We start from the raw sequence: 261,696 nt of genomic DNA, 5'->3' as shown, positions 1-261,696 counted from the left end.
ATAATTCCTACACCATGGGTTTGTTAGAAGGATTAAGTGAGCTATTATTGGTAAGGTGGTTGAAATAGCGGCTGACACAAGGTAAGTACAAAATGTTTTGGTTAAATAATTTTTAAAATATGGATAACTTAAGACAAATAAGTGTTTAAACTTCAGGATTAATCGGGTACTTATTGCTTAACAACCAATATTGACTCTCTATATAGCCTGCATTTGCCCTCTGTTAAATTTTTTTTTTACCAGAAATTTGATCTAAAAAAACTAACTTCATTTTAAACTTCTATAAAGGTGTGAAATATGTCCTTTTCCTCCCCTCAATACTTTCTTCTGTGTTACCTGTCTTCTCAGGCTAGTTCTGTGTGATAGTTCCCAGCACCTGCAGGCCTCCCTTACTACCTACAGCTAAAAATCCCAGAAACAAAGTTTCTTATTACTGATATGTACACCTAAGTCCCAGAATTGGCCCTCATTGACCTGAATTGGATCCCATGATGATCCTGGAACCAACCACTGGCACCAAGGGATGCAATGTGCTGATTTGTCGGTCCTAAGTCACTCAGCCAAGGAGAGGTAGAGTCAGCCTCACCCGTAAATGGAAAAAGGATTAACTCTTAAAGAAAATGAAGGTGATGGTATAAGAAGACGGAGTAACCAATGCTAGAGGGTCAAGATTATAAATTTGCATCATAACGACAAATAATATTTTGTGCCACAAAAAAAAATTGCAGTGAGAAATAGAAAACTTTGCTTATTTTGAGAAATAATGACAGACTCTATGCCAAGGTTAAGAAATTCTAATGATATTGTTCATATGGAATTCTCCCCCACTGGGAGGAAAGATGCCTTTCATAAACAGAAAATTGTTTATATACGTTTTTATTTTTGTTTATCATTTGCAAATCTTATTTGGAAACTCCATGAACCTTGCTCCTTTTACTTATCACATAAAGACAAATGAAAGACAAACTCGAGGAAAAAGAGAAAGACTGACTGAATTGTTGAGAGCTCAGTAAAACCATGGTTTTGGTTTTTGTTTTTTAATTTTTCCATGATGACTCCTGGAAAAGAACCACTGGGATTTTATTCCTTTCCAACCCTTCCTTCCCCAAAGTGAGATCATCCCTCATTCTGTCCTCATGCACTTTCCTTACATTAATGCCCCTTTTTTTCCCACTTAAAGGAAAACATTAAATGCATCCAGAAAAACTGGAGTTAGAATGAAGACAAAGAAATTTTATTGTCAACATTCACATAGGAGAAATGTTGCTATTTTGTTATCTTTTTAAAATCGAAAAGAACAGTGATAAAAAGCAGTTTTAATTTCCTTTCAGGAAATCTTAGCATAGTTAAACAGAAGCACAAGATAAAAGTGGTATTTGGAAACTCTATTCTATAATGTGGCTAATGTCATGCTATCTTATCTAGGAATTTTCTGTATTCCTCTAAAGTGTCAACCATCACATTTAAAAATTTTTTAGCTCCTGCAGTTGTTTGCTTCATCCTTTTCCTAAGTTGCTGGAATGATATTTCTAGAGAGTTACTTTAGATAAAATTTGGCATTGACCTTATTTCAAAAAATGTAGGCCATTTTACAAGCTGTGATAAATTCTTCACAGCACAAAACTGACATGACAGATTAGCTTTGTGCAATGCTAACCTTGGAGCCCATGAAGTGTACTAAATAGTAATCTGCTCCCATTTCCCTGGTGCCCTGCTGAGCCTCCCTAATGAGCATGCATTCCCATGTGCACACACAGTAGGCAGTCCTTCCTCTGACCTTCACCACATCTTATTCTCAAGTGAGGTGTAAGAATTGTTGAGCTCAGAGGTGTCAGTCCCCTGGCTCCGACATGTCCTGTATGCTATCTCCCCTACCACGTGTCTCTCCACAGGCGGGGCATAGCAAATATGCTGGTGGGTTTCTGTGAGTAGAGAAAAAAACTCCTATTGAAATCCTCCAGTTTTCATGTAATTCTGTGGGTGATTTAACCAAATCCAACCTCTAATTCTAGATCTAAAAAAAAAAATCCATTATCCTTCTTTTTGTTAAAGGGCGTAATGGTTTAGCAGCTTGCTCAGTCATAATTTCGTCCCTCTAATGTGTCTGGAACCTCTGTCTCATAACTTTCAGGAAATGTCTCATCTGGTTAATCACCCAGACTTTCTGGGGAAAGGAAAGAATCAGAGTAGGAAAGATGTTTTCTGTGATTCATCATCATGTAATATAGAGAAGGTAAATTGTTAGACTAATTGTTAATTGTGGGTAAGAAATCTGCCTTGCCTCTACCTAGGTCTCTTTTTTTTAAGATTTTATTTATTTGACAGAGAGACAGCCAGCAAGAGAGGGAACACAAGCAGAGGGAGTGGGAGAGGAGGAAGCAGGCTCCCAGCAGAGCAGGGAGCCCATGTGGGCTCCATCCCAGGCCCCTCAGATCACGCCCTGAGCCGAAGGCAGACGCCTAATGACTGAGCCATCCAGGTGGCCTGCCTCTACCTAGATCTTATGCAGAAGTCCTCAGGTCAGTAAGAAGCACTTCAGAAGAAATATAGGAATAATGGTGACTTTTTGAAAATTCTGTTGCCATGATTTCAAAGTAAGCGTTCTTGCTTCAGACAGAGGGCTAGAGTGTGAACAGTCATTCTAACATCCCCCCCTTTTTTTTTAAAGATCTTATTTACTTATTTGAGAGAGAGTGCACATTAAAGAGAGTAAGTGGGAGGGTGCAAGTGGGAGTTGGGGGGGCAGAAGGAGAGGGAGAAGCAGAATCCCCACTGAACAGGGAGTCTGACTGGGGGGGGGGCTCTATCCCAGGACCCTGGCCACCCACGTGCCCTGAATATACTTTTTTTTTTTTAAATGAAGCATGAATGGAGGTTTGCTTGTTTAGTACCAGCCAATCAATAACCTTCTGGCTGCTCTGAGAAAAACAGTGTCTTTGAGTGTGCCAGTAGACATTGTGACAAGCTTGAAGCAAAGACAACTTTAAAAACATGAGAGAGGATGAAGGCTGTGGGGAGTGGAGGGAAATGAGAAGGGAAGGGAAATAGAAGAGAAAGAAACAAAGGAAAGGGGAAGCAAGAAGAGGGAGAGGGTAAAAGAATAGAAATGTGGTCTCCCTAACAGTATCCTTGACAGTTTAAACAAGCATCTGTTCACGGAGGGTGGGAGCGCCAGACCCAGATGCACAGGAAATGGGGCCGTTCTCGGACCACCTTTATCCATGTGGGGGTATTTTTTCAGTTTAGACTAAGTCTAGAGGTTTGCATCTGTAGCCCAAATCTATTATAAATTCTTTCCACTGTCACAATACATTCACAACAACAACAAAAGCAGGGTCATACCTGCTTAGCCTCCTTCCTGAATAGTATGGAATAACTTCCTGAATGACTCAGTTAAGACACCATTAGGTGGGATCTTAGGGAGCCAGTAGTTCATGTGGGGTGGGGAGGGAGAGGGGCTGCTGTGGCCTGGCATGGTCTAAGAGCCCAGATGCTTGGTGAGGGGGGACATTTGCACAGAGGGTGGAAGTAGCTGGGCACGGGGCCAAGAGATGGGTTACATACAGAAGGATTGATCATATAAGTAAATATATTGGAAATATATGAGAATAATGGGAGTCAGCTTTTGCCCTGTCACAGAAAGGGCAAAAACTAGAATGAATCCTGTGGTGTTGGACTGAATTTGAAGTTATTGGTATAAACACATAGTTTCTGATAGATAGATGATAGATGGATAGATAGACAAGATGGATATAGATATACAATAGAGATACAGAAATAAGAAATACAGATACTGCAGTAACCAGCCTCTAAAGTGGTCCCCAATTTTCTTGTCTCCTGGCATTCATACCTTTGTGTAGTCTGCTTCCATACTGAACGGGGTTGACCTGCGTAAGCAATAGGATACGGTGGAAATGACAGAATAAGGCTTTTGCGGCCAGGGCATAAAAAACATTCTGGCTTCCTCGCTCTGGGAAAGGCCAGCTACCATGTTATGAAGGCACTCAGCAGCCCTGTGGAGAAAGCAATGACGTGAGAAAATGAGGCCTTCTGCCAACAACCAGTCCTGCCTTGCCAGAACTGTGAGTGAGCCACCTTGAAAGTGGATCCTTCAGTTCCAGTCATGCCTTAAGGAAACTGTAGTCCTGGCCAGCGTCTTGATAACAACCTCATGAGAGGCATTAGCCAGAACCCCCCAGGTAATCTGCTTCTGAATTCTGGACTAAACTGTGAAGTACTAAATGTCCATTATTTTATTACTAAGTTTGTTATGTAGCAATAGATAACTAATACACTTGTGAATATAAGTATGTATAGAGATTACATACTTAAATATACTCCCCAGCTCTATCCATTGACGGGGTCTGGGTACAATGATACATCAAAACCAAAGAGCATTCCAGGTACCTAGATTTTGCTTCCTAAATACAATTCTCTGCTAAAAGGAACCAGGGTTCCTTGGAGAAATAGCTGACTTCAGGGCTAGAGCAGGGAAAATCAAAGATGAGCCTAGATATTTTATTCAATATAGCAAGGAAATGGTTAAACAGTTATAGAAGCCTTCTTGGAAGGGCTCCCACTGGGAAATCTGGGACAATCTGCGCATCAGAATGAATAATGTCAGTAAAATATTATAACCCATTGAATAGAACAGGAGTGCATAAATTCATATGATATAAATAAATAAGTGGAAAAAATGAATTGGGAGGAATAAACTCTTTACAGTAGAATGCCAACTAGTAAACACAGGAAGAAGGGTGAAATTAGAAAATAACCATTTGGCAACTACCATTGTAATAATTCAGCCAAGAAACATCAATAGATGCTAAAATTAATGAGTGCAAGTTTGACGAGAAATGGAATACTTACACAGTCTCAACTAAAAATGCTTATTAACTGCAAAGAGGTTAAGAATGACTTTTCAGTGGAGAAATCTGGCAGACACCACTTAAGCAAATTATTAAAATTAACATCACCAGTAAGGTGACAAATTGAAAATATGTACCACCTAACTGGATGCAATAATAACAGAAAATCATTACCATGGTATTCCAGCACTAGTAGAAGCAACTTGAATCTAATCATAAGAAAATACTAGGTAAACCCAAATCTGGAGATATTTGATAAACTAGATGAAATTGTCGAAGTCATAAAGATAAAAAGAAAACAAGGAAAAGTTCCTGGTTAAAGGATAACAGAGATATGACAGCTAAGTGCAACGTGATCTTGTATTAAATTCTTTTGATTACAAGGAACATTACTGGGACAATTGGCAAAACTTGAATGGCATCTGTGATTTAGATGGTAGCGTGTATAAATATTAATTTCCTGACTTCAGTGGTATTATTATGGTTATATAGAAAACTGAACTTATTTGTAGAAAATACACACTGAAGTATTTAGAGCTTTATACTAAAGTGTTTGGAGGTTATAGGACATCTTATCAACCACTTAACTCAAATGGTTCAAAATGAAAAAGGTCTCCAAACTATCCTTCCTACTTTTTTGCAGGATTTTAATTATTTCAAAATAAAAGAATAAAAAAGAAATATGCTTCATATCTGAAAATCACAGACCTTCCTAGGCAGAGAATATAAAGGCAGTTCAGAGACACATAATACTAAGTAGAAATACACAGAAATGGCATGAATAGCAGGCATCATACACAGATAAAGTGCCAACAACAACAGCAACAATAAAAGAGAAAGTAGCATCATGGTGAATAGATTCAAAGAGAGACATCCACTGAATTACTTAGTGTCCCAAGAGGAAACAGATGGTGTAGTCAGAATAATTTCATGAGAGTTTATTTACAAAGAGACATTTGCAGAGATGTGGATTATTGTAATTGTACATTCAAGAGTTAGTAATAGCCTGATACCCAAGCTATTAAGAGGGGAGGGAACAGAATAGGAACCCAGAGAAAGAGTCATGCTGCTGCCTTGAGAGAATCAATGACTGTTGGAAAGACATGGCTAGCTGGAGGAGACCTCTCAGGAAGTGTGCCAGAGCCTCACTCCCTTTCCTCCATCTCAAGATTAACCCTTGGGTATATAAACACGGAGATGTCAGAATGCCTGTTGTGGCAGCTAGCCCTAAGTATACTGATAAAGAAAGCCCACTTTCAAGAGAACGAATTGCCACAGAAGCAAGAATTTGACCAAAAAACATTTGAGTTAAAACCGGTCTTGAACCTCTAAGGAGGTTCCTTCAGCCCCCAAGGGGGAAATATGCCCCCAATACCCACTTCAGATCCACTGAAGAATAAAGGGAAATGGTGAAGTCTTAGAGACAACAAGTTTCTTCCAGCGAACAGAAGCCCAGCGCCATGAATTAAGGAAGGCTTCTGCTGCTCACGGTGTTCACTCAGTGGGATTTCAGAGCTTCCACACCTCAGTGACTGCTGGCTATCTGCGTTCTTTGCTCTCCAAATCAGCGTGTCTGCTGCTGCTATCCTGTCCTTTTTTCCCATTGTCACCTATTGGCAAGCAGGAAGAGATGGAGAAAACCCATCTTTGTGGTTCCTAAGTCTCCACGTGAGAGGAACCACATGTGGACCTGACAGGCAGACTTTGCTAGGATGGAACACACTTCTGAATCGCTGCTGAGGTGATAACAGATGAAGAGCAGAATTCTCCGTATTTTAAATGCTGTAAGCTCTTTTGCCATTAGAATTAAAACATTTGTGTTTTTATTTTTAGTAATTTTGTTGGATTTTGAGAAGAATTTGGTAGAGAATCAAGGTGGAATATCCCTATTTTGTGTCCCTGATCAAGAATGAGGAAAGTTTTGTGTCACACTGAGAGACGATATTTCGGCCCCCAGCCTGCTACTGACCCATGTTCCCTGTATCACTACAGCCTTATGTTAAGGGATAGCTGTTAGGTACATTTCCTTGGGTTACATATGACCGCAACCTAACAGAAATTAACTTAAGCAAAAAGGGAAGTGAGGGGACTCCTCTCAGGAGACATGCTCAGACAGGTCATGAACTTGGAAGAGAAGCCACCGAGACCAGTCACTCAGAGACCAGACCAGGGACTTCAGTGCCACAACAGTATTTGTCTCCATCCAGTTCTTATTTCTGTTGGTCCCTGCTTCTCTTTACATGTTGGCTCCTTTATTTTCAACTCCATGAACGGTGTCTCCATGCATCGGAGAGGATGGCCACTGACAATCTAGATCCATATCCCTATAGTTGACTTAGTGGAAGCAAGCATCTCCTCTCCAACTCCATCTGTAAAGTTCTGGGGAAGAATTCTGATTGGCCTGGTCTGGTCACTTATGCACAACCCTGTGAAAAACTGTCCAGGTGGATGTGGCGTTATGATTGGCTTGGCCTGAGCCATATGTTTGGTTGTGCCTGAAAAGGTAAAGGTTAGCTGTGCAGTAACAGATATGTGGACCAGAACCAGGTAAACAGGAATGGAATTCTCCCAAGGAAAGGAAATGCTGTGGCTATAAAAAGAAAGTTGGGAAAGATAAGTAGACAGAAACAAGAGCTACCAGATTCCTCTATGATGACCTAGATACCAAGAGCAAGGCCCACCATGGACTCTACCAAGAAAGCAGATCTACCAGGAGGGGGACAGGCATGCACCTGGGGCATCCCCAACTTTGGGCAGTTCTAATGGTTATCTAGACTCCCTGTCATGGTTTCCCTGATTGGATCCACTCCCATTCTTCAGTGGAATACACAGATCCCCTGAGACGGGTAGTGAGATTACAGTAATATTTTGCCTCCTTCTCTTAGTCTTCTAGGCTTGGGAGTGACCCCAGATTAAGTTCACAGGCTCTCTTCACAGACACCAAAACCACAATATTTACAGAAGCCTGGTACACATTATGATCCAATGATTAAATGCTTCATAATTACCAAATACTTTCGAATAGCTCCACCAGATTAATGTTTCTACAGTGCCACTTTGTGTGACCCCTTGATTAAAAACATTGTAGCTTCTCTAAATCCTCCCAAATAAACCACTATCTCCAGGCCCTCAAAGCACACTACAATCTAAGCCCCAGATATCTCAGCAGTCTGAGCTTTCACTACTCTTTCATTCATGCCTGCCTTTCCATCAAAGTAGACTATTCCCTGTTTCTAGCATACATATAATTTTTTCATCCCTCCTTATTCATTTACTAAATCAACATAGGTTGCTTTCTTTTTTATGTGCCAGCTACTGTGATAAGTACCGGGAATGAGAAAGTGAATGAAACATGAACTCTATCTTCAAAGAGCTCACTCTAATGTAGAAGAAACATTCACTGTGAATAATTACAATTCTCTGTGAAGCAGGTTGTAAGTGAGGTATGAGGAAATTGCTAGACCAACTGACTATATGGAAAACTAGGGAAAGTTTTCCCTTGAATATGATATTTTTGTCAGACTTGAAAGGTAAGTGTGTTTGCCAGGCAGAGAATAAGAAAGGGAATTCCAGGCAGAGGGAAGAATGTATGCAAGAGTCCAGCAATGTGAAGGTATATAGCTTGTTCAGGAAAATACAAGTTCAGTAAAGCTTCCTTCCTTCCTGTCCACTAAAACAACACTGCATTGCATTGCCTGTGTAAACATACTGGCTGATGTGTAGGACATGCTAGGTGCTCATAGCTAATAACTTACTCTCCTGTTCACCCCGGAATCCTGTAGCTGCTGGTTGACGGCTACACTGATTGAGTCAGTGGTCTCTTTTCTCAAATCTGTTGTAGTTATTACAACTACACAATCGAATTAAGTGTTGTGTAAACCAGGGTTTTTCAGTTTCAGCATAACTGATGGTTTGGGTCAGGTAATTCTTTGTTGTGGAGGGCTATTCTCTGCTTTATAGGATAGTTAGTGGCATTCTTGACCTCTCCCACCAGAGGCTTGAAACACTCTCCCCTGAACTGTGACAACCAAAAATGTCTGCACTCTTTGTTAAATGTTCCCTGAACGGTACAAAATCACCATTGATAGAATTGGGCCACTTATGAGGGGCCTTGTATACGGACTTTATTTTTTAGGTATGCAATTAGAAACATTTAATGTTTTTTAGTAGTAGAGTAACAAATATGGTGATGCTTTTCAGAGGATAAATCAGAAGAGAAGGAAGACCTATTAAGGAGGCAGGCAAGCAGGAAATAACAAGAGTAATTGTTAAGTATAATTACTAAGTACAATTATTAAGTACAATTTTTAAGTACAGTTAACAATTGGTAAGTACAAAGGTAGTAATGCTAAGAAGTAAATTGAAGAGAGATTTTTGGAGGCAGACAGATGTCATTCATTCTACCTAAGATTCCTCTCCACTTTCTCTTCTTCCCTGTGCTCACCTGCTAAATCCAACCCAACCCAACCCCAGGGTTCAGCTCAAATTTTATGCCCCCAAATCAAGCCACAGAAAATGACATGTCCTCCTCTGAACCCTATAATTCATTACTGTAGTTTAGGGCATTTTCTGCTACTGTTAGTTTAATGCCCAGACTATAAGCCAGATTTTGATCCTAGATTATACAATCTCTAAATATAAAACCATTTTTTTCATATTTGCTTTCCACTTAGTGTCTAATTCCATGCTTCCCAAATAACAGGTGATGAATATTATTTATTAAGTAATTATAGAACTTTGCTTAAATTGCTCCAACAGATTGAATAAGTATCCCTTGAATTCTCCTAGCTATAAGCATTGCCGAGTCAGCCTAAATTAACCAGTACTGCATTCTTTACAGATCTGTTTCCCACAGTTTCTATCTACTCATATCACTGGAGGAAGTTCATCTTCATTAATCTTATAGCTTTTCTTATAAACTACTCCATGGAGAAACTCAGTAAAAAAACATCCACATGCTCCCTTCAAAAGAAAAAAAAAACTGTAACTAGAGGCTAGATGTTATCAAACTAGTGAAAAATGATATTGAACTATGTTAAATGACATATGAATAAGTGTTAAGCAAAAATGCCCATCTGGATTTTTCTCAAAGTAAATGTTTTTTTTTCTTCCCCATATAAATCACCAAGACCATTACTCACCGTATTCTCTCAACTGTATTCTTATTCTGTCTCTTACAGCTATCCTATTCATTTCCACTGACAAGTGATGAGAAATATTAATTGTAAGCAAGGCTTTAATTACGTATTAGGAAATAAAGTACCTGAGAAGTTGGTCTGAGGGTTTGGGTTATTGTTAAGCTATTTAATAAAGTACCTGAGAGATAGATCTCTAGTGATTAAGGGCAGATACATAAAATCAAACTGAACCTCAGTCACTCCGTGCATCTGAATTTTCTTTCTGTATCAATTAAAATGGCCAAATTGTTCAAATAGAGTTTTTTCACTCTGTACTATGAGCTTCATACTCTGTTGGCAAAGCAGGAAGAAAAAAAGAAATAAGCCAAGGTTTCTGCTAATAATGATCTTACAGAAGGGACAAAGGAAACAGGTTTAACTCTTATCAATGGCAGTATGAGGAATAGCTTTGGGATGGCTTTCCTGGTTACATCTGCCTCAAGCTTCGTTTTATAGTATGTCAATTTATGGACCATCTTGGAGTTTTACGAATATTGTCTGTTCCACACCAGATAACCCAGACATTGGACCTATGTGATTGTTACAAAGTTAACTCTTGCCCACAATGTCTTTGTGCATGCTGCAGAGTATACCAGTGGGTTAAGGCAATGATGATGCTAGAAAAAAATAAGTGAATACTACGGGCGTCAGTGCTTAGAAGTCCCTTGGTCTTTTCTGTCAACTTTGCCTCTGTCTTCTGACTTCTAGCCTTCCCTGCAGCCTCTTGCTGAAGTTGCTGTACCTGTACTTCTTTCTCAAAGCAAACAAAAATAAAAAATAAAAATCAAGTTCTTACTACTACTGTTTTCTTATGCAGGGCATTCCCGATTTTTTTTTTTTTTAATTCTGCCTTTCTTTCAGGCTCTGCTCAGAAGCCTCTCCTTTCACATTCATGAGGATATTTTCTTAAACACATGCAGCACGCGCCGTTACTTTCAATAAGCGAAGTTCTAGTACCAGCTGTTCAGATAATTGTTGTTGTTTATCTGGTTCCATCATAATAAGCAATACCAAGTGCCAAACTGCCGATAATCAAATGTAAGATTTTAGAACTGAGAAGACAGAAGGATAAGCAGGACATTATTCCGGTCTGGAAGACAAAGATAACCTAACACAAAAGAAAAAAAGAAGTCTCGGAGGAAGGAATTTACATGATCAGGAAAGTAAAGAAACTAAAGACACTAAACTAAAAACCATATGGTTTTAAAGATGGAGCAGGATAAACGGAGAACCAAGGACTTTGTATATCCATTGAAATAATAGTGTTTGTTTTGCCATCAATTAATACTTAGTTAATAACAATATTAATGATAAAAAAGTAATAATGAAACAATTAGGAATATGTACTATGTAATAGACACCAGGCTAAGTTCTAGAGTTACAGAGATGATGTACCATATTTCCTTGGTCCTTAGGTACATGCTTTCCCCCAAATATTAATATAGCTGAAATGAGAATTTGTCTTAACTTTTCAGTTATATCTCTTTTTCTTCTGAGCAAGTGTTAAGTAATGAGTCTTTAGATTTATGGAAATATGGTAATTCCTCGGTTCAAGATGCTTGCTTGCAGTGTAAAGGCAATTGAGAGAGAAATAATGAAAGAGTTATTCTAGTTAAATGCATCTGAAAATGGCAGCTTAAGACGACTGGGGGTTACTGGCAGTGAGCAGCGGAGTGAGACACAATGTGAACTAGGCGAAGCCTTGGCCCGGGGTTGATAGCGCAAAGAAAGGGCAGGAACGGACATACTGGGAAAATGTGTGTTATTTCAAAGGATAAATAAGTAGATATCACTGCAGTTTGGGATCATTTGAATAAAAATTGAGAAATCTTTCAAAGATATTGCTAATTCTTCAAATAGGGCTGACCAGGAAGATAGTTTATTGAAAACTGCAGACAGATTCAGCATGTGAGGAATTGAGTTTTGCTCAGACATTGAATGACCAAATGGAACAATATAGTAGAGAACAAAGATTCAGAAAGAAAAAATGTTACAGTCATAATAGTCAGAATTCTTTTTCACTTTGCATTATATTAATATGTAAATGAATTTCTAGAAAATCATTGTCATCTTCCTTTCCTAATATTCAAAATGATGGTGTTTCTGGTATATTGTCCAGTTAGAGAAAATGTCTTTTTCCCAAGTAAAGAAAAAAATAGTTTCCCATAGTAAGACTGCATTACAAATAACCTAATAATGATAATAATAAAATAATTAAATTTTAAAAATTTTTTACTTTAGAATAAAATTGTTTTTATTATTGTTCACTGAACATCTCCAAGTGTCAGGTACAAAATAGATGTTTTAGGTAAGAATCATGAACTGAGTCTTTGCCAAAACTACTGATGGAGACTTAGAAAAAAAATAAGGTTTTAAATAGGAGGATTTACATGCCAAAACCAATAGGGCTAACCACAGGCCATTTATAATCATAAACTCAGTCAGTTCCATTAGCCTGGCAATAGAAAGCTGTCAGAGAAAGGTTTCTTTACAAGTGTATTAGGATGAGAGAGAAACCATTGTCAGTCTGTAATGACCAACACGAACAGTTTTACTAGGAAATTCATCTCAAAGGAGAATACAGTTTAGCAGATGAGCTAACCAAGCTAACTAAGGTTAATAACTCAAGTCCTAACATGAAGAAAAGATAACTTATTCTTCCATCATTTGGCTCTGCTTTCCTAATATAACACTTTGGCTGTGAATTTTTCTGGAAACCTACAGCATAGGTTATACAAATTCCACCACTTCCTAGTACATATACCCATTAGATTAATCTTTTCAGTAATTATAAGCACCAAGGATTCTAGTGAGATTGAATTGAATGAGTCCCAGAGAGAAGGCATGAATCACCCCTTTGGCATGAGCTCCATGACAACTGGCCATTACCCTTCTAGGTCCACCCCAGTTTGGGAAGATCAGAGCATGTTCTTTTCCTTGATATTGATTTATCCAAATTACTATTCAGTTTTATGACACAAAGTTTTATGTCACTGAGATGCAGATTTTATGTCACTGAGACAAAAGAAATTACAATACTGGGGATGAGGCATCCTTCAGGATTTAAGTCCTAAGATGACATCAATTCCCAGAGAATATAAAAATCATTATATCCTTCTTTAGTAGAGTTCTTTTGTTGGTCACCTAGGATTCAAACCTGCTATTTCATGTCCTTAGGGAAAGAGGTAATGGGTTTATATATACTTTAATGATTTTCGTTTGAAAACAAAAGTGAATATTTTGTGGTTTGTGAAAGTGAGAATTATATGATGTAGGGCTAAGTGCTTTCTAGGGTAGTTAGTGAGTATCACTCTAATGATCAGACTCGGAAAGTGAAAAGGAAAATTCTTTTTTTTTTTAAAGATTTTATTTATTTGACAGAGATAGTGACAGCCAGCGAGAGAGGGAACACAAGCAGAGGGAGTGGGAGAGGAAGAAGCAGGCTCATAGTGGAGGAGCCTGACGTGGGGCTCGATCACGCCTTGAGCCGAAGGCAGATGCTTAACGACTGAGCCACCCAGGCGCCCCTGAAAAGGAAAATTCTTATAAGTGCAAGCCATTGTAATATTTTTCTTATTAATAATAACTCGTGCTGATAATGCTCAGGCATTAATTTAAGCACTTTACATACATTAATGCAGTCAATCCTTATAATGAACTTTCCTAGTAGATGTATTGTAGGTATATTATATAGAAGATGTATTGTAGTTATACCATCTTACAGTTTAACTTGCCCAAGGTCATGCAACTAGCAAGTGTTGGAGGTGTGCTCTGAACCCAGACAGTCGGGCACCAGACACCAAACACTTGCCTACTATGCTGGACAGCCTCACTACTCTAAAGATACTTTTTGCTGTCGTTACTATTGCCTTCATAATTTATCATATCCACAAATTACCACGCTCTGCTTCTACAACTCGATCCGTCACTCCAACGATATTTAATCAAGGACCGTCACGTGTACTACTTCCCACTTGGCCACAATTGTCACAAATCGGCCTTGGTGCCATCCAAACAGGAAGGCCTCTGTTTTAATCTGCTTGGGTCACCATAACAAAATAACATGACTGAGTGCCTTAAACAACAGAAATGTATTTCTCGCAGTTCTAACATGATCAAGGTGCCAATTGGGGTTGGTTTCTGATGAAGGCTCTCTTTCTGGCTTGTAGATGGCTGCCTTTTTACTGTATCCTCTCTGGCCTTTATTCTGCATGCACAGGGAGAAAGCTCTGATGTCTCTTCCTCTTCTTATAAAGACACCAATGTTACCTGAGTAGAGGCCCACTATAAGTTATGACCTCATGTAACCTGGTTACCTCCTTGAAGTCCTTATCTTCAAATTCAGTCACATTAGGAGTTAAGGCTTCAATGTAGGAATTTGGGGAGAGTCAGAAGGAGTCACGGTTCAGTCCATAATAGCTTTCTTCTACCAAGTGTTCTTTTTTTGAAATAAATGAAATCCCTCTATTTCAGGTGTTCCTCATGGCCTACCCTCAAATGTTATTTTCATTGCTTAAATCATTTATATCCTCCAGGGGCACCTGGGTGGCGCAGTCGTTAAGCGTCTGCCTTCGTCTCAGGGCGTGATCCCGGCGTTATGGGATCGAGCCCCACATCAGGCTCCTCCGCTATGAGCCTGCTTCTTGCTCTCCCACTCCCCCTGCTTGTGTTCCCTCTCTCGCTGGCTGTCTCTCTCTCTGTCAAATAAATAAAATCTTTAAAAAAAAATCATTTATATCCTCCAAATATTACTCCCAACTTCCAAGTTGTTTATGTGTTTGAGTAATACAGCCAAACGACTGTGCGAAGAGCTTTCATTATACTTCAGGGTTTCCAAAAGACAATTGTAGGTGCACACACACACACACCACACATACATACATAAATATATTCATAACTACATTAGAATACAAAATGGATACCACTCATTTTAATATTTAATCATTTAATAAAATGATTCTGAGCTCCCTTCCCACTTGTTGCAAGGATATCCCTTTTCTCTTCTCAGGGTCTCCCTTCCTGTTGTAACTCCAACAGATGGATTATTCTGTACCTTAGGAAGTCAAGCAACTTGGTTACTATCACCTAAAGGAGAGAAACCAGGAAAAAATTATCAAATAACTGAGGAGTTGAAGTGTTTTTGACTGTTGCTGCTGGAGCACACATGGTTCAGCAGACTGTCCAGGTTCGGAGTGGAAATCTGTTGAGTAGTATCAGGTTAGTGCTACTCTAGGTTGAGATTCTCAGTGTTTCAGCAAGTTAGTTCCTAAAGCTCTTTTAAGTAACACCCACAGTGTGTCCCCTACTGCTCATCAATAGTGCCACAGATTGTCTAGCTCCAGAGGGGTCTCTAGTACAGAGGCCCAGAACAACCTACTCCCTCTCCACCCCCATCACTTAACTCTGAAAGGGAAGACATTCCCTCTCTGTTTTGCATTCCAATACCTATCCCCTTTTCTGTCTCAGGATGAGTGACATTTATATCCTGGGAGAACGCTGTCTTATTAGATTGAGTTCTAGCATGGGTAGGGAAGGCACCAGTTATTATTATTCATACCTAAGAAATAAGAAAACTTGGGATCAAGGAAGTTAAATGACTTATCCAATGCCACAACATTGGAAATGACAATCTAATGAAGCATCGAACTTGACATCGGAATCTGGGGATGTACTGTATGGTGACTAACATAATATAATAAAAAATCATTAAAAAAAAAAAAGAAATGACAATCTAGTCTCAAACTCAGGACTTCTAGCACCCTATACATACTACTCTCTTTACTACAACTTCATGTTCTCTATTTTCATTGTGGGGTCCTGATATCAGTCGATCTTTCTAATAAGTCCGCCTTTTCTCAACAAAATCTCGTTTTTTCCCTTGATATTATCTGACTACTCCCAACAACACCTCCTAGTTTATCAAATGCCCCTTTGTTACATCTACTGCATTAACAAACAAGCTCTCTGTGCCTGTCACTGTTATTACTACTATTATTGCTACACAGTCACAGTTAATCTTAATGTAAAGAGTCAAGTTGGAAATTTCGAATAAAAATTAATTTCTAGCAAAACAAATTAACTAGGAAGCTAATATGACTGTTCGTGAAACACCTACGTTTGATGTCATTGGGTATGTGAGTTCTTTTGGTAAAACAGCCCTCAAGCCAAAGGTTCTCAAAGGACTAGATTTATTTAGCACCATATACATCACTTACCCAAGCACCATTCTTTTTACCTGTGGAGAGAGAAGATTTTGCATGCCACAGTTTTTGTCAGGGAAAGAGCCTTCCCAACATTTCCTGTGGACAGTGCAAAACACTTGTGCAATAGACTGCCTTTGACGTGAAGGATACGTTACTCAACCCTAAGGCGACTCTTACATTCCCTGAACTTATGATGACCATCTTTTCCAGAGTCTAACCAAGAGTTTTATGATTTCTAAACTTTTAGATTAAAAAAGTCTTACAAAAATATAAACACTAGGCAACTTTTGCAAGGACTCTAGATAATTTGGCAACAGTTTTTGCCCAACTTACGTAAAAGCAAGTTGGTCAACATTATAATTTAATCTTGGACTTACTATTTTTAAAAGTGGACATCAGTGTTTGGCATATTGTTCACTGTAAATTTAGGTGAATTTGCCCTCCTCTACTCATTTTGGTCTGCTTTTCAGAATTTGGCAGGAGTGGGGAGTTGGTGAAGTTCTCACTTTTTTGCTTTTTCATTTCTAATTAACTTTCAGAAAATTATTCGTGCTTTGAACTGTTTTTAATGATGGAGGGCTGATGTCAACTATACTTCAATTAAAATTTTTTAAGCTTTTAAAATAGAATGGACCAGCTTTATACTAAAAATAAAAGTGAATATACTTAATGTCATAAAACTGAATACTTAAAAATGGTTAAAATGATTAATTTTGTATTATGTATATTTGACCACAATTAAAAAATTGTACATCAAAAGAAAAAAAGGAGTTAAAATGCTAATAAATAGCTGCACTATATAAACTCAATAAATATTTGTTTAATGTAGGGATAATCCAAGCACCCATCTGACCAAAGGCATCCACTCTGGGTCTTTCCAGAACTTCTTCTGCACACTTAATTTAATTCTACTAAATAATACAATGGTACACGTACTCTTTGGTAACTTTGATAACTAAATTATCCCACTGTTTGTTGGATTAAACTATTGTCATCATGAGTTTATAGATAAAGAAATTGGAGGTTCAGAGAAGTTCAGCTATTTACTACGTGTTTGGTTTTTAATAGCTTCACTCCTATCATTTGTTTTCAAGTTTCAAGTTAGTACTATTTCTATACTACATTTTTATGTGACTTCCTTATTGGAGTGGTGTTATTCACTGAAATATTCCAATTGTTTTGAAATATACTTGATATACTTGATACACAAATACACATATACCACTGCATAAGATAAGGTACACAATATATTTATTTGATACATTTATGTATTATCTCACTGTAACAATAATTATCACCTCTATCATATCACATAATTATCATTTCCTTTTAGTGGTTATGATAATTAATATCTAGTCTCTTAACAAGTTTGATGATTATAATAGAATATTGTTGTTTATATTCACTATATTGTACGTTAGATCTCTAGGACTTGTTTACTATTCATTGCAAGTTTGTACCTTTAAACAACATCTCGCCTATCACCCCAATCTTCAGCCCCTGGTAACCACCATTTTATGGTTTTTACCTATTGGGCTTTTTTAGATTCCACATATAAATGATATTATCTATATTTGTTTTTCTTGATCCAGCTTATCTCATTTAGCATTATGCTCTCATGGTCCAACCATGTTGTCACAAATGGCAAGATGTCCTTCTTTCTCATAGCTGAATAATATTCCACTCTGTGAATATGTGTGTGTATACACACATCTTTATCCATTCATCCAGTGTCAGGCATTTAGGTTGTTTCCATTTGTTGGCTACTGTGAATAATGCTACAATAAACATAGGAGTGCATATATCTTTTTGACATCCCTTCTTCATTCCCTTTAGGTATATACTCAGAAATAGAATTTTTGGATTATATGGTAAGCTCTATTTTTAATTTTTTGAGAAACCACTATATTGTTTTCCATAATGGCTGAAGCAATTTACATTCCCACCAAGAGTGTGAGTGTAGAGGGGTTCTCTTTTCTCCATATTCGTTCCAACACTTGTAATCTCTTCTTGATGATAGCCATTCTAACTGGTATGAGGTGATATCTCATTCTGGTTTTGGTTTTCATTTCCTTAAATATTAGTGATGTTTAGTGTCTTTTCATATACTCCTTGGCCATCTATATGTCCTCTGTGGAAAAATGTGTCTTCAGATACTCTGTCCACTTTTTAGATCAGTTTGGTTTTTTGGTTATTGAGTTATTTTGTTCATTATTTCTTTTGCTGTGCAGAAGCTTTTAAGTTTGATATACTCTCACTTGTTGATTTTTGCTTTTGTTGTTCATGCTTTTGGTGTCACGTCCAAAAAATCATTGCCAAGACCAATGTTGAGGAGATTTTTCCCTATGTATTCTTCTAGGAGTTTTATGGTATCAGGTCTAAACTATTCCAGTCTTACATCTGTGTTCCCTTTAGGTCCTTGTGTGGTGTCCAGCTAAAATTAAAACATAACTCAGAATTAAAGGAACAAAAAAAATGAGCATAGAGGAAAGAAAAAAAAAGAGAGTGGGAAACAAACCATAAGAGACTCTTAACTATAGGGAACAAATAGAGGGTTGATGGAGGGAGGTGGGTAGAGGATGGGCTAAACGAGTGATGGGTGTTAAGGGCATTTGTTGTGATGAGCACTGGGTGTTATATGCAAGTGATGAATCACTACATTCTACACCTGAAACCAATTTTACCATATATGTTAACTAATTAGAATTTAAATAAAAAGTTGAAATCGAAAAAACAAGTACACCCACCTTTATTATTGATTAATTGGCATAATGAATAAATTTTTTGATAAATTACAAAAAAAAACCAATTTATACTTCAAAACATTTTTCATCAACTCTGTGATGTCAACTAGTCTGCATAAAAATTAATCTATTACCTAATTTAATTTAACTTAATTACATTAGACAAGTATTTATTGAATATTTAATATGTACTTAACTCTGTGTTAGGTACTATTACTATAATATGAGCATTATTAGTACCACACTTTAAAAACTGAAACCATATAACTGAAATTGGATTGTGTGGACAATTACTATACCTCAGAAAGAATAATAACAATATGAAAATATTTTTAAACTTCTCTGTAAATCATCAGATCCCATTAACTTACACTTTGGTAATATTCAATCCTGAAATTGGCCACTGTTCTATGTGTAAAATGTATGAAAAAAAGGTTTACTAAGTAAACTAACAATAACAAGAATCCAGTATAGAAAAGCAGCCACTTCTCTTTCTCTCTGTCTCAAATAAATAAATAAAATCTTTAAAAGAAAGAAAGAAAGAAAGAAAGAAAGAAAGAAAGAAAGAAAGAAAGAAAGAAGAAAGAAAGAAAACAAAAAAACAGCCGCCTCTTTGGTCTTGAGATAGCTGTCTTTAAGCAAGCACGTGATGGTATCATTTGCAAAAACAAACAAACAAACAAAACCCCCCCCACAACAACAACAACAAAAACCCAGCCTAGTTGAAGATTTTAGACTTTTTGAGGTATCTGAGAAATTCTGTGGCCTTCTATTTTTAACCACTTGCTTGCTGGGTCTTCATAGAAGAACAGCATTGCATTCATTTCAAAATAGTCTATATCAAGGCTTTTAAAAGTCTTTCTCCTTTGCTCTTCTCTCCTTTGCCCCCCTCTCCTCTCCTCATCTGTCCTCTTCCCATTTACCAATAGTACAAAATCATGAAATTTTTACCATATTTACTTAACAAATGCCTTGTTCTGTAGAAAATATACTTGATCTACTCAGCAAATGCATTTTGAGAATGGCTTATCCTGTGAGGCCATGTGGTTATACTAGAAATAGGGAGTAAAACTCAGTCACAGAAAGAAATTCTTAGCTTTAATATAAGATAAACTCCACACTGTCAGAGCAGTCCAAAATGGAATCAGCAGCACCAGTAGCGAGAAATTTTCCCTGCTGGGAAGTATTCAAGCACTAGGTGGGAATGTTAAAAGGAGAATTGAAATTTCAGAACAGTACTGAACTAAATAATTCTTAAAGCCAAGAATGTATAATGTTGATGAGGACTATGACATGAGTGTAAGGAGGGGAAAAGAAGAGGAGGAAGTGGGAGAAAAAGAAAACACTTCATAATTTTTCTTATTACGTAACTATGCTCTGTGCTGGATGGGATTCCCAAGAGCGGTGATGAGCACTGATGCAGCAGCACCGAACTGGAATCACACTTTGCTCAGTGTAAGTAATTTTACGTAAAAGATTTGTTTGCTTTTCATAAATCAGAGCATTTATTGCTCCAATGTCTACAATGTTGCATGTCGAACATACGCTCTGAAGCTAGGCAAAACACCTGCGAAATGGACACGGTAAGAACTGTACCTCCCTCATAGTGTCATTGTGATTAGGTAATGAGAAGCGTTTAGCACGAAGCCTGGTATAGAGCATGTGAAATACTTAGGACAGTGATTGGTACATAGAAAATACTCTGGAAACGATGTGTATTATTAAAATATTTTTAAATTTTTTTTTTTAATTTAAGTTAATAAAAAACTATCCGGCACACCTGGATTTCTCCCAGGAGGCCATTCCTTTCCAGGCTTCATCTTCTAATAGTAAAACCATGGCTTCCTGTGGGACTATTCTACTAAACTGTCTCCACTGCACAATACGTTACTTGTACAATGCTCATAGGTTTATGAAGGGACGCCTCACTCTTCTCTCTAAATGCAGATTCTCATCACTGATTGGTTTCCAAAGAATTTATCAACTTTTTTATTTTTGAGAAACACAGAATCATATTTTCTTCTCAGCAATCTCCACAGGGCACTAAATCAAAAAAGGAATTTCCATAAACTCCAAACTTGTGCATTCCTAGACAGGTAGTAAAGAAAGATGGTCAATGCAGTGTGGGATTTCCAGAACATTTATATCTGTAATCAAAAAAAATTTAGAAAAAAATAATCATTGGACTAAGTGCCATTAAGTCTGACTATACAAAAATGTTTCAAATTTCCCTTTGCTCTTTTTTATACATTTAAACTGGTGATGTTTGCATTTCAGGCACCATTTTTTTTTCTCATTTCAGTCATTACAAGATAGATACACACAAATTCAAGGATTAGCTACTAGACAAGTATGAGTACTTAGTGGCAGTGGGGAATAGTTTATTTTCAGGCTTAATATATTTTTCTCATACAGGTTTGACTTATATTGGAGACAAATAGTAACTTCCCTTTTTACCAAGTTTAATAAATTGCAGAGACAAGAAGACCAAATATCCCCGGCGTGCCTCTCATTCACCAGAAGACATCCTCCCTTGCATATCCCATATACACCACTAGTTTTTAGACTGGGTCATTTTTTTCTCATTCCTACAAATCTAAATGGTCCATAGACATTTCCTATTAGAGTTTATCTTGACTAATCATTGCATGTGACTTAGGCCCCAGAAGTCCAACACAAACCTGAGTGTATAGCTAAATTGTTAAATAAATGAGGATTTCTAATGAGAAAACCTTGTGGTGGCAAACCTTTCATTGTAATCTGCAGCTCTCTCTCTGAACCAGAAAAGCACAAATGTTTTCATTCAGCCCATGTAAAATCAGCCTTGAATGTTTGTAAGACTAGAGGGACAGGCTCCGCTTTTACAGAAATGATTCACATACTTCTGTCATCTTGGGCATGCGTATTACTCATCTCTCTTTCTTGGAGCCATTTCCCTAAATTAGCTAATTCAGCAAGACAGACATCCAGATCAGAATTTTTTTTTTAGACAATTTCTTACATTACTAACTAGTTGGTCAGTGATGTCCACACAATTTAAATGTGTCGTTCTGCTTGCACACTGAGCAGATGATTCATAAATTTACTTTCATAGTTTTACTGCAAAAAAAACAGAGAATGCTACTATAAATCTACAATATATGAGGGCTTATATTGGAAACTGATGCACATTTAAAGTTACCCAACAATATCGAAAAGAAGAAACAAAGAATGACTTAATAGCATTGAAGTTGTATTTGGCTACCTCCAAAGGAACCACAAGAATCATATTTTAAACAAGGAATGACAAACTGACATTTACTGCAGTGTGCTCCAAAGCTGTTTAGTATGAGGACAAGGTACACTGGCATGTAACATTCTCTTTACAGTTCATTATATGACTTAAACTATAATTAGAACAAGATGGGATGTACAGCTATTTTGTGGCAGAAAATGTATTCTCTGGGGAAAACCGGTTGGTTAGGATGCGTCGATACTGTTTTTTTATGTGGAGAAAAAATATGATTTTATTTCAGATTAGTCTCTGTGATTGACTCTGTACTATGGTTTTAAGAATATTTCTCATGCTCAAATTAATGAGAAAAAACAGTGAAGCAAATGAGCCAGGAGGTACTCAACTTGCTGAAGAAAAATCTGTTACAGTTAATCCAATGTCTTCAGCTCATAATCCTACCTCTCTCAATTACAGTGATAATAGAATAATGAGATTATAATTTTATTTATAAACATAAATACATATATACAAACTAAAAATAATATTGATTAGGTTTCTTTGGTCCTGATGTTAGTGTTACTTCCTCTCCAGATAGCTGATGAAAAGCTTAGCCAGGTGTAGCTAATGAAAATCCTGATCCCTCATGGATCTCTCTTTTATTACTTTAATGTTTATGGTTGCTCATTTGCTCCTGCCAGACTGAAAATTTAATAGGTGAATATCCCTGGTCCTTCTCTGGGCATGGTCAACGTTCAGATTTAAAGTAAAAATTTTCTTTTTCTATGCTTCTTAAAAATGTCTCCCACTAGTACGTTCATCACTGGATCTGTATGACTTCCTGTAGCCCTGTCAGCTCTTCTCCCTGGCAGCAACAGATGAGATGTTACTGTTTAAATATCGCACGTGTACTTAAATATGGGGCACAACAGTAGAATAGTAGTATTAACAAGGCTAGAAATTTCCCATTGGAATTCTCAAATACAACATTTAAAACAACTTTTTGTATTTTTTGGCAGTAGATCTTAATTATTTTTTATACTGTCATCTGTATCTAAGTATCTCAATTTATTTTGTTCCTTAATTAATATCATCATGGCAGTAGGGTTTATAATAAGATGCATGGTAGTTTATTATTATAAACTTAAACATTTCTCTGTGAGGGACACCTGGGTGGCACAGTCAGTTGAGCGCCCAATTCTTGGTTTCGGCTTAGGTAATGATCTCAGGGTCATGAGATCCAGCCCTGCTTCGGTTTGGTGCTTAGCATGGAGTCTGCTTGAGTTTCTCTCTCCATCTTCCTCTGCCTCTCCCCCATGGCCCCTACCATGCTCCCTCTTTCACTCTCTCTAAAATAAATAAACCTTTGTGGGGTATTTGGGGTTTTTTAAATAATAATATTTTTTTAATTGTATTATGTTAGTCACCATACAGTACATCCCCAGTTTTTTATATAAAGTTCCATGATTCATTATAAATCTTTAAAAAAAAAAAAAAGGATTTCTCTGTGGGTCCAGTCTATTACAAAAGGGAAGATTCAAATGCTATAAAATATATAGAAATATTCTTGATGATATAAAAGCACTTTTAAAACAACAGTGAATGTTATTTTTGAGAATCTAGCTTAGACTGTAGGTGGGGAACTATAAATAATTTCGAAGGTCCCTTTCTGCTCTAAAATTATATGATTTTAATTTTAGATTTTATCTATTTTTAAACATCTTGATCAAGCTTTGCAATTTTCTTGAATTCATTTCCATCTTGCAGTCTCTCTGAGGTTCAAAACTCAGATCATGCAGGTGCACTGGGTGTTATACTCAAATAATGAATCAATGGAACATTACATCAAAAACTAAGGGTATACTGTATGGTGACTAACATAACATAATAAAAAATTATTATAAACAACTCAGATCATGCAAAACTTGTGGTCATCCAAAATATTCTCTCATTTCAGAGAAAAGCAAAGTCCTGAGAAAGCCCCTAGAACCAATCTAGGTTTTCCAAGGTCCTCAAAGCTATGGTCAAATGCCCAACAAGACTGCTGGCAACTACAGTAGGCTTCCTAACGTTTCATAAGCCAGAGTGATGATTGTCTATCCATCCTCTGCTCAGAATGACTAATTGGTAGGCTGTGAAGCTGAAGAGCTTTAGCCAGCCTAGTTATTTCTACAGGGAAACTCTTGCCCTTCTCCCAGAATTCTCACTTTGCCTCCATCCCATCTCCTCACCCCCTGGTCAGGTCTTGACTTTACCCAGCTCCTTTTGGCTCTATCCCTGCTTCTCAGCCCTATGTTGGGCTGAAAATAGATTTGGTGTCTTGAATTTTGAGCTCTGGAACTCTTATCTCTTCTGATATAGTTTGTTTCGGCTCTGTCTGAACTTACCACCCCAGGGAATAGCCCTGATATCAGTTAGCTTGACTGACATCTCTGCAGGAGACACACACAATCCATCCTATTTCATATCTTCTGCTCCGTATCAGGATTTGTGTTGTAGTCTCTTAACTATTCTCCTAAACTTGAGATTGTTCCTTTCCAATCTATTCTCTGTATCTTTGTCATTATCATCCTAAAACACTTTAACATCACCTTACTGCCTCTCATAATCCTATGCTGCTTTAAGATCTAAACTCCTAAACCTAAGAGTACACCCAACCCCACCCACATAACTGTTCTCTGCACTACCTTGTTTCAGCCACAGCTGTCTCCTCACAGTCTCCTAAACATACCAAGCTGATCCTACTTTGAGCTTAGTAAGCCCACCTCACCACTCTCATCATCTTACCCAGCATTCAGGTTCTAACTCAAGCTCACCTCCTTCATGAAACTTCTCATAAATAATCCACATTGTTCTACCCCTGCTTGAATACATCTAGTAAGGGATTACAAGGGTAGTGTTCATTGTGATACTTAACTAAATCTGATTACCCTGTGTTGATATATATGGTTACCTAATGTGCAATGTGAATGACAAGTATTCCTAGTAGTAAGTACCACGAAGACAAGAGCTATATCTCAAAATTCTTTAAATCGTTCATAACACTAACAAGTAAATACTTGTTGAAAAAAGAACCCAGAAGTTTGAATGACTTTCAAGATTGTTGTTCTAGTCATCCTGAGTTTAAGACAAAGAATGGGCCACATCATCTCATAAAATGTTTTATATCCCTACATTTCTCAGATACTAAAATCTCAGGTTTTTGTTAACAGAAGCTATAATAACAGTAATTGTTACTCAAAATACCAGATGGACTAATATCTCAGTGCATCTACTAAATTTCTCAGTTTGCATGTGTTTTTAATTTCCATGAGTAATTTGTTTTGATTCATATAAATTATCTTTCTTTTTCAATATTTCTAACCTGAGCTTTGATCAAGAGGAAGAAGAGTGGAATGATTAAGAATTTGCTTTTAAATCCAATTCCAGCTCTACCAATTAGGAGCTGAATATCTTCAACAAGTAGCTTAAGCTTGCTCTGCCTTTATTTTTTCATCTGGAAAATGGCAATATTGGTAATAAGTGGAATTACCTTATTAGGTGGTGTTAAGGATTAAATAACATATACATTAAGCAGTAATTATAAATAGTAAGCACAAAGTACATGTTAGGTCTAGGGGCACCTGGGAGGCTCAGTCAGTTAAAAGTCTGATTTCAGCTCAGGTCATGATCTCAGGGCCCTGGGTTAGAGCCCCACATTATGTTCCACACTCACCAGGGAGTCTGCTTCTCCCCCTCTCCCTCTTCAATTAGAATATTAATTTGCCATAAAAATGTATTATTGCCACCAATACAAACATTTATCCACCTGTGTCTTTTTTTTTTTTTTAAGATTTTATTTATTTATTTGACAGAGATAGAGACAGCCAGCGAGAGAGGGAACACAAGCAGGGGGAGTGGGAGAGGAAGAAGCAGGCTCATAGCAGAGGAGCCTGATGTGGGGCTCGATCCCATAATGCCGGGATCACGCCCTGAGCCGAAAGCAGATGCCCAACCGCTGTGCCACCCAGGAGCCCCTATCCACCTGTGTCTTAAGCTTCAGTGAAAACGTATAGAGTGAAAGAAAATGCAAGTCTGAAAAATAAATGTAGATGTTGAGAAGTTGAGAAAGTTAAATGTTGAGAAAGTTATTATAGAAAAAGTTTATTCCAAATACGTTCCCATTGGGCCATCTCTTTCTCCTATGGCTTCACTTTAGCTCTTCATTCCTTCAGCAAGGTTCTCCCTGTACCACTTATTTATAGCAGAAGTCAGCAGGAATACATCATTGATGATTACTTTTATTTGGTTTAAATCAAATATTTTAATGAACTGTTTGGAAGGAAATCAATATCTAAATTCTGCAGTACATTATTTTTTGATCAGAATATATCTGAATTATGAGATTTTTAAAAGCCCCATCAAATAGGCCTAAATGAATTATAATAATTTATATATCCTTTGAAATGTTAGGATTCAGTTCATTTGTTTTAGTATTGACTTTCCGAACCACTAGGAGGCCCATTTCTAGTACTGGCTTAGTCAGTAGCTTAGTCCTGTGACCCTAAGGAGGTTACCTAAGCTTTGTGAATCTCAGACATTTTTTCTTTTTGTTTCATTTTTTTAAAAAAGATGTTTGTTTGTTTGTTTATTTATTTATTGAAGAGAGAGAGTGTGCCTGTGCTGAGGGGCTGAGGGAGAAGGAGAGGGAAAGAATCCCTCTAGACTTCACACCAAGCATGGAGCCCAATGTGGGGCTCGACCCCACAACTCTAAGATCATGACCTGAGCCAAAACCAAGAGTCAAACACAACTGACTGAGCCACCCAGGTGCCCCAAACATTTTTTAAAACTGTAAAACAAAATAGGTAAATCAAATAATTTTTAAAGTCCCTTCTGTTTCCATATCTTTTTCATAGGACATTTAAAATCTCCAACTCATAAAATACATGACATCTGTAAATAGTGATTATGTTTCATTGGTCCTTTTGCTGTTGTCCTGACTGCAGGGAGAATGAATTTTGAGGTGGGAGAAGGAAATTTTCCATTCAGATGTGTTTTATTTGAGGAAAAAATGTGCTTAATAGAAATGAAACCCAGTACAGCAACTTGATAATTGCAAGTAAAATACTCAGAGTGAATAAGCACAGAGTTAAATATTGATAATATGCCATGCCTTCTTTAAAGGAAATTGAACTGCTATGAAACCTCATCTATAAATTTATACTGTGGCTGAAAATCTATTTTCAACCATACACTGTAATTCAAAGTTAATGCTAAATACAGTAAAGGGGAAGAGATTGATAGAATCAGGAAGAATAGTTAAAGCAATTCTCATGCAGCTGAAATGTAGCCAAGAAGAATACTTAAAATAGTGGTTGCATGTTTTCCAGAAACACTGTGACTTAAATTCAATTGCACCATGAATCTATAATATTAAGGGAGAGCATGTGGACCCACTCCCTAATACTGAAAAGAGAGAATTCTCTGGATAGTGACGAAGAGACTAGGTCATTTATGATTCTTCTACTATGAGAATAAGCAAAAAGTTTAAATATGACAGAAATCCATTTGTTTAGTCTGAGGGCCTGAAGAAAACTAAGCAATGACCTTGAAGAAGTATAATGCACCCTGCTTCTTGGCATTCCTGTTCCCTTCTAAATCCCTTGGCTGGTCCCTTGAGTGGGCAGAATTACCCCAAAATGGTGGTGCAGTGCCTGAAACAGCAAGGCAGTTGTATACCAGAATTGTTCATCTTGCTGTTCTGTCTACCAAAGAGAACGTGCTAGAGGTGTGGGGTCCAGCAATCTGTCATAAGAAAGCTCTCATGTGATTGTGATGCATAGCCAAGTTTATGAAACACAACACAAGATTTCACAGTCCCTCCATGCTTCCTCCCCATACCCTCCCCACTAGAGTAACAAGGCTTAAATTGACAAAAGATATTACATTCAGTTTCTAATTTTCGTTAGTTCTATTTTATTTTAAAAAATCAGAAAGATCTGATACCTTAGTTTTTTTATCATTATTAAAATCCTTGAAAGCATCACTATTACGATCTAAGCTTTCTTTCCAATTATCAAATGAATAGAATATTTTAATAAGTATCTGTTGATTTCAGAAACCTTATCTTCCAGACAATTTCTGAATTAAAGGTGATGGCAATGAATTTACTCTTTCATATTGAGAAGAACCATAGCAATATGTCACCTTTGATATGAAAGTAAGAAAAATCTTTCCCCATGTTGTCTCTTTTGCTTGACTAAAAGTAGCAATAACTCTCCCAAAATTTTAACTTCCAGACAGTGAACAAAGAGCTACAAAAATCACTGATCTGTGTCATATCCCTATAGTTTTGTCTTTTCCAGAATGTCATATAAATGAAATTATACAGTACATAACATTTTGAGACTGGCTTTTTTTACCCATCATGGCTTTGAGATTCATCACGTTGGTATGGCAATAGTTCATTCCTTTTTATTATTGAGCTGTATTCCATTCAGTGGATGTACCACAGTTTATTCACCCATTAAGAGACATCTGGGTTGTCTCTAATTGGGGGCTATTATGAATAAAACTGCTATAAACATTGATATGCAGGATTTTTAGTGTGAATATAGGCTTTCATTTCACTACATTTTTGTGTGAATATAAGTTTTCACTTTACATACCCCTAGGAGTAAGATTCCTAAATCATATGGTAAACATATATGTAACTTTGTAAGAAACTCCAAAGCTCCCTTCCATAGTGGCTATACCATTTTTCATTCCCACCAACATGTATAAAAGTTCTAGTTGTGCATTTTTGACAGTGCTTGATATTGTCAGTTGGTTTTGTTGGTGGTGGTGTTGTTTGTTTGTTTTTAATTTTAGTCTTTCTCATAGGTGTGTAGTAGCACCTTACTGTGGATTGCCCTAATGGCTAATAATGGTGTGAATTTTTCATGTGCTTGGTTTGCCACCCATACATCTTTTTTGATGATATGTCTGTTCAAATCTTTTACCCATTTTTAATTGGGTTGTTTGTTTTTTTATTATTGGATTTTGAGAATTCTTTTTATATTCTAGATGTTGGATATATGATTTGCAATTATTTTCTCCCGATTGTAATGTCTTTTTCATTCTCTTAGCAGTGTCTATCACAGAGCAAAAGTTTTAATTTCATGAAATTCAATTTATCAATATTTTCTTTCTTATCTAAGAATTCTTGGCTTAACACAATGTCATAAAGAGTTTCTGTTTTCTTCTGAAATTTGTAGGGTTTTGTTTTGTTTTGTTTTATGTTCAGATATATGATCCCTTTGGAGTTAATTTTTATATAAGGTATGAGTTAAGCCAAAGTTCAAATCTTTGTCCATGGCTATCCAATTTTTCCAATGCCTGTTGTTGAAAAGGTTATGCTTATTCCATTGAGTTACCTTTACATCTTTATTAAGAATCAATCACCCATATTTGTGTGGGTCAATTTCTGGATTCTCTATTCTGTTCTGTTGATCCGTATGTCTATCCCTTTGTTAATATCACACTAACTTCATTGCCATAACTGTACAGTAAGTCTCAAAATTAGGGATTGTGAGCCTTCCACTTTATCTTTCTGAAATTGTTTGATAAATTCTAGTTCCTTGTCTTTCCACATAAATTTTAAAATCAGCTTTTTGAGCTCTACAAAAATCATACTAGAATTTTCATTGGAATCATGCTAAATGTATAGGTCAATTTAAGGAGAATAAATATCTTAACTATATTGTTTTCCAATCTACAAACACAGTATGTCTCTTCATTTATTTAGGTTTCTTTTTTTTTTTAAGATTTTATTTACTTGTTAGAGAGAGAGAGCACACATGCAAGAAAACACAGTAGGCAGAGGGAGAAGCAGGCTCCCCACTGAGCAAGGAGCTGGATGCGGGACCCAATCCTAAGACTCTGGGATCATGACCCAAGCCAAAGGCAGACGCTTAATTGACTGAGCCACCCAGGCATCCCAATTTTTTTAGGTTTCTTTAAGAATTTTCTTTCATCATCATTTTGTTTTTTGGGTTTTTTTTTCCTCTAAGTTTTTATTTAAATTCTAGCTAGTTAACATATATGGTAAAATTGGTTTCAGGTGTAAAATTTCCTGATTCATCACTTACATATGACACCTGGGGCTTGTCACAAGTGCCCTCCTTAATACTCATCACCCATTTAGCCCATCCCCACCCACTTTCCTCCATCAACCCTCAGTTTGTTCCCTATAGTGAAGAGTCTCTTATGGTTTGCTTCCCTCTCTCTCTTTTTTCCTTCCCATATGTTCATCTGTTTTGTTTCTTAAATTCCACATATAAGTGAAATCATATGATATTTGTCTTTCTCTGACTTATTTTAGTTAGCATAATACTCTCTAGCTCCATCCATTGTTGCAAATGGCAGGATTTTATTCTCTCTGATGGCCAAATGATATCCCATCGTGTGTGTGTGTGTGTGTGTGTGTGTGTGTGTGTGTGTGTGTATACATACCCTTCATCAGTTGATGGGCTATTTCTATAGTTTGTTGTTGATAATGCTACTATAAAAATGGGGTGCATGTGGCCCTTTGAATCTGTATTGTTGTATCCTTTGGATAAATATCTAGTAGTGCATTTGCTGGATCATAGGTAGTCCCATTTTGAATTTTTTGAGGAGCCTCCATAGTGGTGTTTTCCAGAGTGGCTATACCAGCTTGCATTCCTACCAACAGTATAAGAGGGTTCCCCTTTCTCCACATTCTCACCAACATCTGTGATTTCCTGACTTGTTAATTTTAGCCATTCTGACTGGTGTGAGGTGGTATCTCATTGTGGTTTTGATTTGTATTTCCCTGATGCTGGGTGATGTTGAGGATTTTTTCATGTGTCTGTTGGCCATTTGTATGTCTTCTTCGGAGAAATGTCGATTCATGTCTTCTGCCCATTTCTTGATTGGATTGTTTGTTCTTTGGGTGTTGATTTGATAAGTTCTTTATAGATTTTGGATATCAGCCCTTTATCTGATAATGTCTGGATGACTACAGCTTTTTAATATAGCTTGATGTCCAGCATCATGATTCCTCCAGCTTTGCTTTTCTTTTTCAGGATTGCTTTGGCTATTTGGGTCTTTTGTGGTTCCATATAAATTTCTGGACTACTTGTTCTACTCTGTGAAAAATGTGGTTGGTATTTTGACAGGGATTGCATTAAATGTGTAGATTGCTTTGGGTAACATAGACATTTTTTTAAAGATTTTGTTTATTTATTTGAGAGAGAGTTAATGATAGAGAGAGAAAGAGCACAAGTAGGGGGAGAGGCAGAGGGAGAAGCAGACCCCCTACTGAGCAGGGAGCCCAACGCAGGGCTAGATCCCAAGACCCTAAGATCATGACCTGAGCCAAAGGCAGATGCTTAACCAACTGAGCCACCCAGACGCCCCTGGGTAGTATAGAGATTTTAAAAATATTTCCAATCCATGAGCGTGGAATATTTTTCCATTTCTTTACATCCTCTTCAATTTCTTTCATAAGTATTCTATAAAAGATGCCACCAAAAGATTACTAGAATTGATACACAAATTCAGCAAAGTTGTAGGATATAAAATTAACATATACAACTCTGTTGCGTTTCTATACACCCAATGAAGCAGCAGAAAAAGATATCAAGGAATCGATCCCATTTACAATCGCACTAAAAACCATAAGATATCTAGGAATAAACCTAACCAAAGAGGTAAAAGATTTGTTCTTTCATCATCATTTTGTAGTTTTCAGTATATAAATCTTGCACATCTTGTTAGATTTATACCTAAGCAGTTCTTTTTTTTATATAGCTATCATATGTATTGCTGCTTTTTAATGTTACTTCCAATGGTTCATTGCTTGTATAGAGTGATATGATTAATAGAGTCTCCTGGGTGGCTCAGTTGGTTAAACATCTGCCTTCAGCTCAGGTAGTGATCCCAGGGTCGTGGGATCCAGTCCTGCATCTGGCTCCTTGCTCAGCGGAGAGTCTGCTTTTCCCTCTGCCTACTGCTCCCCCTGAGTGTGCTTTCTCTCTCTCTCTCTGTCAAATAAATAAATAAAATATTTTTTAAAAAAGAAATGATTGGTATTTATATGTTGTCTTTGTAACATGTAACCTTGCTAAACTCAATTATTTATCCTCAGAGCTTTTGTTGCAATTTCCCCGGGGTTTTCTACATAGATAATCATATCATTGAGGAGTCGGGTGATTTTTATTTCTTCATTTCCAATCTATATGCTTTTTATTTATTTTGCTTGTCTTAATGCACTGACTAGAACTTTTAGTACAATGGCAAATAGAAGATTTGATAGTACACATTCTTATCTTGTCTTTGAAAGCATTTAGTCTTTCACCATTAAGTATTAAGTTAGCTGTGGCATGTTTAGATAACTTACGTCAGGTTAAGGAAGTTCCCTTTTATTCTGTGTTTGATGAGTTTTTATAATAAAAACATTGTGTTTATCAAGTGGGTTTTTTTGCATTAGTTGATATGATCATGTAATTTTTAGTCTGTTAATAATGGAATGTATTGATTGATTTTTAACAATTGAACCACCAATGCATTCTTATAATTAATCCCACTTGTGTAATTAATCCCACTTGTTTGTTGTATATTACCCTTTTTTGCATGTTACAGGGTTCAATTTGTTAATATTTTATTGAGCATTTTTGTGTATACGTTCATGAAGGATACTGGTCAGTAGTTTTTGTTGTTGTTATTGTTTAAACCTTGTAACATCTTTGCTGAGTTTTAGTATCAGTACTAACCACATAAAATGAATTGGGAGGTGTGGGGGGAATTTAAAGTATAAATGAAATTTCTTTCTTAGTTATAGGACTATACAAATTATTTCATACTGAATGAGTTGCGTTAGTTTGTACTTGTTGACGAATTAGTTCATTTCAACTAAACTGTCAAATTTATGTGTAGAGAGTTGTTTGTAGTATTCCCCATTATTCTTTTGGTGTCTGCAGGGTCTGTAGTGATATCTCCCGTTTCATTTCTGACATAGGCAATTTGTCTTCTCTCTCTCTGCCCCCCTCCTTTTTTTTTATGTTGTTAGCCTTGCTAGAAGTTTATTGATATTTTCAAAGACGAGGTCTTTGTTTCACTATTGTTTTTCTATTTTCAAGTTCACTGATATCTGTTCTGATCTTTATTATTTCCTTTCTCTGCTTGCTTTGGAGTTATTTTGCTGTTCTTGTTCCAGTTTCTTAAGATGGGAGATTAGGTTAATAATTTGAGGGTTTTCTTCTTTTAGAAGTATTTGATGCTATAACTTTTCTCTCAGCACTGTTTTACCTGCATCGCACAAATTTTAATATGCTGTATTTTTATTCTCATGGAGCACAATGTATTTTTTATTTTCCTTTGAGATTTGGCAGCATGGCAAATGCTAGCTGCCAGGACTGCTTAGTCTACACTTATAATGATTTTATACAAGAAATAAAAATTATATAAAATATACTGACAATTTTATTCTTGGTAATAGGATTATATTTTCTTTAAAACTAGCCTTTTTTCTGTAATTTATATTTTCCAAATTGTGGAATTAAAAATAGGGATTATAAAACATATGATGTTGATCCATATTAAGTTGCACTTTTTGACTTATAAAAAGATTAGTTTCATATGGTTTAACCTAGTAATTTTTATAATGTGATGCATATAGTTTTCCTTTAATCATTTCCTCTTAATATCCCATTTCAGAATTTGGGATAACAAAGAAAGGGGGGAAATGTGTGATGCAGATCAGAGTCAGCAATATGGTTCATGACCAGAGGATGTTGTAGGTACCCAGATAAGAGAATAAGTTCTTTAGAGTAGATTAAAATGGAAAGATAGAAGAAGAAGAAGAAGAAGAAGAAGAAGAAGAAGAAGAAGAAGAAGAAGAAAGAGGAGGAGGAGGAGGAAGAGGAGGGGGAAGAGGAGGAAGAGGAAGAGGAGGAGGACAATGACAAAGAGGAGGCAGGGGAGAGGGAGGGGGAGAGGGAGAGGGAGGAAGAGGAGGAGGGGGTAGGGAAAGAGGGAAGGAGGGAAAGAAGGAAGGAAGGAAGGAAGGAAGGAAGGAAGGAAGGAAGGAAGGAAGGAAGGAAGATGAAGCTTTGAAAATTCAAATTTTCTAGAGTGTCCAGGAGGTCAGGATATCAGAATGAGCAAGAAGACCATGCCAAAGATGAGGCTTCATGTAAAGGCTAGTTAAGTTGTTGTTGTTGTTGTTTTTAACTTTGTCTGGAAAGCAGGGATAATAATGCCTAACTGGTTACAGAAACCTAACTAGATAACATTGAGTAACTGGCATAAATTAGAAGCCCAGGATATATTAGTTCCCTTCATTCTCAGTCTCTAAGGAAGTCACTGCTCTGAAAAACTCTAGTGTTCATGGAGTGGTATATGTCACTGGTTCAGGCATGGACTTTGGAACCACAAACACTGTACTCAGATCTCATTAGCTACATGACTATTGGCAAATTACATAACCTATCCATGCTTCAGTTTTCTTTCTACAAAAGGATATAACAATACTGCATACCTCCTAGAGTTGTTGAAAAGCTTAAATGAGCCAATATATGTAATGTGCTTAGAACACTGCCTGGTACATGGCAGGCACTATAGAAGTGCTATTTTTAGTAATATGAGAAGACTGATAGGGATTGAAGAATATATAATTTTTTTAGGGAAACATGAGTTCCAGAGGTAGGGGAGAAGGAAGAGGAGGAGAGAAGAGAAAAAAAGGAATGGAAAGGGAAAGAAGAAGGGAGAGAAAGGGAGGAAGAGAAGAAGAGAAAAATACATTTAGAACATTTTCTTTCTTTTTCTAAGTTGGGAGAGGTAGGAGCAATACTGTATCGGACAGGATGCTTGAAACGTGAAATGTCTCTGGTAATAAAATCTTAGAGTATGTTTGTTATTGTTGTTGTTTGGAAGAAAAAAACAGGTAATGAGGAAGATCCAGAGAAAAAGTTTTCACAAGCAGTGAGTGAGAATGTAGGTAAATGGACAGCAAACGGAGAGGGATAAGCTGCGGTACAGCTGTCATAGTCGTTGTGGATTCTGCTTCAGAGAAGAGAAATCATGAGTGATAGATAAACACTTCATTTACTTCTCAGGTCTCTGGAGATAGCCCTTGTTGCAAGAGATCTTTCAGGGGCTCCTTAGTGACTTTTCCCCTTAATGGATTGATGTCTTTACAGTACAGATTATGAAAATTGGTTTTGCTTGGTCTCCTTAATGCATAACCTTTTGGTTTCTTTTTTAGTAATTGTTGGCAACTAGCTCTGCATGACAGCACTGAATACAAATACCACTGATGATGATGGAAGGATGGAAGAATGTGGGATGCATTGTACTGAAAGGGTAAGACATGATGTCTGCGTAATTGCTTCATCTCCCTTAGGATAGACAAAGTTCAAAGAAATGTGAACATGGATGACTCACAAGACATGTTCTTTGGGCTTACCCAGAATTCATTTCTCTAATTACATGAACCTTTTCTGCCTTCCTCACTCATCACCTGTGCAGTTGGGTTACAGGGCATCTTGGCAGGGCCATCAACCACCTCATGTGCACACTTCTGTTTACTGCAGCATCTTTCCAAAGCCAGAGCACTTAAAGACATTAAAGCCGCAGGAAAATAACCTTTTGAAATTGGCCTTTCGACATTTTTGCAAAACATATGGTAAGTAAGGAAGTAAGCAATTTAGAAATATCATCTTAAGTTTCATTCTTTCAAGTTTAATGGCAGTGTTGCCTGTTATTATGTGCTAATATGAGTTTAGGGAAGTCTATACTAATTGGATGTTTTTAAATTCACAATTGTGTGAGAAATTTTTTTTTGGCTAAAAACTACCTTTGAAAAGCCAAATTCCTAAAACAACTTTGTTGGAATGGCCTTTCAATTAATGTCGTTTCCCATCAGATGAGATGTTCAACAAAGAGTCATCCAGACACTTCCTCAAACTTCTGTTCCCTGGGAGTTCACTGCATAATGAGGCAGCCCTGACCACTGTGGAAGACTTTGAACATTTAGGGGTTTTCTTCTCAGTCTTGAGCTGAAATATTAACTCCATGACCTCATAGACCATACCTCTTCCTTGTTATGATTCTTGGAATATCTGAAAGCTGTTATTACCTGGACTTTTTGACAAGTTTCTGTCCCATTTCATATGAAGTGGTCACTGGACTGAACATCATTTTGGCTTATATACTAGACATCTTGAGTCCGATAGTGTTATTTGTAAACTCAGGCACTAGACTTAGATGAAATATTCCAGCATAACCTGTTGGTTAGAGTAGTCAGAATACAGTGGAACATTTACTTCCTTTTTGTTGAATCATATTTTTCTTTGCCAGAAATCTGGGATTGTGTTAACATTTTAAAAAGCAGGTATTCCTGTTCAAATCCAGAGGATAACCAACTAAAAACCGTTGTCTTTTGTCATATAGACTATTATAAAATCTGTATTTCTCTACCTACGCTATTCTGCCCTTTGTTTTAGCTAATCTAAAGAATCTATTCTATTGTCTTGACTATTATACCATGCTAGGGGCATCAAAACATAATGGTTAATGCATGTACTTTAGAGCCAGTCTACTTGGATTCAAACCTTACTCTATTCTTTCCTTACTGTGTGACTTTGGGTAAGTGACTTGATGTCCCCATGTCCCAAGTTCCTCATCTATGAAATAAGAATTAAATGAGCTAATATATGTAAAGCACATAGAAGAATGGATATAGTAAGCACTAGACAAGTATTTGCGGCTATGATTTTATGTTCATCCATTTTTCCCAGCATTTTGTCATCCGTGGACCGATTCTATTTATTAACCCAAGTGATTGATAAAAATGCAAAGAGGATAGCATCAAGAACACACCCACAGAATTCCTTCTCAGATTTCATTTTAAGTTTCAGTTCCAAGAGTAGAGGGGACATTTGCCTAGCTTTCTGCCTAGAATGTTGGAAGAAACAGCCTCACACAGTCATGGGAAGGGCTATAGAGAGAGAGCAGCATGGCAGATCTAGCCAATAGAGGGCCATAAGTTTCCATCTTCATCCTCCCAAGTTGTCCAAGTCCTAAAATGATATAAAGAGCATTTGAAAGTTGTTGTGGGCTCTCAGTAGAATGTAGGGTTTAGGTGAGAGTGCTGTATAAAGAAAGCAAGATAACATGCCTAACCAAAGTTCTGCAGTCTAGAGAAGGGGGTGCATATCAGAAAGATGCAGGGTGACTAGTCTACACTAAAGTTTGGATTAGGACTTAGCTGTGTCTGCAGGTGCAAAGCCAGGGGCAGAGAACAAGCTGGTTGGTGCCTACAGAGCATTCATTTGCCAATGAAGAAAGAGTACTTTATCACTCCTGCCAAGTACCAAACCGAATGAGTTACCTCTGGAGCAAAAGACTAGCAAGGGGTTGATCAAGACCTAAAAGCAGATACCTCCCTCTCCAGTGATGCCTTGAGGCAGTTGTATTATACACTGTCCCAATTACACTTCTTGTATACCTGAGTTTTTCTGAACTATTGTGATTACATGAAATGTATATACACTACATAATTAAAGACCTCCCCACACACACTCCCTAAGTTTCCCACCACCACCTCTTTTTGTATGATAGTGCTCTTTCATCCTCTTACCACTTTGAAGGGCTCAAGGGCACTCCTACAACTGTATTGGGGTGAAAAGCACATGTTGTTGAAGCGCTGTAGATGAGGTAGAATACAAATACTTCATGCCGTCCAGTTATACTGAAATGGCTTTACACATTAAACAGCTAATGTAAGCATTCCCTATGATTGCTCTCCATTTAACGTAGTATAAGCTACTGGCCCTCACACTTTGAGGGTCACTGCAGATACAATTGGTTAAAAATAACAGAAAACTTTGCTCAAGCTCATTTAGATAATAGCATTTATTAGTTACAGGAGAGGAAGTTCAGATGTAGGTCAGGCTTCAGGACATTGTTGAACCATTGGCTCAAGAATGTCTTGAGGATTCCAGTTTTCTTCGTCTCTCTATTTCTCTCCCCACAATGTCAGATTCATCTTGTTATGACTGTAGGCTGGTTTCCAGGCTGGGCCATGTGCCTCTTCAGACATGTGCATTTAGAGGAAGAGCAGCTTTTCTCTCTCAAGAGTCAGAGAAAAAGCTGAGTGATGGCTCTATCAGGGTTGTTTCTCAATTCTTTCTAATATCAAACCAATTATTGCAAAGGGGCATGGGATTATTTGTAGATCAAGCACACCTCCCTAGAGGAGACATTAATTCCCCAAACTACACCGCTGCTACACAATGCCACAGAACGTCCACAACCATTCTTGTTCAATCTGAAGAGAGCAATGGAGTCTTTCCCAGAATACACAAATATAAGCCAAAATTTTCACACAATTTAGGGGCCTCACAGGGCCTCCCAAAGCATGCTGACAGCTCCTCTAGGAGTCCACGGACATCAGGGCTATAAACTTCTCATCTGAACACTGATCCATGGGGTGCAGTCATTGTTACAGTATGCCTTCTTTTTGGTATTCTGGAGCCAGAAATTGCCACTGTTTTCCCTTCGATCTCCAGAGAAGCAAGGGGATTGTGTATATGCCAGGATTGCTTTTCATCTCACCTGACATGAAGTCAATTTCTCCAGGAGTGCCAGCTTTGTTCTTTCTCCTTCCTTTGTTTTATGGTCTTCTTCCAACTCTTCACACACTCCTCAGACCCCCATCTAGTTGTCAGCTTACACTGATCCTTCCTTTCTCTTTGCCTTAGGCTCTTCCTTAAAAATCATCTCCTTAGTTCCTACACTCTGCATCTAACTATCCCGGTTTTTAATATACAAGTCTATCAAGCTCTTACTGTGGGGTAGGCATGCTAATTGTTTTATCCACATTAAATTGTAAGATCTTCACAATAACCTCATTGGGAAAGTAGTATTTGTCTTGCTCTAAGATGAAGAAGTAGCTGCACAGAGAGGTTAATTAGTGAGGTACAGAGTTGGATTTGAACCCAGATCTTCATTTCACTATAGGTCATATGTCTTTCTGTAGCCCCATCATATCCCTAGACTTTTTATGCTCTCCTTATGCCTTTCTCGATCTCAGTTCTGAGCATGACAAAAAAGGGACTAACACCTCAAAGAAGTTCTTATTAAAGACCTCTTAGCATTTTAAATATTCCAGATCTCACATTTATATAAGTCATGAAAATACTGGCTCTTAATCCAGAGCTCACCCTTCAACTCACAGTTGCTATAGGGGAGGGGAGCTTCAGCCTGGTTCCTTATTTGGTGCTCTCAAGAAAGGGAGAATTTGTTTCACTAATCACAAAATTTAAATTTTTTTTCTACTGCTCCTTGAAATGTCTTAATTTGACCCAGTAATCTGAAATACTTGGCTTGTGATTTTTAAGCAAAAGACATAATCATTTTCTACCCTTTTTTTAGTCATAATGCTCTTCGACACTCTTTTTTTTTTTTTCATTTTTCTCACCTTACTCATGGAGACCAGTCCTCTTCTGCACATTCCAGTCCGAGGAGGCAGTTCACAGACAGAAACAGTCTTTCCATAATGCTGTTATTATGATGAAAGACAGAGCTCTTCTTTCAAAGCCGTTTGCTTGAAGTAACCATAATTACAATGTTCTATGAAGCTGATAACAAAATCAAATACCTTTCTCTCCTTGAGTCAAAGAAAAATATCTTGCTATTTTTGACATGTATATAACTAACGTCTGCAAAACTGAATGTAACACACCTCCATGTAGGGATGAAACAGAAAACTGAAGCTTGGGAATCTTTGCAGTATTGAAACTGCACTCTGATAGAATGACAGAGTAAATAAAAGAAAACGGGACTTTGCAGATGGATAGGGAAAGGCTGGGGTAATATTATCAACATTGAGCAAGTGATATGGCACAGCTCCTATCACAGCAGATGCCAACCTTAGGCCTGGGACAGGGTAGAGGCCTCCAGCCACACCAAGTGTGGCAGTTTAGATGTTAAAGGAAAGGGTAGGGAATTCTGGAGAGTCCTGGAAGAAGTGCCGTGAAATCAGGTGCATTCAGGGACATTAGGACAGTGACTACTTGTTTACTGAATGTAAATACTCCAAACATAGCTTCTCCCTTAAAGGTGTGAGCCTGTTGTATATCAGCTTAGAGAAAGAGTGATAAGTGATCAGACATCCCAGGGTTCCCGGCACAGTCCCAGTTTATACCTGTTATTCCAGTTTCATTATCAATACCAACCTTCTATTAGGATGACCATGTAATACAATGGAATATTACTCAGCTATCAGAAAGAACAAGTTCTCAACATTTGCTGCAACATGGACGGCACTGGAGGAGATAATGCTAAGTGAAATAAGTCAAGCAGAGAAAGACAATTATCATATGATTTCTCTCATCTATGGAACATAAGAACTAGGAAGATCGGTAGGGGAAGAAAGGGATAAAGAAAGGGGGGTAATCAGAAGGGGGAGTGAAGCATGGGAGGCTATGGACTCTGAGAAACAAACTGAGGGCTTCAGAGGGGAGGGGGGTGGGGGAATGGGATAGACTGGTGATAGGTAATAAGGAGGGCACATTATTGCATGGTGCACTGGGTGTTATACGCAACTAATGAATCATCAAACCTTGCATCAGAAACCAGGGATGTACTGTATAGTGACTAACATAATGTAATTAAAAAACATTAAAAAACAAAAAAAAGTATCCCTGATTGGACAATGTATGACATAGCTACTCTAATGAAAGGACACAAAGACAAAATGAGATTCTCTTTAAAGCAGAAAGTCATAGGCAGGGAAAGACCTTGGCATCTGGAAGGAGCAAACAAACAAAAGGTAACAAAGAAAAAACATCCCCACTAATTATCTGACAAAGACTGTGGAGTTTTCAGGGTAATGTAGGGAGTCAAGGACACAGCCAAAGATAGTGCCTGATAACATAGCTGCCAATCAATCCCATTGCCAATGCTCCCACAAAAGTAAGAGCTGGAGGAAAGGCCAAAAACACAGGGAAACTTGGTAAGGAGACCCCTGCAGCCACAATAAGCAAAACAAAAGACAACTCAAAGAATGGCCTGGGCTGCCTTGTATGGCCATGGAAGTTGTGCACCACTCAGGAACAAGAGACTATGATGTGAATGCCGCTCTTAGAATTGACCAGTTCACAGTCTGCATGTGACACTCTCCAAGGTAGCATTATTCCTGTTCTTGGTGTCCACACATCGACCTAATTTTTTATATATATGCTTTTTATTATTTAAATTTCTTTTCTGAAACCCTTACAAGCTCTTCAACCATTTGGATGATTTGTTCAGGTTATATGCAAAACTTCCATGGTATTAATTATTTGGCAACCTTGAAGAAGGGTAATCTCTCCATCCTACCATCAAGAAAGAATGTCATAGACTGCATTTTAAAAATAAGGGAGAGAAAGTGATGATCAAAGATTCATTAGGGATTCTCCCACACTCCAGAACAATTTACAAAGTGCACACTCTTATCTGTTCACAGGCTGTATCACTTCCTTTGTATAATATCCTTTTGTTTGACAGGGAGTGCAATTAAAGAACATCACACATTATACAGTGGGCAAGGATAGTCAAGGAGATTGCGTTTATTATAATCCTAATATCATTAAAATAGGCATCTTTCAAATCATCATGGAAAATAAAGATGTACTAGTATATTCCAAGCTCTCTCACAGTGGGTACAAATAAGGAATTCATTTACATTAATACCCTCAAAATTGTAATATCTTCAAGTCCCTATTTTCATTGCTAGAACTAAATGGAGAAATAATTTTTTTTTCTCTGACAAGAGTATCAAAGGTGGCTAAATTAAAATGCAAATGGGGGGATCTCAATGATCTAAAATGATATTTTAACGGTAGTCAGGAGCTGAAAAAAATTAGCATAGTTTATACGTAGCTAATAGCTCTTTAGATCACACCCACCTTCATGACTTTGTACCATTTTATTCTTTGATAATGTCCTAACCTTTCAAGCTGTTGAGATCCTGTCCATTCTCAAAGGACTGCTGTATGAAGTTTTCCAGATCCCTTCTACAAAAAGCAATGTCTCTCCACATTCCGTCTACATCTATTTCATGGTGTGCACTGGACTGCACTTTGTATCATATATATTTGTACTTATCCAGTCATCTCTAACAAGCTCTAATGGAAACTTATTAGAGAGCCATTCCTCACTCATATTTATATCTTGCTATAGTATTATGGACAATATGTTAGACAAGTTAGAAATGACTTAATATTTATTTAATCAGATTAGGGAATAGCAGGCTCATATAAATCTATACTCAGCATTTATGAAAGGGACTGTTATACCAATTTAAAAAAAAGTCTTTTTCAGTACAAATTCCTCTTAGAAAATGTCCAGTGTGGACCTGCTTTATTTTTATTTCAGCAGGACAACCTCCCTCCTCCCATACATATGTATCAGTTAGAATCACATTTTGCTGTAAATAACAGAAACATGAATATATAGACTTAAGTAGACAGAGGTTTATCTTATATTTTTGTCCTGTAATGTGGGCCTTCGGACAGAAGCTAGTGGTAAAACCTGGAAATAGTAGGGCGATAACTGGCATCCAAACAATAAGAGAATTTTTGAGTCCAAAAGAGTCACAGTCCTCTCATCTATACGTTATTCATTCATCAAAGCTTTATCATAAACCTATTGTAGTCCTGTCTATTATCAAGAGACACTAAAATTATATAAAACCGTCCATGCTTTCCAGCAGCAAACAATTCAGTATCAGCATGTAGGTAGGATGATTCACAGTTAAGGTGAGCTTGGATCTTAAGAACCCCATGATCTTAAAGGAATGGTCTATGGATTCCTTCACAACAAGATTAAAGAAAAGAATCCAGCTCCTGGAAGGGATTCTCTAAAACCTTAGGCATATGCTAAGAGAATCCAAAAATGTAAAGAGAGATTTGTGATTTACAGCTAACTCTTGGTAGTTTTTGCATGCCATTTGCTCACACTGTGGAGAAGCGTGGGTGGAATTCATGCAATTGTATGTAGCAAGCAGTGCATAAAGCATGGAGGAAGAAGGGTGGTGGGGCAAAGTAGAGATATAAGCATGACTTTTGACATAATTGTCTCTTTGGGGATTATGGTGTTAAAGAGTGATTCTAAGATCTGGTGTTGAAAAGAAATACTATCAGGACTCAGTTAATTTTGTCACAAAATTAGTGTATGTTTCATTAGAAAATTTCATGTTTTCATCTTGCCAAACCGGCTCAGTAGAAATTAGCTGGCCACTTCTCAGGTTAGCTTGGCACTAAGGTGATACATGCTCTTGCCCACTTAGTAAGTAGCTGTTAAAATGCAAACAGGGCCCTGAGACACCAGGAATATGGGATGAAGATAACCACTGACCAAGCCTACCATACTGCAATCCACAGCAGGCCTAAGACAAAATTTAAGCCACATAGATAGTAGTGGTATGGAAGAATGTTTCAGAACCTCAGTTAAGTTTCAGAACATTCCATTCAATGTTTAGATAACATTGTGGCCTGGGCTTTTGAACTGTGAAAGCCAGATAGTGAAAGAGCACTAGTGCCCTTTAATTCAGTAAGAAGACATGTACGTATGCACTCCCCCAACTCCATTTTTGGCTCTGGTTCTTAAATTCCAGTCCTCTGCCTGATATTCCCTTGATCTATAAAATTCTAGCCTTTGTTCTTACTGATATACCTTCTTAATTCTCCTAATGTCATTTTAGCATCATTTTCAGAGTGGGAGGAAAGAATAAATGTTCATGGTCAATCCACCATTTTTAACTGGAAATTAATCTCCCAGATTCTCCAAGCCTTTGTGGGACTACATTATGGAAATATGAGGCATGCCACTACATTCTCTGAGCACTGAGTTCAACCAAACAACTCCAGAATCGAAGCTTGAGTACCGCCCAAAATATTCAAGGTTTGAATTTTTTTATGAAATTTCAGAAAACTCAAGAGATAAAATGGACATTTACTAACAGTTTCCAAAATAGGCATTTGTATCAAATAGCCATTTTGTGACCGAAAACATGGTGTGCTTTTATTAGTTGTGTTTTGTTGTCTGCTGGTAGAAGGCTTTAGAAAGAATTTAGGTCACTGAGTGATATAAGCAAAATTCCCAGAATAACTATGGAGGCAGTGTGGTCAAGTGGAAAAAACATGAGCATTCACATTAGACAGGCCTGGAGTCTCAACCCAGCTGAGTCCCAGCCTAATCACTGAATCAGTGTGCCATGTGTTAGTAATTATACTTACTTCACTGAAATGCCACAAGACATCAATAATATCACATGGGTAAAATGCCAACCATGAATCCCCTCCCCTTCTTCTTCTGGCCACAGCTCTGAGCATGGGAGGCGGCCGGCATTAGAGCATTAGAGCACATGATTCTTCAGTTGCTACAGAAGAGTAACACATCCTGGTCACAAACAGCCTTCTGAGGAATCCTGGTGATGGGAAGTTGTGTACAACTAATTCCCACCAAGAGAAATTGTACCCACTGTGACAGGCAACCTGCTTGCTCAAGACAGAGCGGCCCATGAAGCAAGTACCACATTTGACCTGTTGCTGAGATTTAGACACTGACGGCATCTGGGCTCGCTGCCCAGTGCTCCTTGTGGCTATGAATCAACATTGTGACAGAGAGGGCACTGGGTCAACTACATTCCATTAATGGTTCAAAGTGTTTCATTTAGATTCTTACAGCAAAGGAGAAGGAATATGGAAGATATACAGCTTAGGATGAACAGAAGCCTGATGGAAATAGACACATAAGGATTTTTAAATGTAAATCTGAAAAAAGCAAAGTCCTAATGAACTCACACAGCCTCGTTGTCAGAATTAAATCTTCTAACCCGGTGGTTCTCGTATTTTTCCTACCATTACTGGAAGCAGGCCACAGGTTTCCTAAAGGGGCTCTCAGAGCTTGAAAAGCCCCATCAGGTGATTCTGCTGGTGCTCATCTCAGCAGGGCAGCTCATCTTATTGCATAGTGTGTAAAATTAGGTCATATTTTTTATGCAGCTTGTTTTTAAATCAATTTGGAAACCTGATGGGGAAAAATTAACATTCGTTGGGTAGGGCGTAGAATTCTAAGCTTCTTTGCATTTTTGGAAAGGACATTTTACATTCTCAAAATATCTTCAGATTCTCTTCTAAATACAGTTTTCATATTGTCTTCTCTTACACAGTTTTCTTACCATTTATTAGCTACGTTAAGTCCATAGGAGCAACTTTTTTTTTAAAAGATTGTATTTGTTTATTTGAGAGAGAGAGACACACACATGGAGAGTGAGAGAGCATCGGCAGGGGGGAGGGGCAGAGGGAGAGAGAGAAGCAGACTCCCCACTGAGCAGGGAACCTGAGGCGGGGCTCAACCCCAGGACCCTGAGATCATGACCTGAGCCAAAGGCAGACGCTTAATGGACTGAGCCACCCAGATGCCCCCATAGGAGCAACTTTTAAAGAAAAATATTTAGAAGCTACTCACTCTACATTTCATTAATGTTAACTACCTCTTGTATTCATTTATTTTGGGGAAAAGGTGAGGTTTATTTCATATGATAGAATGGAATAAGACACACACTTACGAAAAAGATTCCAGGACCAAGAAAAATTGGATAAAGAAAACAAATTCTCTACATGCCAAATATATAGACATAATTGTTTGGAAGTAAATTTCAGGAGAGAATATGTGATTACAGATGGGATTTGAGTATAATATTTTAACCTATCTTCAAACATGGCTCATTTGTTTCATTTTGTTTTCCATTAGGGCACAGATGGTGTTTAAAAATTCATTCTGGGCCATGTCTAACTATAATTTCTTGAAATGGATGACTGCCATAAGTATGCATGATGACTGAGTTTGGAGAGAATTTCAGTTTAATTATACACACTGTTGCAGTTATTATTAAAATAAAATCTGGGTGCTGATTCAGCATGGCTTTCTGGTGGGGACATTATTTTGTAGGTGATTTAATTAATTCCATTCATATGCGACTGACTAATGGCATCTAGAGTGAGTGGATATATTTTCGTTGTGAGAGTGAAGTACTTTCTCAATATTAGTTATTTATCAGTATGAGAATAATAGCAAATGACAAATAGACTAAAGTGAATCCTGAGTTACTTTATGTATGGTCATTGATTTGGGGGGAATAAAACCACTTTTACTGTATCAAATCAAACAGCTAATAGTTAAATTGTGTCATGAGATGGAGCTGTTACTCTCTGAGGGTCTTCCAAATGAGTGCTAACTAATTAGGAAATCCATGAATTTTTGTTACAAGACTACTTGTGACTCAATAGTACATGTCTTTTACCAAGGCCAGCTCTCACCCTCCATTATAGTCAAGTCAGTAGTATCCAGTATACTGATTACATGCACCAAAAATGAAAACACATTCTTCACATTTACAAATGGGAACCAAGCACTGATTTAAAGGGATAACCAATAAATAATGCCAGATACGTGGTGAGAAAATAGTCTTATTTATTCAAAATTATACAAGCACTAGGCATATACAGTCCTTCAAGGTTTTTTTTGTTTGTTTTTTCATTTTTTTAATTAGCTAGGTCAGGGAAATTATATTCTTCTTCGTTTCTCTCCCAGGAGTTACCTTGGTCTGCAATGAATCCTTTAGAAAAATCTCTGACATTTTTACTTCCGTGCAATATGTTAACTATGAACAAATGATCGTACATATCAGTCAAATGTAAAGTATTACTTATATTGTCATTAAAGCCTGATTATTAATGCAGAAGCTCATGGAAGGTAAGGCTAATCCGAACAACATGTTATTTCCTTTTAGTCCAGAAGGTAAGGTTAATCTGAACAACATATTATTTCCTTTTAGTCCATAATCTGCCATTTTAAAATCATGGTTAATAGAATGCCCACAATAGAAAGATCTGTTTAAAGGAAAATGAAGAATATATTCTGCATCTCATTTATATTTTGTTGTGTTGAAAAGCAGACCAACAGCTAGTCTGTGAATGTGATATAAAGAAGAGGATATACTTCTTTGTTTCAAAAACCTTAAGTATTCCTTTTAACATTGCATTTCCAAAGCCTTGCTATTTAAAATATTAGTCCCTACTTTATCAACTTATTAAATTTAAAGGATCTAAAATTTAATTAAAAGAAAAAATAAATAAAATTTAATTAAAAGAGTCAAAGCAAAACTTGCCTGCATTAAAAAAAAAATCCCAATTTCTATTTCCATTCTCTTGGTTCTTAGAAAATAAAAGGTAGAATTATTGTACTATTATTTGCTTGTCCTAGTGTAATAAATGTCAGCTGTCTGGATGATTTCAAATCTGCTAGCTTGCTATGGTCACTGCATCCTTTTACATTTAGATGGGGATTAAGGAGAGCACTTGTGATGAGTACCAGGTGATGTACGGAAGCGCTGAATCACTATATTGTGCTCGTGAAATTAATATTTCACTGTATTATACTGACTGGAAATAAAAACTTAGAAACAAACAGGAAAACCACAAAATTGTTCAAATATCCCGACTTACCCAAGGATGAAAGCTTCTTGTTAAGAGGATGGTGAGCAGCATGGAGGTTTAAGCTTCTCAAACTCTGGTTCTAGGAGTCTCCTGTGATTTCTGACCTTTTCATCTCTGCTTTCATTTCACCTCCTGAGAACACTGTCTCCTTCCATGAAGAAGATTCTTCCATGAAGAATCAATAAGTTGGACACCAACCTGATTGTCCCCCCTTCACTTGTAAGACCCCCTTCCCCAGAGTTTCATCCAATCAAGGCTTTCTTTTTTTTAATTCAATTAACCAACATATAGTACATCATTAGTTTCAGATGTAGTGTTCAATAATTCATCAGTTATGTATAACACCCAGTGCTCATCACCTCACATGTCCTCCTTAAAAACGATCAAAGCTTAAACTGTAGTCAGTTTAAGGGAGAGTTTGGGAGAGAGGCTAGGTGGGGGGCAGGGGGATGTTACAATATAGCACATAGAGCAAACAACTAACAATTTTTTCTTAGGTATCTCTATCTTTTAAAACATCTTTGCATTCTAACCACTAGGTAATTTTTACTGTTTTTCACTCCTCCTGAGCTCCAGCTTCCCACCAACTCACAACCAGCTTTATGTCCTCTGACCTTGCTCATCTCCTTCCTGATAAGTTTACCCTCCCCACTCCAAGGTCCTGTTTGCTTCTTTCACCGAACAGAACTGGGTCTCTTCATCCAGCCCCAGTTCATAAAGGCATGACCGGGCCAGGGTTAGAGGGCATGAGGGTTATTTTCCAAACTAAACTCACCCTTCCCTCCTGGTCTTCTAGGGAAGAATTCTACAGTAATCAGCTGGTGTTTCCCTCCTACGTTAGGTAGCTATTTTGCAATTGAGGACTTAGAATTTGGCTATGAGATGAAAGCAAGCAGTGGATAATGAGAATTTGGAAGAATTGTCAAACTTTGAACCTATTGTAAGGTTCATAAATAAGGCAATTGAGGCCTAGAGAGGTTAGGAGCCTTGCTGGAGGTCATTGGGCACTTTCTTTTCTTTCTTTCTTTCTTTCTTTTTTTATAATAAGCCTTCACCTGTGCACAGCCCCTTACAGTTTGGAAGGCTCTTTAGCTGCCCCATTTCATCCAGTACTCACACCCCTCCATGGTGTCATAATGAAGAGGCTGAGGCTCTAGGCGGCCAGATGAGGTTAGGCAATTTTTTTTTTTTTAAGATTTTATTTATTTATTTGACGGAGATAGAGACAGCCAGCGAGAGAGGGAACACAAGCAGGGGGAGTGGGAGAGGAAGAAGCTGGCTCCCAGCGGAGGAGGGGAGCCCGATTTGGGGCTCGATCCCAGAACACCGGGATCACGCCCTGAGCCAAAGGCAGACGCTTAACGACTGCGCCACCCAGGCGCCCCGCCCCCATAGAGCACTTTCAAAAGGAAGGCGGACGCAAGAGTCTGGTCCAGAGCTGTTTCCATGATCTCATGAAACAACTCAATTTTTCAGAAGCCAAATAGCATTTCAGCTCTGTGTATTTAATTTTCGACTGTGTTGCCAGCAAAGGTCCCACAGGGAAGAATACAGGCGTATAGCAGGGGAGGCACACAGCTACTGCACACCTAAATCATATTATCTCAGATACTCTGATATGTTCCCTATTCATTTTTTTAGTTTTCTGTTACCATTCATGAATAATTCTTTCATTTCTAGGCATGATGTTGATGTTATGGAGGGCAGTTTTCACATGATTTTACTAAAATATTTTGCAGCCTCTATTAGGGATAAAATACCAAAATGAAGCCTTCTTGTTCTGATTCACAAGAGAATGAGTTGGTTGAGTTTTTATGTTACTAGAAAAGCCGAGGTGGTGTTGGTGGGGGTGAGGAGTAGAAAGAGAAAGAGAGAGATGGTTATAGTGGAGAAAAAGGCAAAGGGCAAATGATCAAAGTCAGTCATGTTGATGAAATATGCCAAGAAAAAAATATTTAGCCATTATCCACTAGCAGAAATTAAATATCTTCTATAATAAATTAAGTTCCTAACACTTCTGTCTTAAATTTGCTGTACTACCTAAGTAGTTTACAAATGTTAAGAAAATATGAATAATAAACCTGAGAGTTAGACTTGAATGAAATGACTGAGAGAAGCTACAAGATAAAGGGAAAAAATGTATTCAAACCACTTCTGTTGATGAAAAGGAAGAATGTCTCCTCAGCCAAATTCAGACATTCAGCAACAATCTTGGTTGCAAACATTTGTCCAAACAGTCAACAGGACAGAGAAAATGCTCCTGTGAGAACAGTAACTAGATCTGAGGGCTCTGGTCTTTGAAGTTTAAAATATTTCCCCAGAACTGCCACATTCTTCTTTCTCTTCTATCCCACTGGAAGATCACAAAAGTAAATTCTCGTTTGTTCCCTTTCTGTGATCCTGCCAAAAATACACACTCACTGATAAAGCCCACCAGTGATTCATTACATACCATCATTCCAAGGTTTCCAGTATAAATGCCATATTAAATAAGTCTCTTCTGTTTTATTAATGCCTAACAGACATTTAATAGTAATGATGGTGCCAATGATTCTTACTGTATCATACCATTAAAACCCAGATGTTTCTGTACAAAAAGAAGCAAAGACACCAGCCCCTGGGTTCTTTCCCTTCATTCTCATTTCCTTAGCAGTGGCTGAGCTGAGATTCATTCGAAAGCAGAAATAGCAGGCTGTAACCATTCTTTCCATATTTTCATTTACTCTATAGATCAATTCTATTTTCTATATTCCTCTAGTCATTATTGACTAAGAGAGGAAAGAAAGACAGAAAGACAGAAAGAAAAGAAGGAAAGAAAAAAAAAGAAAGAAAGACCAAGAGGGAGAAGACAAAAGGGGAACAAGTTCTGGTGAATTAAAATTTAGGTTAAGACTCTATATTAAAGATGCCTGGGTGGCTCAGTTGGTTAAGCATCTGGCCTTTGGCTCAGGTCATGATCCCAGGGTCCTGGGATCATGTCCCACATTGGGCTCCTTGTTCAGTGGGGAGCCTGCTTCTCCCTCTGCCTGCTGCTCCGTCTGCTTGTGCTCTCTCTGACAAACAAATAAATAAAAATGTTTTTAAAAAGATTCTATATTTATTTTTAAATTTCTTAACATGGAGCAAACAAACAAATATATCCAAACAATACACATTCTAATTTCCTGGTATTTCATATATAACTGTCCCATGTGTTCCTTTCCTGAAGCCCTAGTCTTCCCCAGAGACTTCATCCAAAGCATTAATTTATTTACCAGTGAATGAAGATGACCATGGCTGCCACAAGTCCTAGCACATGTCAGTAAACTGGTGTGCAATGAAGACACCGCTCAACTTATGTTTTCTACGTTGGGCTTGTCCCTAAGGGAAACTCTAAAACCCATTTCTGTTTGATACTCTGTAGGAAGGACCTGGGACCTGGACTTGCCTTGTGGAAGCACTTGAGCTTCTGAAAGCCTCTAACTGTTATGATGGCCTCCTCCAGACCTATCCATTCTTGGTCCTGACTAGAATCCCCAGTTCCTACCTTGCCCAGCCATCTGAGTCATGTGGGTAAAATGATCCTGGACGAATATTGTTCTTACTGCCTCTGCAGATGTTAACCCCCAAACACACCAAAGTCCCAGAGGTAAGGAAGATGTCTAAGTTGGCTAGAGCAGCATGCAGGAAGTGAGAAAGATAATGTAAACTATAATTCTGCTCTATCCAGGCACTGTCCTAGAAATGAATGCCTGTTATATTACATTGGCCTGCGGTCCCACAAGGAGATTTTCATCATCACAGAGCATCTCATCATTGTTTTCGCAGCTCAGTAGAGTGACAATGCTCAGAAGTGGGGAAAGAATAGTGACAGAAATAGCACCAACCATCTCCCACATCTGCGTTATAATTCCTTATACATATAGCAGCAGGATCTCCAGAGATGCTCTCTAGCCAGAGTTCCATACTCTATAGTGCCAAAGCAAAACCCAGGAAGCTGAAACATAGAAATACAGAAATTGTCAGAGAGTATCAGTCACCGAGAACATCTGATTTCACCTTTTTAAATACAACTCCAATTTGCCCCTTCCTCCTTCATCCCTTTCCTGCCATTGACCTCATTCAGCTCTTCACTACTCTATTCTCCACTTTTAATCCCCCTTTAAAATACCAGACAGTCAGTAAAACAGGGATGAAAAAATGTAAGTACTGCTACCTCTTACTTTAGGTATTTATAGTTGGCATCTTTTCATGCTGTGTTATCAAGGCATGGAGGGGACTCTAGGCCAGGTTTTGCCTGTTCCAGCAAGGCTTCTAGAACGCTGAGGGTTCACAGATGGATCCTCTGCCTCGGACGCAGTTCTATGTAGTCAACAGAATGCTGGCCTGAGATGCACAATACCTTGCTCTGTCTCCGCTTCTGTGGCCTTAAAGTCACCATTCAGTGCCCTACGAAAGGGCTTGTCCAGCAAACAAGATGGGCTGTCTCAGAGAGACTATAAGTCTTGGGATGTGACTGAGTGCTTGCCATGTTAGCGCATGTTTGACATGGCCAATACTGAACTCATGATCTTATCTCCTACTTCCACATCCAACCAGACCAGTTCCCCTTAGCATCTTCCCTTGCTGTGTGAAAGGCAGTGCTTTCTACCAGAAACCTGAGCATCTTCCTTGACTCTTCTTTATTCCCCACATCTAACCAGTCACTGCATTCACAAATATCCTTCATGTCAGTCTTCCCTGTCCAAGCCCACTGCCCCTGCAGTTCGGGTTCATGGTCACTGCCTTTAACTGCACAAGTCACTGGACTAGGCTTCAGGTGAGCTCTTCCAGGATTCCAGTCTTGCTTTCTCTCCAATCTGTTCCTCACCCTCCTGCCTGGCTGAGCTTTCCGAAATAAAAATTTGATAATGTCAGCCTGCTTGTTCCTCTCCCACTCCCCCTGTTTGTGTTCCCTCTCTCGCTGGCTGTCTCTCTCTCTCAAATGAATAAATAAAATCTTTAAAAAAAATTTTGATAATGCCACTCTTTCTTAGAACTCTTCAGCTGTTTCTCAGTGTTATAAAAATAAAATCCCGACTCCTTAGCCTGTCTTAGATCTTGCCCCATCAACTTTTCCAGACTAGTTTTCAGTTCCTCCTATTAAACCAGCAGTAGTTAACCCCATTGAGGTCCCTCAACACGATTGACAGATTGACCATGGCACCTGTGAGCCAGCCTAGATGCTGTACCAACACTAGATGCTGGAAAGATTTCGGTATTATGGCTGTAAATCCACCAAGTCTCAGCATAAGGTTTGCAAACAGATAGTAGGTGGTCAACAACTCTTGGTAGAATGGCTGAATGAATGTTAGGATGTTAGGTTTAAATTGCTTTGGGGGCATGGATCTTGTTATATGCTTTTTTTTGTTCCGCCAAGAGAGTAAATATAGTAAAAGGCATAGGAAACAAGAAATACATATTTTTAAAAATTGAACACTATATTTTTTTATTTTAACTCGGAGTTGCTGTAACAACTGGCTGTAGTTTTAATTAAAAAAAAAAAAAAACACGCTCTGCCTTTTTTGTAAAAGGTTTCGTAGCCTCAGCTCCCAGCTAAAACCATCGAGGATCCTGGTTTCCCACCCCTTCCAGTGGCCTGATGTGCGGCAGGGGAGGAGCAATGAACAATCTGGGCCTGAGGAGCAAGGAGCGCGGGATGGGGGAAGTCCCGGAAGTCATTGACCAGAGCAAGCGGCCGCCTCAGCGAGATCTGCTTGGGCTGAGGTCCCAACAATAACAGGCGCGCGGGCCGGGAGGGGCTGCCGGGGGCCCGAGCTTGGGGGCGGAACGCGGATTGGGAGAGGCGGGTGGGACGCTTTCCTAAGGCTGCAGGGGATTGGAGGAGAGAGATGAGGGGCGGTTGAGCTCAAGGAGTGGGCCGGGGAGCTAACGGGCCGACCTACGAGAGAGCGTGTTGATTGGAAGGCGCTGAAGGAGACGGACCGGAGCCAACTGCGGATTGGCCGTGAAGGGCCGAGGAGGCGTGGTCAGTGCGCGCCGGAGGGAGCGCGAGGGAGCAGGGTGCTGGCCTCCCTGCCAGCTAGCCGGAGCCCCGGGCGTGTGCTGCGAGCCGGGGTCGTGTTGAGGAACGCGGTGTGGTAGGCGCGTCCCCCAAGCTCCTCCGCAGCCGCCTTCCGCGGTTCGAGTACCCCACTTCCTTCCCTCCCTTTCCCTGCGCTCTGGTCTGGGGTCTCGGGACAGGGAGCGGAGGAAAGGAACTAAAGCCGAGGAGGCGAAAGCGGACCAAGGGGCAGAGAGGGTCCTGGCGCGGGGCGTAGCGCGCGCTGCCGAGCTCTCCCGCCGGAGCCGCCGCCTCCTCGCCCGGGGCGCTCGCACTATGCAGGCTGACTGCCGGCCGCCGCGATGGGGAGCCGGGCGATGGTGAGAGCCGGGCTCAGCCCTCACGGTCTTCGAGTCCGGGCCGCGGCCGCCGCCCCCGCCCAGGCCGTGCTCCCCCTCTCCCGTCCTCTCCCTCCCCGCTCCAACTCCTCCTCCTCCTTCCCCATGCCTATGTTCCTCCTGCTCCTACTTATCCTGGTCCTGCTGCTAGAGGACGCCGGAGCCCAGCAAGGTGAGTGGTCCCTGGGGTGTGCGCGGCGCGCGGAGTCCCTGGGGCGGCGGGGGCACAGGGGGAGCCTCGGGGATGCCGGGTCTCCGGGATGTGACCCGAATCTGCAGATGTGCGGGGGAGGTGCGGTGCGCCTCGGTGCCTGGCCAGACCTGGCCCTGCACTCGCTGGGTTGAGTTGCAAAGGTGGGCTCTGCCTGTTGTCCCCCAAGTTGGCGCGGCTTTACTTTTTGACAAGCCTTTGGTTTGTCTGAAAAGAGAGAAGCGAGAGCCTGCTATGAAGGCCTCCTTTTTGGTATTGGATTCTTCTGGGGAAAATCTTTGGGAGGAAAAAAGAGAAGTTTGGGAGGTGTGACCCCTAAAGTTAGGCTACACTGATGGCCAGAGTAGAAAGGCAAGATAATTAATAGCATCTTAAACCAATTAAAGGCAAGTGGCGATAATTATCGTCTTTTGTGAAAGTGCTCGGGTTCAAAACGGAATGACATTGATTCTGGTTAGCTTTGAGTCTTGGATTCAGGACATGCCCTTTATGATGCCTTACTATATTATTCCTGTTGGTGGTCTGGATTGCCTGGGTCAGACAGTCTGACCCAAAGCAACATGCTGTGTTCCCAGATGGAGCATTCCGAGTTAAAAGGGTAAGCCCTTCCAGAAAGTGACAAAACTTTTTTCCATCCACAGTCCTTGAAATACCTATTTCAGAATTGAGCAGAATTGTTTCTTGAGTAATCATCATAATGGAAAGAGAATGCAGGGCTGATTTCTCCTCCGCCCTTTAGTACTATTTTCAGGCATTGAACCACAATTTTTGAATCAGTTTGGCATCAGTTATTGAACACATTTTTCCATTGCATTTCCTTCTTTATTGCAGTGAGAAAGATATGGGTTGGATTGTTACTTATTGCTGGGAAGATTTTTATTTTAAGTTGATCTCCATGTTTAAGTCCAGCTGAAATGTTGCTCTCATATGGATTTCAGTAAAGTGTGGAATCATGGCTATAAGCCTGTCATCATGAAGATGCTGAAACTTTGACAGGCATTTGGAAGTATAATCTAACAATAAAGAAAAATATATTTGGTAAACTGACCTCTTTTAGCTCTAGGCACATTTCACATAGTGTAACTTTAGATGCTCAGCATTTAGGTTTTTAGTTAGATCATCTTCTTAAATAAATTCTTAAACATCAGCACTTAATAAAGTGTGAAATCCTTTCCCCCACTGAAGTTTTAGAGTGTATGCTTGTATTTTCCTTCTAGTAGGAGAAACAAAAAACAACAAGAAGGCTTACATACGGCCAGCACTAATTGGGACTTACTTTGTGGCAGGCACAGTTCTAAGTGATACACATTGTATTAAGTCAGTTAATCCTCACCACACCCAGCTGAGATAGTTTTATCCCGTTTCAAACATAAGAGAGCTGAGACACAAAAAAATAAGGTACCTTGATACAGAAAGGAATGTAACTGCATAAGCAGAATACTCTGTTTTGCTTATTTCTAGACTGAGTGTTTATATCATGTTTTTTTTTTTTTTTAAATCTTTGAAGAGTATAGAATCAGTTGTATGTCTCCCCACATGAGGCAGTTGCCTTAATATTCAGAATTTCTCGAACCTGGCCTAATTAACTAATGCAACATTACCTTATTTTCTTTCAAGGTGTAATTTCAGTTTTTAGCACAGCATTTTAACAAATAATGGTTCTCTTTCCCGGTGATGTCTTATATAAACAGTGTAGATTAACACAAATAGAATGATGGTGGTAATTTAAAAGACCTCTGATCTCTAGTTCTTTTAAGTTGATTGAGTAAATTTTGTGATTGGGTAAAATTGGGTAATTTCTTTGTACCTCAGTTTTCTACATCAGTGATATGAGAATACATACCTATTTCGTAGCCTAACAAAAATGAAATGATAGTACATAGGAGTGCTGTAAATGGAAAAGCGTAATATAGCTATAGGTGCTTATCATTATTTTGAGTTTTTGAAGTTGATGAAGAACGAGTTAGGTATATATCATTGGAAACTCAGGAATTGTGTGAAATTTCAATTCCCTAATTTTTAAAAAGTACATTTTTTACTCAAGGGACCCTGATGCGGTTTGTGGTAGAAGAGCATTTAAGCCAGTCTTAACTAATCCAACAGACCTGCTTCGGGTTCCACCGGTATTCCCTCACATAAGCTGAAAAGAAGTCTAATTTCAAAATGGGAAGCAGTGTTTTAAAACACCTATAGAATTTTTAATAATGGGAATGTCTACATATTGTTGTGTTAAGTGACAAACTGGAGTTTTTACTCTAAGAAATCTTAGGAAGAAGACTGAAAAGAAATAATAAAATAGTAGTAGTCTTTTGGCGGTAGAGTTGTGGGTAATTTCTGTATGCTTTTCCAGATTTTTTGCAGTTAACATACAGTCAAAATATAAGCAGTGAAAAAATGTTTTGTGATACTTAGATTTTTCTTTCTTTAGCCAGTCTAGGTAGAAATGTGCTTAATGTATATTTTGAAGGAGAACCGTGCTTCAGAATGTTTAAAAATCTTTCAGACATCATTTTGAAGTAGAAGATGTTACTCTTATTCCAGTTACGGTTGACCCTCGATCAACACAGGTTTGAACTGTGCAGATCCATTTGTATGTGCTGATTTTTTCCCCCAATAAATATATTAGAATTTTTTTCAGAGATTTACAACGATTTGAAAAAATTCACAGAGGAACTGCATAGCCTAGAAATATTTTAAAAACATTGAAAAAGATATTATTAAAAGAATACAGTATATAATACCAGTAATGTACAGAATACGCGTTAATTGACTGTTTATGTTATCTGTAAGACTGGTCAGGCTTCTGGTCGACAGTAAGCTACTAGTAAAGTTTTGGGGGAGTCTCATGTTATAGATGGATTTTTAACTATGCACGGGGAAGTCAGCACCCTTAACCCCTGCGTTGTTCACGGGTCAGCTGTAATGCTATATACATAGCTATTCCCGAGCAGATTTTCTGCTGACAGAGTGATTTTTCTTGTCATTTGGCTCAGAATAAAATTTTATCATTGGTTTGGAAATTTGTCAGCCTTTCATAGCAGGGATGTATTTTAACCAATATTATTTTGTTTACTTATAAATAGATTGTATTTCTTCACATTTAATTGTGCTATGCTGGTGTTTTAGATAAAGCTTATATTTTTGTATTTTTAAGTTCTAAGTTTGATGTTGAGTTCATCTTCAAAATATTTTTATTGTTGAAAGCATTGTTTCTGTAACGTCTGAAAAACTTAAGTTGGTGAAATTTATCATGCTGATTACATATTTGCTACTGTAATAAATGTATTTAATAGGAAGTTGAGAGTGTACTATGAATGGTTCTGTGTCCCTGATTTACATTTTGACTAGAAATTTGTGTCCCCTCAGGAGCTCAGCTTCCTAGTTCATGTCCGGGAGGGCTTGGCTACCTTCTGGGTTAGATGATTATTTGAATGTGGTAAAATATCAGGGAATTAATTTTTACAATTTATTAAGACTGACTTGTTTATGCCTATTAATATGAAATATTTGTGAAGGTATTGATTTTTATTTGCTAATCTATGAAACAAGTCAAGTTCATTCTTAATCAATTTCACAATGATGTCAGAACTACCATGTGGGGAAAAAATTGTTTTCTGTCAAGTAATGTCTTTATATGGTTGTGATGCAAGTAAATAGTTTTTCAACAATATTTGTATTGTCAGAAATGAACACATCTTCCTCAGTGAACATTTGTAATTATTTCTAATATCGACATTAGGTTAATTTAGAATTTTCCCTTGTCTTTTCTTGGCCCGATAAAACATTAGGCCTCTTATGTGTAGTTTTGTTCAGAGGCAAAAATCAAAGCGTCCTTTTTCTGCTGTATTTCTGATTGATTTTGCCCAGTGAAAATGAGAAATACAACATAAATTCCACATATGCTAATGATTAGGTTTAAAATCCACATTTTTAAACTTGAAAATGAAAAATTATTGGTCAATATAATTATTGGAAAATTATAGGTCATTGATTTTAGGTAGATTTCCCAATGTGATAGGCAAAGCGAAAATATTTCCCACTGGAGATGGTTAATAATTCTGTTGGAATAGCTGAGCTTCATTCTGGAAGACCAACATAAAAACAAACAAGCAAAAAAAACCCCTCAAGATGGTGAACTCAGTGTAAGTGAAAGTACCAGTGCTGCCGTGAAAGTGACAAATGAATTAATTTCTAAAAAGAAATCATGAGATTATAGTAAGATGAGGAAAGGCTACAGTTATATAGAGGCGGTTTTAAGTTTAGGATTATACTTTACAAAATGAACCTAGGATGTGAAAGCTCAGGTGGTAGTATTGGGCATTAACTGAATGCATGCAAATAGTTTCTATTTGAACTTCTTTGATTAGTTGGAAGGATGTGGAATGATATAAAATTAATAGGATCAGGAAAAGCTTCATATAGTGAAATGTGATTGTTGAAACATGAAGTGAGACAACTTGGCAGTTTTTCTTGTGTGGTTCATGGATTCAGTTTACTTTGTAACAACCTTACCATGGCCTTGCCACTTTATTTTTAAAATACAGATAATTATAGTTGTTCAGAACCAAAAACTTAATTGATAATTATCTACAGTTCTACCCCCTAATCTATTAACTTATGATTTTTATGCTTTTTCCTGTTCCACATTCACACACCTATGTCAAAATCTTACATGGTTGTAATTTTAATTGTGTTGTGTTATGTTCTGTAGACATTGTGTTGAAATTAATTGTGTATTGTGTAGGCTAATTTAAGACACGCAAACATACTTAAAAATACAAAAAAATTCAAAATGTAAAAATTCATCACAAGACATTTTGAAGTAATTATTGTTCAGAATTGCTATTACAGTATTTTCTTTAGTCCATTTGATTAAATTCTTTATTTAGGGTGTGATCTTTAAGAAGGTATTTCAGTTCGAAATATTAGCTTAGAAAACCTACGTAATGCTAATTTCCCAGATCATTATGTGGATTAAATCAGTGTAATCCATGAGGACAGAAAATACAGATATTCAAATAAGCTTATATTTAATGAATGCCAGTGTCCGCTGAAGCAGATGGGATAATTGGGTGATCTTAAAAGTCTGCTAAAACATTATCTATTAGATCAGCCTGCACTCTGAAGCATACGTAGTTGGAAGAAAAATGTTGATTAGCTACTTGAATTATGGGGAAGACCCCCAAGGTGCAGGCTCCCTTAACTGCTTTCTGAGAGTGGACCAAGTTTCTTGCAGGGCTTTTGTTGAGTTGGGTGAGTGGCAGTGTGCAGTCAAAACTGAATTGCTTGGTTGATCAAAGAAAAGATGTTGGTACTCCTTATCATCCTCTCATTAAGTACTTGCAGCATGAAGCAGTACCAACTCTGAGCTCCCACGCATGTGTGCACACATGTCAGTACAGTCCTGAGACATTTAGGAGAAGAGTAAAACTTTGTAATTGTCTTCAGAGAACCTACAGTCTAGTTGGGGAAAAATTGTCTTTAAGTTGAATTATATATGAAAATAAGCCAGGGAGGTTGCATATTGCTGTGGGTTTGAAGGGAAGAAGAGCTCACAGTGCCTAAGGAAGTAGGAGAAGCCTTGCTGATAAAGCGGTTTTCACGGAGTGAGCTTTGAAGGACTGGCAGGTTCATAGTCCACCTTGAGAGGTGAAGATCACAACATCAGAACAGCAAGGAGTCGGGAAAGCATGGGAGTGTAAAAGCCTGTCTTGGTGCAATGAGTAGCAAGACTCTAAGCCTCTGATCCTGGCTTCCTGCTTCCTTCTTGAGCCCCATGCCTTGCTCCTGCCTAATAATTGGGGGCAGATATTGGCTGGTTGGTTACTGCTTGCCGTGGCTCCTAAGCACCGGGGTTCTGCCTTCCTGGAGCAGTGTGGCTGGCAGCCTCTTGATCACCTGTACGAGACCGTCCTAACTCCTTTGCGTATTATCCCTGTGATTTTGTCACAGTCTGGTCTCTCCCTTCCTCTCTGGCTTAATCTCATACCAGCATCCCTTAAGTTCTATCTGTAGTTCATGTGTAAGCCTGAGCTACTTTTTATTGCTCTTAAGTGTAATTTCATGGGTTTGTTTGTTTGTTTGTTGTTTTGGCTTTTTCCCTATAGTAACTTTACATATGCTATTTTCTCTACCTAAAGAGAAAGGAGGGCTCTTTCTTTCTTTCTTCTCTTGGTAAACTCCTCACCTTCCTTCAAAACCCTTCTTGGGTATTATCCCTGAGAAAAGTTCTTTAACCATCACCACACACTCATCTCCAGACAGGACTTTTCAGTTACTTATTTTCATTCATTAATCGCACTGAATGTAAGATATTTATTTGTCCTGCCAGAACGTTATACTCATTTTCTTATTTGTAATACTTATCATGATGTCTGCCATTCAAAAAATAAGAAGAACCCATTTCCGGAGTGCGTCTGCTGCTCCAGCTACATGATTTGATGTTAGTCTCTGGGCGTCTGCACACCCTTCATGCTGTTGTTGGTTGTCTCCTCCCCACAATTAACAGTCTGAGCCTGGGCTTCTCAGTCTGTTGAGAGTGGAGCCCTGTCTTGAACCTTGCTACCTACTTGCTCAGGGCCTCACATTCCGCCTAGTGTTTCCCAGCTGCCCTCTGTCTGGGAGCTAGACTTCTTTGCTCCCTTGGTGAGAGGAGTCTTTCCACTAGAACTCTGCACATGGCCATGGTTACTTCTTAGAAAACACTGCTGTGTGCATGTTGTCAGATAGGTTATCTTTAAGAACAGTTAACAGCCTAAATCAGTGTCAGCAAGTATTTTGCACTCCTTTGCCTTGTCTTTCAAACTCTGATTTGAGTGGTCACCTCTTGCATTGCCAGAGTCCCCACTCCTTTTTCTTTGACCGCCCCAATTCCTGGAGAATGTTCAGGTAGTTTCAGTAATCTGGTGTCAGAGGAAGCTAATGAGAAATGAGGGCTAGAAAAGTCAGTGGAGGAAAGATGGAAAGTGGAAAAGATTCTGGAGGACTTTCCACTGGGGGGCAGACAGGAGTTTGTACCTGAAGTATTAGCAAGACATCATCCTTAGGTTCCTCTGCCTTTACCCGGTCCATTTGTCTACCTCTAGGTTCACTGTCTCATCCCAGCCTCCCAGGTCCCTCAGCTCTTTGATGCTCTTCCCTTTGTCCTTGACAGATCCCAAATGTGGCTCATGTGCCAGTCCATTCTGTCTTCTCTGATTCTGGATAGCTTAAGGTTACTGGAGAAAGTCATGTGGCCGTTGTGACTAGATCTACCACAAGCAAGACTAATCAGATCTCCAGTGGGGCTTACTGCTCAGCAGGAGTGTTGCAACTGCCCCGCTTTGTAGAGCTGAACTCCTGCCCTGCTTCGCATCCCTGCACAGAACTGCCTCCTGCCTCCTTTCCTTCCTCCCAAAACCATCTCTTCCACTTGTCCAGAATGCTGCTTCATCAGGGAATGTATGTTATATTTTAGTATAATTCAAACTTGAATGGCGTGTTTTACTCTGTAGCTGGAGTCATGCTCAAAATACCACTGGCTCGTGTGCATCTTTATTCTGAGCTGTTTGCTTTCCAGGTACCTTATATTTGCTTTTTTCAGGGATGAACTTTCTAACGAGTAGACTACATCTGTGCTGTACTTTTTCTTAGTGTCTGGCGCACAGCGAATACTTGTTAAATGCTGATATCCTTGCAGCCTGGTCTCTGCTCTACTGCCAGTATCATTTAAACTGTCAGGTTTTTCCCTTTTGGGTTTTGGCTTGTGTTTACTTTGAAAAACCTGAGCACTTTCTTTGTCTTCACTATTTTGTACTTTCTTTGGTGGACTGTGAAAGTTCAGAGACTTTGGAGTCAGACACACCTGGATTTAAATGTTAGGCATATCGACCAAGGATATCTCCTTAACACTCTTACTGTTTTAAAATATAGAACTCACCTCTCTTTTAGAATGTTTGAAGGCTGGGATCAAATCTGTTTGGGTAGTCAGTAAATTTTTGTTGAGTGATTGAATCCATATGAGCAGAGGTAATTAATATGGAAGTAGATACAGGTTTGGGGATTAGGAGACAGCTTGGAAACTTCGTAGTAACGAAGTCAGAGGAGGGAGATATCCCTGGTAGAATACACAGAATGGGAGAAGACTGAAGAGCAGCATCAGCAGTCCACAAAGACGCTTGTGAAGTTGCAATTAGTTCAAAGAACTGAGCCAGGGAAGAAGAATTTTAAGAAGGAGGGAGGTAAGATAGGAAGAAAGGAAGGAAGAAGGATGGGAGGGAAGGAAGGGTCAGCAAAGCCAGATAATATGGAAAGGTCACAAATGATAATAAGGATGGAAAAGTGTCCATGGATTTTTGGCAGCTTGGAAACTGGCTGCTTTAGTGAATAGTTTCATTGGTGAGGTAGGTCTGCATGTCCTAGGGCTGCCATAACAAATTACCACAAATTTAGGTGGCTTAAAATGATAGAACTTTACTGTCTTACAGTTCTGGAGGCTAGAATCCTGAAATTGGGGTATCAGCAGGGCCATACTCTCTGTTCGAACATGCTGGGGGAGGATATTTCTTTGCCTCTTCCTAGCTTCTGGCAGTTGTAATCTTCAGAGTTCTTTGCGTCATTCCAACCTCTGCCTCTGTAATGTAGTCCTTGCTGTGTCTATCTCTGTCCAGATTTTCCTCTTGTTGTAAGGACTCCAGTCATTGGATTAGGGTCCGCCTTAGCCCAGTATGACCTCATTTTAACTTGATGACATCTACTAAAACCTTGTTTTCAAATAAGGTTATATGCATTGGCACCAGAAATTAGGACTTAAACATATCTTTTTGGAAGGGACAAAATCCAACCTGTAGCAGTTTGGAAGCTGAATTGCAGTGCAACGAAACTTAGAACAGGAGGCAAAGAAGTAAGATGTCAATTATGGAGAATAGAAGAAATTTATCTGTAAAAGAAAGGAAAAGTGAGCAAGAAGATGGTAGATATCGGGGGACACTGGTAGAAAGAGTTTTTTGTGGAATTTTTTGTTGCTCTTATTGTCAGTGTTTATGATTTGTTGAAGTGCAAAATCTAGGCCGTACTGTAGAGCTATTTTACTGATTATAATTTGCAAAAGAGGCAAAATTATACCTGCCTTGCAAATATAAAATGAACACATGTCAAAGATTTTATTCAATCCATTCATTAATGAGGAAACCAGTAAGATGTTAAATCATGTCCAGAGAATATTTGAGAAACTAGGTGTTTATAATCTTAGGATATGGTTGCTAGATTAGATGGCCAAATCTGGTTAATGGACCAGTAGGGTCATAAACAGTAACCTTTGGGATTATCTTTTCAACTGTACAGAAATTATCTGCATTTCTATCAGACAACAATCTATACGTTAACATGTAATCAAAACTGGGACTATTAAGCAGTGATAAATAGTAAATCCAACTAACTATTTTGCCCTAAAATCCTTGGGCAGCTTTTGGCTTCTGTCACATTTAAAAGATGTGCTGTTCACTCTTTTCTTTTCTTTTCTTTTCTTTTCTTTTCTTTTCTTTTCTTTTCTTTTCTTTTCTTCCTTTCTTTACCAATTTCCAAGTGTAAGATAATTTTTCTGACATATTTATTAGAATCTGTGAAGATAGAGAGGGGGACCTGAAAACCTTTAGTTAGCCCTTAGGTTATTATAATGTTAACTAAATCTGAGAACCACTGAATAAGAGAATACTGAGTGGCTGGCTTTGAGTGCCCATCGGAGACTGGAACCCATGACTCTAATGACACCTATCCCCCTGGACTTTGTGATTTTTTTTTCTTCTTAGTAGTGCTCAGCCCCTTAGCAAAGAGAGATCACATGATCCAGAATTGAGGGTTTAGCAGGCAGATAGGAAGGAAGGACACAGTGGCTAGGAAGTAAAGGTATTAGGAAGAGGTAGTTAATACTGGACGTGAGGTCCAGGCTGGGTAGGGAAAGACATGAGGCCATTACAAGATTAGCAGATGAGGAGAAAAGAGAGAAGTCAAGTTCTCAGAAAGTTATGTGGGTTTGAGAGAGCTGAAAGGTCAGGAGACTGACCAACAGAGCGAGACTTTCAAGTTTTTGAGTTTTCACAGGTGGATGGGAGAGTTTCTAACAATGGCAAAAAATAAAGCCCAGGTTGTGCTCCTGAGAGAGTTACTGAAGAAAGTGGAGGTCATCAGGGAGAAGATGAGTGAGAATTACTTTCTCATAGATTTATACTTTTCACAAGACACTACACTTGAAACTTTAAAGCTGATGTAAATTTCCACTGAAACGTTGTTCTGTTACTTTAGATTGTGGCCAAATGCCCCGTATATACATATGACAGACAAAAGCCTTTCTGGTGTTTCAGGACTGTACTAGTACCCTCAAAGAGTGTTTATTGAGCACATTATTATATATAGGTTAGGCCCTCAATACTAGGTGTTTTCATAGAACATCTCATTTAATTTTTACCCTATGTGTTTGAATTGTTAGTATCCCATTTTACAAAGCTGAGCTTTAGCAGCAATAAATAACTTTCTGAAGGTCGCAGTGATGGTGGATAGGGCATTTAAATTCATTCTGTGACTCCAGAGCTCATTGACTTAACTACTATGAGCCTGGGTGGCTCAGTCCTTAAGCATCTGCCTTCAGCTCAGGTCATGATCCCAGAGTGCTGGGGTTGAGCCCCACCTTGGGCTCCTGGCTTGGTGGGAAGCCTGCTTCTCCCTCTCCCCCTACTTGTGTTCCCTCTCTCACTGTCTCTCTCTGTCAAATAAATACATAAAATCTTTAAAAGAATATTAAAAAAATAAAAAAAAATCTTCATTGTAGCCTGATGAAATAGGATGTATTAGTTAATTCTTGCAAGTTATTCCTTTGCATGCTTTTCTACTCTAAATGCCTTTCCCCCCCAGTTGATTTATTCTGAGATCTCACAGATGCATTATACGATGTGACAGAAATGACACTTACTTAGAGGAAGTATAGTCAGACTCACTGTTGACAGTGATAAAAAAAAAAATCCTTGAAAGCTCACTGCAAAAATATAAACTGTTCAGAGTTTATAATGATTGTAATGAAAGTTACATTGCTCTACATTTGTGGCATATTTGTACACTTGTGTTTGATATTGTTGAAGTATTTTTAGAAGTCACGCAGTGTTTATAGTAATACAGTTCAATCATTAAGATAATTTATATTACGTATTAGTAATATGACTAAAATGGGGTGGCTGAAGGGTCACGTCAGTATCACCAGTATGTATTTATTAAAAAAACAAACACTTAATTTGAAGCTTAGAGCAGCCTAAAATAAGAATATGTTCTTTGCTGTATTAATTCATTGTTATTTAAATGTTTAATGTTCTGTTTTCTCTAAGGATAAGTAGTTTAAAAAAAAATTATTTTCCCGGAAAAATACCAAAATTTGTATCTGGCTTAACACATCTGACCTTAGACTCTTCGGAGGAAATGAACACATGTTCTATGAGTAATCCCCTAGATAAATCGGCACCCGAGCAAAGGAGCAGTACGATCAAATTCCAGTGTTTCTTCTCCACTGAATAAAAACTGAAATTCAAAAATTACATTAATAGGTTCCTGTCCTTTATGGTTTGGTGGAGACCATCTAGAGGAGGAAGAGAAGGTGACAGTGATGGGGGTGGTGATGGAGTTGGAGAAGGAGAAAGATTTGATGATGTGGGAGTTACTGGTGAGGGCTCATGTGTTGGTCCTAGGATAAACCATCGTGAAAGTTGTTTTTCCTGTCGTAGTTATACTGTATTTGTCAATTCTGCCTTGTGAAAATGAATAACAGTAGGTGTTGTTGCCTGGTCACAGGTCATTATTCTTTCCAGAATCCAAAGCTAAGCAGAAAATTTGGAGACTTACACCTGACCCTATTAGCACCCTTTTTCAGACCCTAATTTTAAGAACTGTTGACCCAGAAAAAAAATTATTCCAGGACTGTAAGACTAATAAAAAGGACATTTTCTTTCCTTTAACTTCCATTTATTTGTTTTAAAAATTGGGAAGTGATGGGGCGCCTGGGTGGCTCAGTCGTTAAGCATCTGCCTTGGGCTCAGGGCGTGATCCCAGCGGTCTGGGATCGAGCCCCACATCAGGCTCCTCCTCTGGAAGCCTGCTTCTTCCTCTCCCATTCCCCCAGCTGTGTTCCCTCTCTCGCTGGCTCTCTCTATCTCTGTCAAATAAGTAAATAAAGTCTTAAAAAAAAAATTGGGAAGTGAGACTTAAACTTTTTAGTATAATTGCTGACCATATGAGGAAAGTATTCCTTAGGTTGTACCTTCAGTGGACAGAACAGCATTATCCTTCAGGCCAAATGAAACCGGCCCAAGAACTCCTGGAGATCTTCTGTCTGAGGTGTCCTGGCCTTTGCTCTAGGTCAGCCTTCTCAACCTCAGTACTATTGAGTTTAAGATCGATCGTTCTTTGTTCTGGGGGCTGTCCTGTGCACAGTGTAGGATGTGTCGCAGCATTCCTGGCTTCCACCCACCGGATGCCAGTATCAGCCCACCCCCTCAGTTGTGACAGACAACCAAAAATATCTCCAGACATTGCCAAATGGGAGGTAAAATTGCTCTCATGGGAGCTTCTGTGTCTCCCCCATTTGAGCGCCACTATCTAAGTGTATTACGTGATTAGCTGCTAAAGAATTTTTTCCAGATTTTACTTTTACTTTTAAATACTTTGTCATTTTAAGTATTGGTACAGCATAGGATTTGCTTTTAAGAATTGAAAAACTGGAAGCACATTTTCTAAGTTCAGGGTAAAAGTACGGACAAGGTCTTCTTTGAGAGTTCAACATTATGACCTTTGGATGCCTGGTACAGTGTTTTCCAGATTGCTGGTGGGGACTCTTTAGTGGGTTGGGATTATACATGCAGGAGTGTATAGGATCACAGTGTAAAATGTATTTCTTACTTTGGAATAACTGAGAAAAACATTGGAAAACTGCTGGCCTAGTGATAACGTATAAACCCGGCCTTCCCTTTCAAACTGGAATATTCTAAACATATTCTTCATAGCAGTAGGTGTTTATCCAGGCCAGCTAATCTATTTATCTTGTCAGGTTAAACTTATCTAATAGTCTTGGAAGTATGAGACATTCAGACTTGTTCATTGTAGTAGTAGATTTGAGACTTTAACTTTGGCTTCTGGTGCATATCTTCTTTTTTGCTAGGGGGAGGAAGCTCTGAGCTCCATCACATATTTTAGAACATTCTTGGCACGTTACTTGTGGACTGTTCATGCCCTCCCCTACACAAGATACTGAAAAAAAGACAGCTCCATTTTAATTGTTTTCTTCATCATGATGCATGTGAAAGTCCTGTTTTTCATCAGTTAGTATTTATTTTGTTAACTTGTAGAAATTATGCTTTATGGAGGAAAGGGCAAGAAACATTTGTGTATTTATGGACAGTCAAACAAAATTTGAGCATAAAGACATTTAAAAATTACTCCTAATACTGCTTGTACTCTTTTTGTAAAATTCATTTTAAAATGGCAACCTTAAGTTAAATAGTAGCCTGTGGGGAATACATTAGATGGGACAGTCTGCCATTACTAAGTCATGAATTCAGCTGTTAATAGGAAATTCTTGGCTTCCTGAAATCTATCAGCACTTCCAGCCACTTAAAAAGCTGCTTTAGTTTCTATTCACTAAAGAAAATACATTTATTTTTTGAGTTATATTATTTATTCAGTGGCTACTTTTCAAAGATTTAAACACTCCAGAAAGCACATTTTCATTTTTTCATAAGAGAACATTTCAGACTAGTTTCATAATGTTAGAAACTTTGTCTTAGGGAATAGTTTTTCTCTAAGGAAAAATTTTAATGCTTATTCAAAAGTTATTTATATTACAATTCATTTATTTTCACAGTGAAGGTTTTTATATACCTGTGTTTCTAATTTAAATGATGTTCAGTAGAGATATTCAAGGTATTTTCATCATAGTTTCAGGGAAAATTTGAGTGTTTTTTTCCCCTGAGTTGTATAACCTTTAAGTTTTATATTTGCAGAAGATCAGTAGGTGTATCACAAAAACCCACGTGTTTATTTCACGGTGCCTTTATATATTATTGAGTGGCTATGCCTAGTTTTTTATGTGTATAATGAAAGCAGGTGTGGAGATAGCTAAAGTTCAGTGTTGCTAAAAAGCTAAGCTTTATGGGAGATATTTGTTTAGGAAGCCAGATCGCTAGTACTGACCTTTAAAAGTGGGCCAACAATACTAGTAGGGATTTGAGAATAAAATTTCTTGATCAGAAAAGGTTATGAAGTATTGTCATCATAATGTAGGTAAACAGGTTTTCCTTTATTAAAGTGAGTCTTGAGACTGGTTTGAAATTACTTTTTCATTGGTTCATGTACAGTTCCTTATACATCCAATTAATAAATATTTTGCAACTATTTGCTAGATACTATAATAACTTCTTATTCACAGGCTTTTAAAGCTTTCATTCATTTGTTCTGATAAATGGTATCAGCACTGCATCGTTCTTAAAAATAATAAATCAATATAATAGAAAATCCTTTTACAGCTGTCTGTATCCATATTGACTTTAAAACTCAGCACTGTCATTTTTTATAGTTTTTTTGTGTGTAAGTGCTGAACTATTCCAAAGGTGATTATAAATGGCTATTTTGAAGGAAAAAAATACTATCATTTTAGTACGATGTCTTCATCTTTGTCTTAGAGCTTCATTTGAATCCTATCGTTAAGGAATGCTACATGGTATGGTTGAAGCAGCAGCTGAAACTTCTCAATATTGCATGCCTCTTCTAGGTACTCAAACACCAAAATTTATCATAAAAGGAGGGCAAATAATACTATATTAAGTTCCCTGAGTTCCCACAGTGAAGGAATGCTGAAGCAGATAATGCTGCTACCAAGATAAGAAGTTCATTTTTCCTAATCTTTACTAAGTCTTTAAACTGTTATTTTTCTCTTGTCATTCTATAGGGGGAAAGTGAGGTTTTTGGAGAGGCACTAAAAAGTCAAATTTCAATAAAATGTAAAATTTAATTTCATTAAATATGGCTTTAATACCTTCAAGAATGAATGCCTTGAAATCCTGTAATATGGTCAGTAATCTGCGCAACGTATAAAGTGTGTTTAGATCTCCTACTTCTCACAGATTTTAGAAGGCTTTGTGATAAATGAATGAAGCTGATACCATACTTTTATTTTCATAGTTTACATTTATTTTGAACAATTACTGTGAATTGACACTCTTTTAAAGATTAAATTTATTATATGAATATAAATTTATTGCCAAGCTATGTTTACTTTTGTTTATTGAGATTGGAAAGCTCTTTGAACTCATAAGGGTAATCATTGATTATTTTGACTTTACCTGGCGGCTTTTGGTTCCTGTGAGTAGATATACTAAGAACTCTGCCATCCCTTTTATCTTGTGTAAAGCAAGTGTTGGTGGTATAAAACATCTGTCATACATATTTTAAAATTTTCACCAAAAAAAATCCTTATTTATAATGTTAAAGATGTAATAATAACTTATCGTTCTTTTAACTTTTTTTTTAAGGTGATGGATGTGGACATACTGTACTAGGCATTGAAAGTGGAACCCTCACATCCATAAACTACCCACAGACCTATCCCAACAGCACCGTTTGCGAGTGGGAGATCCGCGTAAAGATGGGAGAAAGAGTGCGCATCAAATTTGGTGACTTTGACATTGAAGATTCTGACTCTTGTCACTTTAATTACTTGAGAATTTATAATGGCATTGGAGTTAGCAGAACTGAAATAGGTAGGAAATTTTCTTATAAATGTACATGTAATACATCATTGCCCTGAGTTTTAAAACTAAAACAATTTTTGATGCTTACATTAAATAACCAGGCTATATAGGATGATATGTAAGAAATTAATTGTGTTGATGTGTGGGAATCTCAACTTTGAACCTTTTAGGAAGAGAAGATTCTTATCTGTTTATTTACTCTCCAAATAAGCTTGTCGGTACTTTTGCAACAAGATGCCACTCTGCTGCTTCCAAGGAGGACATTAAGTATCTCAATTTTTTGTTTTTTTTTCTAATCATTTTATTTGCAATTAAAGAATATATAATTCATGCTTAGGAGGCAGTATATCGTGGTGATTAAGAGCATAGGTTTTGGATTCAAAGTGCCTGGTATCAAATCCTCACTCTGCTATTAGCTTATGGGTGACTTTGGGCAAGTTACCTGACCTGTTTTTTCACTTGTAAGATAGGGAATGAACAAGTAACATGTGAAGTGCTTAGAACAGTCCATAACATGTAATATGTGCTTACTAATACTAGCTGCTATTGTTGTTATTCTTAGCTAAGATCAGTGGTTCTCAATTATGGCTGCATATTAGAGTCACCTGCAAAGATTTTTAATAATACTATATCTTAAATAATACTATATCCCCATCCTAGATCAGTTGAATCAGAATTGATTGGGTGGGATCCACACCTTCAGATTTTAAAGGCTTCTCAGGACAACCTGCTTTGTAGTCATGTTGAGAATCTTTGGCTTAGAGATCAGTCCCTTAGGCTTAAAGGTGGAAAAATGTCTAAGACTGTTTGGGTAAACCAATATCATAAAATAAATCTTGAATTCTCTGTGAGTTAATTAGGAAATATTTGTTGGTACACGTATATGAAGTATCTTTTAGAACTATAATTGGAACCCAGTATCTCTTCTGTCACCATGATGTTCATCCTCTGGTGGCCTTCTCTCCACCTCTAGTCAAATCCTCCATCTCTTCTCTACTTTTTGGCCTCTTACCTATGAGAGAAACAATTCCTGGTCAGCTTCTCTGACCGCTGATTGATAACCTCTGTTGTCTCTCAGTTAACTCCTAATTAACCTGGTAGCTTGATCACCCTGCGTATATTGCCAGGAATTTATGGTCTCAGATAAGCTTTTAGTAACTCAGATTGCCTGAGGATCTAGAAACCACTATAACACTAGTGTGGGGCAACTGGGTGTTAATTGCGTGATGCAGTAGGGAGTAAATAGTACCACCTAATCAGTCCTGTAACAGCCGTGAAGAAAGGTGAGCCACGGTCCTTAGCAGTTCACAGGGAATAAAGGAGCTAGGGAAACACATTTTATCAACCCTAAAAACTATATATAAATAGCACTTTAAAAAAAGAAAGGGGAGAAGTAGAGGGAATTGTCATACTTTAAGAGCTACATCTTCCAAAAATAATGTGTGGACCTTGTTTTGATCTTGGTTCAAGCTGCAGGAAGACTTAAAGATAATCCAGAGAAATTTTAAGAGGAATCGGTCATTCAGTGGTAGCAAGAATGATTGTTTTTGGTGTGTTAATGTTATAATTATTTTTTTTAAGATCTCAGTTCTTAGAGACATTCCGAAGTTTAAATCTAATATACTATTGATATTGTTTTCTACTTTGTGTTTTCCCCACCTAACAAGGAAATCATTCCAGCAACAAGGCACAGACATAGCCCTTAATTCTTTTTACAGCTACAGAGAACTCCATAGTGTGGAGGTACTGCAGTTTATTTAACCACTCTTTTGTGTACAGATATTCCCCTATTGTGCAGTTATAAACAGTGGTGCAATAAATAACTTTTCCATATGTATTTTTGTATTCTTGGAGGTCTATCTTCAGAATAAATTCTGGAAATGTGATTATTGGTTCAAAAGATAAATGTATATATAGCTTTGTTAGCTATTACCAGATTCCCCTCTACAAGGGTTGTGCCAACTTGCTTTACCATTCAGCAGTGCATAAAAATGCCTGTTTCCCCACAGCCTTGCCAGCATGTGCATCATCGTGCTTTTTAAGTTTTGCCAACTGATAAGTGAGAAATGGTATCTCAGTATACTTGTAATTTGCATTTCTCTTAGTATGAGTGATGTTGAACATATTTTTTTGTATGTCGAAGGTTCATTTTTTTAATAACTGTCATTTGCTCATTTTTCTGTCAGGTTTTTCTTTTTTGGGGGGGGTCTTTCTTTTTCTCTGGTGCTGGGAATTCTGTTACTATCCTTTAATGATAGTAGCCTCTGTGGGATACATGCTGCAAACAGTTTCTCCTTGTTTGACTTTGTTAATGGAACTTGTTTGTTTTGTTTTTTAAGATTTTATTTATTTGAGAGAACACAAGTGGGGTGAGGGGCAGAGGGAGAAGCAGATTCCCCACTGAGAGGGAGCCTGATGCAGGGCTCTATCCCAAAACCCGGGACTCCGGGGTCATGACCTGAGCCAGAGGCAGACACTCAACTGACTGAGCCACCCAGGAGCCCCTATAGAACTTGTTTTATGATATTTTTTGCCACACAGGTTTTTTTTCAATGTAGCGAATTGATTATTAGTTTGCACCTAGATTCTGAGTCCTAATTGGAAAGCCTCTCCCTACATATCCCAGTTAAATACAAATTTACCCATGCTTTCTTCTAGTACATGTATATGGTTTCATTTTTTAAAAATGTATATTTAGATTCCTGGTCCATTTGGGAATATTCTTTTGTATGATACAAAGTGTAAATCTAATTGTATCTTTTCCAGATGACTAGTCACTTGTCCTAACACTATGCATTTAATGGTCTGCCTTTGCCTCAGTGATTTGAGATATTGACTTTATCATATACTCAAGTTCTGTACATACTTGGGTTTATTTCTGGTTTTTCTGTTGTGTTCCGCTGGTCAATATTCACATAACCAAAACGTCACAGTTTTAATGATAGAAGCTTTATAATGTGTTTTAATGTGTCTCTCTTTAAGGATGTTCATTTTTATTGTTTTCCTGGCTATTCTTGCCTATTTATTGATCCATCTGAAGTTTAATTATCAACCTGTCCAACTTCATAAAAATGTTTGTTGGTATTTTTTATTGTGATTATATTGTTCATAATTTGTCTTTGTTGAGTCATCCTATTCAAGAACAAGAGCTGCTCTTTTTCTATTTGTTCAGATCTAATTTTGTTGTTTTCAAGGGTGTTTTTGAACTTTCTTATGTAGATTTTACACATTTTTTTGGTTAAAATTATTCCTAAATATCTTCTCTGTTGCTTGTTAAGTGGAAATGTTTTGGTTTTGTTTTGCTATTGTATCCTCTTACTAGTTACTAATTATATGAAGACTATTGATTTCTAAATGATGATTTTATATCCTACTACTTAACTTTTTTTAAATAAGTTTTATCATTCACTTTCTAGGAATTTCTAGGTACACAGTCATATCTGCAAGTAGAGATAGTTTTACTTCTCTTCCAATTCTTGTGCCTGTGATTGATTTCTCTTACCTAATTACATTGGCTAATATTATCAGTCATTGCTATGTTAAACAGTAATGGAGATGGTGGGTATCTTTATCTTGTTCCTGATCTTAATGGAAATGTTAGCTCAGGCTACTGTAATTCCATATACTGGATAGCTTACACAACAGAAACTTATTTTCTGATAGCTTTAGAATCTGGAACTCTGAAATCAGGGTGTCAGATTCAGTTCCTGCTGAGAATTTTCCTCCTGGCTTTATCGACAGTTACTTTATTTCTTTGTCCACACATGTCAGAGAAAGAGGGAGTGAGTTCTCTGGTTTGTTCTTACAAGGACATTAATCCTATTGGATTAGGACCTTACCCTTATGACCTTATTTAACCTTAATTACCTCCATAAAAGCCCTATCTCTAGATATGTCCATATGGAGTGGGAGGGGTTTCAACAAATTAATTTTGGGGATATGTAACAGGAAGTAATCCTTGATTTCTATTTTCTTGAGTGTTTTTCATTAGGAAAGAATCGGATTGTGTCAGAAAGCTTCTTAAACATCTGTGGAGATGATAATATGATTTTTTCTGAAATCTATTTGTGGATTATATTAATGGATTACCTAATATTGAACAAACTTTGTATTCCTGGAATGAATATCCCTTTGTTGTGTCATTCTTTTAATGTGGCATTGGATTCTGTTTCCTGATAATCCAGTTAGTATTTTTATATAAATATTGATATGCAAAAATTAGTGTATAATTTATTTTGCATTGTCCTTATATATGTAACATCAATACCTAACTTTATAATAAGTGCAAAGAATTCAGAAGTTTTCCTTCATTTTCACTGCTCTGGAAAAAAGTAAGAGTTTTTGGAAAGCTGGTATTTGATGGTTTTACTCTGTGAAACCATCCAGGCCTGATGCTTTTTTGGTAGGATAGGTCCTTATTATTTCTTTATTTTTTCTAAGGAGAATGATCTCTTTCAGATTTTATCTTTAAGTAGTTCAGTTTTAGTAAGCTCTTTGCATGGTAAATTACCCAGTTCACCTGGGTCTTCAAAGTTATTTGTAGTGATGTCTGCAAAATAGAATCGTATGAAATGTTTTGTCTCAACTCTATCGTATTTGTTGTGCTTATTTCTTTACATTGTTTTCTTTCCTTCTATTTTTAAACTGCTTTTGGAGCTTAATAACTCATAATTTTGTTCTAAATGTTATCTTTCAATTTATACTTTTTTACGGGCGCCTGGGTGGCGCAGTCCTTAAGCGTCTGCCTTTGGCTCAGGGCGTGATCCCCGTGTTCTGGGATCGAGCCCCACATCAGGCTCCTCCGCTGGAAGCCTGCTTCTTCCTCTCCCACTCCCCCTGCTTGTGTTCCCTCTCTCGCTGGCTGTCTCTCTGTCAAATAAATAAATAAAACCTTTAAAAAAAATTTATACTTTTTTAAATGCCTGTGATCCCCTGTTGTCTTAATCTTTACTATCCGATTTGTCTATTTTTAATGGTGTTAAATCTCACCAATTGTCTATAACTCCTATTATATAACATTCATTGAACTATTCTACTTCCCTCTTTTCTTCTCCCTTCTCTCCCTATTTTGACTGTTATAACATAAATTCATAACATGTAGCCTACATCATTCAACATCTTATTCTTCAACCCATCTCTAACTTTCCTATATCTGTATTTAAAAATATTAAATGTTCACTCTATGTCTTTTTGCCCAAGTTCTCCCAGTCGTATTGTGAGTGGGTGAAGTTCATCTTGGAATAGATTGATTCCTTAAGCAGGACCTATGGGTGCAGAATTTCTTGCATGTTTAAAACTGCTTATTTAAAAATTTTATTATGTGGAGACGTGAAGGACAGCTTGATTATATATAAATATGTCCTTGATTGACCTGTTCTTTCTTTTTGTTTTTGTTTTTAAATACTCTTCCATTATTGCCTGGCTTTTTATATATATATTTTTTTGAGAAGTTTATTTACCTTATCTTGAATGATAGATGTAAGAGCCACAGAGTTTTAGGTGAGTAGTCCTGACCTTGGAAAATAAATAGTCAAGAAGGCTAAGGCATCTCGTATCTGTTCATCATGAGAATACATTGATTACTGTCGATGGTTTTCATGAGAAGGCTCAATGGGAACTTAAATTTAACTTGGATTTGTGCCTGATGAGACAGTATCATATGAGGTTGTTTGTAGTTGCAAAGTACAGACGTCATATACAATTCAAAAGACTTTAAGTGAATCTTTGTGCCCTGGAATGGTCAAGCTGGTTTGTGGCCTAGAACAGAAAATAAATACTGAAGCTTTGTCTCTATAAATGATATCATCACTTCAAAGCGTTTCCCCTAATGGTTTGAGGCATGTCAATGAGGAATTGTCAACTGTCTCATTTTTCAACAGCGTTCAACTGGATAAAACTTAATCTGTGCAGTCCTATCCAAGAATACCTATTTGTGAGCCTTTACAGGAAATATTAAAAAGCTTTGACATTTCCTAAGTGGTGAAAATTTAGTTTTCTAAAAAAGCTTTGAAAGAAATTTCAGAATATGCTGTGTATGTCTCACCTGGGATGCTTGACAACCCATCTGGTTTTATAGAAGTTTACACATTGTTGTGACTCATTGCTTTTTACATTAGTATACTTGGTATGAAAAATTCTGCCAGCTATCAAGAAAGAAGCTGTCAATTTAATAGAAACCAAAGCCTTGAGTCACTACCTTTTCAAAAGTTTTTATTAAAAAATAAAAGCAGAATAACAACATTCTCTTTTGTCCAGAAGTTTGCAGGTGTTCAGAAGATAAGTCTTAAAACCCTAAAAGCATAAGTTTCATAAGAGAGAAGGGAAGCCCACTAAAAAAATTTGATGGGAGGATTGGTATTGCTTTGTGGGTATTTTGGTCCACATGAATACTATAAAATTTTCCATCAAGGCCCTTTGGCCACCGTCATGGATAGTAATAAAAAGTTGTGGGTTCTTTTGTCCAACCTGCCATTCTGGAAGAGCTTATTGGAGGAGGCAACTGTGCTTATAATCAGAGAAATACAAAATTTTAAAACTAACTATATTCCCTCCTTAAATTAGTAAAAAAAAATTTAATATCTTGACATGGGTGTAGTGAAATTGGTACTTTTTTTTATTGAGACTCTCTTAGTATAGATCACTTGGCTAGCGTTCTAGAAGTGTATGTTAAGAATCATTCTTGAGATATTTCAAAAATAGAAGTTGTGTTAGGAAGATGTCTATTCCAACATTATTCACTATATAGAAAAATTGGAAGCAATCTAAATTTCTAACAGGAAATTAAGGTAAATCTACCATATAACCAGTTCTTAGCCATCACTGTTTGCTATGAGCATTTTCTTACCTGTCTTTTGGTGAATGCAGAAGTACAATTCTACATTTAGAAGAGGAGTTACTCCCCATGTGCATGTGTTCAGCTTTAGTTGATAAATGCATTTGTGGTACCAGTTTATACCCACCACAAGTGTATGAGAGTTCCAGTTATTTGTCTCTACTTTTGCCGTTTTAACCATTCTTGTGTGTGTGTGTGTGTGTGTGTGTGTGTGTGTGTACCGATACACATTGTAGCTCTGCTTTGCATTTCCCTGATGCCTAATGATATTGTTCTCTTTTCTTATGTTTGTTAGGCATTTGAATATCTTTTATGAAAAGTGTTGAATTTTTTTATGCATTCTTTTTTATATTGGGTGATCATTTTCTTATTTGTAGGAATTCTTTCTGTAGTCTGGTATGGGTTCTTTGGGGTATATGTATTAAAGTGTATGTTCTCCGTTTCTATGGCTTTTTTTTTTTAATCTCCCTTATTGGTACCTTTTGATAAACAGACATTAATTTTAACTTAATTTTAATGTTCACAGTTATTAATTTTTTTCCATTTAGGATTACCTTTTTTTGTGTTCTCTTTTAAAATCTTTGCCCACTCATACGTCATGAAGAGTGATCTTCCCTAAACAAACTCCATTTCCACCTGTTGTATCTATTGGAGGTGGACACAGTTGATATGCTTTTTGCTCTAGCAAATAACTCCCCACCCCCGTCTTCTTTTTTTAAGTTGCAAAGTTTTTAAGAGGAGTGTTGTGCGGTGGCAGATCTCTCCATAGGCTAAATGATCTTCCATTTAGTGGAGAACATAGATCAGATTCCTTAAGTTTTGTGATGGTATTAACACCACCTTCAGTCTGTTTCAAATCAGAGGGATTTCTCCTCTCTTCTGAATACAAGTATTTTCATTTAACAACTTCCAGGGTTTGTTGCTGTTCATCATCTGCCAAAAGTATGGTTAATAATAGACTTTGAAAAACACATGATAACCTTAATACCTCTAAGCTCTAAGCAAGCGGTCTAGGACCCCAAATTGTATGGGCCAAGAGGCCAAGTAAAATACACCTGGTTCAGGCTTGAGCCATGGGTAGATTCTGCCTTGTGTACTTTACTTCCCCGGATTTGATCATCTGAGAGCAGGAGAGTCTTACTATACGGGCATACCTCAGAGAGATGGTGGGTTCAGGTCTGTACTGCAGGAAAGCAGGTATTGGAATAAAGTGAGTCAAACGAATTTTTTTGGTTTCCCAGGGCATATTAAAGTTACATTTACACTATAGTCTATTTAAAGTGTGCAGTAGTATTACATCTAAAAAAACAAAAACAAAAACAGTGTACATGGCTTAATTTAAAAATACTTGATTGCTAAAAAATGCTAACAATCATCTGCACTTTCAATCTTTTGAGTCAATTTTTTGCTGGTGGAGGATCTTGTGTCAGTGTTAGTGACTCTAACTGACCAGGGTGGTGGTTGCTGAAGACTGGAGTGGCTGTGGACATTTCTTAAAATAAGGCAACAGTGAACTTGGCTACATTGATTGACTCTTCCTCTCATAAAAGATTTCTCTATAGCCTGTGACACTGTTTGATAGCATCTTACCCACAGCAGAACTTATTACAAAGTTGGAATTAATCCTCTCAAACCCTGCCAGTGCTTTGTCAACTAAGTTTATGAACTTTCCTAAATCCTTTGTTGTCATTTCAGTAATCTTCGCAGCATCTTCACCACTAGTTTCCATCTTAAGAAGCCACTTTCTTTGCTCCTCTGTAAGAAGCAACTCCCCATACATTCAGGTTTCATCATGACATTGCATCAGTTCAGTCCCATCTTCAGGTTCCACTTCTCATTCTAGTTCTCTTGCTGTTTCTGCCACATCTGTAGCTACTTCCTCTGTGGAAGTCTTGAACCCCTCTAAATTCCCTGAGGGTCAGAATCAACTTCTTCCAAACCCAGTAATGTTGATAATTTGATGTTATTGAATGTTCTTAATGGCATCTAGAATGTTGGATCCTTTCCAAAAGGTTTTCAGTTGACTTTGCCCAGATCCACCAGAGGAATCACTATCTATGGCACTTTGTAGCCTTATGAAATGTATTTCTTAAATAATAAGACTTGAAAGCCAAATCACTTCTTGATCCTTGGGCTGCAGAAACAGTGTTATGTTAGCAGGCATGAAAACAACCTTCGTCTCATTGCACATCTCCATCAGGGCTCTTGGGTGACCAAGTGCAGTGTCAGTGAACAGTCACTTTGAAAGGAATCTTTTTTCCTGAGCAGTAGATCTTAACTGGACTTAAAATGTTCAGCAAACCATGTTGCATACAGCTGTGCTATCATCCAAGCTTTGTTGTTCCATTTCTAGCCCACAGGCAGGGTAGATTTAGCATCCTTCTTAAGGGCCCTGAGATTTTTGGAATGATGAAATGAACATTGGCTTCAACTTAAAGTCACCAGCTGCCTTAGCCCCTTAACAGGAGAGGTAGCATGTTCTTTGAAGCCAGGTTTGTTTTCTCGTCTCTGGCTATGAAAGTCCTAGATGGCATCTTCTTCCAATGGGAGGCTGTTTGGTCTACACTAAAAATCTGTTGTTTAGGGTGGCCAGCTTCATTAATGATCTGAGCTAGATCTTCTGGACAATTTGCTGCAGCTTCTGCATCAGCATTCGCTGCTTCACCTGGCACTTTTATGGTCTAGAGATGGTTTCTTAACCTTTTAAACCAGTTTCTGCTAGCCTCCCACTTTTCTTCTGTGGCCTCCTCACCTCTCTCTGCCTTCACAGATTTAAAGTGAGTTAGGCTCTGGCTTAAGGGGATGTTGTGGCTGGTTTGATCTTTTCTTCAGAACACTAAAACTTTCTCCACATCAGCAATAAGGCTGTTCCACTTTCTTATCATTTACATGTCCACTGGAGTAGCGCTTTTAATTTCCTTCGAGAACTTTTCCTTTGCATTTACAATTTGGCTATTTGTTGCAAGAGGCCTAACTTTCAACCTATCTCAGCTTTTGACATGCATTCTTACTAAGCTTAGTTATTTCTAACTGTTGATTTAAAGTGAGAGAGATGTGACTTTTTCACTTGAATGCTTAGAGGCCATTGAAGGATTATTAATTGGACTAATTTCAATATTGTTGTGTCTCAGGGTAAAGGGAGGCCTGAGGAGAAGGAGAGAGTTGGGGAATGGCTGGTTCACGGAGAAGCCAGAACACATACAACATTTATTAAGTCTGCCAGTCATATGGGTTTCATGGCACCTCAAAATAATTATGATAGTAACATCAAATCACAGATTACAGATTACCATAACAAATGTAACAATAATGAAAAAGCTTGAAAAATTGCAAGAATTACAAATACGTGACACAGAGACACAATGTGAGCAACTGTTGTTGAAAAAATGGTGCCAATAGACTTGCTAGATGCAGGATTGTCACAAACCTTCAACCGGTAAGAAAAAAGGCAGTATCTGCAAAGTGCAATAAAATGAAGTGTGCTGGTACACCAAAGTAAATTTCTGACTGTCTTAGTTTTCTGTTGTTTTATAATATTATCACAAACGTAACAGCTTAAAATAGCATAATTTATTATCTCAGTTTCTGTAGACCAAAAGTCTGGGTTTGGCACGACTGGATTGTCTGTTTAAGGTCTTGCCTGGCTGAAATCAAGGTAGTCAGCTGGGGATGTGGTTCGCATCTGAAGCTGAGGGTTCTCTTCAAGCTCATGGACTCTTGACAGAATCTACTACTGTCTTGTAGTTGTAAAACTGGGGTCCCCATTTTCTTGCTACCTATTGCCCAGAGACTGTTTTCAGTTCCTAGAGGTTGTGTGGAGTGTTCACCACATAGATGTTCCTTTTCTTCTAGCCCAGCAGGAATTTCTCTCATTTCCAATTATGTGACTAACCAGAGAAAACACTCTGTTTTCAAAGCGCCTAACTGATTAGGTCAGGCCAACCCAGGAAAATCTCCTTACCATATATGCAATATTCAGATAATTTAAAAAAATTTTTAAAGGCAGGGATGCGCTTAAGAAAATACTCTAGGAGCATAAGAATATCCCATACTAGAGGAAATTTTAAACTAAGCACACATTGGAAAAGTTCATCTTCACAAATTAAGAAAACAACAGATTACCAGTTTCTTTTATCTCTAATACTACTGGGCAGCGTGGGGAGAATAAATTGATACAGCCTTTCTGAAAAGCAGTTTAGTGGGAATAGTTCGTGTTAAAGTCATAGACTGTGCACGAATGATGAATGAAGAGCTAGATGACACTGTGCTTGTGCATATGTGTATGCACCCTATAAACACATTTATGTTCATTTAATGATTATATCCCTAGAAGATAAACACTATTGTTTTTATTTAACAGCTGGAGAGAGCTGAGCCAGAGAGAGGTACCCTCCCAAGTAGTATTAGCTATTATCTTGGTGTAATAAGATGATGTGAGAATGATTATTGTTTTTTATTGTTTTCTTTTTATATTCTAAATTTTTGTAAAGTTTATAGATTGTTTAAAAGTACTTATAAACTGGAAAAAAGTGATACAAGGGCTGCCTTGAAATAAACACCCTCTATTGATGGTAGGAGTGTAAGTTAATTTAACTTTTGGAAAGCAACATGGTCCTGTAATTTCATTTCAAAAAATCTGGCCTCAGTAATTATTTTAGGTATGGAACAAAGTTGTATGTGTAAATGAGTCTATTATATCATTATTTAAAGTATGGAAAAATTGGAAACCTAAATGTCCATGATAAAGGAAATAGTCACATATCCTATGGCTTATCCACTTAGAATTATTTCAGAGATGATTGGTTCTAGCCCCTACCACATTTTCCTGAGGCCCTCCACCTCCATTTCCTGTGGAGTGCACTTGGAGTCCCTCGCCAAGGCTTCCTCATGCCCTGCTGTGGTTTATATTTCCCATGGGGTTGACAGCCCTGCACCAAACCCTCTCCAGCACCCAGGACTCCACACAGATGACCCACTTATATCTTATACTTCTTCCCATTAAGTTACATCCTTTCCTTCTCCCAAAAGACAAGAGACACTTTTTCAGCCAACTCCAGATAGATCTTCTCAATTCTCAAAATTCCTTCTGTTTCCAAAAGGTTACGTTGTTCCTTCTTTCAGATTTATCACCATCTCTCTATGACAGTTTATCCTGGGAACTCCAGAATACTGGCTGTGTTGTTTGTAATTTTTAGCTGCTATGAATACTGCTGCTCTGAACTATCATTTACAAGTTTTTTTTGTGGACATATGTTTGCATTTCTCTTGGGTATATGCCTAGAAGTACAGTCGCTAGGTCACATGGTAACTCGATGTTTAACCATTTGAAGGACTGCCAGACTGTATTCCAAAGCAACTGCACCATTTACTAGCAGTATTGGTAGGGTTTCAGTTTTTCCAGATCCTTGATCTTCCTTCACATTGTAGTGGGTCTGAAGTGGTATTTCATTGGGGTTTGTTTGATTTGCATTCCTTAATGGCTAACAATGTGTGTGCATGTGTATGTGTGTTGCACAGTCTATTAGGTTTGGAAAATGTGTGAAATATATCCATCATTGTGATATTTTCACTGCTCTAAAAGTCCTCTGTGCTCTACCTATTCATCCTTCTTCCCCCAGTGCCTCACAACCACCAATCTTTTTATTGTCTTCTACTGTAGATAGATCTTTTTATCGTTTTGTTTTTCCAGAAGCTGATAAAATTGCAATCAAACAACATGCAGTTTTTTCACACTCTCTTCTTTCAATTAGTAATGTACATTTAAAGTTTCTTTATGTCTGTTCATGGCTTGATAGGTCATTTCTTTTTAGTATCGAATAATATTTCATCATCTGGATGTATCCATTCACCTACTAAAGGACATCCTGGTTGCTTCCAAGCTTTGGCAGTTTATGAATAAAGTTGCTATAGACATCTGTGTGTAGGTTTTTCTATGCACATACTTTTTCAACTCCTTTGAGTAAGCATCGAGGAATGTGATTGCTGGCTTGTACAGTGGGACTTTTTAGTTTTGTAAGAAATCCCGAAAAGAGGGGCACTGGGGTGGCTCAGTGGGTTAAGCATCTGCCTTCGGCTTGGGTAGTGATCCTGGGGTCCTGGGATCAAGCCCCACGTTGGGCTCCCTCTGCAGTGGGAGCCTGCTTCTCCCTCTCCTCCCTGCTTGTGCTCTCTCACTGTCTCTGTCACTATCTGTCTCTCTCTCTCAAATAAATAAATAAAATCTTAAAAAAAAAAAAAAGAAATCCCGAAGAGTCCCCCATTTTGCCTTCCCACCAGCAACGAATGAGAGTTCCTGTTGCTCTACATTTTCATCAGCATAGTGTTGTCAGTGTTCTGGATTTTGACCATTCTAAATTCCAGTAGGTGTCTAGTGACATTTCATTGTTTTAATTACATTTCCCTGATAACATGTAATGTAGTGGATCTTTTTATATACTTGTTATCTGTATATTTTTAGTGAGGTGTCTGTCAGGGTCTTGGCCTATTTTTGTTTCAGGTTGTTTTCTTATTGTTGAGTATTAAGAGTTCTTTGTATATTTTGGATAAGAGTCCTTTATCAGATGTGTCCTCTGTCTACAAGATACCTGTGTATCTTGTAAGTATTTTCTCCCACTTTGTGGCTTGTCTTCTCATTCTTTTGACATTGTCTTTCCAGAGCAGAAGTTTTTAATTTTAATCAAGTCCACCTTATCAGTTATTTCTTTCATGGATCGTGACTTTTGGTGTCCTATCTAAAAAGTCATCATCTTACTCATACCCAAAGTCATCCAGATTTTCTCCTGTGTTATCTTCTAAGAGTTTTACAGCTTTGCATTTTACTATTAGGTCTGTTTTGAGTTAATTTTTGTGAAGGGTATAAGGTCTGTGTCTAGATTTATTCTTTTGCATATTCCTGTCCAGTTGTGCCAGCACCATTTGTTGAAAATACTATCTTTGCTCCATTGTATTGCCTTTGGTCCTTTGTCAAAATTCAGTTGACCATATTTATGTGGATTTACTTCTTGGCTTTCTCTTCTTTTTCATTGATCTGCTTGTGCTTTCACCAATATCACACTGTCTTGATTACTATAGCTTTATAATAAGTATTAAAGATGGGTAGTGTCATTCCTCCAGCTTTTCTTTAATATTATATTTGCTATTCTGGGTCTTTCATCCCTCCATATATCCTTTCAAATCATTTTGTTGATAGCCACAAAATAATTCACTGGTATTTTTTTCTAGGTTTATTGGGAAATAATTGACATACATCATTATATAAATTTAAGCTGTACAGGATGATGGTTTCATTTACATATATTGTAAAGTGATTACTACAGTAGGTTCAGCTAACATCCACCATCTCCTCTTCCCCCGACCCCCACACCTAGGTGCCTCTGCCTCTGGTACCCATAAGCTTGACACTGTTTTCTGTGAGTTTGGTGGGGTTTTTTTTAGATTACACATGTAAGTGAGATCATCTCACTTTTTGTCTTTCTGTATTTGTCTTTTTGTGACTCATTTCACATAGCATAATGCCTTTAAGGTCCATCATTGTCGTCACAAATGGTAAGATTTCCTCATGATTTATGGGTGAATGATACTTTGTTGTTTAATATTTTGTTACATGTACATGTATCCATTTATCCATTGATGGACACTTAGGTGGTTTCCATATCTTGGCTATTATAAATAATGCTGCTATGAATGAATCTTTTTGAGTTAGTGTTTTTATTTGCTTTGGATATATTACCAAAAATAGAATTGCTGGATCGTATGGTAGTTCTATTTTTAATTTTTTTGAGGATCCTCCATACTATTTTCTGTAGGGACTGTGCCAGTTTACAATACCACAAACAGTGCACAGGGTTTTCTTTTCTCCAAATCCATACCAGCATTTGTTGTCTCTTACTTTTTTGGTGATGGCCATTCTAACAGACATGCAGTGATATCTTACTGTGTTTTTCATTTGCATTTCCCTAATGACTAGTGCCACTGAGCATCTTTTCATGTACCTGTTGGCCTTTTATATATCTTCTTTGGAGAAATGTCTGTTCAGGTCCTTTGCCGTTTTTTAATTGGGTTTTGTTGTTCTTGTTTGCTTTGAGTCATATAAGTTCTTTATATATGTTGGATATTAACCCCTTAACAAATAAATGATTTGCAGGCATTTTTGTTTCCATTCCATAGGATGTCTTTGCACTTTGTTGATGGTTTCATTTGTTGTACAACTTTTTAGTTTGATATAGTCCCACTTATTTTTTATTTTGTTGCTTGTGCTTTTCTGCATTGTGCTTTTCTACATATTTCCTACATAGGTAATCATATCTTCTGTGAACAAACAGTTTTATTTCTTCCTTTCCAATCTGGTACTTTTTTTCCCTTGTCTTACTGTGTTAACTAATACTTCTAGTATGATGTAAAAGAGAAGTGGTGAGAAGGGACATTCTTGCCTTTTTTCTGATCTTACTGGAGAAGCTTTGAATTTCTCACTAGTAAGTTTGATGTTAGCTTAGGTTTTTTGTTTTTGTTTTTGTTTTTTTTTAAGATTTTATTTATTTATTTGACAGAGACAGCCAGCGAGAGAGGGAACACAAGCAGGGGGAGTGGGAGAGGAAGAAGCAGGCTCCTAGTGGAGGAGCCTATGTGGGGTTCGATCCCAGAGCACCGGGATCACGCCCTGAGCCGAAGGCAGATGCTCAACGACTGCGCCACCCAGGCGCCCCAGTTAACTTAGGTTTTTTGCCAATATTCTTTATTAAACTAAGGAGTTCCCCTCTATTCCTAGTTCACTGATGGTTTATATCATGAATGGGTGTTAGGTTTTGTCAAATGCTTTTTCTGCATCTATTGATTTGATCACAATACTTTTTTTGCATGTTGATATGATGGATTACATTATTTTAAAATGTTAAACCTACCTTGCATACCTGGGATAAATCACACTTGATCATGGTGTATAATTCTTTTTAATATATTGTTGGATTTGATTTCTTAATGTTTTTTAAAGATTTTTATTTTTAAATACTTTCTACACCCAGTGTGGGACTCAGAACCCCAAGATCAAGAGTTGTGCACTCTCCTGACTGAGCCAGCCAGGCGCCCCTGATTTCTTAATATTTTGTTATGGATTTTTATGTCTATTCCATGAGAAATAATGACCTGTAGTTGCATTTCATATAGTATGTTTGATTTTGGTTTTCTGGTAGGGCTAGCCTCATAGAATAAGTTAGGAAGTATTCCTTCTGCTTCTGTTCTCTGCAAGAGATAGCAGCGAATTGGTATAACTTTTCCTTAAACGTTTGGTAAAATTCATCCGTGAACCCACTTGTGCCTGGTGCTTTCTTTTGAAAGATCATTAATTATTGATTCAGTTTCTTAAATAAAAATTAAAAATTCAGATTGTTTCTTCTAGTTTGAGTTTTGGCAAATTTGTGTTTCAAGGAGCCTGTTCCTTTCATCTAGGTTAACAAATTTGTGGAGATAGATTTGTTCATAGTATTCCTTTATTATCTTTTCATGACCATTGGATCTGTAGTGGTGTCCACACTTGCATTTATGATATTAGTGATTTGTGTCCTCTTTTTTTCCTTAATTAGCCTTATTAGAGACTTACCTTCATTTCAAAGAACCAGCTTTTGGCTTTACTAATCTTTTCAATTGGTTTCCTGTTTTCAATTTCACTGATTTCTGCTCTAATCCTTATATCTTCTTCTTACTCTGAATTTAATTTGTTTTTCTAATTTCCTAAGGGTAATGGTTTTTTAAACGTTTTTATTTGCCTGGAGCTTGGATTCTTTTAGACTAAAACCAGTGTTTCATAGATCTTATGGTGATTAACGTACTTGATGAGTTTTTTTATTTATAATTTTGTGTATATATCCATATAATATTTTTTGAAATTCTTATTTTATCCATGAGAAACTTCTAGAGATATTGGTGGGGCTTGAGAGCCATCAGTAGAACCTATAATTATTAGCAGGTAAATGATTTATGTTGATTTAGGAGTATCTTTAAATGGCCAAACTAGGAAAATGGAATTAAAGAATTAACTCGTGTATTGCTCAGATTAGGATATATTGCCCAGATTAGGAATGAATTTTCTTCTTCCCTTCCCAGAGTATTTTGCTAAGTGCTTGCATTACTTGTATAATGGGTAAAACCTTTGATCAAAGGACAACCAAGTGAGGAGAGAGACATTCATTTTGGCGGGGAATAAGATGTGGGGGCAGGTGTTTATTTGGTATATATTGAACTCAAGCACCTGCAGAGTCAACTATTGTACTCTTCTTTTTTCTTCTTTTCTATGTATAAAATCTGTAGACAGTGTTAGATGTTTAAGAATTTGGGGGTTTTGTTTTAACTGATAACTGTCAGTATCGCTTTAGGGTTAAATCATTCCCATTTTCTGGAAAAAACAAAGAATTACCTGGTTTTAGATCTAACACATAAATACAAAATAATGAAATGTATTTAAAATAATTATACAAATATTACAATGGGGCGCCTGGGTGGCTCAGTCGAGTAAGCATATGCCTTCAGTTCAGTTCATGATCCCAGGGTCTGCCTCTGCTTCTCTCCCCCCTCCCCCCACACCCGCTCATGCTCGAGTGCCCTAAATAAGTAAATAAGTACATAAATAAATAAAATCTTATAGATGTGGCTATTTAAATCTTTTGCCCATTTTACAAGGTGAGATTGAGTTGTAAGAACTCTTTAAACATTTCAGATATGAGATCTTTATTAGATTGTTTCGTAAATATTTCCTCCCAGTCTGTTTTGTCTTTTCATTTTCTTAATGGTATCTTTTGAAGAGGAAACATTTTAAATTTTGATTGAGTGCAGATTACTCATTTTTTTCTTTAATGGATTTTCCTTTTGGTGTTGGATCTAAGAAATCTTTGCCTAACTCAAATTCACAAAGATTTCTCCTGTGTTTTCTTGTAAGAGTTTTGTAAGTTCAGCTCTTAGAATTAAGTCTATGATCCATTTTGACTTGAAGTAAAGTTCTAAGTTCATTTGATTTTGCATATTAATATCCACCTAGTTTAATACCTTTGTTGAAAGAGTTATCCTTTCTCTATTGAGTTACTTTCACACCTTTGTCAGAAACTGGTTGACCACATATGTGGGTTTATTTCTGAATTCTGTTCTGCTCCATTGAAATATATAGAGATATAGGTGTAGATATAGAGATATAATATAAATAAAGATTTAGATATAGATCAGGATTTGCCATTACAGTGTATCGTACTGTCTTGATTACTGTAGTAGTATAGTAAGTATAAAATCAAGTTATAGTAGTCTTTCAGCTGTCTTTTCACTACACAATTATGGCTATTCTGTGTCCTTTACATGTCCATATACATTTTAGGCTCTACTTGTTATTTTCTAAAAAAGAAAAAAAGCAACACTAGGATTCTGATAGGGATTGCATTGAATCAATAAGTCAGTGTTGGGAGAACTGACATCTTAACGATATTGAGTCTTCCAGTTCATGAGCTTGGTCTGTCTCCCATTTTATTTAGGTTTCCTTTAATTTTTCTCAAGCAGTGTTTTCTTTTTCCTTTTTTTTTTTTTTTTTTTTTAGATTTTATTTATTTATTAGGGAAAGAGCAAGCAAGCAGAGTGGCAGGCAGAGGCAGCAGCAGGAGAAGCAGGCTCCCTGTAGAGCAGGGAGCCAGATGTGGGACTGGATTCCAGGATTGTGGGGTCATTACCTGAGCCGAAGGCAGATACTTAACCAACTGAGCCACCCGGGTGCCCCAGTGTTTTCTGCTTTTTTTAAGTGTACTGACTTGTTTTGTTTTGTTTTTTTGTTTGTTTTAGAGTGCCAAGAGCGTGGGGGTTGGGGCAGAGAGAGGAGGGCAGAGAGAGAGAATCTTAAGCAGGCTTCACACCCAGTGTAGAGCCTGAGAGGGGGCTTGATCCCACAACCCTGAGATCATGACCTGAGCCGAAATCAAGAGTCAGATGCTTAACTGACTGAGCCACCCAGGCACCCCTTGAATTTTTTTTTAAAAAACTGATCCCTAAATATTTTAATATTTTTGATGCTGTTGTGAAGTTTTAAAAATTTCATTTCAGATTATTTGTGACCAATATGTGGAAATATAATTGATTTTTGTATATTGATCCTGTGACATTGTTAAAAGTTCCATTACCCAGTTCTGTTGGGGTTTTCTTGATTCTTTAGGATATCTTACTCAGATCATATGTAGTTCTTGAAAATGGTATTTGTGGAAATACACATTACGTTTACTCTAGAATGATATTGCCATAAGCTAAAACATTTTTGGAATGTTATTCTTTATTCAGAATTTGTGATTTTACCAAGCACATAAGAAAATGCATTTTTATTAGTTATTGGTGGGTATCTTGCTCTAATTTTTTTCTTCTTCCCTTTTATTAATCTGTATTAGGTATGTTATTTTTATATGTCTATTAGACATTAAAGGATAAAAGTTGGCAGTTGGATATCTACGCCTGAACTTCAAGAGAAAGGCTCTGGGGAGAGTGTATGTGAATTGTCAGAACATAGTTAAAGCTGTAGGACTGGGCACAATCACCTAAAGGGACTGACTAAAAGTTAACAATCCTTGGAAGAAAAATTGGGGGGAGTCTGAAAAAGATTTAAGGGGTGCCCTAAGCCCAAGAATCTAGGGGTACCTTGTGGGGAATATGTTAGGAATATTACTGAGTAACTGTCATTTTGTTTATGAGCCACCTGCATGCATGAAATGCTTTAATTTTTTTAATCCCTCCTATTTTAAAGAGTATACAAGAAATGTGTTTCATAAGAAATTCAATCTTTGTAAGATCACTGATGCCTATATCATTTTTTTCCTTTGAATTATTTACAGTTGGCATTTTTTTCTTTCTTCAGAGTAATGTGATTTTTAATCACTAAACATCCTAATCATCATTTTCTATTTAATATCCAGTTCAGTATATTATTCTGATGCTCTTACCTACGTTGTAAATATTACTGACTTCATGAGAGTCATACCAAATATCTTTTTTCCCCCTCATTCCTAGGCAAATACTGTGGTCTGGGGTTGCAGATGAACCATTCAATTGAATCAAAAAGCAATGAAATTACAGTGCTGTTCATGAGTGGAATCCATGTTTCTGGACGAGGATTTTTGGCCTCATACTCAGTTATAGATAAACAAGGTAATTTTCAACTTTATACCACAACTTCCACATTTTACAGTTTCTAAAAACAAAAATGAAGTGTTTCTTCTAATACTTGTTATCTGAGGTTAGAATAGAGTAGAAAGACTGAACAGTTAATACATATATAAATTTTGCAAATAAAATTAGTTCAGTTTCAGAATTCTAATAATTAGAAGTATATTAACATTTATATAAATTCCATACACTTCCCTTTCCATAGTAGAGGAAATACTGACTTTTCACTTTTATAATATTGGAACACAAATGACAATAACTTTTTAAAAATCTTGTCAGTTATTGAAATGTATCATACCGATTTTTGAAGCTTTATTATCCACAGCTTACCATTTCATAGTACTGTGTTCAAGACCACATTATCATTCTTCTCAAAGGAATAGAGTCTGACACTACAAAATAAACCTGAGATATGTGCTCGGTTGTTAATGTTGACAGTCTTGGGGGAAAATTAAAAGCAAGGGTATTCAGTGGAAGAGAATGCAAAATTTCCTTGAATTTCTAAAATAAAATGCAAAATTTGAATAAAATCTCTCCTGGGTTTTGGCTACTGTGGTATGGATTTGTTTCTTTTGCTGTTAGGAGCACTGTGGTACTGTGGTAGGAAAGTTTTAAGAGGTGCTGTTAATGCAAGAATATGCCAAACAAAGCAATCATTTAAATTAGAAAATAGATGATTATTTTAATACTGAACAATGATTTAACTAAGCTAACAATTTAAAATTTTTAAAAAGCTGTTACTTTATATTGTATAAATGAGAAAATTAAGAACCTGCTAAGTGTGAGAATGTTGGGCACTGAGAATGACTGAGGGCAGTGCAAGCTGTTCCTTCTCAGCTCTTTTGGGCTTGAGGTAGACACCATAGGTCTCATTAACAGTTCCATTTAGAATGTGATAGAGAAGCAGCTGTTCTGTGGGAAGAAAGGTCTACTTTTTCCTAATTTCTAAGCTATGGAACAGAGTGGGAAAGCTAATAAAATTGCTCTGAGAGAGTGAGAAAGAAGACTCATTTGGATGAATAATGGAAAGGAAAAAACTGGAAACATTACACTAAATGAACAGTATTTCCCACCGAACCAGGGCAAGCAAGGCTGCATGGTGTTGGAGGAGGAGCACTCCTGCCTCTGCCACGTGCTCGCCAGGTGCTTGCTGGCCAGTCATTTCACTTCCTGTAACTTCCGTGCGTTGGTGACAAGGACTAACTCTAATACACATGTAGTATCTGTAAGCACATGACACAGTAGGATCAAAACAAATGTTAGTTTTCCCCTTTCACCACTGTACACACACACACACACATACTCATTCCCCACCATCAGGAGAGTAAGATAAAAAAGATTAAAAAAAAAGATTAAAAAAAAAACAACAGTAGATTCTCGTCCTTTCAGTTTTATTTCTTGGAAGTCTTGAGTTAATAGGTAAGAGGATAGAAAATGTACAATCCATTTGTTTCTTATTCTTCTTGAGTTTTCTCCGCTCGGTATCAGTTTAAATTGTTACTTTTTTTCTTCTTTATACTTTCACCTTTCTCTGTTATTTATTGAGTTGAAGGTTTCTTTTTTTAAAAGATTTATTTGAGAGAGTGCGTGCACACTTGCACACATACAAGTAGGGGGAGGGGCAGAGGGAGAAGGAGAGAGAGAGAGAATCCTCAGGCAGGCTCCCCGGTTAGTGTGAAGCCCGACATGGAGCTGGATCCCTGGACCTCGATCGAGACCATGACCTGAGCCGAAATCCAGAGTCAGCTGCTTAACCAACTGAGCCACTCAAGTGCCCCTTGTTAAGATTTCTTGAAAATAAATATCCCCTCATTTAAAAAAAAAATTTCTTTTACATTGGGTATTTAAATTATGGAGCTTTTTATTCTACAGAAATCTAAATGTCCTGTATTAAAGTTTAAGAGTTGACAGCGATCTCGGATAACAGAATCAGTATGTTGTAGACTTACATATGTCTGCCAAATTTCAAATGGTTATGTCACTATTTTAGATGAATCTTAGATGCCAAAGTTTTTTGAAATATCTGCCATAATCAGGAACTTCTTCATAGGAAGGGCATAATCATAGGAAATCCTCATTTCATAGGTCTCTCCTGAGTTTTTACTTATATTTCTGCATATCCTTGCCTCTATGAAGCATTTGTTTTATTTGAAGTTATAAGTGAATTGGCTAAATCCAAGAGAACCCGGGTTGAATTTCTTACCATTTCTTCTTGGGTGGCCTTTCAGACATGATTTCTTTTAATGACTCATTCATTTGAATGCTGATTGGCTTTGGTTGAGAGCCTCAGTTTGTTTCCATCCAGGAAACTTTGCTGCCACACTGAATTCTATGAATATTTTGAAGGAACATCACTACATGTCCCCAGCTTAGCAACCTATTTGGAAATTTAGAGTATTTGGGAATGAAAAGATTGTGAAAAATTTTGCTTCAACAGCTTCTTCATTTGTTAAACTCTCACAAACACTTGTTAATGTTATACTATGTATTGTTGATGGAGTCATGATTTTGTGTGAGGTAGACTAATTTTCATGCCTTTATGCAAGAGCACATAGCAAGATTATATTTCCTTCACTGCCTTATGTCCTGCAATATGCCTGGCACTGGGAAAACAGCAGTAAATAAGATACAATTATGTCTTCATGGAGCTTACAGTACAGGGTTGGGAAAAGGTTTCAAACACATGGTAGCTCAGCTGCAGTTATGGTAAGTATGATAAAGGGAAAGTTCCAACAATAGGAGGCCAGAAGAGTGGGAGGAGTGGGAGATTGATAAAGAGCCTAACTCTTCCAAGGAAGTCCCTTTTAAGTGGGGGAACCGAAGGATTTATTGGGAAGTTCTAGACAGACAAGGAAGAAAAACATTCTAGGGAAGAAAATGAGATGCAAAGACCCTGTGGTGGGAAGGAGCTTTGGAGGTGCCAGAAAAGAAGCTGGCACAGCTAAGGTGGAACTGAGTGTGTGGTGAGGAGGTCATGTTATTCAGGGCCTTGTAGAAAATGTCAGGGTTGGAGCTTATTCCTAAGAGAGCGTGGAAGCTGTTAGAGCTGAGTAGTGATCTGACTGGATTTGTGTTTTTGTTTATTTTTACGATCTTCCCTGCTCTGTGAAGAGTGTGTTGAAGACAGGCAGGAATAATAGTAGGTAGTCCAATGAAGAGGCTATTGGAGGATATTGAGTCAGAAATGATTGAATTAAGAGGTCTTGTTATAAATGTAACTCTAGAATTAAGCCAGATCCTAATTCTTTTTAAAGACTTGAGAAACAGACATATCTACTACAAGATAACATTTCAAAGAATTAGAATTCTTCCTACATGAGTTTCAGTTACAGTAAGAGGCTTTGGACACAAAGAAGCCCTCTTGTATGAATCGGAACTCCTTTAATACCCAGGTTGTGCCTAGGGCACTTTACCTGGTGTCCTCTTCACTTTTCTGTCCAGTCTTCATAACTTGCATGGTTTTATTCCTCTCAGTTAGTTTTAATGGTCTTTGAGCAGTAGTATCCAGTCTTTTCCATTACCAGTTATCTCTTTTAATTTTTACCTATAAATCTCAATTTTAAAAGATGATATCTGCCAGTGAAAAGTTTTTGTTTCCCCATTGGGTAGCAAGGAAAGACAAATTAAAACAACTATTAACATGTGCAATAATTATTAGAGGACTGGTTTTTTTACTCTGAATTGGTATAATTACATCAAATTCCAACTAGACTTTCTGAAATTGAAATTATTTTATAGATTTATTTGTTTATTTTTTAAATATATTTATTTTAAATTCAATTAACATATAGTGTATTATTAGTTTCAGAGGTAGAGGCCAGTGATTCATCAGTCTTACATAATACCCAGAGCTCATTACATCATGTGCCCTCCTTAATGTCCGTCACCCAGTTACCCCATCCCCAACCTCCCTCCCCTTAGTTTGTTTCCTATGCTTAAGAGTCTCTTATGGTTTGCCTCCCTTTCTGATTTTGTTTGGTTTTATTTTTCCCTGCCTTCCTCTATAGTCCTCTGTTTTGTTTCTTATATTCCACATATGAGTCAGATCATATAATTTTCTTTCTCTGATTGACTTATTTCACTTAGCATAATACCCTCTAGTTCCATCCACATCATTTCAAATGGCAATATTTAATTTTTTGAGGGCTGAGTAATAGTCCGTTGTACATATATGCCACATCTTCTTTATCCATTCATCTGTTGATGGACTTCTGGGCTCTTTCCATAGTTTGGCTACAGTGGACATTTCTGCTATAAACATTGGGGTGCAGGTGCCCCTTCGGATCACTACATTTGTATCTTTGGGGCAGATACATAGTAGTACAATTGTTGGGTCATAAGGTAGCTCTATTTTCAACTTTTTGAGGAATGTCCAAACTGTTTTTCAGCGTGGCTGCACCAGTTTGCATTCCCACCAACAGGGTAAGAGGGTTCCCCTTTCTCCACATCCTCGCCAACATCTGTCATTTCCTAACTTGTCAATTTTAGCCAGTTTGACTAGTGTGAGGTGGTATCTCGTTGTGGTTTTGATTTGTATATTCCTGATGCCAAGTGATGTTGAATATTTTTTTCATGTGTCTTTTGGCCCTCTGTATGTTTTCTTTGGACAAATGTCTGTTCATGTCTTTACACTTCTTGATTGATTATTTGTTTTTGGGGTGTTAAATTTGAGAAGTTCTTTATAGATATTGGATACTAGCCCTTTATCTGATAAGACATTTGCAGATATCTTCTCCCATTCTGTTGGTTGTCTTTTGGTTTTGTCAGCTGTTTCCTTTGCTGTGCAAAAGCTTTTTATCTTGATGAAGTTCCAACAGTCCATTTTGCCTTTGTCTAACAAGAAGTTGCTGTGGCCAAATTCATAGAAGTTGCTGCCTGTGTTGTCCTCTAGGATTTTAATGGATTCCTGTCTCTGATTTAGGTCTTTCAATCATTTTGAGTCTCTTTTTCTGTATGGTGTCAGAAAATGGTCCAGTTTCATTCTTCTGCGTGTGGCTTTTCCCACGCTGCGTCCAATTTTCCCGACACCATTTGTTGAAGAGACTGTCTTTTTTCTGTTGGATATTCTTTCCTGCTTTGTTGAAGATTAGTTGACCATGGAGTTCAGGGTCCATTTCTGGGTTTTTATTCTGTTCCATTGATCTATGTGTCTGTTTTTGTGCCAGTATCATACTGTCTTGATGATTGCAACTTTGTAATAGAGCTTGAAGTCCAGAATTGTGATGCCACCAGCTTTGGTTTTCTTTCTCAACATTCCTTTGGGTATTTGGGGTCTTTCCTGGTTCCATACAGATTTTAGGATTATTTGTTCCAGCTCTGTGAAAAAAGTTGATGGTATTTTGATAAGGATTGCATTGAATGTATAGATTGCTCTAAGTAGCATAGACATTTTAACAATATTTGTTCTTCCACCCATGAGCATGGAACGTTTTTCCATTTCTTTGTGTCTTCCTCAATTTCTTTCATGAGTGTTCTGTAATTTTCTGAGTACAGATCCTTTGCCTCTTTGGTTAGGTTTATTCCTCTTTGGTTAGGTATTTTATGGTTTTGGATGCAATTGTAAATGGAATCAACGCCTTAATGTCTTTCTTTTTTAGTGTATAGAAATGCAGCAGATTTCTGTGCATTGATTTTATATCCTGCCATTTTGCTGAATTCCTGTATGAGTTCTAGCAACTTGGGCGTGGAATCTTTTGGGTTATTCACATAGAGTCTCATGTCATCTGTGAAGAGTGAGAGTTTGACTTATTCTTTGCCAATTCGGATGCCTTTTATTTCTTTTTGTTGTCTGATTGCTGAGGCTAGGATTTCTAGGACTGTGTTGAACAACAGTGGTTATAGTGCACATCTCTGTCATGTTCCTGACCTTAGGGGAAAAGCTCTTTTTTTTTTCCCCATTGAGAATGATATTTGCTGTGGGCTTTTCATAGATGGCTTTTATGATATTGAAGTATGTGCCCTCTATCCCTACACGGTAAAGAGTTTTAATCAAGAAAGGGGTCCCTGGATGTATCAGTCAGTTAAGCATCTGTCTTTGGCTCAGGTCATGATCCCAGGGTCCTGGGATCAAGCCCCACATTGGGCTCCCTGATCATCGGGGAGCCTGCTTCTCCCTCTCCCCCACCCTGCTCATGTTCTCTCTCACTCGCTCTGCTTTCTCTCTCTCTCTCTCTCTCTCTCAAATAAATAATTTTTTTAAAAAGGGAGTAGGAGAACTTAGTTTTGTCTGGTCTCAGGAATTCACCTGGATTGCTGTCAGATCATTCTGAACTCCTGTGAACTCAACCTGAGATCTAAGAAAAGAATTGCTGCAATTCTCAAATAGAAAAGTGACCACTTTGTGCAAGAATGACAAGATGGAGAAACTCACCTCAAAAAAGAGAACGAAAGGCAGTACTGACTGCCAGGGACCTAATCAGTATGGATGTAAGTAAGATGTCAGAACTGGAGTTTAGAGTAACAATTATAAAGATACTAGCTGGGCTTGACAAAAACATAGAAGACACTAGAGAATCCCTTTCTGGAGAAATAAAAGAACTAAAATCCAATCAAGTTGCAATCAAAAAGGATATTAATGAGGTACAATAAAAATGGCTGTAACTGCTAGGATAAATGAAGCAGAAAAGAGAATTAGTGATATAGGAGACAAAATATTGGAGAATAAAGAAGCTGAGAAAGAGATAAACAACTACTGGATCATGAGGGGAGAATTTGAGAGATAAGTGATACCTTAAAGCAAAACAAGATTAGAATAATTGGGATCCCAGAAGAAGAGGAAAGAGAGAAAGATGGAGGGGGAAGAAGGTATATTGGAGCATATTATAGCAGAGAACTTCCCTAATCTGGGGAAGGAAACAGGCATTCAAGGCCAGAAGGCACAGAGAACCCCCCTCAAAATCAATAAAAATAGGTCAACACCAAGACGTAGTAGTGAAGCTTGCAAATCTCAGAGAAAAAGAGAAAATCCTGAAAGCAGCTCAGGACAAGAGGTCTGTGATCTACAAGGGTAGAAATATTAGATTGGCAGCAGACCTATCCACAGAACCTGGCAGGCCAGAAAGGACAGGCATGATATATTCAGGGTGCTAAATGAGACAAATAGGCAGCCAAGAATACTTTATCCATCAAGTCTGTCATTCACAATAGAAGTAGAGATAAAAAGCTTCCAGAACAAATGGAAACTAAAAAAATTCACGATCGATAAACCAGCCCTGCAAGAAATATTAAAGGGAATCCCTTAAGTGAAGAGAGAGCCTAAAAGTTAACATAGACCAGAAAGGAACAGAGAATGTATAGAAACAGAGACTTTACAGGCAATGCAGTGGCACTAAGATCATGTCTTTCAGTAGTTATTCTGAATGTAAATGGGCTAAATGCCCAAATCAAAAGACACAGGGTATCAAATTGGATAAAAAAGCAAGACCCGTCGATAAGCTTCAGGAGACTCTTTTTAGACCCAAAGATACCTCCAGGTTGAATGTGAGGGAGTGTAAAACCATTTATCATGCTAATGGATATCAGAAGAAAGCTGGGGTAGCAATCCTTATATCAGACAAATTAGATTTTGAACGAAAAAGAGATGAGGAAGGACACTATGTGATAATTAAACGGTCTACCCAACAAGATCTAACAATTTTAAGTATTCATGTCCCTGACCAGGGAGCAGCCAATTAGATAACCCAATTAATAACAAAATGAAAGAAACACATTGATAATAATAATAGTAGGGGACTTTAACATTCCACTCAGTGCAATGGACAAATCATCGAAGCAGATCACAACAAGGAAACAAGGGCTTTGAATGACACCCTGGACCAGATGGACTTCGCAGATAGAGCATTCTGTCCTAAAGCAACAGAATACACATTCTTCTCGAGTGCACATGGAATATTCTCCAGAATAGATCACTTCCTGGGTCACAAATCAGGTCTCAACCAATACCAAAACATTGGGATCATTTCCTGCATATTTTCAGACCACACTGCTTTGAAATTTGAACTTAATCACAAGAGGAAGTTTGGAAAGATCTCAAAAACATGGAGGTTAAAGAGCATCCTACTAAAAATGAATGAGTCAACCAGGAAATTAAAGAAGAATGAAAAAAATTCATGGAGACAAATGAAAATGAAAACTGTTCAAACCCTTTGAGATGCATCAAAAATGGTCCTAAGAGGAAAGTATATAGCAATACAAGCCTTTCTCAAGGAACCAGAAAGGTCTCAAATACTCAACCTAACCCTACACCTAACAGAGCTGGAGAAAGAACAGCAAATAAAGTCTAAACCCAGCAGGAGAAAAGAATATAAAGATCAGAGCAGAAATCAATGAAATAGAAACCAAAAGAACAGTAGAACAGACCAACGAAATCAGGAGCTGGTTCTTTGAAAGAATTAATAAGATTGATAAGCCCCTTGCCAGACTTATCAAAAAGAAAAGGAAAAGAACCCAAATGAATAAAATCATGAAAAGAAAGAGGACAGATCACAGCCAACACCGAAGAAATACAAATCATTGTAAGAACATAAGTAACTATGTGCCAACAAATTAGGCAATCTGGAAGAAATGGATGCATTCCTAGAAATGTTAAACTACCAAAACTGAAACAGGAAGAAATAGGAAACCCTAACAGACCCATAACCAGCAAGGAAATTGAAGCAGTAATCAAAAACCTCCCAGCAAACAAGAGTCCAGGGCCAGGTGGCTTCCCAAGGGATTCTACCAAACATTTGAAGAATAATATTTATTTTTCTTAAGCTGTTTCAAAAGATAGAAATGGAAGAAAAACCTCCAAACTCTTTCTATGAGGCCAACATTACCTTGATCCTAAAACCAGACAAAGACCCCACCAAAAAGAATAATAGACCAATATCCCTCATGAACGTGGATGCAAAAATTCTCACCAAGATACTAGCTAATAGAATCCAACAGTACATTAAAAGGATTATTCACCATGACCAAGTGGGATTTATTCCTGGGCTGTATGTGTGGTTCAACATCTGCAAATCAATTCATGTGATACACTACATAAATTAGAGAAATGAGAAGAGCCATATGATCTTCTCAATAGATGCAGAAACAGCATTTGACAAAATACAGCATCCTTTCTTGAAATTGAAATTTTTATTTGAAAATTGAAAAACTTTGTAGACTCTAGAGACGTCCAAACATCCTATTAGCAACCTCTGGTGAGAAGGTCTATTGAGAGGAACTCCTAAGTTACTGCTGGTCTTAATGAGAGAAGCAAAACCAGTTACCCAGAGGTACAAAGTCAGTAAGATCTTTTTATCTAATAGAGTAATAAAGGAGACTGACATTTTCATTCTAAAATATAAAATTAAAAACATTTACTGCTGGACTTGAAAAATAAAATAAATTTTATAGGCGAGTGGTCCAAATAGCTGGTTTTGAATCTGTTCAACATTAGCCAGTTTCTAGGGAAAACACAACATTTGTAGGATGACTCTGGGCAATGATGTTTATGTTATTTCAGTTTAGAACAATGAGCTCAGGAGACATATCTATATTTACATTGAAAGCTTCAAGTCCTTTAAGGCAGCCTCTATTTGTTATGTGCCATAAATTGGTGGGAGTGGATGTACGCATCTTAGTGTACATGTGCAGCTGAGAAGTGATAGTCGATACTTCTTTTGGAGAACTTGACATTATCACTTAAAAGTATGTTAAACCTCGGGGCACCTGGGTGGCACAGCAGTTAAGCATCTGCCTTGGCTCAGGGCGTGATCCCAGCGTTATGGGATCGAGCCCTATATCAGGCTCTTCCGCTATGAGCCTGCTTCTTCTCTCCCACTCCCCCTGCTTGTGTTCCCTTTCTCCCTGGCTGTCTCTATCTCTGTCGAATAAATAAATAAAATCTTTAAAAAAAAAAAAAGTATGTTAAACCTTGGGGCGCCTGGGTGGTGCAGTCGTTAAGCGTCTGCCTTCGGCTCAGGGCGTGATCCTGGCATTCCGGGATCGGGTCCCACATCGGGCTCCTCCGCTAGGAGCCTGCTTCTTCCTCTCCCTCTCCCCCTGCTTGTGTTCCCTCTCTCACTGGCTGTCTCTCTGTCACATAAATAAATAAAATCTTTTTAAAAAAATATGTTAAACCTCTTTATTTCGGTTTTTACCAGTCTGGAATTTTGTAGTGGTCATACATTTGTATGTTTGTGTTTTTTTGTAGAAAAAAATAGTAAATAGTTTAAAATTTCATGTGAAATAAAATGAGCCAATGTAGGTATTAATGAACTTTCTAATTGGAATTCAGAACACTTGTTTATTCATTGTCTGCTGACCCCTTAGAATCTGAGAACCACCTGCTTACGATTTATGAACCGCTAAGCCTGGGAAATATTCCCAATTGACAGAATTATTGTTGCTATATGTTAGGTTATTTTTTTTTTATTATCATTATTACTATGTTCAGTTAGCCAACATATAGTACATCATTAGTTTTTGTTGTAGAAAGGAAACAGCAACCAACAGAATGGGAGAAAATATTTGCAAATGACATTACAGATAAAGGGCTGGTATCTAAGATCTGTAAAGAACTTCTCAAACTCAACACCCAAAAAACATATAATCCAGTCAAGAAATGGGCAGAAGACATGAACAGATACTTCTCCAAAGAAGACATAAACATGGCTAACAGAAATGAACAAATGTTCAACATCGCTAGCTATCTGGGAAGTACAAATAAAAACCACAATGAGATACCACGTTACACCAGTTAGAATGGCTAAAATTAACAAGTCAGGAAACAACAGATGTTGGCAAGGATGCAGAGAAAGGGAAACCCTCTTACACTCTTGGTGAGAATGCAAGCTGGTACAACCACTCTGAAAAACAGTATGGAGGTCCCGCAAGACATTAAAAATAGAGCTACCCTATGATCCAGCAATTGCATTACTGGGTATTTACCCCAAAGATACAGATGTAGTGAAAAGAAGGGGCACATGCACCCCAATGTTCATAGCAATGTCCACAATAGCCAAACTATTTTAGGTTATTTTTAGAATTAACACCAACAGTTTAAAAGTTTTCTGATTGCCACCTTCTTTAACGACATTTTTTTGGCGAATATTTTCCATTTTTTCCATCTTACGTTAGATTAAATCAACTTGTAGATGAAACAGGTCAGAATATAGAACTACTTTCTAATAGAGTCCAGATTTCTGTAACTCGTTGTTTTGGTTTTTTGTTTTGTTTTGTTGTTATTTTTCATGGGATGCTTTTGGTTTTAAAAATAGAGCATGAGTTACTTAAGATTGTTTGCTACCTTAATTATACAGTAATTTTATAGAAATCTTTGTTTTGAGTACTACAGTTAGCTAGGTTTCTATTTTTAGCGTTTCTACTGTGTTCCTAATTTTTGTTGTTGTAGCTGGCAAACATTTTAAAACTCTTGAACTATTAAGTAAGATTTTATTAATGAAGTCTCTGTTTATATGCATATTTTTAGATTTATCTTTATTTACACACAAGTGAATATTACGTTTGTGTGTATAATATACATACAGAAATAATAATCTGGTTTTTTGGTGTCAATTTGTAGAAGAAAGGTGCTAACCAATGAAATGTTAACAATTTAGCAGAGAAAGAGCACTTAAGAACAATCTGTTAAGAGAGTGTTAACACAAAGAGGCAAATAGAATTTATTGCAAGTGGCAGATAACCTGAAGGGCCTTGATGATTTTAGTGTTTTGTGTGTGTTTCATTTTTTTTTAGTGAGTTAGGAATGCTGTGAGGGGACTGAGTTCGTGTTTGTGTGGTGTCTTTACGTTATCCAGTGACATTCTTTCACTGCTGCTTTTACTGATGTATTCATTAGTGCCCTAGGTACTGTGTAGGTCACAGAAGAATTTTAATGTTTTATAATCTTTTATTCTTAATATCTTAATATTCTTAATAATTAAGTTATTCTTAATATCTTATATATTTATATAAAATCTAGATTTTAATGTCTTATAATGATTGTTAATCTTGTATTTGTTTTTTAATGCACATATACAAAAACTTAGGTATGAAGAGGGTTTGATTCGCCATATGTACCCTATAGCCTGACTACATTGTTTATTAAGCAACTGAGTCATGCCTGCATCATCTATAAAAAAAAAAATCGACTGTTTTCACCTGAGCTCCTACTATAGACTCAGCTTCCATAGATGATGATGTAATATTTCTAAGAGAAACATAAGATTTGATCTCTACTTTCAGTATGTAAAAAGAGAGAAGATATAAAATGCCTCCTATAGTATCTGCCACTGAGTAAATGTTATTTAACTCTTAATCACAATAAATTATGTTCTATTACATATGTAAATTTCCTTCAGTAAATGACAGATGGTACAAATTAATACCAGGTTCCTATTATGGAAACAAGGAATTATGCCCAAGGTCACATGCTAATATTGGCTGGAGCAACAAGATGAGTCTTGTCCTGCATCCTGTGGCACTTGAACAAAGTAGCAATCACACAGTTACAGTGCAAGGTTGCTGACAAAGTGTGAATTAGGAAGCTGTGATTTCATATTCCTTCAGGCTCTGGGAAATGTGTTACTTAAAGAATATTAGAGCAAATAAAGGGGAAGAATATGCATCGTCTTCATTTATTTTTTTCTTTGGAGTAAATAAATATGGTAACTTATTATAGTACTTTATGCTTTCTTAAATTAGAATAAATATAGGCACTCAGGCTTCCTTTCCTTTAGAAATAAGTGGCTTCAACTGGACACAAATCACACCCAGCAGTTAATATAGTTGGTGATAACACTGCTGAGAGTTTTTTCAGTTCATTCAGTAACACAAAACAGAGTATTAATTGGGGGGAAAATCTAAATCTATTTCATAATTGTACAGTCTCAGAAATAGCCAGTGCTGTCAATCAAAACTATTTTTGCAGTTATAAACAATAGGCTATTTTTTTTTAAAGAGTTTATTTATTTATTTGACAGAGAGAGACAGCCAGCGAGAGAGGGAACACAGGCAGGGGGAGTGGGAGAGGAAGAAGCAGGCTCCCATCGGAGGAGCCTGATGTGGGGCTCGATCCCAGAACGCTGGGATCATGCCCTGAGCCGAAGGCAGATGCTTAACAACTGAGCCACCCAGGTGCCCCACCAATAGGCTATTTTTTAATTGATTTGTGAACTTATAAAATATTTATCATATTTCTGAGATATTATGTGTTAACGTTAGATGTGTTTAAATAAATATTTCATAGGGCAGTTATAGTTCCTCAGCCTATGCAGTTATTAGGTATTGGAAAAATGTTTAATTGTACTTAAATTTTAAGAAAAATTTATGCATTGGATATAAATTATGGCTGATAGTAATATTACTAAGTTGGGAGCTATCTTAGACTATCTGATGTTGGTGTTTTCATTAAGAAAACCTTGAAATCTTTCATCCTGTTGTTGACTGTTGGCTTGCCTTTGTTTTTGTATTTTCTAATATTCTTCATCACAATGACATTATTCTGCCTTCACAACCCCACCTGAGGCCTGCCTCCTCTAGAAAGTCTTCTAGGGTTAAGGAAGGCAGCAGATATTAGGGAGGCTCTTAGAGAAATTATGATTACACTCATTTTGGGTTAGACTGCCCTGCTAAGACTAGAGAAGAAGCTGCACTATAGATGCTGCTTGTCCTTCAGTGTGCACAAGGAAGAGACTAGAACGCCAGTCAGCTTCAGCAGAACCCCTGAAGGCATTCTGCGTCCTAGTGTGGCCATTCTCTATGGCCCGGAGCACCCCAGTGAAGTATACTGTATGTTTAGTGTTTTGTGTAGTAATATATATGTTATAAATATTATTTTTTAATGTATAATATTTGATTCATTTTTTTAAAAATACCATGCAGAAGCTCTTAGTTGAGAAGGGAGTAAATTATATACTGCCTTGCACTTTGAACATATCACTGATTTTCTGGCATTACAGGACATCTTACAGTGGGTCCAGCGTGACAATTGAGTTGACAATGAGTACTTTATCATTATTTATTGTTATAATCACTGCCTAAGCACTTTACATATAATAAGTTCATCTTTTAATTTGCTGGGCCAGAAACCTTAGCCACTTCTCAGAGTCTGTGTTCACATGTATCAGCCTCTGACTACATCTCAACACCGCCACTACTGCCACTCCCATGCAAGGCACCGTCTATTCTGACCTCAGTTATGGCAAGAGATTTTTTTGCTGACCTTTCTTTCTGTCCTTTCTCCCCTTCAGCCTACTCAACCTAGTGGTATGATCCTATTAAAATGAAGTTCTCACCTCTCTTTGTTCAATGTCTTTACCTACAGGACCCTGTAGGATATGGCTTCTCTTTCCTTGTCTGACTTCATCTCTTCATTTTCTTTCCTTTGCTCGCTCTGGCAGCAGACATACTAAGTGTGCTCCCTCTGCCTATTCTGTGTTATCCACACACTCATACCTCACTCCCTCACCTATTTTAGAGTTTTATTCACCTGCCACCTTCTCAGTAAGGTCTGCCCTGACCATATTACTTAAAATGCAATCCCTTAGCTTTTCCTCCATGCCTTTCCTTATTTTTTTCTAATGTGTTTATCACCTGCTAACACTATGTCTATTCCTTGTTCATACTGTCTATTTTCTCTTATCCCCCACACAGGTTATACTTCGTATGTGCAGAGATTTTTGTTTGAGTGTTATTTACTTTATCTCTACTTACTAAATATTTGTTGAGTGAATGAATGAACAAATAAACAAGTGGACGGCCCATCCCGGCTCCTTTTCTAGGCTTTATTTCATCCCTCAGTGCACATGTGCTCTATATAAAGGAAAATTGTTACTACTTTTTTGATAGCTTCTTTTTCTTCATTTTAAAGTTTTTATTAGTTTTATTATACCGTACATTTCACCTATTCAAAATATGCAGTTCATTGATTTTCAGTATATTCACAGTTGTGCAGTCATCACCATAGTCAATTTTAGAACATTTTCATCACCCCAAAAGAGGCTCCATGGTCACTAGTGGTCATTCCCCATTCTCTACCCACTAACCCTCTCCCTTTCTAGTCCTAGGTAACCGCTAGTCTACTCTTTTTCTCTTTAGATTTACCTATTTTGGATATTTCATATAAAACGGAGCCATACAGTGTGTGGTCTTTCATGGCTGGCTGCTTTGACTTAGCATATTTTCAGAGGTCATGTTGTAGCATGTATGAGTACTTCATTCTTTTTTGTGGCTGAGTAATATTCCATTGTATGGATATACCACATTGATCCATTCATCAGTTGATAAACATTTGTCTACAAGTGTTTGTATGGACATATAACAATTTTTCTTGAGTATATTCTTATAATGGAATTGCTAGGTTATATGGTATCTCTGTGTTTACCATTTTTTAAGAAACTGCTAAACTGTTTTCTAAAGCAGCTACACCATTTAAAAATCCCTCAAGAAGTGCATGTGGGTTCCAATTTCTCCACGTCCTTGTCAACATGTTACTATCTGTCCTTTGGATTCTAGACATCCCAGTGGGTATAACGTGTTATCTCACCGTAATTTGCATTTCCCTGATAGTTAATGATGTTCAGCATCTTTTCATGTGCTTATTGGCCATTTGTATGTCTCATTTGGAGTAGTCTGTAGAGATCCTTTGCTCATTTTTAAATTGGGTTGTCTTTTTAAAATCAAGTTGGAATAATTTTTTATTCTGGGTACTAGATCCTTATCAGATTATATGACTTGTAAATATTTTCTCCCATTGTGTGGATTATCTTCCTCTTTCATGGTAGCATTCTTTGAAGCACAGAAGTTTTTAATTTTGATGAAATTCAACTTGCGTATTTTTATGTGGTTATGTATGTTTTTGGTATCATGGCTAAGAAAACATTGCTTAATCCAAGGTCAAGATTTACACTTACAGTTCTTCTAAGAGTGTTATAGTTTTGGCTCTTAAACTTAGATCCCCTTTAATTTTTATGGGATCTGAGGTAGGGGTCCAGTTTCATTCTTCTGCATGTGGTTATTCTCTTGTCCTAGCACCATTTGTTAAAAAGACCATTCTTCCTCCCCACTAAATTGTTTTAGCATCCTTATCAAAATCAGTTGACTTTAAATTTAGAATTTATTTCTGGACTCTCACTTCTGTTCCATTCGTTATAACTTCTTATACATTGCTATCAGAAGGCTCTGAGGCAGATGGTTTCTTTTGAGCTGTGTTCATCTTGCCTAAGCTGTGTTATTATCTGGGAGCCTTGTAGTAATAGTGGTTTTCTGGAAGACTGTTTACTTGTAAGCTTTCAGGAAAGACACATTTTAAAGCATCTTAATTGAAGTTTTCTTTGCCTCTGTGGAGTTAAAAAGCTCAGTATTTATAATCATGATTTTCTTTCTCTGTCTTTAGTCTTGGCTCTCCTCATAGGTGTCCATTTTGAATTCCTATTTTCCTCCCCTAGGGACCTCTTTTGAGCCCCCATGGAATTTGCAAGCAAGGTATACTGCATACATTTGCATGGCATAATCTGGAGTTTCAGCACTGCATGGACTTAAAATAAAGCCCTGTCCTGATCAAATATATCCATAGTTGGCCAGCATTCTGGCACGTGGCCTGAAAGTAATGAGGCCAGCTGGCAGTCTTCTTGTGGTTTTGAGTGCCACGTTGGACCACACAGGTACCTTTGCATCCCAGGCTTTTAGAAGTTCAACTTGTAATCTTAGGAGTTAGAAACTCTTTTCATGGAGCAGGAAAGCAGAAAATCAGTTGTAATTGATGCAGTGTGAAGATTGCCAGGAATAACCAGGGTATAGGTAATTCAGTGTGTCTGTTTTTCTCAGTCATTCAGCCAGGTAGTCGTGACCAGACATGTATTCTCTTAAACTCCTAAACACAGATTTAATCATCATTCAAGTGCCTATGGTGTATTAATCCATTAATTAATCCATGTAATTGCTCTCAAAATATCACTTTCCTTTTGGTATAACAGTTGTGCTCCAGTTCATCCAAGACACATTTCATTTGGGTGATAATCACATAATTTCTTCAGAATTATAAAATGGAATAATCAGTTATTTACGCTTGCTGTGGAGGCCATTGATTTAATGAATATTTGTGGGGTGCCTGGGTGGCTCAGTCAGTTAAGCATCTGCCTTCGGCTCAGGTCATGATCCCTCATCGGAGCCCGCTTCTTTGCCTGCCACTCCACCTGCTTGTGCTCTCTCTCTCTGACAAAAAAAAAAACAAAAAAACAAAACCCAACTCAATGAATATTTGCATGCCATCAGTGTGCAAAGATGCCTGTGGGGTGTTATCAGTGTATTGTCACCCTCAGCACACTTGATCGGCCAGGCATTTACATGTGAAATCACTTACTCTTGTGATTGCCTTATTAGGACCTTCTAGGTTTTCCTCCATACAAGTTAGTCTGTGATTGGACTTAGCCAAACATGCTAACAGTCACAATCTTTTATTCATCCATTTGTTCAATAAATGTTGATTGAAAGCCTCCTGTTACACCATATGCTGTGATTGCTGCTGACAATACAAAGGTGAGGACAGACAGCCTTCTCTGTCCATAGACTAGACATTATAAAATGATGTTGCTTATAACTCCACAACTGTATCAGTGGATTGTTCTTACATAACACATGGTACTTTGAGAACACGTAATAGTCACCTACTCATTAAAGCAACCAAAAAAATCTTAGGTGCCTCCTATGTGCTAGAGGTTTTTGACTTGTTGAAAATGAGCAGCTTCTGTAAAGAAGCGACAGTTAAGCCAGCAAGGCTAAGGGACAGTAGAAAATCATTCTAGGTCAAGAGGCACCATGTGCCAGGGGAACCAAAGAAGGCCAGTATGGCAGGAAACCAGCACAGGTACAAAACAAGATTTAGACAGGACCAGGCTGCCACTTCCAGACCTATGGGCTGTGTTGAGGACTTGGCCCTCTGTCCTAGAGCAGAAGGAAGACATTGACCTGTTGGAACCAAGAGCCACCTTTTACCCAGCCTCCGAACTAAGTCTTAATGAAGCAGGTTAGCTCTTATTCAGATTTGATTACTAGATGGAAATATTAAATTTTAAAGTTCCTTCTTACTTAGATGAATGTTTCTTCAACTTTAGTGTGCTTAAGAATTATCTAGAGGACTTGTTAGAGCAGATTTTGGGGTGTCCACTCCCAGAGATTCTGTAAGTCTGGATGGTGTTGAAGAATTTGAATTTCTGTTAAGTTTGCAGAAGATACTAGTGCTGCTGGTCCTGGCCATGGACTCAATTTTCAGTATCAGTTCCTTAGAGTAACAAAATTAATTCATCTGACTTGTCATTGTTTTCCTTGTGTGTAACTAGCAGAGGATCACTTTTCAGTTATGTAATAATTTTCTCTTTTCAGGAGCTGAATTTAATAGAAGTTATTTTAAGTCTATACATTATACTTATCTCTACCTTCTGTATACATATACAGGACTCTGTAAGGGGATGTGGTAGCAAACAGTATTAGAGAGGCATAGCCCCAGAAATCAAGATACTTCAAAAAGAAATCGTGCTAACAAAAACTTGTACAAAGTTACTAGTCCTACCTTCACAGCTGTTCAGATTTTAAAATTTAGAACGTTATTTGGGATTTGGAAACGGTGTTTCAGTAAGAGTAAAGCTATGTATTATTGAATCCATTTTTTATTTTTGTTTTTCTAGATCTAATTACTTGTTTGGATACTGCATCCAGTTTTTTGGAACCTGAGTTCAGGTATGACCATATTTGTGACTTTTTCCCCCTTAAATGCTACTCTTCATCTACTTCATCATTATTCTTATACACTTAGGATTAATGTACATTGATGTATGTGTCATAGGTGTGACATACAATCATTGTTCAAGAGGTCAATAAATTAGTGCTTATTTAAAGCCATTGAGTTACTGTGTTTAAATTTTGCTTTAATTGTAGCATTTGGATCTTCTCTATAATGAAAGTATAATTTCAATATACTTTAAAAGTAGAACTGGTTGCTTTTCAAAATGTGGCAAAACTGCTAATGAAGTTAGAGGAGATTTTTTTTTCCCCCCTCAAAAAGGGAAGAGAAAGATTTAGGCTATAACAGAATTCTTCAGTGTTCTTGCCCAAGCAACATTTTTACTACTGTTTCCTTGCTTTATGTCCTTGTCTGGACTGGGATTCCCTTCTATTTGAGTTTCCATTTCTAACCTTTGCTGGCTTTCATTCTGCCACTTACATTGCTGCCAAGTTTCATTCTAAAATAAATGCGTGATCATTCCCGTACTTTAAAATCTTCAGGAGCTTCTTCTTATTAAGACAAAATGCCATCCAGATGTCTTAGCCTGGGTTTCAGGATCCTTCACAGGTAGTCCTTGGACCATTTTTTCCAGTCTCATCTTATGTACTTATGGATTCTTTACAGTGCTCTGAGCTCAGAACTTTTGCCTGAAATTGCTTTACTCTCTCTGCTTGGCAAATTTATTCTTATCTCCTAAGACCAGTCTCACTAACCTTCCTCCAACTTGCTACACTCCCCAAAGAGCAACCTTTATTTTGTCTTCAAGGAGAGGTCTCTGTCTGCGGGATGGGTGAGCTCGTCAGCACTTACAGAGACTCCCAGTCAGCAGGGGTGACTCTGGCATCAGTGTCTGGTGCACAGACCTGCACAGGGCCTGTATCCTCACCACCCACAGGCAGGCTGCCGTTTTTTCTTGCCTGGACTGCTCCACCACCAGCCTACCAAGATCTCTGCTTCTCCTCAGCGTTCCTTACAATCTCCTTCTTCCCAGGAGCCAGAATAATCTTTTTCAGAAATAGGAATCAGATTATGTGTGTATAAGCTTTAAAATCCTTCATTGACTTCCCATTTTGACTGAGAAATATCTTCCAGATTCATCACCATAACCCACAAGGCTTCTGCACGATCTGACTCCTGCCCACCTCTCTAGCCTTCTCCCAAACTAATGTTACCTTTTAGCTTTACAGTGCTCACTGTACTCCGCCTGCACTGGTCATCCTTAGTTGGAGACACACACAGGCCACCTTGCCTCGTGGGCATACTGTTCCTGTCCATTAGGGTGCATTTCCCTTCCTTGGCTGAGGCTTCACTTCCTCAGAGCCCCATTTCCTGACTTCGGCAGCGCAGAGCCCTGTGTAAGAGCATTGTCTCTGGAGACCATATGCCACTTACCAGCTGTGGGACTTGGGCGCACTGTTTCTCAGTTCCCTCATCTGTAAAGTGAGGATAATACTAATACTTACCATTGGGGTTCCTGTGTGGGTTCCTGAGGTACTCAGAAGGCCGCCTGGCACATAGTAAATTTACTGTATGTTGGTGTTAAGTTTGCTTCCTCCCGCATATTTCATGGAGTGCCCTTTCTTCACAGCAGAGTTATAATCTGATTTAAGTATTAGTTTAATGTCTTCCCCCTGACCTCTGGAATGTAAACCCAGGGAAGACTGGGCCATATTTACTTGGTTGATGTTTATAAACCCAATACCTAGTACAGCCCAGCACTCAACAGACAACAATAGACATTCAGGTAAATGTGTTGAGTGGGTGGGTGAATGAGTGAATAAATGAATGCCAAATATTTTTAAGTCAAATTTGATAAGTAGCGGGTTGGTGAAATAAACCGGTTTATCTACAAATTAGAATAGCATAGACCTGTTAAATATGAATAGATCTTATAGTAAAAATATGTTTGCCATTCATTATGAAGTAAAATAAAAAGGTTTGTAGAATATGAAACAATTATTTTAAATATGTGGGTGAAGATGTTTTATATGGATGGATGAAATAAAGTCTGAAAGGGCTTTTTAAAAGTAGTGCTTCTCAGGGTAGTGAGATTAAAGTATTTGAATGAACTGTAAAATGAATATGTGACTTTTTTTTTCTTCTTTTCCCCCAGTAAGTACAGAACTGTTTTATATCCTTTAACTTGTTTTTATTTCACAGTAAGTATTGCCCAGCTGGTTGTCTGCTTCCTTTTGCTGAGATATCAGGAACAATCCCTCATGGATATAGAGATGTAAGTCTAAGCAACATAAACTTATGTTCAAGTTGTAATACAACTTTATTATTTTTTTTAATTCCAGAATAGGTTGGTGTACCTATTATATATCTTTAATCTTGATTTATTTTCTAGGAATTATTTCTTTTAGTATTATGTATGTAATGTTTTATTCTTTTTCTTGTGCTACAAGTCTATACTATGTTACCACATCAGTAACCCTGTGTTCATTGAGAAAACTGTCCCAGTCAACTCATTTCTTGTGGAAGCTTAAGCGTCGTTTATAAATTATCAAAAGAACATTAAATACTAATCTTTTATTTTTCCTTTCCTCAAGTCCTCACCACTGTGCATGGCTGGTGTGCACGCAGGAGTAGTGTCAAACATTTTGGGTGGCCAAATCAGCGTTGTAATTAGTAAAGGCATTCCGTACTATGAGAGCTCTTTGGCTAACAACGTCACGTCTGTGGTGTAAGTATATATGTTATTGGTCATAGGAGGGTATGGGGCAGGGGTGGGAGAGCAGCAAGTTAGACCTCAGCAACATCACTGTTAATGGTGTTCATGAAGTAACATTTGTGTGGTGAGCGCTCCCATTTCTGTGTGCTCAACGTCTGAGCGTACTGAAGAGCACAGGCAGGGTCGCACTACCTTGGCATGTTCTCCATCACAAAGAGAGTCATTTAGAAAGATGACTTGTTCTTTTCTGAGTGTTGAAAGTGTCTAGAGTAAGGGTCTAAAAGTTTGTGGCCAAATTTTTACTTCATTTTAAAGATTAGAAGGCATAACTACTCTGTTTCCAATAGCCTGTGTGACCTAGGATGGATTGAGGATAACTGAAATCCTCTTGAGTATAAATTAAATTTTGACATAAATCAGGGTAGTCGTATTATGAATCCTCCTCTCCTCCGAAGAGAATATTTTAGGAGTGTATTTTTATGGTCGCTACAGTGATCTGTTTTATGAAACATAGACTAGGCATCAAAAGCAGGAAATGTTGAAACATTAAAAAGAAATATAATACTTGGAATCTGTTTTGGTAAATCTTGCCAAAGATGGGCTCCGTCCTATAGACAATACTAAGCTTAATTGAAATCGGCTTCTCTTCTGAGGTTCTAGGCCAGTTTTCATCCAGAAGATGAGAGCATGATTCGTATCCATGACAGTATAAAACAGGAGTCAACAAACTTTTTCTGTAAAGGACCAGCTAGCATATATATTAGGCTTTATGGGCCACATGTCCCTGTCACTTATTCTCTCTTGGTTCATTTAAAATTCTTTAAACTTGTAGAAACCATTCTTAGCTGCCTGGCCATACAAAACAGGCCATGCATGAGCGAGCTATCATTTGTCCATCCCTGGTATAGAGTTAGCAACCTTTCCTTCTCTTCGTTTCTCCTAGATGTTTTTTTTCTTTTTTCTTCTTTTTCTTTCTTTCTTTCTTCCTTTTTTTTTTTGCATTTACCATTTCCATTCTTTATTTTTAATTAATTTTTATTCAAAAACTAAATGATATGCTATGTGTTGCTAGATGGCTTTATGCAGACCTTATCATTCTTTTCTCTTCTGCCTTTAGCATTTTTTTTTTTGTCAGTTCTCTTTCTTTTATACCTTAAGAAAAAATAAGGACAGGTTGCATCCACTTGTAATAATGGTTTGAAGTTGTGCTGAAGGAAGGAAGGTTTCAGGTTCTTTATCCCCCCAAGTTCTTTTTATCCCCGCAAGTTCTCTAGAGTCCTTGGTAAACTAGTCACTTGTCCCACCTCTCCATTTCCCCAACTGCATTTACTTTCCTGTTACTTTGAAATCCAGATGCAGTGCTACATTGTAACATTGAAACTTGTCTTTAGCTGTGTTTATTTCCTGTAACAAATGCAGTCTCTCCTATTAGTAGCAAGCTTTTTTTCTGTTAACTCCCAGGAAGCTTAAGCCTCATTCTCTAGGAATTACAGTGTACTTGCAACAAAAGCAAATGACACGGAAAAGTTTGAGGAATCGGTGTATTTCCATGAAAGATAAATAAGTACATACTAAAGGTTACATGGGCATACTTGCACATTTCATGTATGAAACAGGCACTAGATACTTTTAGAGAAAATTGTTTATGCTGATTTCAGAAGTTCTGCTTTGAAATGAGACTTTTGGCGGGGGAGGGGCTAATAACAGCATCAGTTGTCAAATATATGGCCATAGAATATTCTTAGTTCTTTATATAGTAAAACAAAAACAAAAGAAAAAGTTTTCCTAAGACAAATATGGGGAAGTCTATATATATGAGTGTCACCAAGAACAACTTTTCTCTTTCAGGGGACACTTATCTACAAGTCTTTTTACATTTAAGACAAGTGGTAAGCCTCTCGTGGACTTTATAACTTATTGTAATTTGTGTAATAGTTAATATTTTTTAAACACTATCATGCACTATGCCAATTGCTTTTTTTTTTTTTTGCACCTTCTCATATGTCACAATAATATAATGGATGGAATAAACTGAAGGTTTTGTATTAATAGGGAAATGATCATGTAAGCAAGGAAAGTTCCTTATGAAGGGTGATTTTTTTTAATATGTCTGAAGAAGTAATTAATTCAACAGAAAATACGTATTGAGTACCTTTGATTTGTCAGGCACTGTCCTGATGCTAGTGAAACAAAAGTGAGCAGAATAAACAAAATCTTCCTTTCTTGAGCTTAAATACTGGTATTGAGAGATTGAGAGTAAACAATGGATAAATTACTATATATGATATACTCTTTATGATATTATAGAAGATATAGAAAAATAAGGAATGAGGATAGGCGATGTAGGAGAGACTGGTTTGGAGTGTTAAGTGGGGTCTGGATAGGCCTCATGCAGAATGTGACATCTGAGCAAACACCTAATGGCTGTAGGGTGTGAGTCATTCACTGGTCTAGAGAGAGTGTCCCAGGGAGAGGATAATGTATTGCCATTAAATTGATGGTTATTGCTTGTGAATAAATATGTATGTACATTTCCTGAGAAGACACAAAGACATAGACCCAAGAAACATTTGCCTACTTTTGAAATTCCTCTGTTACAGTATATTATTAGCATAGTGTATGTTAATTACATGTACAATAGAAAGTTTCCAATGAGCAAATTTATACAGATTTTGAACTTACATCTGGAAACCAATTTACTGTCTTTTTTGTTTCAGGTTGTTATGGAACACTGGGGATGGAATCTGGCGTGATTGCTGATCCTCAGATCACAGCATCATCTGTGCTGGAGTGGACTGACCACACCGGGCAAGAGAACAGCTGGAAACCTGAAAAGGCCAGGCTGAAGAAACCTGGACCTCCTTGGGCTGCTTTTGCCACTGATGAATATCAGTGGTTACAAATAGATCTGAATAAAGAAAAGAAGATAACAGGTTAAAAGACATAATTTTCTAGAATGATTTATAGTTCTGATTTTATTTGGAAACCTGATGACATCTAAGATTGTCACAGAAAATTAGGTCATTGCAAATGTAATTGTCTGGTTTTAAGTTTTCTTTACTGGTGTTAAATAATCCTGAAGGTGGTTTCATAAAACGTGGTAGAGGAAAGGAGTTGGTATTTGATTTTTATTAGCTTTTTTTTTTCATTGTAATAAGATTCTTTAAAGGTAGTGTTTTAATTAAGCTATCTTGACATTTGAAATAACCATCTCTTAGAGTCATTAAAAGAAATTTATGTGCTGTATGGTGACTAACATAATAAAAAAAAAATTTTTAAAAAGAAATTTATGTTCAAGTTCATTTTAAGTGCTATAAATATTCTGCATGTGCTGAATACAAATTCATTGGAGCAATTTATCAAATGGTCAGAATAATTTATTAGAATTGGGTTAGGGTAATTTTGTTAAAGATTTATTTTGATTTGGTACTGAAAAAAATAATTGTTTCAATCCATTCATTCCCACGGAGTCATTGTTACTTGGTAGGTGAGATATATTTTACAGTGTTATGAACACAAGCTGTCAAAATAGAATAGTCCTTTCCTTATGTGCACCCATAATTCTTGTATCTTTACAAGGGAACAAAGCCAAGGATTTAGTTGCTATTATAATGAAACCTTGCACTTAGAGATGGTAATGTGCTTTTGGCAAAAATGTTTTAACGGTGTACTTTAGGTATTTACTCTTCAGTGCTGAACAAACTTCAAGGATCAGACCATGTGCACTAATGAAAGCAATTTTCCATTTCGCAGGCATTGTAACCACTGGCTCCACCATGGTGGAGCACAATTACTATGTGTCAGCCTACAAAGTTCTATACAGTGATGATGGACAGAGATGGACTGTGTATAGAGAGCCTGGTGTGGAGCAGGATAAGGTAAAGTGATTGCCTAAGGTATTTTAAAAGATGGGCCTCTGCCAAAAATCACTAAAGCTGTCCTGTGATATTCAACTTAGCTATTGTTTGGTCTTTGTTCTCTTCTGGTTATTTTAGGTTGTGTTGGTTATTAGCCTTACTCTTCTAACTATGGCTAGGAAGTTCTCAGTGGTCCTTGGTCCCTTTTGATGATTTTAACATTTTTAACTCAGTTGTTTAGGTACTTTATTAAGAAATTCTGAAAAGGAGGGGCGTCTTGCTGGCTCAGTCGGTAGAGCATGGGACTCTTGATCATGAGTCATGATCAGGGTCATGGGTTTAAACCCCACATTGAGTGTAGAGCCTCCATGAATGAATGAATGGATCAATGAATGACTAATTTTCAGTAAGTGGTGCTAACATATTAAAAAAAATTCTAAAAAGGAACTTGTAATTTCTTGTCTTAAATAAGCTTTTCTTGATAATCCACAAAATGATGGAGAACCTAATTTGTTCCCAGATTTCTTCTATGCAGGCAAGGGGGACAAAAGACAAAAGCTAAAGGCAAAAATGCATTGTAGTCTTGGATATAGACTTGAAAGGTCATTTCAAGCTCACCTTACCAAATTTTGTCTTAGAAAACTTCTGTTTTTTTTGTACCTGAAGAATTTTCTTAACTTCCATGTTAATTATCAAATTGTTGTTTTAGTTAGCAGACTATGATAATGCAGGAATGCTCCAGAGTAGATGGTAAGGGGTGAGGAGTAGGGAGAAGTGGCTGTCCTCTAGCTATCACCTTCACCCAGGCTCCTGGCCCATGTTCCACCACGAGGACCTTGTAGCTGGGGGAGTCCTTGTCCTCAAAGAAGGTAGATTTCTTCTTATCTAGAATTGAAATTAAAAGCACTATTTTTTTTTTTTTAAAGATTTTATTTATTTATTTGACAGAGAGAGAGACAGCCAGCGAGAGAGGGAAACACAAGCAGGGGGAGTGGGAGAGGAAGAAGCAGGCTCACAGCAGAGGAGCCTGATGTGGGTCGATCCCATAACACCGGGATCACGCCCTGAGCTGAAGGCAGACGCTTAACCGCTGTGCCACCCAGGCGCCCCAAAAGCACTAATTTTTTTTTAACGAAACTTCCCTGAGTTTCGTTTCAGTTACATGATACTATCAGTTCTCTGTCATATATATGATTTGCTAATATATCTTCAATTACCACTTTTCTTATCTCTCTATTCAGAAAACTCCAGGGGCTCCTTATAATCTGTCATGTGGATCTAAACTCTTCCGTTGTTATTCAAGGCCTTCTTCCCTCTCTTCTGCCTGATATCACATGACCTTCATCTGTGGTGAGGCTCTACCCATCGAAGTAAATAACTGTATTGTCTTTATACCTATCTTCCTTCTGCTTAGTAACCCCAGACTTGGCTACTTTTTACTCTGAGCACATCCATACTTATTTGTAGAATATTTATTATACTTGTGGAATATAGTTAATTATTTGAAATTACAAGAATTATCCATGCTTATATTATAAAAACATCTGGCACCATTGAATTATGTTTCTGAAAAAGACTTTCTTTTTTGCTTCGTTTTTGAAACCTAATTTCATTAGGTATAGAATTCTAGGTTCATGTTGTTTTTCCCGCCACACTTTAAATATGCTGTTCCACTGTTTTCTGGTTTACATTTTTCCAGTGAGAATTTTATCTTTCACACCTTTGTTCCTCAGTGTGTAATGTGTCTTTTTATTCCTTAGCTGTTTTTAAGATTTTCTTTTTATCATTTGTTTTAAGCAACTTGATTATGCTGTATGTGCCTTTGTGTAGTTGTCTTCATGTTTCTTCTGCTTGGGTTTTTTTGAGCTTCTTGGATCTGTTGGTCATAATTTGCTTCAAATTTGGAAAATTGTAGGCCATGTTTTCTCAAGTATGTTGCCTCCCTAATTTTAATTACATGACTGTGATGACTCTTAAAGATGTCTCACAGTTTACTGATGCTGTGTTCATTTCTTTTTTAAATCTCTCTCCATGTTCTGGTTTGGAAAATTTTACTGTTTTACCTTCAAGTTCACTAATCTGTTCTGCAACGTCTAACCTATTAATCCCATCCAGTGTACTTTTATCTTCAATGTTGCATTTTTACTCCTAGATTTTCAGTTTTGGGCTTTTAAAATTTCTTCCAAGTCTCTCCTGAGCATGCTGGTGCTTTTTTTCTACCCCTAAAACATATGGAATATATAGTAACTCTTTTGATGCTCTTATCTGCTGATTCTGTCTACTAATGTGTCACACATGGGTCTTTTCATGTTGATAGATATTATATATCATATTTTACATGCCTTGTAATTTTTTATTGGTTGCCAAACATTATGAACTTTTACATTGTTTGGTGCTAGGTTTTTCTTTTATTATTTACTTTTGAGCTTTATTCTGGGACACAGGTTGCTTTGGAATTATTTGGTCTTTTTAAGGTTTGCATTTTAGCTTTGTTAGGTGGGACCTGAGCAGCTTTTAGTTCTAATATTTTTTTACTGTTAGTACTGTTCCAAGTATTCAACCCAAAGGGTCATGTATTATGAGTTTTACCCACTCTATCTGTTGGTAATGTGAGCTGTTCCCAACCCTCCCTAGCTCTGAGAATTGTTCTGTGGGCTCCTTCCAGCGGTTCTTTCCCATCCACAGTTTGTTTCTTTATGTGTAACTGAGATTTAAGGGGAAATCCGAGAAGTCTCTTTTTCTCTCTCTCTGCAGTTCTCTTCTCTCCTATAATCTATCTTACAAATTCTCGCTATCTTGGTCTCTCTGTCTCTGAGCTCTGTGTCCTTGTTGCGGTGAGACCACCAAGGCTCTCTCCAGACAATATTGGGGCAGTAGAAAGGCTCACCTCATGTGTTTCTCTTCTCTCTGGGATTAATGCCCTATGCTACCTATTGTCCAGTGTTAGAAAACCGTTGTTTCATATATTATATCCGATTTTTCAGATGTTTAAGGCAAGGAGTAAATGTCGTCCCTATTCATCTGTCCCAGATACAAGTGGAAGTCCTTACACTGAGTTATATGGAATACCAGTCTCTTGCTTCACATTAGCCCATCTGCTCCCTCATCTGTCTCCAAACTCAAGAGTCACTGGTGTATTCATTTTGACATCCTTTCTAAGCATGCACACATGCATGAGCACATACAGACTGAGACAGCCTTTGGGTTTGTTTTCAGAAGATAGGAATATATATACAACTTGCTTCACAATACATTGCTTTTTAATAGTGTGCCATATCTGTGTGTGGTAATATCCTGTAAAATTTAAGTTCCTTGACGGTGGGAACTTGGACTTCCATTTCCATTTTTATACTCATGACTCCTTGCAGACCTCACTACACACAGGGGCTCATAGATTATAAATGCTCATAGGTTATAGCAGATCTTTTTTACTTAGTTTATATAAAATCCTTCTCCTTTAAGGTTTTTTATAAAAATGAAACTTCAGTGTGGAATAAGACCTCAGGGATAGTTTTTATGTCCTAAAGTGATTACTGTTCCTTTTCCACTAATAGACTGCAAATTTTTGCTTTCATTTTATTTCAGAGTAATATCTGAGGAAATAATGGAAAGTTACTAGGTTGGAGATTATTGTAACTTCAAAACAAACCTTGTAGAAAATGAAGGCTATTAACACATCTTAAAAGTTTACAATCTAATGCTTTGTGAATCAGCCAAAAGAAGATAGCTATATTTAGACATGACTTGATGGAAGAGTTAAACATTTACTTGCTCTCACATTAACTGATAAAATATAAACCACTTTGATTTTAGGCAGATTAGTAGTCTTTAGAAACTAGCCAGGTGATTTGGCCTAGAGGAACATGGAGGACTTCTCACTTAGTGGATCCCTAGAATTAAGTCAGAAGACTCGGACTCAGGTCACTGCTCAGTCATTGACTGGTTGTGCAGTCCGTTTACATTCTAGAGCTGCAGTTTTCTGGGTTCTGCCTATTTCATGGGGTTGTCCGAGAACAGCTGAGTTAATTATATGAAAATACTTTGTAAATAAGAGCCCTTGCAGTGTTACATACTATCATTATTTGCTCAAAATGGTTGAGGGGATGAGACAGTCACTCGAAATCATATTTTTACCTAAAGACTATTCATATAATACGTATAATGCTTAGGATCATTAAAATTAGGCAGGCAACATTAAAATTAGAATCATTTGTCTAGTGTAGATGCAACGAGGAATGAAAAGGGGGAATATGGGAACTGTCTTTATGTAGTGTATCCAGTAGGTGGAGGTATGTAACTGTTCTGCCTTCCTTAGTGTATGTTCCCTTTCTGTCTCTTCTGAGAGAAAAATTATGAAAAGTACACAGTAAAGCATTTCCTCTAAGACCTTGTATGTTCAATTGTGCTTTATTTTGAAAAGAAAATTAATATATTTTAATAACTGGTAATTCCACAGGACTAGAATTACTAATCTATTAAAAGAATTATACTGTCTCACTGCAACTGAAGCCTTCTCAAATTGCCAAGTTAGCATTTTTGGTATGTTTCAATCATCTTAAAATCATTTTTGTATTCAGTACTTTTATAAGTTTTTGATGAAGAATGTGCAGCTTAATAGTTTGTCCAAATTATGATTATTTTCTGAGAAATTAATTCTTACTGTCATACTTTACAGATCTCATTTAAGACCCAAAGCAGAAAACAAAAATATGTTTCAGTGGAACAGTTTAGCCCTGACCTCTGTTGACGTAAAGTACCAATTTTTTGTTTTTTAAAGATATTTCAAGGAAACAAAGATTATCACCAGGATGTGCGTAATAACTTTTTGCCACCAATTATTGCACGTTTTATTAGAGTGAATCCTACACAATGGCAGCAGAAAATTGCCATGAAAATGGAACTGCTTGGATGTCAGTTTATTCCTAAAGGTAAAGCAACAGTATGTATTTAATTTAAAATAGCTTTGCTATTCTCAGAGAAAATAAATAATGATCGAGTGTTCAGCTTTTAACTACAATGTCTTCTTAAAGAGGATTTTTAAAAGAAATAGTTATCTAACGTATTGAAAAGCCAGTTACCAGAATGTTTTCCAAGGTTACAGGTGGAAGAGAGAGCATCATTGATGAGATAATGTAATGAGGTTGCTTTTCAGATCTAGTCTCAATCTTAACAATTTTTAATCAGGTCCCATGTAGCGTAGCATACATAATCTTGTAACACCAGCACCAATGATTATAACTTAGTCCAAGTGCCTTTTCCTTTGAGAAAATTAAAAGTGGGAGTAACTTCCTTCAGTAGTCTAGAATATTTTAATACTTTACTTCCTGTTGTATCTCCAAAACCTGTCACAATGCCCTCACGCAGTGGGCCCTCCACAGTTATTAAATGATTGAATGAATAGTATGTCAAGCTGTGATGATACTTCTGTAGCTTTAGAGTTTAATGTCATCCATCTCCTCCGTGCTCTCCTTCTCCGAGAATTGTTTTAAAACAATTTAATTATATACGAAGTGAGAAATCCCAGTAAATTTGTGTGTTTAATGCATAGTATATTGATCCTACTGACATATTGTTCTCTAAGACTTAAAATTACTGGGCAGAAATAAGTCCTCTAGGAAATGTCGAAGATACTTAAATTACTGTTTTTAACTGTGACTCATAAGCAAAATGTATAAACTTTTCTAAACCATTTTTCAAGGTCGTCCTCCAAAACTTACTCAACCTCCACCTCCTCGGAACAGCAATGACCTCAAAAACACTACAGCCCCTCCAAAAATAGCCAAAGGTATGCCTCCTTTAAGTGTGAGAATTTGATATTCCCTGGATTTGTGGTATAATTTTCCATAAACATATTAAAAGCATTATAAAATAACTTCATTTTAATCAAGTTGATGTAGATAAACGAATAAAGAAGTTTTAAAACTTTTTTCAAGGTCGAGCCCCAAAATTTACTCAACCACTACAGCCTCGCAGTAACAATGAGTTTCCTGCACAGACAGAACAAACCACAGCCACTCCTGATATCAGAAATACTACCGTGACTCCAAGTGTAACCAAAGGTATGCAGATCCAGAAATTAACGCCTGTTTACATAGCAGCATTTCATATTGTTTGTAACTTAATTTTCAGTAGCATTTTCAGCTTTTAAACCCTCAGTTTCTTTTCCTCTTAACTGTATTTCTTAAGAACCAAAAAACTTTTATTTCTCTCCTTAGAAAAGAAACTGATTATATTGCTCTGATTTCTCTTCTCCGGTGTCGTTGTAGAATTGTTCTTTAAATATTTAGAGATGGCTGCTGTATTCTGGGTCTCCTCTTTGTGATCTTTTTTCCCACCACAGCTAAACACAAGGAGTCTCTATTTCTAGAAATAACTAAAACCATAGCAGAAAACAAACTTTTTTTCCCCCTCTGCTTATATGTTTGCTGGATAGGGAATTTGGTGGCAGAAAGGGAACAGGGGGGAAAAAAACAGTTTGGGTGAAAAACTAACACTTTTTAAAAAAATACTGTGAGTTAATATATTCATTAAAAAAAACTTTAGTCTCTATTTTGAAAATGTTTACAATCGTGATTTTTTCATATTATAAATGTAGAATTTACTTTCAAATTTCATTACCAATAAAAAAGGTATTAACACACACAAAACATAATACTTTGATTTTACTAGTTGTTGAAAAACAAAATTTCAGTTAGGAAAAAACCATAGTGTCACAGAGGAATTAATTTCAGTGTTGGCAGATAAAGCATTTTCAGGACAGTGCAGAGAAGAGAAAGCAATTCATTCCAATAACTTTTGGCACACAGAACTTTATTCATTCTCATTTTCTGAACATTTGCCTGATTCAGGTAACTCTTTCCAACTTTCCATGTGTCACTTTTTTTCCTATCTTCTAAGGTATTTTCTAAACAGACCACTTTCTTTCTCATGCTGTTGGAAAAGCTAAAGAGAAGCAAGACTTCTTAGAGGTCTCAGTGTCCCGCGGACATTTACCATTTTGTAGAAGATGTCTGTTTGGGCGGAATCCCAGACCACATGCCTGGATGAAAGAATAGTCACTTAAAAGTATTGCTCTTCTTAAAGTCAGATTATAGAATCTTAAAATCTCAAGACTGAAAGTGCCCTTAAAGTATTTTCTCCCAGAACTAGCATTCCTGTAAGCTTCAGAAGAATAACGAAGAATGTACAGGTCTTTTCAGTTAAAGACTTCTTGTCTCCTTTTCTCTGGGATGGTGGTGTATAGCCTTTTTATTATTTTTTGAACCTAAGCAGATTTTTTTAAACCTCTGATTAAATCAAACTGTATCTACCTGAACCTGATTATTGCCTATCCAGTTTCACAAATTTTAGGGATAAAGCACATTTACCCTTCTGAACTCTTGGTGCTTTCTAGCCCTGAGTCATGATTTCTGTTCTATGCACTTCTCTTCCATGTTTACATCCAGGCCGAGAGCGATGCCAGAGAAAATGCTCTCATGGTCAGATCTGTGCCACCATAGCTTCCTGAATCCCCCCAGGAGGGGCCTCAGCACCAGGCACCGGTCTTGCCGTTTCTTGGTTAGCTCGTCTGTCTGTTCTCAGTAGTCACTTCTCCATATTTTTCAGACCCTTGACTCAGAGATTCTTTACTCACGCTCAGTTACCACTTCAACTTTTCAAAGAAAGTAAAAGCAAGTAAAGGAAACTCCCTACTTGTGGAGCCTGTGAACTCACCTGTATGCTCTGTCCACTGCGTGGAAGGAGGGAGTTCCTTGTACTGTCCAAGGCTGATTCACCTGTGCCCTCGTTCCCATCCATCCAGCTTCTCCGAGGCCTCAGGTTATTGATTATCCTCTCCCACTCCTGTATCGGCAGCCTCTTTCTCTCTTTTGGGTACATCATAAGGGTACGTAAGATGCCGTGGGTCCAAGCCCCACAGTGTCTGGTGCTTGGCCCCCAGCAGAGAACAGCAGTGGCTGCTGCGTCCTCATTGCTGGGATAGGGGTGCCAGACTAGGGAAGAAGCTGATGTCTGAAATGACCTTAGGCAGACCATTTTCTCTATCTGGGCCTGGACTTATCTGTGGAGAGAGATAAGGGGATTAAAAGATCTCCTAGTCTCTCTAGGCTCAAGCATTGTCCTTTTCTGCCCTGTGGATATACATTGTCTTTTTCTTACTTAACACTAGGCTGTTTGTTACCTTTCCATATATATTAACATGTCCCCCATCATGTTGCAATATCGTTTCCAGTTGCTGGATAATATTTTACTATGATGTATTTATTCACTTTCGTTTTTGGTCATTTGGGTTATTTTCCAGTTTTTCACTCTTGCAGATATAGAAACAAACCTCCTTAAAAATGCATCTTTGAATGTTGTCTTAATTTTTTTCTAAGAATAAATTCTAGACATGGAATTGCCAAGTAATCAATTTTTATACATATTGCCCCAAAATGATACAGAAAGTATCCATTTAAAGTCCCATGAGAATAACTTTCCTGATACCCTTTCTAGCAGTTATTCTTTTAAATATTTGCCAATTCAATGAGCAGAAATATCATCTTATTCTTGTTTTAACTTCTGTTTCTGTGATTACTAGTGAAGCTAACATGTTGAATAGTCACTTATGTTTTTTAATTGTAATGCTCATTCACCTCTGCTGATTTTTCTGTGATTGGTTTTGACTTGTGAATTCTGTAATATATAGATTATAATAACCCTTTATCACATATTCAGAAATATATTTTCCAAGTTTTTCATTGGTCTTTCAGTTTGTCTTGGTGATTTAAAAAGCTACTGTGAAAAGTTTTAAGTGTGGACAAAGCTGAAGCAAACAGTGTGACAGACTTTCACATTATCTGTGGAAGCATCTGCCATTACCCACACATGCCCATTCTCATTTCATAAATAACATGTATGGTATTTTCTGAGGTAGAAAAGCTTTGAAGGATGATGTGGGTGACCTTCCTACTTTCCCTTCATGACTCTGCCTTGGCGTGTTTTCAGACGTAGCCTTGGCTGCGGTCCTGGTCCCGGTGCTCGTCATGGTGCTCACCACCCTCATCCTCGTCGTAGTGTGCGCTTGGCACTGGAGAAACAGGTGAGTCCGTAACCAGTTCACGTGGTCGGTCCTAGGAGGGCTGTTTCCAAGTGTGAAATAAAAACTAAATATAGAAAGTGAACTACCATTTGCCTTTTTGAGAAGGGGAAAGTTAAGGTAGTTATTAAATACATCGGTTTCTCCTTTCCATAAAAAATGAGTACGTTCAGTAGCACAGTCAGTTACTGAGTACCTTTATTGTATCGAAATCTGCTTTATGTGCTGGCATATACACATTTATAAGAACCACAGTCTGACACATAATAGGTGCTTAATATTTCCTGAAAGAATAAGACACAACTCCCGTTTCCCAGGTGTTTGGCAGGGTTGATTGAAAAGACACGGAACCATATGGCTTGAGGAGTTCTTTTTGAAGTGCTGGGGAGCACAGATGTGAGAACCATGAGAGTTATCTGAAAGCTTTTCTGCAGGAAAAAGTAATCCTCGTTTCTCAAGGGGAACGTTGGATTTGCCTAGATGGAGGAAGGAAGAGAACAGCCCAGCCTCTGTGCTTGAGCGAAGGCACAGATGTGGAGTGTAGGCAGGGTCATGAGAGCTAACACATGGGCTGGGCACGGGAAAGTTAGGAGCGAGGACTGTGGAGGTGCAGCCTTGGCTTGGGTCAGGGAGGGCTTCGGGGATGGAGGGATTCGGGTTTCATTCTGTAGATGGGGGTGTCACTGAGGAGGGCGAAGCAGACAGGTGATATTATCAGATCATGGAGAGCTGGCTGTCTGCTAAGGAAGGAGGAAGGATCGAGGATGATCGGACGGCTCTGGCTTGTGAAGTTAGACCAGGAGAGGTGTCATGAGTGGAGATGTCAGAGCAAGAGGACAGGTTTGGTGGAGCAAGAGGAGGACGTAATTCGCTCACTCAAATATTTGAGCTCCTGCCTTGTGCTGAGTACTGACCGTGTGCTGGGAGTCCAGGCTGAGCCCCAGAGTTCACGGGCTGGAGGGGATATGGTGCAGAAGACAGGCAGCAATGGTACCACGATACAGGGTGTGCCACGGGAGGAAGCTGAAGAAGGGGGTGGCTCTGGATTGATGGTTTTAGGAAGGCTGCTTGGACAGAGACCCAACAGGTTACTGTGAGGGCGGGGAAAGTGCAGGGCAGAAAGTTCAGGATGCTCTCAGGGAACTGGGTAGAAGCAACAGTAACACTGAGGACAGCAGCAACAGCTCATTCTTATAGAGAACGAAAGCTGATTTTAGGCATTATTGTAACTGCTTTCCATGGTTCAATTCGTTTAATCCTCAAAACAACCTACAAAGCCGGTACTGTTTCACAGAAGAAAATGAGACAGTGCATACGTGACTTGTCTGAGGCCACCTGGTCCACACGCAGCAGAGCAGAGCTCTGCCCCGGATGTGTGGTCAGTCAGGCAGTCGAGTCTCATTCACTGTGGTCAAAGCTCAGAGGGTGAGGATTGGGAGTCAGGTTGTGGGGGAGGCAGGACGCAAGTCTTGAGATTGGTTTGGGCTGGTGCTTAAAGGACCCTATGGAAGTGCAGATGCTCAGGACACAGAGGAAATTCAATGGATTTGCAGAGCTTGTATTTGAAACTGAAACAGACCTAACAGTAACTTTCCCGTAAGAACCCACGTCACCCCTGGGTCTTTGATTAGATTCTTTTTATCTACAAACTTATCCTTTGAGTGGGAAGTACCTTGGGTAACAGAATAACTATCTCAGGAGACAGTTACTTAAAATTTATTGAGAGTCCAAAATTTATGAGTTTCAGCAATGGCGGCTTTGAAAGGCAAGTGAAATAGAGGACCCTGTAGGGTAGGTCAGCAAATGGAAATGTACTCCTGACTAATTATTAACTTTCGTGTTTATCCTGCACCTTGAGAGCTGTCTTACTTGTGAATTCACTCTGTTTGCTAACATGTTTTTTTCTGTATTCTTCCAGAAAGAAAAAAACTGAAGGCACCTATGACTTACCTTACTGGGACCGGGCAGGTAACTAGGCTTTGCAACCCCTTCCACCAGAGGGAAGTCCCACCCCTCCAGGTGGCAGTAGTAAAAGAGGAAAGCTGTTTTCAGGCCCACATAAACTCCCCAGAACTTGTGAGAAAAATGGTATCCCTCTAAATGTTCTGATCATTTTTACTCTCTGTAAAATCTCTTCTAGTTAATAAGTAACAAAACGAAAAGTGAGGATCTCTTATAACATGCACTCTGTTCCTTTTTCCTGGAAAACCTGTGTGGTTTGTCCCACGTATCTGTTTTTCTTGAAGAGACAAGCTTTCTTTGTGACCCTCGTGAACACTGTGTACAAGGATTGTGGTCTTGTAACACAGTGTGTGTTTGTCACTGTGCTGTGGGTCCTTCCCAAGTAGAACCTAGCAGTTTACGAGTCGTGAGGTCTGCCATCTGTGCCGTAATGAGTGGTCATCTTCTGAGTTCCTACTCTGTGTGGCAGATTGCAGCAGGTGACACCGGAGGCCCACTACAGGTCCCCTACTTTCCAGTCTCACTACTGGAACAATAAAAGGCAGAAGAGTTCCCTGCTGTGACCAAGGTAGAAAGAAGCAGTGGTGGGGGAAGATTCTGTGCCGCTAACACCCCAAGGTAGATCTTGGGAAGTATTTTTTCAAAAAAACTTACGAAAAACCACCCTACAACAGACAAACTATTTTATAGCAGTGGTTTGCTTCTGTGCATGCTTTTGATAGCAACTTCTATCATGTTCTGCATTGCACTAGATATTCCATCAAAAAAAAAAAATAAGCTTGAACAACTTAAGGAATTAGAACAAGAACAAACTAAGCCCAAAGCTACCCAGAAGGAAAGAAATAATAAAGATAAGAGAGAAACAAAATGGAGAATGGGAAAATAGAGAAAATCAGTGAAATCAAATGTTAGGTCTTCAAAAAGATCAACAAAATTGACAGACTTTTAGATGGAATAAGAAAAAAGATTGAAACTACTAAAATCAGAAAAGAAAGTTCAGGTGTCACTACTGATTCTACAGAAATAGGATTATGAGAGTATTATGAACAATCATGTGCCAAGAAATTGAAAACCTAGATGACATGGACAAATTTCCAGAAATATAAAACCTAACATGACTAAATTACAAAGAAACAGAAGATCTGAATTGACCTGTAACTACCAAAGAGATTGAGTCAATAATCAAAAATCTCTCAAAAAAGAAAAATCGTACCAAACATTTAAATGAGAATTAAGCCTTAAAGATGCCACACACACACAAAAAAAACAAAAAACTGTTAACACCAGTAACTGAGCCAAGTAAGTAACAGGATACAAAGTCAACACACTAACATCAGTTGCATTTCTGTACATGAACAGTGAACAATCTGAAAAGGAAATTATAAAAAGAGTTTCACTTACAATTGCATCAAAAAGAATAAAATACTTAGGAGTTCATTTAACCAAGGAGGTAAAAGACCTGTACAATGTAAACTATAAACATTGCTAAAGAAATTTTAAAAGACATAAATGAAAACACACCCTCTGTTTGTGGATTGAAAACTTAATATTGTTAACATGCCAGTACTACCCAATGTAATCTACAGACTCAATAGTAATCCCTATCAAAACTCCTATCATATTTTTTGTACAAATAGAAAAATCCATTCTAATTTTAAGGGACTCCACATAGCCAAGACAGTCTTGGAAAAGAAGAATAAAGCTAGAAGATTTCACATATCCTGGTTTCAAAATTTACTACAAAGTTACAGGAATCAAAGCAGTGTGGTATTGGCATAAATGCACACCAGTGGAATGGAGAGCCCAGAGAGAAATGCTCATAAATATGAACAGATGATTTTTGGAAGGGTGCCAGGAGCATTGGGAAAATGACAGTCTCTTCAATAAATGGTGCTGGGCACATCGCATGGCCACGTGTAAAAGAATGAAGTTGGTCTCCTACTTAACACCCTTTTTTTTTTTTAAGATTTTTATTTATTTGACAGCCAGCGCGAGAGAGGGAACACAAGCAGGGGGAGTGGGAGAGGAAGAAGCAGGCTTCCAGCGGAGGAGGCCGATGTGGGGCTCGATCCCAGAGCACCGGGATCACTAAACAGTAAAACTTATAGAAAAAAAAAAAAAACACAGGACAAAAACTTGATGACAGTGGACTTGGCAATGACTTCTTAGCTATGACAGCAAATGCACAAATAACAAAAGAAATAAAAGAGATTAGACTTCATGGAAATTTAAAATTTTTGTGCGTCAGAATATACTATCCACAGAGTAAAAAGGCAACCCACAGAATGGGAGAAAGTATTTGTAAATCATGTATCTGCTAAAGGATTGATATCCAGAATATAGAGTGAACTTCTAAAACACAACAAAGGAAAAACAATTCACAAATGGACAAAGGACTTGAAAAGACTTTTCTCCAAAGAATATATACAAATGGCCAATAAGCACATGAAAATATGCTCATTATCACTAATCTTTAGGGAAATGAAAACTGTGAGATAACACCTCACACCCATGAGGTGTCTCCTATCAAAAAAAATTGAAAACAGTAAGAGTTGATGAGGATGTGGAGAAATTAGAATGCTTGTGTCCTGTTGGTGGGACCGTAAAATGGCTCGGGTGCCGTGGAAAACACTGGTGGTTACTGATAAATTAAAAATAATTACCGTATGACCGAGCAGTTCACCCAACAGAATTAAAAGCAGGGTCTCAAAGAGCTATTTGTGCATCTGTTTTCATAGCAAAGTTATTCACAGCTGTTAAAACCTGAAAGCCACCCAAGAGACCATCAGCTGATGAATGAAAAAGCAAAATGTGTTGTATATGTGCAGTGGAATATTAACCTTAAAAAGGAAAGATTTTCCATAATATGCTACAAGATGGATGAACCTTGAGGGCATTATGTTAGGTGAAATAAGCCAGTCACAAAAAGACAAATACCGTATGATTCCACTTAGATGAAGTACTTAGAGGAGTCAAAATCGTAAAAACAGAAAGTAGAGTGGTGGTTGCCATTGGTGGGGGGCTGAAGAATAGGGAGTTACTGTCTCATGGGGATAGAGTTTTAGTTCTACAAGATGTAAAGTTAGGGAGATAGATGGTAGTGATAGTTGCACAGCAGTGTGAATGAGTTTTAAACCACCTGACCTACACTTAAAAATGCTTAAGCTCGTAAATTTTATGTAATGTGTATTTTACCACAATGAAAAAAAGAAGAGATTGAACATAGAGTCTAGTTTGTATAGACGTGTTACAGAAATGGCTTACCTGCAACAGGATTTCTCCCGTAAACAATGTCGTCATTTCAGACCTGGGTTTTTATTTAATGGTCTTTCTTGCTTACAATCACCATGAAGGTTGGTGGAAAGGAATGAAGCAGTTTCTCCCTGCCAAATCAGTGGAACACGAGGAAACCCCCGTTCGCTACAGCAGCAGTGAAGTTAATCACCTGAGTCCAAGAGAAGTCCCCACGATGCTGCAGACGGACTCTGCAGGTAACCGCGTGCAGCCCTCGCCACGGGTACAGGACGCTGCTGCCCTTACCTGCAAAGCGCTTTGGGATTTATAGTGTCTTTTATCTTTTTCATATGTTTTCTTGAGGTAGAACTACTTTTTAAAAGGATTACCTTGAGAGAGTCATTTCTGCACCTTAGATGTTCTCCAAAAAATAGGAGCATGCATTTCTGAAAGCTCTGGGCATTCTGTTTACCTGGAGTTTTATTTGAGTGTTAAGAGTAGGAAAGCCATAGTGAGCCTTACAGTATTCATCCTATTAATTTAGTACGTATTTATTGTTAAACATTGTCCTATTTGAAAATACCATTCTAATAATGGAATAGGGTCCCCCCTCCGCAGTGGTATACTGTTTATAAATCTGAACAGCATATACAAACATTCTTTGTAAAATTTCATGAATGAGGCTCTGTGGCATATTAACTTCTTATGAGATACAAGATAACATGTTTAATTTTTTTCAGTTGGTTCTGGTGGAGAAATCCATAGGTCCATATTGATAGGAACAAAAGTGTCATAAAGAAATGTTTGTTTTTGGTGTCAGGCCACAGCTGCCACCCTAAATTGTCTGATCCCTGTATGGATGAGGTGACTTTCCTGTTGCTTGTTCTGTGTTATCCACAGAGTATGCACAACCACTTGTGGGGGGAATTGTTGGCACCCTTCATCAGAGATCCACCTTTAAACCAGAAGAAGGGAAAGAAGCAAGTTACGCTGACCTAGATCCTTACAACTCCCCGGTGCAAGAAGTTTACCATGCCTATGCTGAACCACTGCCAATTACTGGGCCCGAATACGCCACCCCAATCGTCATGGATATGTCCGGGCACCCCACAGCTTCAGTTGGTCTGCCCTCGACGTCCACTTTCAAAGCTACAGGGAACCAGCCTCCCCCAGCAGTGGGAGCCTACAACACTCTCCTCTCCAGGACTGACAGCTGCTCCTCTGCCCGTGCCCAGTACGACACCCCAAAAGGTGGGAAGCCAGGTGCAAGTGCCCCAGACGAACTGGTGTACCAGGTGCCTCAGTGCACCCAGGAGGCTTCAGGAGCCGGGAGGGATGGTGAATGTGATGTTTTTAAAGAAATTCTTTGAAGGTGATGCTGTTTGTTATAAAGCATCGTTTTAAAGCACATGGCCTTTTTTGTGTGGTAGTGGTAGTGAAATAGAGAATGTATTACGTATCTGTCACAGATGTGGTGGGGGAAAATGTGATGACCGAGGTACAGGGAACTACTAATCTTGCCATATTGCTTTAAAAGTGTTACTGTGGCAGTTACGGCTTGCCTGTTAAATTTCAAACATCCTGTTTGTTACTACTGTAAAACACTATTTTTTACTACAGAAGAAGCTCCCTACTATGCACTTCAAAGAAATTAAAAATCACTGAGAGTATTTATTACCAATGCTGCAGGTACATTGATGGACTCGAGGTGGCTCTGTACGCCTGACTGGCAATAATGCATGGTACTGTTGTTGAAATGTCTATTGGCTTGAAATGTTGCTATCTTTGTGAAAGGTGGGTACTATCATGAGTTCGCTCTCTTCTATCCCTATATTCCTTACGGATTTTTTTTCAAGAATTAGTGACTTAATCATTGTTTTGATTGCAGTCATACACTTAGCTTTCCTTAGGAAGATCTATAGGTGGGAAACTGACTTGTCAACGGCGGGGTCGTTGATTTTCCACTTTTTGACACTCTTAAGAGCTTTAACACTTCACGGTACATGACCTGTTTCCTCCCTGCTTGTTCTGTCTGGGTCCAGCCCCATTCTTGTGTTTATAAACTGTTTTGAATTTTTTTTAGTGAGTGATGCTTGCTTCATCATGAATCCTCTGATTTTAAAAAGCTCTAACAGAGATTCTCTCCCTGTCCCCAGCTTTATTTGCAACGGGATTGGTCTTCCCAAGTTGTGAGAACTTGTGAGGGCATCTGAGTGAACATTATAAACAGGACCCCTTCTGTTTACCACAGTGAAAGCCAGAATCATTCCTCAGAATGATTTATTTATCCTCAGATAAATTACCTTTAAAAGGGGGGGGGTTTGCCCTCTTTAATGTATAGAGATATTTCTCTGAAGTTATTTTTGGTCAAAAAGTATATTTAATTATCCACAGTAAAATAAAGAAATATAAAGCCAACGTGAACTCCTCCGCTCTGCGCGAGCATGCCTGCTCTGTCGTGGGAGTTCTGACAGTCCTTTATCGCATGCCTAGGGAACAGATGTTCTAGCATCCTAGCAGGTGAATATTGACATCTCGTTTTTGATACTTCCAGGCAACTTCTTTGTCACCGTTTGCCCAGAACTAGTTTTAGATGGGTGGAATAAAAATCATCTGTAATTGATTAGCCCACAGTGTAAGAATCTTCAAAAATTCTTTGGCAAGATGAGAAGCTGGCCCTGTGATTAAAACATATAATTTCCCATCAGGTTCTAGCCATTTCTTTTGGCCTGTGCCCCCAGACTGTTCCCAGAATTTGCTAGATGTGAGAAAAGACAGTGTTCATTTTGCTTGCTTCCATGGGCGTATCAGTGTTCTAAAGCATTGCTTCAAAACCAGAATTATTTCTGCAGCCTCTCTGGCCTCTCGTATGATGATTTTTGTTGGTGTTATCTTCATTTGCTTTTGCTTTTACAAACTTTAAGGCATAATTTTATTCATTGAAAAAATATATTGTTTCAAAATATTTGAAACAGAAAGCACAGATGGTGAACTTTTATTAAGACATGAATGTGTAAAGCACATGTATTAATGCAGTCACCCCCTTTCAGGTGGGAAGAGTAAACCAATTTATTTTTTTATTCATCGTCAGTACACAGTGAATATACTTCTCCAATCACATGCCTGTTTTAGAAGCTTTAAGAGAAACGATCTCATTTTCCCAAAGATGCTTGTTTTTAATTTTGTGCACGTAACTTCCCATGGAACTTTTCTTTTGAGGCGCAAAGTTTCTTCTTAAATGATGCATGTTTTTGCCACTCTGTGGTCCTTGACCTACCAATGATTTTTACAAAATATTTTTATTGCTTTTGTATATTTTACTTTCCAAATGAGAGCTGAGCCTGATACAAAGGGTTATTCTGATTTTGTACTTTTAGTTCGTTTTCATAGTAGAGTTTTGTTTGGGGTTTTATCTGTCTGATGCAGCTGTGGAGACAATCAACTGAAAATGTGAATTTTTTTTTTTTTTTTTTTTTTTTTTTTTTTTACAAAATTCCCTTGAATTTTTATTCTTTGCTTGAAACGTGTTAAAGACTTAAGTCACTCTGGTTTATTGATTTTTTTTTTCCTGTTAACACAATTATAAAAATCAAATCAGACAGTGGTACAGCAAGTATGGCCCTTACAGGTTTTCATAAAGTCATGCCGACTTCACTGTTACATGATCTTAGGAACCAGCACAGTTAAAGATATTGTGAATGCTGATTTATATTTTATTAAAAGCTGTAACATTAAATAGATCCTATTGTATGTGCAGGGTCTAGTCCAGTAATTTAAATTCATGTTTCACTATTTGCACTTTGCATTGAACAATGGGTTTATCCGCTGATGAAATGGTTTGTGTAGAGAACTTATATAGTAATTGAAACTATAGTGTCATGTGTACTCTTGCCCTCCCCTGCCCCAGCAGAAAATGCATTCATCTAAAATTCTGTGGAAGGTGAGAAAGCTTGAACTTCTTTGCCTTGGCCCCACATTGGCACCTGGAGAGCAGAAGGGCTACAGAAACACCAGGTCAGAGGACAGAACTAACAGGTTGTGGGACAAAAACTTTTCAAACCCTTTTAAGAGAAATCAGTTAAGCTCTACCTTTAAAAAAACAAAACAAAACTGCCTTTTAGCTCTGCTTTTCTGTTATGAACTTGAAGTCCCTAAACTGCAAAATCTAGTAAGAGTTGGATGGTTATTAAAATACTTCTTAGTTCAACTGTGGCACCAATTCTTATTTACTCCAATTTGTGACTAGGTGTTTTTTTTTTTTTTTTTTTTTTTTTTTGGCACTGGGAAAGGTGGAAACAAAACATATATTGAAACACATATTAGAAATAAAAATGGCTTGAGGGTCAGTGATATTCTCCCAGAATGTACTTTTCTTACCTCGGCATGTACTGTAGTCACTCAGTATTTGTATATGTTGCTAGAATTTAGAATGTATAAATAGTGAGATTTTAATGTGTTCATGTGTTTTTAATAAATTGTATATATGTGTCTTGCTGAGAATTTCCTTTGGCTTATATAAAATCACGCTGAAGTTTGCAGCCTTTTCTCATACTACACAAAATGCCCACTTCCTCAATTTTAGCATCAGTCTGAAATTGTACTGCCATTATTCTAGACCTTACAGTAACATTTGAAAATGCTACCGGTGGTTTTTTACTTTTACTACAGCCAGGACCATTCGTTTTTGAAGCCTAAAATAGTTCACAAACTGCACTTCAGCAGCCAGGCTGCAAACTCCGGCTGTGTGGTATGAGGGAAAGGTCACACAAACACCCGTCTTCTGCACCTGAGTTCTTAGAGGAATCCAGTGAAACCATGGTACTCCGCAAGTATGCTGGTGCTCACAGAGTCTGTATTTACTGTCTAGATCTGCTTAAATCAACCAGGAGTTTTCTCCCCCCTTATACTGAGTTTGACATACTCTCTTTAGAGAGGCAGGTGGGTTTCCGGTAACACCAGCAGCGTCTCCTAGTGATGATTATTGTTCAAAGGATAACAATCCGTTCAACTCTTACCTCTTCTGCAAACTTTTAATTCCATCCCTCTTGTAATTCTCTTCTCTTCCTTTTTCCCTCCCCGTAGCCATTGGCTGTATCAAACGAGAAGGGAGACTAGCTCACATTTGTTCGAAGGGTTGTTTTTGACTTGTTTGCATCCAGAAGGACTCTTCCCTGATGCACCCTAGGTAGCCAGGTAAGCCTTCCCTTTGAAGATGAGATTTTTTCATCGAAGTTCCATTTAAATCCAAAAACGGCTTGAGGAGTCTCAAGGATTCATCTTCATTTTTCCTAATTTAATTCAAATAGTAAACTTCCAAATTTTAATATATTAAGCCAGGCAAAAAAAAATTAAGAATTTTCTCCTTGAGCTTGCCTAGCTCCGCTTCTTTGTATGAGCTTTAAAATAATGCAGTCACCAGAGTTTAGAAATTGCATTCCTGTGTTATTTACTCATCCAGAATTTCATGTTTAGCCTATGTCCCTCACCTTAAAAACACCACCTGCCTTCTACCAGATTATTCATTATAATCATGGTTTACTTATTTAATTGCAGGACAAAAACCTAATGAAACTAGTATAATCTTAGCTTTCCATAACCGTATCTACTGCTGTGTTCAGGGCTGCTTTAAGATTCAAATCCGTTTCCTCAAGTACAACAAAAAGGAACTAAACAGTCATCTAGCTACATGCCTAAAGTGGTTCCGGTTTGCCGTATCAAGGCACAACCACAGGGCCATTCCCTACCCATTTACAGTAGCCAAATGTTGTGTTCAAAATTTGTGGTAAACTAAAGCCCCTTATTAGGAAGTCTCATCCCCTCAAAAGTCTATAAAAAGATGTTTAAAAACACTTCGTTAAACTAGCTTGTTTTAAAAACAATGCAATCAAAATTTCTTTCCCTGATATCTTAACTAAGCATATCTTGGTTTTTATAAATTAAATATATTCACAGAAATTAAGCTGGTGGTTATGAATCACCAGGCAGCAACAGACTTAATATACACAATTTTTTGACAAGTGCATCCAACATATGTAAAAATAAACTAAAAATTGCCATATAAAAATAAAACTAATAGCTTCATCTTCTGAGTCTGTACAGTCAATCTTCAGTCAAGTTGATTACAAAGTTTTTTTCTATAATGTCCTTCAAAAAGAGCTGCTCCGCTGTCACATTGTGATATGCATTCTAGAGAAGAAAAGGAAAATAAAATCACTATCCCAGTCTCAAAATCTTAACAGCAACAAACAGTGGGATACACTGTATCTAAAAAGCTTGTGAATAAACAAGTCATAAGTGTACAGGTAGACTTAACTTTCGTTACTTTTTTTTTTTTTTTTTTTGCTCATTCTTTTGCCAGAGTGTTCCCTAAAGCCGGCTGTTTCCACTTAAACCCTCACATAAGAGCACTCCTTTGTATCATTCCCCCGTCTCCGAAATCAGGAGATAAAACTAGAGACCAGAATTTTAAGTCAAAATGGGTTAATCACTTTAATAAAAGCAGCACCTGAAACTCATAATAGAAGTCAACCTAAAGAAACTATTGTAAGGCATGGCTAAGATATTCTTAAAATAATATAATTCTGTTCTATTGATGGATATCCTAATTTATCTCAGGAAATCGTTTCAGTGTTCTGTTGTTTAGATAACTAGAAATCCCACAAGTGCTAAAAGATTAGGGCTGAGGAGAAATGATCCTGAACTCTGTCCCAGGCACCTAACACTTGAACTACTCAAGTGTTTGTCTCACAAAGGGTGGGAGATGAGGTAATACAGTACGAAGGTGTAACCTGAATCATACCCCTTCTTCGGACTATGTAGTGGGCGGGGATGATGATCTAAGGGGACGGATTACATAGGATACATCCAGATGCTTTACAGCAAACCATTCATATTTCCATATTAAAAATGTCCAGTAACATTTTACTATCACTTGTGATATGCCCCTAACCTCAGACAACTCCTTCCCATTCAGTTAAAAAGTCTTCAAGATCTTATCTACTGCCATTGATCTCTAAATCAAGAGAAGCATGATCTATAAACTTTTGCAGCCTTTTGAGGAATATTCCCTCATGGAGTTAAAAATGTTACAGACCTCCTCATCTATGTAACTAAAAAAAAATACATTGAAAAGCACAGCAAAAAAGCTACATCATCTTCCCAACTCCAGATTTACCTTCATCTTTACCGTGTTTCCGTGCTCAATTCTCTTACGGGGATGCCTGTCCCTATTCCATGGCGATGCTTTTAAGTGAATTTGACATATTATCAAGAGCAAGTTGCCTATACGCATATTTAAATAGTGCAAACATGATCTAAGATAAGGCTTGGTATCTAGGGGTTTGATGCTACTTGATAATAACTATGTCCTATTCGTAAGGGTCTGAGGCCCACAAACTGGAACTGCCTGGATTTGAGTCCCAGTTTCAGCTTTTGGTAGTTCTTAGAAGGGTTAAGCAGCTCTCAAATACTCAAAACCTGTTCCCTCAGTAAAAATGATAGAAAATAGAGGCTTTCCAACTAAAGATCAAAGATTATACCCAAGCGTGTATGTATGTCTTACCTTACTCATCAAAGACATGGATGCATTCCCATAATAGTGCAAAGGACTCTTGAGGTCAGAAAAGTTGTATTTAAAACCAGCAAGGTGAACTTCATGACATATGTGAAAGGCCAAAGTGATGGCAATAATTCCTGTTGTTGGATGTTTGGGTTTCTGGGGAGGGAAATGGAAGTTTTTAAAAACTCAAACAAGGTAGCTTGTTTCCAAAGCATAGTTGGGTGACCTCATCTTACAAAACCGGGACTTCTGAACACGTAATCAGGTGAGAAATACCTAAGTTAAACCCTCATGGTGTCTAAGGCCCAAGCCCTGGTTAATTTCCTAACTCTGAGAAACATATAAATGTGACTGATATCTTAGAAAATCTTTCAACTAAAACTTAACTTCAGTATTAGCCCAGAGGACAGCTATCAAACAAAGAACACTGAGGTGCAGGGGAAAGGACACTGCTGCCTCATTTTATAAGCTTCCTCTGCACACAGCTGAGCCTCTGAATTTTGAACCCGGACACGAAACCTAAGGACCCGTTAATTCACTAAGGGGTGGGATCATGTAAAAGGCTTCACATAAGCCTTAAAATAGATCTCTTTTACAATCCTAATAATTTTAACTATCTCTAGGGAAGGACTCATCAATTAACTTCAAAGGCAAACACTAAGATTCTGACTTGTAAATAAAAATTCCAGATGTATACAGAGTAATGTCACAGCCTCCACTGGATCATTATCAATTTAAAAACCAGAAAGGAAAGAAGCCAAGCACCCTCACGTGTACAAATCTCCTGAAAATGCAGTCACGTGTTTGGGGCGGGGGGGCTTCATTCAGTTTAATTCTCACCAGGATGGCCCTCAAAGGCAAAAACAAAACACATCCTAAACTTTGTAACACAGCCATCTAATCAGAGTTCCTTTCCATTAAGGTATGACTTACAGATTGCATGGAAATAACATGATTTTGAGGAGGAGGAAAAAAATCCAAGAAGCACAACAGTATCAAATACACTGCAGGAGGCAAGCTAATCTGAAAACTGCCTGCTGCATAAGCTTTTCTTTACCCCATGCCCCACCATGAACACCATAAGCCTTTGCCATCTGCTAGAAAGGGGAATTAGCGGTTGGGTTAAAAACCTGGGAGCATTCAACCTCATTGATCCCATCACTTTTTCTCTCTTCTGTCCCTCCCCTTCATGTCCTCCCCTTCCTTTCCTCATACCTTAGAGGACTTCATCCATCATTATAATCATTCCCTTATGCAGACCTTCATTTTCTGCACCTCTCACTCACAGAAACAGATCATCACCTGACAGAAGCTTCACCCTGGCTCAACGCACACCTGAGCAGCAGAACAAGCTGAGAGAAAACATACATGCCGGGTACACATGACATTTATGGCCAAAGTCTCAAGTGGCTGTTCGGTATTCCCCTAGTAAATTTCCATTCCTACTCTCCAAGATGACAGTTTTATACTATTCCATCTAAAAGTCTCAGCCGCCTCCTTACTTCAAACTGCCCATTTAATCCTTGTTTCACTAACAGAAACTGAGAAGAGCTATACCAGCTTCCCAACTCCCAAACTACCCTCATCTTGATCTGTACTTTCCGCACTCACTCTTACATGGATGCGATGCCCCTGTCCCTATCTATGGCCAACCTCTCCCCTCATGCACTCTTTCCTCCCATCTCCTCTCTCACCAAATCTTCTTCTACAATGACCCACTTGCTCTCATCATTTTCTTCTGTCAAATCGTTCTCTTCGTCATATAAACATGGTATCTGTCTTTAAAACACAACCACAAAAGCAACCTTCCTTGATCCCATGTCTTTCAACCATTTCTCTGCCCCCTTTTCTAACAAAACTCCGTTAAAGATTTGCCTCCACTTGCTCATGTCCCGTGTTCTCTTTATTTTTTATTTTTTTTTAAGATTTTATTTATTTATTTGACAGAGATAGAGACAGCTAGTGAGAGAGGGAACACAAGCAGGGGGAGTGGGAGAGGAAAGAAGCAGGCTCATAGCAGAGGAGCCTGATGGGGCTCGAACCCATAACGCCGGGATCACGCCCTGAGCCGAAGGCAGACGCTTAACTGCTGTGCCACCCAGGCGCCCCCCCCCCATGTTCTCTTTAACCTAATTCAAGCAGGGTTTCTTTTTTTTCCTTCTTCTCCACATCATCAATATGACTTCACACTTCCAGAGCCAGGCTTTACTCTGTGCTCAACCCGTGGACAGCATCCCACATAACAGATGTTATGAATACTGCTGTGTCCTCAATTTGGCGAACTGAGGGATGGCATGTTCTGATGGAACTTTAGTCTGGTTACAACTAGTCTTTGCACCATCTCTAAGATCAGGGTCTTCCTGTTCTCTTGGAGATACTACCTAAAGCAAAAACCGGGGGTTGTACCTGATCTTACCTCACTTAGGAAATAAGAGTGGAAAAGTCACAAAGCATACATCCAGAAGCTGTCTTCCCCCCTCAAAATTACCAAGAAATTACCAGGAAGTTGACCTTTCCTCTCAAAATTACTAAGAAATAAGGCTTAAGTTTAAAACACTTATGCTTTTTGACTTGGGAATTCTACTTCTAGGAGTCATAGAAATCATACAAGTGGGCTGAAAATCCCTATAATCACATGCGTTTCTAAATACTTTAGAGAAGAAAAAAGCTGGATACAAACTGAAAGGTCTATAAATAGGGGAACAGTATGGTATAACTGTAATTAAATTGAACAAAAAAGTATGTGTTCGTAAATGCATAGAAAATAGCCCAGAGGGATATAAAAGGCAAAAAAAAAAAAAAAAAAAAAAAGCTTGAGGGATAATGAGAGTTACAGAGGGAAGAGGATGATTTCCTTTATTTTTATATGTATAATATAAATAATATATAATAATATATAACAGAATATAAAGAATATAAATCATACTTGATATATATAATTCCTTTGTAAGTTGTTTCATTATAAGCATTAGAATCTAATGCTAAAGTTCAGAATTTTTTTTATCATACTAAAAAAAACACACATGATGTGTGTTTCTTTGGATTTTCCCCGATTACAAAAAATTAAAAATAAAATAAAAGGGGGGTTGAAACGTCATTTCAGTGGAGATATTATGTCACACAGTTTCTCAGGCTTCAAGTGAAAAACCTATCCGTGCCACTGTATGGGTCCAGAGGGTACTGTCTTCTAGGAATGTAAACAAAAGGGCTACAACAGTCAAAGTCGGTGAGACTCCTTTTAATTAAAGAATCTGGAATTTCAACAGCTCCTCAGAATTCTGTGCCAGTGTCTCCTCTATGACCACAGAAGTATTTCGGAACTACCCTGTCCTTCCTCACCTTTCCTCTGGCTTTCCTGTGACATTTTTATCAGAGTACTTGAGACCCTTCTTTTTAGCCTGAGTAGCCATGCACTTGTCCGGAAGCCCGTCCCGCTGCTCTGAGCAGAGTCTGCCCAGCAGCACCGCCAACCCCGCCAGCCTCTCCCCATCGCAGAACACTGAAGATGAGGTTATGAGAAGAGTCGTGGGGCCATGCAGGAGACCCCCGAAGGGCTCTGCAAGGGCAGGAAAATGTAAAAAACACTCCACTTAAGGTTCTTTCCTTGCAATCTGAAAAACATAATACCCACAGATAGCTAACTTCACTACCTCAGGTGTGGCCTTCAGAAGGCGCCTCTCGAGTCATGTTTCTCCTTTCTGAGAACCCTAGGGTCTCTCCACCCGACCCCAAACAGGTTTTCAGTTTGGAACTGTGCAAAGAAAAATACGTACCTGATTTTTGGGAAACACTTTCGGGAAGTGAAGCAGTTCGTAAGCTGCCATTCGGATAATGAAAGGGTCTAATATTCTGATTTGATAAGGTTTGTAGATCAAGTTTAAGGCTGGTTTCTTCCAAAAACCATTAGTGTTCTAGAATAAAATAAGAACACAGAAAATGGAACATTGTGGTTGTCTTTTTTTTTTTAATAGAAAAAGAAAACTGAAGGTAATCGGAAGGCAGATCGATGTTGCCAACTTACTATTTTGCCACCCGTCAACAATTCCCACAGCCACTTTAAATCAAGCGGCTTAAAAGCAGTGAGAACAGCCGTAGTATTAGGATCATTGTGATTGGGATCTGAAAAAACAGATTCTGGATAAAAAAGTCGGAAGGTTGTCCTTCTCCCAACTTCCTCTTCATGTCCTAAAACAGGACCGTTATTCATTCTGTGGGTAGTAAAACACACAAATATGTAGACCAGGTGCAGTATGAGCCAATTCCATCACAAGTCTCAGAGCTTTCAGAGTAGGACACAACAGCAGCAGCCATGGGTCCAGTGCTTAAAGCTACAAGGCAACGGATTGATTTTTTTCTTTTTTAATGTGTAACAGCCAAGGAAATAATTCCCTTTCATGAAACAGCTGCTTGATCAAAGGTAGAAATGTTCATCTGGATTTGAACAGTAATTGTGGGGCACTGATAATTCAGTCCTACCTCCAGGAAAACCAAAGACTAAATAAAACAAAATGGGAACATAGAGCCACAGAATCCTAGAGTTAAAAGAGACCTTGGAGGACATCCAGACAAAACCCCTTGGATAAGGGCCCTGCAGGCCAGAGAAAGTTACTTGCCCAAGGTTACACAGTCATGTAGCACATGGACTGACAGAAAAGAATCACTGTGAAGGTGATCAGGAGACTCACCAAAATTGCTGAGCTCTGCAATAAAGTGATAATATAAAATTACCGTATTATACCCACGCACAACCAAATAAATGTTATTGCTAGAGTGAACTAAAGAACCGCAAAGGATCTGCTGTTGCGTTTGTGTATGCTCAGTGCCAAAGTTAGACACGCACTATTTATGCACACACTATGAGGCATGCTAGTAAAAGGAATGCTTTGTCTCCAAAACAGTATCCCCTGGGAGGATAAATACTGTTTCACCCTTTGCCACTGACTCCATGTAACGTAAGACAGTCTTAACACTTGAAATGACTTGCAGAAACGTTGTACCCGTGGCATTCTCCCACGAGGGTTTGCTGTGGTTCTGGATGATCAAATGTTTAGACAACTATAGGTCAGGAAATTCATGTTTCAAAATTGTCAGTGGATAAATTTTCACAGCTTCCTCAAAATGGATAATGAACAAAAACTAAGGTGACCTCACTATGCAGAAGCTCTTGGCAGCCTGTAACCCGGCAAAACCCCCAAGCGCTGCCAGGTCATCCTAACACGCTGCCCCTCTCTTCAAAAGACTATTCACAGCCATTCCCAACACACACAACACAGGATGACCTTACTTCAACCTTTCGATGGGAAAACAGAGCTAGAAATGTCCTCATTTTCCTGCCACTCCATCTGCGGGACTCTTGGTAGCCCTAACTACGATTCCAGTTTTCCTCTCCATTGCAGAGGACCAACCACACTTGCATTCTGGAGCCCCATCCCATCTCTCCACCACACCATTTCCATCAGTTTACCAACATGCTCTAGAATCTCCTATCTTTATAAAAGGAACAAAACAAAACAAAAAAGCCTCCTTTGGTTCCATAACTATCTCCAGCTACCATCTCATTTCTCAACTCCACAGCAAAACTTCTCAAGAGAATTGCCTACACTGGTTTCTCACTTTCTCACCTGTCATTCTCTCCTCAAGCCACTCTGGTTGGGCCACTCGCCATATCATGTCTCCAAGTCTGCTTTTGTCAAGAGTATGAGTGAACTTTAGGTTGTCAGTCCAATGGTGAACTCTCTGTCCTTATCTTGCATGACCTCTCACCAGCTGGTCATGGCTGAGCCCTTCTCTTCTAAAATACTTCCTACTTCACTGGTGGATCCTCTTCCATTTCTTTTACTTCTTTTTTCTCTTTTTGCCATACCTCCAAGTACAGAGTATCTCAAGACTCTGTCCTGAGACCTCTTCTCTGTTTCTCCCTGGGACATCTTGCCCAGACCATGGTTTAAATATAGCTTACAGGCTGTTTACCACCGAGCCTTTAACCTGTTTAACCAGATGCCTATTTGACTTACCATTGCAAATCTAATAACCATCTCAAACCTAACACAGAAATCTTGATTTTCCTCTAAAAAGCTTCCTACCCTAGTCTTCCCCCAACTCAATAAACGGTACCTCTATCCAGTCAATCTCTTAAGCTGAAAACCTAGAAAGAGGTATGTGGTTCCTTTAGTCCCATCTCTCCTCACATCTAACACATCAACAAATCCTGAAAACTCTACCTCTAAAACATGTCTCAGTCTACCCACTTACATCCTTCTCTGTCATGACAATCCTGTTCCAAGCCACCATCTGCCTGAATGTAGCCACCTAACTGCCTTCTTCATTTCTACCCTTGTCCCTCATACCCCACTGTCCATGCCACAGCCAAGGTATTTTAAAAACATAACCAGATCAAATTGCTCTCTTGCTGAAAAATCTTCAAAAGTTTCCTGTTGTACTTAAAATAAAATCCAAGTTCTAATCTCAGTTTACACAGTCCTATTACAACCTGTTCCTTGCCTTCCTCTTCGGCTTCTGATTGTACCACTCTCCCTGAGCCTGCTGCCCTCCTACCTCACTGGTTTTCTTGCTGCTTTTCCCAAACCTAGGATCACATCCTCCCCAGGATCTGCACTAAACATTCTTTCTGTCTGGATAGCTCTTCCGTAGTCTTCATATGGCTGGTACTATAATGGTCACTTAGATCCGTCTTAGAGGTCTTCTCCTCAAAGTGGTCATCCATTCTACAGTAGCTATCAATCATTGTCACATATGTTTTAACTGTTTGCATGGCATTTATTATTATATTTCCTTATTTATTTAATTATTGTTTTCTTCCCTTCATTACAACGTAAGCTCCATGGGGAGCAAGAACATTGTTCTTACTTCTTCCTATACGCCCTGTGGCTGGAACTGTGCCTGGCATATTAAGTAGATTTCACAAATATTTGCTAAGTGAATGACCTGAAAATCTAGACCTACTCTAGTCGACGACTGGGAGACAGGTTGTGTTAATGTACTTAAATATATCTAAGCAACCCGTCTTCCTTTTAAACAAAGTCATACTAAAATAGAAAACCATATTCTTTTGGGGGCGCCTGGGTGGCATAGCGGTTAAGCGTCTGCCTTCGGCTCAGGGTGTGATCCTGGCGTTATGGGATCGAGCCCCACATCAGGCTCCTCTGCTATGGGCCTGCTTCTTCCTCTCCCACTCCCCCTGCTTGTGTTCCCTCTCTCGCTGGCTGTCTCTATCTCTGTCAAATAAATAAATAAAAATCTTAAAAAAAAAAAGAAAACCATATTCTTTTGAAACAATTCCAGGTTAGCAAATAGGAAATATATTTACCTTATTATGACATCATAGGAGTCGATTTTTTCTCCTAATGTCTTATTCTTCAAAACTCCTCCATTACCAACCACCACGCACTTTTTACATGGCACACTGTTAGGCAAACAGACAAGCAAGAGGTTGAGACATCTTTCACATAACTGGGTGATTCCAAGAATTCGTTCATACTTTCCAGAACCCAATGCCAAATTTCACTTGTTGCACAAGTAGAAAAAGAACCAATTGTGACTTACAGGTCTAGGGATATACTAGAAAGATACAGCATTCCATAGGAAGTATATAATCGTTAGCAACTAACAGTTGCTTATGAGGCCATACACATTCCCTCCTTTGATTCTCATAACCACCTGCTGAGATAGGTAAGGCCAGTATTTCCTTTACGAATGAAGAAAGGCGTTCAGAGAAGTGTTGGTTAACATTTCAAAGTCATACTCCCAAGAGGCAGAATCCGGATTCATATCCAGACCCTTGAACAACAAAAACACCACTTGGCCTACGATTCTGCATGTTAATATTGATTCAAGTGTGTTTACATGACAGAGCTGTACATTTTTTCACCAGCGTCTCCCACTCCCTGAGAATCCTGAGATTCTAGCTCTGGGTCACTGCTTCATCTTACCTGTGTAGAGACAGTTTGAAATCTGGTGGGGAAGGTGTATCTTCCCTGGACCTGCCCATGAGCACTTCAATTCCCCCAAACACGTCCTGCTTCTTGGAGCTTAACCAATATAAACAGAAGTTCACGCTGTGTTCCTAGCAGAGAGCTTTCAAGTAGATGATGAAGTGGGACTTCCTGCTGCTGGCTGGGGTCAGCCTAGGACCACAGACTGTATACCGTCAGCTCTCAGCAAACCCGACGTGGCCCATCTATCTCCAGGCTCTCACTGCCTCCCGGCCAGGCCTTGAGAAATGACAACACAGATCACATCCTTCTCCTTTAGGAGACAAGACTACAGAGGGGAAGCCTGTTGAGACTGTCCTTCCAAGGCCTTCATGACACGAAAGTATAAAGAGAAAAATTGTTTCTCTAAAAACCATGAAATAAAACAGACCAGATGAACTCTAGACCTTAAGGCTCTTAGGAAATTAATGAGCAGCAACACTGCACAAATACTGTAGAACATGTAAACTTGGAGGGGCGCCTGCTTGGCTCAATTGCAGGAGCATGTGGCTCTTGATGTCGGGCCATGAGTTCAAGCCCCACATTGGGTGTACAGATCACTTAAATAAATACACTTCAATAAACAAATAATTGTAGAGAATACAGGACTACAGGAATAATTAAAAAGAGCCAAGCATTGGCCCTGTCAGGTTAAGAAGAGACAATGTACACACTGTATGTACAGAAGCATAAGTTGACCTTTTCTCATTAGAATTTGTGTAGCTCACCTGTTTGGTAAGTTTTTTTTCATACTGGAAAATGCTTAAAACATATTTTAATTTGGGGCTTTTAGCTCCCCACTTAACAAGTCATGTCTAAATCAGTGTCTACTTTGTTACAAAAACGAGAAGATCCAGAGTGTCACCGGTGTCAGAGACTGGGTTGGGGTGACACTGTCCAGGCACTCCTTGATGTACCCCCCAAAACTCCTATCATGGACAGATCACAATATGCTCTAGAATTCCAGGAAGGCAACTTTCTCAGTGGTGCTCTGCTCTGTGACCGGGTGGCACAGAGAAGATGGGAACACTGGCAAACACTCGAAGCCCTTTCCTCTCTGGGTATGTTGTCATCATCCTCACCAGCCCCATCTTATGCACACCCTCTAACAAGGGCAATTCTCACCCACACAGCTTGTTTGACTCTTCCTTCCAGAACCGTGGGGTCAGTTTAATGCAAACCAGAGGCTGGACATGCCGAAGCTGGCTTCACCTCCCCACTGAGGAAGGCTGTGCGCACTAGGGAGGGAGTGGCTACACATGGAGGACCCCAAGAACAGCTGTGTTCCTACGGAATATGCGTGAGGCTGCAGGAGAAATCACCGTCCTTATGGCACCCAGACTAACCTTCTCCCCTACGGCTAGAGGCCACCCCCCTGTCCCCAGGTGCCCCAGGGGCTACAGCATCATCCTGGCCTGGGATATCCAGCCTGACACCAGGCTGCCTGACTCCAACATCATCAAACACACCGGGCTAAGTAGGAACTCACACCACCATGTCTCCAGAGTTTCTAACCCAGAGCCTCCACAAAGGACCCCGACCCACAAGGCTCATCTCTGAAGTTGACCCAGAAGGAGGTCGCCCCGCTCACTCCCCGATACAGCCAGTCTCATGATCACTGCTCAGCAATAAACCCAAAGGCAGAACCTTCGTGCTCGCAGAAGCTTTCCCTCAGTGTTATTTTTATCAGACTGGATTACAGCTGGTTGTCCAGCCCCAGATCACATGTGGCCACAAGAGTATTGTGATAAGAGAAGCAATCATCTCTCATACTAATATGTCACATTCCTGGTCCCCACTCAGGCTCGAGGCCCTGGACCACCTCTTACAGATCCTACCAAGCCTTCGGGGCAAGGGGAAAGGGAGGGGGGTTTAGAGGCAGATCTTTACTGCAAGAGCCCCAAGGCTTAGCTGCAGAGAGAAGGTTGTTCCTTGTACGTACGCAGCTCTACGGCCTCTGCCTGTTTGTCATCCCAGGAGAGTCAAGGACTTGGGAAAAATGGAAAGAAATCTTAGAGATACTGCCTCACTCAAGGGAACTCCAATTCTGAAGACACTTTACACTTTTAGAAATTTCACTTTCTGTTTTCTTCTCTGTGAGCTTTGTAGGGAGCAGCTGGAAAGAGGGCTCTTTGTCATAGAAAAAGTTTGCCAATACCTCTGAAAGGAAATCTTGTCAGTGAAATTTCACTTTCCTCCTGGTCAGGGATATTGCAAAGCCCCACACATTTTTCTGAGGATCATACAGAATACCAGAAACTCTCAGGGGCATTCCTAGGACTGGTCTTTGGTGGCAGCATCCGTCCCACGACTCCGGGACACAGGTAATGGTACAGCTCTGCAGTCTGACCACACACCTCACAACGCTCTCCCCAGGAGGGACCCACGTGTTACCAAACATCTGAGTCATCATCTCCTTGGCTTCCTCCACGGGGTCTGGGCTCCTGGCTTCTCTTGTACCCCGGAGTGTGAAACGGTAACTTCCAGGGTCCTCTGGGTGACTGTATAACTTCACCATGTTTAATTAACACCACTTTTATGCACAAATAGTACAGACAATGTGAGTCCCTAGAAGGCAAGAGGAGTCTTACTTCTATTACTGTACCTTCCCACCTAAAACTTCCTGATTCACAGGCCGTGCACTTTAGAAATCAGTTTGTTACATTAAGGGTGGTGATTATTTTCTCATGTTGTGTCTGGAAAAGCAGGTATTTGTTCTTCCTTCCCCCAACCCCAGAAACAGGTAGGGAAATGCACATGCCCCAAACTGCTCACCCAGAAAACAAAATCATTACAGACTGCCTGAACCTGTTAATGGAAAATCTGGAAAAGTGCTGAAACAGTCATAGTGAGAGATTACACTTCCCCACGTGAAAGGCAGGCTTCTCGTCAAGCCAGGCAAACCCAGAAGACGGACTGCCTCATGCAGAGGTAAACATCAACGCCATCCATACAGAGAAAGTAAACATGAATCACCCATTTTAAATGACCTGCGACCTGTCGTCTGAATGCTTTCTGACATTCATTTTTCCCTTCAGCACTATCACACACATTAAAATATATCACTCGGTCTTCAGTGTAACCATCTATGCAGATCCCACTGGCCACTTTCCCAACACCCATTACCCAGGGTGCCTGCTCGCAGAGCCCTGCTTTCATAAGCCTAACAATGATTGGTCTGGAGGTGGCCCCATGACTCCACCTTGGCAGAAAGTATTAGAGAAGTCTACTAGGTGCTGCAGAAAAGATTTCACCCCCAGCAAGAGCATGGTTTGAAAGTTCTCTTGGCTGAAAACAGCAGGATGCCCGGGCTAGGGATGCAGACACTGAGATCCCTTATAGAGCCTGGGCTCTTTTTCATGAACAACTGCTGAAGTCTAATTCTTTTTCTTCTTTTTAGGTTGTCTAAGGCCATGCTCCCGTCCTGGCTGGTTGCCAGTCCAACCCAGCTCTGCTGATGGAACATAATGGATCCTGCAGGGGTGAGCAACGAGGCCCCGTCACAAATCCCCGTCCATTTAGCACGCAACGGACTTAGCACGGGGCATGGACTAGGTAAGAGATTTATGTATGGTTACTCTGTAACCGTCGACGCAGGACTCGAGCATTCTTCACAGAATCTGGCAGGCTTTCAGGTGATGGCAGCAGCTGGGGGTGGAGAGCCGGTTCATGCACTGAAGTGGGAGCTGAGAGTCTGTGATTCAGGGTTTCTGCTGCTCTGGCCGGGGGTGAACGTGTTCCCACTAAGGAGATGCCAGCCCTCCAGGGCCCTGGGTGCAGAGCGGTGCTTACGAGCTACGTGGACAGCCAGACAGTGCCTCGTAACATGGGCACATTTTAGGTATTGCTTTTCTGTGATGCAATCTCCTTAAATATCCTCAATCGTTGGTGAACTGTGTCGAACACGGCCACTTCATGTGAGCTGTGCTTTGGGGAATAAAGAGAGGAACCCGAGTCCCGAGAAATCCACAGCAGCGGCACGCAAAGACGACCAAAGAACTGCAGTTGTCACTCCGAAACATTAGTTCTGGGCATGGCTTCACGGTGCCTTCCGAACAAAGTGCCACAGAGGCTAGAAAGGAACCTAGAGGTCACCTCAAACACCCCACCTTTTTTTAAAAAGCATTTTATTTTTGAGGACGCCTGGGTGGCTCAGTCGATTAAGCATCTGACTCTTGATTTCAGCTCAGGTCACGATCTTAGGGTTTTGAGATTGAGCCCCAAGTCGGGCTTACACGCTGGGCTTGGAAGCTGCTTAAGATTCTCTCTCTCCCTCTCCCTCCCCCACCTCTCTAGTAAAAAAAAAATAAAAAAGCATTTTGTTTTTTCAATTGCAATATAATTCACAAGCCTTAAAATTCACCCTTTCAAATAAAATTCAGTAGGCTTTAGCATATTCACAAAGCTGTGCAACAATCACCACTACGTAATTCTGACCCCACAGCCAGTAGCACGTGCTGTCCGTTCCCCTCCCCCTCCCCTGCAAGCACAAATCTATCTTCTGTTTCTACAGCTCTGTCTATTCTGGCCATTTCATACAAATGGCATCATGCAACAGTTGCACACGGTAAGGTGCTCTATCATGTACAACAATATGTGTGGGATCTCATGACCGGCTTCTTTTGTTGAGCATAGGGTTTTCAAGGTTCATCCACGTTGTGGCATGAATCGGTACCCCATTCCTTTTTATGACTGAATATTCCTTTGAATGGATACACATTTAATTTATGCATTCAGCAGTTGGACATTTGGGTTGTTTCCACTCCAGGGCTATTCTGAATAATGTTCCTACGAACATTTATGTAGAAGAAATTCGGTGGTCCCAGGTTTCAATGTGGGCTTTCTACTTCAAAATAATTCTAGATTCGCAGGAAGTTGCAAAATCAGTACTGAGAACTCCTGTGTACTCTTTACCCCATTCCCCCCACCCCATGCTTGCATTAACTTAACAACTGCGCAATGATTACACTGATTTAACGATTAACAATTAAAGCCACCCTTGGCATCATGTGCATATGCAGTTCCTTCCATTTCCCTCTTTTCTAAGGTTCAGAAGTTTGGGAACTTGCCCAAGATCACAAAGCAGTTAGTGCCTTTTTTCACAAGGGCTGACCCATCTATGTAAATGTCCCATGCCTGTCTACTTCCTTACCCCTCTCTCCAGCTCCCCTTACCCCGACCCTCACCCCCAAAACCCTGTCTCTCAAGCTCTCCTTTCCTGGCCGGTTTATGATCACTCCTCTGCTGCTGAAGTCCTGGTCTGAGAGCCAATCTGAGCACTTCCATAAAAGGAGGAACATGGAAAAAAAATATGGAAAGGGTTGCTATAGTTGTTTAAAAAAAAAAAAAAAGGTTTGTCTTTTCGAAACTAGCTAGAAGTGGCAGTTGCGTGACTTTGTGAAAGTACTAAATGCCGCTGAATTGTTCACTTTAAAATGGTTTGTTTTATGTAGATTTCATATCAAGTGAAAAAAAGTGGTTTGTCAACATTTGAGACTTTTACTCTTTGCCACACTTAGGATCTGCTGGCTCAGAGCCAGAATCAGAGGCACTTTTACTGTGCTTGATCTTCGAGTAAGAGATGAGAAAAGAAAAATGTGTTTTCCTGCAGTATCTATTCAGAGAAGATTCTATGGAGATCATGTATCTTTAAGAGAAAAAAAAGCCCTATGTGTTTTCAATGAACTTACTCATGTACCCTGGAGATGTTTTGGTTTAACCCTGCCAGAGTATTAAAGTTCATCTGGCTAAAAATGGTTTGAGGTTTTGAGGTTAAGGATAAAGGCATAAGCTATATTAAATAATGCACAAGATGTCCTGGAAATCCTAAAGAATATGTCTAAAAGAATTCACAATTCCAGAATTCTCACCCTTATCTCTTCAGGTGATACTCAGCTCAAGACATTTAATTGTGGGGTCTTTCTTGTCTTTCCTCTGCTCGTTAGAATGTGGAGGGAGGGAGGTACTGAGAACAGAAGTCTGCAGACCTCCATATAACCTTCCATTTAACCTCTCTGGACTTCAGTTCTCTCACCTTTCGAGTGAGGGGGTGGGACTAGATCTCCGCCCTTCCTGCCTCCGACCATCTCTAGGATTTACCACTTTGCCTTAGAGTCTGGCTCTCAGGCCACACAACACAGCAAGGGGAGGTAAGCTTAGGTAATCAGGACTCTTAACAGAACAGTGCCCCAGTGTTGACCCCAGCCCAGCCTGCTGGGCCACTGCTCAGGAGAGAAACCCAAACAATACAAAGGAAAAAGTACAAGATTTATACTAAAAATAAAAAGATAAATAAAATAAAATGAGTAATACACATGTCCCATCGCATGGTATCCTCTCTTCGCAGAGACCAGAGAATCCCTGGCACAAAATTAGGGGGAAAGGCAATTTTCTATAACGCAAATGGTTTTTTAACAGATATGATTACACAAATGGAGGCAAATTATTGTAATTACTAGGTGATGAAAAACTTAGAATAGGTGAGTCTTTTTTGTTTGTTTGTTTGTTTTGTGTTTTGGTGGCGAGTGGTGGGGGTGGTTAGCGAAGGGAGAAGCCCAGCAGAGAACAAGCCTGGAATGGTTTAGCTCCAGGGGCCTGTCACACAAGTGTCATAGCCGAACACACACACTCTGTTCCCTTCCTTGATTATTTCTCACCCAACTTCTTCATGGTATTAGCTTTAGGAAAAGGTTCTCTCTGCCTTAGAGTTACTTTACTAACATTACCAACAAATATGTATATGTAGTAAGTCCTTCATAAGAAACGTCACTTCACGGGATGCCTGGGTGGATCAGTCAGTTAAGCATCTGACTCCTGATTTCAGTTCACGTCATGATCTCAGGGTTGTGGGATCGAGCCCCGCATCGGGCTCCGCACTCAGCATGGAGTCTGCTAGAGATTCTCTTCCCCCCTGCCCCTCCCCTGACTTGCACATGTTCTCTCTAAAATAAAATCTTTTTTTAAAAAAAATGTTACTTCATAAAAAAATAAATAAAATTTAAAAATTAAAAAAAAAAAAAAGAAATGCCCCTTTGAAATGACCTACAACACCAATATGTTTCAACAGCTTCCACGGGTAAGCAGTTCTCCAAGAGACAAACACGGTTGGCTTCCTCAAGCACTCGGCTAGGTTAGAATAGTTATATAACTGACTTCAGAATCCTAAATATTTACCAGACACAGAGCCAGGTGGAGACCAGTTGACCCTCAATAATCATGTTTCTTTTGTCCCTTAAAAGAGGACTTTTTAAAATATGGGCACACAGCCACTTTTCATAAAAACCTTTTTTTTTTTTTTTAAGGCTACACTTCTAGCCCACCTTCCAGCTAGGTGTGGCCTTGTGATTATATCCCTAGCCAATGGGGTATAATCAGTGGTTACGAGCAAATGTTAACCACCAGTTCTCTCTGGGAGAAAAAGAGGTGATCGGGAGAAGCCCGGGTTTGCAGAGTTGCCAGATTCATGGTATAAATACTCCCAAAATGGCTAATTTCAAGTTTCTACCTTGATGGCACTGAACACAGAACTGGAAAGAACTGCAGCTCTCAAGTGGGTACCAACTGGCTCCAGCTCATCCCTGGGTGTAAGAGTATTATATATGATTTCTGGGCAATGTCCTTAAAGCAGGAGGCAAGGCCTTCCCCTTTTCTCCTCCCTACTGAAGGCAGCCAAGATTGGTGGCAGTCCAGCCATCATATTGGATATTAGGAGGAAGCTCTGGATATAGCCATGGCAGACTCAACAACAGAACATCCCAGGTCCCTGCTGACCATCGCTAGCAGACTGGCCCCAGATATTAACCTGCTGATTTCATTTATGTGACACTTGTGAGAAAGAGGAAGCTTTCTATCTTATAAATGCATCTGATATTTAGAGGTTTCCCATTCATAGTGGAATCCCTCCTCACGGAGGGCATCCCACAAGCTAAAGAATGTAACCGAACAAAACTAGGACTTGCACCTGGTAGAAGTGTAAAGGTGAGGATAACAGTGACAAAATGTCTGAACCTTTCTGGAAGGGACAAAGAGGACAGAGGGAGAAAAAAATCAGTGAAGAGAGCAGCCCACATGGGAAAGGGCCAGAAAGGCCGAGCTCTCCCTCTCTCCTGCTCAGCCCCTTGACCTGCAGACCCACAACAAAGAGTGAGCAGCCGATGCCCGAGAGGCTTCCTCCTGGCTCCTGTGGGGCCAAGCTTCCGAAACCACGGGTGGGGTAGTCCATCCCCTCCGCCTGAGAGAGAGACTGTTCTCAGACCTGCTTCTCCTAGAGCGTCTTCCCCAGGTGGAGAGGAGAAATGGGAGATGTTTAAGGCCATTTAGGGGCCAAAGTGAGTTGACTCAGAGGCAACAATAAGGTAATTTGGTATATTCTGCCCTTCTGGATTTATTTAGAACACAGTGCTCAGGCACAGACTGGTCTGTTACTGTCTTTGTGCAGTAGCTTCCAGACAAATGTTCAAGGCCTTGCTTAAAATATAGGTGCAGGGGCGCCTGGGTGGCACAGCGGTTAAGCGTCTGCCTTCGGCTCAGGGCGTGATCCTGGCGTTATGGGATCGAGCCCCACATCAGGCTCCTCTGCTATGAGCCTGCTTCTTCCTCTCCTACTCCCCCTGCTTGTGTTCCCTCTCTTGCTGGCTGTCTCTATCTCTGTCAAATAAATAAATAAAATCTTTAAAAAAAAATATAAGTGCAATCTATTATTACATGTGAACCCAGCCCAAAAGGTAGTATACAAATAGAACATAATAGTGTCATAAGTATATTCTTATCTATGTTCAAAACACTCTTTCTCAAGTCCCTAGGAAAGAGGTTTGCACAGTCAAACAAGCAATTCAGCAATGCTGACCATCTGAGCGCATCCCTGTGCGCACTCTGCGGGGATCCTACAAGGACATTTCCATTCACTCTGTACCTGAAAAGTCTCTGACTGCATTTATTCTACTTCAGTCTCTTAACAGCTTCAGACTCAACAGTCCTATGTGACCAGCAAGACCTTTAATCCCTCCTCACCGCCCACACCCACCTCCCCTCTAATACAGGTGATACTCTGCGCCTGACATGGGTGGAGGGTGGGAGTGGGGGGTATGCTCAGTGACAAAGGAGGAAAGAGTGGGGAACAGCAAAACCAAATCCGCGAGGAGACGGAATAGCCTGGCTGAGGCACACCCAGACGACGAACACCTGTGTGAGAAGGGCTTCTCACACAACTACATATAGCACAGTCTAGTTCTAAGGTAAAAGCCAGGAAAGAACGAAACTTCTAGTCACACCCCTCTCCCCCAAGAATGACAGTAGCTCACATCTACAGGGACAAGGATCTTGTAGATAATTACTCTTAAATCAAACATCCAGGTGCTGGATGGAACTCTCTAGGTTCACATCCTGGCCCTAGCATTTGTTGACTGTAGCAAACTACATAGGTGTGCCTAGTTTCAGTTCCTCCATTAAAAAAAATAAAAAAGAAAAAGAAAGTATTATCAGTGATATTTTGCAGGTTGGTGGTAAAAATTAGAAAGCATGATATGCATATATGCCAAAGGTCTGCACAAAACAATATTCTACCCATTAGAGCTATAAAACTTCAGGTTAGAAAGGAACATATGTGGTTGCTGTTGATATGCAATCAAAAATTGAGATTAAGTTGATCGCATAGTTTTAAATTATAACAAGTAAGTACAAGCTGAAACGCGCAACATTTATTACATAATCCACACTTTGATAATCTGGGCTCCCAGGAAAAAGGAAAAATTCAGACAAAATCTAGCACTGTTCCCTCAGCTCTGTTCCGTAAACTCTATCTCCATTTTCACACCTCTGTCCACTACCCTCACTTATGTTTCTGCTAAATAGCACCCCTCTCCTCTTGAGCAAGAGGGAAAATTCTGTCGTTTTCCTTTTTAATGGATGCCTGACATCTGCAGAATACCTGTGCCATCCCACTGGACCACTGGCCAAACTCTAAAATGTAGCTTAAAAATTTGTGAAGACAGTCTATCTCCGTAAAAGTAGGAATACCTGCTAAGAAGTCTATCTTTAGCAGATTCATTCCTACGGGGCTAACTGGACACCAGAATATTCTACACATTCAATGACCTTTTGTAGTCAGAAAATGTATTACCTACACACGCTGTTTTCTTCCCTCCAGTATAATTCTGAATAAGAGGAAGAGAGCTGCTTCTGAAATCCAACATTCAAGTGAAACAGAAAGGATCCTCATAAGCAGTTAAAGATGCATGGACAGGTACAGGAAAGAGCCCATGGAGGGGGCTGTGAGCCTGCTAACAGAGGCTATGAATTAATTCTTCAGTATCAACAACTTAGAAAAGATTACAGTGTCTTGCCCCGGAACGAGCATTACTCATCAGAAGGCACTCTGCAGACTTTTGAGGCAACAAGTTATGCAGCTTCTAAGTTAATTTTGTACTTTATTTGAAACATCATAGAAATAACTACTAGAGGTTTTAGTTAAGCACAGATACTAATGAATTTTCTTGAACAAAGACATTTTAGATTGGGGTGCACATTTTGAACCCCATTAGCTCAAACTCAAAGTCAAATAAAAGGAAATAAACTCACTTGTCAAACTCGTCAAAGAGATCACAACTCTGCAGTTTTGAAAGAGCAAGTCGAAAATATTCCGCTAGAAAACAAATGGAATATTATCAATAAAAGGAATCATGGCTTCTTAGGTACATAGTAAGCCATCTGTCCCCTTCCCTCCCCCAAACCCATTTCAAACTGGTACAGCCCCATTGATTTATTCCGTGGTGAAAACTGATGATACAACTGTAATTAGCCAGCACTACCACTCGAAAATGCTTTAAGGACACTTAATAAAACTACAGAAAAGAAAAAAGAAAGATGCTTAACCTGAAAACACTCACAAAAAAAGTAACCCCCAAAATATCAACATCGGATGACATTAGTATAGAACATAGCCTTTCAAACTGACATTAGTCTAGAAACCAATATTCAGTAAACTTAGATGTACTATCAAATTCTCTGCAATATGTTTTTAAAACCTACACACACACACACACGTACAATACACACGCACAAAACAGGATCAGTTGAATATGCACAGTCTGACTCAGAAAACCACAAGCTTGTCACCTCCTGGGCTTTCAGGGTCTCCCCCAAATGTACAACATAAAGCTACATAGAGCCAGTTCACGTGTCAATAAGCAAAGAGAAAACGATCCTGTCATTAGTAGACAGAGTGATTCTCTCTCAATTTGGCAAAAGTAAAATACCCACTGTTTAGAAGCCTGATCAAGGAGCTAGATCTTAAATTAATGAAATAAAACTCAGAGGTAAAGAGTCGAAAAGGGGAGCTAGGGAGGACGTTAAACCAACCCACAGGGTTATCCTGTTTATTCCACATTGGAATGAACTAAGGCATCAGAGCGCATGAATAAAACCATGGCTAAACCAAAGTAAAAAAGCAGTTTCTCAATAAAAACAAGTGTACCATTTTTTTCTTAAATTCTACACTGCCTCAAAAAGGAGTAGGGATTTCTATATTAAAATTTTATTTCCTTCATCCCATCTCCAAATCATTTCCTTCAGGAATCATTATGAGGCATAAAGATTAAAAGTCTGTAAAATTATATAAACATGTGGTTCACATCAAACACCATTCACACTAATAGGGCTAGGTAAAGAATATTACTGACCTGATGTTCTTATCCCATAGGGCAAATCAAACTTATCGCTACCATATACGGAAGCAATCTTTTTAAAATCAGCTGCACACAAAAAAGGGTGAAACTGATGAAACCTGCAAGAAAAGGAAAAAGAGTGATTTCCCCAAATGCCTACCATATGTGTGGCCTTCTAAAATCACAGCTGAAGATAAGTAGTATAGAGCTCATCTTGATACACTGACCATGTGTGAATGTGCAATTATTTTTTAAGTTTTTTAAAAAATCACCTGAAACAGTATTTAAATATTAGATAGAATGGAATGTTCCATGGAACTACACAACCAGAACAGAAACACTTTCCAGGTTGTGGGACCAAAATTACATCACCCCTTCAGGCGCTAGCAGGTGAGGGGGGGAATCAAAATTGAAAAACAAACCAACACCAGGTGATAACACCTTAGCCATATACTGGAAGAGACAAAAGAGGTAATAAGGGAAAATAAAAGCACGGATGCGAAGCCACTCCCAAACGTAAAGGTGCCAGACGTAAGAGGTTGTGTCAGCTGTGAAAATAAAAACATAATAAAAATTCAATGCACCGAGGATTAGGCTCTCTTCTGATATCATTAAGACTTTCTCAAGAACAAGAACTGTGGGCACTGTCTTCTAATTGCCGGCTCTGGCCTGCCCGGCTACCCCCACTCAGGTACCGTCGCAGACAAGGGAGCCAGTGTGAGGAGGGCGCCACGTGCTTCTGTTTCCCTCCCCCTCACTTTTAGCACCCAGCACGGAGTAAGCAGGCTACTATGGTTAATAAATGACTGAATGAAGTTCAACTCCGTATTACTTCTTTAGGAAACCAGCATGACATAGGAAAAAAAATAAGTTTTTTTACTTAAAGAGAAGGAACAAGTCGAACTGTCCCTTACCCTGACCCCCATGCTTGGCCCCATTTTTCCAGTCCTATCGGCACTGCCCTGTCTTAGTCTGAAAACTGCAGTGCAGATCACAGTGCCCTGGGGTTCAGGGGCTGCCTGACAAAAAGGAAAGCAACAACAGTGGCATGGGGTAACAGCTTCAGTTTCCTTCTGGCTTTGCCACTCAGGACCCACTAACCTGGGACAAGTCCCACAAGCTGAACTTCAGAGTTAGAACTCACACCATATTCGGACTAAGGAAACAGAGGAGGAGGAGCCCTTCCTGCTTAACACAGGATCTGTGCCCCAGACTTAGTTGTGACAGTGACAGCAGTCTCGAGGGTCCAGCCTTATTTATACATGTTGGGTTCCAAGGTAAAACGTATCTATCCCCAGGGTAGACTGGGTTCCAAAGTAAAATGTATTTCTTACTATGGGTCATGGTTAAAAAAAGTTTAAAACTACTCTTCTGGTTTTGCACTTGTCCTAACTGGACACCCAGCTATGGAAAGACTACAGGTAGCCATAGTGCACCTGTGATCATATGCAGAAATGTTTTATGTACCTGCATTTTCCCAGAGAGTTGATTTTAAAGGAATCTATAGCACCAAGAGGTTAAGAACCAGTAATGGAAAGGTGCAGTAACATAATTAAAGGAAAACAGACATTTTTGATCCTCAATGGATGAAATATTGAAAAGGCTGTACCTGTTTTACACAATTACCAGACTGCCACTTATTTCTATTTCTCTAGAAGCATTTTGACCAGGAATCTGTCACAGTTGAGGTGATGGAGGAAAAGAATACTTGTGGATATTTTACAAGTCCTGACAACAATATAAAGATCATTATTTACATTCCAAGTACTTCATTGAAAATCTCTCAAAGTCAGGAAAAAGGTCTCATCATAAAGTTTAACCTAGAGGCAAGGGAAAAACAGTGACAAAGTAATAAGGGTGAAAAATAATACGGAAACAACAAGGTGGGGAGGGGAGCAAAATCCTGAAGAATAGTTCACTTTTTTATAATCAAACACAAATCGGCCTCTCTAATGTCACCTGCGTAAAAAGAATACTGGTCTGAGTTCTTCAATGTCTTTGCTGAAAATATATGCAGAGCTCTGACTAAAAGCACAAAAAGAGACAGGATATTCAAGCCCTTCCTTAAATACAGAGTGTCTACTTTCTACTTGCTAAGATTTATATGCAAAGAAGTAAACAAGCGTGAAAAATGATTACAAACACATTTTGAACATTTTGTACGTCACAATTTCTTTTTGATGTTTACCTCAGGAGGGAGGCAAAAGCTGGCTTTGATAAACAAGGCTGAATCTTATTTCTCCGCTTCATTTCCACAGGTGGCACCCTAGGAGACAAAAATAGGGTCAGTCAGAAACCAGAACCGGCAGCCCGCCCAGAGGAAAGCGAATGCCCTGGGAATCAGCTTGGTGCCACCACGCAGAGGCTTCTCAGGCATGGAATTAAAAACTCTCACAGAAGCCTTTGAGGGAGGACAGTACCTTACACATGTCTGAGGATGCGTGGATACGAGGCAAGAGGGAGAAAGGCTGAGGTGACAAGGGACCCAGAAGTAATTCAATGAGCAGTGAACAAAGAGCCTTCAAGAGCGGCTGGGATTACCACACTGTGGAAGCCCCAAGCAGGCTGACTTTTTAGAAGAACCCTCCCCAAGAGCCTGAGAAACCCAACACACGCCTGTGCACATGGCTATCTCGGTCCTCCATGCCACATCTGGGGACACCTGCCACAGAAACACAGACCTGCAGTTCCACAGACGCGGCCTTGTGATCTGGCCTCTACAAACCACACTATTCAGAGTCATATGTGACGCTCCTCTATTCTTGGCACAGGTTAGGCCCTTCTGGGTCTCCTGAATGGAGTGCTTGTCTCCACAGTTTAAAAGGGTATTGTGCAACAAGACAGAGCACGACAACAAGAATAAATGAAGGGGACAGGGTGACAGGATCCAGATTTAGCCAGCTTCATAACTGCTTAACAGAAGAACATGTTAATGATCAAGGATGTGGAGAGCTCATCTTAAAAAACTAATCCATTTTCTTTCATTTTTTTTTATTAGGATATGTTAGTGACCATACAGTACATCATTAGTTGATCATTTTCTTCAATAATCATAGGACTCAAACTAAAAGAATTGGTCTCAATTTTTCATTTTTTTTGTTAAAAAAAAACCCCCATAGTTGGAACTGCTAGGTTTCTATACTACGAAGCCAGGAAAGTCCTTATCAGAGAAACATCTTTTGTGAATCCCACAAATGGCAAGAATCCCTTGATTATACATAAGGAAGGTACATAAATATGGTGGACCAGCATATTAGACCATAAAAACCAAATTATATTCAGAGGATAAAATGAAGTATAAGATATTACTTGGTTTCTAAGGTTATTTAAATAGAAAACCTTTTAGGAGAGTGTGAAAAACTTTGAGTGGCTTAAAAAAGTTATCCATCTTAAATTAATTCTTAAGGAATCAAGTTCACAGCACAAAAGCCACCTGAGGTAATCTCCCAGGTACTTTATGTGACTGGAGTGATGTGTTAGCTTAGGAATGTCATAAACACTCCTCAAATCCTGTGTGACAGAAGACAGTGTAGAATTCAGATTCTTCACATTGTCTTCCTTATCATTTCCCTTGTGACACACAATAGGATTTGTAGGGAAGTAGCTCTCTAGCGAACTCCTTGCTTTCTCTTCCGTTCTTGTCTTCCGTTACTAAGTGTGGTACAGAGACAGGATGTGGCAAAGACAGAAGGAGAGACCCCCCTGGTATAAGCCCTCGTGTAGTGTGTAAGAAGACTTCTAAGTCCTCTATCTCAGTATTTAAGTCCAAAGCCTAGAAACTTAGGTCCAAACCTACCCACCTCGCATTGGGTTTTCCCAGGGACCATTTGCCTAACTTCCTTCCATGAAGAGCATTACAATAATTTTTCAATCAACCACTGGTGAAATAAATTCAGAAGCATCAATTTTTTTTTTATCTAGTAGGAAAAAAAAAAAACAAAACAAAAACCCAGAGACGTGATCTAGGATCTCCTATTGAAAAACTGGCAAAGAGTACTGATAGTTTAAGACAGGAAATTATGATGTGATTTATTTTGATATCATATGCTACCATCCATTCAGGATTTAAAGGTCATCAAAACTTTATTCCTAGCCAAGGGACTGACAATAGGGAAAAGAATAAAGAGCTTATAAGTTTTTTCTGCAATAAAGCTACTTGTGTCTCTTCAAAGTTTTACATGTGACATTTTAAGTCAACATGGTTTCATGATGTACATCTATCATCATTCACCAAATACTTTTAAACAAAGAGAACCACATGTAGTGTCTATATTTTAATCAGCAATCCACGCACTTTAGGCTCAACAGTCAACTACCACTGAGTCCAAGAATTATTCCATCAATTCAAGGAGATGAAACACTATATAAGGAATGTTATGTCCCAAAGACAATCAACATTACTGCTTCAAAGTCAATAAAAAGAAGGTGCTATTTTATCAGCTTTTAAAACTGCTTGAGTACAACATATAAGATAGCGGAATGGTAAAAACCCAATTTATAATGGAAAGCTAGAAAAGGCTCAAAATGTTAAAGAGGGTTTTGTTGTTGTTTTATAGGCTCCTCTAGTATCATTTGTGTGTCTCTGTGAAAGACTAGTTTGGGGATTATTTTTAAAGAGCAAAAATGATGGGGTGCCTGGGTAGCTCAGTGATCTCAGGGTTGTGGGATCAAGCCCCACGTCAGGCTCCGCGCTGAGCACAGAGTCTGCTTGAGATTCTCTTCCTTTGTCCCTCCTCCCATCCCACACTCTCTCCCTCTCTCTCGCTCTCTCAAATAAATAAATTCCAAAAAAAATAAATAAATAAAGAGCAAAAATGAAACTTACCAGTAGACGTTTGTTCCCCATAATATACAATGCAGCACATAATAGAGAAAGACAGCACTCAGGAATATGGCCACAAGGTACCCTCTCATGGCTGGCCCACCTGAAACACAGGAATGAAGTCCAAGAAAAGGCAATAATATTTGTTCTATAGATGGGTTCACACAAAGGTTCAAATACAAGATTAGTAAACAAACATACAGAGAGGGAAAAAGAGAAGTAAATGATGTAGGCCTATTATTTTTGGAAATATCCACTTAATTCGCAGGAAAAGAGTATTTTTTTCTCTCTCCTCAGCCTCTTTAGTCAGGTAGGTAGACCAATAAACAGTACCATTGTTTTAAAGCTGGTGGCTTCCATTACTACATTCTCATGTTAGAAAAGAAAAAAATTCATTCAGAACAAAACGGTACACCTCTATTCCATATCCAAAACTTTTTTCAGAAACATTAAAAAATATCTATTTTCACTCTCTCCAAAGACAGTGAATATCTGCCTTGAGATATAAACGAACTTGCGTTTTCTTCAGCGCTCAAAATGATTTTTAAATGCTCTACATTGTTATTTTTACAAGTCCTTTGTGTAACTTTTAAAAACTGGGAAGGGCTGCCTGGGTGGCTCAGTCGGTTAAGTGTCCAACTCTTAATTTTGGCTCAGGTCGTGAGCTCAGGGTCGTGAGACTGAGTTGGGGTCTGGGTGTGGAGCCTGCTTAGGATTCCCTCTCTCCCTCTGCCCCTCTCCTTCCCTCCCTCTCCAAACAAAACCCCCAAAAAACAAAAAACAAAAACAAAAAAATCACTTTATAAAAACTGAGGGGAAAAAGGCTACTAAAAAATATTTCCCACATCTTCAATTTTTATATACTTTGAGGCGTACGCATTTGATTTTTCAGTATCACAGCCCAGGTAAATTTAGCTAACTTCTTACTTAATTTTGCACTACACAGTTTGGTCCATTATACATTTGTAGATAGATAAAAACCAGGACACAATCCTCTCTAGAATATAAATTAAAAAGCCCTTTATAGAATATATATTTTTAAAAAACCTAACCATATTTAGTTCTCACTTCTGCTTCCTAGAAATGAGTAAGTTCTCACTTCTATATGCAGCTCAATGCAAAAGATAAATTTAATATATGGTTCTTATAATAGATTTTGATGCTTATGATTTGACACAAGTAGACTATCTCTTTGCCTCTCTTATCAAGTTTCTGGTTCATCTAGACAATTGCACGTACCACTCCTCCCACTCCTGTTCATATCTACCAACCTGAGTCGGGGCAACGCCGTGCAAACATTGTGAGTCTGAGGAGATAAATTTCCAAGTAATATCATGCGGTCTCCCTTTTAACAGTAAAATAAGGCCAGGTGGAACTCTTAAAATAAAGCACTCCTTTGCCTTCATGAGTAAAATATAATAAATATAGTTTAAGCTTTCCTTGATAAAATGGGGTCGTCTTAACAAATGTCATAATTGTGCTGGGCTCCCCTGGAACTAAGGATGGTGTGGGACTGCTTAGGAAGCCATCCATATGCCGGGGAGACTGCTGGTTCCCCCGCTCGCTGTCCGCTCCTGCTTCTCACCGCTCTGCAGGTAGCCCCACGCCCACACGCCGTTACTGCAAGTTAGTGAGAAATGCCCGTGTGAGGAGCAAACGGAGGCAGCAAAGGAGCTAACTTGACACATCTACCTTACTGGAAAGTCAACACCACTTGGCAATCAGAAGACATGAATCATGGCCCAGCGCCACATAATTCCTGGCTTGGGGTTTCGGTAAATCAGTTTACCTCTTCCAACTTCAGTATCCTCACGTGTTCACAAGTGAGAGCACACAACCCACCTCTTTGAGCTATTAGGAAGATGACCCCAAATGATGGGTGTCTCGCACAACCTAGGACACAAAATATGTGCTGAGTAAGTTGGTGTACTTTACTGTTGGTTTTCTAAAATGAAAGTCAGCTGTGCTCTTTTTCTAAGTGGAAATATGCACAGGTTTTGAGAAAGCCAGAGTGAGCCTTGGCCTATCCTGCCGCGGCCTCTTCTGCGTTCCTACCACCCTGGCAGAAAGCCGTGGTTGCATGCGGTTTTGGCAGAAAGCCCACATCCTCTGATGGAGAAGGGAGTCAAGTATGTAAAGAACATTTAGATCTGCCGCTCCCACCCCTCAGGCCTGCGCATCTCTTTCCACTTTGTTTTGTCTTCCTCATCCATTTGTTATGTATGATACTATCCTCATGCATTGTTGGTTATTCAAAAAATTGCCTTAAATTCTTCATGTTAAAAAGCAAGAAATAAATTGCAGGATTATTAATAGGTTAAAAAAAGGTATGGTTTTATGTTTCTTAAGGAATACTTGGTAAGATCCAAGTGATGGAGAGAATTAAGGTTTGGGGTTATCAGTAAAAATCTAAGACAGTGAGACATTTGGGATGTTAATATGCATCACTGAAATGGCTAACTGAAGAATCAAAGACACAGAAGTGCGCTAGCCCAGAGCCTGGCCCTTATACTTGTTCAACAAAGGTTAGCTTTCCTTCCTCCCCTTGCACTGGGTGCACTGAGAAAGGTCAAGGAACTGGGATCCCAGCTGGGTGCTAGAAGGCAACTTGTCATACAGGGAGACATGATCATATTAAATGCTGACCAAAGGCCATAAGCAATGCTTCGTGATGACAAGACACAGGCCTAACAGTGCTCACGGGGAACTGATGTGGACTTGGCTTGTCTCATCCCTTCAATGGATGTGACCTCAGAAAAATGCTTTTCTTCCCCCTCCTCATGCAGGTATTACCCAGACATGGGTAGAGGATAAATATAAAAGACTCCAAAGAACACAATGGGATTATTTATATATCCTGTGACTCCCTTGAAAATACACAATTAACCCCTTTTCGTTGTATCTGCTGATGGTCACAGACATCAGGGGTGTTTGGCAACTCTGGGAGTTCTGGAGTCCACCAGATAGACTTGAACTGAAAAGGTTTTAGAAATTACTTAAGACTGTCCTGGAAGGTATTTTACCATGGGCCAATACAGTCACAGAACAGTCTGCTTAAATGCTCGAATATTTAAGGCTCCACCTAGAATAACATGATTTATGCAAACACCCAACATGGATGCCACTTACCAGTATCAGCAAATTTTTAAAAACCTATTTACATGTAAGATAAAACAGTATATGAAGGCCTAGAGAAAGAACTCAGTACTTACAATTTAATTTGCACATCTGTCCCCCAAAAATGCATTCTTCAGGAAACTTATATATTATTTTACAAAGCACAGAAGTATAAGTAAGCGAGATTTTTTCATTCACTGATATGTATTTTAGCTGAAAACACAGAAGTATGAGAGAACATTCTTTTTTCCTTTAAAAATTAAAATGAACTTACTCCTGAGAGCCATTGCATACACCAGCCGAGAATAATTTAAGAAGCTTAGCCAGTCTCTTGTATTTCATGGGCAAGTCAAAGCATTTTCAAGTTGCAAAGTAGAGCAGGCCGGCCAGGATATCCTTGTGATAAACATGTATAGTTCCTCTGCTTGCTCGTAGGAAAAAAACTTCCACTAATAAAAAAATTCTCTAATTATAATTCTATAAATGGAATGACCATTTTGCTTTGAACAAGTATTTCAAAAGAAAACCAGAATTTAACATAGAATGCCTGCTTTAAGGGAAAGGAAAAAAAAAAAAAAAAAAGCAAGCCCTCAGTAGAGCTTCAGTTACCAAAACAAACAAGTTTCAAGATCTTGACATGAAACATGACAGACCCAGCTTCTCGGCTGCAGCTGTTCCCAAGACCAGGGTCCTGATAACATTCTTTACAAAATTTAAGTCATAAAGCAATTATTTATCTCAGGTGTGGGTAGAGGCCTTCCCGGGAGAACAGGAACATTGGCAGAGATCAACTCTTTCTCTCTTCTCAAATTATATCGACCTATGAATAATCTCCTTATGTCAAAGTGAGCTCAATCTTGAGCAATGGTTTTCCCTTCTCTTTAATAGTAAAAGTGTATGGAGCTTCGAAGTTCATAAAATGCTCTTCCGTCACTCACTTCATTTAAAGCTCACAACAATCTTGATAAATGGCACATAGGTATGATATTCCAGATGAATGAGGAAACTGAAAGTGTCTGAGGTTGAACTGCCCTAGGTCACACAGTTTGAGAGACAGAAATAGACTGAAGGTCTGACCATTTCTTCCTCACAGTTCTATTCCTGGTGTCATCCTGTCTCTTAAGACAAAAGGCATGAGGGGAACCCAAAAGAGAGTTCTAATCTACAACTTCCTGACAATGCTCCTTTGGCTGCTAGAGTTCCTAAAGGGTAAATTCAGATATCCGTGAAAGGGAAACAGCTCTAGGGCAGCGTGCCCCCAAGTGACATGGCAGGTCCACGGGTCAGCACCAGATGGGGGCTTGGCAACAGGCACATTCCTGGAGCTCCTATTGGACTGGAATCTCAGGAGCTCAGGAATGTGCATTGGAACAAGCACCCTTCAATACAATTCTTACAAATACCAGAGTTTGAAAATCATTGCCATTGTATACTCGAGAGAACCACGAAGGGAAAAAAAAATAATGGGTTTACTGAAATCCAGAGACCACCACAGATGTTAGTGGTTCTCCTGACTAGACTATGAGCTCCCTAAGAGCAAGATAGGTCTTGTCTATCATTTTATTTCCAGCATTTCTAATACCTGTCACACAGAAGATGTTAAGTAGATAGCTGTTGAATGTAGTTACACATCCCATAATTAGATGCTCTGTATTTTTTTTTTAACGAAAAATGCCCAGCACGTGGCAAATGCCCAATGGATGATGGCTGATCAGCATCATTAAGACAGGAGCATTCCGCATGTGCTCGTCACGTGCCAAGGCAGGTGATAAACGGTTTTGATGCCTTACCTCCTGTAATCCTCACAACCGCCCCGTGAAGGGGGTAGTAAACTTACAACTCCCATTTTATGGATAGGGAATCTAAAGCTCTGACAGGAGCAGTAACTCTCCTGAGCTGATAAGTCACGAACCCAGAACTCCAACTGTTTTCTAGCAGACAGGAGCCCATGCATTGTACGCCTTTCTCCTGATGTGAGCTTTCATCAATGGGTGCAGGCCCACCTTTTTGACAGCAGAGTAAACACTATAAAACATTTCTCTCATTTGTCTATCCTACCAGCTCCGTAAGCAGTATAAATTCTAGGGATTGAGGGAATCAAGAGGTTACAGTCACAAACTGGGCTGAAGCAAAACCCTGTTACTCCCAACCTTGTTCTTCCCAACTTAGTCTGCTGGATCTCAGGAAACCCATTATTTTTTTTTTTCCCTCCATGGTTCTGTTGAGTGTCCTAGAGCAGTTATTCTCAAACTTGAGTACACAGGCGAAGAAAACAGGAGGGTGCTTATTTCGATGCAATTCCTGAGCCTCAGGGCAAGCCTGATGGCATTACCTGTACAAACCAACCAACCCTACCGAATGACACTTGAAAGTGGTCAGATTTTTATTTCTGGACTCTCCTAATGCCCTCTCAAACCAAAAAGAGTTCGTTTTACCAACATCCAGCTAGAACAAAGTGTGTTCAACAACAATTCTGGAATAATTGTTCTATTCACCAAGCACAAAAGCCCTGTGGGTATCTCAGGATCATAAAACACGAAGGAAAAAAACACACTTTGTGTTCACTCTTCCAGATGCTGAACACACAGACCCAGCCTGCCTGGCCTCTCCGTGACATCTCCTCTACACCTGGCTGCGGACGCTCCCTAACACCCCTCTGGTCGGTAGGCTCAGGCCCACCCAGGCTCCGGGACTGATCCTGGCCCAAGGAAAGGGAGCCTGAGGAGCCCTGGAGTAGCAGCTCAATAGTTTGGTCAGGTTCTGGCTCATTCCACGCTGACCTTGGCCATCTTCTTCACCAGGCCTGAATTCTGTTGCCGGCTCACTGGATGACATCCTTATTTCCCAAAGTCTGCATTCTTCTCTCTCAGCCATCCCTGCAGCTCTGCAGCCAAACTTCCAATTTTTTGGTAACTTGGACCTGAAACCACATCCCCATCTACTCTGTTCCTCATGTCCTCTGCTGCCTCAGTGACTGACAGTGACTGCTCTTCCACTCCTTGGTCTCGCCTCGCACACCATGCACTGCTGCTCCACAGTCTTACCCAACAACCTGCGCCTTTGTGCATATTAGATAAGAACATCCCCTCTGGCTCCCCTCATCACGTAGGCACAGATCTTGGCATGGGCAGGACATCACCCACAACCTTCCCCTTAGGCAGGTGCCCCTGTTCCTGGCTCACCTCCGCAGCCTTACCTGGTGGCCTGGCTGGCAGCGGGTGTCCATTCAGCCCTCAGAGAGCTCCTTCTCCACACAGGTCTCTACCAGTCCCCAGCTCACACTGACACACGACAGACTGTGTGAACTTGGCCAACAAATCCTACATCCTGCTGCTTTCCTTTGTATTTATTGCTCAGTTTATGACTATTCTGTCATCACATGCCCATGTGAGCATTAGCTCCAGGTCTAGCTATGTAGTAATGTCTAGATTTTTTGGTCTAGCCCCATAGGTCCCCTAAGCCTCCTAGACCTAGCCATCTCCATATAGCCCAAGCCTCAATGGAGACTATGTAAAGAGCTCATTCCTCTTTAACTCATTTACCACCTCTTTTTAAAGTAGGTCCTTATTACTAATTGGATGTAATGTGTCTGGTAGCCTCATTAACATAAAAGGAACTCCACCCTTTGGTGCTGATGATCCTGTAAATAATAACACAGTTTATTAAGTACTCACTAAATACCCAACAGTACACTAAGCCCTTTTCACACATAATGATGAAAGCAAGTAGAGTATCCCCATGCTAGAGACGCTAAATTACCAGAGCAGTGGCCAGAACTCAAACTCAGATCTGAGTTTAATTGTACATTATGGAAAACTTTTAAATTGTACATATGGGAAACTATAATCACCTTTTTTAAAAACTATTATATCATGAACTTTATATTCACTTAACACCTTTTTTAAAGTAAAAAAGGGGAATAATACACATTAAATATATGCATTTATTAAAATACACTTAGAAACATAATATGAAAAATTGTTTATAATTTTAAAAAATAAATCTTAAGGACTCAGTACTCTGATGAGATTTCTGCTAGAAGGACCTGAAAATTCTCAGTAGGCCATAATTAAAGAATAAAGAGTAGCACATACAAAATTAATATGTTATATTATACCTGAAAAAGTGAAGTTTAAATCTGAAATGTTGAGTTACTGCTATCTGAGACAAATTAAGTGGGGAAAAAATCTGACATTACTGAATAAATAGAAAATTTGATTTATGCACCATCCCCCTTTCCCAAATAATTCTCTAGTTTCAACAAACTGGGCCACCTGTATACATCTTGGCTGATTCCTAAATACATAGTTTTTTCTTTCTGCATGGCAAAAGGGGAATATGTATAATTAACTTTCTCTCCTCCTCCCCCAATTCTTTGGCTAATACAATGATAGGCAGCTAGGTCTACTATACACACACACTCTTCTTTCAGTCTTTCAAGAAAGCCACTGCTTTTGCCAGATTTCATCCTTAGCATATGTGGACAGATCTTTTTACCTAATTAAAGCTAAGCTTTCCCTGCCAAAGCAGATGACTGAGTCCTCTCCTAAAAACTGGGTGTGCTTACTGCAAAGAATATAAAAAGGACAGAAATGACTTTTCAGCAGAATTTTGTTTTTTAATAGCACAGTGGGACACACTGAAATCATTCAGCTAATAGCGTACTATACTGGATGCTAAAAATATATGAACTCAAGTTCCTGTTTTCCAAGATCGCTCTCTTCAGTGTCAGCTACACTGAAAATACACAAAGAAGCTTTTAAGGGAACTTCTTACGTTCCTACTGTTTATTCATATTTTCTCCTAGAGACTCATTCCTTCTCCCACAGTGGAAATTTTCTCTATTTCCCGATTTTAGTACCCCACTGGTAAGATAACCTCCAAGGAGTATTAGGTGGTTAACAGGTTAATGACTGTGGCTGATTTTTAAAATTAACTTTGAGAAAAAATTTTTATACAAAATTCACTTTTAGATGCACAATTTGATGAGTTTTGACAAATGTATACAGTCATGTAACAACTACTAAAATCATACTAAACATTTCCAACACCCCCCACCCCGCCCAAGTTCCCATGTTCCTCTTTAACGGCCAATTCCCTTTCCCCCACTTCCTGATCTATTTATCGCTATACTTTGGCTTTTTCTAAAAGTTCATTTAAATAGAAGCATATTATGAGTATCTTATTTCTAGCTTATTTCAATTAGTATAAATGCTTTTGAAAAAATTGTCCATGTTGTTGCTTGTATCAGGAATTCACTCCTTTTTACAGTTAAGTAGTATTCCATCGTATGCCTATACCACAATTACTTATCAATTCACCATCTAACAGACATTTGGTTCTTTTCGGGTTTTGTTGTTGTTACTGTTAGCAACGCTACATTAAACATTCAAGTACAAGTCTTTGGATAAGCATGGGTCATACAGTAAATGTATGTTTAACTTTATGCAAACACTTTGTATTATATTCTGGTGCCTATTCCTGAACACAGTTGCTTCAATTCCTCAGTTAGAAAACAAAAAACCCTCCACCCATAATAATTCAAGTTACTGATGCCACTGAACAATACAAATCACTGACAGAAGAACTGATACATCTGTTACTATCCAGCGCTCATCATGGATGTGTACTCCCCCAGCTGAGAAACAGAGCTCACAGGCTGAGGAGGGAACTGTTACACTGTTTCTAAATATGTAGGCCTATCTGTTGGGAGACCTGAAAAATATTTTGACTCCTGCTGTTCAAAGTGGGGTCCACGGACCAGCAGTATTGGCATCACTTGGGAACTTGGAAGAAATGCAGAACCACAGCTTCAAACCCTTGATCCACTGCATCAAATTGGCACTTTAACAAGACCCCCAGGTGATCTGTGTGTTTGAGAAGTACTGATGGAGATGGTCAGGGAAAGAGAAATTATATCCGGGAGGGTCAGGGCTTCACAACAAAGGTTTTTGAGAGGAACCAGAAGCTCATTCTAAGTTCCTCACTATCTCCTTTAAAAAAAGTCTTTTCAATTTTCCAATCAACAGAATTTTCTCTGAAGAAACCAGTCAGATTCTCTCTGAAATTAGGGGCTTTGAGAAGAATTTCCCTCACATTCCAGGGAATATTTGTGGTCACCTTGTAAATTCCCTAAACATTTTCATTCCTATATCGTTTTCAGTCTTATCCTTCACTTGCTACCACTATCACCACAATACTCCTGGTATTTTGAGAGGAAATACCCCTCTCGTTGTATCTACAGGACATACATTTCACTCTGCATTGCCTAAAATGGTCAACTGCACCACCAGGCAAACCTTTACAACAGCATTCCCAATTACTGTTGTTCCCAGCTTGAACCCCGGAATTACCGACCTCAGAGCTGGGAAGAGCTCATGGCACGTTGACAGAGAAAGGTCTCATGTCACCATATTATAGAAGACACAGCCAGGATTTAGAAAAATTTAAAAACTTGCCAAAGGGGCTCTCACTCACAAGTAGCAGAGTCCGTGGCACAGAAGCACATTTTTATGCAGACTTTCCTCCAGCACAGTTCCAGTCTCATGGTGGGGGGCACAGTAATAACCCACTAGTCTTGGTTATGTTCTAGTCCTCTCCAACCTCCACGGTTTTCAATTCCCGAGCCACCTCCTTTGGGTGGCACTTCACTGGCCTGGGTCTCACTCCTCTAACTTCTCTGCCTACGTTTCTAGGTCTCTTCCTCCTGGGCACACGTAAATGTGGGCGTGCTCAAGCTCTTATCTTAGTTAATGCTAGTTCCTAAACCCATGTGCCCATTTCTTCTCAGCTTCTAGCAATGATCTCTAATCTCTCTTCTCTTTAAACCAGCCCACGTGCTGCACCTTGAGCCAAATCCTCAAAGCCCAACTCTCATTTGTCACCCACTCCACAGGGAAACCATCAGTGGCTTCCCACCATCTGCCAAAGAAACATAAAATCACTTAGGCTGGCATGTTAGACTTCTATAATTTGGTCCTTCCGTCGTCTTCTCTTCGTCTCCATGCAATTTGTTCTTTGCAGGTAGCAGCATAATGAGGTGTTAAGGTTGCCTGCATGGCAATCAGACCCTGGGGGTTTGAGTCTCAGCTCTACATATCTGACCAGTTATAGGACCCTGGGAAGTTGCTTAACCTCTTCATAACTCAGTGTTCTTGGCTGTAAGATGGGAATAATACCACCCAACAGAGCTATGGTAAGTAGTAAATATAAAGCACTTGGGTAAAAGTCGGGCACACGGTAAGGACTCTCCTAATCTTGTTCTCATTCTACTTTTAAAACTAGTGAAATATTAGCTGCCCATATATCAAGCCCTTACTAAAAAAATGAACTTTGTAACATCCTGGCAAAGACCCTAAAGAACGAATGATGTTGTACTAATAATAGCCTCAGAAATGAAGCTTCCATTACCATGCTAGCTCTTTCTGCACATTCATTTCAACATTTCAAAGCATCCGTGATAGGACGACTTACTCATCTACTTCTGAATAAAAAATGAAAGGGCTGATTCAAGGCAGTAGCAATCCATCAGCAAAACTCATGTTAGAATTAGACCCTATTTCTGGCTAGAGAAGCTACATCTTTTTACGCTTTTCATAATAAAACTGCTCTAGAGTTTTAGTAAAAAACAACCTAGACTTGTAATCAGCATATCAAATTTATGTCTTGAAGCAAGAAATAAAATCAAGAACTCTGGAAATAATTTGAGTGGACAAAAAGTTTCATCTTACACCATTATACTATTGAGAAGGATTCAAACATTGTGTTCTCGATTCAGAAAAAAATAGCAGGGTCAATCAGCAATGTCTAACAAGGTAAGGGTGAGGAGCTGAGTGTCTGTCAGCCCTAGAGAATGGGAGCAGAAAACGAAACACTGCAACAGATGGCAATAAAAACAGTTTAAATGTTCTGAACACTTACATAACAGAACTGCTCAAAGAGTCTACATATGCAATTCCTTTAATCCTCAAAACCACCCTTTCTGTTGTCATCCCTCTCACACGGATGATGACACTAAAGCACAGAGAAATTATAACGTACCCAAGAGTCCCCAGGGAGTAAGCGGCAAAGCTGGAATTCAAGTACAGGCACACGCCAGAATCCATGCCCTTCACCATTATGCTATAAAGACTCAAAACAGTTCCGTCTGATGCCAGGAAATGTCAAGATTGGCAGGAAAGACAGTTCTACAAATCACCAAGATGATGACAGCTCAGATTCCATTAAATTAAGGTATGTCTAGCAGTAAGAAACCTGCAGATCCAGCCCTAAGTTTGTGGTGTTCGAAAGTTTGCAAGCCCAGTGGCTCAGGACCCTGGGGAAGGGCTTTGAAACCACTCATGAATAATCTCCATGTGAACAATGAAGAGCTCAAAAAAGTCCCAAGGACCAAATCCCAAAACCATTGTACATGTCCAAATTTGCCAGTACCCCTAAGGCATTATGTTCTCAGTCAATGGGTGTCCTTCACAAAAACGACTTTCAAACAAAACAGTAATGTAACAAATTTGTTCGAAAAATAACTTCTGATGAGCCTTCACAAATCAGAAAGACTGTATAGATGCACAGGTAAAACGTGGAACTGATTCCTGATGGACATGTGAGCTCCAGAGCCTTCTCAGAATAAATTTATGAAGTGGGGTTTTAAATTTGTACATGGGTTCCAGGAATGATAAGGAGAATATGCCTAAAAATCATACAAGGTACTTCAATAAAATTATTATTTAATTGTAGCATTTAAGGATGGAGAGGGAACTGAGTTCATTCTATTGAGAAAACAATGCCCAGAGAGGGCAAGCATCTTGCCCAAGGTTACACAGCTTATTTACAGTGGTTTCTACAATTGCTGTGATGCATGTAATGTTCTTACTCTTTCACTTCCATATTGGCTTAGAATAGTACCAAAGAAGATCTATTCACACTGAAAATAAGACAAAAATTTAAGGGGCATTCAGCTGGCTTAATCAGAAGAGCATGCAACTCTTGATCCTGGGGTCATGAGTTCTAGCCCCACAATGGGTGTAGCAATTACTTAAATAAATAAACTTTAAAATAATAATAAAAGTATTTATAACTTCCACAGCTCAATTTTGGGATATGCTGACGAGTCAGTGGTTACATTAGAAGTCTCAAGGGTCCTCTGGCCACATGTTGAACTAGTAAGACATGAATTAATAGTCATTTTAAAGTCATTTGCTAGAGGTGGAAACGTTGTGTAAGAACATTCCAAGTGTTCAAACTCACATCTAAGAAGCCTGAGACAGTGGTAGTGTTGCCTTCTCTTACCTGCACTTTTAGGAATCTGTTTCCCAAAGGCTCCGAAGGTGAGGGATGTGGTTAGCGTCCCAGAGGCCCAGGAGCCTGTCTGCTAAACTGTCGGAGCCCCTCCACTAGAAATAACGCAGGACAAAGGGCTGGGCTGCTTCTTTACTTGCAAGAGCTGAAAGAAAACAAAGATAGCATGCTTATTAAGAATGGGCTCAACTGCCCAAGAAAAACCTTAAGCCATTAAAAAATGTTTAATAAATACATCATCTTAGTAAACTCACTTCTGACCCCTCCCAAAAGGCTTGACAGAATGATGAAATCACCAAAAACAAAACAAAAATCCAAGAACAAAACCGGCAGCATATTTTGCATTATTATAGTTCAAGGCTGGTTATCCACAGGGTCCAGCTCGGTCTCCTTGGGAAAAACAAAAAAAACAAAAAAAACCCATATCCAGCTCAATTAATCCAAAACAACCTGGTAATGAAAGAACCATCTGTCTTATTTTTCAGCTTCTCTCCACACATACACACAGCTTTATTGTTAAATGCAGAGGTGAGAGAGGGAGCTGTTGCTCTCAAAACCCTCTGAGGAGGAAGGGAATGGAAACAGGAGAATGAGGAGGAGGTTAAGAAGAATGAAAATCTCCAGAAGAAAGTGAGGGGAAAGGAAGCATGGAGAAATTACAAGAACAACTGGTTTAAGAATGTGCTGTGGGCTACTTTCTCAAAAAAATTTTGAAAAAAAAATCCCAAACTGCTCTTGCTACAGCCTTTCTTACATAAGACTAACCCTGAAACACAAAAAACAAACCAAACATTGCACGCTCTGCCCTTGTGCTAGTAGAAAATATTATTTAAAAAAAAATTTTAGGAAACAAATATCAAAATATAAAACCAACAAAATATGGCAAATACTTTAAGAAGTCACTATGAACTCTAACGTCCTACAATAAGGAAATAATTGTGCTTAGCTATTATGAAAATCATTTAATAACATGAAAAAATACTTAGAATCTACCAAGAAGGAAAAATTTTAGAAGCTGAGAACACAAAAATTATTTCTGTGTATAAGATGGATGTGCATGTGACACATTACTGAATGACGCTAGAGAAAAATGAAATCCACTGATCTGCTATGTTGTGGATTACAGGGAATTTTGTTTTTTGAAATTGAAAATTTATAAGACACAAAAAAACGCTTATTTCCACTTTTTAAATGCCAAGTATTTGATGCATTTAGAAATTAGAAGAAAGGCAAAGCGGTGTTCTCTACTAACTTCTATTATAATGGAAGTCTCCACTGTGAAGCAGAATTTTGAGCCTAAGGAAAGTATGGATAATTATACGTTTGTGCCTCAGAATCATTCTCCCTAAATGCAAAGAAAGTACAGCTCCTGGGTTTCTATCATCTTCTGCCCACTAGTACTTATAGCCAGCTAAAAGTAAAGGAGAAATCACAATTTTGAAGTTGGAAGGGTCCTTTAAAATGATCGAGTCTGAATACTTGGTAAAGAAACCCCAAGCAGTCTCATCAGGAACGCTGGGGGATGGGGACTTAGTTACACCTGGAGAAACTTAAATCAAGGCAGCAGACAAGATCACCCATTCTCATGTTTGAATGACCCTCACGAAGAAGAGGCATTACCCTGGTTTTGAAGGCTTAGTGAGGTGCTGGTTAAAGTAGGGGAGTATAAGCCAAAACCAGTAAACGCAGTATTCAAGGAGTTAGGTTTGAGCTCAGTAAGAGAGAACTTGCTAATATTTGGGGTGCCTAAAGATAATACAGGAAAGATAATACAGGTTGCATTATTGGCTAATGAGTCACTTGTTACTAAAGATACTCTGTTCTAAAAACCACTTGGGAGGCATTTGGACAGCAATGCTTAACAAATTAAATGTCCATTGGCATCACTCGAGCATCTCGTTAAACTGTAGATTCTGATTCGGTAGGTCTGGGGTGGGGCCTGAGAATCCGCATTTCTAGCAAGCTGCCAGGTAATGTCAAAGCTGTGAGTCAAGATTGTCAAGAATGTGACTCGACTACAAGCCTTAGACTGTGATTTAAACCAGTGTTCCCCAAAGTGCACAGTCTTCTAACCGTACGACTTCAAAAGGACTCTCCCACCTTGATTTGGGGGCAGATGACTAATAAATAGTGTAAGTGGTGATTAGCAGGATTTTGTGAGTCCACACATTCAAAATTCAAAGAAAGTTTGTATCTTGGTATCTTGCAGTACCTGCCCCCATCATACTTTTGAACAATAATTAATTTTGCACAATTATAAAGAAGAGATGTTTTACTTCCATTAAAAAAAAATGATGGTCATACTCCAAGCTTGGCAAATATTTAAAAGCAAATAACTACATTGTAAATAGCACTCAGCATTCAAAAAACGCAGTAACTTATGATTTCAGTATACAACAGTGAACAGAGAAGTAGAATGAAAGAAAATATAGCTATAAATTTTTCCCAGTGTTCTGTGGTACAAAATCGTATGTCTCCAAAGGTGGGGAGAGGGTAAGTCTCCCAAGGCTACAATTTGTGGTCTTCTTTTCAATGGAGGGCTTTGCATTATTTACCTAGCCCTGAAATTTCACCTCCCTACCATCCGAGTCATAAAAATTCCTTCAATGTTTGGAAAGTCCCTGTTTCGGCTCTGCTCCCCTATCAAATAAATCTGGACTTTAATCAGCTCAAAATCCTATGTGATGTCTTTCCTGGAGAAATGTGCTAATATCTGGACACAGACCTTCCTTAAATTTGAAAGCGTTCTTATGTTTCTCTCCCAGAGTAAATAAACCAACAACTAAGAGGGAACCAGTTTCCTGTCTTTCTTCTGACTCTGAAAGTCAGAGTTTGCTGTTTCAGTTTGCTTAAGTTATAAGTAGGATTCTATCTGATTGACAAAAGCCCTTTTTTTCAAACTGCTTATTTACTTGTCAGTGAATTCTGAATGAACCTAGCTTATTCTGCTCCTCGGGAAGTAGCACCTGTTAATTCCTCTTTTGCTATTTTTAAAAGATAAAAGTGAGTTAACATGGGTAAGCCATCAGATGAACCTACACGAAATCTTAAGATTAATCTTAAGTACTGGAAAATTTTCTGCTTTCCACAGCACATGAAAATATGTGATGACACTTATATTACTATCCATCAGATGATTCTCTAAAGCCAAATTACAAATACGATGCAAATCTTAATTTGGGGTATTTTATAATATTATTACAAGTTAACAAATACATGTGATAAGTATTTTTTTTATGAAATCATATAATCCTAGATTTACTTTCTAATACTAGTAGGTTAATCCTTTTGGCAAAGTGAGTCAAATTGATTTCCTGATACAATTAACTCTGAAAGTTTCCACCATCTACAATAACTGTTGATCTAATCAATAAATAATTTCTCAATGCCTACTCTATACCAGACATTGTTCTAGGCACTAAAGATAAAGTAGTGAAGGAAAAAAAACCCAGATGACCAACCAGGAGAGAAGCAGATATTAGCAAGCAGTTCACAAGTAATTATTTGAAGTACAACTATGATATGGGTAGAAACTGACCCAGGTCCGGAAGGACAGGGAGCTTCTCTGAAGAGTCTGGGGGAATTCCCAGAGAACTCCACTGAAGAGTTAACCAGATGAAAGAGGGTGGAAATGAAAAACATTCCTGGCAGAGGAAAGAGCATTTGCAAAGATTCTTAGGTGAGAATGAAAACTTTACACAGAAGAATTGAGGCTGCTGATGGAGTAACGCTGGCAACAGCAACAGCTAATCTCAGCGGCATGCCTACTGCACGCATGAGCTCCCAGTCCTCCGCAGCACTGGCCCGGGCAATGTTACTCGAATTCTACAGCTAAGGCCACAGAAAGGCTTAGAGAGGTCATCTTGCCCAAGATCTCAAAGCTGGAAGGTGGCAAGCCACGGTCTCGTCTAGGGAGTCTGCTGCCTGGGTCCTAACTCTGGACCCGTAAGCTGCGAGAACTTCCCAGGAGCAGGTGAACGTGGAACTTTCCTCACGTTCCAGATTCATTCTGTCAACTTTCATTTTCCACAGAATGGCACTGTGAAATAGAGATGTATTAGAATAGCTTCAGTCTCATTTCCAGAATCTTGATAAATACACAGTTCCTGGTTGGAACCTATTTCGTTAGGAAATGTTAGAAGGAATTGTTTTTATTACAAAACGTTAATGGAAGTCCATATGTTAATATAACAAATGCCCGTGAACCCATTAACTGAGATAACCATATCTTCTCAGGGACTTCTTTAAAATGCACATTTATGTTCCCCTTCCTATCCCTGTTCCTCTTCTCCCAGGGACAGCCGTATCATGAATTTGATAGACAGCCAGTCCACTTTTTATTTGCAGGCATACATACGTACGCAAGCACACACACATTCATAAACATTATATGGCATATGATATTGTTCTAAGTAATGTTCAACATTTATATAACAAATTTATAACATTCTGAAATTTGTGTTTTTCACTCGACACTTTCGGTTTTGAGTTCCATCCATACTGATGTGATGCAGAAAGATCTGGCTCATTCTTTTCAAGTTCTGAGAATGTTCTATCGACCAAATATATCACAAAGTTATCCATTCCCTACTAGCAGACATTTAGGTTGCTTTCAGAGGATTGCTTATCTAAATGCCATTTCGGAGCCAAATCTCTCTCTTTTTTTTTTAATCTAGATAAAATATTTTACTGAGACAGTGAATCTTAGAAATTGCTAGAAATACTTCAAAATTGAAATTTCCAGGGTGCCTGGGTGGCTCAGGCGGTTAAGCGTCTGCCCTCAGCTCAGGTCATGATTTCCGGGTCCTGGGATCTCCCTCCTTCCCTCTGCCCCTCCCCACTCCTCATTCTCTCTCTTTCTCAAATAAATAAATAAAATATTTCTAAAAAATAAAATAAAATTGAAAATTTCCCTTTTAAATAGGGTTTTTCTCTAAAGAAAGAAATATTTGGTAATTCAAGTCATATACAAATACCTAGATCATTAAAATACTACAACTCTCTGAAAAGGGGAAGTTAACAGTGTTTTAAATGAGAAAGTAGATTTCTAGTTAAGTTGAATCTATATTAATCCTGTTGAAAACAAAACATACTGAAGACTGAAGAGAAAGTAGGTGCAGAAAAGAGTCTGTATCTTACAAGCACTTTCTCTTTCTGGGCAACCACACTCAGAAAAATCAGAGCATTTGAGCAAGCAGATAAAACAAACATTTCTCTGGAATGCTCTGTTCTGTGCTTTGGCCAGAAAATAATCCAAGGCACAACCACACACAAAGATAACCAAATTTTTCTTTAGAATCAAGGGATTGGCAACTGCCTGCTATGTGCCAGAGTCAATGTTTGATAAAGAAGACAATTAAACAAAGCAATAAAACGATCTTGAAGTTGTTAGGCCTATAAACAGTGTGACTGAAAACAATCATCGATTTACATTAATGGAACTTTTTAAAGGACACTGTAGCAAGTTTTACTATAAAGTGTAAACGGAAATCAACTCCACAAATCCATGAAGACCCATCTATGGGATTCCTACACCTTTAACATTGTTTCCTATAAAGAAGATTTCTGGGAAAGCCTCAAAAGGCCGATGTTTTAAAATATGGGTAACTGTTTACTAATAGCTGCATTCTTCACACTAGAAGATAACTAGTCCAGAAAATGCAAAAATGGATTCAGACCGTGTGGCCCCATTTTCACACAAGCCAAATGTCTTAGCACGTTCCATAGGCAAGTCAAGGAGATATCACTTCTAGATCCCTGGACTCCAGCCCAAGAAATCTTACTGAGCTTAGGAAAACCCTTCCAGGCTTCTGGAGGTGGCCCTGAACCCAAATGAAATTTATCCTACCAGCGGTTCAATAAAATAACGGGCCAAGAGGCAGCAGCTTCCTCATCCACTCATCTATCTGTCCATCCATCACAGATATTTATTACTCAGATATCCCATGGCACGAGATCTCACAATGTAAGGGTATCTGAGCCAAGAAAGCAAACCCATACAGTCACACATTTAAACACAGACAAACATACCAAACATAACCTTCTGCCTCATTCTAACTTCTTAGCTACAGATTCAAAGTGCACATTTTATCAGTTTTCATCGCACAATATGTGTATCGTGCAGAATACATGATTAGCCCCAAACCTACAATTTTGTTTTGCATTCCCCCTCAAAGGGCAAAATAGAAATAAATAGTATAAACAGTAGGAACCAGAAGTTGAAAGAGACTCAGCATAAGTATAAGGCATCACAAATAGACCAGAAACCAAAAGTAGGATCACTTGAACTTTTGAAACTCCCCACCACGTCTGATGATTTTTAAAAATGTCTTGAAGACCTCCCCATAGTTAGGAGCAGTAAGGAATGACTTCTGGACAGAAAGGAAGGGGTATATGCTACGGACATATGAGGCTAAGGGACAGGGTCTGTGCTAAGAGCAGTTAAGTAAGTCAAAAGCCACCGAGTCCCTAGGTTCCCAAGCAAGGCTATAAAGGAAGAGAACAGGAAGTGGCCCAAGTCTGTGGAGTCACCCTGGGGACCTCACAACAGTACAGTCCTTGTAGTTTCCCTAACACCAGAAACTCAGCCCGGAATAAAAAATAGGTAAGTTGTAAGGCAGACTAAAACTAATCCTTTGCTAAAGAAAGTACTCTGTTATCCAATATGTTTTGCATAGTTCCTTATTACTTACTAAAGCCTAATTGTTGGACTGCTTTTTGATCTGAGGGCTTTTTTATTTTCTCAAATGAGAACTGGTCTTTGATATCTCTAAGGTCAGCAAAATGAAACCTTAATTTACAGCATGCCATACTATTTGAAAATAGAGATTTCATTTAAAGAATAAAGTTTGGGTTGGTTGGTTTGTTTGTTTCCCTATCAAGGACCAGAGGAACTGGGGAAAACTGGCTGGAGGATGTGGCCCCTGTCTAGGTGTGGTAGGATGGGTGAGGACACCTCAGCAAAAGACCCAATAGACAATGATGGGAAAGCACAGAGGGCTGATGGGAAAGGCTTTGGTCTGGGGCATGTCAGGAAACCAAACTGGCTCTGTCTGAAAACACTAGTGAAGAAATAAAGAAAAAGTCATGTCACGGTAATGAACCCTCTGTCTTCCCATGGGGACATCATGGTCATGGAGCTACCAGGAAAAAGAAAGAGTGCTCTGTGAGCCAGTCCACACAGGAGCAGCTTGGGTGGGGTGCAGCCACGGCAATTCCAGTACGAAGGGACAGGTGCACTCTGGGGGACACAGAGAGGAGGGGTCAGGGCCCTCGCCCACCGCAGACCCTCTATGTTTGTTTCCCAGGGCTGCAAGCACAAAGTACCACAAATAGGGTAGCTTCTGACGACAGAAGTTTATTGTCTCATAGTTCTGGAGGCTAGAACTCCAAGGTGTCGGCAGGGCCGTGCTCCCTCTGAAACCTGTAGCGGAGAAATCCTTCCTTGCTTCTTTCTAGCTCCTGGGGGTTGCTAACACTCCTTGGCATTCCCCGGCTTATAGATGCGTCATTCTAATCCACTATCTCCATGCGGTGTTATCCCTGTGCCTCTGTCTTCACACGGATGCTTCTTACAAGGACACCAGTCATACTGGACTAGCAGCCCAAGCCACTCCAGCATGACCTCATCTCAACTAATTGCATCTGAAATGACCCTATTTGCAAATGAGGTCCCAACCTCAGGTACTGGGATTTAGGACTTCAATGTGTCTTTTTTTGAGGGCCACAATTCAACCTAGAACATTCTTCCTGACATGCCCAGTCCTCACCCTCAGCCAGAAGGACTCTGGTGCTCTAGAGCTCTTTAGAATACGTGGGTGTTAATTCAAGTTAAAGGGAAACAAACAAACAAAAAAGATTACCCTACGGTAGTGAAAGTCAGAACAGTGGTTACCTTTAAGGAGGGGAGCGGTGACACGGTGGGAGCGGTGCGCTCCTGGAGGGCAGGCAGTGCCCTAGCTCTTCTTCCAGAGGCACGTGACATGGGCGGGGGGGCTCGCTGGGAAGAAATGCAGGAAACTACACTTACACAGTTTTGTACTCCGCTGTATGTCCGATATATTTCCATGAAAACATTACTTTAAAAAAATTAGAGAAATTGGAGCTGTCCAAGAAAATAGAGGTCTTAGCAACCTAAGCAGAGCCTCAGAGAGGGGCACTGTCTGGGAGAAGCCACAACCCAAGCGTTAGCCACTTGAGCGGCCAGTTTACCTGAGATGTTCAACTCCTAGGAGCAGGTGTGTAACCAGAAATGCTCAAATAATTTACTTAAGATGAGAAGAATGCGAAGCCAAGGAATCACATATTTGAACTGGCAGATTGGAAACTCCTATATATGAGTGGTAATTAAAAATTTTGTTTGATTAGCAGAGACCCATTATAAGTCATAAGGCTACATTCCCCCCTCAACAGTGCTGGAAACATGCTAGGGCACTTTTTGCTTTGCCCTCTGTTTTCCTACCCTCCTTGCAGACCTCTCCCACACATTCCATTTTCAGGCTAATTACAGTTCAAGTAAGTTCCAGTGTTTTTTCTTTCACATCTCATTCTTCTCTGGGAATTTTAAACTCTTGTGGTTAGGGTGTTCTGGGTCCAATTGCTTAATCTCCAATCAAGAGAAATCAACACCAAAAGACAGAGTTAAAGGGCTGGACACCACTCAGACTTAGCAGAAAACATATTTTTGGAGTAAAAACACAGCATGCAATGATAGAAAATGAAGCTATGAACAGAAGCACTAGGCTTTCTAGTGTGTAAAATGTATTAAGGAGGAACCGGAAGTTTCAAGGCTCGGAAGTTGTAGCGATCCTCTTAACTCTTCTCCCTGGGTGTCTCTGTCCCACTGAAGCCCATCCCTATTCTCAATTTGCAAATAGAATCCCATGCTTCAGAAGTCTCAAATGACGTTTAATATTTCTATGTTTGAAATACTTGGATTATTAAAAATGAGAGCTCTAACATCAATTACCCATCACCATTACTAATGTTTTCATAATTTTCTCATGAAAGCAGCAAATGGAAGAGATGTATTCCATGCCACACGTAAAATCCAAATCCAGTATTAGAAACAATGTGAACCATTTGCCTATTGTAAATTGTTCATATAGACCTACATTCCCCAAGTGCATGACCTCTTAGGAGATGGCAAACATCATAGGCCATAGGTCTGAGTCTGACTGAGCTGACGCCTATGTTCTCTCCTGGGGTATCTCCTAAAATGCTTCACTTTGAACATCATGGTCTAAAAGCACTAACCTTTGCACAGTTCTTAGTCATTCTCAATACTGTTTCATGCTTCAGCACCTTTGACCACACTGTTTGCACTTTCTGGAATGTTCTCCTCACCTTCCCAACAGTCCCTGTCCCCACCATAGCGCAGAATCATCTTTTGTATTCTGCTCTTCAGGGAGGACTTCACTTTCTACCTTCACTCTGCATTCAGATGAGGACAGAGGAGAGTCTAAGAAAGAAAGCATATGTAATGCTGTTTCAAGAATAAGGATAACTATCATACTTTTTAAACCACCTAAAAAAATTCAGGCTAAAAGATGTTGAGATTTTTAGTGGGCATCTGAATAGAGCAGTTTTTACTTCTTAAATTTATTGTTTATTCTTTATTGTGAAAAACTCCTAGTGCTACTCAACCAACAGATTTTCATTCCCAATTCCACCCAAAGCCCGTATGCCTGCATGTGCGTGCATGTGGGGTTACACGCGTGTGCACACACACACACACACTGCATTCCTCCATGTGACTTTAGATCCCTAGATAATAAACAGCACAGCACCTGGCACACNGTGCATGTGGGGTTACACGCGTGTGCACACACACACACTGCATTCCTCCATGTGACTTTAGATCCCTAGATAATAAACAGCACAGCACCTGGCACACATAGGTGCCCAAACATTGGTTCCTGTTCACCAAAGAATAAAGAAATACAACAACATGAGTACATCAATAAAGTCCAAAGTGAAGCCAGGTGCTAAGATGAAACAGACTTAAGGGAAAATTAGAGCTCGATGAGGCCAAGCAGAAAGTCTTTCTGGAGAAAGTTAATTTTTAACAATTTGAGGAAGAATAGAATTGTAATAATAGCTATCATTATAGAGTTATAACAATAATAATGGCAAGTAATACAGATTAAATGGTATTTGGCAGAAACTATGCTGACCTATTTATGTGTGTTTTCTTTTATTGCAATAATGTGATATGGCCATTATGTCGAGTTTATAAACAAGGAAAGTGATGTTCAGAGTCATTAGGCAACTTGTGCAGAGTCACACAGTTATAAGCTATGAAGCTAGGAAATGAACACAGGTTATCATCTGGCCTGTGGGGGAAGTGTGGAGTGGAAGGGGAAAGGCATTAAGTATCAACAGACCATCTCAAGCGAAACCACTGGAAGGCCTGCAGTGACTACAGGTTCCAATGGGAGAATAAAATGAAAGGTAGCATCGTGAGATAACAGAAAACTTCAAAGACCAGCTAGAGAAATTCTCTGGATTTCTGAGTAGAAAAAAATTTCCATAATGAAAACCATGCTTCAAGGATGTTATCATAAAAGGTACATGGACAGGAATATTGGTGGTCACAGGTAGAGAGCTTAGGTAGAAGATTAAGAATATTATTGTATCATTTTATGGTTAGAGCAGAAAACCCCTACCCACCAAAGCTGTAAAAACATTTTTTTTTTTTTTTTTTTTTTTTTTGGCAATAGGTGGACCAGATTTGTCCTCCAAACAACTCACTGTCTGGAAACATATATAGGTACTTCATGATCAGAAAGCATGCCTCTCTCTTAATATCCTGCTTACCAAAATATCCAATTATTTCTAATTTATTTGTAGCAAAGCTGGAATCAAACAAGAGTAATTAGCTAAACCACTTTTACCTAAAATATTGGCATATACCTAAATTTGACATTTACCTAAAATATTGGCTCCAAATATCAAAAGTAATTAGAAAGAAGTGTCCTTTATCTCACAAACATCATTTACATTTACAACAGAAAGTTCTTTTAACTTTCAAGTCTATCAGTTAAATAAAATTATAAATTAATTGTTGTTTCTAAAAAGCTATTGAGTATCCTTTCACATCCTAGTTGAAGGCCTGGATTATCATCTCATTGCTCTTATCTAAATGCAACTGGATAACCCATTTTCAACTTGTTAATACAGCTATAAATTATCCATTAAAATGTCTGGGAATTTTTTTTAAAATCTCTACCTTTTTATGCTTTGGCTCCATGCTAAACATAGAGAATGTACACATTTCCTCATATTTGCCTCCTCTACCCTTTCATAAACAACTCTTATATACTAAAGGATTGCACAAGATTTTAATAAAAGCATTTAATTTTGTTTCATATATTTTCTTATGTATTAGTTTATCTTAAAAACATGTTTAATAAAAGTGGCACCTTCTGCAGTGCTTGTCTAAATATTTGCAATAAATATTTTCTAAGAAGAAAATTCCACCGTCAGGAACAAAGGACTGATAACCTCTCTGAGGACTAAAATCTGATGGGGTGGGGGGAGCAGACTCCATAGAAACAGCTCGAAAACAAGAAGGCTGTGTTTATACAGCATTATGTGTTTGTGGGACAGAAAATATAAAAGGCAAAACCTCTAAATATTTAGGATTTTAAAAATATGAATACCGAATACCTCTATTAACCGAAACGGTGCTCTGGAAGACATCATTCTCTGTGAGAAACTTTGTCACTATGAGTCTCAGCAGGAGCCCCTAACTGGCCCCTGTGACGAACCACAGCCCCTCAGCTCTTGCTCCCCAGCTCTTCTTCCCATTCCTCCCAGCTCTGGCAGTCTTGATGAAGGGAACTTTTCACCCCCTACGGCATTTATATGTATCTCATTTAACTAGGTTAAATGATTCTTATTCTTATTAGATAAGAATCTAAGAAAGTTTACAATAAGTGTTGGCACTTGAGCATGTCGCTGCCTATCAAAGTGCCTGAAACTGTGGACTTAAAGATGTACTATTAAAGAGGGAAATGACTTTATTATTCACATCTTTGGCACACACATTTATTTCCTCAGTAATATGACCACAGACCTGACCCAACTCAAATCATCATAAATTATGAATTATGAAACTGTACTGAAAGTTTACTGGGGAGCCTGGCTGGCTCAGTTGATTTAACACGCGACTCTTGCTCTTGGGGTTGTGAGTTCAAGCCCATGTGTGGCTTAGAGCTTACTTAAAAACAGAAAGAAAAGAAAAGAAAAAAGAAGAGAAAAGGAAAGGGAAAGAAAAAGGAAGGAAGAGAAAGAAAGAGGGAGCAGGAAGGGAGGAAAGAAGAAAGAAAAAAAGAAAGTTTACTGTACATGGAAACAAATTTAAGACTATCCATCTGATGACATTTACATACTGGTCTCTTTCTCATCAACACAAGTACACTATATTTTCAAAAAGAAAAAATTTTTCAAAGCCAAAAGAGTTCTAATTAACATATAAATCCACAGGGATGAATTCATCTTTCACCTGCTTTCTCCAATGGGTAGTTTTTGAGATATCAAGTTGATAATTTTAATAGTTACAACTGAACTAATATATTAACATTGTGAGTTAATCCAAGGACACTGATTGAGTCATTTGGCAAATGTTTGTTCTATCTGTAACACTGCACCAAGTACAGAAGACCAGGGGCGAAGAGGACAAGATGTAATCATTGCCTTATTAGATAGAAAGGTATTCCAGATTTTAGCCCATCAACCAGGAAAAAAAAAACAAAAACAAAAAAAAACATACAAAAAGTTTCAAGTGAGTTGTTCAAGTTATGTATGTTAGTGTCATTAAGTATTTAAGTTAATAAACAGGGCATGTGGCTAAAGAATTTCAGTAACAATTTTCTAAGGAATGTACCAAGCTCCCCCAGAGGCTAATATACCGGTGATGAGGAGCTATGCGGGAGTCAAAGGATAATGGCTAAGAGGCTGGGGACTTGTTCATTTCTGATAAACCAGTGCTAGTAGGAGACACCAGCCTGGACATAAGCCTTCATGATTTAAGTATTACTCTAAAATCATTTACAAAGACCAATAGAGGGGCGCCTGGGTGGCACAGCGGTTAAGCGTCTGCCTTCGGCTCAGGGCGTGATCCCGGCGTTGTGGGATCGAGCCCCACATCAGGCTCCTCTGATATGAGCCTGCTTCTTCCTCTCCCACTCCCCCTGCTTGTGTTCCCTCTCTCGCTGGCTGTCTCTATCTATGTCAAATAAATAAATAAAATCTTTAAAAAAAAAAAAAAGACCAATAGAAATGAAATTTCTCAAGCATGGGCTATTCCCATGACAAATATTACAAAAATCTTGCACATTTTCACTGAAACTGTACTCTTAAAAGCAAATAAACCTCCCATAACAGACTGTGTAGGCATCAGCCTGGGAGAGAAGGAGCAGGTATTCAGGAAAGGCAAGGCCTTTGGATTACTTAAATTTTGCCTCTTGTGACAATCATTGTCTTACAAAAGATATCAGTTGCAATTGATTTGCCTAACTAACATAATTTTTAGTATCTAGTTTCAGATCTCACCAGCCAACCCAAAGACTTCTTAGAAATACCTGGAGGTCCAGTCTGGAGAGAGACTGAGAAATCAGAGCTAGTGATGCAGTCTTATGCATGAAGATGAAACTAAGTGAGTACATGGATTTATTTCAGAGGGTAAGAGGTCCAGGGTCTGGGGTCCTTTGAGCCCTGCTTCTCTGCATGGATGCCTGCGCCCTGGCCTGGGGTGAGGCAGAAGAAATCACTGATGGCCAATTAACAGGCAGAAGTAAAGCTGACTGAGGGTGAATGTGTGATTACGTGTGTGTGTGTGTGTGTGTGTGTGTGTGTGTGTGTGTGACAGAGGGAGAGAGAGAAGTGGGAGGGGAGACAGGGAGAGGAAGTGAGAGACACAAACAGGAAAGCCCATGCCCAGTGGGTGAAGACTGATTTAATCTCTAGTTAAAAATCTCTGGTGGCATCCCATTCTAATGAAAACAATTCCAGCTCCTTTCCAAGACTTGAAGGCTTCGCATCAATGGTCTCCCATCTCCCTCACTGACTGCATCTCCTTCCCTTTTGCACTCCTCTCCACCTACAAGTTCTCCAAAGACCCCCAATTCATTCATGCCTCAGGGCCTTTGCAGTTGCTGTTCCCTCTTCCTAGAAAGCTTTGCCTTCTGCTTTTCACTGGACAGCCGCTTCTCATTCACATTTCAGTTCAAATACCACTTCCTCCGAGAAGCTCTCCTATTGCTCTGAAGAAGCCCCCTCTCCAGCACACCCGGAGCAGCGCTGCCTTGTATCTGAAAGATATTTCTCATTTATTCGTACCTTGTTCATTGACTCCATTCCCCACAAAGCATAAGGTCTACAAGAGCAGGAGCTCTGTCTGTTTTGTTCAACACTGCATGCCCTTCCCCCACCTCCAGTACCTAGAATATCTCCGGTTACGTAGAGGATACTCAGTAAATATTAGCTGAAACTCACTTCCCACCTTAAGGATGACTATGCAGAAAGTCACTCAAGATTTACCGAAAAACTGCTCTCTGCTCCCTTGCCACCCCTACCTTCCACCACAGTGACTGTGACCCACAGCCACACCAGCTCCAGACCCCCTTCCACAACCTGCGGCAGCTCGCGTCCTTCGCAAGCATCTCCAGCTTCCTTGCCATATCTTCTTCATCTGGAGGCTTCAGGCTCCTCATCTTCAGATCTTTCCATTCCCAACCAGATAAAAGTAGGTCAAGGTTTAAAGAATCCTTCAAAGACCAGCATTACACGCCACTAAGCACACTGTGTCTTAAGTACGAGGGCAAAAAGAATGGGGAAGAACATCTTTTCACCCAGCTTTTCAGTGTTTGTGATTAAAAAAAAAAAATTCCCAAGGGCTGGGTGCTTTCCCTCCTCTCTTTCCCAGTGGTCCAAGAAGAGGAAAGCCCCTCCCTGGTCGGTGCAGAAGGCTGACAGTAAATGGTAAGCTAGCCAACCCCCACTCCCCCACCTCCACACACCTCCCACCCCCGGTTAACAAAAAGTCTCCAAGAAGAGGAAATACGGGCATGGAACACAGACTCAGGTCCTACTGGTCCTTACTTTCTTTTGCCCTCAAACTTATCCCCAGAACCTTACCCCTTCTTAGTCTGACTGTATGGCAGCCAAGTTCCTGACCCGGTCTAAGACCCTACTGCTTATTCAGTGCTGGGAATCACCACCAGGGGAAAGAACGCCTGCTACCTCAGCAGGTGAGGGAACAGTGCTTCTGACATCCTACTGTAGAACCAGGAATACAGTTTCTTACTGACACTCTGTAATGTCCAATGCATCTACTGTATGCTATACATCAAGCTTGCTCCAAATCAAAGACATTTTTTATTGAAGTATAATTAACATACAGTGTAATAACAAGTAGATTTTTATTTTCGATCCATAAAGCGTTCACCTGGAAATTCTGGTGTGTGCTGTTATCCACCGTAGTCAGAATAAATAGGAGAGGTTCATTTAAACTGTGAGAGTAAGGATGTACCCCTGGGAAGACTTCTTCCAGGCAAGAAGGCTGAGGAGGAACTTCAGTGAAAATATATTCAGAATGAAAAGAATTTTTAGAACACAATCCGTTGGAGATAACATATCCTCCTGAATTTGGCCAGACACAGCACACCAAAGATACAGAGAAGACAGAATATACCTGACGAAAGTCGGAAGCTGTCAGAAGGAAAGAAAGACAAAGTAGGCAGACCACCTGTTCAAGAAGCCCAAACTGAGGGGTAATTCACAAAGTATATTCAGATCAGAGGATATAGACCTTGAGTGTGTGCAAGGCAAAGGTGAACGATGTGCACAGATAATGGAACAATCTGTGAGGAATGATTGCTATGCAGGTTCCTGGGATGGGGTAAGGCAGAGGGTGAGCAGACATTCATGTGATCCATTCTAAGTCACTCACACCGGGGCAATCTTAGTTTTTTTAACTATAAAATGGGGCTAATGACTCCTGTCTCATATAGCTAGGGGGAAGATTTAATAAAATAACACATGTGAACATGCTGGGGATCACAATGGGTGCCACAGGAGTTTCGTGTTTTCCTTACCTCCTTGATAAGCATCACTGGACTGCAGACTCAATAACTATCTGGTCCCCAATCCTGGATGGAATCATAATTTCCACAGAAGCCAAGGGGTAATCTGCATGGCTAGCAGAGGCTGTTTATCAGAGACCTATGGGAAACGCGGCACATTCCACCTCTCTCCTACAATATGCCACGTGATGTGGAACACAGAAGTACCTCCAACAGAAGAAAACAGCTGCCACTACGTTCTCAATGAGATAACTTGACAATTATAATTTTCTTGAGAATTATATTTTCACAAAAGACAGACTTATGTTTTGGTTTGTTTTTTGTTTTTTTTCCAACAGTATGCTTTTAATGGTATTCTTCTGCCAATTACTGTCTATTCCTTTCTGAGCCTCAAAGACTTCTACGGATTTGGGCATAAGAACAAATTGAATATTTCCAACAAATCTACTGAAACGTGGTCTCATTTTATTGCATCTGTATAAGGAGACATACAATCTGGGATTGTGACATTCAGGGACTGTGGTAAAAATATCGCTCCTGGGAAGAAGCCCCACTGAGCAAGGAATGACAATCTCCTCCTCCACGTAAACAATTAAGGAAGGCTCGCCAAGCCCAATCAGGGTAATACAATCAGTCTCTGAAAAAGTTCTCTTGCTATAAACCGAAGTTGCTATTATCTAAAGTGTCCCTGAGTAGGGGCACCTGGGTGGCTCAGTTGGTTAGGCGTCCCACTCTTGATCTCAGCTCAGGTCATGATCTCAGGGTCCAGAGATGGAGCCTGGTGTTGGGCTCTGTGTTCAGCAGGGCGTCTGCCTGAAGATTTTCTCCCTTTGCCTGTCCCCTCCTCCCCCCACTTTCTCTCTCTGAAATGAGTAAAACTTTAAAAAAATAATAAAATAAAGTGTCTCCGAGGCAACTGGCCTTATCAGCCGCTAAAGACTACAAAACAATCTGAGTGTCTTTTTTGTGTATCTGGGTGTGAAAAGCAATCCTTGCTAAGAAGAAAAGGAAGCTACACAAACCAATTTACAAATGTCAAATCAGCTTGCTTTCAAAAGGAAAATAACCTGGTATCAAAAACTAATGATGTACTGTATGTGACTAACATAACATAATAAAAATTAAAAAAAAAAAAAAAAAAAAAAAAAAAAAGGAAAATAACCCGGCAGCCTGACCAGATCTTCCCAAATACTTAACATCCCCGTGTAAATAAAAAGATTGTGCCACCATCTGCAGTTAGGAGAAGAAGTTCGAAGGCCGGAAAGTCAAACACCCACGCTAGCACAGTACAGGCAGCCATCAGAACCCTAAACATCAGTGTGAAAATGGGGAGAAGAGCCAAGGAGGGCAAGGAGTTTCTGGCCCTCCTGCAGTTCCCTTAACTATCCACATAATCATAGTACTCAGATGCATGTGACTTTTTTGAGCTTAGAATCTGCGGTTTATGTGGTTTCTGATGGCATCCACGGATGTTATTCTCATCCACTCTCCCACATACAGTTTTTAAATATTACCTTTTAATAGCAAGCACCCCCCACCCCTCTCTCCCTACCTCTTCTACTGAAGATCCCATAAGGTGTTTGGGGTTTGTTTTTAGTTTCTAGAAATCACCTACAGATTTTCTTTTAAGCCAAAATAACAGCACAGTAGAAAGAGGCTGAGATCTCCAGAGAACCCTAGAACAAGGGCATCAAAATGACAAGTTGCTAATTTTTTTATCTTGAAAACTAACCGCAGCCCAAACCCTGCGAGTTTCTCACCACCGCTCTTTCCCCAAAACTGCCTCGGTGCTTGTTTTGTTAGGTCTAGTTCTACTGTGGCGGGAAGGAAGGTTTCGTGGAAATTTTTAAAGACGAGAACCTTCCAGACCTCTAGCTCCCGTTCGCATATAGACCCTTTTACAAAACAACGGTGAACAAGGAGCCCCCACCCTTGTCGGCACGCGAGTGCCCAAGCTTCCTCTTCATTAGAGAAGAGCGGGTCCCAAAGCAGGTCCTCTCGACTCGCAGCGCCCCTCCTCCCGCCTTGGGGGTCCGAGCGCCCCGCAGCTCCTCTCCACCGCGGTGCCCGCCCCCCCAGCCCCTAAACGCGGGGGGCGAGCGCAAGCGACGCAGCCGGGACTGGGAGGGTGTGCGGAGGGACTGGGAGGGTGTGCGGAGGGGCTGCCGGTTCAGCGTGCCTCCCACCCGCGACGCTCAGCCTCAGGCTGCACAGACCCCAGGCCGCGCCAGCCAGAGTCGGGAACTCGGTCTCCCCGATCCCCAGTCACCCTCACCCGGTCAAGGCAAACCCGCGGGGAGGCCGGCGGGAGAGAGTTACCGGCCAAGGCCCAGGAGCGAAGACCGCAGACGCGTACGGGGCTCGGCGGCTGGAGGCCCGCGGCTCTCCGCCCGCCGCCGCTCGCTCCAGCCGGCTGCTGCTGCTCCCGCGGCGCCTGCCGCATCGGGCCACCGAAGCCCGAGGCCGGCGGAAACCGGAGGAAGGTGGCCCGGGTGAGGGGCGGCGCGGGCACGATTCCTTCTCCACCGACCAGGCGGAGGAGCCGCGGAAGGCGCGGCGCTCGCAGCGCCGCCCGGAGTCCGACGCGCCCGGCACCCGACGCGCCCGGCACCCGGTGCGCTGCCCTCCGCGCCCTGGTCCGGATCCCAGGCGACTGCGCCGAGCGCCTCCGGAGCAGCGGGGAAGCTCCTCCTGCTCGGCTGCTGGCGCCAGACGCGCGGTGACCACCGCCGCCCCCAAGTTCACGGAGGAAGGTGCAATGCAGAGGGAGACTGTGGGGGCTCCGCGTCCCCGGAGCAGGGAGGCCGGAGCGCAGCCGGGCCCGTACCTTTCGGGCTGGGCGGACACCAGCCGCTCGCCCTTCCCGGGCGTCCCGGACAGGAAAATCACCACGAAGGGAGGGCCGGGGAAAAGCAGCGGGTGGCTTCAGGACAAGGTAGGAGGATCGAGTTCCACAGCCAAGAAGACACTCCCATGCCGCCTTGGTTTGTTTGGAAAGCTGCAGGGGCGAAAGTGTGGGGTGGCCAGGGTACTCCCCCTCCCCGCCGGACTGGCGGGCAGCAGAAGTAAACACATTTGCTTGGCGCACCGGGGACTTCTGTGACACCGAGTGAGGCAGGCGGCTTGGTCCCTCGCAGAAAGGGGGGGGGGGTGTTCTGAGCTCCGGAATTCCTGGGCTCCGCCTTCCAAGGACAAATGTGTTAGTGCTTTTTGTCTTTTGGAGAAGAAGAACGAAGATGGGACGTGCATTTTCTTTCTTGTTAAAGTAGCTCTCTTGAGAAAAGCATAAATTAATAAAGTCCTCATACTTGGGTGGCTCTGAATACTTTTTATATTTCAGTGTTTGTGAAATAATTCATTGTCTAACAACATTCAACTAATAGCTCCAGCGTTTGCACGTGAGCATCGTAATCACATGCCATCAAATGACCCCAGAGGGAAGAGCCACAGACTTGGGTATAATTCAAAGCGGCAATGTGTCACGGCCCTGAAACAAAGTCCTTCATCTGTGATGGACTTTCTGGTATTTGTGTTAATTCTAACAACAGCCCTAGGAGACAGCACTTGTTATTTTCCCGGTTTTACTAACCAAAAAACTGAGAGCGTTCAGAAAATGCCTATCTTTTTCCTTTTCTACAAATTGCCTTTGTCGCCCACACAAATTTTGAAACTTTAAAGGTGGCTCCTGAGACCTCAGAGTAGTGAATGATGTCTAGGGAATTTGCCCATCTGGGTCAATTATCCTTGAGGTTGCTTTGCTCTTTTAGTTTCTCATTATCCTTCTCTTGTTCATGATCTTCAGAATTAAACCACTATTACATCTCATCCACTCAGTCCTTCTTTGGATCTTTGGATCTGCAAAGTCATGTGCTAAGGGGAGAGGTCATCAGCTATTCTTAGGTGCCGTTTGTGCTGCTTTATAGGAGTGGCCCAGAAGGCACTGTTCACCCTAACCTAGTTAAAATTCTACCTCTGCCACTGGCATGCCTCATGACCTTGAGCAAGTGCCTTAACCTCAGTGGACTTCCTTCATGTCAAAAGGGATATAATACAACCTATCTTCAGGGGTTGTTAAGATTTGAATAGATGATGATCTAGAGAATTCTTGGCACAGTGCTTGGCACAAAAACCATCAGTTCAGGAAATAAGTCCTACCTACCAGTCATTGCCCACTATGAGTCAGTTACTGCCTCTGCATCCTATCTGTTCCTCCCATCCATCCTGCGAGCGAGAATAATCTCATGCTAGAAATGAAGAAATAAGAGTCAGGAGGTTAAGAAATGTGTCCAAGGTCACACTGCCTACATTGGAGCTGTGATTCAAATGAAAGTGCCTGAGACCAAGATCAGTATTCTTTCCAGGATAGCTCATGTCTCTGTAGTTATTGGAGCAGGGACTTCTGAGCTGTGTAACATTATTTTTTTTCAAATGCAGAACATATTGTATGGGCACATGATTGCAACTGTGCAAACATTTTGAGTCCCTGTGGAAGGTGATAAAGAATTAAGCAGGGTAATGGGATTATAGGGTTTTAGCTCTCTCTGGGATAGTGTTTTTGGCACTTGTTTTGGGGAAAATGTTTTCCTTCTGTAAATATATGTAATTTAGCCTTTGCATAAAAGGTTTATTCTAATGAGGTAGGAGGGGAAGGACCAGGAAGTAGGAGAGGACTCTTGGAAGATGCAAATTCTTTTAATGGCCCCCAAAATCATAATATTTAGGCATTGTACATACAAGGTTGGCCATTTGCTAGGATTCTTTTCTGCTTATGGATGATGTAATCTCTTTGTTAAAATCACATTGTTTCATAGGATATGGCCTCTGTGTCCCTAGGGACAAGTAAAAGCCAGGTTCTCCACACCACCCTGGGATGCCATTAAGCACAGCGTAGAGTAAGATTACAGAAAATAGTACTTCTTCCTCAATCCCAATGTAGGTCCTGCCAAAAGAACAAACCCCAGAAGATAGGTTGTATTATATCACTTTTACAGGTGACGTGTCCTGGCTTTTTGGGCATGACCGATGTAGGACTGTCTGCTTCACATAGAGGAGACCTACTCAAAGCTGTGTGCTCTCAGCAGGACAGTCACCTCCAGTGAACCCCAGGACTGGAGCGAGACCCGTGAAGTGACAAGAGACCACTTTCTTACAATATCCTCTTATAAGTTAATAATAAAAAGAAATTTTCTTTTTTCGAACATTTCTCAAGGCTTGGGTTTTCCAGTTTTAAACAGTATCTGGCTCAAGATTGAGTTTGACCAAGCTCATCACTTTTGCATCCCGTTGTGCCTCCATCTCTCCGTGAAGATCCTGCCAGCCTGGCCATCTGGCTGTCTTGGGCTTTTAGCTACTGTTAGCAATTATTTAAAGAACATGTACATCTCAAGAAGAGTAACCCATAGGGAGGAGGCAGTGTCTCTCCTCACTTGGAGCTCTGCCTCTGCCTACAGTGTGAGAGAACTCTTTCTTTCACAAAAGGCAGCTTAGTTCTGTTAAGCAAAGCCCTAACTTCTCCATTGCAGAGCAGGGCCTCAGCCCCGTGTTTGCATATGGAAATAACCATTGTGTTGATTTCCCCGCAATACTGCCCGCACTAGAAAAAGGAATGCGAATGCGAGTCTATCTGGAAGCTTCTTGGAACTTTCTTCAACAATAGTGTCTCCTTATTCTGCTAGTCCTGTCAAGGTTTCAGAGCTCTTGGTAGCCCAGTCTCAGGAACTGCATTTGCTCTCCTTCCACAAGTTGGAGGATGAGGGGAGGAGGGAGAGTGGCCCTGGGGTTCAGCGTGTTCTAAGCACAGGAACATGTAAAGTATCTGTATGGTGGAAGCCATAATTAAGACAACTGCAGTGTGTTATTAAAAGGGTTAATATTCGGAACATGTCAAGAATTCCTATGGATCTGTAAGAAGAAGATACCCCATTTAAAAATAGGACATGGGTCCTAAGCAACCAATTTATGGAAGAAGTACAAATAATCCACAAATAGGTACAGTGATTTTCATGTCTTTGTTTAAGAAAATGTAGATTAAAATGAGAAATCAGATTGGCAAAAACTAAGGTTAATGAGCTTAATGAGTTTCATCAAGGTGTGAAGGAAACTATTCAAGGGAGCGGGAAGTAGAGCTTCCTCTTTAGGGGCCAATTTGGTGATTGCTATCAAATGTGCAAGGTCATTATGAGTTTGAATTTCAAAACACTAATTAAACTTCCTTAACTTTCCTCCTTAGAAGACAGTTTGGCCTCAAGCCAAGCAAAGGAGGAAAGAAGAGTGGGTGGGAAAGAGGAAAGGGCGGAAAAGACAGAGGATCTCTTAGGTGACCCCTGGTTGCCCTGGTCCAAAAGAGGGCAGCCCTTCTGGTTACTGAGCAGCTCCCTGAACAAACCATGGGAGGGTAGGGCTCCTCCTGCAGTTGGATGGGTGCAGTCTGCAAACCTCTGCATCTTGGAGCAGCTTGCTGGGGAACTTACTCGATTATGAGAAGTGTTAGAAGCCTGAATCACTGTCCTTGCTGATGGGTCCACTCCCGGGAGAGGAGGGAGATGTCCCACCATCCCCCATCTGTCTGTGGAGATGCTCTCCTAATTTCTACTCCAGTCCCTCGACTGATAATTCTGTCAGCATATTACAGATACCTTCCCTTGGGGCACTCAGCCCACTCATTTTTAACTAACCCCTTTGTCTCTCAGCTGGTTTACAGAGCTGAGTTTAAGGCTGTTTCACTTCCTGAGAATGTTTTTATAGGACAGATCCCAAAAAGTGAAAATCCTAGACAAAGCATACATGAGCCTACACTCAAATAATTTTCTACTTTATATTTTCATGTTCAGAAATTCACACTCTAAACAAATGAACCAAAGAAACTATTTTCAATAGCACTTCAGAAGCCGCATGCAAGGCAGAGTCATGACAGTGAGCCGGGAATGGTACAGGGGCTTCTCTACGTCTCCCAAACCCCAATCTGCTATGAATGCGTGTCACCTTCAAACCAGCAATGCCATTTTTTAGGAGTTCATCTGTAGAAATAATCACATATAAATACAAAAATATGAATGGGATGGGCATAGCAGCATTGCTTATAATGTTTAAAAACAGGAGAATAGTGTCCAGGAATAGAGTGACTAATTAGATTGTGGTATATCCTAATAATGAATGCAGACTTTGCAAAGCTATTATAAATGTGTATATACATTCAATTCATGAATGTGATAACAGCTGTAGTACATTGGCTTTAGAAGTTCTACATTCAGAAAATATATACTGAATGCACATATAATATATCATAGGTATTATGATTCATTAATATCAAGCAGAAAAAAATAAAGGATCACTAATATGTGTGTATATATTTGTGAATCCATAGGGAATGTTGACAGAGATTTCTTCTAGAGAGTGGAATTATAGAGGCAGAGAAAGTGAAGGAAGATTTTTGCTTTTTATTCTAAATATTTCTGACAAGTTGAACTTTTTACAATGTACGTGAATAAATTTTGTAATTAAAAGAAGGTGCTAACAAAGTTTTTTTTTTTACGTGTTTAGGAAAAGAGATTAAAAATCCAGAATGAAAATGTATCAGTGTTTAGGCACATATCTGAGCTCTCTACCTTGGTGATTCCTTACCTGTGTACTCTTCATTCTATGTAATGCATTTTTCCCCCAATCAATAGAGACCAATATAGAAATATCAGGTGAAAACAAAACAAAACCCTTAAGGCCACATTGAAAGAATAAGAAGAAAACCTTTGTGAATCTTGTTTTTATTTTGCTGGGAAAAAAACTAAGCATAAAAGAAGCATGAAAAATACATTTGATTTCATGAAAATGTAGACTTTCTAAATGGCAAAATACACAGAAATACAAAGACAAGCTGGGTAAAAGTATTTGCAACATGTGGCAAATGGTTAATTTTCTTATTTTACCAAGAATTCTTAGGGGAAAAAAACCCAAGAATTTAATAGAAAAATAGGTAAACTATATGGACAGGAAGCTCTCTGAAGAGAAAAAGAAAACATACGTTACTTAATTAAGCAAATATGTATGTCTGCTATGTACCAGGCACTAATCTAAGCAGTGAAGGAAACATAATAATTCCTGCTCCCATGCAGCTTACATTCTAGTAAATTTGAGGAGTCTTGACTGCACTGATTGAATTTATATACTCTAATACAGAAATCTCACCAATAGAAACTTCTGTTACGGGTATCCTTGCACAGTTATATAAAGTTGTATATAAGAATTGCCTTTTAGGGGGCGCCTGGGTGGTGCAGTCGTTAAGCGTCTGCCTTTGGCTCAAGGCGTGATCCCAGCGTTATGGGATCCAGCCCCACATCAGGCTCCTCCGCTGGGAGCCTGCCTCTTCCTCTCCCACTCTCCCTGCTTGTGTTCCCTCTCTCGCTGGCTGTCTCTGTCAAATAAATAAATAAAATATTAAAAAAAAAAAGAATTACCTTTTAAATGTTGCTTATAACGGAGACCCTGGAATGACTCAAACAGCCTTTAGTAAGGATTGGAATTCTAGGGTATACATATACTATAGAATTCTGTACTGTCACTAAAACCATGAGCTAGTCTTTTATCTAGTGACTTGGAATAATGTCCAAGATATTATTAAATTTAAGTATCACACTGCAAGACAGGTTGCCTAGTAGGATTCTGATGTTGTTAATATGTTTTTAAAAATAGAAATGATGATAATTATAATACAGCTGACGTGAGCATACATGGTATCTGAAGGAGTACACATAAACTGTGAACATTAGCTGTCACTGGAGGACTTTTCTTCCTAAATTAGACAATTCCGAATGTTTGATTTTCACTATTTATTTTTAACTGAAAAAAGGGAGAATTTACAAACCATTTTATATTTTAGGAATTTTTACATGTGGTTGCTTAGAGACACATATCAAATTGAGCTTTACTTCTTGGGGAGTCAGGGGAGTGGTCAGTGGTTTTTCTGAGAGGTAATGACAAGAGCTTTGATAAAAATGAGTGATTGTGTACCATTTTTATCTGAACCTTGATTGTGACGGTGTTTTGGGTTTCTATTCTCAACCTCAGAATTAAAGGAACTTGTCTACTCCCAAGCTTGCGGGAGATTGTCACATCACCAAAGGCTATTATAAGAGAGTGACTTGTCAAGTAGAGAGCTACCGCTGGGATACAAAGTTGCTTCGGGAGACTCCGCTAAGAACCACGGCCCACGTATACCTAGGAACCTCTCCCAGCCTTCCTCCATTACACCTGGAGATAGGACCAGGAGACACCAAGTGCAAAGGGGGGAAAAGAAGGCAAGGTGGAAGCCATTAGATACACTCAAATGTGAGCTCATATTTATTACACTCCTGCCAGATGCTAGGTGGCTTTATAGATCATATTGTTTACCACACACAGCAATCCTGTGAGCTGAGATGATGAAGACTCAGCAAAATTACATAATTTGTCCAAGGGCCAGAACTTACATGCATCAAACCTAGAATTTGGACCCAGGTTGAACTCCAAGGCTCTCTTTGCACACCTGTGACATAGGGCCTTTCTAGTCAAGAGATGAAAGATGTGAGAAGATTAATGACTGTTATGCTAGAGTATGACATTTCAGGAAAACACTTACAACCATGGTTAATTGAATGGGAATCCTGTGAAACCTTCATTAGCTTTTTGTGTGTGGGTATCAAGATATCAGCTGACGTGGGATGGCGGTCATTTCTAGTTCCCATTGTCCCTCTAGGTCCCATTGTCCCAGTTCCAGTTCCCCCAAACCAGAATGTCTTCTCCAAGGATACATAGACTATAGATCACTGACACCTTTCTTCAAGACCCTAGTCATCATTCCTCCTGCCTGAGTCCACTCTCTTTCATACCTGAACTCACTTGGAGGGATAGACCCCATTTTTAAGGTAATTATAGTAGCAGAAGCAGTGACTATAATGGCATCAAGGTTATCACAAGGAAAGCATGTTTGGCGGCTTCCCAGGAGCAAGCAAACCCAGCACTTCAATTCTTCATTTCCGTTCCACACCAGGAGCAGTTTATTACACTGTAGGACATTACGAACACAAGAGAATCAGTATCAGTAAAAAAGAGCTCTAGATATAGGAACCTCCGTGAACATCTGAAATAGAGGTAAAATGAAGGATTCAAACTGACTAGTAATCAATTTTGTTTTACAGTTTTTACAATTTCTGTCTTTACTGTATCTTCTGGTAAGCTTCCAAATTTATTTTTTTGCGCCCAGGTGCCATATTGGCAGCAGTTTTTCCAAATCCTTCACATGACTATTAATTATTACAAGTATATTAGCCACATGGTGATACCCTGACCATCCAAGCAGCTATCCACAGTGCTTCAAAAATGGTAAATACAAATAACCTTAATCTTTATCATCATTTAGTATTATTGCATAAAATCAAGCATTTCTGAATCTCTGCCTAAGAGGCTAAAGAGAAGCACATAATGTTTTTGCTTAAAAAGAGAGATGGGAGTAGGCAGGACTTAACTGTATGTCTCTGTGCTTATCACATGATAAATTAATACATTTTATCCAAGTCAGCTAGGTCATAGATTCAGATCCACCAAATTTTGTATAACTGATAAAAGTTTTACTGGCTACAGAGTAAAAAGCTGAAAACCATTGAATCTTCCTAGGTCCTTTAGAGCTAAGTAAGAGTCCTGGCATGGAGAATCTCTCAGACAAAATGTTAATCCATAAGCTGGAAAACAAAATTCCAATACTAAATATTTGGAAGTTGTCCCTAAATTTTATTTAACTGAGGTGATCATAAATTCATTTGCACATGACTTCAGAAAATATGCAAACCCCTTGCTGTTCAGGGGAACACACTTATTCTATATCTTGGAGATCTCTCAAGGATTCACTCACCATTTCCAGAGAGGGACTTGGGAGTCCTCTATTGCTAGCTCTGACTACTTTCTTAATTCTCAGGCTTGTACCTGCAACTACTTGTTAAGCATTCAGTTCAACATGTATTTATCAGCACCCGCTGTAGGCAAAGTATTTCACAAAAAGCAGGGTCAGCAAATCCAAAGCCAAATTTTTAGTCTTACACCCTGACCGGCTTTTTCTTTTCACTTAATCATTTTTATTACTGATAATGCTTTTCTCCCACCTTCCCATTTTTAAAACTTATAGCTATCCTGATCTCCTTCTTTTTCTCCATCTTACCTGAACTTCCATCCTTCATGTCCTTAACACACTCCACATCCAGTCGTTAAATACATACTTGCTTGCTACCTGCCAGGCACTATTCTAGGTGCTAGGAATAGTTTGCCAGTGGGGAAAACAGGCAAACATTTTCATGTTCCTGGAGCTTATATTTTACTAACAGTGTCCTGCAAGAATCTTCAAATGTCATCTTGTCTATCCCTTCATCTTGATTTCAGGTGAAATTCTTCCCTCTTCTTCTCCCTGCCTCCCTGACCCTTTATACCACTAGAAGAAAAGACAACATTGGACTCACCCACTCTGCCTCTAACAGTCTTTTGAGAAAAAAAAAAAAAAACAGCGCAAGTTGAGATGTCTTCTAGGGATCTTAACTAACTTCTAACCCTGTAACAGAAAAGTCATTGAACACCAATAGAGCACGAAAACTTGGTTACCTTCTTGAGATGGAGGAGGGATATTTACTGCAGGGATGGGAGGATGTAAGAGGTTTAAGGGGGGTGCATGGGGAGCCCATAGGGGGATGTAAGAGGTTTAGGACAAAATCTTACTAACAGTTATCTTACAACACAAGGCAGGATCTGGCAGCCCCAAATGAATAAAGCCCTAGACAGATGTGAGAGGACTGGTGGAACAGCAACATTTGTTGAGCACTAAAGGAGGGGCTTTGGTTCATTATCACATTTCATTTTAACAAACCTGGAAGTTCAATATTATTAAGACAGTATGAAGAAAGCAAAAACAGGAATGAAATCAGATTCATTCAAGGTCTATATGGGTCCAGAGCCCCAGCACCTACATTCCATACATTCGCTTAGCAGAGGGAAAGGGATTTAATGCTTTTGCATAGAAATCTCTCAACTAACTCTGACGTACACAGGGGAAGAAAAAAGAAGAGAACAGATATAACTTAATTCCCAAGTTTCTGGATTTTGATAAATTAGTGATCTATTTATGTCTTTTTAAAATAATATTCAAACTAAACTTTTCCATTACGTTAACATTTCTGTTTTTCCTTAGTAGAAACTATGCTCTTCTTACCGTCCTTAAAAATAAAGACCCATCTAGGAATGACCTAACAAGTAAAAACAGTCTGATGCAGTGTCCAGTGGGCCTTCCTAGTTCCTCTCTTTACAAATATTATTTCATGATGGATTAAATACTTGCTTTTGGAATTTAGTGACCTTTCCCAAACTGTGTTCTTTTGGGAGACACTAATCTGAATTTAAAGAACAAAGGATTCCTAGACAAGTAAGATTGAGTTATAACCCCACCTAAAGCCATACACAATACTTATTGGCATATTCAAGACAACAAATGTTTAACTTTGGTTAATGGTTAAATTTAAACAAACTCGTTTTTGTGGGGGAAAGACTCTTTTCTTCAGTATTCTATTGTGATTTACTTTTTCTCTATCTCCCAAAGCCAGTTACAAGACACAAAATTTCTGTGTATTTGATTCTCTGCGTATCCAGTTAGAAGACCAAGGGCTGGGATCCTTTCATGTAATCAACCATGAATATAAAAGCTTGGACATGAACGTCACTTAGTTCATGAGAAATATACTTAGAAAAAAATTACATGGCAAACTTGCAGATACAGATTTATTATAAAATCACCACTGTATTGCTCTTGGAACCATACAGTTATCACCATTACTTAATATTTTATTATGTAAGTAATATGATTCATCATCATTATAAAATGTGTTTTGGTTCAGATGTAATAAAATGGATTCTGGTCAAAATTCAGGTTAATTTGAAATAATTTTGTATCTTTTTGCTAGCTGGCTTTTCTTCATCTCTACAGAAGTAGCTTACACAATCTAAATGCTCTCATGTTAAATATTTTGCAATCAAAATCGTACTGCAATAGAAATTCCTTTAGCACTGACTCATGTCTACTTATTTCCAGCAAAACTTTATGATCATGTTAGTAGTGGAACTGGAATTTGATAAGTATATCATAATTTAACATTGATTTGTTCATTTAGTGTTTATTGGGAACCTACTAAATGCCCAACACAGTAGCATTCAAGGCTCCAGACATGCATAATTCTAGTATCAGCATTCCAGTCTTGAGAAGTGATACGAGGGAAACAGGCACTCTGACCACAGACACTTGCTGAGATTCTCTATGTGTCCTGCACTGGCTAGGTTCAAAGAAAACAGTGGTGAACTGACAGACTCTCCACTGTGATGATGCTTGCAGACTAGGAGACTTGTAGACAGATACCGTTTATCACCGCATTGTAACTGTTAGACTGGTGGAAACTAGAGGAGACAACTAATGGGAGCATCTTGAAAGGTGACATTTGTGATTTTCTTTATGCAGAAAATAATCTTCCTCGCTTATTTTTTTCCTTAGGGATTTTCCTTTCTTACGGTTACCTTTGCTTAAAATGGAGGAAACATGTACTCAGAGTTTGCCAGAAGAAAACTTCTACTCAAGGATTCTTAGCCACTGAGATGTGTGTGACTTTTCCGAAAAGGTCTTTAGATACCTGATACTCAAAGACCCTGACTACCCGATATAGCTCCAAGCCCTAAGGCAGATTATTGGGCACCATCCCAGGGCTTCTGACTCTGTAGAACTAGCCTGTGGTTCAAGAATATTTATTTCTAACAGGCTCCCAGAAGTCACTGATGCTGCCAGTCCAGGGACCACGCCCTTTAAGAAGCATGGCTTAGGGAATTAAATATACCAACTTCCCAAGTTAAACTCATTATTAAAGGACTGTGAGGCAGATACTATCTCTGTTTCACAGGAGGAAGAAGGCCTGAGTTACTTATAAAATGCAAATTTAAGTAGGTAGCCAAAACTAAGTAAAATAATAAATATTTCATATCCTAAATGCAACGATTATCTTGATGTTAGAAACTTCCTTCTATCACAGATTTTCCAGATTTGAAATACTCTGAAGTTGGGATACTTTATGATTTGACTTAACTCTTCTTTTCCTCTTCCATAGTCAGATGTTTTAGAAATTTAGAATTTAAAAAAAACTGACTATGTCCAAATAAGTAGTGTAATGTTAGACTTTGCAATTAGAAGGCAGCCCCAGGGACGTGGAGACTGTGTTGTTCCCTGTGAACAAGCCTCTTGGGAGACAAACCTCTTAGGGAGCATCATCAACAGCAAACGGGCACTAGGATGATGGTGACGACCGAGAGGAGCTGGTGACATGAGAGGACAGGCATTAAGATGCTTTACAGAAGAACATGAAAATGGAGAGAATCTATATTTTAATCCACTTGCAAGTCTGAAATTCCAATGTGCTTAGTATCAAGAAGACTACTTGGACATGCTGAGTTATTAAAAGAAACATCATAACCAATCAAGAAAAGTATCTATGCTCAATTATTCATGCCCCCCCCCCCACTGCTGAAGTTTGTTACAGTAAAGTATACTTTATCGGCTTGAAGCAACACAAAATAATTTTCCTACAGTTCTGGAGGCCAGAAGTCTAAAATCAATTTGTCAGCAAGGCTGGGTTCCTTCCGGAGGTTAGTGGGGAGGTTCATTTCCTTGCCTTTTCAAGATTCTAGAGGCCACTCGTGTTCCTTGGTTTATGGCCCTTCCAGAATTTTCAAGGCCTGCAGTGTAGTATCTTCAGATTCTCTGATTGAGATGCCTGCTTCTCTCAACACATCCCCTTTCTGCCTCTGACCTCCCTGCCTCCCTCTTTTAGGGACCTTGTGATCTTGGGCCCACCTGGATAGTCTCCCCATCTCAAGAGCCTTAACTTAATCATGTCCGTAAGTTTCTTTTGCTATTTAAAGTAGCACATTCACAGTTTCGGGGAATCTGTACATATATATCTTTGGTGGGGGAGGGCATTATTTGACTTCCTACATATGCCATTTGTTTTTTCTGGTCAAAAACACTTGCAGTAGTGTTGTCCATAGGGGGGCTTACATTTTCCAGGAAGAAATTAATAAATGGTATTATGTAGAAGAAAAGGACCACAAATCATTCATTCATTCAGCAAAGATCTGTGTTCACGATATGCCAGGCACGGGGCAAGGAGCACTCTGCAGATACGGATAAGACCGTATGAGGCTGTACAGTGAGGTGCGTATGAGCCAGAACTCCGAAGCCTAATCATCTGGTTTTGAATCCTGGCCTCACCATTTATACACTGTGTGACCTAAGCAAATTACTTAATTTCTCTGTGCCTCAATATTGTCACTTCTGAAATTGAGACAAACTTAGAACTGTCCCGTAGGGCTCGTATGAAGATTCGGTGAGATTCTCCATAACGCCTCTGGCACACAGGCTGGCATGTAGTGTTTCATAAATATTGACGTTGAGGTAGAGAGCGAGAGGACAGTGACTAGAGAATACGGAGTATATAACAGCCACAGAGAATTTGGAAAGGTTTTCCAGAGCTAGGTCTTACAAGTTCAGGTTCTCGTAGTTAGCTAGGGAGAAGTGAGGGACACGCAGTGAGAAGACATAGTGAAGGATTGGAAACCACGAGGAATGGCTGAGGAGCCCTCGGGATGTTAGCCAGGCATCACGCGAGAACTGTATTTAAACACCGTGCTTGGGCAGTTAGTACAACACAATAAATTAGACTTACTTTACTTCTATCCAGAAAAAAATATCTAAGCCCCAGTAGAAATGGCAGAAACATTCATCTTGATACTTGTGAATCAGTTCCTTCCCCCCTCTGTGCACCACTGACAGTCAAAACACGCTGTCTTCTTCTTCTTTTTTTTTTTTAAGATGTTTATTTATTTATTTGAGAGAAAGAGAGAGCAGGGGGAGGGGCAGAGGGAGAGGGAGAGAGAGCATTTTAAGCAGATACCAACTGAGCATGGAGCCCAGCGCTGGGCTCTAACTCCGGACACTGAGATCATGACCTGAGCTGAGATCAAGGGTCAGACACTTAACTGTCTATGCCACTGAGGCGCCCCTACACTGCCTGCTTTATGCGGTGGTCTGTCGTACATCCATTTTCTTCTTTACTCTTGTCAATAGAAACCCAAGTATTTTCAGGAGTCAGTGGGCCATAAACTTTAAGGGAGGCTGGGCTTCTCCCCAGCCCCAGGAGTGTTAGCCAGGATTGGTCTGAGTCAAGCATGGTAACCACTGCCTTTTTTGTTATTTAGGTCAGGAATGGGCATTTGCAACCCAGTTCTTGCCAATGAGAGGAGAGGAAGGCCTTTGGTAAAGTCTTCATCTCTTCAAAAGTTAAGTGAGGAAAGCGAGTGCTCTCTTTCTCTGTTCCAACTATGAGACACCTTTGTGTGAAGATGCGATGCCTGGAGATGTGGCATCCATCCTGAAGCGGGACAGGACACAACTGAGGACAAAGCTAACATCTGAGGAAGGCAGAGCAAGAAGACAGAAAGGGTCTGGATCCTCGATGGGCTGGAAGAGCTACCAGATTATCCAACCCTGGAATCATCATGTAGTATGTCATTTATTATACTAATATCTAATACAGTCAAATATACTCAGTGTAAGAAAAAATATACATTTTTCCTTCTTGCAGCCCAGGAAGCATCCTGCATATAAAACTAGCATCACAGACCCCTTGACAATGCAGGCTCTCAGCAGAAAATAACCACGGACTCTCTGTTGGTCTTATCAAAATGGTGACTTTGAGAATGAATTTTGAGTGCAGATTACTGACCTGATTTTCTGGTAGGAGATTCTGTTAGACACATTTTTGGGTTCATTTTTATTCTCTGCTTATCCTCAATTTTATCTTTTGGATCAAGTCATATCATTAAAGTGCTATGTACTTATCCAACCAACTATAGTTAACTTTACAGGGTGTCTAGAAATGGGAAAGATTGCCTGCATTAAATAAATCCCTTCCAGAATTAATTTCTGCCTAGGTAAAAATTTCTGATTTCCTAATTTCTAAAATATCTACAATCCTATGACATCAAAATGTGTAAGCACTGCACTAAACTCACTATATATTGATAAAACGATTCATCTGATATTGAAAAATTCAACCAAGAGACAGTCAGAAAACTATGTCAACAGCAGCAACAAATTAATGTAGACTACAGCAAAAGATTATTTAATAAATGTCCTTCCCTTGTGTGGAAGAGAGAACTGTCCCTGATTTCTGCTAAACGTTCTTTTTCGACCATATAGCCCTAACACCCTTATAATCTTCTTAGGCTTCTCACTTCATCTCCTCTTCTGCCACCTGCATCTGATCCTCATTTTGAATCAAGCTGCGTTGGAACAGTTTGCTGGCCCAGTTTCGGTTCTGGAAAGGGACAACTCCTCAGAGATAACAGTGACATGCTTTTCTCTTCTCACACTGCTTTTTCTTTATAGATTTTATGGGACCCATGTCTGCATTTACAGGTTAAAAAAAAAAAAAGTAGTTTCATTCTGAGGCACATCCTTGCCAAAGTTTGTTGACAATAGTGATAAAGGAAAACACATTTGTAAGAATCCTTTCTTTCAAAGCTGGACAGAGTGAGAAAATCTGATGTCATCCTGGAGTCTACGGAAAAATGTCAGTCCAGTCAAACTTCAATTACAATGTCTGAATCAGTGAAAAGACCAAGCATTTCCACTTCTCGTAGACCCTTTTCTAGTTAGAAGGTGATGGTTTCCACAAGCCTGCTGCTATGTTTCAATCACCTTTACGGAGTTTACAGGTCTACTGTACGTAACCCAGGGGTGCCTGGGTCGCTCAGTCGGCTAAGCTTCTGCCTTTGGTTCTGGTCATGATCCCAGGTCCTGGGATTGACCCTGCATCTGGCTCCATGCTCAGCGGGGAGTCTGCTTTTCCCTCTCCTGCCGCTCCCCCTGCTTGTGTGCGATCTCTCTCTCTGACAAATAAATAAAATCTTTTTTAAAAAGTGCATAACCCAATTTTCTTATTTTCTATATTAGTAGATGCTCTGGCATTTGGGCCCTCCCTAACTGGTGGAATATTGTAATATTGTAATTTATAAACACAGGTTTCCCCACAGTCTGAAAGTAGAGCACTCCTATGAAATCTTTTATAAACTGAAATTTATATGAAAATATTTTTTGACCGTTTCCAAACCCCCAAAATAACCTCTCTTAGGCTTTTCCAATACCTCAGGACACATCTTGCTAGCAGGTGCACAAAATAGAGACAAAGCACAGATGCTCACAGACACAGTTCAAAGCTATGGCAGCCTGATGCTGAGATGCTGAGTGTGATTCCCAGGGAAGGAGCTCAGAGGCACCCCCTCACTGCTTGGTATGTGCTGCCTCTGTAATGGCTCCATGCAAAAGAAACACTAAACTCTATTTTCACTAAGTGAAAATCCTCTTCAGATTGTGTTCGGTTAGTGAAAACAGGTACTGAGTTACGAAGCTCTTTCGTAAAAGTGAAGAGCCCTAACTCAAACTTTCGAAAAGTGGAAAGACTTGTATATATCGGGTCTGAGTCCCATTTCTGGAACAGAGCTCTTAAAACCCTTGGAATTTCTTAAGTGTTGAGAGTGACAAAGGTGTCTTTTGTTATATTAATGAGATAACTTCAGGACTGAACCTCAGGAGGGGGTTGGTTGCCAGGGGAACCAACCACGTGATTAGAGGGTTGGAATTTTCAGTACTACACCCCAACCTCTGAGGAGGGGAGAGGGGCTGGAGGTTGAGTTCCGTCACCAATGGCCGATGATTTAACGAATCATGCCTATGTGAGGAAGCCTCCAAAAATCCCTAAAGATGGGGGTGAGAGAGCGCTTCTGGGTTGGTGAACACTGTGGAGATTTGGGGAGAGTGGTACACTTGGACTTAGAAGCTCCACACCCTTTCCCCATACCTCACCTATGCATCTCTTCTGTCTGTCTGTTCCTGATCTATATCCTTTTATAATAAGCTGGCAATCTGGTAAATGAAATGTTTCTCTGAGTTCCGTGAGTTGCTCTAGCTAATTAATCAAACCCAAGTAGGGGATAGTTGGAACCTTCAGTCTATAGCTGGTAGGTCAGAAGCACAGGTGACAAAACTGGACTTGTGATTGGCATGTGAAGTGGGGATGCGGGGACAGTCTTGTAGGACTCAGCCCTTAACCTGTGAAATCTGATGCTATCTCCTCCTTTTTTGTGCTGCTTTTTTAAAAAAATACTTCAAGATAGGACTAGGTAATAATAACTGCCCAATTTATTTTCAGAATGTTTCTAGAGAGCAAAGATGTTAATAGTCATATTCTAGTGTCTGATTAAAAGCTTTAGAGACTCAAGTCCCCCAAATGTTATGAAGCCCATTCTCAATATATAATTCTATATAGGGGTGCATGGGTGACTTAGTCGTTTAAACATCCAATTCTTTGATTTCAGCTCAGGTAATGATCTCAGGGTTGTGAGATTGAGCCCTGCCTCAGGCTCCGTGCTCAGTGCAGAGTCTGCTTGAGATTCTCTCTCTCTCTCTCTTCTGCCCTTCCCCCACTCTGCCCCTCCCCCCACTCGCACTCTCTCTTTCTCTCTCTGAAATAAATAAAATCTTTATATATATATATACATATATATAATTCTATATAAAAATAATACTAAGTTATAATGTAAGTGGAATGGAGGCCAGCAAGATCCTAATTTTATTTTCACATGACTTCTATAGTTTAAAAATATAACTATATGTCAACATCTTTAAAAAAATGTTTGGGGTATTTACCCCAAAGATACAGATGTAGTGAAAGAAGGGCCATACGCACCCCAATGTTCATAGCAGCAATGTCCACAATAGCCAAACTGTGGAAGGAGCTGAGATGCCCTTCAACAGATGAATGGATTAAGAAGATGTGGCCCATATATACAATGGAATATTACTCAGCCATCAGAAAGAACAATTACCCAACATTTGCAAGCAACATGGACGGGACTGGAGGAGATTATGTTAAGTGAAATAAGTCAAGCGGAGAAAGACAATTATCATACGGTTTTACTTTCTTGTGGAACATAAGGAGTAGCAGGGAGATCATTAGGAGAAGGGAAAAATGAAGAGGGGGGAACAGAGGGGGAGACGAACCATGAGAGACTGTGGACTCCAGGAAACAAACTGAGAGTTTCAGAGGGGAGGGGGATGGGGGATTGGGATAGGCCGGTGGTGGATATTAAGGAGGGCACGTATTGCATGGAACACTGGGTGTTATACGCAAACAGTGAATCATGGAACACTACACCAAAAACTAATGATGTACTGTATGGTGACTAACATAACATAATAGAAAGAAAATAAAATCTAGTTTGTCTGATATAAGAAAAAAATGTTTGGTACCTCTTTTACTGGTGCCCTAAAAATGTGCTTAATCTGCCTTTGGATATTCAAGTTCTAATTGAGCACCTACTGTGGGAAGCTCTGTGCTTTATGCTAGATGATGAAATTGGGTAATATGACAGTGAATGAGTGATGGCCTTCTTAATTAATTCTTAAAGTCATCAGAAAAGGTTTCCCTGAGAAGGGAACTTTTAAGTGGAGGCCCACCTGTGCTTCTGAGAAAGGAGAACCAAGCTATGGAAAGATCAATGGAAGAAGCAATTCAAGAAGAGGAAGTGAAAGAGAAACAGGATTCTGGAAATCAGGTAGTTGGGAACTAGTCAGGGAGACAGGCATAACATCAGCTAATTTTAACCCAGTGTGTTTGTTTCCTGCTGTACTAGCTCTGAGAACAGAGTGCTCTGAGAACCCAGAGGAAGGAACGATTAATCAGAGCTGAGAAATGTGCAAGGGCTGCAGCAAGCAGGGTATATAAAGATGTAAATTTAAATCCTGCCTTGACCAGAGAGACATCTCTCAGAAACAGGTTGGGGCTCCACTCCACATTTGCCCAATCAGGGTCTCTGAGTTGGCTGCCTGGAAATCTGTTTTTAACCAACACACAACTGATGGGAAGATGCTTTGGGAGCCTCAGGCCTTGGAGTTAGCCGGATGACTTGGACACCCAGTTTACTTGTCACTCTCTTCACCTGTGACATGAGGATAGTAATAGTCTTCTTCATCGGGTAACTGTGAGGATGAACGAGGCAGTATCTGTACAACGTCATCTGATCTGGCTTTCGTAAGAAAAGTACAGCTTTGGTTATAATTGAGTTAAGAACTGACTGAGTGGTCCCAGAGCTCACATAACATCATCTCAGAATCCTACCTTGTAAGAGAAATGACAGTGGCAAGGTTACAGCTGTCAGGGTAGGCAAAGGAGACCGGAAAATCAGCAGCTGGTGCTACAGAGCGAGCCAGTTGCCACTGGGGCAAAAGGACAGTGAACAGCTGCAAAGTTGTCAAAGGTTTGTAGGAAACAGCTGGCTTGGCCTCTTCGTGTTTTTCTTTTCTTTTTTCTGCTTCCTCTTTTCGAATGCAAATTGTTTAAAGTCTTTCCCACCCTAAGATCCAAGCCTCGCCCTTGGCTCAATCAACAGGAAAAAAAAGGAAAACCCCAGGAAAAGTGAGGGAGTTAGTTGGACAGAGTTGGGCAGTGGGAGGTCAGGACTGGGAAATAATGGGTTGATCTAAACCCCTTCTACAGTCCACATAGCCTGAAAAGTACTGCCAGCAACCAAGGAGCTCATCTCTTCCAACTGGTCTGACGAGCCCAAGGATGGAGGAAGGCAGTTGGTGTCCACCCCCGACCCCCTTGACTGTAACATCTCATCCTACACTAACTACCCAGAAACCAAAACTTGACCAAACAAAACCGCTCACTTTGGGATGGGCACCAGAAGAATCATTTTTAGGAATTGGTTTACCAGGGTCAAATTGTTTGTGGATAGACACATAAGAAACCACTGGCCTTTCTAAGCTCCAGTTAGCTCCAGATACATATGAAATGATGGAAATTCCTTTTTGGGGATGATTTCTTTTAAGCCCTACCTTCTTTCCTTAGTTGTGGTAGAGTAACAAATTTGGTTCCCATTGTTGCAGTGAGAAGGGGAGTGGGTTTCAGATTTTGTACTTTGTGAAATGAGGAAGGTCAGCAGGACGCCGTGTAGGAAGGAGCCACTCACACACTGCCTCCTGTCTTCCAGAAACAGTGAGGAGCAAGAGTAATAGGGTCATGGCTTTGGGCTCAGCCAGCGTCCAAATTCCCGATGTGCTGGGTACTAGCTGTCGCCTGCAACAAGAGGCCTTTGCTCTTAGAATTTTCTTAATCTGTTACACACCAGGCACCTTTCTCTGAGCTGGTAGCTACAATAAACAGTCATTCCCTTGCCATCCAGTTTTAGCCTGAGTGACCAGTTATCTAATCATCTAGCCACCTGGAGGCCCAGAGAGTCTTTGTATTGTGAAAGCAGGTAAAGTTTATCAACAACCAAAGTTTTTTAACCACCTTATCTCAGTCCGGAAAAAGAAACCTAACTGGGATTGATGTGTCTTTCTCTATAGATAAATTTTATATATAAATTTATTTGTAAATATATAAGTATACATCTACATATATATAAAATGTGTGCTACCATATTTTCTTACTGCTAAAAACATTTAAGTTTTTGCATTTAATCAGTGCTCATGGGCTGGTTCTGAAAAGACAGTATTCCCTATATTTTGCAGTTCGATTCTTTTATACATGTATAAAATAACTTCTAAAATAGCAAGCAAGTCTGAACAAAAATTCTGGATCAAGGAAGAAAAATAAAGAGTAGTTGTAATGTGGAATCTAGAATGATCAATTGAATCTATATGTGTTATAACTCATATTTTAGGGTCTTTCTGTTTCCATCTCATATTTCAATAACCCCTCATGTATGGATATGCATATATACATATGTGCCACATATATATGTCATATATACATCCAGACACACGTGCACACACACGTAGCAGCCACTGTCCTAAGCTCTTTAAGGGCATTATCTGATGTAATTATCACAGCAGCCCTGAGGCTCAGAAAAATGAAGTCTCATCTCAGAGTTTGGCAACGTCAAATTTTGGGATAGTGGCAGAAAATAAACCCTCGATTATTTGAAAAGGATATTAAAATGCCTCTTTCCTTTTCAATTATTCATCTGTGTGACGCTGGAGTTTCTTCATTTATTTCAACCAAAACAATATATAACAACAGATTAAAGGAGTGGACAGATGAGAATCCAGTTGCCTATTAAGCGAAATATTAAAGAGATTGGCAAACATATAAAACAATGTCGCTTGTATCACAGTCTTCTGTTTGTTTTGGAAAGGATTATTTTATTATTTTTTTTTAAAGATTTATTTATTTATTTATTTATTTGACAGAGAGAGAGAAACAGCCAGGGAGAGAGGGAACACAGGCAGGGGGAGTGGGAGAGGAAGAAGCAGGCTCCCAGCGGAAGAGCCTAATGTGGGGCTTGATTCCAGGACTCTGGGATCACTCCCTGAGCCGAAGGCAGATGCTTAATGACTGAGCCACCCCGGCGCCCCAGGATAATTATTTTTCATAGTTTCACATTATGATAACATGTAGTGGGATTATTTTTGTTACTTTAAATGAGTTAATAAATAAATACATGTAAATATTTAAATTTTTTCACCAATAAATAAATATATAAAAAATAGAGAAAGCATGATGCTACATTATGCCCAAGAGTCAGGGAATGAGACAAAATGATCCTGTGAGCGTCCCTCCAGCTTGAAGTTTTCATGATTCTAAAATTCCTGTCTGCTGATAATTCTGGTTAAACCTTAGGGGAGACTGAGCCATCAACAAAAAGCCAAAGTGAAGTTCAATATACTGGTTCATGTTTTTCTCAAAGAGGACAGAAACCCACATCCCACCCACTCCCGCCCACTACAAAGCTTCCATAGAACACAGTACTGTGTCAGCCAGGGTGAATTCCATCTGCCTATCTCACAAAAGAATGCAGCTCTGTACAAACATGGTCATACGTTTTGGGACATGTGAGTAAGGGTGTATCAGGGCAATTGATTATTTCTTTTCTGCATTGAAAGCAGAAGCACAGGGATCGAATGCTGACATAAAGAGTGACCTGACACATTAGACGAAATCTAACCATTAACATCAACTCAATTTTGAACATCTTATTTGACATTTTATTTACTAGGCAAATATTTATTGAGTGTCCAAGATGTGCTGTGTATCAAATAACATAATATTTACTAGTCACAAGTGTAGAAGAATACTTTCTTTTTCCCCCTGAAAAATAACCTTTAACAGAGCACTATATTAAATGTTTCATACTTAAGTGTCCTTTTCCATTTTGGTCCACATCCAACAGTATTTTATTTTAATAATATTAATTCACCAACATTTGTTCTGTACATATGATTGCTGATGACTGTGGCAATCTAATCCTTGGGGGAACCAAGCCACATGGATTTGGTCCATCTCTTAGAAAGTTCACAACATAGATGGGCAATTATAAGATGTATACTCAGGAAATGCAGTCACTACAACGAAGGGGTAAATGAGCATTGGATGGTAGGAACTGTGCAGAGTGCAGGGACAGAAATGTCTCTTTGGACTGAGAAGTGCATATGGGGACCTTGAAGGAAAGCACTGTAGTGGACAAAGAGGGAGGGACATGTGGGCTGACTCAGGAGAGAGGACAATCTTGGGTGTGGGGACAAAGTATATGCTGTTTGACGTGAGAGAATGGTTTGTAAGCATCCTGTAATCTTTTCCTTGACTTCTGATATACAATCTCTTCTTTTATTTTTTTCCATGAAGTCTACTTGCTGCAAAGATGAGTGTTCAAAAACCTAGGTCCTTTGAAACCTAGGTCCATGACTTGCCCTTACTGTTGCCTTCATCTGAATTGTCCTTCCCTTGCCTTCTCTGGTGGATTATTTACTCCCATTTACTACTCATTTTTCAAGGCCCAGGTAAAATTTTACCTGTTCTGAGATACCTTCTTCAAGAAGAACCTTCCTTTCTTCTGTTCCCATGGCATAATGCTCATCTTAAATAATTATTTATTTTGTATCCTCAGCATGTCCTGTTCATCTTTGCATATCCAGCTTCCTCAAGAATCCTGGCGTGAAAGGATAGTATGCTTGTTGAGCAAAATGAATGAGCTGGTTCTAACACTCATGAGATCAATTTCACCTCTTCTAATGACTGATTTAAAACCAATTTGACACTATCTTTTATAGATTCTGAGCAAAGGGGAATACTACCCCTTCTCCTAACATCAGAAAACCTTGGAGAAAAGTATTGACTGTTATTTGCATCGTCAAATGTTTTATGCTAGACCTGGGCATCAGAATAAAAGAAATGACACCTGTTTCCTGCTTTTTGCTCATATTCTTCAGCATGCTATTTCTATGCTAGCACTTCCGTTTTAGACACTTGAAAATGAGACGGGAAGGCTGCACCCCCAACCCTCCTCCTGTACGCTTTTCTGATCACTACTGACATGTGAATGCTGTGGAGGGCTGTCCTGTGTGGGGTGTTTAGCAGCACCCTTGCCTCTATTCACTAGATTCCAGTAGATATCAACTGTGCAACCAAAACTCTCTCCAGACATTGCCAAATAACCCCTGTAGGATAGAATTGCTCCTGGTTGAAAACTACTGCTTTAGGTCAAGATTGCCTTAGGTCCTCCCTTTAAACACACACACACACACACACATACACACACACACACACACACACACACACGCAGGCTCGCTCTCTCCCTCCTCTCTCTCTCCCTTTCACCCTTCTTTATTTTCCTCTTTCCCTTCTTCCTTCCTCCTCATCCTTTTCTTGGCAAATGTCAACATAATTTTCCCTTCATCCTCAGCAACTAATTCTCAGGAAAAACGAGTTTACTGTTCTCTCAGGAAACAGAACATGTGAAGCCATTATTGGTTACTAATGACTTAGGGTAACCAAACATCCCAGTTTGACAAGGACTGAAGAACTTTCCAGGATATGAAAATTTTAGTGCTAAGATTGGAGACATCCTGGGCAAACCAGAATGAACTGGTGTCCAATCCTTTTAACCTCTGACCCAGACGGTCTGGTATGTTTGTAAAGTTTCATTCATAAAGGACCAGATCAAGTATCTATTAGTCATAAAAATGGAATTACATTCTAATTTTTGTGCTTTTATAAATGTGTTAAAGCGGATTCTTTAACACCCTCCCACCAGCAACATCTCTCTTACCTTTTTACCCTCTTCCATGATTACCTTGTCTCACACTACACCAACATCTTTCATTTGTCCTAAATTTCCAAAATTCTCTTATCGCTTTCTTTTGAGGATTAACTTAACCACTTTCCTTCCTCCTCTCACATCTCAGGTTTTCCCTCCATTGCCACATTTCAACATAAATTCTGGGAACTGACTTGGTTGGCAGAGAAGACACTCCCTGGGTGGTTGGGTGGATGGATACTGGGGGAAAGAAACAGTGGTCTGAGTCATTGTTGGCTTGTAGGGAGGAACAACAATGCTGGAATCATTTACATGTAATATCACGTACATATTAGTTTATGAGCTGCTGCCTAATAAGAATAGCTAGAAGTGGGAGCAGAGGAATGAGAAAATCCTAACAGCTGAGCTTTGATGGGATGTGAGGATGGAAAATAGAAGATATATCCAGGTAGGGCTCTGTCCAGAGTAGCTGTGGGGAGGGTATGGGCTGCCAGTGCTTAGTGCTAGTTCCTGAATACGTAGCAAGGGGCAGAAGTCAAGGATAAGGGCATTAAAGGGGAATACAATTTGCTGTTTCACATTGCTGGATAAAGCCAATGATATGGTCCTCTGGCTAGACACTTATCTTCTGCTCCTTGCTCCCCAACATCAAGTCCCTTTAATCCTGGTTACCATTCAACCAGCTAATTTGTCTTTCCTTCAAATGTTTTGAGGTCACTATACCACCACCACAAAATCCTTTCATCAGTGAAAGTTCTAAAACACAAGACATAAGCTCTGAGAGGAAAATATTAAAGTATGAGGTCACGCTATAACATCAAATGCCCACGTGGTTAAAAGAAGATGGAAACACTTCTCGTGTATGGAAGCAGGAACACGTTCGGGAAAGAGACAGAAAGGATAACTGGGCTTTTACTCTGTGCACTTAAGTTCTGCATTTCCTACATGTAAAAGGTTTCCCAAATAGCTCTCATGATTCATATTTTAAATGTCATGAAATTTGAATTATTTGCTTCACTTACAAATATCACTTTTTCCGTTTGGGGCAAACGATCAAGGCATCTGAAAGGAGGAGGAAGGAGCCAATTGCAGACAAGGGCATTTATTTCTATTTATGGTATTTGAATTCTGTAGAATGACTGAAATCATTTTTATGTTTCAGGCTCATAATGACTCAGCTCCTCCTTTGCCAGTAAATGTAATTATTAATGAACCTTGCCCTGCCTTTCCCAGAGGCAGATAATGCTTTTTATTTAATTAAATCCAGTTCAATCAGCAAGAGCTTCGGTACTGGTTGAGTGTGCTGTGTGTGTTTCATTTTCAACATTCATTTAACATTTATTATAGAAATTATTATATTATCTCTATAGCCATAGTCTTCCCTAAAATCCTGTATTGAAAACATTCTGGGCATATATTATCCCTTTGGGGTCTTTTCTATTGCTGTTGTGACAAATTACCACTGACTTTGTGGCTAAAAACAAAACAGATGTATCGTCTTATAGTTCTGGATGTGAGAAGTCTGAAATGAGTTTCGCTGGGCTAAAGTCGGTGTCAGCAGGGTGGTATTGTTTCCGGAGGCTGAATGGGAGAATCTGTTTTCTTGCCTTTTTTAGCATTTACAGGCCACTTATATTCCTTGGCTTCTGGTCTTTTCCTCCACCTTCAAAATCAGCAGCAAAGAATCTTCATATCTTTCTGTGACTCTGTCTTCCTTATTCCACATTTAAAAGGCCATTGCGATTACACTGAGTCCACTGGATATTCCAAGATGACCCACTTACTTTACACTCGGCAGACTGGCAACTCTCATTCCATCTGCAGCCTTAGTTCCCCTTTGCCATGTAACAATATACTCACAGGTTCAGGGAATTAAGATGAAGACATTTTTGGAGGGCCGTTATCTGCCTACCAGGGTTCCAGCTATGCAAGGGGTAGTCCTACTAAACTCCCATCCTTGCTGGTCTCTGAGCCTTATCTTCTGTCCCCAGAATCGGTCAGTCATGAAAACAGAAATGCAAAGCCACCGGGGATCTGGAGATGCATTCAGGCAAAGGCTGGCTTTGATTCTCGCTTCCCTCTTAGGTTTCCCATTTTACTTATGCATTTTAATTTTATTTCCAGTGAGTTAGCATACAGTGCTGTATCAGTCTCAGGCGTACAGTGCAGTGGTTCAACAACTCTGTACATCACTCAGTGCTCATCGTGATAAGTGTGCTCGCAATCCTCCTCACCCATTTCACCCCTCCCCCTGCTCCCCTCCCCTCTGGTAACCTTCTGTTTGTTCTCTACAGTTCAGAGCCTGTTTTTTGGTTTGCCTCTTTTGTCTTTATTTGCTTTGTTTCTTAGGTCCAACATGAGTGAGATCATACAGTATTTGTCTTTCTCTGACTTATTTCACATAAAATTATACTCTTTAGATCCATCCATGTTGTGGCAAATGGCAAGATTTCATTCTTTTTTATGACTGAGTAATATCCCATTGTATATATATGCCACCTCTTCTTTGTCCATTCCTCTATCAAGGAGCACTTGGGTTGTTTCCATAATTTGGCTATTGTAAATAATGCTGCAATAAACATTGGGGTGTGTATATGTTTCTGAATTAGTGTTTTTGTATTCTTTGGGTAAGTACCCATAGTAGAATTACTGGGTCATATGGTAATTCTATTTTTAAATTTTTGAGGAACTTCCATGTTGTTTTCACTTCCCACTTTTATTCATGGGTACCTTAGTTTCCTTGCCATCTCAGAGAAGCATTGAATAGATGTCGTAGTTCCTTTTCTTCATAAAGCTTAAATTGCTTTTATAGTTTGGGACACTGAAGAGAACAAATGTTCTGCTGTGCCAGAGATCTTGCAGTTGCTCTTAGGAAATAAAAGTTTGGTCTGGTCTAATAATAATTTACCACCATTCCTGCAAGTGTAATGTCAAAACTACAAACTCTTATCTAAGTAGCTATTCCTTTTCCCTCTCTGTCTGCTTCAAGTTTGCAACCTTTAGTGGAAGAATGGAGCATTTTTGGCTTTGTCTCTTTTTCTTTCCTCTGTTCTTATATATGTGTAGCTGTTGCTTTGAACTCCTCCAAGCATTAGGGGTAGAGAGAGAGCTATTTCGTCTAGATTATTATTAGATAAAAAATATTTAAATATACACAAATTATTATAATTGATGAGTCATTTATACTTTGATGCAGTTGGTTGGGAAAATTTTTAAAAATCTAATTTATATTTATTAGGATTATCTAAATAATATTAAGATTATTTATAAACCTAATTTATATTCATTTAATTTATATTATTTTCTATCAACAATAAGAATGTAAAGTACTTATGAATAAATCTGAAAAAGATGGAACCAATATTTAGGTAGGAAATTATAAAAATGTATTAAAAGAGACCAATGAACACTTAAATAATGGAGAGAAGTTTATGGGTAGGAAGAGCCAATTTAAAAAATTGTCCATTCTTGGGGTGTGTGGGTGGCTCAGTTGCTTAAGTGTCTGCCTTTGGCTTAGGTCATGATCCTGGGGTCCTGGGATCAAGCTCCACGGCGGGCTCCCTTCTCAGTGGGGGGTCTGCTTCTCCCTCTGCCTCTGTCCCTCCTCACTGCTTGTTTGTTCTCTCTAAATAAATAAATAAATAAAATCATTAAAGAAAATAAATAAATAAAAAATATGTCCATTCTTTCCAATTTGTCTATAGAATTAATAAAATTTCAATGAAAAATCCCACAGGGGTGTTTTTTTTCCTATTGTACTTGATAAACTCATTCAAAATTTACAGAGTTGAACAGAAGGCCAAGAACAGCCAAAACTCTCGTGAAGAAGAAAAACGTACATTGGGGGAGACTTCCCTCATCAGTTATCAAGCTACATTGGAAAACATAGTGTTGAACTGATGTGGACACGGGCAAATAGACTGCTGAGACTGACTGCAATGCCGCAGACAGACCCACTGCCATACAGACACTTGATTTATGTCAGAGAAAGAATTGAAGATCAGAGGAGAAAGGATGGGATAGCAATAAATTGTTCTGTGTCATTTGGGTGTCTGTATCATTTACTTATGGCTGCATGATAACCTCCCCTGCCTCCAATTGATGTGCTTATAATAATAACCATGTGTTTATTTCATAATTCTTAAGTCAAAAATTTGGGCTGGGATCAATTGGATGCTTTTCTCAACTGGTTCATTTAGCTCACTCAGGTGTCTCTGAGCAGAGAAAAAATCAAGCAGCTCTGCTTTTGCTTCTGTTGGTTGTTAGCTGGAGTGACAAGGGTGACTGGGCCTTGGACCTCTCATCATCAGCAGGTAGCCCCTGCATGTTCACATGGTGGCGGTTGACCAGAACAGAGAAAGCAAAGATTTTCTAGGCCTGGAATTTGCACAACATCACTTTTGATGCATACTAATGGCAAAATAAGTCACAGGACTAGTTTAGATTCAAAGAGAACTACACATACCTTGATGAAAGAAGCTACCAAGTATTATAGCCATTTTTGCAATCCAGCACAGTCTATCCTTTGGACAAAATAATTATTATTCCTTCCACATGTTAGACCCCTAAAATCTCATCTAATGATGGCATCATGCTCGTGTGGGGTCTTGGGATCTAAATCAGATCTGGTGAGAATCCTTAGATGGTCTTCTCTTGTTCTAGAGACCTATGAACTAAAAAAAGACTAATTATCTGTCCCCAACATACCCAATAACATGCACTGATGAAGCAGAGACTGGATCATTACAGTACACACTGACATTGAAAAAGGAAAGGATGTTAAACACATAGAGCCACTGGTGTATAATGATTCTGAAATCCAATTAGACATCTGTTGCAGGTCTCTCCATTCTAGGAGCAAGAAATGTTTCTTGATTAGGTCAGTTTTATCTCTCTGCTCCATTGTCCTCCAAGGCTCTTAGCTCCTACTTTCTGAGCTCTTGGTTCTGTCTTCTGGGACATTGTACCTTTTCTGTAAGGAAAAACTCAAGTCTATAGCTAAATAGGTTTCTCTGATTGCTTCCTATTGGTAAAAAGCAACGGTTCCAGAAGCTGTTTTGTAATTTGAGCAATCTCAAATTTTTCATCAGAAGTGTGTGGTCCTTTCATCAACACCATTCTCAAAACTTTGTGGTTTTGCTATGAATCTGACTTGAGATGACTTGGTTCAAGAAAAGCCACACCCACAATTTTTTGGAGGTAGAATTTTGTGGATGTGACTACTGTGGGATAAAATTCTTAAAATTCTTACCCAGCCCCCTTCTTTTTGTTGAGAGGGTCTACCAAATATCCCCTTAATTCTTTGAAGTATCTTAATGAAGTTTTAATAGCCACATCTTGATATCATCTTTGGCTACAGACTTCTTTCACTTGAAGGGTTTTTACTGGCTAAAGTGAGTAGAGATGAGAAGCAGTTTTATTTTCTACAAATTCCCTTTAAATTCTTTCTTTAGCTCGCTTCTTGCTTCCTAGGCAGCTAAATGAAACCAATCAACGCTTTCAACGTTTTGTTGGAAAGTCATCTTGCAAGGTCCATAAATTCAATAGAAGAAAAAATATATTTAATCTTTTAAGTTACTGCAGGCTAATTGCTTTTAACTACATGATCCGTGTTGCCATTTTTCTGGCCAGCTATAACAATTTTCTCACCTTTTTTTCCAGGAACCATCAATAGTTCAGTCACCCTTTTTCTAGTTTTTGCTGCTGGATGCTTAATGTTTTGTCAGTTTCTGCCCAATGCAGAGACCCAAGGTCACATGTTTTAAGGTTGCTTGCTTCTTTTTTTTTTTTTAACAACAACCCACTTTTAGGTACTAATTTCTATATCAGTTTTTACTGTGTAACTAGTCACTCTTAATCTTAGTTGCTTAAAACAATAATCATTTATTTATTAGCTCCGGATCCTATGGGATGACATTGTGGACTGGTTCTTCTGTTTGTCTTAGCTAGTCTTATGTTTCCTGGTCAGCTGGCAGACAGTGGCCTCACATATCTGGGGTTAGCTGGCTTTCACATGGGTACTAAGCCACACATCATCATCCAGCAGGCTAACACAGGCTAATTTATATGCCAGTGGCTGATGAGTTCCCAAAAGCAGCAAGGGAACAAGCCCCAATATACGACCACTTTTTAGGTCTCTGCTTATGTAATTTTTCCCCACTATCCCTTTGTCCACCTGGTCAAGTCCAGCTTCAAGGGACAGAAGAATAGACTTTACCACTTCATGGGAATGGCTGCCATAGTCACATTGTAAAAGGACATGCATACAAGAATGAATAGAATTTGTGGCCATTTCTGCAATCTTATAATAAAATGAAATAAAAATTAAACTAAATCAATAGTAGTGTTTGTTTTTTATATTAGCCACACACCATAATAATGCATATAAATTGTTTATCACAGCATTATTTATAATAGCCAAATTATGGAAGCAGACCAAGTGTCCATGGATAGATGAATACCTGAAGAAGATGTGAGATACACATGCACACATACACACACTGGAATATTAGTCAGCCATAGAAAAGAATGAAATCTTGCCATTTGCAACAACATGGATGGAGTAAAGAGTATAATTCTAAGTGAAATAAGTCAGTCAAAGAAGGAGAAATGGCATATGATTTCACTCATGTGGAATTTAAGAAACAAAACAATTGAACAAAGGCGAAAAAGGAGACAAACCAAGGAATAGACTTTTAAGTATTGAGAACAAAGGATGGAGGGATGGGTGAAATAGGTGATGGGGATTAAAGAGTACACTTATCATGATGAGCAGTGAGTGATGTAAAGAGTTGTTGAACCACTATATTGTACACCTGAAACTAATATAGCACTGTATGTTAACTATGCTGGAATTAAAATTAAAAAAACAATAGAAGTGAAAAAAATTTAAAATTTTTAAAAATAAAAATAAATAAAATTTTAAAAAGAAATAAATTGGTTTTTCAGTAATATTCTTGCTAATTTGTATTATGTCTGACGAGAGCTTGTGGTAGGAACAGAGTGAAGCTCTGCAGTTTTCTTATTGTTCACTTGTGCATTATCAGCATCTTCAGTTGCCAGAATATGTTTTTTAGTCACCTACTCATTTTGCGAGGGTTAGTTATGTTGCAAATAGATCTAGAATATGTAAATCCACTTAACTAGACACATGCGTCTGCACTATGTAGCAAATCCACGGGGTAGGGTGCCATTGTCAAACTGTTTACCTTCCACTCACCCCTTAGCTCTCTCTCATAGTGTATGCAGCAAGTGACCAGTAGTCACAAGGGCAAGTGTATTAAATTTTAAGCTAAAACTACATATAAAGAGAAGGAATATACTCCCGTATTTTCTACTTGCATCCCAATGGATTGTCTGGTGTACCTTCTGGAGAGTATTTGCAGCAGTGCTTTCGATAATTTCTCATCACCAAGGCCAGCAACAACATTCTGGAAGAAATCACACTACTTTAATTAAATCATTTGTACATAATTTTGTAGGGGGAGGTCTGCCATCCTCCTTTTGAAAAGCAAAAATATCTGCATATTTTGTCTAGTCTGCCCTATTCCCAGCTCTGGCTTAGGTAGAATGTGGACCTTTTTTTTTTTTTGAGGTAAAATTGGTATATACCATTATGTAAGTTTCAGGTGTACAACATTATAATCTGTAAACACTACAAAGTGATCACTACCATTACCATCCGTCACCGTACAGTTGAGTCTCATCCCCCATTCCACCTACTCCCTAAACCCCTACCCCTTTGGTAACTATCAATCTGTTCTCTATATGTTTTGTTTTGTTTTTTAGATTCCATGTATAAGTGAAATCATATAGTATTTTTCTTTCTCCATCTGACTTATTTCATATAGCATAATGCCCTGTAAGTCCATCCATGTTGCTGCAAATGGTAACTTTTCCTTTTTTTTTTTTTTTTTTTTTAGTGGCTGAGTAGATAGTAGATAGATGATAGATAGATATCACATGTTCTTTATCCATTCATCCACCAATGGACACAAGTTGTTTCCATATCTTGGCTACTGAAAATAATGCTGCAATGAATATAGGGGTACATGTATCTTTTTGAGTTAGTGATTTCATATTCTTCAAATAAATACCCAGAAGTGGAATACCCAAGAGTGGGTAGATATGGTAGTTTTATTTTTAATTTTTTGAGGAACCTCATATTGTTTTCTATAGTGGCTACACCAATTCATATTCCCATCAACGGTGCATGAGGGTTCCCTTTTATCTACATCCGTGCTAATACTTATTATTTCTTGTCTTTTTGAGAATAATCATTCTAACAGGTGTGAGGTGATATCTCATTGTGGTTTTGATTTCATTTCCCTGATAATTAATGATATTGAACATCTTTTCATTGTGCTTTTTTAGACATCGGTATGTCTTCTTTGGAAAAATGACTATTTAGATCCTCTGTCCATTTTTAAATTAGAGTATTTGGAGTTTTTTTGTTGTTGAGTTGTATAAGTTATTTATATATTTTGCATATATGTTTTAAGATTTAAAAAAATTAATTTATTTGTGAGAGAGAGAGCAGGAGCAGAGAGAAGGGCAGAGGGCAGAAGCAGACTCCATGCTGAGCAGGGACTCCAATATAGGGCTTGATCCCAGGACCCCAGGATCATGACCTGAGCCGAAGGCAGCTACTTAACTGACTAAGCTACCCAGGTGTCCCTATCTATTTTGGATATTAACCCCTTATTGGATATATAATTTGCAAATATCTTCTCCCATTCAGTAGACTGTCTTTGCATTTTGTTGATGGTTTCCTTCACTGTACAGAAGCTTTTTAGTTTGATGTAGTTCCATTTGCTAATTTTTCTTTTGTTTCCCTTGCCTGTAGAGTCAGATCCCCTCCCCCCAAAAATTGCTAAGACCAATGTCAAGGAGCTTACTGCCTCTGTTTTCCACAAGGAAAACTTATGGTTTCAAGTCTTGCATTCAAGTCTCTAATCCATTTTAAGTTAATTTTTGTGTATGGTGTAAGATATTGGTCTAGTTTCATTCTTTTGCATGTGGCTGTCTAGTTTTCCCAACACCATTTATTGAAGAAACTGTCCTTTCCCCACTGTGTATTCTTGGCTCTTTTGTCATAAATTAATTGACCACATATATGTGGGTTTGTTTCTGGGCTCTCCATTGATTGATGTGTCTGTTTTTACGCCAACATCATACTGTTTTTGAATACTATGGCTTGGCAGTATACTTTGAAATCTGGGATTGTGATATTCCAGGTTTGTTCTTCTTTCTTAAGATTGCTTTGGCTATTCAAAGTCTTTTGTGATTCCATACAAATTTTAGAATTATTTTTCTAGTTCTGTGAAAAATGCCATTGAAATTTTGATAGGGATTGCATTGAAACTGTAGATTTTGGGGGGATAGTAGGGCATTTTAACAGTGTTAATTCTTCCAATTCATGAACACAGAATATCTTTCCATTTATTTGTGTCATCTTCAATTTCTTTTTATCAGTGTCTTATAGTCTTCAGTGTACAGGTCTTTCATTTATTTCTAGTTATTTTATTGTTTTGATAGTAATTGTAAATGGGATTGTTTTCCTCTTAATTTCTCTTTCTGGTGATTTATTATTAGTGTATAGAAATGCACTAGATTTCTGTATATTGATTTTGTATCCTGCAATTTTACTTGAATTCATTGATCAGTTTTTTTTATAGTATTCGGGGTTTTCTATATATAGTATCTTGTCATCTGCAGATAGAGACAGATTTACTTCTTCTCTTCTGATTTGGATGCCTTTTTTCTTCTCATCTACTCCCTGTGGCTAGGACTTCCACAATAGGCACATCTTGTTTTATTGTGTTTCACTTCATTGCACTTTGCAGATATTATGTTTTATACAAATTGAATGTTTGTGGCAACCCTATGTTGAACAAGCCTATCAGAGCCATTTTTTCCAACAGAATTTTCTCACTTTATGTCTCTGTGTCACATTTGGTAATTCTTAACAATCTTTCAAACTCAGATGATGGTTAGCATTTCTGGTAATAAAGTAGTCTTTAATTAGGGTTTGTGCATTTTTTTAGATATAATTCTATTGCACACTTAATAGATTATAATATAAATATAAATTTTAAAGGCACGGGGAAACCAAAAATTTACTAGACTCACTTTTTTTGTGATATTTATTTTATTGTGGTGGTCTGGAACCAAACCTGCAATGTCTATGAGGTATGCTTGTACTATGTTGAATAAAACTGGAGACAGTGGGCATCCATCCTTGTGTTGGTTTTGACCTTACAGGAAAAGCTATCAGCTTTTCACTATTGAACAGGATGTTAGCTGTGGGTTTGTCATATATGGCCTTTATCATAATGAAGTATGTTCCTTTTATACTCTTTGTTGAGAGTTTTTATCATATGTGGATGTTGAATTTTGTCAAATGCTTTTTCTGCATCTATTGAAATGATAGTATGATTTTCATCCTTCATTTTGTTAATGTGTTGTATCATTGATTGATTTGCATATGCTGAACCATCCTTGCATCCCTGGAACAAATTCCATTTGATTATGATATAGGATCTTTTTAATGTATTAGTGAATTTGATTAGCTAGTATTTCCTTGAGAATTTTTGCATTTGTGTTCATTATGTCCATTAGCCTGATATTTCCCTTTTTTTGTGGTGTTCTTGTCTGGCTTTGGTATCAGGATAATGGGGGCCTCATAAAATGACTTTGGAAGTATGACTTACTCTTTAATTTTTTCAAAGACCTACTTCTTAGTCTCAGGTAGATAAATAGATACAGTATTTTTATGAAGAAATATCTCATTTTATTGAACATCTTGATTAATTTTATTTTTGTCTTGTTTACTCTCAGGCTTTAAGAGAAAGAGGTAGATCATAAATAAAGCTAATATTTAGGATTTATTTATGAAACCAAATTTCAAGTTCTGTCCAGTGGTCAGTACATAATTCAGCCAAATGATCTATATCTTCAGTCCTTAAACAGTGACTTGAAATGTTCCTATTTATGATCCCTAAGGCATTACAAGAATACCTTGCATCCTTTATGAAAAATATATATGTATGATGGTTAATTTTGTGCCACAGTGCCCAAATACATGATCAAACATTTTTCTGGATATTTCTCTGAGGGTGTTTTTGATGAGATTAATATTTATATCAGTGGACTTTGAGTAAGGCAGATTGCCCCCCATAATGTGAGTGGGCCTCCTAGAATCCACTGAAGGCCTGATGGAACAAAAAATAGACTGATCTTTCCAGGGCATGAGGGCATTCTGCCAGCAGATGGCCTTTAGACTTGAATTGCATCAGCTCTTCTCTTACCAGCCATCATAATCATTAATTATTAATGATATAATAATTCCTTAAAATAAATGCCATAATTCCTTAAAATAAACCACATATATATGATTTATTATATATAGTATATAAACATATAACATTTATTTATTTATTTATTTTTATTTTTTATTAACATATAATGTATTATATTGTTTCATATAACATTTATTTATTTATTTATTTATTTTTATTTTTTATTAACATATAATGTATTATTTGTTTCAGGGGTACAGGTCTGTGATTCATCAGTCTTATACAATTCACAGTGCTCACCATAGCACATACCCTCCCCGTTGTCCACCACCCAGCCACCCCATCCCTTCCACACCCCTCCCCTCTAGCAAGCCTCTGTTTGTTTCCTGAGATTAAGAGTCTCTTATGGTTTATCTCCCTCTCTGGTTTCATCTTGCTTCATTTTTTCCTCTTTTCCCCTATGGTCTTCTGTTTTGTTTCCTAAATTCCACTATAGGTGAGATCATATGATAATGGTCTTTCTCTGATTGACTTATTTTGCTTAGCTTAATACCCTCTAGCTCCATCCACATTGTTGCAAATGGCAAGATTTCAGTTTTTTGATGTCTGCATAATATTCCATTGTGTGTGTGTGTGTATATATATATATGCACATATACATATATATATGTATATGCATACACACCATGTCTTTATCCATTCATCTGTCGATGGACATCTAGGCTTTTCCCATAGTTTGGCTATTGTGGACATTGCTGCTATAAACATTGGAGTGCACATGTCCCTTTGGATCACAACATTTGTTTCTTTGGGGTAAATACCCAGTAGTGCAATTGCTGGGTCATAGGTCTTTTCCTGACTTGTTAGTTTTAGCCATTCTGACTGGTGTGAGGTGGTATCTCATTGTGGTTTTGATTTGTATTTCCCTGATGCGGAGTGATGTTGAGCACTTTTTCATATATCTGTAGGCCATTTGGATGTCTTCTTTCCAGAAATGTCTGATCATATCTTCTGCCCATTTCTTGATTGGATTATTTGTTCCTTGGATGTTGTTTGATAAGTTCTTTATAGATTTTGGATACTAGCCCTTTCTCTGATTTGCAATATCTTCTCCATTCTGTCAGTTGTCTTTTGGTTTTGTCGACTGTTTCCTTTGCTGTGCAAAAGCTTTTTATCATGATGAAGTCCCAAAAGTTCATTTTTGCCCCAGCTTCCCTTGTCTTTGGTGATGTGTCTAGGAAGAAGTTGCTATGGCTGAGGTCGAAGAGGTTGCTGCCTGTGTTCTCCTCAGGGATTTTGATGGATTCCTGTCTCACATTTAGTGAGACATTTTAAGTCTCACATTTAATCCATTTTGAGTCTATTTTTGTGTGTGGTGTAAGGAAATGGTCCAGTTTCATTCTTCTGCGTGTGGTTGTCCAATTCTCCCAACACCATTCATTGAAGAGACTGTCTTTTTTCCATTGAATGTTCTTTCCTGCTTTGTGAAAGATTAGTTGACCATAGAGGAGAGGACCCATTTCTGGGATCTCTATTGTGTTCCATTGATCTATGTGTCTTTTTTGTGCCAGTACCATACTGTCTTGATGCTTACAACTTTATAATAGAGCTTGAAGTCTGGAATTGTGATGCCACCAGCTTTGCTCTTCTGTTTCAACAATCCTCTGGCTATTCTGGGTCTTTTCTGGTTCCATACAAATTTTAGGATTATTTGTTCCAGCTCTGTGAAAAAAGTTGATGGTATTTTGATAGGGATTGCAATGAATGTGTAGATTTCTCTACTTAGCATAGACATTTTAACAATATTTGTTCTTCCAATCCATAAGCATGGGACGTTTTTCCATTTCTTTGTGTCTTCCTCAATTTCTTTCATGAATGTTCTATACTTTTCTCTGTACAGATCCTTTCCTCCTTTGGTTAGGTTTATTGCTAGGTATTTTATGGTTTTTAGTGAAATTGTAAATGGGATTGACTCCTCAATTTCTCTTTCTTCTGTCTCATTGTTAGTGTATAGAAATGCAACTGATTTCTGTGCATTGATTTTATATCCTGCCACATCACTGAATTCCTGTATGAGTTCTAGCAATTTTGGGGTAGAGTCTTTTGGGTTATCCACGTCGAGTATCATGTCATCTGTGAAGAGTGGGAGTTTGACTTCTTTGCTGATTTGGATGCCTCTTATTTCCTTTTGTTGTCTGATAGCTGAGACCAGAACTTCTAGTACTATGTTGAACAGCAGTGGTGATAGTGGACATCTCTGCCGTGTTTGTGACCTTAGGGGAAATGTTCTCAGTTTTTCCCCATTGAGAATGATATTCTCTGTGGGCTTTTCTTATATAGCTTTTCTGATATTGAGGTATGTTCCCTCTGTCCCTACACCGTGAAGAGTTTTAATCAAGAAAGGATGCTGTACTTTGTCAAATGTTTTTCTGCATCTATTCAGAGGATTATATGGTTCTTGTCCTTTCCTTTATTAATGTAGTGTATCACATTGATTGATTTGAGGATGTTGAACCACCCTTGCAGCCCAGGAATAAATCCTACTTGGTCATGGTGAATAATCCTTTAATGTATTGTTAAATCTTATTGGTTAGGAACAGGTACCAGACCATCCTGAGCACCCACGGAATCAGCCTGAGATGCAGGAAGATACATCTGGATCTCTACAAATGAACATCTCCAGTGATGAGTATTGAGGTACAAAGCGGGGAGCCCTGAAACCGCGCACAGATATCAGAAGATAAACGGAGGGGGAGGGAGCCACCACGTTCGGGCATCGGGAAGCGGTAGACACCTGCACAGGGGAGCAGGCAGACTCGCGGACCAGCACACGCAAGAGAGCAGAGTGAGACCGTGAGCCTGGGAACGTGCGCCACCAGACTGAAATGGAGCTCTGGTGTGCTCACTGGAACCAGACTGAGACTGGAGGCTCCAGGAGCGCACGGGGGCAGCTGGTGGCTGGCGGCTGGCGGTGTTAGAAACACAAAGGACAGAGATGCGCCAGCCCTGGAAGTGAGGGCTGGGACACCGGGTGTGGGGCGCACATCCCGGGAACGCTGCAGGGTTGAGCAGCACCAACAGAAACAGAGTTAAAGTGGCCAGAACATCAGTGGAGAACGGTCCACAATCCCTCTGTTCTGAGACAGAGGCTGAGATTCGGCCGCTGCTACTCTGACTCTCAAAAGAGGCACAACAAACCACCAGGGAAAGCTGCCAGAGAACAAAAGCCTGGAAATACCGGCTCACAGTGTGCCCATCCCCATCCCCCCTCCCAGGGGACGCGGAGACTCTACCCAAAAAGGGTTGCCTGAGTATCAGCAAGGCAGGCCCCTCCCCCAGAAGGCAGGCTGAAAAATCAAGAAACCCACATCCCTAAGGTCCCTATAAAACAAGTGCACACTGCATGGGTCCTGGTCAATAATTTGGGCTCTGGACAACCCCGCAACCTCTCCTCATCAGAATGATGAGAAGGAGAAATCGCCCCCAGCAAAGAAAAGACAATGAGTCTGTGGCCTCTGCCACAGAACTAACGGATATGGATATAACCAAATTATCAGAAATGGAATTCAGAGTAACAATGGTCAAGATGATGTGTAGACTTGAAAAAAGTATTAATGAAAATGTTAATGAGAATATAGAATCTCTAAGGGCAGAAATGAGAGTGAATCTGGCAGAAATTAAAAATTCTATGAGCCAAATGCAGTCAAAACTAGAGGTTCTGACGGCCAGGGTGAATGAGGCAGAGGAACGTGTTAGCGAATTGGAGGATGGGTTAGTAGAAGGGAAAACTAAAATAGAATCTGGACTTAAAAAAATCCATGCTCATGAATGTAGGTTACGGGAGATTACTGACTCAAAGAAACGTTCCAATGTCAGAATCATCGGCATCCCCGAGGGGGTAGAGAAAAACAGAGGTCTAGAAGAGATATTTTAACAAATTGTAGCTGAAAACTTCCCTAATCTAGCAAGGGAAACAAACATCCATGTCCAAGAGGCAGAGAGGACCCCACCCAAGCTCAACCACGACAAACCTACAACACGTCACATCACAGTGCAATTTGCAAATATTAGATCCAAGGATACAGTATTGAAAGCGGCCAGGGCAAAGAAATTTCTCACGTACCAAGACAAAGGTATCAGAATTACATCAGACCTGCCTACACAGACCTGGAATGAGAGAAAGGGTTGGGGGGGGGGCATTCTTAAAGCTCTATCTGAGAAAAACATGCAGCCAAGGATCCTTTATCCAGCAAGGCTGTCATTCAGAATTGTTGGAGAAATAAAGGCCTTCCAGAATTGCCAGTCATTGACCAACTTCATAACCACAAAAACAGTCCTACAGGAGATATTAAGGGGGGTTCTATAAAGGTAAAAAGGTCCCAAGAGTGATACAGAACAGAAAGTCACAATCCATAGAAACAAAGACTGTACTGACAACATGGCATCATTAAAATATATCTCTCAATAGTCAGTCTCAATGTAAATGGCCTGAATGCTCCCATAAAACACCACAGGATTGCAGATTGGAAAAAAAGACATGACCCATCCATTTGCTGTCTACAAGAGACTCATTTTGAACCTAAAGATGCATTCAGACTTAGAGTAAGGGGATGGAGTACCATCTTCCACGCAAATGGACCTCAAAAGAAAGCTGGAGTAGCAATTCTCATATCATACAGATTGGATTTTAAACTAAAGACTATAGTTACAGACACAGAAGGGCACTATATTATTCTTAAAGGATGTATCCAACAAGTGGATATGACAATTATAAATATATATGCCCTCAACAGGGGAGCAGCAAGATACACAAGCCAACTCTTAACCAGAATAAAGAGACATATAAATAAAAAAACACTAATAGTAGGGGACCTCAACACTCCACTATAAGAAATAGACAGAACACCCATGCAAAAAATCGACAAAGAAACAGGGCTTTGAATGCCATACTCGACGAGTTGGACCTCATAGATATATATAGAACACTACACCCCTGAACAAAAGAATACTCATTCTATTCTAATATCCATGGAACATTCTCAAGAATAGACTATGTTCTGGGACACAAAGCAGGTCTCAACCGATACCAAAAGACTGAAATTATTCCTTGCATATTCTCAGACCACAACGCTCTGAAATTGGAACTCAACCACAAGGAAAAATTTGGAAGAAACTCAAACACTTGGAGACTAAGAACCTTCCTGCTCAGGAATGATTCGATAAACCAGGAAATCAAAAATGAATTTATGGAGACCAACGAGAATGAAAACACAATGGTCCAAAACCTATGGGATACTGCAAAGGCAGTCCTAAGGGGGAAATACATAGCCATCCAAGCCTCACTCAAAAGAATAGAAAAATCTAAAATGCAGTTTCTATATTCTCACCTCAAGAAACTGGAACAGCAACAGAGGGACAGGCCTAACCCACTGACAAGGAAGGAGTTGACCAAGATTAGAGCAGAAATCAATGAATTAGAGACCAGAACCACAGTAGAGCAGATCAACAGGACTAGAAGCTGGTTCTTTGAGAGAATCCATAAAATTGATAGACCACTGGCAAAACTTGTCCAAAAACNGTGGCAAACCACTGGCAAGACTTATCCAAAAGAATAAGAAATGACCCAAATTAATAAAATTATGAATGAAAAAGGAGAGGTCACGTCACGACCAACACCAATGAAATTGGAAGTTAGAAACTTTTATCAACAGCTNAGGGAGAGGTCACGACCAGCACCATTGAAATTGCAAGGATTATTAGAAACTTTTATCAACAGCTATATGCCAAAAAACTAAACAATCTGGAAGAGATGGAGGCCTTCCTGGAAACCTATAAACTACCAAGACTGAAACAGGAAGAAATAGATTTCTTAAATAGGCCAATTATTTATGAAGAGATTGAGTCAGTGATGAACAACCTTCCAAAAAACAAAACTCCAGGCCCAGAAGGTTTTCCTGGGGAATTCTACCAAACATTCAAAGAAGAAATAATACGAATTCTCCTAAAGCTATTTCAAAAAATAGAAACAGAAGGAAAGCTACCAAACTCATTCTATGAGGCCAATATTACCTTGATCCCCAAACCAGGCAAAGACCCCCTCAAAAAGGAGAATTACAGACCGATTTCTCTAATGAATATGGATGCCAAAATCCTCAACAAGATCCTTGCTAATAGAATCCAACAGTACATTAAAAGGATTATCCATCATGACCAAGTGGGATTCATACCTGGGATGCAAGCATGGTTCAACACTCGCAAATCAATCAATGTGATACATCATATCAACAAGAAAAGACTCAAGAACCATATGATCCTCTCAATTGATGCAGAAAAAGCANAACCCCATCAAAAAGGAAAATTACAGACCGATTTCCCTAATGAATATGGAAGCCAAAATCCTCAACAAGTTCCTGGCTAATAGAATCCAACAGAACATTAAAAGGATTATCCATCATGACCAAGTAGGATTCATCCCTGGGACGCAAGGATGGTTCAATATTCGCAAATCGATCAGTGTCTTAGATTTTATCCAGAAAGAAAAATTCAAAAATCATATGAATCTCTCAATAGAAGCAGAAAAAGCATTTGACAAAATACAGCATCCTTTCCTGATTAAAACCCTTCAGAGTGTAGGAATAGAGGGTACATTTCTCAAGCTCATAAAAACCATCTATGAAACGCCTACAGCAAATATCATTCTCAGTGGGGAAAAGCTGGAAGCCTTTCCCTTAAGATCAAGAACACGACAAGGATGCCCACTCTCACCACTATTATTCAACATAGTACTAGAAGTCCTTGCAACAGCAATCAGAAGACAAAAAGGGATCAAAGGTATCCAAATCGGCAAAGAAGAAGTCAAACTGTCTCTCTTTGCAGATGACATGATACTCTATATGGAAAACCCAAAGGAATCCACTCCCAAACTATTAGAAGTTATAGAACAATTCAGTAAGGTGGCAGGATACAAAATCAATGCCCAGAAATCAGTTGCATTTCTATACACGAATAACGAGACTGAAGAAAGAGNAGATAAAAGGTATCCAAATTGGTAAAGAAGAAGTCAAAATGTCTCTCTTCACAGATGACATGATACTCTATATGGAAAACCCAAAAGAATCCACTCCCAAACTATTAGAAGTTATAGAACAATTCAGTAAGGTGGCAGGATACAAAATCAATGCCCAGAAATCAGTTGCATTTCTATACACGAATAACGAGACTGAAGAAAGAGAAATTAGGGAATCCATCCCATTTACAATAACACCAAAAACCATGCGTTACCTTGGAATTAACTTAACCAGAGACGTAAAGGACCTATATGCTAGAAACTATAGATCACTTTTGAAAGATATTGAGGAAGACATAAAAAGATGGAAAAATATTCCATGCTCATGGATTGGAAGAATTAACATAGTTAAAATGTCCATACTACCCAGAGCAATCTACACTTTCAATGCTATCCCGATCAAAATACCGAGGACATTTTTCAAAGAACTGGAACAAATAGTCCTTAAATTTGTATGGAAAGAATCCACTCCCAAACTATTAGAAGTTATAGAGCAATTCCGTAATCTGGTGGGATACAAAATCAATGCTCAGAAATCAGTTGCATTTCTATACATGAATAATGAGACTGAAGAAAGAGAAATTAGGGAATCCATCCCATTTACAATAGCACCAAAAAGCATACGTTACCTTGGAATAAACTTAACCAGAGGGGTAAAGGATGTATATTCTAGAAACTATAAATCATTCTTGAAAGACATTGAGGAAGACACAAAAAGATGGAAAAATATTCCATGCTCATGGATCGGAAGAATTGCCATAGTTAAAATGTCCATGCTACCCAGAGCAATCTACACTTTCAATGCTATCCTGATCAAAATACTGATGACATTTTTCAAAGAACTAGAACAAATAGTCCTTCAATTTGTATGGAACCAGAAAAGGCCCCGAATTGCCAAGGAACTGTTGAAAAGGAAAAACAAAGCTGGGGGCATCTAAATGCCAGATTTCGAGCTGTACTACAAAGCTGTGATCACAAAGACAGCATGGTACTGGCATAAAAACAGACACATAGACCAATGGAACAGAATAGAGAACCCAGAAATGGACCCTGGCTCTTTGGGCAACTAATCTTTGACAAAGCAGGAAAAAACATCCAGTGGAAAAAAGACAGTCTCTTCAATAAATGGTGCTGGGAAAATTGGATAGCTACATGCAAAAGAATGAAACTTGACCACTCTCTCACACCAGACACAAAGATAAACTCCAAATGGACAAAAGACCTTGATGTGAGACAGGAATCCATCAAAATCCTAGAGGAGAACATAGCAATCTCTACGACATAGGCCCAAGCAACTTTTTTCATGACACATCTCCAAAGGCAAGAGAAAGAAAAGATAAAATGAACTTGTGGGACTACATCAAGATAAAAAGCTTCTGCACAGCCAAGGAAACATGCAAAAAAACTAAGAGGCAGCCCACGGAATGGGAAAGATATTTGCAAATGATGCTACAGATAAAAGACTGGTATCCAAGATCTACAAAGAACTTCTCAAACTCAATACGTGAGAAACAAATAAACAAATCATAAAATGGGCAGAAGATATGAACAGACACTTTTCCAATGATGACATACAAATGGCTAACAGAACAGACACATGAAAAAATGTTCAAAATCATTAGCCATCAGGGAAATTCAAATCAAAACCACACTAAGATACCACCTTACGCCAGTTAGAATGGCAAAAATTGACAAGGCAAGAAGCAACAATTGCTGGAGAGGATGTGGAGAAAGGGGATCCCTCCTACATTGTTGGTGGGAATGCAAGTTGGTACAGCCACTCTGGAACACATGTGGAGGTCCCTTAAAAAGTTAAAAATTGAGCTACCCTATGACCCAGCCATTGAACTACTGGGTATTTACCCTAAAGATACAGTTGTAGTGAAGAGAAGGGCCATATGCACCCCAATGTTCATAGCAACATTGTCCACAATAGCTAAGTCGTGGAAGGAGCCGAGATGCCCTTCAACAGATGACTGGATTAAGAAGTTCTGGTCCATATATACAATGGAATATTACTCAGCTATCGGAAGGAACGAGTTCTCAACATTAGCTGCAACATGGACGGCACTGGAGAAGATAATGCTAAGTGAAATAAGTCAAGCAGAGAAAGACAATTATCATATGATTTCTCTCATCTTTGCAACATAAGAACGAGAAAGATCGGTAGGGGAAGAAAGGGATAAAGAAAGGGTGGGTAATCAGAAGGGGGAGTGAAGCATGAGAGACTATGGACTCTGAGAAAAAAACTGAGGGCTTCAGAGGGGAGGGGGTGGAGGAATGGGATTGGCTGGTGATGGGTAATAAGGAGGGCACGTATTGCATGGTGCACTGTGTGTTATACGCAACTAATGAATCATCAAACTTTACATCAGAAACCAGGGATGTACTGTATGGTGACTAACATAATATAATAAAATAANTAATTTAAAAAAAACATTTAAAAAATCTTATTGGCTAGTATCTTGATGAGAATTTTAACATCCATGTTCATCAGGAATATTGGTCTGTAATTCTCCTTTTTTATGTGGTCTTTGGTTTTGGGATCAAGGTAATACTCGCCTCAGAATGAGTTTGGAAGTTTTCCTTCCATTTCTGTTTTTTGGAACAGAATAGGTATTAATTCTTCTTTAAATGTTTCGTAGAATTCCCCTGGGAAGCCATCCAACCCTAGGCTCTTGTTTGTTGGGAGATTTTTGATTACTGCTTCAATTTCCTTGCTGGTTATGGATCTGTTCAGGTTTTCAATTTCTTCCTGGTTCTGTTTTGGTAGTTTATACATCTCTAGGAATGCATCCATTTCTTCCAGATTGCCTAATTTGTTGGCATATAGTTGCTCATAATATGTTCTTATAATTTTTTCTATTTCTGTGGTGTTGCTTGTGATCTCTCCTCTTTCATTCATGATTTTATTTATTTGTGTCCTTTCTCTTTTCTCTTTGATAAGTCTGTCCAGGGGTTTATCAATCTTATTAATTCTTTCAAAGAACCAGCTCCTCGTTTCGTTGGTCTGTTCTACTGTTCTTTTGGTTTCTATTTCATTGATTTCTGCTCTGATCTTTATATTCTCTTTAATGATCTTTAATGCCATTGTATTGCCTGTAAGCGACTGTTACTGTATATTGTCTCTGTTTCTTTCCAATCTATGTTACTTTTAGGCTCGCTCTTTGCTTAGAGAACCCCTTTTGATATCTCTTTTTGGGCTGGCTTGGCGATTGCAAATTCTTTTAGTCTCTGTTTGTCCTGGAAGCTTTTTATCTCTCTTTCTATTTTCAGTGACAGTCTAGCTCAGTATAGAATTCTACACTGCATATTCTTCTCATTTAGTGCCCTGAATATATCATGCCAGTTCTTTCTGGCCTTCCAGGTCTCTGTGGATAGGTCTCTGCCAATCTAATATTTCTACTGTTGTAGGTTACAGACCTCTTGTCCCCACCTGCTTTCAGGATTTTCTCTTTGTCTCCGAGATTTGTAAGTTTTACTATTAGATGTAGGGGTGTTGACCTATTTTTATTTATTTTGAGGGGGGTTCTCTGTGCCTCCTGGATTTTGATGCCTGTTTCCTTCCTCAAATTAGGGAAGTTCTCCATTATAATTTGCTCCAATATACTTTCAGCCCCTCTCTCTCTTTCTTCTTATTCTGGGATCCCAACTATTCTAATATTCTAATATTCTAACATCCATGTTGATTAGGTCCCTGGCAGTGCAGTTGGTACTGCCTCTCGTTCTTTTTTTTTTTTTTTTTTTTGGGGGGGTTTTTTTNTGAGGTGAGTTTTTCTGTTTTGTTATTTTGTCCCAAGAAGAAGAGATGAATGAGAGAACAAAATGCTAAAAGGGTAACAACGACCCCAGAAAAATATACACTAGACAAATCAGAAGAGACCCAAAACCGGGGGGAAAAGGAAAAAAAAAAAAGAATATGTTCAGGCTGGTGAATAGAATAGAGCCATGCACTAGATTTTGGGTTTATTTTGGTCTGTTAGAAGAAACTGCCTCCCAACATTTTAGAGAAAGAAACACACACACACACACACACAAATAAGGGTAAATACAATGTAGGGATGGAATATGACTGTAAAAATGAAAATTTATAAAGATTTTTAAAAAAGGAATTGATAAGAAGTTGGTTGAAAAAAGAAAGAAGGGAAAAAAGGGAGAATGTGATCAGGCGGATGACTTACACTAGATTTAGGGTATATTTTGGACTGTTAGAAGAAACTGTGTCCCAAAATTTTAAAGAAAGGAAAGCTTATATCTATACAAAAAATAAGGTTAAATACAAGGAAGGGATAGAATATGACTGTAAAAATGAAAATTAATAAAGATTTTTAAAAAGACATTGATAAGAAGTTGGTTGAAAAAGGAAAGAAGAAAAATTCAAAAAAAAATAGAAAAAGAAAAAATAAAGAAAATTTTAAAAATTAACTTTGAAAGACTAAAGAATCATGGGGAAAAAGCCATGAATTCTATGTGTTGTATTCCCCTAGTGCTGTAGTTTTGCAGTTCTCATTGATCAGTACACTTGGTCTTGTCTGGATGTTCTTGCTGATCTCTGGGGGAGGGGCCTTTGCCGTGATGCCCAAATGTCTAATCTGCTTTACTCTCTGTAGCTTTTGTTCCCTGAAGGCTTTCCACACAGCTTTAGAGGAAGAGAGTGAAAATGGTGGCCTCCCAGTCTCTGTCTCCAGAGGAGCCTAGAGCTCGGGGGCCCTGCTCCTCAGTGCACCCCCAGAGAATAGCCGTCAATCACTCCTGTCTCCCTGGTCCCTGGCAGTGCTCACCTCTCCCCAGATCTGCTGCTTGTGGGGCCCCCACTCGAAGAGCAGTGGCCCGACTGTGCCGCGGATCACGGTTTATGGCCACCCCGAGCTGACAGCCCACTCCTCAGCTCACTCTTTGCGGCAGCTTCCGCACTCCGATATCTGGGAGGTCTGCCACACTCAGGCACCTGCAGTCTTTCTGTGACCCCAAGAGTCTTGAGACCACACTGTCCCAGCGAGGGTCCCACTCCCTGTTTAGCCACCAGAGTAACGTATCTCACCAGAGCAGACAAAGTTACGATTTTGTGCTCCGCGGCTCTAGCACTTGCTGGTAGCTGGCTGACAGTGGCTCTCTCCCCCCGCCCCCGTCTATCTTCCCATATATCATCTCAGATTTACTTCTCCACACGTCCTACCTACCAGAAAGTGGTCGCTTTTCTGTTCATAGAGTTACTGCTATTCTTTTCTTCGATCTCCTGTTGAGTTCGGCGGTGTTCAGAATAGTTGGATAACACTCTAGCCGAATTCCTGGGACCAGATGGAACTTAGGCCTCTTGCTCCTCCACCATCTTGCTAGCCCTCTCCCATAAGGAGAACTTTGAAGATCTACTCTCAGTAACTTTCAAATATACAGTACAGTAAGATTAACGATAGTCACCGTGCTATACCTTACATCCCTGGGATGTATTTATTTCATAGCTGATATATAACATTTATAAGAAAAAGCAGTAGTAGATTAATTTATTTTAAAGGGAGGTTTACAACAAAGTGTAGACTTTTAAAGGAATTTCTGGCTTAACAGAATGCTCCATTCTTTAATTATACCAGTGAAAGATTCTACAATGCTCAGAATTTACTGGTGCTTCTGAAACTCCCATTTGGGAACAATCATTTAGTCTGTTTGAATGCTGACTTACTAGTTCTCTGACCTTGAGTAAGTGACTCTCACCCCACTTTTGTCGTTTACAAAATGGGGACAGTTATACTTGCTGCATAGGACTATTAGGAGGATTACATGAAATATAAAATGTGGGATTTTCTCTAAAGATTTATTTATTTATTTGAGGGAGGAGAAGGGGTAGAGGGGGAGAGAGAGAGAATCTTAAGGAGATTGCGCTGAGGGCAGGGCTTGATCCCGTGACCCTGAGATCATGCCCTGAGCCGAAACCAAGATTCAGACCCTTAACCGACTGCACCATCCAGGGGCCCCAATTATAAAATGTTTTGAACAGTGCCTGACACATGGTAGGCAGAACACGTGTAAGTTACTTTATTCTTTTCTTTAAGTTGGACTGAGCTTATTGGGTTTTTATCCAGATATACTTTTTGTCTTTCTGCCACACTTATGACTTTGTCTGATTCTTGAGAGTAAAAGCATCATAATTCCTTAGTAGGTGGCAAAAGATTTGACCAGAGGCATATGGAAGAGTAGTTTCTATAGACATGGTAAATAACATCCTGGGTTTGTAGTAGATGGCCAAGAAGGAACATGATTCATGAATCATATGAAAATACTTTTACGGATGCAAATGTTTTTTATCAACTGCTCTAAAGGTAAAAGACAAAGATGGAAAGTCTAACAGGTTTATATTTTTTTCGCTATAGAATTTTGAACCCAGGAATAGTTCCAGAGGAATATTTGCATATTTTCATTATTTTTGGTATTTGATAGACTATCTGCTTCTTTGGTGAATGGGAGTAGAAGGGAGCTTGGGGATTCTTACTATTTCATATACTTTTGATGAATTCTTCTATCAAATGCAAATAAGCATGGGACAATTTATCTATATAAAATACTTTTATAATCATCACGACAGGCACAAAGTGACAGCAAAGCATTAGAGGATTATGAGTGTCAGAAGGAGAGGTCGACTTTAACATGGACTCTTACAAGGATTTTTCTGTTTTTGAAAGAGATTTTGGACTAGTCCTTGGAAGATTAGTAGCACTTTGTCTGGAGCACCCCTAAATGTCATCAAGTATATCCGTCAGTCTATTTTTATACAGAAAAATATAAATTAATATTTTTATATAATTAACTTTAACTCAGACTTATTTCTTGCTCCATAGAATATCTAGAAAATTTCAGAAGAGGGAAGGACTACGTGACAGAAAACTTCTGTCCATTTTTATTTCATTTTTTTCTCGACAATTATAATTCATTAACTGGAACCACACGTTGCACAATTGATTACTTGATTAAATTGTGAACTTCTATTGTTCTCTTATTGTTCCATGTGACTTAACATTAAATCCCCAACTAAATTGTAAACTCTTTGAGGGCCCTAATGTTTTAATATTTCAGTACATTTGCAGACTGATTGAAAAGCTTAGAAAAAAAAATCTGTGTGTTCTTGTGCTAATGGGTTAGAGAGGAAAGGGAACTAATATTTCATTTCAGTCACTCTACACCTTACACCCTATAGACATTCTCTCTCATAATTCTTAACATCTAAGGTAGATTTCATAACCTTCATTTCAGTGATGAAAAAAACTGATTGATGCCTGAAAAGTTAGTCAACTTATCCTTTGTTACTGTGCTTAGAATGAAAACCAGATCTGTATTCATCCAAAATCTATTCTTTTCCTTTTTATAAACTTGTAAAATTTGCTTATGCATCTTGTATAATATAATATATAATTATAAAATGTAATCATAATATATAATATATCCCAATAAGATTTTTCATATATGTAATTACACAGTATATATTATAAATCATATACCATGTAATATATAATTATATAATATAATCCTGATATATATATATTGAATATCCCAATAAGATTTACTTCTCACATCTTTGTTTACACATCACGTTGCTCTGTCTCAAATAATCCCCAGACTTGTAGCATTGGATTATTAATGAGGTACCAAGTCGGAGTATTAGTAATCTAGAATGGAGAAAAAGTAGGAACAACATTTTTTTCTTGGTTAGTAACAAAGATTAAACTGAAGCAGATGTATGAATTCCTTTGTCCCTTCCAGAGGCTTATATCAGGACGGGACAAAGAGCCACGATGAGGTCTAATCCCACAAATTATCTTGGTCTCGCCAGACAGACTGAGAACTTTCTGGTTTATTGACCCTAGAGTGGCCCTGATAACTAGGCCAGAGGGCAAAGTGGCTGCAAGGCTCTGTGAGTGTTCCCTGCTCTCTAAGGGACTGATTCCCCATCTGCCACACTGTCAACACACTTTAGTGAGTGTCTGGCCTCCCCGGGAAAGCTGCCAGTGTCCTTTCCTATTTGTCTCTGCTGTGTCAAGTCCGGAGGAAACCTGTTTATGTCACCCTTTTCCTGGAACCACCCACGCCATTAGGCAGGAATGGCAGGGGCGTGAGGGGTGTGGAAGCAAGAAGTGAGGACTCCTCGTTGAAAAGAGGTGGTATTTGGGAAAGCGCTTTGGGGCAGGTCCTGGAACAGGATAGGAAAACAAAGTAGACTAGACCCAAAGCGCCTGAAACCAAATAGGGAGGGAGATTGTTGTAACCAGTGGCCCAAGTCGGAGAGGGGTAGGAGGAGGAAAAGTCAGACCTCAGGGAAGGTAACCTGAAGTGATTCAGTCAGGGACAGCAGTTCCGTTTGGCTTAGTCTCTGCTGGTCCTATTGGCTGGCCAGAAACATTTGCCCTGTGCTGTTTTCCAGTCTGGCCTAGAATTCATTCTATCACAACAGAATCGACAGTGACTATAGCACCGTCCACCTTTCCCTTTTCTTGCCCTGTATGTTCATTTCTTTATTCCTTCTTTCCTTGCTTTCCTTCCCCTTCCCCTTCCCCTTTTCTTTTTCTTTCTTTCTTTCTTTCTTTTCTTTTTCTTCTTTCTTTCTTTCTTTCTTCTTTCTTTCTTTCTTTCTTTTTTTTTTTTTTTTAAGATTTTATTTATTCCTGGGACACCTGGGTGGCACAGCGGTTAAGCATCTGCCTTCGGCTCAGGGCTTGATCCCAGCGTTACGGGATCGAGCCCCNAAGATTTTATTTATTCCTGGGACACCTGGGTGGCACAGCGGTTAAGCGTCTGCCTTCGGCTCAGGGCTTGATCCCAGCGTTACGGGATCGAGCCCCACATCAGGCTCCTCCGCTATGAGCCTGCTTCTTCCTCTCCCACTCCCCCTGCTTGTGTTCCCTCTCTCGCTGGCTGTCTTTATCTCTGTCAAAGGAATAAATAAAATCTTTAAAAATTTATTCCTTTGACAGAGACAGAGAAAGAGAGAGAGAGCCCACAAAACAGGAGGAGCAGCAGACAGAGGGAGAAGCAGGCTCCTCCCTGAGCAGGGAGCCCAATGTGGGGCTCCATCCCAGAACCCTGGAACCGTGACCTGAACCAAAGGCAGATGCTTAACTGACTGAGCCTCGCAGGTGCCCCTATTTTTCATTTTTCACCCATGTACTGCATTTAACTGCTGACACCTGTATGTAAGATACTGTATGGCCTTCTTAATATCTTTAGAACAAAAAGACTGATTGCCACTTGTGTGAGGATATGGACAAAGTGTATTGTAGGAAATACCATAAAAATATATGGTTTATAGAATGTTCTGTTGGCTAATGGAATTTATTTTGGCATACAAGATTTAAATCGGGAGCTTTTTCTTATTGGTGCTTTGAGGAGCTGAACTTAATCTAACCTTACCAAGGAATGTTGAAGAATGTGACTAATTAGTTGTATGTGCTAGTTACACTGTCAGAGGCAACCGTGGGAAGTACTGATGAATAATTATGAAGCACAAAGCATGAAAATAAGCCTGATCAAGATTTATGAAAAACAGGATGTCAGAGTCGGCCTGATGTAACTACTGATGCAAATTGAATAACGACTGATGCTTTACTAAAAGTAAGATGATGAATTGTAGCTTCACATCTGTGGTAACAGAGCTACATTTCCATTGTAGCTTTGTAGTCACTTGCTGGCTGCCTGCATGGATTCTTCTTTGTTTTTGATTGGTTTGGTTTTGTTGGTTTTGCTCAACAGTAAACTTACCTAATTTATATTTATGAATTAGGCCATTGATTTGGGCTATAATTTCTCCCCCCCCCAACAATGTTGAATAAATATCATTGTGTTAGCTGGTTTGGGAATCAGATAGGCCTGAGCCCAAGATCATGTTCTGCAGTTGACCAGCAGGAATATCAGTAAGCTTTAACTTCTCTGAGTTCCAGTGTCCTCATTCATAAATATGGAATGATAATAGCTACCTTGCTGGAATGTTGTAAAGATTAGAGGCACTGGCGTAAATCCTCTGGTATATAGTACTCACTACCCAGTAAGTATTGTGTACATGAAAGGAATGCTGCTTAGGACAAGTTAAGTAAATTAGGTTATGTTTCTTGGAATGGAATGTTATGTCGCCATTTAAAATAAAATTTCCAAAGACTATTACTGTGGGACAAATGTTTATGGTAGAATACGAAGTATAAAGGCAGGTTACAAAAACCTAATATATAGTATGATTTAAAAAGTGCAGATAAAAACTCTGCAAGGAAGAAATGTTTGGAGGGACATAGACCAACATGTAAAGTGGGTGTGTTGGCTGCATACCCCCTTTTCCATGTTGGCAAAGCACAGCTTTTATGAGATGGAAATGGCAAGCACCACTTTGTTAAACCCTGTACAGGCCCTTTGTGACAAGGGAGCCAGTTCTGTGCAGTGGGAAATAAGGAGTCTCTAACAAAAAGTGACACATGGGGCTCCATTCTGGGGCCCCAAATATTGTCATATTTACACGTGGTACCTGGAACAGGGGGAACCATCTTGCAAGTGTGAAGGTATCAAGTCAATCTACCATGCAGGGCAGATGGGGAGTCCTGCTGCCTGATGAAACTGCGGAGCTGCTCTAAGAAACCTGGAAATAGTTTCCTCCAGATTTCTGGGTTAGAAAGTAACAAAACCCTATTTTTTCAGCCACTTTCAGCAGCGAGTTCTATTATTTGAAGCTGAATACTCACACACTGATTTGAGAAATATAGCTATTTAAAAACTTAATTAAAATGTTCTTTTTCCTCGGGGTGCCTGGGTGGCTTAGTTGGTTAAGCATCTGCCTTTGGCTCAGGTAGAAATCTCAGGGTCCTGGGACTGAGCCTGGCATCGGGCTCCCTGCTCAGCAGGGAGTCTGCTTCTCCCTCTCCCTCTGTGCGCTCTCTCTCTTTCTTTCAAATAATTTTTTTCTCAAAAAAATTTTGTTCTCAAATTTTCCATTTTTCATGATTTCCGAATCTTTTTTTCAAAAAGATTTATTTATTTATTTTAGAGAGAGAAAGAGAGCATATGAGTGGGGAGAGGGACAGAGGGAATGGGCGAGAAGCTGACTTCCTGCAGAGCTGGGAGCCCAAGGCAAGGCTCTGCTTGATCTCATGACCCTGAAATCAGGATCTGAGATCATGACCTGGGCCAAAACCAAGAGCCTGACGCTCAACCGACTGAGCCACCCAGGCGCCCCAAGATTTCCAAATCTTTAAATTGGGAAAAAAGTATCTTAAGTAGCAAGTTATTAGGTCTTAACAAAGTAACATATTGGTGGTATTTGACCTTAACTGAAGGATGGTTTCTAAGAGCTATTGAGTAATTATTACCTCTCTTTCCTCCATACCTTCCCTACCCCCCTAAATACTTTAACTGTGGGTCACCCCAGTGATTGCTACCATGCAAATCAACAAAATGCATGAAACTCTTTTTTTGGATTATTTCAATTTTGACCAAGCTATTGGCTGTTGCATATCTTATACAAAATATAACAAAATAATGAATATGAATAGCATTCACTAACTTGGCACATATGGATGACTATTTTTTTCTTTAAGTAAGCTCTATGTCCAGCGTGGGATTTGAACTCATGACCCTGAGATCAAGAGTCACATGCTATGCAATCTGAGCCAGTCAGGCACCCCTATTTTGTTCCTTTTGTTCAGTATCATCACCTACCATTACTATGTCTCCTATCACTTATGGCATCAAGTAAAAGTCAACAATCATCATTCAACATGTGATTTTTTTTCCAGCAAAGTGTTACTAGAAACCTTAAAATATTTATTCTAAAGTTCCTTATGACCTAATTCTCATCACAGGAGAACTCCCTCCCTTGTTTTTTATAGGCTATACAGTCCTACAATCTTTGCAAACATATTGTCTAAACTTTCCTTTCACAGATCAGGAAACTAAAACTCAGAAAAGTTAGGAGCTGGGGCAAAGATTGCACAATTAACAGAGCAGGAGCGAAATAACACAGACCCTGTGACTACCAACCCAGAACTCTTTTAATTAAAGATTGCAAAAAATATAAAACCTCACAGAGGCTATTTTTTCCATTTAGCTCTTTCTCTTTTTTTTAAAACATTTTCTTATTTAATGAAGGGTGACACAGATGTCAGGTATTATGGTAACAATACTAAAATTCTGGGGCCAAACAAATTCTATTTAATTTGATGCTTTTCAAAAAATGTTTTGTGATTTTTCTCTTTATACCTTACCAAAATTTCATATAAAATAAATTTGCAAGTCTAATGTCTTAAAATTAACAATTTAATTTTTAATTTAAAAAATATGGACATGGTATTAAAGTTAGGCCTCTCATTTCTCTTCATGTTATGTTGTTCTGCACCTTAGTACACCTGCTTGCTTCACAGGTTGATAGAAAATAATGACCAGATAGAGGACATCAGGCAAGGGGAAGATATTTTGGGTTTTTATTTTATAATCTGGGAAAATCTGACATAATACCCCCAAAAAGATAAATCAGACCAAAGGAAGCTCAAAGAGAATTGGTTATTTTGGACATAATCTTATTAAAGAGATGCAATCCATGATCTGGGGAAAAATCAGTTAAATCCTGAAAAACTTTGTTTCCTCCTCTGTTAAATAGGGACAATAAAATGCTAATTTCAGAAGATTGTTCTAATAATTAAATGAGTCATTTCTTGTAAAACACTTAACAGAACACCTGGCAAATGTAAGTAACATTGATTGGCCTTGTAGATGCCCCCTTCCATTTGTCACTTTCATTTTATCTTCTCCTTTCTCTTTCTCCAACTAGTTTTTACATTCTTTCCAACTTTTCCTTTCCTTTCCATTTCTGCCATCTCTTCCCTCTTCCACTCTTCCTTTGCTTATCACTTTCCTCTCCAGATATTTTTTCATTCTTTTCTACCCAGATTATAACCTTAGCTAACCAGTGGCAGTGCTCAGAGTTGCTGACTTCCAGCCTCTTATATTCCTTTGCCTACTGGTTATCATAGATGTTTTCTCCCTGTTTCAATTATACTTCACTTTAAAAAAAAAAAGGAGGCAAGCATCCTTAGCAGATCATTTGTTGCCTTTGTAGATCTGTATGTTCTTTAAGACCTTAAATATATATATATTTAAAATTTGCAGTTTGTGAAAAAGATGAGTTTAATTTCCTATACAGTAAACACAATAGCTAACATTTATTTAGAACAGACTATGTGCCAGGTCCTGTTCTAGGCTTTTCATGTTTATTACCTGATCTAATTGCCTAGAGGAGCATAACACATACACTGTACCTAGAAGAGCCCAACGTCGGACAAGCAGTTTTTTAAAAAGTTTTTTTGGGTAAAAAAAACAAACACCTATATGCCCATTAAGTAAAATGATGTCAGTATTAATAAATGCATAGAAGTACAGATTGCTCCCATAATTTCATGATCCTGATATAACATCTAACATTTTAGTACATATCCTCATACATGCATATAAGTTTTACAGACATACATAACAAATAAATGAGATCATACTGCACACATAGTTTTTAAACTCCATACACAATTTTGTGATAAAGTATTTCTTGATGTGGAGATGGGGGTTGTAGATTAGTTTCTAGCAGGAGCCACAGCCACACATATTCCTTTTCCTGAAGAAAGGATCTCTTCCCTTCGGAAATGTCAACATTTCCCACTGACCACACATTCAAATTCCAGTAGCGAAGATGACCCATAGTGGTGACAAATGACAGATGGGAGGAAGTACAGAAAGGTTACTACCCTAAAATCTCTGTAGTGAACTTGTTATTTTGGAGAAAGCTAGTGAAACATCTCTGGATGTCCATGATCTTTATCAATAAGCATGCATCTATTACCATTCTCTAAAGGGTGGTCTTTATGTTAAGAGAGGCATCACAGGTGCCCTGAGATGGTAGCAAGTGGAAGAGAAGACTCTTATTTAGACCTTCTAATAGTGTTCTTTCCATTGATGTGTTCTGTTTCATATTACATAAAAATACAGAACTGATACCATAGTAAACTTCTATAAGATGGTTTCATTAAGAACTAATATCTCTGGCCTAAAACTGCAGGGTTCATATAGTCAGTAATGTTTTAGGACAACAGGTGGGGAGATTCTGCAATACTTAGGGTATGTCAGAAGGAGTTGATCATGGGCTAGGTTAGACCAGAAGTAGGTTTATCGCTGGGAAGAGAAAGGAGAGATACCCATCAGTCTCAATTAAATTTTTGAAGCAATCAGGATTAAACCAGTTGTGAATCTTCTGCCTTGGGGGTGATGTAATTGGTAAATTTCATGCCCTTCTTTTACCGCACCACCCATGATTAAGTGCTCAAGTCAGGACGGAAATTTCCATTAAATGAGTAATACAGTCAGTGGCTTAATCTGAGAAAATCAAGGGCAGCTTGACATTGACTGAAAAATATTGACTGAACTCATCTGAGGAGTCAATATGTAAGTCAGGGGTGATTTATATCTACTAGTAAGAACCTGACATTCCACAAATTTTACTGTAAGTCTAATGTCAACTAGTTTTTAACTGTGTTTGAGTGTCAGTGGTACATGGGGTAAACATTTTATATTACTATAAGAAGATCTTGAAAAGATCTTTTTTTTTCTTTTCCAGTAACAGGGAATAGTTGGTTGTAGACCAAAACTTCCTTTGAGAATTTGAAATGCTGGAAAATATATAAAACCATCAACTTGAAGACATTGGAGAATTCTGAAACCACGAGGTCAAGATTCCTGGGAGAAAGCACATTGCACAAATTGAGGAAACTTCTCAAATCTTCCAGGCCCTGTCTGTCTCCCAGGTCCTCAAACTTACTATGGACCTGAGGTCACCACTACTTCATCAATAGCGCCACAGCCTGCCTCAGCCTCCCGCAAGGTGAGTGCCAGTCTCCAGTGTGGACTCCTTTGTGCCTGATGCAGGTAGAGGTGTGGCAGCTATGGCGGCAGGCCCCACTGTACCCAGCAAGGATCTGACTTCTCTTGCTAGTTCTGGAGTTGGATGAAGCAACATGCTGCAGGGTAGAGAATTTTGTTTCTCCAGTAGGTCTGAAGAGTCCAGTTGAAAAACCTGGAAAAGCATAGAAGTTAATGCCTTGTGGGGTAAATGTTGGCCAGTGAAAGATAAGTCATTCAGTGGAGGAAGCTGCTGAATAAATTCCTCTCCCATTCTCCCTCTGACAGACTGTTCCAAGACAGGCTATCTCTAGCGGTGAGCTATGTCTCTTCATGAAGCTGTGGTCATCTGCAACAAGATCCTATTTTGTATTTACTTTTCCTTCCATTCTGCCCAACTTTCTTTTCCCTTTACTTTCACTGTCTCAGGGTTATACCTCCCAATAAACAATTCTTTTCTAGGGAACTTAGGCCAAGAAAGAATGAAAGTATGGAGAAGTGAGCCAAATTGGCTCTTTAGATTTCTCTATTTGAAAGCAGAAGGCAAGAGGCTGAGGAGCTGAGCAGAGTTTCCAACAGTCTTATGGCGTTGGTGGGCAAAAATGGGACTTGAGGCCCACCAAGGAGGAGAGCCCCAGGTGAACACTCCAATTTTAACTTGGAACTCCAGAAGGGCTAGATGTGCCCTCAAATATAATGAAGGCTGGCATCCAATCAATTAAATCCGTGACAGAATTACGATTAATTTTTCTCTTATCCAATTGCCAAACAAAAATAGATTTCTCTCTGGAAGATAGTATTATCTACAGTCTTAAATTATCTCTATAATTTGTCATATATATTGTCTGGCTACAAATCAAAAATTACTATGTGCACCAGGAGATGAGACTACATGACAGAAAAACAAGAGAAAAGCAAATTATAAAAAATATAATCACTGGAAATCCAAATATTGGATTTGGATGTTATACATGACCCTTATATAATGTATTAATATGTTCAATAAACCAGATGATAGCATAAAATCTCAGCATAAATCTGGAAAATATAAAAATTCTTCAAAAGTAAAATATAGAACTGAAAAAATATAATAACTAAAATTTAAAAGTTAATTAAAGCAGATGAGGAGCAATTAAAGAGAACATTAGTAAATTGGAACACAGATTAGGAGAAAATATCCATTGCAAAAAAGCAGAGAGAAAAGAAAATGGAGGGGCGCCTGGGTGGCTCAGTCATTAAGCCTCTGCCTTTGGCTCAGGGCATGATCCCAGAGTCCTGGGATCAAGCCCCAAATCGGGCTCCCTGCTCCGTTGGGAGCCTGCTTCTTCCTCTCCCACTCCCCCTGCTTGTGTTCCCTCTCTCACTGGCTGTCTCTCTCTCTCTGTCAAATAAACAAATAAAATCTTTTAAAAAAAAAAAGGAAAAATACAAAGAAAAAAAAAGGAAACGTAAGAGATACACAGGAAATGGTGAAATATTTAATGTAAATATTTGTAATTGAAATCTACCAAAAAAGAAAAAAGAAAAAAATAACAGATGAGACAAATGAAGCAGAGACAAAATTTGAAGATCAAAATGACAGAATTTTACAAAATGTCAAGCCACGAATTCAGTTTATAAACTCCATTCAAATTAAATATAGATAAAATGAACAAAAGTGTATCATAATAAAACTTGTCAAAAAAAAAAAGAACAAAGACAAAGAAAATAGTAATCCAATCTACAGGAAAAAGATATATGATCTTCAAAATAGCAGCAATAAGACAGATTTTGAATTCTTAACAAAAGAAGGTAGGCCACAAACATAAAATGACATCTAACATCAGAGCTGGAGGAAAAGAACTATACTGGAATTCAACACCCACTGAAAATGTCTTCTTAAAATGAAAGCAATATAAAGATATCTTCGAAAAAAAAAAACTGGGAGAATTATTTACCAGTTTATACTAAAGAAATACTAATGGGAGTTCTTTAGTCAGAAGGTAAATTATTCCAGGGGTACCTGGGTGACTCCCTTGGTTAAGTGTTGGACTCTTGATTTCCTCTCAGGTCATGATCTTGGTTTTGAAAACTGAGCCCCAAGACAGGCTCTGAGCTGGGCATGGAACCTTTTAGGATTCTCTCCCTCTTCCTCTGCCCCTTCCCCCCACTCATACACGCATATGCGTGCTCTCTCAAAAAAAAAAAAAAAAAAAAAAAAAAAGAAAGGTAAATTGTTCCAGGTAGAAATTGCAATGAAACAGGAAGAAATAAACAACAACAAAAAAGATAAATACATGGACAAATCTAAATGAATGTGTAATGTATAAAATAATAATAATAATATCTGGAAGGGTTTAAGTTATATATACAGAAGTAAAATCCATGACAATACCACAAAAGGTGGGAAAAGGCTAAATGATGTTAAAGTGTTCTATGAACCTTGCATTATTTAGACAGTAATTAAAATACTACTTTTTATCAGACTTTAACAAGTCAAGGGTGCATGTAGCAGTCTCTAGAGTAAAAGCTAAAAGAATAATGAAAATGTATAATTAGCAAGCTAATACAGGTGAAATACAGAATAATAAAAGACCTACTTCCATTGCAGAACAGAGGGAGAGAGAGGGAAGGAGGAGAGAGGGAAGGAGCAGCAGAGGGACAGTGAGAAAATCGAACATTAAATTTAAACTTTTAAGTATAAGTAACTGTGTTAAATGTAAACAGGATAAATATTCTAAGTAAAGGACAATACTTGTCAGACTTGATAATAAAAATATTATGTGCTGCTTGCAAGAGATACATCTTAAATATAAGAATGCACAAAGATTAAAAAGGATAGAAATATGTAAAGCATGCAGATGCTGAACAGTACAGGCTGACATACTGATATCAGATAATGTAGGTAAAAACATTTAGAGATAAAAAGGACATTTCGAATGATAAAAACTTTAATTCGTCAGGAAGATAGACTATTCTAAAATCAAATGACTTAACAAGAAGCTTTTGAAATACTTAAAGTAAAACCATACATACAAAACCACAAAAGAAAAAATAGGCATATCCACAATCATGGTGGGAAATTTAAAGACGGATTTCTCATGGGGCGCCTGCCTGGGTGGCTCAGTCCTTAAGCATCTGCCTTCGGCTCAGGGCGTGATCCCGGCTTTCTGGGATCAAGCCCCACATCAGGTTCCTCCGCTGGGAGCCTGCTTCTTCCTCTCCCACTCCCCCTGCTTGTGTTCCCTCTCCCACTGGCTGTCTATCTCTATCAAAAAAATAAATAAAATCTTTAAAAAAAATAAACACAGATTTCTCCATAACTGATGGAGCAAGCTGAAAGAGGAAGGAGGAAGAGAAGGAGAGGGAGGAAAAAGATCAGTAGACCTTCAGCAGATCTGAACAGCACAATTAACAAAATTTACCTAATTGACATATATGTAAATCACTGTGATCAGCAACTGTTGGATACACATTCTTCCCACAGAGATCATTTGCCAAAATTGATTATATGATGAGCCACAAATGAAGTTTTGATAAATTCCAAAACACTGAAATTGTGTCATTCTCTGATGACAATTCAAGTAATCAAGAAATCAATAACCAAAAGATAATTAGGGTTAAAAAACAAAAGCCTCAACACTTACCTCACTCCACAGACAAAAATTAGCTCAGAATGGACTCTACATCTAAATATAAAGGGAAAAAAATCTATAAATCTTCCATAAAACATATACATCCTTTGTGACCATTGGTAGGCAAAATCACCGAAAAGGGGACACGAAAAGCTAAAAAGCACTAGCAATAAATAAATAAATAAATAGGTAAATAAATAAATAAATATTGGACTTCATCAAAATTAAAAACTTCTGCTCTTTAAAATATTCCATTAAGAACGTAAGATGACAGGGCGCCTGGGTGGGTCAGTCGTTAAGCATCTGCCTTTGGCTCAGGGCGTGATCCTGGCATCCTGGGATCGAGCCCCACATCAGGCTTCTCCGCTGGGAGCCTGCTTCTTCCTCTCCTACTCCCCCTGTTCGTGTTCCCCCTCTCGCTGGCTGTCTCTCTCTCTGTCAAATAAATAAATAAAATCTTAAAAAAAAAAAAGGAAAGTAAGGTGACATTAAAAAATATATTTACAACTGAATAGTAAGAGAAGGCAAACAACCCAATTTTAAAATATAAGCACAAAATTTGAACAAACACTTCACAAAAAAGGATGTAGAAACAACAAACAAGTACCTGCAAACTGCTGACCATCATTAGTCATCAGAAAAAATATACATTAGAAACATAGTGAGATACCACTACAAACCTACTATAATGACTAAAATTAAAAGGGTCAACAATACCAAGTGTTGGGTGAGGATGTGAAGCAACTACCACTCATAAAGTGGGAATAGAAAATGATTCACCCATTTGGAAAATGGTTTGGTAATTACTTATCAAGTACCATTTTCCCCAGCAATTTCACATTGGGAAAGACAGGAAGACATGTGTGCATATGTATTGACAAATACTTGTATCAGCTTTATTCAAAATAACCCTAAACCAGAAAAATGCAAATACCATCAACAGATTAATGGATTACTAAACTGTGTTATATCCATACAATGAAATATTTCTCAGCAGTAAATGGGAACAAACCACTGAGGCATGCCACAAAACCAGTGAATCTCAAAGACACTATGTTGACAAAATAAGCCAGATGATAAAAGTTTACATTCTGTATAGGATTCCATTTACAAGAATTTCTATAATAGGAAAATCTTAATCTATAGTGACAAAAGCACAATAGTGGTTTCTTAGGTCAGGGATGTGGGAAAATTGATGACTGAAGAGCATGAGGGAACTTTATGAGAGAGGATAGCAGTGTATACTATCTTGAATTTGTTGGAGGTTACACAGGTGCATACGTTGTTCAAATTTCATTGAACTCTACACTTAAAATAAGTATAATTTAATTGTCTCAATTGTTTGGAAATTAAGGAGCATTGTTCTAAATGAGGTATATGTTAAAAAATCACAGTAAAATTAGCAAATATTTAAACTGAATTGATAGTGAATATACAGAATATCCAAACTTGTTAACTAGACAAAAGTAATGCTCAGGAGGAAATTTATAGCCTTCAAGTCAAATATTAAAAATGCCTATAAATTATTTAAATACCCAAATAACTAAATTTGTAATCTCAAGGGGTTACAAGAAAAACTGCAAATTCAACCCACTGAAGCTAGAAGGAAGAAAACAACAAAGATAAAAGCAGAAATTTATGAAATAAAAAGCAAATTTATAATAGAGGGGATCAAATAACTCAAGGGTTGGTTCTTTGAAAGGAATTAATAACATTGATAAAGTCCTGGTAAGATTGATCTGGAAAAAAGAAAGAAGTCATAGATAATATCAGCAATGAAAAGGAAGATATCATTACAGATTCTATGAGTACTAGAAACATTGTAAGAGGATATTTTAAACAACTTTATGCCAATAAATTGCCCAATGCAGAGCCCAACATGACACTGAATCTCACAGCCCTGAGATCATGACCTGAGCCAAATTAAGAGTCAGACACTTAACCGACTGAGTCACCCAGTTGCCCCATGTTTTATAATTTCTTCATAGATTTTGTATACTAACCCTTTATTGTTAGGAGTTAGTTGGACAGTTAGGTAATCAGGGCCAGGGTTCTTGACAAGAAAATATGGAGTCAGGACAGCTAAAATAAAACAGCACTGACATCCTGTTTTGCAGCCTTTGCAAGATGACCTCTGTAAAATGTCCTAAAATAAGACAATTAACCACAAAAGCATTTGTCAAAATCATGGGCAAGTGGAGTTAAGACATAAGTCCCCGGTTGTCAGCAAAAAAAGACCATCAGCACTTGGACATTAACCCAATTTGTAGACAGACACGTGACCATAGCCCTGATTGGAATGACTCAGAACACCCTGATTGCTTGAGATAGTTCCACAAAATGGCTCATAAAAACCGCTAAACTTAGAAACTCTAGAGGCAACCCACTTGGAACCCCCCTCCCTTTCCAGGAGCTTTATACTCTTACTCAATAAATTTTGCTTTGCCAACCACCACTCTTTGTCTGGTCCACCTCTTCATTCTTCAAAGTGCTGTGACCAAGAACTGTGGGCATTAAGGGGACACAAATCCTGTAACATTATCAGATATGTCATTCGAAAATATTTCTCCCATTTCATAGGTCACCTTTTAGTTTTGTTGATTGTTTCCTTCGCTGTGCCAAAGCTTTTTACTTTGATGAAGTCCCAATAGTTTATTTTTGCTTTTGTTTCCCTTGCCTCAGGAGATGTATTTAGTAAGAATTTGCTACAGCCGATGTCAAAAAGGTTACTGCCTATGTTTTCCTCTAGGATTTTAATGGCTTCCTATCTCACATTTAGGTCTTTCAGCCATTTTGAATTTCTTTTTGTATATGGTGTAAGAAAGTGGTCCAGTTTCATTCTTTTGCATATTTCTGTCCAGTTTTCCTAACACCTTGTGTTGAAGAGACTATCTTATTTCCATTGGATATTCTTTCCTACTTTGTTAAAGATTAATTGACCTAGAATTGTAGATTCATTTCTGGATTTTCTATTCAGTTCTATTGATCTATGTGTCTGTGTGCCAGTACCATACTGTCTTGATCATCATAGCTTTGTAATATAACTTGAAGTCTGGAATTGTGATGCCTCCAGCTTTGCTTTTCTTTTTCAAGGTTGCTTTGGCTATTCATGGTCTTTTGAGTTCCATACAAATTTTAAGACTGTTCCACCTCTGTGAAAAATGCTGTTGGTATTTTGATAGGAATTGCATTAAATGTGTAGATTGCATTAGGTAATATAGACCAAATCTATATTTCTTAATACTAAGAACAAATAAAAACTTGAGAAGTTGAAATTTCCAAAAGCATCAAAATAGCAAAATCTAGTTTAAAAAATGAAAGAAGGGCACCTGGGTGACTCAGTCAGGTAGGCATCTGCCCTTGGCTCTGGTCATGATTCCAGGACCCTGGGATTGAGCCCTACATGGGGCTTTCTGCTCAATGGGGAGTCTGCTTCTCCCTCTCCCTCTGCCCCTACCTCCTGCTCATGCTCGCTCTCTGTGTCTCTCAAAAATAAATAAATACAATCTTTTAAGATAATGAAAGCTGTAATCTTTCTACATAAAACTACAACACATTATTGATAATAAATTAAAGAAGATATACGTAAATGGAAGAAACATCATATTCATAGTTTGGAAGACTCAACATACTAAATATGTAAAATGCTCCCTAAACCGACCTACAGATTTAATGCAATTTCAATGAAAGCCCAAGCAGGTTTTGTGAAAAAATTGGCAGGCTAACTCTAAAATGCAGAGGGCAATGCAAGGGCCAAGAAGAGCTAAGATCATCTTGAAGAAAAGGAAAAAAGTTGGAACACTTACACTAAATATCAATATTTACTATAATATCGCAATAGTTAAGAATAGACTGTTGACAACTGAAACGGAATTAGAGAATCTGAATGCCTACGGCAAATAGGCAAGCCATGGAGTAAAGAAAAGATTGTATATAAAGAACTACTAAAGAAATTAATGATAAGACATACAACCCAATAAAAAAAAATGCTCAAAAAGCTTTTGAACAAGCACTTAGCAAAAGAGGATAGCCAAATAATGAACCAGTGTGGGAAAAGGTGTTCAACCTCTGTAGCTGTCAGGGAAGTGTCAACATCAAGATAACAATCGATCCTGCACAGAAGGCTAAATTAAAAAAGAAGAAACTGTCAATACCACGTGCTGGGATGCAGAATAAAAGGAGCTCTCCTGCCACTTGTGAGATAGATAATTGGCACAGCCTTTTCGGAAAATTGTTGGGCAGGACCTTCAGAAGCCGTTCATTTACATACCCTATGGCCCAGCAGATTGGCCCTCATGCATATTCCCAACAGAAATGCATACTTGTGAGTACAAATGATCACAACACTATTCACAATGACCCCAACCTGAAAACAACACAAATGCTCACCCAAATTCGAATGGACAAATATAAAATGGTATACTCAAACAATGGAAAAACTCTAGCAATGAACACGAGCAAACTCCTATTTAATGCAAAATATGAATTTCATTAATGTAAGTGAAAGAATACTGATACATGCTCTATGGTTCAATGTCTATGACATTTAAAATCAGACCAAGCTAAAATGATGGTTTAATCAACAGGCAGTAAGTGTCAGTTAAGCAAGGTGAGAAAGTGCTAGAGGTGTGCTATGGCATTGTCTGTAGCCCACAATGTCCACTTAATATTTAAGAGGATATATCGCATGGTGTGTCCTTATCACAATAAAACCCAAGACAAACAAACAAAACACTAAACTACACGATGTAAACGATGGTGTTGAAGATAGGATAGTGGTTACATTACCGGAGGAGGAGAGGAGAACCAACTGGAACTGGACAGGAGAGGTTTCCCTGATCCTCGTTATGTCCTACTTCTTAATCTCATGGTGATTATAAATTTGTGTTCCTACTGTGATAATCCATCAAGCTCTATGCTTATGATGCACTTTTCTGTGTTACATATCAATAAACTTATTTAAATAAAGGAGATCATAAAGTAGCCAATTTTGGCTACAACAGAGGATAAATGAGCATTTATTGAAGGCCTTGTGCTTTTAAGCATGTATTCATTATCTTCTTCATCAAACCTGATGAAAAATATACTCCATATCTTTATTTCATAGATGAAAATGCTGAGCCCGAGGGGAAGTAAGCAAATTTCCAACATCTCACAGCTTGTTTTTCTGTCTCCAAAAGTTTTGTTTTCTGTACTGTATTTATGTCACCTCTTGTAGTTTTCTTCAGAATCCACAAATTGTCTTGTCAGAAAATATTTCACTTAAGTAATGCAGATAGTTGAATTTAATCATGTAAATTCCAAAGAAATACAATCCAAAGACTGGAACAATTAGCAATTAAAAATAATAATAATCCATTGTATATAAACCTGTCTTTGCTTTCCAGATCATTCCTTGAGAATGTTACTTTTCAAGGTAACAGAGAAGTTAACAGAACCTCTCAATAATTAGCCTAGGATACTTGCTAGAGCCCTGCAAGTTAAATGTAGCAGAAATAAGAAAGTAACCATGATTTACTTCATTCGCTCAAAGTGAAAGAAATATAACTTTTAAACATTTTTTCTAAATTAAATTAATCTGTTCTCCCACACATCCACCAACGTTGGAAGAAAATCCAATTTTTAGCTGACAGAAAATCTAATGTTATTCATGGAGTGAGGAGGTGGGACCTGTTTTCTATCTCAGGAGTCTATGAGGAATCCCAAGGCCTACTGGAAATCTGAGATGGGCCTCTGACCTTGACCCCACGGTCAGATGTTCTCCGTGTCCAAGCTGAACAATGTATTCTACACCAAACTTCACAGTTAGGAATCTCACTGTTGCTTGATCACGCAGGTACCCCCCATGTGGGAACTGGGCAGGCCCTCCCACCTACAAATTCTTTTCTGCCACCTGCTTCCCTCAAGTCTAGGGCACCCTACTCTCTTTCAACTCTTAGAGCTCTGACCTTTTTAGACAAGTCATATCCTAGACTGTATTCTAAGAAAACTATCAGAAGAACCTAAGGGATTTATAACCAAAATGCCTTGGGCAGCACTTTGGAAACATCTCAAAAATATTTGGCATACAGTGTAAGTGGAGGTGTACGTATGGAAATTTCCAGAAAATAGATTGATGGGGCTCCAGCCAAAGCAGTAGAAGTTTAACTTTATTCTATAGTCAGAGACTGGTGTGCCTGGGTATTCCCCCCAAGGAACAAGACCAGCCTTCAGAATTTCCCAAAAGCTGTGGTTTAGGAAAAGCAGAACCACGTGCTTGGGGTGAGGATGGCACTTTGTTGGGGGCAGGTCATCAGTGGTAGAGGAAGATGAGTAGTGGAGACTCTGCAGAGGTAGAATAGCTCCCTGGATGTGCGTGCGTGCAGGCATGCAGAAGGAAGAAGGGCTCCCCTCCTCTCTAGAATGTCATACAGCCTGAGTGGTGTTACAAGGAAGGTTGTAGGAAAATGGGTGAGGGGGCATTGAAATAAAATTTCCTTAGGAGTAACTCACACCCTTATCTGGTTTTCTCAGAGTTGGTGTGGTCTGAGAAACAAGGCTTGTGTGTTTTTTGGTCTATGCTAATATAATAGGATTAATAATTATACTAATTACACCTGTCAGTGAGCCTCACCAACATTCCAGCTAAGTGTTAAGTACTTTAGATTCATCATGCTGGTTACCACCCTAAAAGTAAGTATGATTAGCCGTATTTCACAGGGCCAAGTAAGCTTCAGAGTAGTTAATACACAGCAGAGCCAGGATTCAAATCTAAGTCCAAATCCAAAGGCTGTGTGTTTACCATTATTCCACATTTATTCTTGAGAATAAAGCCAATGTATATGATATTATTCCCTTCTTCTTACCAAAGCTCTGGGTCCCAAAGTTGGCATCAGACATGCTGGATTTGAACTGCTAGGACAAGTTGGGAGAAAATATGAAAATGCAAGCTGGAAAATAAAAAGGTAATTTACTGGCAGCAATTAATTTGAATTTTGTTTCTTTAGGTTAGTAGTGGGTTTTGTTTCTCTTTTTTTAAATTGAAGTATATTTGACACATAATGTTATATTAGTTTCAGATGTACAACATACAACAAATTTCTGTTATTCTATTCTCCCAAGTGTAGCTACCATCTGTCACCATACAACACTATTACAGTATCACTACTATATTCCCTATGATGCACCTTTTATTCCATAACTGAAAGCCTGTATCTCCCACTGCCCTTTATTCATTTTTTCCACATCCCCCCCCAACCCCCTTCCCGCTGGCAACCATCTGGATTTGAATTTTTAGAAACTCTTGTTGGACTGACTGGACATCTATTTGGATATTAGGCAGAAATTGTGTTCATTGCATGGGTGGAGTGGCAACAATACTTCAATAGTTCTTAAACAAAATAGAATGTAACTCCTTCATGTTTGTTTGTTTTGTTTTTTGTCCCAGGCAATTAGATCTACTGATCTCTTGCCTCATCTTAAAAGAAAAAAAATTGAAATTTTTAGTAATTATAAAAAAATTATAAAACAATCAGCATTCTATGAATTGTACACTTTAAACAGATGAGTTTTTTTTAAGAGGGATAAAAATGTTTTAATTTTTAAAATACATTGGTAAATTGAGTAATCTACATTGCAGTACTAAGTGGCTACACATGGTCAATTAAGAACTTTTCAAATACCCCACTAACCATCAGTCAGAAATCCTTGAAAACAGTATAGGATTAACATGAGAAGCTGACATCACACAAAGGAGAATGGAGGTGTCCATGGCTATGAAGGATTCGTGGTGACATATGCCTTTGACTAAAGAATACAGAAAATTAATCAAAACGTGCATTATACCAAAAACTAATGATGTACTATAGGTTGGCTAATTGAATTTAAATTTTAAAAATGTGCATCGGGCATGCAAATTTCAGTGGCTTATTTTTTAAATATTGCAAAGCAATGCACTATTCCTAAGACGATAAATCCTCTGACACTTAAATAAAGCTGAAAACCAAAGAGTAAAAAAAGGTAAGGAGATTAACAGTAAGAATCAATTTAAACATTTTCCAACTAAAAATCAATGTGAAATAGAAATAGTGAAAGGTAACACACAAATATATTACTTTAAGTAATTCATTTATAGTGTCTTATTATCTTAAGTTATAAATTGGATAAGGATTTTTTTAATATAAAAACTATCAAAAAAAGTATCAGTGAAAAGACATGCTCTTCATGAGGGGCGTTGAAGCCAGGGTGAAAACGGTGCGGGACACAGCAGGCCAGCTCCAGGCACGAGCAGTATGTCAGCCTGTCTTTCACGGGAGGACCCAAGAAAGTTCCACATACCCGCGTACTGCTTACCCAATTCCTTTCTAGTACCACAATATGCAACCTGTACCCATGGTTTCAACTACGGGAGGGGAGGCGGCACAGTCAAGTGTT

General features: G+C 38.9%; 2 protein-coding genes and 1 long non-coding RNA gene across 9 annotated transcripts in view; 2 read left to right on the top strand and 1 right to left on the bottom strand.

Moving 5' to 3' along the window:
- LOC117801776 overlaps positions 1-35,496 on the top strand; it is a 611,477-nt gene extending 575,981 nt beyond the window's left edge. For both annotated transcript variants that reach the window (XR_004624494.1, XR_004624492.1), the window contains one exon: positions 35,453-35,496. This is a non-coding gene — a long non-coding RNA (uncharacterized LOC117801776). The remainder of the gene's footprint in view (positions 1-35,452) is intronic.
- Positions 35,497-53,659: 18,163 nt separating this feature from the next.
- Positions 53,660-133,973, top strand: DCBLD2 (discoidin, CUB and LCCL domain containing 2). Of its 2 annotated transcripts, XM_002925508.4 has the most exons (16): positions 54,120-54,327; positions 69,906-70,133; positions 89,971-90,108; positions 108,777-108,828; positions 111,035-111,107; positions 111,427-111,560; positions 113,397-113,437; positions 114,266-114,481; positions 115,302-115,426; positions 120,183-120,333; positions 121,104-121,190; positions 121,339-121,464; positions 124,391-124,484; positions 126,400-126,449; positions 129,797-129,934; positions 130,578-133,973. In XM_002925508.4, exons 1-16 carry the CDS (start codon positions 54,120-54,122, stop codon positions 131,045-131,047), a joined length of 2,331 nt encoding a protein of 776 aa, XP_002925554.3. In that variant the 3' UTR covers positions 131,048-133,973. The 2 variants fall into 2 exon arrangements, with proteins under 2 accessions (XP_034513114.1, XP_002925554.3); XM_034657223.1 differs by lacking the exon at positions 89,971-90,108 and having other exon boundaries at positions 53,660-54,327.
- ST3GAL6 (ST3 beta-galactoside alpha-2,3-sialyltransferase 6) lies at positions 133,908-193,172 on the bottom strand. Of its 5 annotated transcripts, XM_034657236.1 has the most exons (12): positions 193,035-193,172; positions 174,111-174,264; positions 163,551-163,601; positions 161,712-161,811; positions 159,075-159,152; positions 156,902-157,005; positions 155,802-155,865; positions 144,563-144,658; positions 141,257-141,443; positions 141,009-141,146; positions 137,239-137,391; positions 133,908-135,863 (listed from the first exon to the last, which is right to left on the bottom strand). In XM_034657236.1, the coding sequence occupies exons 4-12, from the start codon at positions 161,798-161,800 to the stop codon at positions 135,777-135,779; spliced, it is 996 nt and encodes a 331-aa protein (XP_034513127.1). In that variant the 5' UTR covers positions 161,801-161,811; positions 163,551-163,601; positions 174,111-174,264; positions 193,035-193,172; the 3' UTR covers positions 133,908-135,776. The 5 variants fall into 5 exon arrangements, with proteins under 5 accessions (XP_034513127.1, XP_002925552.1, XP_034513116.1 ...); XM_002925506.4 differs by lacking the exon at positions 163,551-163,601; XM_034657225.1 differs by lacking the exons at positions 174,111-174,264; positions 193,035-193,172 and adding an exon at positions 165,100-165,263.
- Between the last annotated feature and the right edge of the window lie 68,524 nt (positions 193,173-261,696).

The sequence above is a fragment of the Ailuropoda melanoleuca genome, chromosome 1 (assembly GCF_002007445.2).
Source record: "Ailuropoda melanoleuca isolate Jingjing chromosome 1, ASM200744v2, whole genome shotgun sequence".
Taxonomy (NCBI): Eukaryota; Metazoa; Chordata; class Mammalia; order Carnivora; family Ursidae; genus Ailuropoda; species Ailuropoda melanoleuca.
This window is presented reverse-complemented; position numbering and strand designations above follow the sequence as displayed.

Coding starts and splice junctions, on each gene's coding strand:
- ST3GAL6 (XM_034657225.1), bottom strand. Junction 141,147..141,256: donor TGTTGACGGGTGGCAAAATA/GTAAGTTGGCAA, acceptor ATTTTATTCTAG/AACACTAATGGTTTTTGGAA. Junction 137,392..141,008: donor AAGTGTTTCCCAAAAATCAG/GTACGTATTTTT, acceptor TTCCCTCCCCAG/AAACCCAAACATCCAACAAC.
- DCBLD2 (XM_002925508.4), top strand. CDS start 54,120: ATGGGGAGCCGGGCGATGGTGAGAGCCGGGCTCAGCCCTCACGGTCTT. Junction 114,482..115,301: donor TAAAGAAAAGAAGATAACAG/GTTAAAAGACAT, acceptor TCCATTTCGCAG/GCATTGTAACCACTGGCTCC. Junction 115,427..120,182: donor CTGGTGTGGAGCAGGATAAG/GTAAAGTGATTG, acceptor TGTTTTTTAAAG/ATATTTCAAGGAAACAAAGA.